The sequence below is a fragment of the Passer domesticus genome, chromosome 3 (assembly GCF_036417665.1).
Source record: "Passer domesticus isolate bPasDom1 chromosome 3, bPasDom1.hap1, whole genome shotgun sequence".
NCBI lineage: Eukaryota > Metazoa > Chordata > Aves > Passeriformes > Passeridae > Passer > Passer domesticus.
The window spans coordinates 98505848-98767143 of NC_087476.1; the positions used below are offsets into that span (position 1 = coordinate 98505848).

The 261296-nt window shown below is 47.1% G+C and overlaps 1 protein-coding gene and 3 long non-coding RNA genes across 14 annotated transcripts; 3 read left to right on the forward strand and 1 right to left on the reverse strand.

Moving 5' to 3' along the window:
• Nucleotides 1-10580: 10580 nt before the first annotated feature.
• Nucleotides 10581-14648, reverse strand: LOC135297249 (uncharacterized). Of its 3 annotated transcripts, none has more exons than XR_010359293.1 (2): nt 14102-14648; nt 10581-13186 (listed from the first exon to the last, which is right to left on the reverse strand). It is a non-coding gene; the product is annotated as an uncharacterized LOC135297249 (long non-coding RNA). The 3 variants fall into 3 exon arrangements; XR_010359291.1 differs by having other exon boundaries at nt 13768-14435; XR_010359292.1 differs by lacking the exon at nt 14102-14648 and adding an exon at nt 13434-13572.
• MDGA1 (MAM domain containing glycosylphosphatidylinositol anchor 1) lies at nt 12974-187522 on the forward strand. 7 transcript variants are annotated; one of them, XR_010359290.1, is made up of 19 exons: nt 13186-13659; nt 13774-14017; nt 61171-61310; nt 64052-64226; nt 68516-68712; nt 71528-71660; nt 76357-76626; nt 77022-77351; nt 80613-80906; nt 105501-105770; nt 109034-109185; nt 126024-126201; nt 127228-127251; nt 134655-134807; nt 135996-136130; nt 150253-150383; nt 151062-151170; nt 152306-153302; nt 187337-187522. XR_010359290.1 is itself a non-coding variant. In XM_064414574.1 (18 exons), exons 2-18 carry the CDS (start codon nt 13891-13893, stop codon nt 152395-152397), a joined length of 2910 nt encoding a protein of 969 aa, XP_064270644.1. In that variant the 5' UTR covers nt 12974-13100; nt 13774-13890; the 3' UTR covers nt 152398-161692. The 7 variants fall into 7 exon arrangements, 6 of the variants coding, with proteins under 6 accessions (XP_064270644.1, XP_064270646.1, XP_064270643.1 ...); XM_064414574.1 differs by lacking the exons at nt 13186-13659; nt 187337-187522 and adding an exon at nt 12974-13100 and having other exon boundaries at nt 152306-161692; XM_064414576.1 differs by lacking the exons at nt 152306-153302; nt 187337-187522 and adding an exon at nt 151287-152284 and having other exon boundaries at nt 13184-13659.
• Nucleotides 187523-229736: 42214 nt separating this feature from the next.
• Nucleotides 229737-230940, forward strand: LOC135298207 (uncharacterized). 3 transcript variants are annotated; one of them, XR_010360220.1, is made up of 4 exons: nt 229737-229903; nt 230100-230356; nt 230447-230551; nt 230809-230940. It is a non-coding gene; the product is annotated as an uncharacterized LOC135298207 (long non-coding RNA). The 3 variants fall into 3 exon arrangements; XR_010360219.1 differs by having other exon boundaries at nt 230097-230356; nt 230769-230894; XR_010360218.1 differs by having other exon boundaries at nt 230769-230894.
• A 5026-nt stretch (nt 230941-235966) lies between these two features.
• Nucleotides 235967-245015, forward strand: LOC135297250 (uncharacterized). Its single transcript, XR_010359294.1, has 3 exons — nt 235967-236372; nt 239482-239658; nt 244375-245015. It is a non-coding gene; the product is annotated as an uncharacterized LOC135297250 (long non-coding RNA).
• The last annotated feature ends 16281 nt before the right edge of the window (nt 245016-261296 follow it).

The following is a 261296-nucleotide window of genomic DNA, read 5'->3' on the forward strand; positions in this document are numbered from 1 at the left end:
CCTACAGGTTTCAGTGTGTTTGCCAAATCCTGAGGCTCTGCACTGCAGATCCTTGGGTGCAGGTCTTCCCAAGGAGAGCAAGCAAGATGGCTCCAGCGTGGGTGTCCTCAATGGCTCCCTCTCTGCATCCCGGCTTCTGCTGAGGAGTTCTGGTGCACCACTCAGAGGATGCCAATATCACCTTTGACTGGAGACTGTAGAGATCCCTCCTGCATGATGCCAGCCAGCCACACGGTGCTGGTCAGGGCTGGCCACACCTTGGACACTGGGAGGAGTGCAAAGGAAAGGGTGTTCTTAGGATGTAGGGGCTGTGAGACTCTTCTCAAACCCTGAAGCAGTGTCACACAGACGAAAGGGAAAAACTGGGGTTCTCCAGAGATGCCTGTGCACACACGAGTCTGACTCATCTGTGGCTGCCCAGGGGCCCCTCTGTCAGATGGAAAAGAGCTGAACTGTGGCAGTTGCAGCAGCGGCTGCAGCAGCAGCAGTGCCCTATTCTCGTAATTCATCGCCATCTGCTTCTCCCAGTCAGAATCCATAGCTATTTTCCCCCCACCAGACGGCTAAAACCATGCCCTGATTTTTATCTTCCATGCAGTATTTTATTTTTGATAGTTCTGTGTTTTGATAGTTCTATCTTAATTATAGTTCACTAAGGGAATTGTAGAGCAGTCACACTTTCTCCAGGTCTAGCTCCACGTAATTTTCTTCTGGCAATTACAGATATGTGTAGATGTAGCCTCTCTCTTCCCCTCCCCCTTTTTTTTTTTTTCCTTTCTCTCTCTCCCACTGGATGTGTGTATATATGTGAACCAGGGAAAGCAACAAAAAAGCTGATGCTTGAAACAGATTAGTTTGCATTACACAGCTGACCGGCTGTCTTAGCAAAGACTGGATACTGGGAATTCAGCATTTCCCCTTTGATTGATTGTCTCTGTGTCTTGGAAGATTAGAATTTGGCATTTTGAGTCACTCATGACAAGTCTAAAAGTAACAAAAATGCACCTCTGACATAAAATCAGGCCTAAGATAACTTATCCTTTCCTCCCTTGGCTTCATAAGTGTGCCTCTGTCATTTGCATTGCTGTTTGCTTATGTAAGGCAGACAGGGATTGTGGCATTTTTCATCACAAAGCATTTGATAAAGTACTTTACAAGAGGTAATGCAGTGGTTTCCCAGGATGGACAGTGTGGCCAAGACTACAAAACTTCCATTAACTGACACTGTCTTCCAACAACTCCACTGACAATGATTTTGTATTCTTTCTGCCACACAAAATATTTTTAGATTGGTATTAACCTCTCTGTGCTTGTGTGGGTGGATGCATGTGTATGTGTATATTATTACCCTTGGTATTAACAGCTGCAAAATGCACCTGCTTGTTTTGCTTTATAAACAAGCAGAATGTACTGAACATCAGTGAGCTCTGTGCTGAACACAGGACAGGCTCTGTACCTATGAGGAACGAGGAATCCCAGCTATGAGGAATGTGTAGTCATGCATTCATGCTACTGCTTTGAAAATGTAAGAATGAGGTTACAATCTGTTTCTCTTTTAAAGGCCCATTTCAGTTCCTCTACAATTTTGTCTTGTGAAATGTGTTTGGCTTGAAAAAGACCAGGCTGGCTCTGAAAACAAGCGAGAATATTTGTGCAACATCTGAAGGAGAGCTTATCAAACAATATTGGAACAGTAGTTTATTAAAGATTTAACCCCTTTGACATTTTCATTTTTGTTTATTGTTTGTTCACGTCCTGCTAGCTCAAGGATATACTGTTTATTGTCCTTCAGATTTTCCGTATCATTAATTCTGGCTGGAGGCTCCAGCAACAGCTGTATTTGAAGAAACTAGATTATAATGGAGAGAAATTATTAATGATTGTGTTGATGCCCTCTTACTTTCTTATTGATTTCACTGGAAATCATCATAATAGTATTCCCATGGAGCTCAAATGGAAAGGGGTCATATGTGTGACTGTCATGATCTCCTGGAGTTTAGCTGTGTGTGCCAAGGGCACAGAAGTCCTCTCCTGCTCGGGGTGAGCAAGCCACCCTCAATTCCCAAGACTCCCCTTTCCACCCTGGCACAGTGAGATCACATCATGTGTACTGACTGCATTTTATAGGGCAGAAGAATTTGTTTTCTACAAGATAGCCCAACTATCTGCATCCTTCCATTGAAGTGGGAGGCTCCATTTGCAGCTATAAGATAATGATTCCAGACTCGGCTTTGAAGATATGAGTTTCTCTACCTTATTACAGCCAGGGCTGGTTTCAAGCATGGGCAAAGATGTTGGCTGCCCAAGGCAGGAGCCTGCCAGGGGCTACCAGCAGCCTAGTTTGCTTGGCTGGAGGAGGTGGGGACAGCTGTGGCTGCAGCAGGCATGACCCCCCTGTCCAGCCTTTCCCCTCCAAGCTGCGTGCTATAAAGAGGATGGAAAAGAAGAAGCACATCTAGGGAGGGACCCACTCTGCTGCTGCCACAGAGTTGACTTGTTTGCCCAAGGGTGAAGTGAAAAATCTTTGGGCTGCAAAATTAAATTTTACCTACCCTGCTGATAAGCCTTGAGCCAGCTCTGATTAGAGGTATCTTCACCTTCTTCTATTTGACTACAACAAGAGGCTTATTTGATTCTGATCCCTGTTAAGAAAAAAAAATAAAGGAGGAAGACAACAAAATTCTTCTTGCTTCAAGATTTTAGAGTTAAGTCTTACTGGCAATACAATATTTTCTGAAAGTGTTACTTGAGGAGGAATATTTTGAATCTAAAATAATTTATATTACCTCCACTGCAATATGTTCACCACTTTTTCGTGAGCCTCTCTGAGTCCAACATAAACACATTATCCTGCAAAATCTTAAATAAAGGTAGGTTAGACATTGTTTCCGCAAGAGGCAATTTGCTAAATCAGGGATGATAAATGTAGAACTGCAGTTTGAAAATGAAATGTGATCCTCTAGCCAGACAAACAAGGGGGAGAAAAGTGCTCATATGAGAAATTTTTATTGGTAATTTCTTGATTAACCAATGCTTATTTTCCAGAGAGAAAGGCATCTATTTGTTCCTGTAAAATATTTTTTCTCAGACATCTTTTATCAATATGTCTGCTATTTTCAGGGACTCAGAGGTACATGGGGAATACAGAAGAGTATTTAACATGAGACAACTCACACAGCATGTTTGGAGCAGGGATGAGCTCATCCCCTGTCAGCTGCAATGACCCAGCTCCATGTTACTCCCATGACCAGGTGTGCCCAGGACAACTGGACTGGATTTTCAGGCACAAGGAAACACTTTCCACCTTATTCTTTCCTGACTCCCCCTTCATATCAGCCCTTCCAGCTCCACTAGCTTCATTGCAAAGGCAGGACTGTAAGGGAATTAAGGCAGGGTGTGAGGGAAGTGGCGGGGTGCACAAAGGTGGAAAGGAGAAAAATAAGGGCTAGCTGGGCAGAAAGAAGGGGCAGAGCTGCCAGTCCTGGGGACCCTGCCCAGCCTCCTCCAGCAAGCCTCCCCTTGCCATACCCACGGCCCAGGACCACAATTCAGCCCAATCAGGGGCCACCAGTTCCTGCCCCAGGAAGCAGTGCCTTCTTCATTCCAGCTTTCCCCAAGCTTCAGTTGTCTACTTGCTCCCAGCATCTTTCCAGCAGTCCTTGTTTCTCCTTCCATGCTTCAAGCAGCCCCAATGCCCCTCTTACATCTCTCCCCCAGGCCATATTTCAGCCCCTCCTTTCTCTGTCTACCCCATTAATTTCTGAGTCAGTGCTGCCTGACTTCCCGCTAGCTCCTCCCTCTCACCTGGATTTTGCTGGCTCCTCCAGTCCTCCCTGAAGCTGGGTGGAGGGTGGCATCTGTTTCCCTCATTCTTCATACCAAAAACCAGGAAAAATCAGACTGGGAAAATCAGAGACACCAATTCTTCAGTGCCAGCATCAGGTGCCACGAAACCTTCCAGCAAGTCAGATATTGTGGTCTACCTGCAAACCTGAGGGCTGCTGAAGGGCTGTAAATCTGACTCCAAATGGGTTTTATTCCTTCAGAATACTGATTTGTGCATCCCGGTGGAATATGGCACTGCTCTGTGTGAACTAGAAATGAATGGTATATTATTGGCTTATCAGAAATCAGTACTGGAGGTTGTTCCTCACAATGCACTTGATTAGAACAGGAGATCAGCAGTGTTTCCTTCTGTCTCTGTAATCTAAATTATTTTGTCCATCTGAAAATTATGCAATTTCCCACTAATTTTACTGATTGACATAGCTAATAGGGAAGTCTGTTGCTGCTGCTCAAATCCTTTGACTGATCTGCCTGGGGAAGTTGGGATGCAGGGGCTGGTTCAGCAGGGAGAAGCGCCTCACCCTTCAGCAGAGGGCAGCCACCTGGGGAGCTGCATGGACAGACTTCTTTGGAAACCCACAGCGTGAGTGTGCAACACTTCAGACATGAATTGGTATGCCTTAAAACACTGCAGTGACTGGTGAGCCCCTAGAGGGAGGTTACAACAGAAGGGATTATGTTTTTAAGCTTTAGGAAAGGGTCACCTAAACAATAGGTAAGTCAAGCCCTGCCTTGGCTCCAGTAGCCCTGTATTTGGCTTTATCTCAGGCTGGCACTCCATATGGTAGTCCTCCCCATCTGTGAGGTACCAAGCAGTGGTTTGTGGTAAGGCTGGTTGCTCCCAACACCTTCAAGGCTCAGTACAAGATCACCCATGTGCCCAGCACATCACTTGGGAAGCAGCAATAGCAACAGCCAACAAAGTCCCTGACTTTAGTATCAGGCTAGCATGATTAGCTCTTTTCCTCTTTCTTCTGAGGACCAGATGTAACTGAGAAATCAATTAAACTTCAACCTCTGACAGCCTATGAAGGGTGCAGAAGGTGGAGGCTCCTAGCAGGTTGTATGATTTAGCATTTCTCAGGTCTGAAAGGCAGGAAGAGGAGAAATGTCTTTGTTCCACATTCCCGATAACTTTCTTGGCATAATGAGCTAGCCAGCTAATAAGCAAGTAATTATACATTGGAATACACAGTTCAGTGGCAATGCTGTCTGTCTGCAGCCATGCTGAGAAATGAGGCAAGAAAGTACTCTGTTCCAGCTCTGCTCATCTCTCTGCCTCGCTGTCTGAGTTTGGGTGAGTCACACCTTGGCTCTGTGTTTCAGCCCCTCCTCACACAGGGGAGTGCTCCTTCATGCCCGCTTTTGATCAGAGTTGTAACTCCTGGCTGAGACAGCCAGCAGAAGGCCTCTGTGTGAGTGCAAGTTCCCTGGATGTGTTGATTGGAAGCAGTGAGGAGCTGGGTGATCCTGGCAAGAGCAGCTCCGCTGGTAAGCTGCCTCCCCAGGAGCAGTGTTTCAGTGCTACACAGAACTCACACACCTGTCTTGTGTCCCCGCGTAGCTCCAGCCACAGCCCCAGCTTCTCTAACATGATCAGAGCAACTCCAATGAAAAATATGTTGGTAAATAGGGTTGGTTTTTCTATAATTTCCTCTCAGTAGGGTTTTTCTGTTAATTCCTTGCATGTAGCATCTAGTGTTACTTAGTTTTACAGTAATGGTTCTTCTAACTCTGAATTGCTGTACAGTTGTATTACAAACATGTGAAGTTTAAACAGGGTATTTCACCATGGATTTACTAAAATTAATCCATTTACAGAGGGAAAACAAGGATGCTGCTGTGCCTAAAGGTTGTGAGAATATTTAAGCATAGAGGCAACATGGAATTGTGTTTCAGACTCACCCAAAGGTAAAGAGGGAGCAGCAATCCTTGGTGCATATGTGTGTGTGTTGTGTTTTACAGCCTTTCAGCAGTTCTGAACATTTTCTCTTCTTTCAACATTTCTTTTGCAACTTCTGGGTTTGTGCAATGAATTTTAAAGATATTTTCACTTCAACAGGCAGTTTGTTAAAAATGTAGCTGCAGTGTATCACTGGATAGAAGAGAAAAGGATGTGTGTGTGTGTGTGTGTGTGTGTGTGTGTACATAGCAGCTAACACAAAAAAAAAAAAAGAAAAAAAATCACTGGATCCTTGAGTCAAGTACTGCAGCAGAGGCAAACAACACCTGAAAATGAAGAGGCAATAGCAACATTTAAGGGTAGCTCATAGACTATGTGTAATATCCGACAAGGAAACTACTTCTGCGCAAGTTAACTGTAGGGGTTTTATTCTCAAACTCATTTAAAGCAGCTGAGCCTTCTGTGCTGCTTTTACACCATGGGCTAGATTTGGGTCATGAGAAGGGAGTGGCTTTTAGATTAAGTCAGAGGGGCCAACTACCCATGACTTTCTTTGTGTTCTACATTTCTCAAAGCACCTGGACTTCAGGCATTCAAGTTTTCATAATGTAATATAGGGTCAAAACACTGAGATTAAATAATATTTTTATACAAGTGATGTATGTGCAGAGACTGCTGAGGAGCACAAATGAGAGCTGAGAGACCTTGTCCTCGCAGATGAGCTCAGAGTATCCTCTCTCATGGAAGTAAGATTTGCAGCCCTCTATCCCTCTAGACCTCATCAGCTTACAGAGCCAAAGAAAGGAAGTTCAGTGGCACTGAGACATGCATTGCCCAGTAAGGCAGCTCTTTGCATTCTCTCCTTAAGCCTGGAAACCCTCTGATGTATTCACCTGCCACCCTGAGCTATAGGTACGAGCAGAGCAAGGAATGACAGTGAAACAGGCCATATAAGTCATTTTGAATTAAAACATAAGTGTCCACATCCATCTCTGAGTGCCTCTGGAAGAGATAAGTATACAGGGACCACTATATTTCCAACAAGAACTCTGGCCTCAGGATTTCCAAAACTCAGGTCAAAGCCGTGTTTATTTATAACACTCCTGGAAGGAGTTTGGGCAGAGGGAAGATAGGTCAGGCTTGGATAGTGGATTTGTGGTAGTGAAGAAAAATAGCAATTGGCTGGAAAGCTGCCAAAAAAAGAGTAGGAGTCAGCCTCCACCAGGCACTGGGCTGACTCGGGTATCTCCTGTCAAAACAGCCAGTGATGGGGACTGCACACCCATTCTCCTGGGTGCAACAAAGCCCATCCCAGCAGAGGTCTGACTGCCCAAGCTGTTCAGACTCCGGCAGTGCACATTGGCTTTGACAGCTACAGATTTCAATTCTTTTTTCATTGTTGTGTTGCAGTGAGAGGCCGGTGGAGAGCTGTACCTCTGAACAGCAGGGTATGGTCCCCCAGGAAGCAGTGGGGCTCCTTCAGGGATTGAATGGGATGTTCTTCTCTGCAGCCTGCCTGGCACACTGTTGGATCTTTCTGCAACCAGCTCTGCCAGCTTTTGTGGTCTGGGACGGATAGTGAAGAGGGATTCTGGCAGAAAATTAGTTTACTCTGCAGTTATCTTTTAATAACCAAAATACAAATGCTCAATTCTTGAAGTGAGAGTGGCTCTCTCTAAGGACAAAAAGGGACTGAGGAGCTTCTTATGTGTTATTTTAAGTCACTCTATGCTGATAAGATCAGCTTCCCACAAATGAGTGTGGCCACTGGGCAACTGAAGTGAGAACACCAGCTGGAGTGTTTTCTCACCAACTAGAGGTGTCAGGACATGTGAGCCACAGCCTTACCTGAGTGCTTCCACAGAAGTGACTCTGCAGGATGGCTTCCTCCTCTCATCAGGGAGACATGGTGTGCTGTCTGTGGCCAAAGGCTGCCTCCACCAAGACCTAAACAGGAAGGTGCCACCCAAGAGTTGTATGAGCCAATAAACCGTCCCTATGCTGTGAGTGGTTTTTAAGACCCCTCAGGGGAAATTCAAATAGCACTTTCTCCTGGGAGTGCTGACAATTGGTTCAAACACAGCCCTCTGGATGGACGCATCTACTTCAGGAGTAGCTCCTTTACTGTCACCTGCACCTCCACCTCAGGGCAGGGATCGCATGTTTTGGATCAGCTGCCTGGCACTGACAAAAGCTGCAATCGATGCACCTTTTGGTTGTAGTGGCAGAGGGCATGAACACGGGACAATCATGCTTGAACCCTTTGTCTCTGCTCTTTGTGAAAAAGTATCCCTCTCCAGCGCAGTCTGGGAGATGTGGACTAGGAGAGGGCACCGAGGCAATAAAAGGAAGTGGAAGAAAGGAAGAACAGGTTCCTTTGACCAGCACCAGCTTGACATTTTCTCAACTTGCTTTTTACACATGAAAGGGAAGGTGGGAAAGAAGAAGAAAGCATGAATGTAGAAGGAGAAGCAGGCAGAAGAGAAAAAAGATCAAAGAAAAGGTGAAACAAGAAAAGATGTTCCCAGTGATGCTGAGACACTTGTCTGCGCCCCTATACCAGCCCAAATCTGTCCTAAAGCATAAGAGGAAAAAAAACCCAACCCAGCAGGATCTCTGTCAGACTAGATATATAGGCTAAGAAGCATAGAGATTGGTAGCAAATATTGTGTTAAAAGCCTCTGGGTTTAGTGCACAAGCAGGGAGGGGGGAAGCGGGGAGAGCATGGGGTGAGCACTTGAGCTAGGGAGAGAAGAGTGGCCACACATTGAGATCACAGGGGCAAGGGATTGCAATGGCTTTCAAATAAGCTTTAACCAGGAAAGAGAAGTGTGTCAAAGTATAGCTGGGTGAAGGCAGGAGGCTGGAATAGCAGAATCCGATACAATAGCAACCAGCTGCCAGAAATCCCGGCACAGCCCCGTGACTGACAGCATCTGGGAAGTGCAGGGAGGAAGGGCCGTGAAGCTCAGGTAGGATGAACACCTTGGGTGAAGAATAGAGATGGACTCCCTCTCCATCACTCCTTTCAGTACCAAACACTATCTGTGCCGAGAAGAGATAATCAAAAATGCAGAGAATATACAAGAGGCTCAGAGGTACCACTAGTGGTGTAAAATGTATCTGGGAAGAAAGTGAGCACAGCATAGGTCTATTCCCTGGAGTGGAGATGAGGAGAACTGAGGACAGCAAAGCAGAAGCCTTGGGATTTATAGCCCTATCTTGGCATGCTTCATACTGAAAGCAGGAGATACCCAGGAGAATCTAGGACTGCAGCAGCACCAGCTTGGTGTTATGAATAATGGGAAACACTGCTCTAGGCCAGGGGAATGTTTTTGCACAGAGATTCTGATTCCAGCACTTCAGAATGGCAAACTAGGATTTTTTTAATGCATTTTTTTACCGTTTTCTTGGGAAGAATTAAACAGAAAGAAAATGGACAGCAGGTAGTTCAGCTGCATCCTGTCATTGTAGCTTTGCCCAGCTTCTCATCTTCCTGGAGTTTGTGTGTTGCAGAGTACTTGGTGCTGCTGTGTCTAGTTTGTTTGCAGCAGTTTGAGGGGGCTCCCCTTCCTCACACACACTGGCTTTCCCTAGCCTTTCCCAGTTCCCCCTCTTAGGCTCCTTTGCTGCCCGATTTCGCTGCCTCAGGTCAGACAGTTGCCCTGTTCCACACTGCTGCAGAACCTGCTCCAGCTCAGAAGCAGCACAGGAACAACTCTGTATGCTCAGCTCCTTGATGCAGACCTACGATGCAGTTAGAATCCCCTTGTTTTCCCATCTCCCTGCTAACATCTCTGCTGCAGTGCTAGAGTCCTCCAGCTTTCCCCTTCCCAACTCTCATTTCTCCTGCAACATTTGGAGTCACCCTGGCTTTGCCCATTGCCTCTATGGGGCTCCATTATGTTCCTTTTCTATTCCTACTTTCTATTTCTACTCCCTTTCAGTAGGCATAGCAAGGGAAATGTTGCAGTAAAGCTTCCATATTCGTGTAGAAGGAGGGAGGGGAGGAAGAGATCAAACTTCATAGATCCTGGAGACAATCTTGGATGGGTTGCTGCGAAGAAAATGAACAGGAAAGAGGTGATAGAAATGTCAGGCCACAAGCTGAAGAGATCACCGGGGTCCAGAGACAGTTACATCATCCCAGGAAAGAATGAAATGACAGACTGCACCAGAGTACAGCATGAAAACATTGACACAGAGATAATTAATGTTCGTGCAACTGGACCTTGGCCTCACATGGTTCTTCAATCGCTTCCTGCCTGGTGTCATGCTTTATGTGATTTGCTCTCTTTGAACACAGCAGCTGTCCCAGAGACTGTCTACCTCTTAACAGAGCTGTGAAATATAGGTGATGGAGTGTGTATAAATATTTCAGAGACAGGACTCATTTGACAAGTGGGGTCTTGAGAAGTGACCGGAGACACTGACTCCCAGATGGAAAGATGGGACAAATATGTTCTATGGAAACAGTCAGGGGGGAGGAAAGGCATCCTTCATCTTTGCTTTCTGACAAGTAGAATCACTACAGGGTATGGTTTCCCCATAACAAGTAGCTTGCTTAGGAAGTGTGCATGGGAGTGCTGCCTTTCTGTCACCCATTGGAAACTCCATAATTATGAATGCTATGATTTATTAGGCCTCCAGCAATAATTATTAATTACCTTATTTAGCAAATGCAGTTATGTTCTTGGGTTTTGGCAGTATTTTTTCCTACTCAGAATGTACTTTGGCAGTTTACTTTGAAATTCATCTTTCATAAGCATTTGTGCCAGTGAAACATGAGCATGTGCATTGAATAATAACACAAAAAAAGGGGTGCAAAGCATACATTTTTTGGATTTTTTTGACTCATTAGTCAGATACGTAATTCATACTCATTCAAACACCGAGAACTATTCCATCGTTTAATGAGAATCCCTGAAAAAAAATAATGGAAGGGCTACAAAATGCCACATAAATATCCTTATTTCAAGATTATGCATAGAAAAGAACAAGACTCATGTCTCCACAGTTTTATTTTATCACCACGAAGCTTCCTAGATCTGCAAACATCTCTTCATATCGTTTTCCTTGGGTTGCCTTCAGCCTCCTGTGTGGAGATGTAGACAATTTTATTTTGTCTCATTATCATCAGCTCCTGCTTCTCCTCATGCCCAGGAGAGGATCCACCTGTCCTTCTGGTGCTGGCTGCCTCCTTCTACCCATGCACCCTTTACTAACATTGCAACCACCCACTGCAGGAAGGATTAAATCCTTCTCAGATAAGGGTTTATTGTATTAAAGAATAAATTTGCTCACATCAGGTGCTTTCACAGGTGCCCTGCTCTATGCCATCAGCTATGGAAAAGGCACGGAGCCTTTGTGAAAATAACAGTTTGTGAAAATAACAGTGAAAATAACAAAATAAGGCGAATTTTCCCTTAGTTGTAGCAAAAAGAAATACAAAGGGAAAAAAAATCCTAAACCACCACAAAAACAAACAAGGCAGTTTTATACTGGTGGTACGCTGATAAGTGATAGAGTCCAGTGGGAAATTGCCTGCCATGGCATCCTGCATGGATGCCGGGCCCTGGGGGGACGCTGGGCTCTGGGCTGATGCTGTCCTGTATCGTTGCTCTCTGCCTGGGGCATGCTTGTGCTTTTCTCTTTCTGACTGAGCACCGTTTACAATAGGAATAACTACTTGCTAATTAGGGGCTATATCTATTAATTGCTTGTTTGTTATAGAGCATGACTGAGCAGCCAGCCGCTCTTTGGGCCATATCTTTTGATTATTTTTTTTTTTAATTACATTTTCCTCCAGGCAGTGACCTGTTCACATGACAACTCAGTGCCCGCCGGGTCCCGCACCCCTGGCCAGCTGCGGCGGGCGTGGATGCAGCGCCGGGACCCCCGGGGGCAGCGCGCCCAGCCCACGCGTGGCCCAGGGGGGGGGCAGCCCCGAGGAAAAGCCGGAGAGGACTCGCTGTCGCTAAGGGACACCCGCATCAGCCCGTGCCCGGGAGCCCCGGCTGAGGCAGCGCTGGGTTAGAGGCGAGCCGGGAGCAGAACGCGCCGCCGAGAGCGTTTCCACGGCGCTGGCTCCGCTTTACGGTCTGGCTCATCGCTATGGACCCGGGACACGCACGGGTGGGCTCGCCAGCTCGGCGGCGAGCAGGTCTAGGCTTCCCAGAAGTAGCGTTTTATCTCCCTAGCAAAGCAGACGGAGACAGGGATGGTGAAGCAGGGCCCCGCGTGGCCCGCGCTGCCGCTGGTGATGCTCGGGGCTCGCTCAGCATCCTCCTCCTCCTCCTCCTCCCGGCCTCTCCCGGGCCCTGAGCATGCACAGCTTCCCCGCTCCGGGTTTCACGTGGGAGCATGGCCAGGGCCGGGCCGGGCCCCGCACAGCACCCCCGCCCCGCCGCTCCCCAGCAGCATGCACAGGGCAGCCCCGCCAGCCTGCAACCTACCTGGGGGCCCCAAAAACTTTGCTGGCACCTGCGAGCACCAGCACGGGAGACACCCCGGAAACCTGCGCTGTCCCCCATCCCTTGGCATCTCACGTCCCAGCCGGGAGAAGCCGACCTTGCCGCGCGGGTCCTGAGGATGAGAGCACCCCGGACTGACAATCGGTCTCCCGCCCGAAGCAAGTCCCTCTTTCTCCCATTCCTGCGGTCCTGTCCATGATTGGGCCGGGGCGAGGCGTGGGGAAGCTCGCAGAATTGGGCAGGAGGCAGGGCTCTCCCCGGCACGCCCGCTTTAATTGGCTTTTTTTTTTTTTTTTTTTTTTTTTTTTTTTTTTTTTTTTTTTTTTTTTTTTATGCCAAGGGTAATGAAATGGTGAAGAGGGTAGGGGGAAAACCTGGAAAGCCAAGCGAGTAGGAAATCAGGCGCGGCGGCAGAGGCGGCAGGCAGGCAGGAGCCAGGGCCGGGCCGGACGCCCCGTCGGGGGCGGTGAGCGCAGAGCCCCGGGGCCGCCGGGGCAGCGGCGGCGTTCCCGGCAACTTCTGCGGGAGATTGTGGCGCTTCAGGAAACAGCGGTGGGGTACAGACCTCCCAAGCGGTTTCCAGCTGGCGTCTGACGGGAGTAGCTCAACTTGGTCCGTCTTCCTGTCCCTTATTGCCGGCTACCTTCCAGCTGCAGCCCCTTAGTTCCCACCAGGAGCTCCGGCAGCCGTCCAGGGGAGAGACACGGGCTCCTGGACAGCTGCAAATCCTCTGCGAGGCGGGCGGAGCAGGCAAGCACGGAGGCGACGCACCCACCCGAGGCTGGCACACAACATCAGGGAAAGTTTTGACGGGCGAAGGACCTGGCAGGCTGGGGAGGAGGCGAGGAGAGCCGGGCTGAGCTGCAGGCGCTGCGAGGGTGCGTGGTCTGTCTGCTCCTCGGCTGCTTCTCCCTTCAGGCTGGTTGGGGCGGTGCAGTGCAGCTGGGGGAGCTCTTGGGAGCCGCTTTAAAAAAAAAAAAAAATTAAAAAAAAAATCCTTCCTGGATTTGATTAATTACAACAATCCCCTCCTCAGAAGATCTGGAAAAAGAGGAGCGAGAATCACCTATCCCTTCCTCCGCCTTTCAGCAGCTGGCTCCTACCCCCCACCCTCGCTTCCCCCCTTTTTCTCCACCTCCTTCTCCTTCTCCCCGTCCGCTCCAGGGGCTGCGGCCAGAGCCTCGTCAGGAGGAGGGAGGGTGAGGACTCACTCAAGTTGGCCCCAGTTGGCAGCACTTCGGGCAGCGCGGGACTTGGGGCAGCGCTCGGCAGCTCCCGCGGAACAAAGGAGCCCGGGCTGGCCCGGGTCCTGCTCCTGCCCGGCCCGGTGCCGGCCCGGTGCCCCTGGGCTGGCCTTTCCCCGCACCCCGAGTGCGGGTGCGGCTGCCTGTTCGCCTGGAGATCCTCGAGCAACCTGGAGAGGGGAAGCGGGAAGCGGTACTCCGCGTTTCTGCCCTCCCTGCCTCCTTCTCTCGCTCTCTCCCTCCTTTCTCTCTTTTTTTTTCTTTCTCTTTTTTTTTTTTTTTCCTAAATTTTAAATTTTACCCCCAGGTGGCCCCTGTGTGGGGGTCCCTTCCTCCGCCCGAGGGGCGCCGGTGCCCGGCGCGGAGCGGGGCGCATGGGGCGGCGTTTCAGGAGGCTCTCGGCTGCTCCTTGCTCCCCCGCCGGATGCTGCCTGAGCTGTTTTGGCTGTTTTTCTTCGCCGGCGATGAAGGCTCTGCCTTGAAGATGGACATGATCTGTTTTTTATTCCTGTCTCTGTTGCCGGTGTACAGCAGGGGACAAGGGGTGTACGGTAAGAGACGCTGTCGCTGTTTGCCACGGAGGGGTGGGGGGCGAGGGCGCAGGCGGCGGCGGGGGGATCAAAGTTAAAAAGCACCTGCAGGAGAAAGTAAATGATGCCGCCGAACCTCGTCTCAGCCTGAGCGGAGAGACTGACGCAGCAATAGGGCTTCCAGCGCCCGTAGCTACTTCATAATTTCTGGCCGAAACCTCTGGCCGCCTCCCGTGTCCGAGTCCGCCGAGCTGGCACGGAGGGGCCGCGGGCGGGACTGCCGCCGGGGGAGCGGCTGGAGCCCCGGCCCTGCCGGCCCGCTCCCCACCCGCCGCGCGTGGGGACGCCGCGCTGGTGTCGGCGGGGGCGGCTCCGGCAGCACCTCCGAGTTGCATTTTCTTTGGGGCAGGGGGAGGACGGAGGATCCCTTCTCGGCGATGCGCTTGCGGGTTTCCTTGCTCTCAGGACCACCGGCACGGGGAAGCGGGGAGAAGAGAAGGGCGTGCGGGCTGCCCGGTCTCTCCCTGCGTGCCGGGGGCCGCCCGCTCCCGCCGCCGGCACGGCTCCACCCGGCACGGCTCCGCCCGGCTCGGCTCCCCACGGCCAGCCCCGCCGGGCTGCCCGGTGGGGGGCGAGGCGAGACTGCTTTTGCCCTGTGGAACTTCGCGGCTGATTTTCTTCTTAAGGTGATGGAGATGGGTGGGTGGTGGTCTGTGGCAGAGATGATGCCGAGCTGCTTGATTTTTTTTTTTCCTTTTTTAATATTATTATTTTTGCATTTACGGAGCTTACTTCCTCTCCTTGTTTGCAGGCAGGGTGGCAAATGGCGAGCTCGGGTGGTCTCCTCATGAGAGGTCTGGCTTCCGCAGCCCCTCAGTGCGAGGGCAGAGGCGGGGGATGCCACCCCGTGCTGCCGAGCACAAGCCCCGGGCTGAGAGAACACCCGGGGTTTACTTTAGCCAGACGTGCAGCCCCCCTTTCCCTCTCCCAGCCCCCTCTGAATTCTTGCTTTACAAGATCTGCATTTCCAATACACTGGGAAAAAATAAATAAAAGCAACCCACAAGACTTGTCTCTCATAACAAGCCGGCTTTATCTTGGCTTACAACTCAGTTGTGCGTTGCTGTTAAGTCCTTCTGGAAGGCATGCCACTGCCTCTAACAAGCCAAGCTCTCTGAGCTCTGAAGAGAGACCCCAGTGAGAGAGTCCAGCCCCCCCTCTCCCTCTTTTTTAACAGCACGCAGCCAGTCTCTTGTGTGAGCTCTGGCAAAGATCAGTTCAGTCTCACTGACTATGGGTAAGTCTTTGTAGGTCACTTTTTAATGATGTATTTCTTTAATGGAAACAATTCCTCCTTTCTCCTTGAGGACTGGGATGTTAATTTGAGTTTGGGTCTGTTCTGTAAAATAACCGTTGTAAACAGAGGGTGTTTAGCTTCCTTTATTTTTTTCTTTCTTCTTCTCAGTCTATGTGTTTTCTCCCAGTCTGCATATCCAGACGAAAATTGTATGACCCTTGAAAGGCTGGAAGGATGAGTAGTAGAATGAGTTTGTGGTACAGAAACCTGGTCAGGGCATATAATTTAATCTTTTAAAACAGGTGATCTGCTTCTAGCTGAACTTTTATTGTTTCACTTCAGTGTTTTTGCTGCTGAATAGCTAGCTGTCAGTTGCTGTAGAATGGACTCACTGCTTAGAATTGTAGCAAGAGGGACAGAGCTTAAAACCAGGTTTGCTTGAATGTGCTTTAGAGGGTAGCCTGTTGTATTTTTTCATACACTTCAGTGAACTTGCATTTGACAGAGTTGCTGCTATTAGATCTTCAGAATAACTTACTGATGTTTTTGTCTTTTTCTCTCAGAGAGAGATTGAAGACGCTGTGTACAAAAGAAAGCACAGATGCACACATACACTAAGATGAAGGCATCCTTTTAAGCCAAAATCGTCCACTACTTCTATCTGTTCTCTTACTTAACTACACAAAGGGGAAATCTAGTGTCTTCCTTCCTCTTTCCACCCCTACCTCTTCAAACTATCGAACAACAGGAGCCTTAATAGGCAGTTGTCGCTGAGTGCAGCCCAGAGCAGTGTCTCGTGGAATCAGCACACTGCAAACTTGGACGGTGACTAATAGTTTTCATATTGTCCTTACCAATTCTGCCTTCAGTCCACTACCCTGGGCTGATTTCATGCCTTCTGCAGCCAGCACTGTTTCTTTGGATGTGAAGTTGCTGTTACTGATGGCTCAAGCAGAGCTGGATTAATATTGTTATATGTGTAAGGATAAATAAAAAGCAGGATTAGAAATTAGTCCCACTGCCCCCCCTCCACTTGGGTTTTTCCTCTATATTGGTCTCTTGCCATAGCTTCAAGCTGTACTTCAGCATTCTGTGTTGTGAATGTCAATCTCATGTGGCACCTAATGTAAAAATTATGGGAACTCATGTGTCACGGTTCAGATCTCTTTTCCTGCCTTTGCATATTGGCAGTGGAGACTGGGGAAGGCATCTGTATGGGTCTATAAATATATTTTACTTTAGCAAATCTCCTGAGATTAAATCAGATTAAACAAGATAAAGTATCCATGTGATGTACCCTTTAAATAATACACCCACATGGATGTGCACAAAAGACCTCTGTCTGGGAGAGCAGAGTCGTTGGAGAGGTTTATTGAGATGAATGGTATAAATAAAATGTGGATAAGGGGGGTTCTGGGAAAGAAGCATTTGCAATTGAGGTGCAATTTAATTAGGAGTCAAGGTGCTTTTTGCCTACTACCTGAAGAGGCTTGTTATATAAATTGGCATTTGTTGTAATGACTGAAGTGTGTCTGAAACCCTCTTCTCATTAGCTGATCCCATTCTTTCAGCCTTGTTTGTTGCAGTGAGACAAGGCTGGCCTGATGGGGAAGGCAATTCAGCAGGCTGCCAAGAGGCAACTTTTATCAGCCTTTTGTGGTAGCCTGTTTCCCAGACTGCATGTGCTTTTCAGTCCTGGTGTGTTAATGCTGCTGGTCAAGATGAGAAGCCAACTATAATAGATCTCTAGAAAATGTCAGAATTGAGGAGGAGGAGGAAGGAAGAGGTAAGGAGACAGGGGACTTGCCCTTCAAGGCTTGTAGTTATCAACACTTAAAGACTGTAAGTTTTAGATTGAGAGGGGAGGATTGGGGCGTGGTGGTGGCATTCAAAGGGAAAAGCATGCCTCTTTCCTCCTACTCTGCTTTCTAGATTCCAGGCCTTGGGTAGCTCTGGTTTGGTGTGCACAGTGCTGCTGCTGTGCTTGCTCCATGTGCACTGTATAATTAACATTTCTGGGTTGTCTTGCAATTAGCACAGTCCCACTGATCAGCAGCAGCCTTTCGGGCAGAATAAGAAAGTGAGATGTTTTGTTCCCTGCCTCTCCTGATTCAACTGCAGAAAAGACATTGCAGGAATGAGCATCACTGTGTGTGGTGAGGGTGATGGAAATGTTTGGGCTGGGCAGCAAGGAAAGCTGCCTGGCACCATGATCAGAGGGACTGGATGGGCTGCACTTGAAACTAGCAGGGTGAAGCACTTGGAGCATTGGGTGGTCCTGCCCGGGCCTTGCAAGTGGGGAATAAATGACCTGTAAAGGTTCTTTGTTTTAAGAGACACCATCACATTGAATCATCCCTGAGATGCCACTACAGACAACAAAAAAAAACAAACCACCCCAAACTAGTGGAAGGCTGTTTTCTTGTGTCTGTGATGGAGGAGTGTCATAGTAAAACATATCCGGTGTTTAGGCTATAAACATCCACACTTTTTCATTTCATGTACACATGACATGATTTGTTTCCTGCTCCTTTTGCCTGTTTTTTGTTTTTATTTTGAGTTTTTTTGTTTGTTTGTTTGTTTTTGTTAGGTTGTTTTTTGTTTTTTAAGTAAAAAACCACTTTTCCTAGAGTTTTTTTCATGTGGACTGCCTCACACCCTCCTTACACCCATATGCATATGCAACCTATATGCATCCATATCTTCTGCTGACAGGGGCACAGACACTCTAATGTCACCTGGAGCCCGCTGATCTGAATCCATCCCTCTCATGCCTATGCCTAGAACTATTTTGCCAGCAGTATCAGGGGGCCAAGACATGGAGCTCTTCAAGTACCTTGCTGTCATCTCAGTGTACCCTGTGTCTTCAGAAATGGCTGAAGAGATTGCTAGTTAAAGGAATGATGAAGCTGGCTCCTGTGAGCCACTTCTTGGCAGTGCTTGAGCACAGTGGCCCTCAAAACTAAATATGTGTGTTTGTGTGTGTGTGTGTACACATATATACATGGATGTACACACATCCTTTGTGCTCAGTAATTTCTCTTTGCTGTCCAGCTCTTAAATCTGTGTTGGCCTAGGCTGTATAGTCTTTTGAGGAATGAGTTTTCTAACTGGAGTGCCATAGGACTAGTTTCACCAATGGACTAGGTTGGTTCAAGATTTGCATAGTTCTTGACCGGCTCTTATATGTCAAGGCATTAAATCTCTCCAGCTTAAGAATACCTTTCTGTTCTTCAGTTGCAATGTGTCACATTCACTCTTCTGTGACACTAGAGCCTCTGGTTTTAGGTCAGGTCAGTAGCTTCACACACCAGATAAGCCCTCAATTGACTTTAATATGCGGTACTAGAAAACTGACATTATCCTCTTGACAGGTTGTTTGCAACTTGCTGGGTGAAGTCAAAATATTTCACTATAGGTGTCATCAGAAACCACCATCCTATGCTAATTTTTGTGGGAACATGAAGACAGATGTTGAATAATTTGACATGAGCAGCACAGCTTTTAAAATTATCACCGTGTCAGGTTCACACCAGAGTTTCTGAGATATATATATATGATTTAAGATGAGTTTGAAAGAGGGGGGAGGTGGGTGTAGTGACTCCCCATAAGTGGAAGGTGCAGCAGAAGATGGCCCTGGACGTTCAAGACAGTAATTCAGTAGTGGCAGTAAGGGGTGCTGTGCTGCTGAGGCTGCTGTTCTTATTTTGAAGTAAAGATAAAAATGATTTCCATGCTGGTAACTCAGTGATCTTGTGACACTTCCCATCAACCAGAAGCCCTACAGTTTTGCCTGTGTTTTGATGAGTTACTGCTATTCTGCTTGCTTGAATAGTGCGGTTTCAGGCTTCCCGTCCCTCCCTCCATACACACTGTGCTCTCTTGGTTCATTAAGCATAGTCTATTAGCATTAAGCTAAGAACCATGCCTGCATGGCTATGGCTTGTTATCAGGAGGGCAGAGGTGGGGGGGAGTGGGGAAAAATTGCCTTCTGCCCAGTGCCAGTGTGCTGATAAAAGCAGTAGAGAGAGGTGCATTTCTGCTAGTGAAAGACAGCTTGGGGTGGGAGGTGTTTCTTACTCCATTAATAGAAATGTCCCAAACCCTGCCTGCAAAAGGCTTCTTTAGGTGGCATAAGGGAAGTCCACAGGCAACGGGTTTGCATGTGTAGCTCTGGGGAGACAGTTCACTGGTGGAGTTCTCCTCAGGCGAGATGCTGGTATTTTTTTTGTGCAGAGGGGTTGCTGTGTTGTGTTGTCAGAAGGGCTGTGCTTTGCTGTGGGGAAGATGAGCCCTCTAGACAAGAGACAGTGGATAATGTTGGTTTGTTGTTGGAAAGGCAGTGGGTGCCCACATCTGGCAATACAAGATGTGTTTCTTTAGGCCATACCTGGTAGCCCAGATCTTAGGTATGCTGAAACTGTTAAGAAAACTTTGAGACCATTTCTGCTCTCAGGCAGTCAAGGTGAACACACCACGTGCCTGTGTCTCAGTGACTTTCTGCTGATCATCATCCTCTGGTGTGGTACAGGTTTAAATTCAAAAGGGAAAAATGTGCCAGTGTGCCCTGAGCTTCTCGAAGAAAGGGGAGGGCTATGGCATTGACACCACTCAGAAGAATGCTGATCTGGGAAGGCCTTCAGGATCTACCAGAGAGAGTGATGTGTTGAGAAGTGGAAAAGGAGAATTTGTGTATTTTATGTCTCTGTGCCCATGTTTAACTGGTGAGATCTCTTGTAGAATCCAAACTACTTGGATCTGAAAAGAAAAAGAGCTCTTATCTGCCCCTCATTTGCGGAAGGTGATTGAAGAAACAACAACAAAAATTTGTTTCTTATAGCTAAGCACTTGCCTGCTGCTTAAAAGAAGAAATTAAATGTGTGAACATCCATGGAGCTGAGACTCAAAAGTGCTGCATTAAAGAGCTAGGAAAGAGCTGGAGAAGTGGAGGAGGAAAAGGAGATCCTGGGCTACAGCTGATCTGGTCTCAACGAAATTCAGGCAGGAGAAGGGCTGTCACCACCAGGTCAGCTGGGACAGCACATGCTGCGAGGCCGAGAGCCTTTGTGCCCAGTGTCAGGTGTTCCCCGGAGCAAGGTTTAGACTCCCGCTTATTTTCTGTGACTTCTGCCCACGCAGCAAGCGCCGCCGCAGGCGGTTCCTGCTGCTTCCCCTCCCACCCGAGGAAGAGGCTGCCCGTCCTTCCCGCCCTGCCGGCGGCTGCTCTCCAGCTGTGGCTGCGGAGCACATCTGGGCGGCGGGGCCGCGCCTCCGCCGCTGCCCGGCAGAGGGAGGCGTTGCGCGGCCCCGCGGGCCCGGCCAGCGCCCCTTTCCCGGGAGAGAGCGCCGGGATTTCCCCGGGACACGCTCCCGGGATGTCCCCGGCCGGACACGCGTGGGCCGGGCTGGGCGCAGCTCTTCCCGTGGCCGCCTCGGCGACTTCGGGCGGGACCCTGCTGTCATTCCCGGCGTCTTCGGGGAGGCTGTGTGGGAACGAGCGCCCGGGATGGATGGAGCTGCCGCCTCCGGGTTTTGGGGCTGGCTGCCTGCGTGTGGCTTTGCATCTGTCCCGGGTTTGTTTTAGGATCTGGAGCTCTGTCAAACTGTATCCAAGCACTACACAACCACCCCACTCCCCGTTTCGTTTTGTTTTGTTTCGTTTTTTAATAATTTCCTCTTTTCTGTTTGTTTTCCACTCTCTCCTGGATTATGAATGTGCTATTCTTCCACTCCTTGTCCACTTCCAAACAAAGATTTTTCAAAAAAGTGAGTGCAGGCCTCTTAAATCCTTCATTAGGTTTTCCCTCTCCCTCTCCCTCTCCCTCTCCCTCTCCCTCTCCCTCTCCCTCTCCCTCTCCCTCTCCCTCTTCTCTTTTTTCCCCTTAACATATCTGTCTAGTTGTTGTTTGGGGATTTGTGTTTTGTTTTGGTTTGTTTGTTTACACTTTTGTTTGGTTGGTTTTGGTTCTCAAAAAGGTAGGATTAAAGAAATTTGAATGGATACGAGGGAAGAGGGATATTCACACACGGCCTTGCTCTGGGAGAGGAAGAAAAGACACAAGGTGATGTCTGACTATCGGGCTTTAAAACTCTCAGTTGAGGTCGTTAGTGCTGTGATATTTCTGTAGCCTTGGTTCTGTGGCACAGCAGAGTCTGAGTGGCCCACAGCAGAGGTATAGGGTTGATGCTGGTTCTTTGGCCCCTGGAAAACATGGCTTGCAGGAACCTTAGCCTAGGGCAACATTGTCTTCTGAGCATTGTGGCTACGTGCAGAGAGTTCTTTCCACCACTGTATTTGCCACGCTGTATCCAAGGCCAGCTTCTGACTACTAAAGTTTTTATTTTAACACCCAATACTATGGCCCATGGCTGGCAAAAGGAGACACCCAAAGTTAGCCAGGGAAGTAGAGAGGCAGCTGAATAGAAATAATTAGTTCTTGAAATTTTCCATTTGTTCTTCTAGACTAGGCAATGTGGTTACTCCAGTGTGTGCTTCTGACTGTATTCCCAAAGTGAAGAGAGAGCTTTATGGTTCTGGTAATGCTTGAACTCCTCTGAGAAGGATGCTCCTTCTGCAAAGCACTCAGTGTTCTCAGTACTGTGCTAGCAAGGAACAGCTGTGTAGACACAGTTATGCATTTCAGTGGTTGTGGATGGAGCAGGACAGCCCACTGGGGACAGCCGTTGTGCTGGAGTGGCCTGGTGATGTGCAGTCACCAGCGCTGCTCTGCGGGCAGGTCACGGCCCTGTGCTGGGCTGCAGAGCTCCAGGGAGAGGGTGCATCGAGGCGGCAAGCAAGGACCTCAAGCAGCTTTTATTGCTCTAGCCAGTCCCTTGCTTTCCTGTGGCTCCTTTTTCACTCCTGCTGCAAATCACTCATGGCTGTTACCCTTTGCTTTAGCTTGCATAAGGGAGACACCGCCAGTGTAACTAAAAATCCTCCTGGCTGTGATCTGCTGGCTTGTGGTTTCTCTCCACTGTGAGCTGTAGCATAGGACAAATGGCATCCAGATACTTTTGCTGGGCTCCTTTAAATGGAAGTGGCAGGGTGAGGATAGCAATTGACAAAGGTGCAGTAAGAACGGCAGTTTCTGAAGACAAATAAGCAAATGTTGCCTAGAGAAGAACTGACAAAACATTGAAAGCTGAAGTCAAGCTGTGAGAAAAGCTTTAGGATGTCTGCAGGTGGACATTTAATACAAGAGTAACTGCTTGCTATTGCTGCTCCTGTTTCAGAAGGAAATGGTCCTTCACTAATTAGCGTAAATTGTTTTAAAATAAATGTGGATGAGAATCTTGTGCATCTCTTGTGTGCCTTTGTGATGAAATAAAAAGGAAAAACAAAGATGTGATTCAGACAGATGTTTCAAAAACGTGTCAAAATGGGTTTTGCTTACAAATACTGTTTCACCTTCTGGTGCTTGTTGCATGCCTTGCATAGCAGAAAAAAGGCATTTGTAGATTTAGAGTGAAGAATGATTGTCTTTTCCTAAGTTTAATAAATGGATTATTCTAACTTGGAGCATTCCTCAAAATAGTAGAACAGTGAGAACTTGAGGCTCGTAAAAGTAACCTGAGCAGCAAGAGCCAGCTGGCGATGGGAGACTGAATTCCTCTGCCAGTCATGGGATTTCAGCTGGGGTGTTCAGAATATTTAAATGGTAGGGGCATCTACAGTTGATAGACCCTGAAAATCCCTCTCATGGTGTACATGTAGGATTTCTTGTGGGCTTATGTGTCTCCCATCCCTTTAATATCTATGAGCTTCCACCTTTACAATGCTTCTGTTTCTTGGTTATTCCACTCTGCGTGTGGGGAAATGAGATGGAGATAAAGTGATTTGCCGATGGCAGAATGGAGAATCGAACATCAGCAAAGTTTTAACTATCCTTTTCTCTCTGGTAAAATGCAGTTGGTATTAAGTGCAATCCCTGTGGCTGATAGATCCAAGGTAAATACATCCTAGAAAAGAAGGCACGAGACATTGAAAATAGGCTCTGATCCAGTTATCACCAAATCAGGCTTTTTTAGTAAGAAAACAAAACCATGTTTTGTCGTTCACTACTAATTTAGCTCATCTTTGGCATGGGTTCAAATTTATTTTAGGACACCCTTTGGAGCTCTTCTAGAAGTTAAGCACCAGAGAGGCAGAAATGTTTCAGTTGTGGGTACACACGTGGCTTTGCTGTGCTTGGATTTGCAGGAGGATCAGTTTTGGAAACTGTTGACTCACTGCAACAATTTAAATTATTTTGCACTTGATCAAAGAAGCAGTATTTCTTGCTATGGAAAACTTCTGTCATGAATGGACGAGGTTAAATGAATATTGATGGTACCTAGTAGAAAGACAGAAAGGATTTGTTTGCCATGAAGGAGCAAAGTTTTGGGATGGTTAGAAAAGCAGGTGCATGATTAGGGACAGTGCCTAGGACAAAGGAGAAGCTGTGATATCAAGTGCTATGACTCTAAAATATGGCTGGGTGCCAGAGCAGAGCACAGCTTTTGAAGAAGCAAAAGGGATATATGAATATTCCAACACATTTTTGTCATTTTAGGTATGTGCTAAACTGTATTCTTAGTTTTCTTTCACGTGTGAAGACAGGGAGAAATTTCTAGTGTTTGTTTCCCAAATGCTAATGAAGACCAAAAGGACTTGGTGTCAGTGGTATTTGTTTGACAATTTGACTTACAGTGCACAAACACTAATGCCTACAGAGAAGTAGGACTGTGACTTGTGGTTGCACTCTTGAGCTAGCTTTAAATTCACAATTTTGGTTACTGATGTCAGTGCAGCAGTACCAGCATGGAACTCAGCCTGGCCTGTGCTCCAGCCACTCGTGCAACATCCTGAGTGATCCTGTGGTGTGTGCTGAGCCCCTGTGCCTGGGGTCACCCAGCAGTGACATACTGCACTTGACCTCTCTATAAATAAACTCTGGGGCACCTACACCAGGTCTGTGCTTCCTTTTGGGTTGCAGTGCAAACAAGTAGAGTCGACTCAACTCCTGCTTGTGCCACTGCATGAGAATCCTGTAAATCCAGCTGGCTGGCTTATTGCGGGGTGCAGTTGGAAGTTTGATGGTTGCAGCAGCTTAGTTGCTGCAATCCCACAGCTGCAAACTCCAGCAAGACAAATACCATGTTCTTCTTGATCTGTGGTGTCTTTCAAGCATAGATGCAGGAGTGTAAATTTGCTTAATGCAGTTTGCTGCATTAAATGGTGAAAGAGAACCTCTGAACAGCAGATCTGGAATTAATCTTTAATTTTGAAAAGCTATTTCTGAATAACTCCTTGCATAGACAAGCCCTGCATTTAGCTGTGATTAAGTTTCTAAATTGTTTTTTTAAAATAGGATAGTCAAGCTCCTGTACCATGTCGCTGCATCTGAAGATGTTACCCATAGAAACTAAGCCCCAGCTTTGGTTAAAATAGCACAATAATAGTTTGTGTTCTGGCTGGTCAAACGATAAGCAGCTCAGCACTTTCATCCTTATTTCAGCAGAAAAATGCAATTGACAGTAGAGAATGACTGTTTACTATGATGTGCATGATTAATACCATAAATCTTTCATGTTGGAATGTTGGGTGAGAGGCATGAATATCACCACAACAAATTGAAAGAAGCAATTTGTTATGTATTTGCGGTTGGTAATCAGGCTTGGAACTCCATGTAGAAGAAGAAATTAGCCAAAGTGAATGTTAGTTACTGAAACCAGAAACCACTCTGGCATTTGCTAAGCCTTGGCAAAGATGCCATGCTGATTTTTGCAGATCACAATGAGCATATGTACCTACTTGTGGCTGATGGTTATTCCAAGTGGCCAGCAGTAGTGTGTGTGCTACTTGACAAACAGTTCTGCTTCTTGGATTATTATGGAGACATTTCAAAGTATGTTTGCAGCATATGGCTTGCTTAAGGAGATGGTTTTAGATAGGAGACGTTGGGTAAAAGACAGTAGATCAGCTGCTTATCACTCAGCTTCAGTTGGGTCAGCAGGGCATTTTGTACAGACACTTAAAAGAGCAGCAGAGAAAAATGAGGAACCAGCCCCATGCCACAGCATCACAGACTTTGTTTCCTTGCATAGAACAGTATGCTGTAAAGCTCCAGCAGAACTGATACTTAATAGACAGAGGTTAATTTAAGAATTACATTTGATTGTCTCAAAGCAAGTCTAGAGGAAGCAGAAAGTGAGGATGTTGGGGGAAGGAAACCATGCTTATGAGCTTTTTGCTTGCTAGCCCTAAATCAAAACTTTGCAGAAGGAGGAAATGGGAAAATGCCAAAAAGTACAAAAGTAGTAGGATCTGTGATGTGCGAAGGAATTGTTTCTAGCTATTGTTGGATGAAAAAAAAAAAGAAAAGAAAAGAAAAGAAAGAAATGGATGCTGTTGACGGTGTGTAAGTTTGAGAAATGTGAATTTTGCTTTCTTTCATTGATCTCATGATAATACCCGTGATATTGTTGCTGTTGAAAATGAAGGATTGGAAGAGCAAGTGAGAACTGCCATCCCCATCTGCAGAAGCCTTCCCTAAACAGGATTGCACATCTGCCAGAAAGCAATAGCTGTAAGTTCAGGGTCATATAAAAGGGGTATTATCTTAGCACCTCCATTGCAAGGAAAAGGGGAATAAATGTAGCATTTGCATATGTACTTCTAGACACTTTTTTTTAGGGTCCCAGATGCTCTGTGAGCATTGCTACTGTCTGTGGGTAAACACAAGTAGGTGACACCAAGGCTGGAGCCCAAATCCCAGGGTGGTGTTAAACGGGTGATAGTTTGTAATTAAGGGGATCAGTTGCTGAACTAACTGATTTTTCCTGCATTGTTTTTCTCCCTCTTTGTCTGATCCAGTGAGTCATTGTAGTTAGTTTTTGAGGCATGTTTGGCTGATTGGATTTTTGTTGATATCTTAGCTCTCATTTGTGCTTTGTCACACCTGCTCACCTTGATGACACGGGTGACTTTTTATTTGTTAGCCCAGAAGTGAAGCTGCTACGGGGGTGTGAGCAGGCAGCCCTTGTGCCTGTGATCTGTCAGCAAAAGCTGCTCTCCAAACTCTGACTCAAGCCTCTGCTACTGCCTGACCAGGAGAAATGCTTGAGTTTCCTCAGATCCTCAGGGAAAAAAGAAGTTAGAAGCAGGGTCGAGGAAATCTTAGAGGATTCACTTTCCTGGATACAATTTTTGGCTCTGCTATGCTACTCCTGTAGATAACGTTTTAATTCTAAGACAAGGGAGTTAAATCCAACTGAGCTGTTCCTCTCCTAAAAATGCTGGCCTAAAATGCTGCACATAATGACTTGGATCCTGTTACTGTCAGTCTTTCTTTATGACATTTTTATTTTAAAGACTTCAGTGTAAGCCAAGTAGAAGAAAATCCCAAAACATAACAACTGGCAACAAATAAACAAACATTACATCACAACAAAAAGTTAAAATCTGTTGTTTCTTCTGCCCTTCTGCTTGTGTGAATGGAAGGTGGTGTGCCACTTGTCTGCCTCAGACAGCGATTTTGGAGATGAAGTTGGTGATTTCAGTGAGGTGATTTCATCAGGATGTGAAGGGAGGGGGAATAGACAGGGCAACCACAGTTTTTGTGTGGTGTCCTGCCATAGTAGTTTACAGTTTTCATGGACATCTGTTTGGTTTTTTTTCACCCTACCCCATCACCATTAAATTTTCACTCAAGACATTCTTAGTTTTAAACTTCAGTTTAGTTTCCACTTGGCTGCACTGGTGAGCATCTTTTCATCACTGCCTGGTTGCTGTGGTCACTGCTCTGCTGTCACTCAGGCACTCCCTGAGCTGCCTTTGGTGAGCTGCTGCTGGACAACCTGACCACAGATCTGTCATCAGAGCTCAGAGCATCCTGGAGTGTGATCTCCCTTCAGAAAGTGCTGGCTTTGTCTAACCAGGGTGCAGTGCCTCGAGACTTAGCTTGCCAGGTAACGTGCTGCCAGAGAGGCCAAATGCTGTAGTCAATGGTTTTTGGATCTGCTTTCTGAGATGATCATTTCTGCAGGGAGATTTATTGTTTCTCTTGGCTTGAAAAGTGTCTGGGCACTTGGCTTTCAAACACCACTACTCTGGAGGACTTGGGTTGTTCTTTTGATTATTCCAGAACAGGATAATCCTTATACTTGATCTACAGAGCTTAACTCTCTGCAAGTCATGCCCCCACAACCATTGGCCAATAATAGGAAAAGCAGTCTTTCCTACCCCAAGAGTATTTTGGCTCTTTTATCTGATATGTGATGCCACTCAAATATCCTTTTATAGTGACTGCAAGCCTATCTCTCCTTGATGCTTTGAAGTGAATTGGAAGTAGCTGGCAAGACTTATTTGGATTTTTTTTTTTATTTTCTCCATGGTTTGCTTTCCCACAGGATTGTTATGCCAGAACAAGAGGAAATTTTCCTTTCTGTTGCTTAATTTCACTACAGTTGTTGAAGTTTTTTCTTCTTGCCTTTGTCACTTACATTTGTTCCCTAACTTTTCTGTTGTCCTTTAAAATGCAGGTAGAAGGAAAGGACATAAATAGAGCCAGTGTTCAGGATCTCACTTTGTTTTAGAGATAAGGGCCTGCTGGGGGGAATCTTTGTCCCATTGTCACTGCTGTCTTCCCATCTGCCTTCTCTCTTTCCTCAGTTCCTGTTGCTTCACCTTCGGAATTCTTCCTGAATTCACTGTGCTTAAAATAATACTTGTTTGAACAATAAAAACTGTGTTAAAGGGGTACATTATTTTAAATACACATATTGGCTCTGTGAGAGAGGAGTTTGCAAAGGAAGGGACTGTATGCTTTTGCACATAAAGCAAGTATGTCAACAAAATCCTGAAAGAGGTCTGCAACTGAAGAAAACCCTTTTCCCTTGCTTCCTGCATGCTAATTCCAGATACAATGGAAATTCCTACAGCTGAAGCAGCAGCAAAGAAAACTTAAGTGATGCCTTTATACTGAGTTGCAACACTGAAGGCAAGCAGCAGCTGGAAGCTTGGTTTGATCTTTTTGTATGAAGAAGATTAAATAGCAGGCATGGTGCTCATGAGGGGTATTTTCCTGACCCTCTTCCACAAAGCTTTTGAACACTTGCGGAGAAGCACAGAGTGTCTTCAGCACCTGCTAAAGGAATGGTGACTAGAAAGCTCAGCACAGCAGAGAAACAGCTGAAAAAACCTAGGTATAATGTGTTTAGATTGCCCTGCTGACCAGAGTGGATGGGACTTCTCCACTGTGTCCATGTCTCTCCTTTGCTTTCTGTAATGTTTTTGTATTTGTTTGTACACTTTTGACATTAAATGTCTCATCTCACTGGGGTGAGAACCTGGCCTGGTGCTCGTGAGGGAGCTGGGGGTCTGGGCTTAAGGGCCCCTGGGTCTCTTGGGGACCGTGTGTGAGATCAGATGTGATCTGAGGCAGGGCTGAAGTCTTCCAGGGCTGCTTTTGTAGCCCCAGCAGCAATCTCTGCTGTAGTGTTTGCTGGTGTGAGCTTTCATCACTGCTTGCATTTTAGAGTAAGAGAGAGAGCAAACTTACTGTCAGCTGCTTTGGGTTGTTTTTGGTTTTTTTCTGTCAAATAGCTTTTCAGATTCCCAGTGCTCCCTTATTCTGCCTTCCTTCCTAGAGACTTCTTTCCAGCTTCACCTTCTTCCTTGTCCAAATAAACGGGTTGATTTATGTGCACAAATTCAGGTCATGATATTCCTAACACAGGCAGTTATTGCTGCTGTTGCCTTTATTTTGTTTTTAAAATGTTATTATTGCCTCTTTCTTGAGCAGATACATTCCCCTATCACTTCTCCATCATCTCATCACCCTCCAAGAAGAAGTGTGGGCTCTAGGTCTGTGAGTGCTTCTGGAGCTGGTGTGTCTCCCATAGCCGTGCCCTGCCTGGTGGGGCTCAGCTGGGCCAGGTTACCTCTCAGCCCAGTGCTGATGCTGGAACAAAGCCAAAACTCAACTTCCACATGTTCCAGGACAGAATAACCCCCAGACACTAAACTTCTCTAGGTAGAGAAAGAAGCTGTCTCCTCAAGATGCTTTTGTGCTCTTAATGTTCGTGGTGGCTGGATCAGTGTATTGTTGTTTCTTGGGTAAGCAGTGAGCAGCACATCCAGATCTGCAGCTCTTCTGCAGCACCTGGGGATGGTTGGGCTGAGTAGCGATAAGTGCAGTCCTTTTCGCTGAGGAACAGAATTGCATGAGGCTCTCACCTACTTCAGTCACAGAATGGCCTTCCTTTTTTGTCTTTCAGGAGTCTCAGGGATGTTACTTTTCCCCTTTCATAGCTGGTCTGTTCTTCCTCCCCAGTATTTGGAGGCTCTCTCCCGGGAGCGTGTGGCCCCTCGGGTGGCAGCGGCCGGCTGCCTTGGATGAGCAGTGCAGTTGTAGGCACTGCGGCAAAGGCATCACTCATCCATTTGGGAATGACTGCTTTTGTCTCTGATAATCTGCTAGGTTTCTCTAGAATCCCTGCCTGGGGAAAGCTGTGACATTTTGTGTTGTGTTGGGAGCTCTGTGGCCACCTTCCCAGAAGCTCTGTCTGGGTTTTATGGTCCTCAAGGAGAGATATGGTAGAGTAACTTCCTACTGGGGGAAATCAAGACTGTAAACAGAGCAGAGAGGGAAATATATGTTTGTTTTTAAAGGAAAAAAAGTTCTGTTTCATTGGGACTGAGCTTGCAGCTAGTTAATGGCAATTTTCCGTTCCTCTTCAGTTTTTCTGGGAGATAGCAAGGTCCAGAGATTTAAATCTCTGGAGATTTACATCTCCACCAAAGTAATGGTAATTGAGGCCTCAGTCTGAATCTCAGTGAAAGGACTGACAAAAATTCCTACTGCCTGAATTGCAGCCTGGTTTAGAGGACCTAAACCATAAAAACCTGTGTTAATTTCTGATAGCATCTGGAATAATGGAACAAATCTTAAAAATCAACCAAACCAAGTGAGTCAGAAAAAATGTATGCTAACAAGTCTGATGTCCATGATAGTCCTGCTTTGTGGTTTTGGTGTTTACCTTTTTTGATACATCGCCAAGTTTATACCTGTTTTGCATGTGGTTACTTCATGGAATGATTGAGGTTGGCAGGGACCTCTGAAAGTCACCTGGTCCAGCCCTCTGCTCAAAGCTGAGCTATTTTGGTGTTAGAAGTTAAGGCAGGATGTTAAATACCTCATCCAGGTGAACTTGATCTTCCCTGAGGAGGGAGGGTCTGCATGATTTCTGGGCCCCATTCTGGTGTTTGACCAGCTGTATGGTGAAATAGATTCTGTCTTTAGAAATGCAAATTTCTTGTGTTGTGTCTGGTGGGTTTTGCCTTTCCTTTACCGTGCACCACTGAGGAGAGTCTGACTCTGTGTCCATCTTCCCTCCATCCAGCCCTCTCCAGTTAAGCAATACCAGTAAGTTCTGCCTTGTCTTTTTTTAAGACTCAGGAAAAAAAACCCAACAAACCAGCCAACCAAAGAAACCCACCCACATTTTTCTCAGCTTTTCTTTGTATACCATATGCTCCACCTGCCTGGCCATTTTGGTGGTCCTTCACTGGACTTGATCCACTATCACATGCTGTAAGTGCTGCTTTCTGAAAAAATGTCTTTTCTGTTTTCTTTCGTTGAGGTTGTCTTTGCTCACTTGGTATTTATGGCCTATCCTCCTCTTCAGATTTCCTTGATTAGCATGCTGTAATTAGCAAACTCCTGCTGTAGTCTGCCACAGACAAAGAGGGAAACTGAAGATGTGCTGGTAGACATTTGTACATATTCCATTATGTGCAGCATAATGTGTGGTGACAGCTTACTTAGTAGTCTTCTATGAGTGTAACGTAAAGATGAAACAAATATGGGGTTAGAGACAGTGGGGAGGGGTATTAAACCCCTTCACCACATATCACAGTGAGTAAAATAGCTCTGTGTGTATGTATATATGCACTTGCATGTGTATTTTGCACGTGTATATATATATATATATATATATATATATATATATATATATATATACTTATTGGACACACAAGTGATTATGCAAAGTTGCCCTTGGGATACCCAGTGTGTTTAATTGAACAGAAATTAGGGAATGTCCAGCAGATGCCCTGTGCTGTTTGCCAAGTCAAAAGGAGAGGGTCCTGTCCCCAGTGTGTAGCAGTAAGTGTCTGGCTAGGAAGAAAGACATGCAGTTTCTCAGGGAAGCTTTATAAAGAGGATGGTGTGAGGTTCTGCTCAAACTGTTTAGTTCGAAGCCGCTTGTGGTGCGTTAATGTAACAGGGGGACCTCCTCTCACGTTGGATGCTCCAGGGTTTCTTTGCACTTGGAGCTCTCCATGGGTGCCCGGCTGGTGGCTTTGCTTCACAGCATGATGTGCAGGAGCAGGAAGCTGAAGATTGAGTCGTGCTTTCTCTCTTCATTTGACACAGTTGTGGGTGGCACGAAGAGTGGGATGCTGGGGTAGGAAGTAGAAGGAATTATTTTCCTCCCACTGAATTTTATCTGGGCAACATGCCCTATCTGAACAGTTGGTTTGGCATCTTTTTTTCTTTAATGTACTTAGTATCTGTGATCTGTTTCTCTGTCTCTCCCCTTCTTGTAGGGCCATTCCCAGATTAAAATTAAACAGGCTCTAAACCGGCAAGAAAGGATTAGGAAGTTGGAATGGTTCATGTGTTCAGCTGTCAGAAACACAGCACTGAATCTCTGTGAAAGGCAGCATTTTGCTTGTCCCTTTGCTGGTGGAGTCTTTCAAACAACAGGATGACTTCTGGTGTCTGTGTAGCTCTCTCTGCATCTGAAATATAGCCCAGGTGTGGTTACACATCCCCGTTGCCACCAACACCAAATAAAAGGAGTGAGCTGTTGTTAATGTTGTTGTTGTTGTTGTTACTATTATTATGTTAAATTTCTGGCACTGAAACCTTGCTACTGACCTCGTGGGTTTTCTGAGAGGGAGTGTGCAGCTGAGTCTCCATCCTACTTTGAAGATTTTTATTTTTTTTAATTGTTTGCATATGGCTTTTTTGAGGGGGATGTATAAGAAATCTTGCTGTTGCTCCTGAACTATTCTCCTCTGAGGGAGTGGTAGCGCTGCAGTGTCACTAGAAAATATTAATGCATGTAAACATTCTTCAAAAGGCATTACATCTTCCTGCACGTACTTTATTATATTCCCACAAATCTGACTAGATTTGATAGATAGGTAACCAGGGAGCAAGGATGGGGGAAGCATGCTAGAGAGGGAAGGAGGGAAGAGGGAGTGAAATAAACACAAACCTGCTGTAATTCAAAACAAGGTAAAATCAGATTGTGTGCTTTGGCTAATTTTCTTATTCAGGTATCGATCCAGTGGCTGCTCCAGAGTCTATTAGCAGTCAGCCAGTGAAAATATTTCCCATCGGGGGCTCTGACCTGAGACGGGGGTGAATCTATAGCAATTTGTTCAAACAGAGGAAAGCTTTTTCCTCTGATTTGTATTCCAATTTGCACAGCCTACAGAGGGGGGCCCCATCGTGGGGGTTTCCAGGGTGGTGTTTCTCAAGTGGGAATCAAGCTTGAGCCAGGTAACTGGCTGGGAAAAAAGCCTGGATAAACTCTGAGCTGGGCACCTTCCATGTGTCTCCCTGGGCTGTCTGGGGGCTGCAGCAGGCTTGCCTGAGAGGGCAGTGGGACAGCTTGCTGCATCCCCCCAGCACGGGGCACACAGGCCTGGCACGTCAAAGCTGCCCTGGAAAGGAGAAGGCTGCCCTTCCTGCAGCCTTTTAAAGAGATGGGGAGAGAGGGCAAAAGTGGTTTCTGCCTCATGCCTGTCCTTCCCTCCACGTGTGGCCAGGAACAGGTTTCCTGTGAGGATGGCTGGATGGCTCTCTGCACAGCTGGGTTTCAGCCTGGTTCAGCTGTGCTCTGTGAGTGGTTTGACCCCAATCTTCTCCTCCTGGGGAGGGCCAGTGTGGGTGGTGCTTCTCAAGTTAAGAGCCTGCTACAAGGGTTGCTGGATCCCAATGCTTTCTTGGAGTCTGACAGAAGCTGCCTGCTAACAAGAAGCTTGAGGGCCCGCTTTCACCCAAAGCTGTGCTGAAGGTGCCACAGAGTCATGGAGCTCCCCTTCTGACTCCTCACTGTTGGCTGCCTGTTCCATGATTGCTTTAGAAGTAAGCCAGACAAGGAAACGCAGTCTCAGTGTCCCTTGAATCCAGATGCTGCAGCTGTCAAGAGCTTCCAGAAACCTTAGTGGTGAAAAAAGCTGAGGTTAGGAAGACTCACGGCTTCCAGTGCCTTTTGGGTCTGCAGCAGGCCTGATGCCAAGTGCTTCCGTGCCAGCTTGGATATCTCCAGGCTTGGTTTCACCTGTCTGTTGTGGCATCGAGGCAGTTATAGAGTTGTGGCTGGAGGGATGTGCAGATGTTTTGGAAAGACCTTTTATGTGCATACAAGCATCCACTCTGCCTCTGAGAAGGCCAGAAGCATCAGGGTTGTGTCTTGAAATACATAAGAAGTGTTTTTCACTTCTAAACTTAGCTCTCTGACCAAGCTCATGGTCCTTAAGTCTGTATTTAGATTCCACATTAATGTGTGACACCATGCTGCCTGTTTTCCATTAACTGCCCAAATGTGGGAGCATGAGTTGGAAAATCTGTTTAGTAAAGGTGGGAAGAGAGGGAAACCATTCTTTGTATAAAATATAAGGATAAGAGTAGGAGGGAGTAACGGGGTGGCAGAGATGTTGCTTTTAGCTTTCAAAATTAGCTGGAATTCTCTTCAGTCTTGTTTATACTTGCTTTAATTTAGTGTTGGTCACAGAAACACTTAGAGGGAGGAAGAAGGCAGGAAGGCAGAAATAAATAATGACTTTAAATCTTAGATCTGTGCAAATTTTAAACCACAAATTTATTTTTGACTTCGCCATAACTTTCAGGGAACCAGCCTGAGTACCAGGAGAGCAGTAACTCCAGCTTTGAGAAAGAATGGGAAAGTTTATGAGATTTTAAAGCAGTCAGGAAGAGATCCCTGCAGTTGATGGCATGAGGGGAATGTGCATGGGGACAATGACAGCAGCATTTTGTAATATTTAGGAGAGTATTTGACAGTATTTGGGCTGTGGAATGAGCTGATGCTGCTTAGCAGAAGGCTTGTTACAATGCTGGAGGGGAGGGTTGGCAGGGAACAGGCTCCTCTGCCCAGCTGGCAAGGGTGCTGGCTGCTGCAGAAGGGCTTCCAGTCTCATTCCCAAGGGAAGGAGAGCCCCGTTCCTCCAGCTTGTATCATGGACAACAGGCAAAACAACTGCTGTGCCAGGCTTTTTGAGCAGGCTACAGGGAGACAATTAAAATCCAAGGTACCACTTGCTTGACATGCACCAGTGATTGGCTCCCATTAGGTGCTGGATTTTATGCCTTTCATGCCAGCTAATTGGTCCAATGCCTGCCCCAAGCATGACCAGTGCCCCAGGCTTCAGCAGAAAGGGGAATGACTCATGAAACAGAGCTGTCAAACTACAGGTCCTTGGCCTTGCTTTGACTGTGTTGCCCTTTCATTCCACTGTCTCCTTCCTCCTGGGCTGTGGCACGGGCTGTAGGAGGGAACTGAACTGTCTCTGTTAACTGTTAATTTTGCAGTTTTGGTTCCTGTGGCAAAGAAAGCAAGCTGTGCTTTGGTAGGGTGCTGAGGAGATGAACTTGGCTGGTATCAGGTTGTCTGCTTGCTCCCATGGGGGGATGTGGCACACAGCACCAAGCAGCAGCCTGGCAGGAGAGGACCGCTGGGACAGCACCAGGCAGGAAGGTGCCTGGGGGCTGCCTTGCCTTGGCTGTAGGGAGAAAATGCTGGGAGTGACCCTTGCTGAAGGAAGGGGGCTAGGGAGGGGTAGTGCTCACAAGTTATCATAAGGACTTAGGGAAACTTTTCTTCAATTAACATTTAAAGTTTTGTAGCATATATTATGGTGTATGGCTTGGAAATGACTACTGGGAAAGTAATATGGGGTGTGTATAGAAGCCAAGTGTGTCCCTGGAATGCACAGCACAGTTTGTGACAGGTCCCCAAAATAACACCCTCTTGGTGTTCCTGCTGTTGTGTAAGACAGATTCATTATATTTCTCCTAGAAAGGGTGTCAGGCTCTGTCTGGTTCAGTACTACAGCAAACAGCACCTGCTTCCTCCACCACCCCTGCAGATGTCTATTCATGTGTTCCTTTTAATGTCTTGTATGGTGTATTTCTTTTTTACGAGGTGACACCACTGGCAGGGTTATTTCCCCAGGAACAGGAGAGGAAGTCTTCCTTACAGGCTCCACTCACATCTGCCTGTTTATGTGCTTGCCTGCCCACATTGCTGGGGGTTGGTGTGACTCAGGGAGGGCACTGCACGACTCAAAGTCTCTTCCAGTTCTGAGTCTCACACTGCACAACGTGTGTATGCACATGTGGGGCTGCATCTCCTCCCTGCCTGGGTCTGATGCCATGGCACAGGGTGATCAACTCCCTTCAATGGCCCTTGCTCCTGACCCTGTGCCATGGTTTAATCCCAGCCTACAACTAAGCACCATAAAACCACTCACTCACTCCTGCCGTGTGGGGAGGTGGAGAGAGCTGGAAGAACAAAGGGGAGGAAACTCATGGATTGAGTTAAAGGCAGTTTAACAGGGACATTAAAAACTGTGCACGCAAGCAAAGCAAAACAAGGAACTTATTCAGTGTTTCCCTTGGGCAGGCAGGTACTCAGCCATCCCCAGGAAAGCAGGGCTCCATGTGCACAGTGGTGCCTTGGGAAGGTAAAACACAGCAACTCCAAATGTCCCCACTTCCTCCTTCTTCCCCCAGCTTTATATACTGAGCACGATGCTGCATGGCAGGGAATGTCCCTTTGGTCAGTTGGGGTCAGCTGTCCTGGCTGTGTCCCCATCCAGCTTTGTACACACCCCCAGCCCCATTGCTGATGATGAACAGGGAGGACCTTGATGTTGTGCACTGATAAGCAATGAAGAAAACATCCCTGTGTTATCAATGCTGTTTCCAGACAAACCCAAAACAGGTCATACTAGCTGTTATGAAGACAATTAACTCTATCCCAGCCAAACCCAGCACATTCTTCATCCCTTAAAGGTACTGTTTGTTGTGCTCAGGTCCCATACCATCCAATGCACCCTCTTCCTGCCTTTTGGTATATTTCACAGTTACCATTCCCATAAGTGAAGGACCAGCCCCGTGAAAGGTCTGCAGAATGTCGACAAATGTCTACTAATTGTCCATTCAGTTAATTCAATCCATGACTTCTGGCTCCATCTGTTGCAGTGTTCACTTGGGACAGGAGATGTGCTGTGTTGCATGGACTTAGTGGGCAACAAAGCCAGCTCAGGTTATGACACTGCTTCATTTGCCCTGCTCCTTGAAAGGCTTGTCTTCCATTAGTTCAGGTGGTTCTTGCTGTAGTAATTCCTCTAACATACAGCTAGAATTATGTTACCTTTAAATCATCGTAACCCATTGTATTTCCATTACAATCCCCACCAGAGCTTTTTGCTCCCAGCTTGGATGCCTCCTGCTTCTTCACCAGCCTTGTATCTGCATAAGAGGCATGATTTAGTTATGGAAGGGATTGCGGGCATGGAGGGAAGAAAAAGATTTGAGAAATGTAATCCAAAGAAACTTAAGGCAATTCTCATGCTACAGGATGAAACTTGCTCTTTATACCACAGCTATTCTTGTCTTAGATACAGAGCACAGAACTGAGTTTTAACTATTCTCTTGTCTTTCAACAAAATATCATCCCCCTGGTGAGCAGACTTGCTTTTCCCCAGGCAGGTCTGATGCTGCTCCCTGTTGTTCTCTCTCTGAGAGTAACCTTAATTCTCTCCAAACAACTGAAGCAGGCTATTCTTTTTTTTCTCCCCCTACTCTTTGCTGAAACTACCCACTCATTTTCCAGCCTCATTTGGGCTTGGCAGCCAGCGGCATTAGGCAGGAAGGTATTGGAAGGAAAGCAGCATGTATGCCTGCAGCCAGATGAACCTGGAATTTCTACTTGTCATGGTGCCCTGAGAAATCTATTTACAGACCTGAGGCGAGTCCTTCCCAGAGCACTTACATACCCCAGGAGAATTAACAACCTAGGATGGGGCTGTGTCTGGGCTAAAATTCCCCACTGGCTCCCATCCTCCTCAACCCCTGACACCATCCCTCCCTTAAAACTATGGAAAATGTGCCTTCCGTGGGTCTCTAACTCATGTCTTTTATGAAGGAACTAGTGTCATGGTATCTGCCCAGCAGCACGACTGCCGTGGGTGCATAGGTGAGGGCACTCAGAGCCTTTAGCCATTAGCTGCCAGGTTGGTTTTTTCACCCTTTCTTTTTTCAGCTGTATGAATTAGAACATGAGATACAGCAGAAAATCTCTGGTTTGGGAGAAGATGGAAGCATCTTCCAGTGCTTTGGTAGCATCAGTGGGCAGTGAATGGTGAAATGCTGTCTTGCTCTCTGTGTTGGTGTGACTGTCCAGCACTGCACTAGTCTTTTGGCTTGCCTGGTTACCTAGAGATTAAAAAAATACAAAAATCCCTCAATGGGTTTATGTTCTGCTCTAGGCTTTATTTTTTATGACTACAGAAGGGTTTTCATTTCTGATGTGAGATAATATTTAATGTTCCTCCTTCTCCTGCCATATTCAAGTGGTGTTTGGTACTGCAACAGATCATTAAACTGTGTCTGGGCTCTGCCCCCACATGGATGTATTTCTGTGGCAAGTGGGCTGATTTGGGTGAGACAGACCATGAAACAGTCTACAAGTGTCCAATTGTTCAAGGAAGAAGGGAGCTTGGAAAGGGAGAAGAAATAAAGGTGAACAAACAAGGATCAGTCTCCAGTTTGAAGAACCTGGCTCAAGCAGTGAACAGAAGATCACAGGTTGCACGTTCCGTAGCCTGAAGCCCGTTGTTGAAGAAGTTGTGTGGGAGACCTTGTGCTCTCCCTGATGAAGGATCCAGCTACTGTAATGAGTATTATTGGGTTACTGGAAGGGCAGTGCTCGTGTTTGCTGTGGGGCATGGCAATCCCAGCAAGTTCTCATGGCTGGGCTGACCATGTGCAGGTAGGTAGCTCCTGCATCTCCAGCTGCCCTTTCCCCTTGTGTCCTTCCTCCCTGCCCCTGGGTGTTTCAGACAGTGCAGCCCTTCCTGGCAGGCAGCATGGCCTGCAGAGCTGTGGGGATGTGAGGCAGGGCTCAAGGAGACTGAGGGGCTCCATGTGTTTGGGCAATTTGGAAGTGAAAAACTTGCAGCCAGGTGAGCTCCCACCTGGCATTCCTGCGGGAATCAGGGGTTTGCACCAAGAGTGCTGCCTTCTTCCTCAGGGCAGTGCTTTACTGCTTAAATGCCACCACTGCTGAGGAGGTGACTAGCAGGCACTATTTTAATAAACACCAAGGCTTTCTGTCTCAGTCTCCTACTGCCTGCTCATCACTTCTCTCCCTTGTGTTATTCCTCAGGGGCTGGATTTCTCCAGCAACAAATCAGGTTGCTTATGAGTGGAGTAACCCCCCCATCTCGTAGCACCTCTTTTTCTGGGCCCTTGGGGTGTTGTGGGGTGTGAGCTGTTGCAGTGAGCGTTACCATAGGAATGCACCAGGCAGCCTTTGCTAACCTGTGTTGGATACCAAACAGAAAACAGACCCTGAGGGCCCTGTTTTTTCCTATACTGTGATTCCCTTTGTGGAAGGCTGGTAAACGTGTGACTGGGCTGTTGGACTGGAAATTGCGAGGATGAGCACCAAAGTGGCTGTTCCATGCTGTTTGTTGCTGAAAACTGCCATAGCTGTGGGAGCAAATGAATACAGTGAGCTCCTGGACTGAACAGCTGACTCCCTGAATATCCCCATCACAATCCTTAATCTCTCTGTGCACAGTTCCTTTACTCGTGCAGCTGCTGACCAGCCTCCCAGGGAGGCATAAGCATCTGTCCCTTTCCAAAGGACAAGGGACATCTGTCCCTTTCCAAAGCCTGTAAAAGGCTGAGAGGAAAGGCAGTGATCTGAATCCCTCCAGTCTAAGCACTTGGCCTCCAGAGAGGAGAGGTGATGTGCCTGTTTCCCTTTTATCCTACATTCCTTTCTCCAGGTGTGACGCAGGCTCCCATGAGGTGCCAAAGTACCTCTTTCAGTAGCTCCTCTTTTGGAGAGGAGCAATAGGTTGGGAGCAGGGTTTTCTCTCTGGAAGCTGCATCCACTCTTGTCCCAGTAGGCCACCATCACTGTGGCCAAGAGCCAACAAAATAATGCACAATGATGCAGTTTGTGACCAGAGTGCTGCTAAACAGTGTCATTTCTGTGCAGCAGGAACAGTGTTGTACAAGGTCCATAGGGTCCCCTGGGGTGGAGTTACTGCAAATGGACATGGGATGCTGAACTGAATGCAGTTAACACTCCCTGAGTGCTCCTAAGGGAGGAGGAGAGAGAGGCTGTGTTCTGAGAGGGAACAGGAATTGCAAGAGTGTTCTTGCTTGAACACTCTTAATTCATCTTTAGGACTCTAGGACAGCCTTTAGGTCTGGAACAGGCATTGCCATGGGATTGCACTGCTAAGTGAGTCCTGCTGAGCTCCCAGACTGTTTGTCAGTGTGGCTCCAGTTTCGGCTCCCCACTGGTGCTATGGGGATGCCTCGTGCTCTTCCAGCATGCTGAGTCTTTCCATCACACAGAAAAGAACAAGTATTTCAGGAGAAAGTGTGTAGATGCTTGTCCTCATGCCTCAGGTTTTTTTTTGCTCTCTCTATCGAACTCCCTCAGCTGCCAGGCACCCGCTGGCTCCAGCAGCAGCAGCCTCTTGCCTTTGACTCGTGCTCAGAAGCTCAACAAGGGGAGTGCAAAGAGAACACAAAGGGGAGCAAAGCTGAGGAGTCTTCCCAATTCCCAGGAGTACTTTGATCAAGGTGCCAGGATCAACTAGTGAAGTGTATCTCTGTGACCTTTTGTAGCCCCCATCAGGCACTTCACAGCCCTCAGTGTGGCACCGACCAAGCTGCCGAGCCATGTCTCAGCAGGTGACAGCTGCTCCTGCTGCCTGGCTCTCTCTTTCTGTCTGGTAACAGGATCTCCTTCCACACACCGGTGTGTTTTCACTGTGACGAGCAAAGCTTGCACTCTAAAGTCAAACAGCTTGATGGGAAGCTTGGGCTCAGCTCTTACATGGAAATTGTAGCTCTGTGTACACATAATGTCTTTTGCATTTTGCCCAGGAGCAATACAGTAGCGATAAAAATATCCCTTAGGTGGCAATTCTCATGACGTTAGTCCCTAACCTGCCTGGAAACGTCCTGATCTGCAATGCTTCTGGCCCAAGGTAATTTAGCAGAAGCTTGTGATTGCACTGAGCTCCAAGCACATCCGAGCTTTGCTCAGCGGAGCAGTGTTTGCGGAATCTCAGACTTCATTATCTTGGGGTTTGCTGGATTTTTATCTGAAGTTATGTCAGCTGGAAATGTTGCAGGTCCAGGCACGTGGGATCACAAAAATCAATCTGTCTGTCTATTAAATAGGTGTAATTCCCATCAACTGCAGTGAAAGTTACCATTTTGCAGCAGAAGATGGAATTGTATCCATGCATATTTGACACGGAAAACCCATCATTAGCTTCCACTGGGCCTTTTTCCAAGGTCGGTGCACTTTCTAAGTGTCTGTGATCAGTGTTTCACTCAGTCTACAGTGGACAGTGTCTCCCAGCACCCTGCTTTACCATGAAGTGTGACAGGGTGGAGAGCAAAGGCTACTGCCAATTTATTTTGTTCCTTTGTTTCTACATGGGTTTTCAGTATTAAATGTTTTAGTTTCTGACAGTTTCCATTCTGTGAAGGCTTTGAGGTTTTATTTTTTTTAATTTTTTTTCTGGATTATATTAAGCATTAAAACTGTTGAAATTAATTCCTCCTGGCAGACCTCCCTATCCCCCCCCAAGCTAGCTCCAATCCCACCTGCTCTGTCTTTTACTTCAGAAAAGAGCAGCAATGTTGTCAAAGCTTTGTGACTGCTGCTGAACAGCAGAGATGGTGTTGGTGTCCTTCCTGTCCCCTTGTAATCCTTCCAGTAGAGGACTAATCTTCAAGCCCACGTTGGCATGGCGCTTGCACTGGCTCTAGCTTGCAGCATCCACCAATTTTCCTGGGCTTAAACCTGGTGCTGGGTCATCTGGCTGTGGGCACCTTGCAGCAGTAAATCATGGGCATGAATTTCTTTGCAGATCAATCAGCCTAAATGCTCCATCAGCCCAGCATTAGCTCTGTCCTTGCTGTGTAAGAGTGAGACAAGGCTGACATTGAGGAGTGCATGAAACAGGCACTTGGCTGGGGCAGGTAGGGATGATGAGGGCTGTGGCCTTTGTGCTCTCTTCATGCCTATCAAAGCTCTCAAAGTTAGGGCTGGCACTGGCTGCTGTGGGAAAAACCCTCTCTTCAGGGGATCAGGAGAAGTGGGCTTTGTTCTCCAGGGCCTTCTGTGCTCTCCAGCTTATTCCTGCCGTGTCTGCAACAGGAATGATGAAGGCTTCGTCAGAGCTGTGTTTCTGGGTAGGCTGAAGCAGAAGGGGACCAGCCTTGTCTTTACTTGTTCACAGATACTTGTAATGTTGGAGGTGGAAAAGGAGCAGTCTGGCACTGCTGACAGCTTTTTCCAAGCACTGTTTTAGCTATGACCTGTCCCATATGTGGACTTCATGTGAGCTGCAGGCAGCTGTGCAGTGTTTCAGACCTGTGTGGGAGTCTGTTCTGTAAAACAGACCGGGTTTGGCTTGGATCCTTCTCACAATTTGTAAAATACCAGGGAAGCTTCAAAGTAGCCATGTGCCAGAGCTAATGAGAGTGAAATCTTTCCTGCCTTGATAATGCACACTTTTCTGGTCTCATCTGACTGTACCTTAGGACTGCTAGGACCTGTACCAGCATTGCTTTGGGGATTTGGGGTTTGAGTGAGCCTTTTGCCACCAAGACCTTCAGCCAGGGCACAAGCCTGGCCAGTGCCACTATCCTGTGCCATGTACCCAGAGCTGTGCAGCTGACACCTGGCCTTAGGAAACCTGCTGTTCTTGCATGGGTGCTTTGTGAAAAGTGTTGTGGTGACAGATACGGAATATTCTGAAAAGCATTTGGCTGCAGTAGGTTGTTAGTGTGTATTTGACTTACTGAAGATTTCCTGAAGGATTTCAAAAATAGTGAAGTTCAAGGATTGAAAATCTGCGCATTTCCAAAACTGAGGTCAGCTGTGCAATGTGAAACACTGTGTCCTCTATGGCATAGTGTCATAATGTAATCAACAGCTATATTGGTATGAAGCCAGTGCATTTTTCCTAACCTCAAAACTACTTCTTAAAGAGCATTGTTAGTGTGAACAAAATCAAATGCATGCCTGCACCACTCTGGAAAGGAATGGAACACCAAGTTGCAATTTGTTTGGGTTCGTGAAAGACCAGAATCACTTTTTTTTTTCTATTTCCCATGAGTCGTGGCCAGATTCCAACTTAGGTTATTATATTCTGTTCCCTAATTCCCTCTGAAGCTTCAAATCAGTTTAGATTGCTTTTCCCTTTCTAGCCTGAGCAATTAGATAATGTTCCTGAGCCCTGTCACCAGCTGTGTTCCACCTCAGAGGAAGCTGTGTTCTGTTTCTCATGAAAGCGGCCCCTCTTCCCCAACCTGTGCACATATGAACTATTTTTGATATGACAAATGATAGGGAAATGTGAGGCAAAGTGACCACTTCTCACAGCTGGGGTGTCAGGCATCTCCACACCGCTAGGGCCGAGCTGCAGAAGGTGCTGAATTCTCTCATGGCTCTGCAGCAGTGCTGATGGGAAAGTGGGGGATGTTGTGTTTCTGGGGTGGAAATGGCATTTGGGGTAACAGGCTGCAGAGGAGACAAGAGATAAAGGCAGTACTGAAGGGGAGTGCAGTGCTCATGACATGGGGAATTATGAGCTGCAATATGGGGAGGGGGAGGTGCTTGAGGCAGTTCTTCCTAATGGCTCCACACTGCATATATGCATCTCATTTTCCTGGTTGCACGTTCCAGCAGAGCAGCTGGTGATGCTAATCCTTTGCCCTTATTGCTTGTGTATATCAAGGATTAGGAGAGCTTCCTGCAATGAAGCACACCCCCTCCAACTTCTCCCCTGTAAAACCAAAGATGGTGAAGGGACCTTTGGCTTGATCCTTTGCACAGGGCAGGGAGAGGAGGTGTGTTGCACTGCTCTGTAGCACCAGATGTTTTGGATTCCTTTTGAGCCTCAAGTGAGTCAGTTAGTGGCTTCTCAGGATTTAACAGTGAGTAATGAGTGAAGTCCCACAGGTGAGGAGGGGTGTTTGTTTAGTTTCTCACGCTCCCACCCCATCCCATGAACTCCTGAGTGGCTGTTGTCTTTCTTGCTGTGGTGCAATTTGCTTCCCATCATCACTTGATGCCCTCAAGAGAGAAAGGATGCGTGTCTTGCTTGCTGTGGTGGTGTATGAGACCCTACCAAGCTTATTGGTGATCACACCTATTGCTCTAATACCTGATGTGAGCTCAGATCCCCTTGCTGTGTGCCTTCAGGTGATAAGCAGAAAAGATGTCTCCTATAAGACAGGTGCTTTGGGTGCTGTTGTTCCAGCCTGTCTTAATCTTCCCGCTGTAGGGACAATTGGGGCTGAATGCCACAACAAGTTCCTGATGCAAATGTGAAAGCAGCTGTCGAGATGCTTCTCTGGAGACATTTTAAAGCCTGGTCAAGATAATGACTGTGGAGCAGCCTGTAGGGAAGGCTTGCAGATGACCTGGCAGTATGGTGGGACTCTGTCTGAAATATGTGTGGTTCCTTGAACTCTTTCTGTAGCTTCTCTGAGTTTTACTGCTGGCCTATTTGCCTGTGGAAAGTGTTGGCATGTCTGTATGCACATATTCAGGGGAAAACCAGTATTGCTTTTGTCCCTTTGGCATTAACCAAAGAGAATTGGCACCAGAAGCCTGTGGCATGTGGGCAAATGCAGTAAATAAGAGCGAAGCCTGATGAACAGTTGCACAAAAAAAAATCTGCAGTGCTTGGACATCCTGTTGATTTTGGAGTCTGCCAGGGAGCTACTGTTGCAAGCTGTGTGTGTAAAGGCAGGATAGCCCATATCATTTTATAGAGTATATAAATAGTGCATGTACCGTATATAAATAGTACCTATACCATTCCAAATACAAGGATGTGTGATGTGAACTCAGTCACGTGAAATACCTGGAGGGCTGTTAGCATGTATGGAGACACTGGGAGGGAGATGCTCAGGCTGCATCTGCTGTGCTGGGGAGAAAGTTGGTTCTCCAGCAGTTACAGCAATTGCCAGCAATTTTTCCTTCTCTGGTGGTAATTGTTCTTCAAGAGACTTTCCAAGTGCTTCTCCATCTATGTGCACTTGGAAGTAGCTGTACTGCAGAACACTTCAGCAGCCACATTTCTCATGCTGAAGAAATTTGAGAGTATTTTTGCAGAGCCACTGAGCTGCTGGCTCTCCATGCATAGGACTGGTAGCTGCCGGTGCTGCAGGGGACTTGAATCCTGCACAGCCTCAGGAGTGAAATTTCTCTACACCTCCAAGCTAGTGACTGGAGACCAGAACTTTGGGTGTATGGGAGTGGGACCCTGGGGGTTTGCAGCTTTCTTTCAGCTCTCTTCTAGGTCTCCGAGCATATCTCACCTGGTTGCTGTCTACCCCAGGCAGCAGTTCCTGTGTAAAAATTGTGGGGTCAGAGCTGTGCTGTTTAGATGTGTTTGCTATTTCTTTGAAAGTGTTTCTGGGTTGCTCAAGAGTTCTGGTTACCTAAAATCAGCCTTAAATTGAATGGTTATCACCAGACACAAGAAGATACTTGGCAGTGTCTTGGAGACAGATGATTTTGGGCTTAATTAAAGGAGAGCAGTCTGTCCTCACATGCATCTGTCTCTGCTTCCTCATCCTTCCTATCGGTATCAGCTTAGGTTTGTTTTTAATTATTTTTTTAAGTGTTGCACAGAACAGTAAAACCCACATCAGATTACTGAGGATATTAATCCTTCACACTTCTGTAGCACATTACATTTCATCCGATAACAGAGATTTGCTTTACAAACATTAATTACAAAGCTTCATAACCCCCCTGTGAGGAAGGTAATAATCACAATAAGACTTAACATTTATGTGATTTTTGCATCTTCAAAACATTGTACAAACACTAAGTCTTAAAGTACCCTGCATGACATGGTAGTGCAGTTAGTCAAATAACATGTGGTGAGACAAAGATGCGCCAAAAAGGGGAGAACCTGCTTGCCCAAGGCAATTACTAAGTAGACATTATAAATTACTCTTGGTTTTGGGGTTTCTTTCTCTCTGTCTTCCTTGGTGTCATGGCTGAGCAGGGATATATGAGGGTGATAGAGGGTGAAGACGATAATCTGAACACCATTAGGACCATGGAAGTGAGCAAAAATATAGGATGCCCTGTCTCCTGGATGGAGTTGGGGTAGTTTGAGATTAATAGCGTCCTGAAGTGCTCACATCAGTGCTCGATGGTGACTGCTGGTTTGGAACATTGCTGCTGCAAATGAAATCCTTTGAAATGCATTGAGCAGCTCCCCAGCTACCTCGGATGACTTTTTGCCTCCTCTGTGGCAGGCATCAACACAGAAAGCACACAGCTGATAACAGCCTGCTGTTCCCCACATGTTTTAGGATATGATCAAACAGGGAGAGAAATCTGAAGGCATGGTGGTGGTAAGATGTGACAGAGTGGCTCATTTTTGGGTGTTCAGCAGCATGCATGCTTGTTGCTCTGTAGAAAGAGCAGAAGTCCTGGTTGTACCCACTGCAGGAGCAAGACATGACTTGTTTTTTTCTGCCCTAGTCATTTTCCTAAGTTTGTCCAGGCCAACTTCTGTCCCTCCAGATGAGGATTAGCAAAAGTGATTTGCAAGACTCAAAATGGTTCTTGGTCATTTCCCCAAAATTTATACCAAGCGAACTTTCATCACATCAGGCTTTGAAATGCCCCAAGACAGGTGTGCTGTCCATCTCAGTGAAACCCACTGGTGGTGCCTTGGTAGTTGGTGACATGTCTTGTGGGACAAACTCTGGGATGTAGCTTCACAGTCCCTGTCGGTCATCAGTCTGGTGGACTGCTGGAGAGGTGTGCTCCTCTGGGGCATAACCAGATCCAGAGTCTTTACCCTCAGTGCAGAATTGGAGTAGACTGATACTGGGGGAAAAACTAGAGTTCAGAAAGTAAACCAATTCTTTGCCTGATGGGCAGCACCCAAAAAAGGATTTGCTCATCTAGGGGATGGAAATTCCAGTAAACACACGTTTTCAGAAGCTGTGCATCCTTTCCTCTGCAGACATTTAGTCTTTTAAATGGGAAGCCCACTCCCTAGTTTTGTGTTCATTTGTCCCAGGGTGTTCTGCAGTAGGCTGGGTTGGTTGAGGTCTTCTAGGAAAGGAGGCTGGTTGCAAGACTTTGTTCTCTGTGTGGGTTTGCTTTTCTCCTGTCCCCTTCAGAGACCAAGGCACCATTTTGTTCTCCAAGGGGTGGATGACTCTGTGTCCACATACAGCTGAAGGACCAGAAGTGTTTTAAATGAAGTGAAATGTCTTACTAATATCAAGAAAGTATCAAATGGAGCTGAAGAGAAGTGATTTCAAAATATACTGAGGTCTTAGCCTGCCCTTGGCCTCGCCTAAGTAGGCCAAAGCTTTTTCCCTTGCAGAAGAGAGCTTGAGAACAAAAGTCTTTAAAGAGCTTTCCTCTTCAGAGATGCTTTGGCTTTGAGGCTGGTGCCTGTCAGCATTTTAGTCTCTCCTAGCTTTATTTCCTTCATGTCAAAGATCATCTTGCTTCCTTTGCAAAGCTGTCAGCCAGACCCTGGCTGCTTTGATACGGCTGCATTAGTCCCCGAGTCCCCTGTTGAACAAGCTGCTCAACAATGTTTGCACAAATGCATGATCTTGGGTAGAGAATTAATCCCTGTTCTTACCCCCTGTGCAGTCAGCCAGCTGAGAAATTATTTTAAACACCATCCCATGTGGATTAGTGCTTTCCCAATTTCCTCTGCAAGTCACTGGTGTTTCAGATGATCTTTTGACTCTGCACAGACGCAAAGTAATAAATTCATAACCTTGCTTTGTGGAACTTTTTTTCCTAAGTTCATTGCTGTTGGTCTCTCACTGGGGAACAGCCAAGCCTTCATCAGCCTGCCTCACTTCTCCTTCCCTGTGTTAAAGCCGTAATCAGATTTTTTTTTTTTTTGCAAAACTCTTTGCTAATCTGTTTTCATTTTCCCTTTTTCCCCCCTCTTCTTCCCCCAGTCTGATTGTCTGAGCTGCTGCAGCTGTTTATCAGAATGAATGCTATCAATATAGCCAGGATGTGGCACTGCCAGAGTTACCCTTATTTTGCAGGCTTTGGGGGATGCTCCTGAGGCCAACATCTGGCACTTGGGGTTGAGGAGAGCTCTTTATAGTAACAACCCAAAGTTCATCCCATTTGCTGGAACAGCCTTCCAGTAGTGTGTTAGTTAATCACAGTAGCTGCAGTTAATTAATCACATGTATATCGAGGGCGTGGCCCCATCTCACTGGGAATAGCTGCAGGTGGAAGGGAGACTACTGTTATGATCCCACTTTTCACATGAAAATAATGTTATGATACAGCAAAATAATGTCAGCTTCTGATTATTAAAAGATGCCTCTGCCCAGATTAAGTTGCATACTGGACTATATGCCCAAGTCAATAGTATGGGTTTTATTTAACTGTAAATGTGAGGCAGAGAGAGAGAGAGGAAGGAGCATGGGGAGGGTGTTAGAGATAGACACATTGTAGTCACCACCACATGGGTTCCTGCTGGTCTTTTCTGTGGTGGCTTCCCCAGGTTCTGGATGTACCACTTCTGTGCAGTCCAGGTCACAGGTATCCAAGAGGTGTATGTGCCACAACTTGGCATGGCATGTCTGAAAGCGGCTGCATCCTTTTCTCACAGTTTGCCATGATGGGAATTTTTGTCTGGCTAGGGTACCCAGATCCACCTTATCAGGCCTGGCATCTTTCTGTTGTTGACATCTGCACTTTCACCCCAGTATGCATGGTGGAATTTTGTCCGTTGTGCCAATTCCAAACGTTTCACATCCATGCAGGCCTGAAATTAACACCCTCCTGTTTCCCATCTTAGCCAGTTGTGGTGGCTTATCCTAAGGAAACTTCCTTCTTTGACAGTGCTCTGAGACAAGTTAACTGCATTCTCTGAGTCCTGACAACTGCACAGGGCCAGAAGTGGTAGCTCAGAACTGAAGAGGCTGCAAATGAACTTGTGTTTTATCACCTCTGAAAATGCCTGGAGATGCCGCTTGTCCACTGGGCATTTGCTCCCTTATCACCTCCTAAGCCTCCTGAGCAACAATAAACAGAAAACTGGAGTAAGGAGTGCCTGCCCAGGAGAGGCAGTGAGCCAGATGTGCTGCACAGCTGGAGTAGGTGGATATTCTGATAAAGGGAAACAATGCAAACTGTTGCTACGGTGTCAAGAGTGTTTCAGTGCATGAGCTGCATGTGGTGGATGTGGAGTGACGGAAAATGCTCCCTGTGCAGAGCCTTACAGAGGCAAGGGGTGGCTCCCCATGTTCTGCCAAAGCAGTGGGCACGGGGTAACCAGAGTCCAAGGGGCTGTAAAAGACCTTCTTCTAGATTTTGTGTGCAAGGGGAGATAAAGTAGCAGCTCCTGCAGCCAAATTTCACCATCTTAAATCATTCATAATGGTGTAATGGGCTGAGTCTCAGACGTGCACCGCTGCCCTCTCCTGCGTGCAGGGGGGATTCTGGGTGTGAACAAGGCTGGGTGTGCTGCACACCCCTGTCACTTCTGGACAGGAGGACCAGTGCTCTGCCCTCTCCCATGATCCTGGAGTCCTTGGGTGCCTTTGCATGTGAGGACATCCTTTGACACGATGTCCTGCCTGGCAGCTTCAGAACAGTGACTCAGTGTTTTGTGGAAATTCCCCTAGCAGATCTGGTGGTAAGGATAAACTCAATTTTGCACATAAACTGGGAGTTTGATATTTTTGTTACGTGTGAAAACGCAGCTTACCCTCTACAGATTTACAATGCGTAGTCCTCCCTCAAAGAATGAATTTGCACAGAATTTGCAAGTCAATATATTAATTGACTTGAATTAAGATTAATTTTTTAAAGTATTCTCAGTAAGGAATTTAGTGTTTGTCAGTCTGTTTCTTTGTCTGGAATTAATAATGTAATAACACAGGCTCTTCAAACATGGCATGTAATTAGAATTCATTGAAATCTTATGTCTAGGCTAAATTTGAAGAAAATAGGTTGTAATTAAACTAAGTTATTAACAGTTTCTATATCTAATTATTGTGACTGTGTGGTTCTCCTCTGGGTTAGGCGGGAAATCATTATCCCGAACTCAAACCGACTGAGGACTTCAAGTGAGCACTAATTCAGAGAGGAGGTATGCACTGTTAAAACATCCCAAATAATAACAAGTCTTTTCAGTTATGGTGATTCACACCAGCAACATTATGACTAAGATGTATTACTGCCATCGGCTCCAGCTGAGATGGAGCTGAGGTTTAAAGATACCATGTATTTTCCCTCTTATGCTGAACCTTTGGCATAATGAGCAGAAGAGAAATGAGTGCTCCCTTACCCTGCTATATATGGGATTTTTTTTTACCAGCGTAATATTCAATTAATTTTCTGAATAAGCTATTCTTGCCCCAGGGAATAATTGCAAGATTTCTGTGCTGTTTGTAATTCTTCAAATAGCTTTGTGCACTGCTACCTTTCAGCTCTGTTTTCACCTGGATGCAGGTCTTGCAATGATGTATCAGAAGGCTACTGCATCCACATCTACAACATGTTGCGTGGATTCTAGCACTTCTTATGGGGAAGGATTTTCATTCTACCCTATGCCCCTCCTTCCATTCCCCTCTGTCTTTAGTGGGAGAAGAGGGGAAGGCAGAGAAAACGAAGAGTTGACAGAGATGAATAGCTCTATGAATCAAAGCTTCTGGAAGTGGTTCTGCAGGTTACTTACCTTCCTGGTGAGAGTAGGAGACTTGTACAAAATTTCGTTGAACTATTCTTTTCCATCCCTAGAAAAATGCCAAAGAACTTGGACAAGAGTATTTTAAATGGCGTCTATCTAGCACTCCTTTGTTGCCTATTTTGTTACAGCTAATTAAAAGAGAAAAGCCTTTTAATATTTAAGCACCATTAACTCGGCTGAATTATTAAATGTCAATTTGCATTATGTGCATAAAAGGATCAATAAACAAAGAGAATAAAGCAATGGAGGTGGCTGGGGCTAGAGAGATGTCAGCTCCTCTTATCGGAAGCAGAGGGAATTGCTCGCCTGTCTGCCAGTTTGTGGTTGTTAATTATTGGTTCTCCAGAGGGAAAGTACCAGGGACTTTCTAGGACTCAGCTCACCAAAGGCACCGCAGGGACGTAAAAGATGCTGTCAAGATAAAACATTACTTGGCTTGATTTCCAGGGGTGTCACTCAGCCTCTGTTGCCTCGGTTCTGTTGACAATTTGCTGGCATTTGCTTTTGATGCTCTCTCCTTTCCTTTCGGGTGGAGCTTGGCCTTTGCATTGCAGACTAGAATTAGGTATGGATTGATCCTGGCTGTGCTTTGGGCTGCCTGCCCAAGGATGGCAGAGCGCAGTAGCAGCCCCCCCTGCCTGGGGGATAAAAGCTTCGGTGCTTTGTGAGCACCTCCTTTGGAACTCGTTCAAGCACAAAGGCTTCTTCCCACTGAGGGGCTGTGTCACAGGCAGCCTCCATGTATCATCAGCAGCGTCTCCAATCCTTGATCCTGCTGGGAGCAGATGGGTACCCAGCAGAGGGGTGCCAAGTCTCTGTGGTGCCCTGGTCCTGGGCACCTCTGCCAGGTTTGCCAGTGAGTGGTTGTGCTGGGGTTGGTGCCATGGCTGCCTGTCCTGTCCCATCAAGTGGCTTGGAGCTGAGAGAGGATCTTGTGCTTTGATCCCCTGGGAGGTGACTTTGCTGCAGGGGACCTGGGGTGTATGTGGGATGGGCACCACTGTTCCTAGAGCTTTGGAGAGAGACAAGTCCCTGCTGCCCACCATTTTTCAGTAGTAAAATTGGGCTTTAGTCAATTTAATTAAGAGGGTAGGGTTTGTACTTCCATATCTTTCTATGTTTTGTTCTAAACAGGCTTTCAGTGGAATTTTATTTCAGTGGCTTTTTCTTGTGCCTCTTACTGCTCTCCTGCTCTCATTCCCCTGTCCCCCCTCCTGCCCTCTGTTTCACAGTTGAAATAGCCTTTTGCTTTCTGTGGAAGATGGGGATAGCAGTGGGTAAACAAGGCCATTTGTTGAATCTTTTCTCTCCTGTGTGAAGAGAATGTTTGCACTGCCATCATGGCATGATTTCCCTCACATCCCCAGCTCACTCTGAGCCGTCTGGATGGGGCCCTGGAAGCAGTGGAGCTGTGACAGGTGAGGATTTAGCATTGATTCAGTGCTTGAGTATTTACCCAGCTTCACAGATGGGCTTTGTGGTCTGCACAGAGCTCTGTGTCTCTGCAGAAACTCTCCTGGCAGTGCTGGAGCTGCTTTAGTCATGTACAGAGGGAGGTCTTTGGGAGAGTTGGGGCACCAGGTAGTCAGTGCCTTGCTTTGCTGTCACATGTCTGCCCCTCTCTGGGGCTAGCAGCCCTGAGTGTACATCATTCTCTTTGGCTCTCCACGTAGAGAGAAGTCCTCTCCTCTGAGAGCTCTTTGCCAGTCCTTCTCCTGCCCACTAGCCTCCAGTTTCCACCTCAGCCCTGAAGAATTTGCACCTCAGGGTTTAGCATTTTGAACAGCATCAGCTGGAAATGCTCCTATTCTTATACATTTTATGGTAGTGTACTTTGACTGCTTACTGGTTTGGTTTTTGTTCTATTTCTTCTGTTTTAGTTTTTGTTTGTTAGGTTTTGGGTTTTTTTTGGTATTTTTTCTGGGTTTTTTTGTTTGTTTGTTTGTTTGTTTTGTTGTGTTTTTTGTTTTTGTTTTTCTTTTGGTTTTTTGGTTTGTTTGTTTGTTTGTTTTGGGGTTTTTTTGGGTTTTTTTTGTTTTGTTTTGTTTTGTTTTGTTTTTTTTAATGTATACCTGGAGCTTGACTTTGTTTTTCTTCCCGTGTTTCCAGAGTGGGTTTTAGCATGTGGGTGTGACTCTGGTGGAGTTGTCACCAGCAAAGTCTGGAGCATTCCCCCTGTATCTCACTAGCCAGGGAATCCAGTTTGAAGCTACTACCTCTGCTTTGCCTTATTTTTAATGATTCAGGAACAACAGCTGTCATCTGATATTTTTTTCTGGTTTTGATATGAAAAGGAGCCTGTAGTTATTCATTGATTGGAGTTCATGCACCTTTGCTTCTAATCTAGTTGACATATGATTAGCAAATTGACTTTTTTCCCCCCATTTTTAAGGACTGAAGTGTCTGTGTTGTGCTCTCCTTTTATGTCCTGTGTCAAATGATCCAGCCATGAAACAACAGATGAGTTTCAAAGTACTCTGGCTTAAAGATCTGTGCACATGGACCTCTTTGTTGAAGAGTCACTGTTGTACCAAAGGGGTTCAAAGTATAAAAAGGGAGAAAAAGCTGAAGAAGCAGCACCAGTGGTGCTTTGGAAATGAGCTGATCTTGAATTCAGGGGAGAGAGTAAAGCTCTTGGGACCATTCAAACAAAGCCCATTTGCCTGCACAAGTTATTAGCAGCAGATGGTGGGGACATCATATGTTGGACTTTGCTACCAGTGTTGGCAAGCTGCAGCATGGCTCTGAAAGGCATTTCTCCTGTGTGAGTGGAGATATGCAGCTTCAGTGGCTCCTGCATGCTGTGACAGAGGCAGAAAAGGGGGAGCAGAAGTGTGAGTTCACCTCCATCTGAGCTAGCCTTGGCTCTCTGGTGAGCCAGCTACTTGGAGGCCCTTGGGGATGGGTGCAGTGAAAGCTAAAACCAAAGGCCAGAGGGTCTGCATTCCTTCTGGTATGCCTGTAGCTGTTCATGGCCCATCAGAAGGGTGGTGAGTACATGGAGCAGCTGGAGATTGGCTCAGGGGACTGGAGACCTGGCATGATTTTACATAAAGGAAACAAATGATCAAACCTACCAAGGAGCCTGGTGCTCACCTGTTCTGCAGTACTCACCTTTTCCTGCAGCACAGGGGTCAGATAAACAAGTGTCTGTGCTACCCATGTCCAGTTGAGTTCCTTTCTTTGTAGCCCTTCTTTCTCTGACTGGACTGTTTCATTTTTGGGTATTTTACCAGCTGACAAACAAGTCATTCTGTTAGTGGTCTACATCTTCTAGATTAGAGGATTTCTCCCCCAGGCTGCTTGCCTGATTTGTGTTTTCCCCTAAAATGAATGCTCAGGAAATTTAAGTGTCAACCAGAGAAGAAATGTGCAATATTTTGAGCAATCAGCTTGGCAGCATCACCTCACCCAAGTGTGGCTCTGTGGCTCATTGGGTTTTGCACCAAGATTTAGAGATACACGTCAGGCTCTGTAGCTGGCACAGCAGGAAGTGGGTTGGGAGGGATGATAACGTCTCTTTTAGGGCCATTATGAGACAGGCATGCTTTTTTCATTTCCCAACCAAAGCTGGAATCTTCCAGGACAGTGTTGCTGAGGTGCAGGCTCTGACTGCCGCTGTACCCGGATCCCCTAAAGATTGGAAGACAAGCTACTTCATATTGCTGGCATTGAGTTGTCTACAGAAATTCCACTCAGGCATAAGAGTTAGGCAGTAATGTAGAGTTTATGCCACCTTAATTCTCTGTGTGTGTAACCTTTGTAATTTGATTTTTATCAAACAAAGTTGCTGATCAATTTTGCTGTTCTACTTACCACTCTTAAATTTAGGTGAACCTATATTTTGGAATATAAGGAAAATAAGAATGTTTTGGGAACATCTAGGAGAGCTAGTGAGCTGCTGCAGGCAGTGGAGTTGGGGATTGAGGTGATCAGTGATGATCTGGTAACTGATACTTTAGTAAAGCACTTTAGTAATCCTGCTTTGGTTTAAATTTGAACAGTGGTCTCAGAAGCAGGTGTTGCAGTCGCTGGGGGGTGTACCTGCTATTCATGACATCTCACATGATTTTGTTGCTGGCATTTTTCTAAAATAAACAAAATTATAGAGGTGCTTCAAGGAAGTGACATTGATTAAGCAAAAAGTTATTTTAAGGCTGTGGAAATCATCTAGCTGAGCTTTACAAAAAGAAACTTGGTTTCTGGAGATGCAATCAGACAGAGATGTAAAGACACAGTCTTGGTCTCTTCCAAGTGAAAAAAATCCCATGCTATTTCAAGTAGCCAAGTGTCATGTTCTGTGATTACTTTCCACACTTCTGTCATTTCTCTGTGCACTTCTCATTGAAAATTTAATTTTTTTTCTTCTTACTCAAGAGAAGCTGTGAAGTGTTGTGTGGGGTTAGACATGGTTCTTTGCATATCTTGTGAGTGGACGGGGTTTTTTGTGGGTGAATTTATATTTGTTTTTTCATAATGATCAGTATACAAACACCAAAGGAGTCAGTCACATTTTGCTACTGAAATATGATGTGTTTCCTGCACCAAATTTAGGCTAGGTGTACGGTAAGCAGATTTCTTTTTTGCTTTAGAGCATATGTGGCTTGGGCTACAGTGAAAACACTGAGGCATGAGAGCTAAGGAGCCTCAGTGGAGATCTGCCTTGTTTGGGGCTGTACCCCTTAGTGTCAGTAGGTGGGAGGGCCTCCTGGTGTCTTTTGGTTTAGGACAGTACTGCGGTAGCACAGAGCTGCCCCGGCAGCACAAGACATTGGAAGAGTCAACAGGAGGAGCTTGGACAAGACAGAAGTCCAAGGAGTGGGAAGAGACCCAGGACTGTGGATGTGCTTTGATCCTCAGCTGTCCCTGGGCCTTCTGCACTGCGTCCCTCTGTGCTGCGGGACGAGCCTGGCCGTGTGTTAAAAGTTGGAGTTGAAGCAGATGGAGCTGTACAAAGCACCTCCCGTGGGGGAAGTTCCCTCCCTGCAGGGACTCAGCTCCCTTTGCATCTCTCTGGGCAAAGAGGCTGCGAGGGGCTGAGGTGAGGAGGAGGCCCCTGAGCAAGCACCAGGGAATGTGTTTGGAAAATGGTGGCGGCACTTGGTTTGGAAAGTGGGCTCCCCTGGGCAGGCTGCACAAAGACATCCAACGCCTGAGCTCGATTACACCCACCCACTGCCACCTCCCCTCCCTCTGCTCTTGTGCTGGTCTTAACTGCTGACTGATGGGTATGGCTGGTTTTTCTTCAGCCATTAATACAATATTGATCCACAGCCCTGCTGACAGCGTTAATGGACACTGATTGTGTATTATTATTTCCATAATTGTCCTCAAGCTGGAGTGAATTCTCCTTTTCAAATGGCCCATCGATATCGTGCCCTGCATTGTGGGCTGCATCTGGCCTGGTTAATTTGTTTCGTCTAAAGTTTCAGCAAAGCCTGTGGTCTTCATCCCTGGTGGAGAGATCAATGAGACCAGCAAAGCAGTGCTGGAGCGCACATCAAGGCAGTTCCCATCCCCTTCCAGAGCAGGGTGTTTTGTTTGGTCCTGCAGACCCTTCCCATTCTCCTAGACCTTCCTTGCTGTTGCCAAGTGTTGCCAGACATCTCTTCCCTTTACGTGTGCGCTGCCTTTCCTCTGTGCTCTGCTGAGGGGACGCGACCCCTTCCTCGTAGGTCTCCATGTTGGCGTGTCCCTGCTCTCCAGGCAGATGTGTGCATTGCTGAACAGACGGGATGAAGCGCTACCTCCAGCAGTGACTCCAGGCCCGAGCTGCCCCCCGGGTGTTGTGCCGTGCGTGGTCCGTAGCTAACAGCGCTGCAGGGCAGTTCCTGGAGAGGCAGACACTGACAGTGTCTCTTCAGCAAGAAATTCCACGTGTGGATTTCCTTAGCAAAATGCTTATTCAACCCCACCGTGGTCTACAAATACCGCGTGTTTTCCCATTTCTGGGAACTCCCTTCAAGATGCATCTGTTACTTGCCACTTGGTCAGCATGGGAAAGGTGAGGAAAGGAGGCAGACGGGTTCTTGAGAGGTTTAGGCTGCAGATTAGCAGCTGATGCGCTCCTTGTTTGAGTGTAACTAAGCAGTGTGAGCCCGGGGAGCTTGTGAGCAGGAATGGGAAGGACCTTGGCTTTTTTGCCTAGGGTATGTGCAGAAGAGGCTGAATGATATCTGCACCAGATGCATGAAGATAAGTTCTTGCCTTGCAAGGAGGGGTGGCAGATTCAGACTGAGGAAGAGGAAAGCTCTAGGTGCAGCTTCCCTCTCTCCCCACCCTGGAGAAGGATGGTAGCAGAGGTGGGTGGATCCAGTGTCCCTGTGCTTTCAGCTGCAGGTTTTGGCCCAGCAGCTTTGGGGATAAATGTTCTCCATCCTTGAGGCAGTCAGCAGGACACGCAGATGGCAGGGGTAGTGGTGGGACAGAGTCAAACATGATGGCTGCTGTTAGAGTGCTGAGAGGGCAGCAGAGAAGTGCTGTAGGTGCTGTGCTGCAAAACGGGGGAGCAGCTGCCCCAGTGGGTGCTGACAGTGACTGAGGGAGTGTCAGTGTCACTCACCATCTTCTCTGTGAAGGAGCTCTCATCATTGTCATTTTACTGATGAAATCTGAGGTTCAATAAGATGGATGGCTAGACCTGTAAACCAAATACAGATGACTCAGTCCTTTCCAAAAGACAATTTCTCTCCCCTTTTCTACATTTTCATGGTATTAGCAACCTCTAAGCACCAAGAGTCTCATAAAATTTTGAGGTTATGGTAATAATAACATTGTACAGTACACTGCACTGGGAATAAAGTTATTTTATTCACTTCAATTTCCTTTTGTTTTAATGTGTAAATATATCAAGTGAAAGCATAGTAGAAAGTCTTGGTGCAGAGGCCAAATGCATTACAGGCCAGCCATTTTCTGAGCAAGGGCCTAATGCTGCATGTTCACAGTCTGATTTTTTTTTTCCTTCTAAGGCATCTGACACTCAATATGTGACTGGCCCAGTTTCTCTGGAGGACTTTGTATTGAGAGCCTTCTCTAAATTGATCTCTTACCTGAAAGTTGAATAAAAGTGATGGTACCTCTGTCCCACAAAGTTTCTGGGAACAATCTGTCCCTTCTTCTCCCAGAGAGGCCATTAGAGGTCTTTCTTGGCCCTCTGCTTTGCGGTTGGCTGGCCTGAGGTGAGGGATTCTGCCCCAGAAGGACTCGACAGGGGAGCTTGTCTCTGTTCAAGAATTGTTCTGTGTGAAGTCCTGCTGAGAATGGCTGTAGTTACTGCTTCATCTCAAGCCTTTCTTTGACTTCCTAAGGGCCTTCTGTGAAGCTGTTCCTCTGACAGGCATGGTCCTGCCATCCTATTGTGCTGGCAGTGTGCAAGCTGTCTGGATGCTGGAATCCTCCAGGAGACATGGGATGGTGTCAAACAATAATGTATTCTTTCTGTTCAAGCACATTAAAAGTGCAATTAATCCTCGCAGTCTCTCTGCCCATCTGTAATACAGCATGGGGTGACTTTCCCAGCCTTTGTGTGCTGTGGCAGGCTGAGCTTGAAACAGAGACCTTCCCGAGGCTCATCTTAACGCAGTCCCCAAAGAGCTGGGTTTGTTCATTGCTCAGCCCCTACCTACTAATGTCAAGATATAACCAAACCAGAGGCAGTGTCTCAGCTCCTGTGCCATCTACCTGAGTGCTTTTCTTTCCAAGACAACCCCAAGCTTTCTGAGTTCCCTTTTGAGAGATCTGGGTTCACATGGGGTTTAAGACATGACAGCATGGTGGCTGTTCTGCTGAGGACCTGGTGCTGTTATTGCCAGAGAAATGTTGCAGCTTAAGCAGTGGAGGTTCCCTTAAAGTGGTGTCCCTTTCCAGTGGTTCAGCTGAAAGGTGTTAGAATGGTGACGCAAGGAAGTTCAGGCACCCGCGAACAAAGCCAGATGTGTCTACCCTTGCTTGTCAGCTTCATTACAGCTCAGTGTATCCAGGGAGAATTTGGGAGAAGAGGACAAAATCATGACCCAGGGCTGCTGTTTTGTTGTAGTCTAATGCCTTATAAGGATTAGTTTAAATAATGTTTCTCTCAAACTCAGGGACATGCCGGCAAATCACACTGAGGTATATTGCCACCAGAATAGTTGCACAAAAACCTTATAATCCTGTACCACTCTACCCAATGATGTTGCTGTGGAAGTTCCCCATTTGGAAATGCCTCTGGACAAGTGGCAGAAAAGGGTTGCACAATACAGGTGAAATAATGGAAGTGGAATAGACAAAGGGAAGAGTGAAAGTTGCAATGCTTGCTTTGTATACCATGTGGGGTACAGCAGAGCAACTTAAGAGAAACATTAACTGGGAGCTAGAGCTGCAGATAAATATTCTGATTGTCCATGGGGTGCCTGGAAATTAGTTTTTACAGCAAGATCATGTTTGCAAAGGGAAAATAGAGCCACCAGCTGGCAAATGCAGCCCAGAGACTGTCAAGAGAGTTACCAGAGCTTTGCTGCTTCGGGGTTCCAGGACCCTGCTGAAATGCAGGCAGCACAGTTTGGGAACTGGGGAATGTGGCATAGGATGGGAAGGGACGGAGTCTCTCTTTTAATCAGCAGAGATCTGTCAGCATCACAGCCTGTGTCTCAGCCCTATAAGCAGTGCTCTGCAGTACAGTGGGGCTAAAGGTGTTGTGGCAGATCTGCAGAAAACTGATCTGAGGGCTGAAACAGCACAAGGGACTGTAATTTGGATTAAGGTGTATTAGCAAAGGTTATGTAGGCTTCTGAATTCCTCTCCTGTCATTGGCTTGAGAAGCATTTATGGTGTCTTTTCCTGATAAACCACTATTTTAATTAATGTATTTACATATCTGCATGTGTGTCCACACATGTATGTGTGTACAAACACACAGATGTGTGTAAGCACTTATTCAGGTTTGTACTTTCTCCTGGATTCAACAAGACTCTCTGCCGTCCAAGCAGGGGAAGGCCACTCCTCTGCTCAGTTGTATCAGTGAAGTTTTAACAGTCAATTTTGGCATTCCATGATGCCTGAGTGATGGCAGGCATCCTGGGAGGCCTGCAGAAGGGGAAGATGGTAGAGGCTGAGTGATTTATCCATGTTTTAGTGCCATCATATTATTCAAATATACATGTTGCTTCTGTTTGTCAACAATTTGGAGAATAATAATAATTTTTAAAACATGCCACCATGCTAGAAAGATGGAAGAGATGGAAAATGAGAGATTAGCTTGAGTGCTGCTGCCTGGATGTTGGGTGGCCATGGCAGGCTGTAAAGCCCCAGCAGCAAGGGCAGTTTCTCACTAGCCCTGTGTCCACTCTCATGTCCCTGCAGCTTGGTCAGGTGCATTGTGGTGACACCAGTTTATAAAGGCTGACCTCAAAGGCAGATCTTCTCCACTGCCTGAGCCAGCCTGCCCTGCTGTCTGTACTGCTGGTGGATTAAACCAGCAAAAACCTGAGCCCAGGTGATTTGTTCTAGAGTATTTTGGTCATGCCAAGGAAGTGAAAATAATTTTTAAAAAGGCAGTCTTTGAAGCTCAACTTACCTTCAGGAAAAAGTGGGTGCTTGGCTCAGCTTTAACAGGTTGTGCAAAATTTATTCTTGCTTAGGAAGGCTCATTGCTTTAAACCCTTTGATCATCTCCTCTGTGGCTTGTTCATTTTTGTTGTATTTCACTAATGGGAGCTAGAGCTGTGACTCCAGAGTCACCTGAAAGCATTCTTGCAATCTGGGTAAGTATCCCAGGGGACTGTCAGTGAGACACCAGCTCTTAGACATGTTTGTGGGTTTCTCTGTATCTTGAAGTGCAACTGGAGTTTCCCCCTCAAACAAGTGCGGGTGTGCCGCTGGGCTGCGCAGTCACCTTCAATGCAGCTCAGCCACTTCTCTGATCACACAAACGCTTTGGAGTAGGGAGCCAAAGGCTGTTTGCACAGGATTTCAGAGCTGAGGCTTTTTTCTTAATAAAACCCTGTTCTACTAGAGCTCATCTCTTCCTGCTTCCCATCAGGGCTGTTGTGGGATATAGGTGCTGTTTGGGGTTGTTGGACATTTTATAACTTTTTTTGGGAACTTTCTGTCTATGTACTTTTCCACTGCACTGGTCTTCACCCATTTTCCTGGCTGGACTGCCAGTAATTGGTCTCCATTAGCAGCTGTAGGTGGAGAAATCTCTACAGATTATGGGGTTCTCTTGTCCTTCAGAGGCTGTTTCCTCTGGCTCAGGGCTGAGACAGGCTGCTATTTAATGTAGGAAAGACTTGTTTTTCCTGCAGTGTTTGCTATGCCTGTTCTAGGGATATGTGCTAATAGCTGTACAGAGCTTCAGGGCCCTTTCTTACTCTGCTCAGTAGTTATCCCAGCCCCCTGCAAGGTAAATCATAGTAATCAGGCTTATTTTAGACAGGCATGGAGCAATTGTGATTTGACCAGGTCCCTGCTATAGCTGCTTGCACATACTCCTTTCTGGGAGAGACAACAGCAGGAAACTTTTAGTCCTCAACCCATGCAGGAGGATCCGCCCCAAAAAGGTGCCATATTCTGCTTTTCAGTGTCCAGAGCTGCTCATCTCTACAGAACCAATGGTTTTAAAATAGTAGTTTATATTAGTCACTCAGGAAATGGGGAAAATTGCTTAATAATTCATCTCCTAAAACCTCTGTGATTCATTCCCAGAACTGCCTGGCTCTTCCCCTCTGTGGTTTATGAAGGGGGGAAGCCACCCTGGGCAGTGGGCATAAGGAGATGGGCTACTGCCCATTTCCATCTTTACCTCTTCTTTCCTTTCTACAGCTCCTGCTCAGGCCCAAATCATCCATGCTGGTCAGGCATGCGTGGTGAAGGAAGACAACATCAGCGAACGTGTTTACACAATTCGGGAGGGGGACACGCTGGTCCTGCAGTGCCTGGTCACAGGACACCCCCGGCCACAGGTAAGCCTTCAGCCTTGCCTGGCACCTGTGCTCCTCCATGGTGCTTGTTTGTATCTCCACACAGAGGAGAACTGTGGGTGGTGGGGTCCAGCTTTCCCCTACACGTTGGACTCGGGCAGGAGTGCCCCATTTTGCAAGCAGTTAGCTTGTGAAGCTATGAAGCTTGCTTTCATGGAAAACAGTCCACAAAGCTTTGCAGAAGCTCACAAAGACCTTCCACTTGTCTTCGGTATGTGAAGTCCCTCCAAAAACCTAAAGTCCAAACTGAAATCTCAAATTTTTAACACTCTTGCAAAGCAGGAACGTTCTAGAAGACTCTTCCCATATGTGCTTACCTTAGAAGTTGGTCCTTCATGGTCCATCCATTTCTCAGCTTCTCTGGATGTACAGCCAAGGGGAGGCTGCTTGGGGGAGTTCAGGAAGTTGTTGGTAGTGCACCTCACTGAGCCCCACACAGAACCTGCTGTTCATTGCTTTGTGGCCACCAAGCAGAGGCAAAGGCAGAGTCAGACTTGCAGCACTGGACACATCCGTGCTGTGGTCAGAGACACAGTCCATTGGGGAGGTGCAAAGCTGAGCTTGGCTGATGGCTGCAGTCCTTACTTGGGGTGCCCAGAGGTTTGCACAGCTTCAGGCCCGTGCAGCCACCTCAGCACCCCTCAGATACTCAAGCTGAGCAGTTCAGTGTTGGTGTGGAGGTGTCTGTAGAGGTACTGGCCTAGGGCATGGGTCTGCCAGCTCTGGGACAGAGCGTGGTAGGAGTGGCAGCTGGTGCACACTGCGAGGCTGGGTGTGCAGAATACACTCAGGGGAGCCACCTGTGGTATGTGCCTCAGCCCTGTTCCTCAGTCCTGCCAGAGATACTTGTGGCAAGAAGCCATGCATCTTCTCATGCCAGTTGATGCCTCTGGGGACTTGCTTGTGAGGAGCTGCTTGGCAGCGAGGTGATGACGAAAGTGAGGATTTGAAATGGTTTTCCCATCAAAATATCCTGGAAACAATAAAAAGAAAATTACCTGAGCCAAGTCAGTAAAAACAACCAGCCTAGGCCTGCGACAGTGATAGGCAAATGATACCTGTGTGCATCAGAAATGGGGAATTTGGTAGCAGTGGCCTTGCCTAAGGTTGTTGAATGCATGGAAAGGTCCTGGCAGGTTGTAGGGATTTGAGCCTGAGTAGCTAGAGAGATTTCTGGAGCAGAGCCTGTTGCAGACAGCATGCTAATGGGCAATACTCTGGTTTGTCATTTGTCCCCCTGCACAGGGGACACCAGAGCCTAGAACCAGGCATGGCCATGTAGACTGGAACCTGCACATATAAAATGTGACATGGATCCTATTTCTGCCCTCTCTCCTAATGGATTGATTTTTTCCCCAGCTAAGCTCTTATCCTAACCTTTTTTTAATCTTCTCTTTCCCTTTCTATCAGCCAGTCATTAAAGCATGAAAATGTGGCCAAAATACTAAAATGAGATTGTGATTGAGAAGATTAAAGAGCTTGCTGAAGTGTCCTTCAAAGCAGGAGACTCCAAAAGTCTTGGAGCTCTCAGACAATTTCACAAAGGCTGAATAAATCCATGGTCAATAGCTCCAAATATCTGCTCAGCCTGGTACTCTGGGAGGGGATGTAGACACCCCTGCTCCTTCTAGAGCATCAGCACCAATCAGGTGATGTCAGTGAGTTTTGGGCAAAGTCTGGAAGAGTAGCCAAGGTATTTGGTCTGTCTTATCTATGGCCAATGCTGAATAAAAGTGTCTCTTCTTTCTTCTGGTTGATCTTGCTGGATCTCAGTTCCAGAGTCTAAATTGTCCCAGTGTAGGAGGCCAGCAGTCAGCAGCCTTTAGAAGGGAGGTTGCAGATATAGAAAACCAATGGGCTGAGAAAAGCCATCTTTCTCTTTCATTGTGTGGAGTGCACAAACAAGGGGGAAGCTTGTACTTCTGCTGTGAGGGCTGTATCTCATTCCAGACAAAAGAGAAACCCTTCAGTCTTCAGGATTGCTGTCATCTTGCCACCATTCACCATGAAATGCCATGCAGCTCTGTTGCCCCTTCAAGCCAGGATCTTGAGACATGTAACATAAGGACAAACAAATAAAAAGATGGCTTGAAATCTGAAGGAGTTTTCTTTTTTTTCCCTGTATCTTTAAAAACAGAGGAAAATCTTGTGTGCTGCGAAAGAATGACTTGCAAAAATAAAACACAAAGGGGCTCCCAATGGGAGAGGGGAAAGAGTCAAATAGCGGCTGCCTTTTCTCACTCTTGGAAAAGCAAAAAGTAGAAATAGCCTTCCTGTCCAGAAGAAGATGAGTGTGGACTGCAGTAAAAGCTCTGTAGCTGTGAGCCAATGTCTGCTGTAGTGTCGTGGCCTACCAGCCACATGGGGTCTCAAGGCTGAACACTGAAAGTCCTGTGCTGTGCAAATGGTGGCATAAAACTGAACAAGCTGCTGGGTTTGCAGGATCAGAGCAGGAGTGGCAAACATGCAGTGTGTGTCTGGGTGAATTGAGGGGTTACCCTGGGCTCTTGGACATGGGGATTGGCAGTGGACCAGAATCAGCGGCTGGGCTTCTGAGGCATACTGAGATCAGCACCTGAGCTTTGGCAAGTCTGGCAGTGCTGAAGGACCTCTTTATGGAAGTAGCTAGGGAAGAGGGGGAAGAGCAACAAAGGGAGTTCTGCTGAATACTGGGATCTCTGTTTGGTGTCCCTGATTTCATTTCTTTTGTTTTTCTTATGCAGGTGAGATGGACCAAAACTGCTGGCAGCGCGTCGGACAAATTCCAAGAGACGTCAGTGCTTAACGAGACCCTTCGGATTGAGAAGATCCAAAGGCTGCAGGGGGGCCGCTATTACTGTAAAGCAGAAAATGGGGTTGGGGTCCCTGCCATCAAGTCCATTCGAGTAGATGTGCAGTGTAAGTCGTTTAGCGGCAGCCCCGACCTTCCCACAGTTCTACTGCATGTCTCTGTCTCGCTGCGGGGCCAGCAGGGAGCTGCATTGCCCTAGGACCACGTGCACCTGATCCGGGAGCAGAGGGACTGGTGTGGTCTCCCCAGTGTCTGTTTTGAGTAGGAGATAGATCGATCCCTGCAAAATACAGCTCTGCTGTCGTTATGATTCATTCTTATCTAGGTGTTGTGATGTCTGACAACAGTGACAGGGTTCCCTAGCACTTGTCCGGGATGTAGCACTGGGAGTGGCTTCTGCTTTGTTTGTCTTCATTTTGAAGCTGACAGAGCTTGAAGAAAGCAATGTTTCTTGAAGCTGGTAGTGCCCCGGATGTTGGGGGCATTCCTGAAACCAGTGTCCTGTTCCCAGCATTGCTACTTCTGTAGCATGATGGAAACAGAGCTGAAAACTCTGGAATGCAGCTGATAAGGGTGAATGTGAAGGTGACTCAACATTTCTCTGCTTGGTACCCATCCTTCTTGAGTCCTGGAGATGCTGCTAGTGGTTTTCCACCTTGGCCTTCAAGTTTTGAGGGTTTCTCTTAATGTTTGTTTCTTGGACTTAGTGTTTATTCTTGGGTTGCTGTGATCAAAAGGGAGGGAAACTAAACTTGCTCCATAAGGCCCAAATGGGAGAAATACAAGACTTAATGCCTAGGCAACTTGTTTTGCCCTCTTGGAGAAGGTTACCATTACATTGTCCTTGACTATCCACTATTCCAATTTTCTTCAGCCCAACTAACACCAAATCCCTCTCCTCACTCATATTGTTTGAGAAGGCAAGAGGTTGATGCTAAAAAAAGTTGTAAAAAGCAGCTGAATCTGTCCCCGAATCTGTCATGAGCTGTTCTACATTCCTTCTAGATGTTCTCCTTCCTTCTGAGCTTAGGGGCACTGTGGTTGTCTGTCAGTGGAACAACCTCCAAAACCCTAGTACGTGCCTGGAGTCTGGGCAGACCTTTTTGCTGACAGCAGCTGCTGCCTGACTGCTTCTTTTAGTCCTGCTGTCCAGCCCAGCTGTGATGTGGCTCTCACAAAATGTGCCACAGACTTGGGCATCCTTAGCTTTTGGCAGGTTCACGATCCAGCTGACGTACTGTATGGCTGGGAGTAGCTCCCATCTGTTCCTTCCTTGCCCTACCCTTTATTGGAGTAGTGTAGTGTGGGCACTATCCTATATAGGCTGTGGAAATAGATTGCTTCAACAGCAGCCACTGTGGATAGGATGAGTGTTTTTTCATTGGCATTGCATCACTGTGTTTAGAAAAGTTCTGGCACCCACCCTAGATCTACTTGGCTTCTCTGCCTGTTTCTTCTCCTACACGTAGTGGAGGCGTATGATAACTCTCCACTGCAAAGGATACTTGGTTTTCTCAAGGCTCAGTGTGACACCTTGCCAGGGCCAGCATCTCTAGGAACAGGACTGTGCCATGAAATCTCTTCATGCCCTGAGGGTGCTCCCGCGGTGCAGGCTGGAGCTAGAGTGATGTAGTGTCCTGTTGTCCCTCATGCAGCTCTGACCTGTAGAACTGTGGGGCTAGTGGGGTGGCCAAGGGCTTTCTCATACTAACATCTACTCTGCAGATGGACTTGGTACTGCACCTCTGTTCTGCTCACTTGGTTTTTGGGGAGAAGAGACTATTTTCTGCTAGTATTTGCAGTAGGTACAAGGGAACACATGGGAAAAGCCACAGTTTTTGTTGAACGCTCACCCAGGCAACCCTCAGCTGAATGAAGCAGAATTTGAAAACAAACCCCTTCTTTTCCTGCATCCCATTTTGTAGTTTGAGGTAAGTAATCACTCTCATGTGTACCTTGGTGTCCTTGACAGCTGCTGCTAGTCCTCAGTCATACTTTTAGTGTTTGGCAGTGAAGTTGTGCAGAGAGCATCGTTAGTGCCAAGAGGATATTAAACTGGAAACACCAACCCATGTAGCATAACATTCCTCTGCCCCGAGTGGGCATCAGTGAGGCTTAAACGTATTGGTTGGGTACTGGCAGAGGGGCAGCTGCTCTTCTGAGGATTTCCATGTGGGAGAGAGAGAGAAGGTAAGGAAAAGAAAAGAGTGAATGTTTACAAGCTTTTATTGTGCGTGAAACATCCCATGTGATCATCTCCATGAACAGCCTTGGGCCAAATTTATCATTGGAGCAGCTCACTGACATCAGTGGCGATACTCATACATCAAGGACGTACACATTGTCATAGGTCTTATTTTAGCTTTTCTCAGGAGGGCTAGACCTAGAGCTGACTTTTACAAAAGAAGGCTGAAGAATTCAAAGGAGGAAAGTTTTAGCAACCAGAAAGAAGGTGGTGTTTTCTGTGTGGGGAGTAGCTGGGAGCCAGGAGACTGGAACAGTGAGCTGCTTTTTCACTTAGTAAGGCAAGTGTTTTACCTGCTGAGAAACAGTCTCAGAAGGATGGTAGCTACAGTCACTCATGTGAAGTTTGACCAAATAAAGTAAGGTTAAAGACAAAGAACGAGGAAAAGAGGAGAGGTTGTACTCTGGTCCAAAAGGTCCTGGTCCAAAAGAATTTGATGTTCAGTCATCCTGTGGCCACATGAAGACAGTACTGTATGGAGAGGAGACTTTTTTCCATCTGCATATGTTTTCCTTCAGCTGTGATTGTTTTTTAGTTGGTGGAGGTTTTTTGCTGGGATATATTTTGTTCTTGTCATTATTCCATTAACAGCTCTACTCATATCTCTGAGCTATGGTCAGTCAGACAAATTTCAGGTCGCATAACAATTGCTGTCTGCAGAGCATACAACTCGTTAAAAGATGCAAACCCACAAGTTGATACTTGTGATTCAGCAGAGAGCATACGTTGTTTGGATGACATGTTAGCAGAAACTCATCCCTGCTTCCCTCTTCTTTTCTGGAAGTCAGATCTCCAAACTTACAAATCTGTAAAATAAAATATTGTGAAAAGTAGGTGGCATGGGAGGGCAGGAGGTGATGAGCATGTTAAGCATGTGCAGAGGATCATGCTGGCAGCACAAGAGGATACTGGGTACAAGTACCTTGGTTTCCTTGCAGCTGGAAATGGGGTCGTAACGCTCCTGAAAATATAGAATTGCTTCAACTTGAGCTTAGAAGGTGCCTTATAGACATACTTGAAGACACGGGGACTGACTTCCATTTTACAGTGCCAGTTCTTGTCAAAAGAGATCTTTACATTTAAACTCAGTCTCAGAGTGGTTTTATGAGGAGAAAGATCCACTGCCTGTGAGGTGTCACCCATGCTACCTTGATGTTCAAACATTGATATCTGCTGTAACTTCCGAGAAAATCATCCCTTTTTAACAGGTGGGCAGTTGTAGGGGGGCAGTATGCTCTGTGTGGATGGAGAAAATCCTCTTCCTGCCAGGCTATTGCTTCTGTCCTTGCAAATGTGGCCACTGATAACCATTGATTCAGTCATGGTAGCTGCATGTCTGGTGCAGGTACAATAAGAGAATTGAAAGGAGCATCTTCTGTAAAAAAAGAGAACAAAATAATCTAATCAGTTTAGGGAGTGGTAATGGTGTTGCAGTGACTGGAAGCTGCCAAAGGACAGTTGATACAGACTTTGAAGAAAATACATGGAGGATATTTAATAGGAAGAGAGAGAAATTATGCATACCTATTACAGTGTTTTGCATCTCACGTTACTGTGATTCCTCATGAGATTTGCTCTAAATGACTTTCCAACTCAGCTCCTTGATCTTGTTCTGATTTTTGTTTCATTCCTTGTCTTGAAGGTTTGTCATGTCATTTGTATGGACATCTCACAGACCTGGGCTTAGCCCCATGATTGCAGGAGCGATTTGGAAACTAGAGGATGGAGAAATTATGATGGAACAGAACTTCCTGGGATCCTCTCACTGAAGTAGAAAGTAGTGATTTTCTGTAGGGGGGTACCATTGAGGAATATGAGGCAGCCCACTGCTCTGAGACACATGTGGCAGGCAGGTGGGGTTTTTTGAGGACTGCATGGGGCTCTGCAAACCAGAGACTGCTTTCTATTCTCTGAAGGTTTGTGTGGTGAGCGGGAGAATTCCGGCTTCTCCTGTGTGTTCCCTTTATATATTGGTTGTACTACCTGCCCTCAGGTAGTAAAACTGCTCTTAAATCAGCAGTTGCCATCAGCCAGATGTGTGGGACCTTACCCTCTCTTCAGTGGTACCTGGAGCATCATCTGCTCTGCAGGCTGTACACGCAGACCAAGCTTTGCTAACAATGGCTGCGACCCTCCTTACCTCCCTTGCAGATCTAGATGAACCTGTTCTCACCGTTCACCAGACCATCAGTGATGTACGTGGCAGCTTCTACCAGGAGAAGACCGTCTTCCTCCGCTGCACAGTCAACTCCAACCCCCCAGCTCGCTTCATCTGGAAACGGGGAGCTGAGACACTTTCTCACAGTCAGGACAATGGTGTGGACATCTACGAACCCCTTTACACACAGGTGAAAATAAGCAAACCTCTGCCAACTTGTGTTGAGGGTCTTGCTGATGCAGGGACCTGTGGTGGGTGGTGTTTCCTTCCCTGCATGGATTATGATGCTGGGGAGAGGGTGCAGGCCACTCTAAGGAGTGCTGCCTCCAGAAGGGCAGGTAGACCTTCCTTCTGTGTGCAAATTCCCAGGGTACAAGAGGAGCAGAGCAGTAGGAGGGAGTCTGGCCTAGGAGGACCTTTCCCTTTTTATCACCGTCCCTGAGAGCAGTGACACAGCTCTCCTACTGAGGTTATGAAGCTGTTGGATGGCTGAGACTAAGATCCAAAAAATCACAAGATTGGATTTCCTCTATCTCCCATCACTAATTTTTTTTTTTCCTTAACTGAGTGCCCAGGCTCCATATATTAGGGAAGGGCTTCCTCTTTAGCAGTGTGAGCAAATGGCAGGCATTGCTGTGGGATCCATGAGTTCTTCTAGTGGCCACAAGTAATGGGGAGCCCAATGCCTGGGCACTTCCTGACTTGTCCTAGGACAAGGTGTCCATGTCTTTTCACCTTCTCTTGCTTGCCTGTGTTGGACTTGCCCTGCACAACAGGTTTTCCCTGTAAACACCACTTTCTTCACAGTAATTAGCCAGCCAATGCAATGGGGGATGGAAGGGAATTTTTCTTTTGCTGGGGCACTCTGAGCATGCTATCCTAAGCTTGAGCTCAGGAGCTGAATGTACTTTAGATGCTAATCAGCCCCAGTACTTGCAGCAAGGCTGCTAGGGAGCACATGGCAGGGATGGGTGGGAAGGGAGGGCTGAAAGGGCAGCTCCCCAGGGCTCCTGCTTCATCCCAAGCACCTTCCTGCATTCCCAAAGCTGGGCCCAGAGCACATTCTGGCTGAGTTTGATTTCTGAGTAATGCCCCAGGCAACCTTTAAGTTAATGTAGTCATGTTCATATTTTATTGAAACACGCCATCTCTGTAGGTCGTGGAAATGGGCATCCAAATGGAAATATTCAGGGGGATGAGGAGGGAGGGAGGAGAGAGCTGCTGGTTAGTGGCAGATTTGCAGAAACACTGTAGGTCAGCGCTGCTGAAGGCCCTGAAGACAGCTTTGTCTGTGTGCTATGTGGCTCCCAACTAGGACATCCCTGGCCTTGGAGGAAGCCACCATGGGCTCTTCCAGTTTTCACTAGGCTCAGTGTAATTAACGGGAGACATTGCCTAATGAGAGGATGTCTTAGGACTTGGGATATTTTCTCTAGCTAAACAAGACATCTGGCAAAAATTCACCATGTTGCAGCATTAATGTTTAAATGACCCAGCATGCTGCAGCTCCTGTCAGGCAATGCTCCTGACATGATGGGTCATTCCCAGCTCTAAAAGAGGGTGTTGGGACTGCTGTGCTCAGACAGGCATGCCCTTGTGGTCCTCTCCTTAACACCAGCACAAGCCTGTAAGTTTGGGTTGGTAAGAGTTGAAGTTAACAAAAACACACCTCTGCAGCACTGTTGGAAGGGGAAAAATCTGGCTGGAATGTTTAACAAAGTACCCTTCACTGGAGTTTGCAGTGTTGTCTTAGAGATAAACCTCTATCAGTGTCAGGTTTGAATAGGCTTTTACATTAAAAACAAGATTTCACTGTTTAAGCTTTTTAAAACTTACTTACACTGATGGTTTATACCCATATACCTAAATTCACTAATCAATAAACAGGAGATACATATGACCCTGTAAGTTTGTAGATGAAGTGCATATTGTAAATGCCATAATTTGTGTGGCATAACAGCAATTCTCAGTGGACAGGACTCTCTTGTGTTATCGGTGCCCTAGGTTTTATCATTCTAATTTACTCACTCCACATCCTCGTTCTCTGCATATTAGCATTCCTGAGCTCATTGTCCAGTCCCTTGAGGTTGTCCTCAGGAAGATTTGTCATGCTGACACCTCCTCACACTTGCAGGCAGTTATGGAATGGTTTCTTCAAAAGAGATTTAGACAAATTCAAGGAGAACAACAGCAACAAGCTGTCAGCAGAAGACGTACGAGTTGCAGGGTGTGCAAACCATAGGATGATTCTCAGAGCTTTCTGCATTCCATAAATAAAACTCTACAGAACACGTCTGTCGTTAATGTAACGAGTTGATTCTGTTTCTGTAACAAGCCAGTAACTAATGGAGTGCAGGCAGTGATTTTATTTGTTACCTTAGAATGAGAAAAGGCTATCAAAGTCTCTGCAGTCACTCTGGATTTACATCAGCATAAATGAGATTAGAATCTGGAGAAGAGGCATCAGAAAGTTTTGGAAGTTCTTTGCTTATTTCTCTGATTTTTTTTCCCTCCTGTACTGCAGATTTCTAGAGCATAACTGTTGAACTTGTCATATTTAGGCCAGTATTAGTGCCTCAATCTGCTCTGATTTACTTTGGTATGGCAATGTTGAGTCCCCAGTGACTTCCTTTGGGTTCCTACTGACACATCCGAGTTAGATCTCAGGGTCTGTTCTGCGATGGTTGAGGTTTGTCATGTTCTACAAGATGTTTCTGGCAGTAGTTAATGAGAAATTATGCCCAGACCTGTTTGGCAGTGCTGTCAGGTCATGTCAGTCAGTTGCTGGGTGTTTTGTGAAACCCTAGAGGTGAAATGACCACTGCAAACATTTTGTGTCTCCTTTGTATAGAGCTGTGGGGGACTTGAAATCTGCACAGTTCCCTAAGGCTTTCATGAGAGCTGCTGGTAATCTGTAAAGTTTGGGACAGGATATGGGCTTGGAATGATGATCTGTGCTTTGGACACCTGTGTCTTTTCTTGCCCCTATTTTTCCCAAATCCCAGGGTGAAACCAAAGTCCTGAAGCTGAAGAACCTTCGACCTCAGGATTATGCCAGCTACACGTGCCAGGTGTCTGTCCGCAATGTCTGCAGCATCCCTGACAAATCCATCACCTTCCAGCTCACAAACACCACAGGTAAGAGGGAACAGGAAGGGTCCCTGCAGCCCCCTGACCCTTCACCTCCTCAACAGCTATTACTCTCCCAGGAGGGTAACACAGCACTCTGTCCAGGGCCTGCAGCACCTCGACCTTGTTTACGTGGCTGCTGGGATTACAAATCCTTCACATGGAAGTCTTGTGGACAGGGCTGCTCTGGTTTCTTGTAGCGCTGCATGTGGCCAGGCCTGCCATGAGATCATTAAAACAGACTACGTGTAGGTGTTGAGGCACTATGTAGCTTCTAATTCATACACTGTTTTATTTATTTATAATTCTAAGTGACTTTAAAAATAGATTCCATGCAGTCTGGAGTGGGGCAGTGCTGCAGGAGTTCTTACAAATAATTCATCCATGTGTAACTCCAAGCCTAGTTTGCCAGGCTGTGCTCTAAGCACCTCCCAGGTAACAGGCTCCGCTGGTGCCAGTGTTTGTGGAAAGCATACATCTCCAGTGCCTTCCCAAAAAATACATTTTACACTCATATTTATACTGGCAGTGCTTGAGGGCACCTCCAGCTGTGAGCAGATTCACTTTGGTGCCGCCTGCTTGACGTGCAGTAAGTGAACGATAACTGAGTGTCATGTATCAAATACTGGCAAGCACTTGATTGCAACCTGTCCATTAAAGAAACCCAAACCAAAATCACACACACAATAAAAAATCCCCACCTGTAAAGCTCCCAAGTGTGTTGAATATTTGCAAATAATAAGTAAATGTCAGGAAATTGCTTCCAGCCCTGGAGTATTCTATGATCAGAGAGAAAGGCATTGCAACTGTTTGAATTATTCACCTCTCTAATGTAACACAAAGCAGTTTGCATCCCTTGTGTCATCTTTGTGCAGTGGAAACAGAACTTTTTTTGATGTTGTTAACTGTTGACAGGATACTGTTGATACCATTTAAATTATGTTTATTGATCTGAGTTGAGTTCCAAGATGCTGAACAATAGTTGCCTCATTTTATATAGGAAGAAGAAAAATAATGAGCTTAAGAAAGTGAATTTTAGCTAATGTCGGAAAAAAAGTATTCTCTTTGTAGTAAGATTTCTAAACATGTCTCAAACAATTCACCCTATTAGCTGAATTTCTCTTAGGATGAGAGTGTAGCAAATGTTGAAATATTTCCTTTAAAAACTTATCTTCTGTTCATGATGAAGAAAGGGATCTTATACAGCTCTTCTTCCCCGTGTACCTTTACCTTTGAAGAGTTAGAAAATCAAATTTCTCTTTATGTCCACTTCCCCTGCCAGCCCAAGCACAGGGAAACTACTCCTCATTTCAATCCAGGCCCTGTACTAAGTGAATGGGGAAAATGTATTCTCAGATTGTACTTGATGACAAGTCAGTGATATGACTCAATTTACACCAGCTTCTTAAGCACATCTATCTAGGGTTTTTTTCTCCTGTTTTTTAAATTATAAATGCATATTTATACATAGTTACAGTGGAGCCTGGTACTACAAGCTCAAAGGGCCATGGAAAATGTGTTCTTAGCAAATTGTATTAAAAGTTGGCAGAGAAAATGAAGCTGGCATTGCAGTGTGAGCAGGGTTTATGTTAAATAGCATGGCTATATTTAACATGAAATATTATATGGGTTACTTGCCCTGTAGGTAGTATTGTGCATAGGTGAGGAAATATTTAAATGAAATTCTTTAATTCTCTCCTATTTTGCCTACGTCTTTTCTGTTCCCCTTGCTCTTGTGCTTTCACAGTTTCTCTAGACCTGGCTGTGCCCAGAATCCTGAGCAGCTTCATTCAGGATGGCTTTGCCTTTATAACTGAGAGGGGCCCAAAGGGTGCTGAAATGCTTGGAAATTTCTCTCTCTTAAATATTTATAGTCCAGGCACTGCAGACCTTGAGGTGAATTGGTGGGTCAGGTCAGGTCAGGCCAGGGGGATCTCCTCAGCTCATTTGCTGTTCCTCAGCTGGCTCCTCACTGTCCTTCGGGCAGATCATAGTCTCTGGTAAGGAGATGGACTTGTCCCAAGCTCTGCTCAGCAGCTTGGGCCTTGCAGCAGGGAATGGGTTCTTTGTCTGCAACCTTAGTGGGAAGGAGATGTCCCTGCTTCCTCTCTGTTTTGCTGCTGTTGCCTGGCTCCAGAGCAGCAGGCTGGGTCCACAGAGCCACAGGTCCAGCTCACCACCAGGCTGCCATCTCCTGCTCCAGCAGGGTCAGCCTGACTTTTCCCCCTGCCTCAATTTCTGCAAAATTAAGCAGCCCAGCTGGTTAATTCTCCTGCAGTTTTACTGCAGCAAATTGGACTTCAAAGGGAATTGAAAGCGATTCTTTGTTTTTAATGGTCCCCTCGCTGCTCGGCAGACTCCGCCAGCAGGTTTTCTGAGCCAAGAACAAAAGGAATTGCCACAGGTTACAAATAAATGAGAATCATCTCCTGCATAACAATGTCTGCAGTCTGTTAACCTCTGTCTGCTGACGGGAGTGGGAGTGGGGAGTGGTAGCCCACGCGGGCTGCCACAGCCGAGGCTCCATTCTGGAGCATGTCGTGGGAGCGTGCTGCCTGGAGCTGTGGCAGGTGGCAGATCTGCAGTTTCCCTGCCTCGTTCATGTGTGCACACACAGCCTGCCCTCATGCAGTGCTTGCACCAACATGTCACTTTTTCAACATTTTGCCAGAGCTGGGCAAGATGAGTGTGGGCCAGATATTTGCATCTCCAACCCTAAACCTGCAAAACCCCTAAATCTTAACCAGAATCTGCAGGACCTCTGGTTTGTGCTGCCCAGCTCTGACACCTTCTCTCTGGACATGGGCTGGTCTCAGGCTTTCTCTGTCTCTGACAGGGATGGATGGAGATTCCCAGGCAAGATGCTGCATCTGCCAGTTTGTCTGTGCACTGTGAACCTCAGACCAGTTCAATGTCCGAGGGCAGGAACAGCTATTTGGTGTCAGCTGCACTGAGTTAGTGACAGGAATGTGTCCTGCCCAACCACGGTGAGTTGAGCTGTTGTGTTTCTGGGCTACATAGTGTCTCATGAAACCATCTGGAGCTTGGTGAGGACGTACAAATCCTTCCTTTGCTATTTAATAAGCCTTATTAACCCTTGCACACTATTTACAAGACTCCTGCAAAGAGATCTGACAAAGTCTCTTTGAGTTCAGGCTGTGGCCTTCCAAAATTCAAAGGCTCCAGCCACTGGCTTCAAAATGGCTAGAGGAGGTAGCAGAAGAGCCACCTTCTTCCTTAGGCATAGCTGGCCCCCTCTGACACAAATGGCACGTGCAGTGGCCAGGGAGGAGATTATATTCAGTACACCAAAGCAATATCCCAGTATGGCAGTAGTTGTGCTACTAAATTATGGCACCGGTGCTGAGGAGAGGAGAGTCCTCCTTGCCTTGTTTGTGTGGGCTGTAATTCAGAGATCCAACACAAATCCAGCACAGCTCATTAACACAGGGTCCAGGGAGAGAAGAGGCAGAAATAATGATGCTGTTAAATCAGGCTTCATGAATATGGAACAATGTCTTATTTTGCATTATTATGGCTGTTACTTAAAACATACTCCCTGTTTTTTTGCTGGGGACTGCTACTTTCTCAGCTCTGTCTGGATGGAGCCAGTCATAGTGCTTATAGAGGCTTTTCATGGAATGAAAGGGAGAACACGAGGGGAAGGATTTTGGATCAGTTCCTGGATGGTGCTGTAGTGAGAAGGGTGCAGAAATAAAATAAAACAAAAGCAAAAAACAGGTACTAGGGCATTTAAAGGAGAGGTTGTGTAGATGCTTTGAATCAGTCTCAACTCAGCAGAATGTGAATTGCTCTGATTGTGATGGCTCCCGGGTGTACAGAAAAGCATATTAAACCCCTGAGGAGTGAAGGAGATGAAGAGCCAGTTCAGAGCTGCTGTTAATGGTCTGTTAGGGTGCAGACAGACCCTGGTCCTCCATATCAGTCTCCAAGCTGCAAGGACTATCTGCTTGGCAAAGCCTTTGCCTCTCAAAGACATCTAGCTGGGTGTGAAAGATAGGGAGGCATATCATGGGATAGCAGAGGAAAGCTTTTTTAAATTCTAGACTTTCCCCAAAGCTTGCTTCTTGGGATGGGAACTCTGAATGAGAGGAGTGGTTTAATGCCAGCTGTCCTTGAGCACAAGCAGTGCTTGGGCTCAAGCAGGCTCCTTTGAGGCTATCCTTTCTCCTTCACTTCTCCATCAAGACTGCAAAGGTTTCCATTGCCCTTACACCTGGCTGCAGTTGTTCAGTGGCCTGAAACTTCAGGCCTTGGGTTTTTCACTGCCAAATTTTGCCTGTTTGCCACCCCTATATGTGCAGAGTGGGTTTATCAGGCTTTTCTTCTGACCTGCATCCTAAAGCCATAGAGAACCTGCACTGAGCACTGATAAAATGTCATAGCTGCTTTGTGCCCCAATCCTAAGCACTACTGGCAGAGTGCTTTCTGGGGCAGTGTGAGGTTCTGCCTGCTCTGCTTCCTAGCCATAAAAGAGCAGAGTGTTCTCATTCAAAGATATGATAATGATCATACTTTAGATGCACAAACACCTCATATTCGTAATCAATTAATAGATCTTTCCAGCTGTCCCTACTCAAACCAGCCATCAACAAGAACAAATCATACCAAGTATGAAGCTGTGCACAGGCAAGTGGATGAGTCTTTCTCAACCTCTGAAGTGTCCCTCTTTGTGCTTTTCCAGCCCCACCTGCTCTGAAGCTGTCTGTCAATGAGACTCTGGTGGTCAACCCTGGTGACAACATCACCATGCAGTGCTCTCTGACAGGCGGTGACCCACAGCCAGAAGTGGTTTGGTCCCACTCTCCTGGCCCAATGCCTCCCAACAGCCTTGTGCAAGGAGGCAACCTCACCATCTGGAGGATCCGCGTGGAGGACTCGGGCTACTACAACTGCACGGCCATCAACAATGTGGGGAACCCGGCAAAGAAGATTGTGAACCTGCTGGTGCGGTGTAAGTTGCTGTTTCTCTCTGAGCATGTGTTTTCAGGGACTGGGGGAATTGCATTCCTCCTGGCTGTTCTTGTACAGCTGAGGGTGGATGTGATATTTAGTAGTAATTAATATTCTGGAGAAGTGCCTGTGCAAGTTTCTCTGCTCCCAGACCAACGGCTGTGCAAGCACCGTTAGCAGGTTCATCCTGGGCTGTAGTGTTGTCCTGAACTGGATGATCCCAGAGTGCCAAATGTGAGGTCCCTTGGGGCATTTTGTGGGAACATAAGTGGGAGAGGTCTTTGGGCAGATTTTGCATGAAAATGTTGCCTTCCTGAGGAGCAAAGAACAAGTTTTCCTGTCCCACGTGAGGTACTTTGATATCCCTAACTAGTTTTGCACTTCTGTTCATCTCAGCCATGAAGAATGCCACATTCCAAATCACTCCTGATGTGATCAAAGAGAGCGAGACCATCCAGTTAGGGCAGGACTTGAAGCTCTCATGCCATGTAGATGCTGTCCCCCAGGAGAAGGTTGTCTATTCGTGGTACAAGAATGGAAAACCAGCCAGGTTCTCAGACCGCTTGCTCATCACCCGCAACGACCCCGAGCTCCCACCTGTGACCTGCAGCTTGGAGATTATTGACCTGAGATTCAGTGACTATGGCACCTACCTGTGTGTGGCTACCTTCCAGGGAGCACCCATTCCTGACCTCAGTGTGGAGGTGAACATCTCCTCAGAGACAGGTGAGCTCCCTCTGGCAGATGGGGATCCCAGAAGAGTGTTTGGCATCACTGGCTGCCCCACAGCCCTGTGCTACTGGCTTTTTTTGAAGAGCTTCACGTGCATATCTTGAATGCTAGTGGAGAAAGGTCTTACATCCTTAGGCAAGCACTTGGCTCAGATTGGAGATAGGTAATAGTTACAACTTATCTGTCAGATGTATTATGTACCAAGTAGATCTTCCTTTATGTTTTCTCCCTATGAAAAGTCCAAAGTGCACTCCAGCTACAGAGGCAGATTTACAGTGTGATTGTTCAAACAAACCTCCACACTGTGAAGGAAGGAAGAAGTGGTGGTATTTCAGCAAATTTCGAGTGTCCCTTTGCTTAGAAGAGAGTAAAAGAGAAAGAAAGCTGCTCTTTCTTTTCTTTGGCATTGTGTCCAGGATACAATTTTTGTGAAGATTTTTAATGTTTACTGGATTGAAAATGCAGTCTTTCTTGGGCCCTCTCTGTAGGATTGTCAGTGTTATAAATGCCTCCCCCCTAACATCAGGGTCCGAGCTTCACCCCATGGCCCTGTGAGGACTGGACAAATATGTCAGTGTTTGTCAGTCATGCTGGGGACTAAAATATAGAGTCTCAGGGCTGTCTTTCTGTTTCTGCAGAAGTGATGGGTCCAGCTGTGCTCTCCATTTCATCCATGTCATTGTGCTGCCTTTCCAGGACCATGAGGGTGCAGTACAAAAAACACTGCATTAGTAATCTGACGGAAGACTCCTCAGGGGAGTCAGCTGTCAACAGATTTTGACCTGCACCTTCACAGAAGGTGACCTGCACCTTTTCAGTCCCTGGTTGTGCTGGATCACAGGCCAGGCTGAGCTCACTCTTAATTCTGGATGCTGTTCACTTCAGCTCCCCAGAAAAAAGTGCTGCAAATAATCTTGATGCTTTGGGAAGCCCTTGTCTCCCATTAGAAATACTGGGGCCAGCCTGCTCCCAATAGGATTGCATCCAGTTCTTGATGGCAGCCTGGAGACTGAGCCCTGACAGTGCCATGGATCCACTCAACATTGAAGAATGGTCCTTCCTTTCTGAGGACAGCCATGGAAGGTAGGACCTCTCCATGCCAGCCAACACCAACCCTGTTATACCAACAGGGAACACAACTCACCAATCCTGATGCAAAATTGGCTTTCCCAAACTGGTACAGCTGATACCACCTCGAACAATTCTTTTTGCCCAAGATCACTAGATGGCAGAGTGCAGTTGTGTTTAAGACTGCAAGGGTGGGAGGCTGTGAAGAGCTAGGAGACCCGGGATGATTCCACCAGGGGGCTTGGCAGTGTCTGACAGTGCAGGTGTTGGTCCAAGCACCAGCCAGTTGCTGTCTTAAAGGAGGTGTCTGTGGTGACAGCTTGCCCTGTGCCTGTCTGGAAGAGAGTGAGTCCCATGTGCCTGTGTGGATGCTGCCAATGAGGAAGGGAAGGAGGGCAGCCTGGGGCATTTTGAAGCCTCTCTTTGGCAGCCTGGGCCAGCAGGACCACTTTGTGTCCCAGGGAATGAAAACAGCCATCCCCACTGGAGCAGCCCTCCATGCAGCAGCCAAGGCTGTCCAACATGCAACATCCCCATAATCAGCAGCAAGCCACCTCCAACATGTGATTCCCATATAAAACACCTTGCTCCACAGGATCAGAGCAAGAGGACAGCAGCACTGGATCCATGTTTCCCAATGAGCAAAACCTGAGCTCATCAAAGTGACTGCCTCCACTGAGCAGCTCCAAGGTGATAGCTTTAATTAAAAAAAAAAAAAAAGCTTCAAATGCAATTTGCAACTTTACCTGTGGAGAAAATTGCTGCTCACCAGGTGAGCGGCTGCCGGCAGCGTTAGCGCTGAAAGTGCTGCCGTCCTTTCACGCCGTGCAGGACAGGGTGTGATGAGATTCCCCAGCCCACGGGAGACCTGCAAATTGAAAATGTAGCCTCCGTGTTGCATAGGGAGGTCACTGCAGAGGGAGATTAGGCTGGATCCATCCTAAATTTGTTCATAAAGAGCTGCAGGCTGTAACATGTACAATTACCATAGCACACTCTCCTTTGCTGGAGCTGAATTGAGCTAATGTTGGTCAGACCAGCTTGTTACAGCTTCTGTAGTCCTATATTTTGATTTAAATGGAAACAAAGTACGTGGCCCTTGCAGTTATGGAAGTGTCAATCCAAGTGTTGCCACTGTCAGCAGGAAGGGCTGAAAAAGGAGCTTTCAGAATAGATTGTGACCATATTTACCTCAGCTGAACTGTTGACTCTGAAGTCTAGCACAAATAAATTGTCAATATTACATGTGGTTTAGCACAAAAATCCCCTTCCTGGGTTCTTGGTGGAATTGGGGATGTGAACAGTCAGCCTCTTCCCACTGACATCTCTGTACCCTGTATTCACTGGATTTCTCTTCAGCTTTGTTTATCAGCAAAGTTTTGGTTGTCAGTTGATAGCTGGATATTTCTTTTGAATGTTACTGTGCCTCCAACTCTAGCCTCAGCTCGGCATCATTCTGCTGGGTGAGCTCCCAACCTCGAAGGGATGCCAGGAGTGATTCTTGCTGGGACCCATCTCTCACTCAGATAAGCAGAGGTTTATTGGTGTGAGAAATTCACAGTGCATTCACCAATAAAAACAAAATAAATAATAAAAGTACAATATGCAATAAAAGTAAAATAAGCAAAGACACTTAAAAAGAGCTGACTCCTTGCTGTGGTTTAGGAGCAAACAGGGATCTTGGACCTCTGAGAGGGTGGGAGATGGGATCTACAAGCACTTATCCTTTAAGTCTTGGTTTGGATAAGGTATCTAGATACCTTGGCAGATATGACTTCTGTTTTTGGCCAAAAAACTGCAGTTCCACTTGAGAAATTCACTGATGAGAAATTGAGAAATGGATCAAAGAGTCTTTTGCCTTTGTGTTCCTTGATGCTATCCCTGCAGCTGGATAGCATTTTGCGAACAGAGGGATGGGAGCTGGAGTCTGCCCCAATACAACTGGCCCTTGGCATTGATATTGGGACACACTGTTGGAAAGGCTGGAATCCTCCTTGGCACCCTGAAGCTCCAGACCCTGCAGGATAACTTGCATGGACAGTGTGTTCATAGAGGAGTTGCACTGTGTTCAGTGGAAACCTCTGGAGTTCAAGGCTGTTGGTGTGACTCAATCAGAAGCATCTCAAGACTCTTCCTTACTTTCTGAAAACGCAGTGTAAAATGTTTGCCTTCTTGTCTCTCTTTTAGTTCCACCAACAATCAGTGTCCCTAAGGGTCAGTCTGCCATCACCGTGCGGGAAGGCTCCAGGGCCGAGCTGCAGTGCGAGGTTCGGGGAAAGCCGAAGCCGCCCATCATCTGGTCCCGGGTAGACAAGGAAGCCCCCATGCCTTCAGGGACAATGACAATGGAGACATATGATGGGAAGCTGCACCTGGAGAGTGTGAGCCGAGAAATGAGCGGGACCTATAAGTGTCAGACAGCCAGGTACAATGGATTTAACATCAGACCCCGGGAAGCCCTGGTGCAGCTCAACGTGCAGTGTGAGTACAGCCATACAGTGCTGGAGTGCCTGCCTGAATGCCTGTGTACACAAAAGCCTGGGGGCTAGACAGGGTTGACCTTTCTTACTGGGCTGAGCAGACACATCTCTTTTGTCTGGGGACCTTTGAACAGTTTATATTTAATTGGTCAGGCTACACGAGGCTAAGGGCAGGGTACACCATATGGCAAGCATGTTGCAAGTGGAAGGGAGAGGCATTGGGTGTATTTGTGGACAATAGTTTCTATTTCGGTGTCTGGGGATGAGTGCAACTTTACCAGGTGTGTTTATGTGCATTACATGTGTGTAAAATACCTTCAGGATATGTTAGTAAGTTTGTAAAGTCAAGAACTCAAAAGGTGGAAAATGAATGTTGTTTAGATCATTTCCACACCACAACACTTTCAACTTAGTTACCCCTAGATATGCCTGAATCATTTTGCCTGAAAAGCAGTGATAGGTAACAGGGAATGTATACTCCCAAATGGTTTTCATACAGCCAGGCTGTGAGTAACAGGAAGCTGATACTTAGCAGGTGTATGGGGTGATTTCAGCTATGGGTGGTTCTCCCAGCCCCACTTGAAGGCAGTATCTGTACACAGAGGACGGGATGCTGCATTGGGTGACATCTCCATCCTTTCCCTGCAGAGGTTTCTCCCTCCAGAGGAGTGAGTGCCTGCTCAGCTCCCACAGCTTGAGGTGTGTTTTGACATGCAGCAGTCTGTGCTCTCTCTCTTACATGACTTCAAATCAGACTGGGGGAAGGCAGCCAGATAGAATGCCGTGGCTCTCCCTGCAGCTCTTGTCCCATTAGTGCAGTGCAATTGCTGAACACTGGCAGAGTACTCTGAGCAGCGCAGATCTGGCAGGTGTGGGGCAGGCAGGGAACAGGTTAATTTACACTTGGGCATGCTGCCTGTGGGCTGTGACTGACAAGCCTCCAGACACAGCACAGCAGCACTCATTAGACATGCTGCCACACTTCTCCCAGGCTCGCTCCCCAGGAACAAGAGAAGTGAGACCAGAGCAGACAACCTGGCTGAAACCAACCAGACAAACTGCTCACAGATGAGAGCTGCTGGGAGCGCAGCAATAACAGAGGTGTGTGAAATCCTGAAGGCACTTTGAGTATTTGAAGAGTCCCTTTTAAAATTATCTGTCTATTCAGGAGCGTGGAGGGCTTAGATGACAGGATAAGATAGGGAAATGTGTGAAGATTTCCATGCGGTAAGTATGTGTGGAGAAGCTTCCCTTAAGCAGGGTGAAAATGTATGTCTTTGTTTGAGCCATTGATGAAGACAGCCTGGTTCAGGCATACGGGACTTGGAAGGACATGGCAGGGAAGGTGACTCTTGGTCACATCAAGAGACAATGACAGATACAGCAAAATTTCACTTGGGAGCAAGGAACCATCAGAGTGGCTGGTGTCCCCGGTTTGGTGTTGCCTTTTGAGAGCTATGTGGACCCCGCCTGACGCTCACTGCCCCTGCAGAGGGAGCAGCAGTGCTGAGCTTGGATGAATTCAGTCGTATTAGGTGGTCTGGAGTGGGATCACAGACCTGAATCTTGGGCTGAAGGGATAGGACATGATTCCCCACACGAGAAAGATGGCAGGTAAAGATGGCCAGAAGCTGTCTGGGGCAGGGACTATGATGTGACCCTCAAGAAAGCAATGATGTGATGAACTTCTGTGTAAAGGGTAGATGAACATGCTCTTCCTATAGCTCATCCCATGGCCAAGCAATGCTTTATTATGACTTTGCCCAGATAATGGACTATGTCATATAGTCCACATGCCAGCCCACCCAAACAGCCCCCTTCCCTTGTCAATCAGTTCTGTGTACCCTTAGAGGAAGCTGGGTGCATACTGAGTGTTTGTATGCCTGAGCTGTCTCCTCCTGCCTGGAAAATGTGGAAGGCCTTCATGGTGGCACTGCCTGGTCTGTGCCTCAGCAGGCAGCTTTGGTTTCAGTGCTGTCGATTGCTCCTTCCATTAGTATGAAAAAGAAACTGCAAACCAAGAAAGCAGGGCAAGAATTGCCCTCGTCCCTTTTACAGCCTCCTCCCTTTCCCTTCATGCAGAAAACAGACCCAGAAGCAGCGCAGTCCCTGTTTATCCCTCTCCTCCTCGTTCACGCTGCGGGAAGGATGTGGGTGCGGCAGGGGCTGCTGTGGTTAATTGAAACACAGCTTTCCAGCGTGGGCAGCTCATTAGTTCGGTGGCTTGCTCTGGAATTCTCATCTGGTGGGAGATGGGGATCGTGCGGCTGCTGCAGCCCCGGTGATGAGCGCTTCCCCGGCCGCGGCCGCGCGTGTGCGCGCATGCAGGCCGCCTGCTTGTGCGGGCTGGCCGTGCGCCGCTCCTCCAACTTGCTCCAGAGCCAGAGCTGCAAAATCAATACAGCAGATCTGATTAGATGTCAGAACCTGTTTCTGTGCTTCCCCTCTCCCTTGGTTTTCTCCCTTCATCCTCATGCATACGGTGCTGTGTTGTAACAAACTAGTCGAGAAATAGGCTTTTCCAACTGCACTGCAATAGTGGAAAGAGAATAAGAAGGCAAAAAGAAGAAGTCAGCTGTCAAAAAAGGTGTTTCAACATTTTAGGTTTTTTTTTTTTTTGTATTTAGAAAGCAGAAAAAGCTGCTTTTCTTTTTGTATTTAGAAAGCAGAAGAAATTGCTTTTCTTTTAGCTTATGAGCTGAAATTATCTATCATCAGCTCTCTGACAGGATGGATGATCTGTTCCCTGGACTTCTTAGTCTGTAGTGTAGAGCTTTGAAAGATTAATAAGTTTATGAAAGTTTGTGCAGCCTTATATCTCTGCGTTTAAGATGAAGAAATGTTGTATAATGGTTATAGTGAGAGACTGGGCTTGTCAGAACTCCTGGGAATCTAAGTTGGATTGGCAATGTCTTGTCATTTTTTCCTGTACCTTCAAAACAGGAATAAAACTGACCCATCTAATCAAAGATTTGTGGAGCATAATAAACATAGCTCTTTGAAGTCTTGAAATAAAAATACTAATAGAGTGGCAGAGTGCTGTTAATAATATCAATGTTATCACTGATGCTGTTATCAAGGGTTTTTTTCAGGACCAGGTACTTGTAGAAAATCCCATCAGAAAAATGAATCCTCTGCAGAGGTATGTTTAAAATTAGGGCTGGGCCATCCTGTGTAGGGTAACTAGTCCAAGGCTGTGAAACACCGGGCTTGAAAATGTGCAGCAGTCTGGGCTTTGGAACTCAGTAGTGTCATTTGAGCTGCTGTGCATGAAAAGAGGAAAGAAAGCATGCTTGTGTGCATCAGTGAAAAGGATGCTACTTAGATACTAATTTAGCAAGTATGTAACAAAAAACTGAAAGACACGTGTTAGCCATGGAACCTAAAAGATTGCTCAAAGCAGTATTTGCAGGAATTACAAAGGTTAGTAGTGACTTTAAGCTCTGGCTGTTGCTAGAGGTAGCCCTTGAGATTGTTGTCTTGCCATGGAGAATATGACATTTGCTCTGTTAGAACCTCATAAAACAGTATGGTGAAAATTTCAATCTTACTACATTTTGCTGTTTGAATAATATTATGTCAGCTCTGATGCTTTGCCAGTCCTGAACAACATCTCATAAACTACTGCACGGCTCCATCCAAGTCCAGCTCAGCCCTGCACTCTCATCCCACCTGATCCCCTATTTTCCTGCAGATGGGTTTATCCTCCTTCACAGCACTCACTACATGCTGTCTCAGGCCCACGCTTGACCATCTGAATGGCTTCTCCCACTTTAGATAACCATCAAAGCCTGGTAGAAGAGCACCTGTGTCCTCTGTTAATTACTTCACCAGGTTCTGAAGATGAGATAAGCAGAGTTTTGCTGCTGCCAGTTTTGTCTTTTGCAGAGGTTTTGGTATCTCTGAGTGCCCAATGAAGAAGAGCAGGAGGAAAGGGTGATAATTATATAGGGCTGACTGACTTTGTTTTCAATAGTCAAGTCTGAAAGTTGGCCCTGTTTCCCTTGTTGGGAGCACACAGCAGGTAAAATCTTTGCAGGAAGAAAGACTAGAAAAGGAATTCACCTATTTCCTTCTCTGCAATAACATGGCCTGTGAATTTACCTCATCTGGATCTAAAGTAATAGCCCACAATAATCTGTGACTGATCTCCAAACCATTATGCTTACTGCCCTTAGATAAAGTTCTGCCACATTAGGCAGCAGGTGGGTTATTGTGCTTTATCTTCAAAGCATAGTGAATGTTAGGAGTAATCAGGAAAGCAGACTGGCATTCCCTTTGGAGGGATGGTTATCAGGACTTCAGGAGCCATTTATAGTCCTAGACACAGGCATTGCTATCAGGCTGGTGGCTAGCAGGGCTGGCTCTGCCCTGACCTGGAAGACTGCCAGAACACGTCCTGCTGGGGCATCTGTTGCCACTGTCGCTTTAACTAATGCTCAGGTGGGCACAGATATGTTTTCCTATTCAAGCTCACACGCTGGCAAATGTTATTCCTGGTCACACACTGTTGACTCATTCCTCTTTAAAATCCTGCTGAAGCCATCGGCAGTGCTGTACATCAGGCAGGCGATAGTCAGCATCAATTTCCCATGTTATCTATGTAGCAAACACAAGAGCGGGGAGCAGGGAGGGGGTGATACTGTAAATAAGTAAGAAACATCGCTGGCTCCATGCAACTGGAAATGGAAATGCATTAAACTGTTTCGATCAGCTGTTGAAGCCATAGCTCAATGTCAGTGCGTCTTGCTGGTGCCCTGCCCCCTCCTAAAATATAAGCTTGGATATTAACTGCTCTCTTAAAAGTGCTCTTGAGACGTGTTTTGGGCATGGAGATGTTTTTGCAGAGTGGCTAAGATGGAGCTTTTGGCTCCTAAGAGCTCCCTGCAGCTCTCCCTGCTATGAAGGGAGTCTAAGAGAAATGAGGCTGTCAGGGGCCAGAGCTGACCCCTCTGTCTGTGGCTGAGCTGGTTTATCTGTCGTGCTGCTTGGCCGTGTGAGCTGCACTACGGAGCCATCTGCTAAGAATTTTAGACCTGGTTGGTTTAATTTCTGAGTGTATTTATTTATAGTGACTGCTTTGTTTTTCTTCATAATTTTCATTGGTGAAATTCATCCTGATACCCTCCTCCAAGCTGAGGAGCACAGTAGAGGGGCTAACTTGGGGGCAGAAGATGGTTTTTCTGCTCTTGTAGTGGCTGAAGCTTTCCTACTCTTTCATTCATGTTTCATTATTGATGTTCTCCACGGTACACGTGTTGCTGGCAAGAGAGGGAAACCTTGGGCTTTCCTGCCAGCTAGAACTCTGGTGTGTTCTGGTTTATTTTACACCATCAAAGGTTTAAGAATGACCTGATGCTCTGGGGCAAGTGTGTCTGTATTCAAAGCCAAAGGAAAACTGTGCCTTCTGGAAGTTCAGTGTTTGCAAACTTAGAGACTTTAATTGGTAGAAAGAATAAAATAATTCATAGCAATGGGCATGATATTGAACCAGCAGTCTGAACAAAGCCTGACCTGGTAGTTAGGTTTCACTTTGACAGAAATCCTCCCTGCTTATCCCCAAATAAGTTGTATAGAGGTTTGTGTGACAGAACTGAAAGTATACATGTAATTTCTGCATTTCTGTCAGTACACAGCACCCTTCTGCTCCCCTTGTTAAGAGCAGAGGCTTTCATTCCTGATTGTCAACACACTTTTTTCTTGCAGTATCGTGTTTGGGATTAAGCTCCTTAGAGCTCGTGTTTGTGCACGAGCCCTGTCCTGGGTGATATGGCATTAGGATTGCTCACTCTGCTTCCCCATGCCCAGCCTGCTAACAACTAATTAGAGTTGTCAGTCTCAGGACAGGCTGAAGTTTTACTCTGTCATGACTGTAAACCCAAATGGCCACAGTTCAAAGCAAAGTAATAATCACAGACACTTACAGCTGGCCTCAGATTTGTCATAACAATTACCATGTATTGGTCCTGGGGCCTGATAGATGGAGTCTGTGACAGTGCTTACATCAGTTTAGGATTGGGTCCTCACAGGGGCTTGTGCCAAAAGTTACTGTGTAGGACTCATTGGTCCTGCCCTCCTGCCAGCCTCATGGATTTATGTCTGGCAGGCTAAGGATGCTTAGCTAAAGCCTTCTTCTTTGGAATGCCTTTATTTTCATGCAGCAAAGCCCCAGGACTCCCAGTGCTGGGTTGTTTTTTGGTTTTTTGGGATTTTTTTGGGGTTTTTTTGTAGCATTTGTTATATCCAGCTTGAAACAAAAAAAACCCAAAAAACCAAAAACAAACAAACAAAAAAAACCCAACAAAAAAGCCCAACCAACAACAACAACAACAAAAAAAAACCAACAAAAAAAATCCCAACCCATATAACACAGGGTAAAGCAGTTGTATGAATTTTGGCTGGTCTTAATTTGGGTCTTACTGTGCAAGAGCTGTGCCCTCTTCTCTGCTTGCTGCCTTGTGGGGAAGGTTCCCATGTGCTGCCACTCACTCAGATTTCTCAGGGTGCAGGGAAGCCTCCTTGTGCCCTGAGAGCTTTTCTAATTTACCTCTTTGATTGAAATTGGTCTGACAGAGCATGTCTGCACCCTGTGGTGGCCAGGAGATGCAAGAGACTTGAGACATGAAGCAAAAGGCCCAGATGGCAGGGGGATCTCGGAGGCCGTGGAGCAGATTTTGCAAAGCTGGCGTGTCCAGTCTGTGGCACCACACGTCAGATGGAAAGTACAGTGAGGCCTCCTCGCTGTGCCCTGTGTGAAAGACCATGAAAGGAGAGAGGAAAATCCCCAGATATGCACGTCAGGAAGGTGGGAGCCCGCCTTAAAGCTGGAACCTGAGTCTGCTGTGTGAGATTGCAGCCCACCTGCGCTGCCATTCAGCTTCTGTGCAGCTCATTGCTCATCTCTCAGCACCTCTGTGGCTGCAATAATAGGCTGAGTAAAAGCTTGTGTGAGAGCTCGTCGCCTAGAGAGATGAATTTGTTTGTTCAGAAGAGAACTGGTTTAAATCGGTTAATCCATTTCTCAGATATTGTTGGGAGAAACAAATACACGTTCCATAATCTGCCATTATCCTGGTTTTTGGCCAGACTCTGCAGGAAGAGCAACTTAATTTTATTGAGAGAGACACATTCAAGCTGTACAGTTTTGTCAGGGAGGGAGAGACAAGAGCTGTATAGACACAGTGGATGGCAGACAATCTTGGTCATCTCTCTGTAAATATTTGCTCACCTGCGGCCCTTTCAGGGCTGAGTACCAAATCTCACACTGTTCTAATGCAGACATTCCTTCTAAGGTTTTCCTGCCATGGCAGCTATTTTCCCTGTAGGACCTAGGTATATATCAACTTGTTGGGATAAGAAACAGCTCCAGAATCCTCTCAAATGCTTTGTGCTGAGCATCCTGCAAGGCTGTGCATGTTTGGGTCTCACCCACACATGTGCTTCTCTTTAAGTCACAGGAGCATGTGTGCAGAGGACTGTCAGACACTTTCCCAGTGCTTCCCATCTTGCCATTCTGAGGAAACTGCTTTGCTTTTGAGTCCTGTTGTTATCTAGGCTTGGACCATGGATAAAACCACCTGTGTCAAAGTTCTCCAAAGTGCAATACAGCTGGTGATTCCCAGATTGCATCAAGACAGCCTAGCTGGAGGGAGAGGTAGTCCTGGCTCTGCTTCTGTTTGCACAGGGATGTAACATACACTGTGAGTACTTCTGCCATGTGCTTTTCTCCAGTCACTAGGTCAGAGACAGAGAGTCTGGCACTGCAGCTGTTGCCTCCTCTTTGGCCTGTGCAGCACCAGTACAGGTCCAAGAGACATGGGAACCTGGCCAAGGCAGAGAAAGCTTTGTGGATCCTAGAATGTGAGCTTTTGGGATGTTCTCTGCTAAGGGTGGTAGATAGGACTGGTATCTGTGTTCATGGGGAATATCTTAGGGATGGGAGGAAGATCCAAAAATTTAAAAAAAAAAAAAAAAGGAGGTAAAACTTGTGGATAAGGTAGGAACAATTTAGTGATTGAAATAAAGCATTATATTAGGAGTAGTGATAGTAATGTAGGAGGGAGAGATGGGAAAAAAAAAAGAAAGGAGTAAAGCTCAATAAAAATAAGTGAAACAGTACAATTACTTACAGCTCGCTGACCAATGCCCAGCCCATTTCCAGGCAACAATTGGTGCCTCTCAGCCATCTCCCCCCAGTTCATACACTGGGCATGACATTCTGCGGTGTGGAATATTCCTTTGGTTTGTTCAGGTCAGCTGTCCTGGCCATGCTCCCTCCCAACTCCTTGTGCACCTGCTCACTGGCAGACCATGAGACAGTGAAAAGTCCATGAGTTAAAGCACTGCTTACCAACAACTAGGACATCAGTGCATGATCAAAATTATTCTCATCCTAAGTGCATCACTGTACCTAAATAAAAAACAGAGCACCATACCAGACACTGTGAAGAAAATTAACTTTGTGCCAGCTGAAACAAGAACACACTGGCTTCAGCAGTCATGAGGCAAGGGAAGTGGAAGATGGAGCAAATTAGAAACCTGCTGTCAGCTCTCATGTTTTGAGCCTGGGGTCACAGGACAGGAAAAGGGAAAACGGCTTGTCCCTATCAAATTCTGCCTCTTCATGGTGGAGAGAGAGAGATGTCACGGACCAGAACTCGCTAGGAAAACCAGGAAGTCACCAAGCAAACAAAAATGGTGATTCATTTTCTCATTTTAACTCTCAGCCTCTGCACAAGGGCCTGAGGTACAGAGAAGTGAAAACAGCTGTCCACACCTGCAGGGTAGCATAGGCCATCAGACCTGACACAGGACCTGTGCCACGGAAGCAGAGATCCTTTTCCCCCAGCCTCTTTTCCAGAGAGAGCTATATGGTGCTATGGCATTGTGCCTGTGCCTTTGCTTTTTTATCAGGATTTTTGGGCTGTGAACCATGTCATGCAGTACCTATGACTGTGCAGGAGCAGAATCCCATGCTACTCTTCACAAGCTCTCTGATTCTGGCATTGGAGCAGATCTATTTCCTCAAGCCCAGGAGGACTGGAGGATTGTGGCAGGCATGTGGAAACAATGCACAGAATAGTGGTGCCACTTTTGAGGAGGGGACTTATGCAGGGAAGCCCCTGAGACATTCCTGATATGAACAGAAGCCCCAGTATAAAACTGAGCATCCTGGATGTATTTTGAATTAGCTGTGACCATCCTGACCCCAAGCTCTGGAACAGCACTATTTACATTCACCCCTACAGGGAAACTGCTTAAATGAGAATTAAACTTCAGAGGTGCTCAGGCTTCTCTACATCCCAGTGAGTCTCCCTGTTTCCAGTTCTGTGCTAGGACACTTTACAGTGAGGCTGAGGGCTCCATTTACAGGGAGGCTGAGGTCATAGAACTTTTTGGCGCTTTCTGTGGAGCTGCTCAGTGACTAGTTTTGGGCTTTTCCACTAGGACCAGTTTCTGATCAAGAAACTGTTTTTTTCTTTGAAGCCAGGAAATAGTGTTTTCTCAAGGAGCAGAAATTATATTTCCAACACTCACCCCTTTCACCCTATTTCACTTCATATAGTTCCTGATTTCCATTCTTCTTTGCATCTCTATTGCAAACACAAATAAGCACAAGTGTGCACACACTCCTTCCTTATGTCAGCTGTTATTTCTGATTCAAATATAATTGGCCTCCATTACTCGAGGTAGAACAGTTGGTTTTCTTTCATGATCCCAGTAATGAACCTGCAAATCCATTATTGGTCCCAGGAATTTACAGACATGCCTACATTTCCTATTTGAATGCCTACCTGTTGTATTTTGTTTAATTTTGGAGTCCTTGTTTCTAGGGTCACGTGGTCACAGGAAACCATGGAAACTTTTGTTGCTGTTGACTGGGAAGAAGCTGACTTCTGAGACTGTTCATTTAGAATCATAAGATTGGAAAAGACCTTCAAGATCACCTCTGGTCTAATACCACCATGGCCACAAACCATATCACAAAGTGCCACATCCAATTATTTTTGGAACACTTTCAGGGATGGTGAATCCACCACTTCTTTGGGTAGCCTATTCCAATCTTGACCCCCCTTTAGGTGAAGAAATTTTTCTTAATATGCAACCCAAACCTCCCCTGACACAACCTGAGGCTGTTTCATCTTGTCCTATCACTACATGCCTGGAGAAGAGACTGACCCTCATGTTGCCACAGTCTCCTTTCAGATAATTGCAGGGCTTTCAGGATTCAGGATTTCCCCTGAGCCTTCTTTTCTCCAGACTGGACAATCCCAGCTCACTCAGTCACTCCTTGGAGGACTTATGTCCTGGGCCCTTCACCAGCTCTGTTGCCCTTTTTGGACACTCTCCAGTGCCTCAATGTCCTTCTTGCAGTGAGGGGCCCAGAACTGAGTACTGGATTCAGGGTGAGGCCTCACCACTGCCGAGTACAGGGAGACAATCCCTGTCCTGCTCCTTCTGGCCACACTGATGCTGGTCCAGGCCAGGATGCCATCGGCCTTCTTGGCCCCCTGGGCAGACACTGGCTCATGTCCAGCTGCTGTCAATCCCAGGTCCTTTGCTGCTGGGCAGCTTTCCAGCCACTCTGCCCCAGCCTGTGGTGCTGCAAGGGGTTGTTGGGACCCAAGGGCAGGACCCAGAACTTCATATTGTTGACCCTCCTACAGTTGGTCTCAGCCCATTGATCCAGCCCGTCCAGATCCCTCTGCAGGGCTTTCCTATGCTCCAGCAGATTGATACTCCAGCCCACACTGGTGTGTCTGCAAACTGACTGAGGGTGCCCCCAGTCCTCTCATCCATATCATCAGTAAATATTAAACAGAGCTGTCTTCGACACTGGGCACTCGGGAACATCACTTGTGACTGGGGTTTTTTTTGATTCCTGGAAATGCAGGCTTTCCAGCTCCAGTATCCCTGGACCTGTAGGCATTATTTTTCTTTGAACCCTGCCACTGATTACAGCTTTGGATAGAGCCTAAGGTCACCAGTACCATGGGTGTCACAGATTAAGAAAGATCAGTGTTGGTGCAGTGTTGTGCTCTACTTGGCATGCCTTTTCCAGTCCCAGTATCCCTGCAGCTGTAGCCTTCACGGTTCTCTGAACCCTAAACCTACTGCTAGACCAAAATGGCAATTTGGGATTGAGACTGAGACCTCAAATTCTACAAGTAGCCCAGGTTGGAAAGAGATGGAAGGAAAAATAAGATTCTTGATCTGTTGTGACCTGCTCTCACAGGTGATGAAACCGATGCTGCAAATCTCATGCAAATATGCTACAACTCTGGGACAAATTCAGCCAAGCATTTCACAGGAGGAATTGTTGGGAGTGCCAAAACTAATAGAGGTTCCCAACAGTGGCTGTGCTTGAGGTTACGAGAAGAATGAATGACAGTAGCATTTGCACTGAACAGGGATTTTCCTTACAAAGTGCTGATGGCAAAGACATACTCCGCTGTCCTAATCACAAGCTAGAATACAGTATCTAATAACTGAATGCAATATAGATGAGCTTAATAGTGCTAAGTCTGCTGGGATTTTCTGAGCAGTTCATCGTTTATGCATAATACAGGCCCTTCAGCCAACATTCTGGTATGCTGTAAAATAGAGAAATGGGGCTTGAGGGAAAGTGAGCAGCCCTCCATCTAAGATGGGTTGCTGGAGAGACTATAGTAGATCTGAAGGGATAATAAAATGGCAGCAGCTGGCTTGATCAGAGAAAAATAGAGCAACTCAAAATAGGATTTTGTGATTTGGAAATCTTTCTTTTCTGCTTTGGCTGCTAGTAATGAGGCTCTGCAAAAGTCCAAACTTATGCATGGAAGTGGCTTAGTTTTCATACTAATTCACTTTCTAGGAACAAACTTACATGTATAAATGAAAAAATGCAAATGAAATTATTTTAAAGAAAGGAGGAAAGAGTTGGGTTTTGTGTTGGGATTTTTTTGGGAAAAATAAGCTTTAGGGAAGCTTATGTGCTCCAATCTGCTTATCCAAAATGCCATGACTCCAGCTTCCCAATCATTATGAGAAAACAAGAGCTCTTTGAATCTCTTTCTAACCATTTTGTGTTGTTTGTCTGGATAGGAGACTTATTTATATGCCAGGCATAGTCCCTATTACTGATGGAGCTGAGGAACAAGGAGACTACACCTTTGTGCATCTAAATTTGGATTATTTGTACATTTTCAGTGCAGCATCTCCTCATACCCTGAAGTGACAGAGAATTCAGTGTGTTGCTCAGTAAGTTGTTTCAGTGTTTTTTTTACTCTCATGGTTCTGTTGTCATTACTTAATCTAAGCCTGTCTCATTTCAGTTTCCAGCTACAAGCTCTTTTTATGCCTTTGTCTTCTCACATAACGAGCTATATGTTATCAGCAGTCTCTTCCTCATGTAGTCTCAGACACCAGAACAAGTAATCTCTTAGCCTTTTCAGTATGCAATCCAGAAAGAGTCTCTTTAGCCATTCACCACAAGGCATGTTTTCCAGCCCTATATTTATTTTTATAGCCCTCTTCTCATTTTTTCTCAGCATCATTCTGTCAGCATGGCCACATGTATTGAACAGGCTTTCAAAAATTATCTCACCAGTGCAGGTGTGATGCCCATCTCACAATATGCTTAGTGAACTTTGGCTTAATCATCCAAGGATTTGGACATATTTGGACCACAGAATTAAGCTGAAAGCTGATGTTAATAGGTTACATTAACTCAGGCTCCTCTTAAGGTCATTGTCTCTTTCGTTGCAAGAGCCACGCATTCTTTCCTCAACAGTTTTCTTTCAAGAACCTTTACATTATAGCCTTTAAAGGTCCCTACCACCCCAAATTTTTCTATGGATTTGTAAATGTCCAGGACAAATTGAATGAAGTTCCCAAAAGACTGTTCCATCAGGCAAGCTGAATTGTCCTGCAAGAGGTACTTCTTTAGTTTGTCATTTACTGCTGCATGTTTTGCATCTTCTAGAAATGTTGGTTCTCATATTGACACAGGCACTTAGGGATGGTGATTGTCAGCTATCACTGCCTTTGTGTGGGAGGGAGGGAAGCACAGTCCAAGCCACATGCCACACATGTGCCAAAGTGTGCACCCAGCCACACCAGCTGCAAACAGATGTGAGGTCAGTCAGACACTAAAGGTGGTTATGTGTGATGTTGGCTACACAGCCTGAACAGGGTGCTTTAGAATTGAGATAGATATATATATATATATATATATGTAATTGATATATACTTTAGCTTTGCCAAGCTGCTCTCTGGACCTTGATGGAGATGTGAAATAGTATCAGTTTAAGAGGTTCATGTGGGCTCTTCCTAGAGATGTCTTCCTAGAATAGGCGTTCCCTCTCACTAGAGAGATCCCAATGGTGCGTGCAGCCATTTAAAATTTCTTTTTGAACTCTTTCAGTTAATGTGTTTTTAATCTGCTTAATGTGGGCTGCATTTGAGTAGTATTACATCTTCAATTAGTCTGTCGTGTGGAAGCAAGCCAGGTTCTTTCCAAAGCCTGAGGATGTTATGACAAGAGAGTTACTTTTCTTGTTGCTTTCTCAAACACTACCCGGTTTGTCTGCCAAGACCCATAAAACTATATTAATCATCATTCATTTTTAACCTGGTTGCATCCCACATTCATCTTCCATGAGTTTTTTTATGGAATCAGTGAGGAATAAAAAGGTTTATTGCTGTTTGTTCTGAGGCTTCATCTGCTTAGGTTGACCCAAGGATTTGGTTCGTACCTCCATAGGCAGTGCTTGCATGGAGGGTACAGAATAATTTTATCTCCTTTGGTGTTCACAAGATGCTATCACAAACTTCCCCTCAATGTCCCAGCTGGATGAAGTTTTCCCTTTTCTACAGAAAAGATCCCTTTTCTACAGAAAGTAGACATTTTACTGCTTTCTGTATAATTTTAAAGATTTTCGTGCTCTGTTATTGGTCTGCCATTTTTGCACTGATGAATTCAGATCAGGATACATAGACCTAGCCAGAGTCTTACAAACAGCCACAGGTTGTCTTTCCAACATCTCTGGCTTGTATCACAGATTAAGCCACAAATACTTCCAGATATAAGTCCACGCAGGTTCTTTCCAAAACTGTATGCAGAATTATGTTTACTTCCTGCCCACTACAGTGGGATGTCTCAGCAAACGTTGCTGAAACTGGTTTAAAATGTCCTTTTTACCTGGGATAGCTGATTCTGGGAGGCATTACTATTTATTGTGGAGAGGGCAGAAGGAGCAGGATGTTGTGTTGCAGTGTGTGCTGGTGTAACCCCTCAGAATGATGATTGCTGATGGATTGACTCAGGCCAGGATCCACTTTCAGCTCTTGATATGCAGTGGGTCAGAATGAGAAGGTAACTTAACTTTTGTTGAGTTAGGAGAGTTGGCCATTTTTGAAAGCCTGTTTGATATATGTGGCCAGGAGAGTTTGAGAATGAGAATAATGAAAACTTACGGAACCAACTTCAGATGTTTATGTGTTGTACCAAAATCCAAGAATTGGAAGAAGAAATAGTGTATCCTTCTCACTTGTCCTGCATATCACCTTGGCTGCAGCTGAAGCTCTCCTCAGCCAATGCGAAGTGTCTGTAGGAGATAGGCAAGTGACCACATTGCAAGGATGCTGCTCATCCAAAGAGTTCCTGCTGTACTGGCCCAGTTTGAGGTTAGTCATGGAAAATCACATGTCAGATCAGATTTATCCTGTGAATGAGACTGTTAATAGACTTCCCTCTCCTGCTCCAAGTCCAGAGGAGATGGGACAGAGCCGATAGCCAGATGGGGAGGTTGAGGAGCAGGCTGCTGTCCTTGAATGGTTGCCAGTTCTCTCACTGGCCTCCTTTCTGTGCCTTCTGCTACAGAAGAGACCCTGAGGCCTGAGAAGTGATTTCTGGGAGCCCACAGCGCCTGTGAGTGTCAGAGGTGAAAGTGGTGTCCCTCATGCAGGGAAAGACAGGGGCTACAGGACTGCACCTGCTTCAGCAGCAGGGCTGGTGTGCCTTGGGAAACACGGAGCCTGCATTGACAGAAGACAGGAGGTTTCCAAGGCAGGAGTAAGTCCTCTACATCTTGAGTCTGTATCATTCTCGGTGGGTGATATCACCCATTCCTGAAGAAATGGGACTGCCAGATCCTCTGCTGTCTCCAAAGGCAGGCAGCATCTTTTGGCATAAAGTGCAGGGAGATGATTCTCTGTGACCAGCAATCTGTTGAAGATACGTTCATGAAAAGCTATGACAGTATTAATAGGACAGATAAAATATTTTTTTAGTAATTAATTAACAGAGGAGGACTTGGGCAAACGTCCTTATGGATGTCACACATTTTAAATGCATGCAGGTAATGGTGTGAAGGATGGAGGGGAAAAACAGGATGTACAGATGGCAGAGATTGTGGCTGTTTGGCACCGGCTTTTTGAAGCCAGTCACTGTTCTGAAAGGCCTCAGCCATTTCATCTGAAGACCTTCTGAACCCATCCTCATTTTTCCATCCTTTGCCCATGATTGATTTTATCTACCTTGATTCATCTGAAAATGATGATGACAATGATGAAGTGGTAACCATCCAGAGAATGACAGTAAAAATGCTTACAGTAAAAAATGTTCTTGCCTCTTCTTTCTCTATGCTATATATACTGATCCCATGTTTTTAAATTGCATGCATTTCTTGAGTTCCTGTATGCACTGCCCCCCTTGTTACATTAATTCTTATGGGAAAAATTGCTTTGATATCTGTTGACCTCAGCTGTTTCATCTATGAGCCTGAGCGTTTGCCATAAATCTTTTAGTTTGAGCATCCTTTCAGCCTCTTTCTGAACAGTTACGTTTTCATTGTCGTCATCTTCCTCAGATGAATCAAGACCAATCAAGGGTGAAAGATGGAAAAATGGGGTAATGATGGCAGTTAGTAGAGCAAGATATTAAACAACTGGCAGCAGAACTCTGAGGTAGCAGATAGTGAAGTAATGGAGAACTGAGCATGGCTCTATGCAGAATTCTTTATCCTTGGTCCAAATTCCCTGCTAGACCTGAAGGAGAAGCTGAGGAACAGCCCGTTTTGTGTGGGGAAGCTTGTCTTCTTTCCACTCTGTAGATAAATGGTGAACCACTGTATTAACTCCTCCTGGTCTAGCTTTGCCCCATGCATCCCTTCTGTTTATTACTGTGAACAAAGATTTCAAAGTGAACATATTAAGGAGTCCTGGTTAGCATTTGATTATATTAATTGCTTTGAATGGCCTTCCTTCCCCTACTTCCCTACTTGGATCTCTCTCCTTTCCAGCTCTGGTCCCACCTCACCAGCATTACAGCAGGTCTGATTTTTTAATCAATGTTTCTGATTCTGGATGTGCTGCCTCTCACTTTGCCTGCCTGTTTGGAAAGCAGCTGTGGAGGGATTGTCTTGTGGTCCCAATTTAGTTTTCAAACTGAAAACAGAAGGTGAGGTAATGCTGTGGTCCAGCTGTGAGCAGAAGCCTCTGATCCCCTGCAGCCCTGACAATAACTGCATTTCTAAAGCAGGGGCTTTTCTCTGTTTTGGCAGGATTGCAGTCCTCAGAGGTACTTTTCTCCTGCAGCCTCCCTGCTTTTACATTTCAGTTCTTTTATTAAAGGGGTGTAAATATATGGAAGAAATTGAATTGTTATGGCAGCTGGCAATGGAACAGGAGCTATTGGATTGATGCTTGGAATCAGCAGGCATCTCTGCCCAGTTGCTCCTCTGGCTGGGGGTGCTCTCACCTCCAGGGGACAAGAGGGAATTCAGACAGTTTCTTGTAGGAGGCAGCTGCGTTCTCTGGACATGAGCCCTGGTGGTGGCACTAGTTGGACATTTCCTGGAGTCCAGAGATTTCTCAGTGTGTTTGCTATGGGGAATGTGCAGGCTGGTGCCTGTTTTCCTGCCCAGGTGAGCTCTGTTGTGGCACGCAGCAGTTGGAGCACAGGAAGTGTCCTCTGTCCAAGAGCAGGATATGCTGCCCAGGTTTCAGGTGTGTGTTACACTCAGCTTACTGATCAACTCACCAAACAAGGTGCACTGGGAGTTCAGGAGAGGTTCATAGGGAAGGGGAGCACTGGCCACATCAATGCATTTGCTTCACTCTGCATTCATCCCACCTAGCAGAGCTGGGAGGGATGGCATCACCTTAAGCTCCCTGTGCAGGTGCAGGACAGAGGCTTGTATGCCAGCTAGGAATTCCTGCCATCTGAAACATCCTCTGGAGAAGTCCCTCTCACTTAATAGCCTTGGAGGGAGGTGGCATTCCTAAGATGAATGTTTCAATAAAAAAAAATGTGATAAATTTGGGCTTTAAAGTACTGCTTAAGCTAGCACCAGGTTTGCTGTCAAACTTGGGGAGGAGAGGTTATCAGTCCTTTCCCAGTTGTTCCAAATCTTTCTCAGGAATGTAGAGGGCCTATACTAGGATGATGAACTTCATAGATTAGCTGTTTTCCCTCTATTTTCACTTCTTTCCACCCTGGGGATAGCACAGAGTTGATTACTAGGACATGAAAACACCTATGGGGAGATCTTGCAGTAGGCTTAAACTGCAGCAAGGGAATTGGGTTAGATTGTAAGAAAAATTACTGATACACTCTGAAATAAGAGGAAAGATGTGGATTCTTTGCTTTGGAAAAACCTCATTTATTCTTTCTTGTGAGGTTGATTTTGGGTTTTTTTTCTTTTCCTTACTTTGCACTGGCAATGAGTTGCTTTATTCCCAGAACTGCCCAGCTGAGTAGCTCACCTATGAATTATTGAATGGTAAGATAACTGTTTCTCTGCCAAACGTTAATGCATATAGGATGCATTTGGGGAAAGAATATAATTGGTTGACTGTTCATGAATGTTTGCATCTAAACTATTTATATGCTGTTGGGAGTGGCGTGTCACTGCCAGCCCAGTTGGTTAAACAGAGGCATGTAATAACAGATGCATGGGTATGAGGTGACACCTTGAGAACCTGAGTGAAGCGTTGGTGGTCTGACACTGCTACGCCGGGAGGGCTCCCCTCTTGTGGGTATGTGCGTGGGCAGGAGAATGCAGGCTGGGCAGATCCACCCTGGCTGTCATGCTGCTTCACTGTGTTATAATTAGCAAACTTGGTTGTAAGCTACGGAAAATATTTTCATGTTAGTCTGTGGAAAAAACAAATCTAAGTTTGGGGTAATGCTGTTGGTCTGGCAGTACTTGAAGGTATTCATTTTGAAATGTCCACTCTCATCCTCTGTATTTCTCCAGTGAACAACTTGGCTGATTGGGTGGTGTATGGGTGGGGGAAGGCTTAGCAGCATGCATTTCACGTATAAATAAGTATGTGTTTTCTGTACATGCAGCATCTTTTTCTACTTATCTTTTTCAATTAGGAGAGTGTACTGTTTTAAAATGAGACACTAGAAGGTAAGTGAGGCATGGGAATGACATGGCCTTACACTGCAGAAGAATACTTGTCTTTGTAGCATCTTGTTAGTGGGAATTAATTGGGCAGTGAGTCTGAGTGGCATTCCAGCATGTCTGGGACAGACCTTTTTTTGAGGAGGCATCTTTGTGAGGCTAAAGGTCTGGAAATTCCCACCCAGGATGGACTTTCTCCAAAGCACTCTGTAAAGTGAGCAAGGGGTCTCGTGTATTAATCAGCACAGTTCATCATGCAGAAGAGGAAATCCTTTAATAAATCCCTCTTTATTAATAGGTGAAGACTGGTTGAGTTAATTGGCTTGGAAAGTTCAGGGAAGAGAAAAGCAGAAAAGTTGGTAGTGAATATATTTCATTTGCTCTTCTTTTAAAAGCAGTCAACTTTTCTTCTGTGAGCCCTGCTTCTCCAGACTCTGCACTCCCCTGTCTAGCAGAAAATTTACTCAAACAAATTTGTTTTCTTTGAAATTACAGTATTTGCAACTTGGCCTTCAAGCAGTATGCAAAAACAACACATTTTATCTCTTCATACATGGAGAGACTGAAGTGCAAAGGCAGAAGTCATATAAGATAAAAGAAACAGGTTGAGCAAGCCTTCCTGGATCTCCCTTTCTCTAACTACTCAATTATATATTAAACAAGCATATGAGACTGGGCTTGTAAATTTGGGTTGGGTATTTGTCTCCACATGGGAAACTGTTGATGCCTAATGTGTGTTCCTAGGGTGTGGGGTGTAAGTGCAGTTGCAAGGAACAGAATTGCTCAGCTGTGATTTCCCAGCCTTGTGACAATAAAAGAGCTTCTCTCCTGTTCAGGTAGAGTGTTCTGGTCTCTCCTGGAGCTGAAACCATGGAGTTTTCTTCCTGCTGTGAGAAAAGAGTTGCAGTATTTTTGCTGTCTGTGATATCTTTATTACCCCAGGTTATGGGGTTGGGGGTTGGAAAAAGGGAGACATCCTTTGCTGAGGTTGCTTTGAGAAGATTAGGGAAGACTGTATCCAGCAAAAGAATATGTAAAAGAATATATATAAGAATATACAAAAATAATAGAATTAAAAGAATATAAGAAATTAAATGGATGCTAGATAGACTCATATAGGTCTCATAAGGTCCAAACAGCTGCCTGTGCTGATTTGCTTTCTAGAGAAAAATGCCTTCCTGTTGTCATTAATTTCTTTGGATAACGAGACACAGCTAAGAATTGTAAGTAACCACTATGTGCAGTCTTTCACGCCACATTATCTGTGTGTTGTTTGCAAAGTTAATCCTACAAATGGATGGTCAGTTGGGTCTCACCAAGGGACATGGTGAAGACCAAAGTCAGGAGTCCCACTGGAGCTGTGATGCATGGCTAAGCTTTGAGGTAGTCAGTCGGTAGGGTGGGATGAGAGCTGCTGAAATTAAGCAGCTTTCTAATCTAGCACAGCTTGCTATTTTCGTCATTTGTGTTATGTACTGCACTGTCTAGATTTAAATAAAAATTTAAAGACTGGCTCTGAAGGATAGAGAAGTGGGTGTTTCTCACAGACAAGGAAGACTGGCCTAAGAGTGGAAGGACCAGGATACAGGTCCCAGTATGGAAGGTATTGTGAAGGTGAGGATGAAGGACTCCTGCGCAGCCTTTGTCTGATCTCTGTGTGTGTGATCTTGATTAGGGCATCTTTCTCTTCATGCCTCTCCTTTTCCCCAGGACATAGCTGTGCTGTGGTGCTCTTTGCAGCAGAGGAAGTGTTGTGGGAAGTAAATTCCTGTAGCAAAATAAGGTGGCAGCCCATGGCAGCTGCACACACTAGTGGTACGATGCTGGCAGCTCACCACCCACAGAGATGGCTGTTGTCAGGTGTACATGGCTACATGGGGGACAAGGCTGCTTGTGAGTCAGAAAGCAGATTATGAGAGAGCTCCCTAGCTCTGACAACCTCTCCAAAACAAGCCAGCATTTGAGATTTGGTCAGGTTATGCTATTCACTGTTACCAAACTGCAGTGGGGAAGCAGAATTTGCATGTGTCTTGCGTAGTAGTGTTGTCCTGTGATGTCTAGGATGTTCAGCCTTCTCAATTATTGCCTGGACAATTTGTGTGAGGTCTGTTCGCTCAATGCTCCCCTGTTCTGCAGATCCTGGTTTGTCTTTAAGCTTGTCACTGATTTCTGTGCATGAGTCCACTTGAACAGGAGCCTTTCTTTGTCTTTCATCCATACTGGATTGAGCAGCCTCATGACAACATTGCCAGTTTCTAATTTAAGGGAATATTTTTTTCTATTTACCCCATGAGTAAAATGCTTCAAAGTGGCTATCCTGGGATGGTCTGACTTCATCACTGGTGAAAGAAACATCTCTGCCTTCTGGAAGCATCTGAATTTGATGGGAACCTGCAGCAATCTGACAGCATTGCAAGGGCCAAATATCCCTTGCTGAGCTATGCCCAAGCAGGACAGCACAGTGACAGTGAAAGGAGAGACTGTGGTCTCTCCATTGAGCTCTTTGGCTCTTGTAAGGAAAAGCCCAAGTTTAGTTTTACCCTTTCTCAAGGCTAAAACTAAAAACCAAGCAGACCTAACTCTAAACTGTGAGAAGGCACTTCTCACTCACCTAGCAGGGATAAGCATTTCCATTCTGGTTATTTCCAGTAAAACGAAGAAGATAAGAGGTTATTGGGACACAAAGCAACACTCCTTGGTGCTTAACATCTCTCTGTTGTACTTCCCTCCCTGCTGCCCTTCATCACTGTGAGCAGCGTTAGCTTCCCAGCCCTTTGGTGCAGAGCAGCTGCTCTGGCTCACAGCAAGGAGCTGCCTGCAGCCCAGCTTTGCTTTAGGGTGCCTGGCACACTGGAGTAGGTTGCCTGTGTTTGGCTCATTGGAATTGCTCCTAACTAGCTAATTCTGCTGCAAAGGCAGACTGCCCTGCCTGCAGCAGCGGCGTCTTAACAAGGTTGGTGGAGGACCCTCACTTCAACACTGCTTCTTTACCTCCTTCATCACTGCTGTTGCCAGCAAGCTCTTCTAGAGTTAAGCTGTGTGCTGAGAGAGAGCAGTAATTGTCTGTATTTGTTTGCTGTGCTTCTTGCCAGGGGATCCTGAAGTTCTCTATGTGCACAGAGGATTTTTTTACCCTCTGGAAGCCTAGCAACTTGCTGCCTGAAATGTGGAGGCTGCTCAAAAGAGCACTTCTGATAAAGGTGCTGAATTTCAAGGGAGACACAGGAAGGGAGACACAGGAGGGCATTTGAGGAGCCTCACCTTTGGAACTGGGCTAAAAACTTAAAGAGCATCATAGCAGCTTAGCAAGCCAGAATACCCAAATACAACTTCCTTATAGCCAGCAGAAATGCTGCTTCCCTGTGAGTATAAGAAGCACCTTGATAATCATTATCCTTTTTGCAGCTCCCTAAAGGGGTCTGTGCAGGGCTTATATCGCAGGTCTCTCCTCCAAGACAGCCCCTATGTCCGGTGTGCTGGAGCTGTTCAGTTCCTAGTTCTGGGAAGTAGCAGCACCAGCTCATTTAAACAAGCCTTCTTTTGCCTTTAAGCCAGAGAAAAAGAACAGAAACAGAAAAGTCTGTGTTGTTAGCGGTGAGGTGTTACAGCCTGAATCCCTGCCTTTGTGGTGAGTCTGCCTTTTGTGTTTAACCTCCTTGAACAAGTGTGAGCTCCCCAGTAGGCATTGGAGGCCAGAGCTGATGTCTGGCTCTGTAATTGCTGTTGATCTTCCTTTGTTTTCATATCCATTGGGAACCTTGGGGAATAACTGGCCCCTGGTGGAGTTCTCTATGCTGTGTAGTGATGGGATAACCTGCTTCAGGTCTCTCTCCAGAAAACCCAGGAGCTCCAGGACTACCTAGAGCTCTAGGCAGAGTTAATATTCATTGGGTGTTTTCTAGTGCCAGAGAAAAAGGAGAAAATATAATCAATTTTTAATTGACAGACACTTTCAGACATTCCCTTTGCAAGATGGTAACATAGCCCTGGAGCCTGTCCCAGTGCAAATCAAGTAAATCCCATTTTCCAGCTGAAGAAGATTAAATATCTTCTGCATCCTTGGCTGCCCTGCTGTTCCAGTGACCTAAGGAAGCCTCTGGAGCATCCCAGCCCTGTTCCTCTGTGGCCCTTTACCAGCCCCAGACACTCCCGCAGTGAGGCCCAGGAGGGCACTTTCCTTGCAGCATGTCCTTGCAGGTGGCACTTTGTCCAGTTTCAGACCTTTTCCTCTGTCCCAGCCCCATACCTGGCACAGTTAGATTCAGTAAGGGAAGCTGCTTCCAACCCTTCTCTCCCCTCCTCAGGAGACAGACTGCTCTGAGTACATCTGAGTGGCTGTGCCATTGGGTTTTTTTGAGCCTTCTTTTTTCTCTTCTCTCCCCTTTTTCTCTTTCTTTTCCCTATATCACCAGCTGGCCTAGATTATAATGTGAGACCCCACTGGCTTCAATTAAGGATCAGATGTGACTGAAGAAATGGGATAGCAGCTAGGGATGGAGATGATACATGCATGGCACTAGGTCTAATCAAACAGCTTCTCACATTATTCTCACTGTGAGGTGGGAGACGTGTGAGCCAAAGGCAAGTCAGCACTCGAAGCACTTGCAGAGACACATCCCCAGGAAAGCCATCCGTAATGAGCTGACCGTGCCGCTCAGCACGGCAGCCTCAGCTCAGACAAGGGCTGCTTTTCATCCACCTCAGCACAGCAAAGGGCCCAAAAACTCAGAGCTGAGAACAAGGTACCTTGAAACGATCAGCCACATCAAACAAAGGCTGCCAGGTGGAGGGGCTGATGGGGATGATGGTACATGGAATACCCACAGATGCATTTGTGCCCCTGGAGATGGGACACTGCATGCCCACCTGTGGGACAGTGCTGAAGGTAGAGATGTCACTAGTGTCACAGAGCTGTTGGGTCTTGCTGGGGTCAGGCTATGGGAGGAGACTGGTGTGCTGAAGCTCTTCCCAGCACAGCCCAGTTCAGGGCAGCAGGGATGCAGAGTGACCCATGGCTGTTGGTGGACCTGTGTCTGTGGTGCTGCAGATGCTGGGTGTTGCATGTTTTTGGGCCTGGCTGTGCTTGGCAGCTCCATGGACCTTTAGAGAGGCAGATGCTCTGTTGATCTGTAGAGCATAGAAACTGTGGAAGAGCACTTGCTTTGAACCTGGAGAAGGTCAGCTGTGATTGTGCTGAAGCTGCTATAAATCAGTTCTCCCTCTTAAATTCAGGCTAACAGCTGTTTTGTGTTCAGGAAGCTTTCCTCATTTTAGATGGAGAGCTTCTGTTTATCCCCATGCTGTAATGTTTTAATTAAGAGTTTATTGCAAGTGAAACGTGTCTATCAGAGACAGTGGGGATTTGAGTCCTCTTTCATTGCACTAAAGAAGGAATAACCCAAACAGTACCAATCCAACTTTTTCCTTGCTGTACCTCAACCATGCCCAAATCATGAGGTTCCCATAAATTTTTCAAGTGCTAAAGAACTGAAAAAGACATAGTAGTCTCCCTTTGCTAAGGAGGTGACTCACATTCCCATTCCCATTCTCACACTGCTGGCAGAGAAGCTGACATGGATAGATGTGACTCACCTCCCAACATCAGGGAATTGTTGCTAGAGATAAAAATAGGACCCAGCATCCCTGTAGCCAGTCTGTGATGTATTGTATTGATATATTTGGGAGAGGCCCTCCAAAACTCCTTCAGGTCTGTGGGGAGAGCCAGTGCAGATCCCTCCACCTAAACACAGTGTCCTTGATAACCCTGCCAAACACTGACAAGAAGAAATGACTGCTTGGGAACTTACCTGCCTGCTCAGGGAGTGCATTTTGTGCTGTACAACAGGACCAGTCATTCTGATTAGATCTGAGGATTGAATCCAAGCTGTGATACAGCTGCTGGCATTGCACTTCTCACATGAGAGAGCACAACTTGGTAGCTCCTCCAAGCAGTGCTCAGTGTGGGATGAGTTCTTGCTAAAGGTTATCCCTACCTCATAAGTGGGAGATAGGTAGAATGTGGCCTCCACCCAGTCAGAAGGGAATGTCAGACGACTGTTGCTTTTGGTGTGATGGATCCTGGCTCCAACCCCTTGGAAATCATAGGTACCTGTCTTGTCAGAGGTGGTCGGGGTGACCGTGCTGGGTGAGGCAGCTGCTCCCTGATGGCATCCCTGTCTGTTGCTCTGTTGGGTCTCCAGTCCCGCCCGTGGTGGAGCCGGCCTTCCAGGACGTGCGGCAGGGCATGGGGCACAGCGTCACCCTGCGCTGCACCATGCTCAAGGGCAGCCCCATGAAGGTGGCCACCTCCGTCTGGCGCTTCAACGGGAGCCTCCTGGCGCAGCCCCTGGCAGAGCAGCAGGACTACTCGGAGCTCAAGGTGGACAGCGTCAGCCGGGAGACCAGCGGGAGCTACGAGTGCAGCATTTCCAACGACGTGGGCGTCTCCGCCTGCCTCTTCCAAGTGTCTGGTGAGTCACAGAATGCACATTGGAACACGCTGTTGGATGGGGTCATGGGAAGCTTGCTCCTCATAAACTGGTGCCACTACAGTGCCTCTCTTGCTTCCTCTGTGCCCAGATTTGTTCAGGAGGAGTAATTTGCCGTAAGCCAGCAGGGAGACCTGTCTCCATCATTCAGGCAGGTGGACCTGGAGCAGCTAAGTGCTAGCCCCTGCTAGATTTTAGCAATGTTTGACCGCTTACAGGACTTAAACTCAAGGCCACAATCAGCTTTGAAGCTTGGACAGCCTGTATCATCAATAAGTATTGACCAAGGGGAAGTGAAAAGCTCTGTACAATCCCTCCAAAAGGCTCCAAACCATGTGATTTCCTCTTTAAAAGCAAACAAACAAAGAAACAAAAACTGTATTATGTATTCCTGTGCCTTCTCTATGACTCCTGTCTGTGTCTCACAGTGCTTTCTAGCAAAAACATGAGCTGGGAATGGTCGCTAGTACACAGTGGATTTGCTGCTCACAGTTTTCTTTGAATCCATCATCCACCATAACAAGCCTCCTCTGTAGCACCTGCAACTGCACAGAGGGATGGCAGACTTATAGCATCTAAAACTGCACATGTGACCTGGCCTCTCCAGCTGATCATTAAATTTGCTTTTCCCATGACCCCAGAACTGACTTGGGCACAATTTTCTCAAGAGCTCTCCCATGAAGTTGCCTTAATAAGCAATAAATTCACTTCAAATACTCAGGTTTGAGTCCAGGGCCAATTTATAATACTTTTCAAGCCTAGGTTGAAAAAAATGAGAATGATTAACATCCAGAGAGGCCTGATTTTGAAGCAGGCCTTTCCTAGGGTTTGGGAAAGCTGAGGTATGCTGTGACTCTGTGATGCTTACAGAAATGGGAGAACCCAAACTACTTTACTATTTGGGTCCCTTTTCAAAACCTAGTTCTCACCCCTTGAGATTTCCTGGCATTTGTCTCGCAGCAAATTTTGCTTGAAAGCTTTGGCCCTCTCTACCCTCTCTACCCTTTTCATATGCTTGTAACTCTCACATCACTAAGTGACAGCAAACCATATCCCTCTAAGAGCCATCACAGAAAACTGCATCCCTGTCAAGCCTGGGAATGCACCCAGGAATTTCTCACTGGTGGTAGCAACAAATATGTATTGGCACCTGGTGTGCCATGCTGTGCCTGAGATAGGATCCCCTCAGCAGAAAGTAGGATTCGTTCCTGGAGAGCACTGATCAGGAAAGCAGCAAGCCTTTATTTTTCCTGCATCCCTTCTCCTTTTCCAAGACATTGATTGTAGCTGTTCAGCTCCAGACATCTCTGCCTGTCTCCCGGACAGTTACAAATTAATTAGATCTTCTGAGCCTGTAGAGCAACCTGAAAAATATTCCAGTGACTAGACTGCTCTACTTGGACTCAGGATTGCTGGAGTTTTAATTCCCATCAGCCACAGCCTTCCTATCTGAGCAGAGAAAGTGGCATGGTCTCTTTTTGTTTCTGTTTCTTCTCTGTGGGAAAAAATACCATAAACCTTCCTATGGGACAGAAAGTGACTCATTTTTGTCTGTGGGACGTTCAGGTGCACTGAAAATAGAGTACATGTGTCTGACCAGGATGGGATTATTTTCTTCTATGGATGAGTGATTAGCTTTCCAAAATGTTTTGGAAGGATAGTGAAACATCCAACCCATTCCTCTTGAGGAAGTTATCAGGGGAGCCCATACTGTTCATCATCTGCTCCCTCACTAGACGCAAGCACAGAAGAGCCTGAAAGAGAGACATGGATAATATTCAGCTCTTTCCATCAGCTGTAAGCAAGACAAAACTTTCCAGCAGTAGTAAAAGCTTCCAGAAGGAAGTTCTGAAAGTATTTTGACATGCAGCATTTCTATCAAAAAGCACTTGTTTTTTCTAGCTTCTATTTCCATCTTGGAGTCAATTAATAATGAATTAATATCATGCAAGATGATGATTATCATCAGTTCTGATTTTATTTCAAAATCCATTATAAAGCTTGACTTCCATAGTCAATACAAGTTGAATAAGCAGCAATTAGTCTCCGAGGTGGTTCTGAACTTCTTGCTTGCGCAAAAATTCAAGTCAATAAAAATAATAAGAGAAAAAGGACTTGGAAATAAATATCAATATTATACATCTGAGTTCATAAAAAATAAACATTGAATCCTGTCGAGCCTAATTATAACCACACAGAATGGCAGGGCCGGTGATTCAAGTGGAAAGGTGCAGCAGACATCCTGAGGAGATGGTGTTTATTCCTGCTCTCTTGCTGCCCAGACATCTTTCTGGTCTCTGCTGGTTCAGACTGGACCTGAACCCAGACACTTGAGCTTTCATTCAGGTCCAACTCCTGCCTGGCTCAGGACAGGACCTGCCAAAATTGAAGTTCACTGGATGAAATGATCATAATTCCAAATAGGGCAAAGCCAGTTGTGGGTAAGACCTTGAGTTGCCAGTGCTCCCTCCAGCTGCTGGGCTGCATGGCACGAGCCTTCAAATTCTGTTTGGTTGTGGCTCAGGACAGAAACTGCTGGGGAAATGACAGGTAGTCCCTTCTTCTCTGAACTGCTCGTTTTCTCTCTGGTACGTCTTTCCTTCTGTGTTTCCCTTCTCCTGCTGCACTTTGTTTTTAAGGAGAGACGTGGGTTTGAAAAAGACATCTCCGCCCCTGCCAAAGCTCCCACTGCTTTTACCCAGGCTGAGGTCAGTGTCCTCTTTGCTGCCGAGGTGACTGTTGTGTTACAAAGAGGCTGGAGCACTGTGTTGCCAAGGCAGGGGAGAGGCAGAAGGAGCAAGGTCTCCTTTTTAATGCCATAGTCTCTGTGTGATAAATAACACTTTTCCTGTGACCTACTGGCCAAATGATCTTTCCTCAGGGTTTGTTAGCAGGAGTCTCTGTAAAGCAGCAGATGAAACGGGAGAAATGCCAGTTTAAAGCTGTTACTTCAATCTAAACTACAAAGCAAGAGAGAAAAGATTAGAGCTGGTTGGTGCTGGTCAAGTACCACTGGTGTTGCAGGGCTGCTAATCCTCCCATCAGTTTAGGCTGTGAAAGCAGCAGTGATTCACAGAAAACAGTGGCACATTTGTGCAAAGTAAAGGTGTCCATTGTGTTAGAGGCAGGTCGATAAGCTGGGTGAGTGGAGCTCTTCCACTCTCACCACATCTCTTTGTAATTTTTGTTCCCCTTGATCCAACTCTTTTACTTGCCTCCCTCTTTTTTCTTTTTTTTCCCTCCAGCGAAAGCTTATAGCCCAGAGTTTTACTATGACACTCCCAACCCCACCTTGAGCCAGAAGCAATCCAAGAATTACTCTTACGTCTTGCAGTGGACCCAGAAGGAGCCGGATGCTGTGGATCCCATCCTCAAGTACCGCCTGGAAGTCCGGCAGGTAAGGTCTGCTCTCCTGGAGCTCCAGCATATCGCCTTTCAGGAGGCAATTACACCAATGTTTCCTTGCTGATTAAGAGCTGAAAGTGATGAAATTGGCAGATCCTGATGGTCTTGCACCTTCCTCACTGAATGGAAGAGACAGGCCAAGTGCACAGCGTGGTGTTCAGTTTTACCTCTGGGGTTGGGTACAGTCGAGGTCTTTCAAAGCCCTGCAGCTCCACTGGGCTGTTCATGCTCAGTGTTTTGAACGGGGTTTTAGTGGGAGCAATGCTTCATAGTCATTAGTCGGTGGTGTAGATTTTGTACGCCAAAGATTCAAACGAGTGGAATTCCATCCTCCTCACTCATATGGAAAAAAGGGAATAAGCTGAAGGGCTCTCCAGGCAGGAACTGCAGGAAAAAGTCAATGGCTGTTTGTGTTGCAGAAGGGCTTTCATCCTGTCACACTAACTAGGCTACTTGAACTGTATGAACTCTGCTGGGGAAGAGAAGTGGGTTTCAAGGTTTCTGAGTTTGAAGGAAAATCATAGTGGGGGTTGGGGGCTGGGGTGGAGAACTGAGTGAAATCTGAAGACATCACTGGTTGGAGAAGGTTAGGGAGAAGAGTTTGATGTTTTTAAAGAGCACATTATCTTAGCAGGATTGCCAGGTGCTTTCATCCATGCCCCAAAAAGCGCCTACATTCAACATTTTTGAAAAATAAGGACATGTAAAATTGGTGGCTCGTGCCATTCACTGGTAGCTGAGAAGCAAATGCATTTTGCAAGGAAAATTTTGTTTACTGTAGGTAGAAAACAAAATAATTAAGAAGATTCAAGTGTCTCTTTCCTCTAGTTCTGCACAGTAGGCTCCAGTTTTATGTCTCCATTTGATTGTGAGCTCTCTGGGGTGGGACAGCCTTTGTTTGTTACTCACACCGTATGGAGCACGTTGTCAGTACTTAATAATAATACAGGACCCGGGGGAGCCTCTAATAATGAAGGCAGTTTGTCATAGTAGATCTTCCCTCTGAGCCAAATTTTGCTATTATCAGCACTGCAACTCAATGAACAAATTTGTGGGTTTTATCCTTCTCCAGTAAGTTGAGTTTTTTTCCTTTTTGCACAGTGTCTAATAGTAATCTTGGTTCTATCCTTTATTGAGCTCCTACTAAAAGGGATCAAGAAAAGGGAAAATCACTTTTCTGCTGTAAGTTACAACATGGAGGGAGATGAGTGCCATGCAAATTTAAACACACACACCCAGTTTGGTTCATACCCCATTGGTTACTGCTGTTACTGTTTTGCAGCATCACGATGTAGCTGTGACTATTGAGTGCTGTGTTTTAAAGGAGCGTGATACTGAGGCCCTGCTGTAGCCCAGTCATTTCTGTGGGAAAGCTCTTAGAAATGGCTACAGGTGTCATCATGGTGGCCTGGGACTGAATAAAGAAAGGCAGAGAGAGGAGGAGAAGAGGGAAGCTTTGCTCCCACTTCTGTCAAGCATGAGAAGGGAACACTTTGTTGTGATACTGCTGTAAAAAATGAACCCTACCCTGGCTGAAACTAAGACACATTGGAAAAGGTTTTCATGGTATTGCCTCCTCCTGGCTTTTCTCCAATGAAAACAATTGCATTTCATGGTGAGGTCTCCACTTCCATGAGCCATACTGAGGTCTTATGGAGCCCTTTTCATTTCCTTGTTCCAGAGGATTACATCCCCTCTCACATCCAGCCTGGTGCTTCCCTCTGTTCATGTGCTGCCTTCCCAATGTTTTCACTGTGATGTCTCACTTGGGCTGCAAGCAGCCTTGTGCCACCTTCTGACCTTTCACTCCTTCCCTTGCTCCATCACCCTCTCCCGTGTCCTGCAGATTCTGCTGCTTTATCACACTCTCTTCTCTCTGCTAGGGCCCCTGGACTAAGCTGTGCATCCTTCTGTTCCATTGTTGGACTGCAAAATATAGCGGCCTTAGTGAATATAACTGAAAAGCTCAAAAGCCTAAAAGTGTTCCTGACTGGAGAGCTCTTAAGAACAGGGATTTGTCTGCCTGAGTGTGGAGCTGCTGTTTGCCTGTGCACACTCCTCACTGGATATGCTGGCTTTCCAGGCACTAGCTGTGGTGGCACAAAAATCCTCCCAGAGAGCTCGGATTGGAGTGGAATATTCTCCTTAGGTGAAAGAGGCCTTACACGTGGCCAGACACAACTGATTCATTGCAGGCATCAAGCTGGGGAAGGCTTACCCAGCCATCCAGCCCACCTTCTCCCCCAGTCCCGGGAGCTCTGCAGCCCCAGTGGTCATGGCAGGGGCTCTTCAGGATGAATGAGTGTGGCAGCCTGCAGTCTTGGGTTAGTGAAGGGCTGTCAGGGGGAAGAGGGGATGAAAAGAGGAGAATTAACTCTTGCTGAGCTGGAATCCAAAAGGCAACCTGCTGGGATGCCCACTGGTTGCAATTTAGTTTGCTGGTTTTCATTTCACACTCCCTGGTTTGCTCCAGGAGCTCTTGGCATATGTAATGTGAAGATCCCCAAGTAGCAGGATGCTTTGCAAGGCACCTGGGAGCGCTTGAATTAAATTTGCTTGCTGCAGCTGCCGAAAATGGGGCTGGGTGAGAGTCAGAGTGCTGCTTATTAATTGGCTGGCGCCATGCCTCCTCCAATTCTTCCTGTTCAGAAGCTTCCTAGGGCATTACTGGGGGGATTGCAAGCAGTCTGGGGGAATTTGGTTTCCTAAGCAATGTGTGGGGGCTCCCAGCAAGATGGGCAGATGCACTTCCACCAGAACTGATTGTTCCCAGCGCTGCAGAGCAGGCTGAGCAGCACAACAGACACACCGGTTCCAGCAGAATAAGAATTAACTTTTGATTAAAACCATATAAGCAGCTTGACAGCTTGGAGCCACTGACCCAGGAAAGTGCATATGATAGCAACTTGGAGCAAGCTTCTTGTGAAGCCTCTACTCCATATCCCGGCAAAGAGGCTGCAATTTCCTGGAGGGTATCGTTCAGGTGGGCTTCGGCAGGAGCATTGCTGAGCAACAATTCAGAGGGCAAAACGTGCCCACTGAAGAACAGCAGGAGCCTCACAGCCGTCTGTCCTGACAGCCTGGGAGGTTTTTCCTTTCTTGCTGCAAGGCAACTGATCCAAATGCCAACACCTAACTTCACCTTAGCCAGTGACCTTAGTGAGGTCACAGCCTTGGGTGGTTTGGTTGTGGGCAGATGCCACAAGGCTTTTGGGCACTTCGTTTGGTCAACTTTTTTTCCTCCATATATTCTTGCAGTGTAGAAAAGGCTCTCAAGTACTGCATTCTAAATGAAAATTATTTTCATTGCTTGGGGATTCAAAGCAGCCTCCCCAAACCAGATCTTTGCTTAAAAAATAAAAAGCCTTTTAAGTTGCTTGTTTCTCTCTGTGTATTTTATATCCGTCCCAGGGCTCTGCTCTAACATTAAAGAGAAATGAAAAGCCATCTAATACTGCAAGCAGGTTGCATCATGGAGGAAAGATCTAAGTTGGGCTGGTGGTTACGTTTTTGGGGGATAGTGGCAGGAAAACTGTGCACTTAATGAGCCAGAACCCATCTGTGACCTGAGGCTGCAAGAGAAAGAGGAAGGAGAAGCTCTTGGTGCAGTAGGAAAGTTTAATCTTCATTGTTCCCCTCAAGGCGACCTGAGGCTGCTGTCTCCTCTGTACCTTCTCATACACAGGCTCAGGCCAGAACTGGGCCAGCTTTATATATTCCCGGCTTTCCCTCCTCAGAGCAGGCTGCATCTACGTGCCAGACAGACCCCTGAAATTTGCACTGGGCCAGGCCCCAGACCCATTTGCTAAATTAACTCCCTGGGTTGTCACTTCAGATTAATTCCTGTCAGGGAGACCGTCTAATGAGGCCCTGTGCAATGCCTGAGTAATTGTATGGTCTCTCTTTGTTTGTACTTTCATCCCCTCCATGTTGGGTAAACATTCCCTGCTGTCTACAAAACTCATCTGGGCTTGGGAGCCAGCTGCCATTTTCCTCATCAGCCAGCCAGAGCAGCATTAATGAGAGCTGTGGCAGTGGGGAGCCTGCATACCGTGTGGGGAGGTGACAGACAACAGAGCTTTGGGACAGACACAGGACAGGGGCATTAGCAGGAATTTAATGACTGTGATTAGAGTGGAAGGTTAACTCCGCTGATGGCCATCCCAGCACAGCAGGAGAGGTTTTATGCTGAGATCCACGGACTATGGATCTGTATCACTTCATTTCTGCCTCAGAGTTGTTCTTTTTCTCTCCTCTGAGCCCACTTGGGCAGTGTCTGTATTTGGCTTCATTGGCTTCCGGAGCTGGCCCCCTCGCAGGGCAGGGAGGTCTCTCCCTCTGCACTGAGCAGGGCTGGTACCCCACGAAAGGGAGGATGAACGAGCAGCGCAGCCGCCCGCACTTCCCCGTGAATGTTTGCTTGAGAATGCCTTTGGGTCCCAGATTAGAGCGGGCTGTGACTGCAGAAAGGTGATGTACTCGAGCAGTGGTGATTCTTGCAGCAGCCCAGCCGCATATCCTGGGAGGTGAACAAAATTCCTTTTCTTCTGCACATGCAACCTTGGCTTCAGGCAAAGATCGGGGAAATGAGCAGCTGGCGCCTTGGGGGTGCCTGGGGGCTGCACCTCGGAGCGAGGTGGGGAGGAGGACAGGACACCAAAGGCTTGGTGAGGAGGCAGCTCTGCACAAGGCAGAGTTCAGAGTGGCCAAACTTGCTTTTCAAAGGCTCTGACATTTTGCTGGCTCCACAGCACAGTGCTGCCATTGCCAAGGCAACCACTGCAGACTAGGTTGGGTCCATAGCCCTCATTCCAAGGCTCTCTGGTGGATTGTGACCCCACTGACTCCATTCTGTGCATTCCCACAGTAGTATTGCAGTGAGGTTTTCAGCTCAGGGATGCTGCAAGAGCTAAGGAGGTGATCTCTGGTTTAAGACTTAGCTAAAAAGCAGTCAGGGCTATCCTAGTTTTCATACCAGAAAATGAAAAGCTTAAAGAAGAGTTGCAGCTTGTGAGCTAGGGTGGTATCCATCCTGCTCTGGATAAAGGTGCTATGTGGTGCATTGGCCTGGTGTTACCTGGAAAAAGGGAATCTCATGCCACATCCACCAAAAAATCCTCCAGCTGACAGGGTGCTTAATTGGACAGGCCAGTTTGATGTCCAGGATGGGACACAGACAGGGCACATGGAACAGGGATGTGTGAGTCACTTTACCCAGAGCATCACAGTCACAACTGGCTGCAACCAGGAAGGGAGTATGCCTTTTTCTGAAGCAGCACATGGTGGCCTCGTCACTGCACTTGATGCAGGCTCTGCTGGTCCTCTCTCACTGGTGTTGGGACTGGGGACTCCAGTGACTTGACACCACAGTGTTTGCCCAGCACTGAATCTCAAAGCAGACCTGCTGTTACAGGAAGACTTGTAAGTCACATCTGTCAGAAAGCTTCTCTAGTCCTCTCTTCTTCTTTTGCCTACCTTGTCTGCCAGTTTGATGTTTGATCACAGGCTGCTGTCATATGGGATGTCAAATCAACACAATTCCATCTACCTGCAGAACCATCCTCTGTAGTGGAAATGGTCTTTTTTCAGCTCTAACTATCCTATCTCCCTACTGATGCTCTTCTTTTTTATTTCAACTTTTGTTCAGGCAGTGAGAATAGCCAGATTATATCTGTGCTCTCAAGACAATTACATTCAGTTGTGCTAGTGGCCTACGTGATGCTGGGCAGGATTCATCCCTTAGGAAGAGGTGGAAAAGGATGCAGAAATAAGCCAGTGCCAGTGGGAGGTGTGCTTAGTGGATGGTTTGAACAGCCATCATGATGCAAAGCCAGGGAAAGCAAGAGGGGGGAGAGGAGGCACTGCCTTTCTAGGCTGCAGAGAGGGAGAGGGGTTTGGGACTGCGTGTCAGCTACATGCCCGTGGAAGGAGAGCTGGCTGATCAATAACAAATGGTGGACAAGCAGTGCTTGAAGGTTAATAAGATTGTTGTGCGGGACCTGGAAGTGAAGCAGTGACTTTGCCACGGGTGTGTGGGAGTGAAGACAGCAGGATCTTACCACAGCTGTGCTCTCTGCTGCCTGGAAATGGGACACACCATCAGTCACTGCAGCTGATAGCACATTGAGCCATCTCTCTTTTCATCCCTAGCAATCTGTCACAGAAGGTGCTGCTAGAAAAAGGTCTTTTCCACCTCTGTTATAAGGGAAGATCCCAGGATAGCTGAATGTTTGGTGGGTGTGGAAACAAGGATCTTTTTCTATGTTTCATGTTTGTACTCTCTGTTGGCTAAGTCAACAACAGCAGAGCCTCCACCAGCACAAAGGAAGGGAGTTTTCCCCTGGCCATCACTCACTGCAGGAGGAAATGCCTGGCCATGGCTGCTGTTGGCTCTGTCAGCCAGACGATCAGAGTGTTTTCTGCAAGGGTGGCCAGGAAAGCTTGGCACAGGCCTGACCAGCACTGACGGGTCAGGTGTGATTTCAGTGGAAATGACTGGTAGCCATGGGATAAGGTTTCCCCCTTCAATAGTCTTAACAGTTTCCAACACCACAGTTGGGATTTCTTCCCTTTGCCCATGAGAGCTTAGCAAATGATGCTTAACTACTGAATTAGTTTGATTAATTCTGTCTTTTTGCATTCACAAATTGCTCTTCAGTATGATGTATGGTTTTCCTGAGCTGGTTTTCCCTAGTCCACAGGTCATTTGTAATCAGTTAGTTGGGAAAATTAGTAATATGAGCAGTGGCAGATTAGTTGTGCTTCAGTCTTAAGGTATCATTTCTCTTCTGTGATTATCCAAAGTGTAGTTGGTTGACCTTGGCTGGATGTCAGTTGCCCACCAAACTCTTCTATCATTCTCCCCTCCTCAGGAGGACAGGGGGAGAGAAAATAACATTGAAAAAACCACGTGGGTCAAGATAAAGTCAGTTTAATAACCAGCATCTAAGGCCATGTGCAGAAGCAAAGGAAAACAATTGATTCTCTGCTTCCCATCAGCAAGCAATGTCCAGCCACTTTGTGGGAAGCAGGTCTTCAGTACATGCAGCAGTTGCTCTGGAAGACAAACGTCACAGTCATATTTTCATATCCCTTTGGTCAATTTGAATCAGGAGTCCTGGATATGATGTCCCCTCCCAAGATCTTGCCCACCCCCAGCCTACTGGTGAGGGGAGAGTGTTGGAGAGACAGCACTGGTGCTGTGGGAACTCTGCTTAGCAGTAGCCAAAACACTGGTGTGCTATCAAGTTCCTTCTAGCAGCCCACACTAAGCCCAGCATTGTTAGGGCTCCTATTGGGAAAATTACCTCTGCCTCAGCCACAGCCAAAGCGTAAGGTAACTTGCCCAAAACAGGGTAGCTGACAGTGTTACAAGGTGTCTGGCCATTCATCAGGTGCCTCGCAGAGAGATTTTGTCTTAACATTAGCTTTGTGAAGGACTGCTCCTAATGCCATTCAAGTACTTAACTGGGCAAGAGGGAAAGCAGGATTTTGTTTAGCTTGCCTAGTACAAGGGAATATTTCAAGCACATGTGCCAGTTTAGCTGTGTCCAGAACAGTTACAGCAACTGAGAAGAGCAATTAAAATAATCTTGCTGGAAAGGCTCATACGATCTTAAAACACATCTAGAAAGAAAATCTCCTGTCTTTCTAGCTCCTAACACCACTGCTCAGTGTTCGTTTTGAGTAAGAAAAATGTGAGAGAAGAGATAATCAGATTCCCCAAACCAATAGACTCCTCATAACATCTTTGCAGGATACAGATGTTGTTTCCACACCACTGTGCTTGTTTGTATCCAGCAGGCTCTTGGTTTGTGTTTTACAGAGCTGAGTACAGCATGAAAAATTCTTGCCCAGTATCAAAGTCAGTCCTTTTTGTGCATCTCTTACCCACACTCCTTCGGTGGCTTCAAGGGGTACATGCTAGTATTGAGTCTTTCTGAAAGTCCCTGTTGATAGGCTGTGATGTGGCTTCCTCTTCTTTATTCTGCTCATCTGTTATTTTTGGTAGTCAGTCCATGCTCCTCCTGCTGCTTCACTGTCTTTTCTTTGTGGAACTTTGTGCCTTTTCCTGCTCCCCTTCCTATATTCCACCTCTTCTCTCTTTTGCTTCTGTTTCCTTTTTTTGGTTTTGTTCTTGTTTTTGTTTCTTTTTCCCCTGGTTCTCACTTCCTAGAATACATTGGAGATAAGAGATAAAAGTATGTGAAGGGGAAGGGTTTGGAAGAAAGATGTAGTCTCTCCCATAGCTAGTCTCAAATGGAAGGAGTAGGCACTAGATGGATGTTTTGGCTGTGTATCATAAAGAAATGAAGCAGGCAACATGGAGCAATGTGAAGGGCTTTATGGGTCTCCCTGCATATCCTGTGCTGCCTGTGCCTCTTCTTTATAGACAGCCTAGAGGCCCTGGAATGATACTTACCTACAAACCTTCATTACAGGTACCAGACTGGAAAGTTCAGAGTCACACAAAAAGGCTATTTCTGCTCCAGGAAGCATCAGCCCCATCCTTTATTAGTTGTTTTCAAGGGTGAAGGTGCCCCAACAGAGAGCTCTGCCAGGGTCTGTAGAGAGCTGAAGAAATGAAGCTCCTGTTGGTGGAGCATGTCCTGCTTGCAGGTTACACCCATTTTATTGGCAAAGTGGCTCAGAGCTCAGCCTAACTACAGCTGGGCAGACTTGGGCTGTGCAGAGCCAAATTGCTTTTGTTTTTCTTGGAGCCAGAAGTGCTGACAGCACAGAGCACAGACACATGCATGGGTCTGGCTGCAAGCAGATGTGTCCAGTGCAAGGAAATTGGTGGAGGAGGAGGCTGTGCTTACTGATGGAGGGATGGGTATAAAGTTGGATCAGTAAGGCACTGAACAGTGCTGATTTTCAGATGTGAGGCTCAAAAGAGTCTGAAACCATTGCTCTGTGCAAGAGGGAGATGTGGAGGAACTTGAGAGATATTGTCTCTTATCCAGCTCATGCCCATGCAATAGACAGAGAGGTGATCTCAGGCTCTGCCATGCACAGTCAAGAGTCAGCACAGGTAGGAACTTGGAGTAAGAGTCGAGAGTTTCCAGTCTGAAAGAGAAGGACTGCATGTGCCTCAGGGTTGAAAATAAGGCTGTGAGGCAGTAGAAGAGAGGCTCAGTTAAGGCTTGTGCTTGACTGCCTCTCTGACAGAGTGAAGGCTAGGTCTGTTCTTCCTTAGACCAGGGAACATACGCTAATAAAATACATATTGCTTTCTGATCAGATCCTAATGAAAGACATTATTGAAGAGTGTGGAACAAGCACTTACAGTAATTCATGACAGCACCAATTTGGCTTCTCTAGGAAGCCATAAACTGCTGCTCTTGGCACCTAATGAGGATGGGCAGCTGATTGCCTGTGCAAGAGGAAGAGAGAGAGACTGACTCCCAGCCTTGATGGCTCCAGCTGTCCTCAGAAGCCACTGAAGGTTGCAGTTGCTTCTCTCTCTGGAGCTGGGAATGTTTCAGCTGAGAAACTGGGTCCCCTGATAAAAGACAATTCAGTACAAAAAGCTTCCAGGACTCCTCATTTAGACTGAATAATGGGTTTGGTTTGGGCATCCATCCTTGCTTAATCCCAGGATGTGAACCTGTGTGCTTGGCTGATGAAAAACATAGGCATGAATTTGAGTTCACTGATGTGCTTGTCTGGGAAATGCCAGCTTTGTGCTTGCAATATGATTATTTGTTCTGGAAATCCCTTAGGAGTTATGGTTATCAAGCAACGAAAATTAAATAAATCCAGCTTTAAACTTACCTTAACCCTTTAATTGATGAGGTTAATGCTTGGCATCATTTCCATCCAAGATGGTGATTAAGTACTAACCAAAGAAAATATTTTAATTCAATGTGACAGGCAGAGAAAGTTTGATGAGAGATTATAAAGAAGTATGACAATGACTATCTTCATATCCAAACCAAATTTCTTAACTCCCAAAGCTTACCCAAACAGTTTTTCCAGAGTAGGCAGGCATCTTCCCTGCAGCGGATACCAGCCAGAGCTCAGAATCCCCTATTAGGATTGTGCTCTTGAAATTTTGTGGAGCTGACACAAGGCTGGGAGACAGTGCCACCTTGGTGAAGGATTAGGGAGGATTGGAAGAAAGATCTGAAGGATGGAAAACTATTTGAGTGGTTCTGGTGGGATGAAATGCAGTGGTACAAAGGCAGGGTCACAGATGCAGAAGGTGCTGTGGCTGGGAGCTCATCTTTGGAAAATGAGTGCATTGCTCAACTGAGTTGACTTCAAGGGGCTGCTGATCAGATGCAGGTGTGAGAAAGGGCAGACGTACTCCCAGATGAAGCTAGAGGTACTTCTCGGCAAGGTGGAGAAATGCCACTACATCCTACATGCAGGATGGGCCACTGAACTCCAGCAAGTGGAAGCATGCAGAAAAACATTGTAGAGTCAATCCTGGGAAGTGAGAGTCTGTGTTACAAGAGCAGTCACAGAGTGCTCAGCCTGCTCAGCCCAGCAAAGCAAAGGCTGAGAGGTGGTAGATTCCTGTCTGTAAAACATCAGGGGGTCAAGCAGCAGTGAGGGAAAAGAGCCACTGAAGCTAAAGGACACTACTGGCACAAGATAAGTGGGTGCAAGCTGCATGAGAATAAATTCAGTCTGGAAATGAGAACATTAGGGCGGTCAGGCTCCGGAACAGATGTCCAGGGGGAGGAGCAGGCCTAAAAGGAACAAACCACTTTTAAGATAAGATACATAAAATTAATAAGCAGAGGCAGCCCCTCTGGTGACAGGGGGCTGGACCCTGCCAGGCAGGAGTCTATGTCCCCTGCTGTGTCCTAGATTGTAGCCATGTTTTGCCCTTCTCTGAACTCTGGGGCAAAGGGATTTTATCCCTCTGCCAAAATACAGAGATCAAGCATCCAATTCATAGTGTTCAAAAGGAATGTCAAAGACATCTTCCTCTGCTCTGCCCTGTGGTGCCAAGGTGACATCAAGGATCACAATCTCAATCCACTGCTGTGTGTCAGAGTGAATAGGAAGAAGGGGAAAGAAAGGGCCAGATTTATGGCATATTTTTCCAGCTGTGTGAAACATATTGGAACCTCATGTTCAAGAGAGTTCCCTAAAATTTCCTATCCCCACCTCCCTTCTGACCCTGTTTCTGAACATTTTTCATTCCTCTTTCCCAAGAAATTCCTTCTACCCATGGAACTTACATGCTAATCTCTCATTTTCCAGCAATGGAGAACTGGATCATTTTCTTTCAATCTTTGGTACTATAAACTCCAGCACACAAATTCTGTAATCATATTTCCGGTTTTTTTTAACTTTAAGAAGTCCGTGGCTTCTAAACTCTTTAAGGTTGCCACTCTGCCACATATGCTGTAGCTTTGGAGGCACAGTTGGGACAGGAATTGAGGACAGAGAATGTCTGATGAAGTAGCAGGAGGTTTGGCATTGCAGAGCCCCATATTCATCCCAGGAGCTGTTACCAGTGCCATGAACAAGCTCAGCCCCTTCCAGTACCTTGGGAGTATCTGTCCTGGCTGTCCCATCATGGTGAGGGCAGTGGTATGATTGTTTCTGGTTTTTGTGAGCAATGCTCCCTTAGGAAGGGAGCAGCTGTATCTTAGCTGGACTTTGTTGGGGTGAGGTCATTGCAGCCAAAGCCACTGGGGAAATCTGATAAGAGATGATGCCTGCAGTGCTCTGGGACAAAGCTATGTAAGGAAGCCAAGAGTCTGCAAGCAGGCTGAAATGGTACAAATGGGAGGCTCTGTCACACCCATCAGTGAATTGCCTGTCAGAAGAGAAGTGCCCTTCTGCTGCTCTCACTTTCTCCTGGCCCCTTGCTAAACAGGGATATCCATGGGTGCAGAGAAACTGGGCAGCTTGGCACTGAGCTTTGAAGACCACCTTGATTGCTGATTGCTTGAAAAGTAGAACCCACCAGCTGCACAGGCAGTTGAAGATTATTGCCCCATGCTTCTTTTCAGACCTTTGTGAGATACCTGTGTTTTTTGCACCACCAGGTTCTCCACACCTCCTAGTCTGGTGGATGTCTGCTCTCCAGAGTGTCCTGACACTCACAGATGAGAAAGGAGAGGGAGATTGGGGGAGCTTAGGACACCCCACCTGCACACAGAGACAGCATTTATCTGGTGTGCAGAGCTGCACAGGGAGAAAGGAAGAGCCTGCCAGAGGGATGGAGCCTGCGTGCAAGGCTGCTGTGCCACAGTAGCCTGCCTTTATCTGCTGCCTCCTCTGCCTTCAGAGAGGCTGGAGAGGCTGCAGATGGAGCTGGGAGCTGTCCCCACAGCCCATATCTGCAGTTAGTGAGGTTGGATTGGGAATGCAGGCAGCCATCCCTGTCTCTTTTGTGCTGCAGGAAGGAGCAGCCACGGGAATTTGAATGAGGCTGAGAAAAAAAGAGTGTAAGAGCGAGCATGTGTGGAAAGGATTTGAATGGAGATATTGGAAAGCAGAGCTAGTGCTTCTGTCCTGAGCTGAGAAGTTGCTGAAGAAACAGGACAAGTAAAGAGAGAGCATTAGGAGTGAATTGCAATGCTGGGAAGCTGGATGCCTGCAAAACAGTTCCTTTGCTCCAATCAGCTTGTTGGGGGTCTACATGATTTTAATGTTCATTTTTCTAGATGTTTGTTATAAATACCTTGGGGCTTGGTGATGAAACAGATTTTCTTTCTAATTTCTCCTTTCAAACAAGCATTAATATGCAGTTGTGAGACCACCAGTCTCAGCACAGGTAGGTTGTTGTGGTGGTGGTGTAGAGCAGACCCACAACCCAGTAACTCTTGGCAGATGTGTTTATTAATATCCTTCAGCTTTATTAAGGCTTCTAGCTGGTACATATCTGGCATAAACTTCATTCAGTCTGAAAACATAATCCTGTTTTTTTCTTTTAATAGCCTATATAAACAGAAAAGGTAGGTGTGTCAGTGTCATACCTCAGGCCCTCTGCTATGGCAGTGCCTCAGCTGGGAATGGGAGCAGGGGCAGGGGTACTGTGGCATCCTGCTTTTGTCTCTGAGACTCTTGGTGTGTGTTCCTGGTCCATGGGCCAGCTCAGCTGGCTACAGTGGGACAAGAACTCTGCCAGCATCACATGCTGGCTCAAATGACATGACAGGGGAAAGGGCAAACAGTGCCCCCCAGCAGGGTAGGTGATGGTGAGGAATGAGGAAGGGCAGCCCTGGTTTGCAGCTCCCAGAGGTTTGGTGGCTGAGTGCATGTGAGTGAGTTCTCCCCTGGTTGCTAATACTGCTTACAGTGACAGGGAAAAGGACAGAGACAGGGACAGGGAAAGGGACAGGGACAGGGAAAGGGACAAGTTGTATACACTGCACGTGAATACAAACAAACCACATGGGGCTGACTTTACCCTTTGTAAGGTGTTTCTAGAGCACCCCTTCTACAAGAACATTCTCACCTCTGCAGCCTGTGTAATATTCACAGCCAGCTGGTAGGAGTTGTGGGTTTGTTTGGTTTTTTTCCTTTCCCATCCCCTCCCTCAGATTATTGGGAATGGAAGGAGATAAAGGGAGAGGCGAGTGTGTGCTTTGTGCAGTGCTCTTGTTCTGGCCCCTGAGCCAGCTTGCTGAGCCTGGTGATGAATGAGCTTGTAGCATGAGCTCCTCCACTGAGGTTTCAGCATCTCTAATAAGGTGGCCAGTGTTTCCCTGTCCTCCGTGCTGGCCTCTGCTTTATTAACTGCACTGCAGCAATATTAAACTGGAACACAGGGTCAACGTGATCCAGAGGAGAGGTGCAGAGAAGGGGGTGGAAGAAAGAAGACACCAGGATAGCATGAGAACCCACGGAGCAGGAGAAAGGGAAACAGCTGGCAATTGAAGTGGATTGCAAAATAGGTTCCTGCTGGACTGATGCATGCAGCTCTACACAGACCTGCTGCTGGCAATCAGGGACACAGAGCATGTTTAAGGAGGGAGATGCAGAAGCAGACTTTGGCCTTTATGTCTCTGTCTGCTGGACCTGTGCTACTGACTGTAAGCCAGCACCTGCTCCACATGCACACAGCAAGCAGCTGGCTGGAGCTGCCCCCTTTCCTCCCTTGCACTAATTTCATGCCCTTTAAACTGTGCTGGCAACGCACCTGGCTCTTTCTACTGACAGCTGCAGCTAGCTCAGGGCCCATGCTGCTTTTCACAGAGAAGCCAGTCTTTCCAAAGACATCCAGGGCCAGTTCTGTTGTGATGGCAGGACTGTAGAGACTGTAGTAAAGATGTGCAGAGGGCAGTCTTGCTGGCAGCCAGTTTCTGTGTCAGTCCAAGTTGCATATTGGATAGAGACAGGACATACCCTGGGAGAAGGTATAGCTACAAAATATTTGGTAGAGAGAAAAGACCTCTTAAACCTTTACCTCTGAGCACCAGGAGGAGACAGATAAATACTGAGCCTTGGCTGTGCCTTTCCCATTACCTAGTGATCCAGGTCTCTTCTAGAAAGAAGGGAAATTGCAACCCATAGGAAGCATATGTGCCTTTAACTATTTTTGTTTTGCAGCCAAACCTGGGTGGCAGCCAGTTATTTATTTGGTTACACAAGTCCCTGAGGATAGACTCAACTAGGGAATCCAGAGCTTTGCAGTCCACACTAGAGGCTGATTTCTCATTTTGTCCTGGATTTGATGATGTGGGAGAGTATGTGATTTGACCTTGCTCCCAGAAGCTTTAGATACCCAAATTCCACCTAACTCCCAGCTGAGGTGGAATTTGCACTGTCTGAATCTCACCCTCAAGCTTCTCTCTGACTCTCCATTTTGTTTCTCTTCTAAAGGTTATGTCTAGACAAGGGAAATGGCTCCTGACCTCCTCCTATTTGCTGGCTGCCTTCCCAACACCCCGGCAAATGGCAGCCTGTGGGGAGGAGCTGCTGCCAGCCCTCCCAGTCACACTCTGCTCCCCAGAAAGTCCCATGCTAGGAGCTGTACCACTCCAGCCTTCTGCTTCTGGCTTCTGACTGCTCCTCTTCTCCCAGATAATTGGGGGTCTGGTGCTAATGAGCCCAGCTTAAATCCCTGCCCCTAGGAGCCAGCTCTGCCACTGCTTGGCCAGAGCGATGGTGTGGAGGGCTGGCAGATGGGAAGGCTGAGCAATAGGAACACCAGCTGGGTCAGAGCCCAGCTGGCATGTGCAGGTAAGGCATTGTTGATGTGAACAGATCCTGGCAGCATCCTGGTGCCTCTGGGGACCACTGCCCTGGTCCTGCCCACTGGGACTGCTCCCTAGGGCAGCATCAAGCTGGGGGAAGGTGCCAGAACAGCTCCCAGCTCTCTGCTCCATCTTGCCAGAGGAGAAGGAGGAGAGTGCAGCAAGTAGTTCCTCGAGCAACTTACTCCCTGATGTGTGCAGCTGCAAAGGTCTCCTTTAGGTGCAGTCTATAAGGCAGGTGCAGAATTGTTTTTCACTGTGAGAACCACATGCAACCACAGGTTTCCAGGGACCTGTCCCTGCCCCTTCCCTTAGGACCAGTGTCCAAACTGTGGGCAGATCAAGGGGGTGGGTCAGTGGGTTCTGACTCTGTTGGAAATGAATGGGGCTTTGGCACAGAAAGCTCTACAGTGGCAGCCATTGCTTCTGGGTTTGAACTCATAGTTATGTACATGAGAGCTGGAGACAGGCAGAGGAGAGATTGCATGAACTTGTTTTCACTAAGCACCACATCAGCATTGCCCCCTGTCCTCCTTGGATAGTGGCCTTCGCTTCTGCTGTGCCCTCATGCCATCTTCTTGCCCCACTGGCAGATTTGCTGTAAAACTTCCTCCATGTATCCTGGTTCCAGTAATCCTGCAACTTCAGAGTTAATGATGAGCACTGAGACTGCCTGGTAGGAGAACTGCCTTTGCAATGGAAACTTCAGCCTAGAGGATATATCAGAGGCAAAGAGAAAGCTTAGCTAACACTGGATTATCAAAGTCCTGCCAATGGTCTTTTTACCAGCACCAGCATTCCCAGTAATGTGTCTTGCCACAAGGATCCAGGCACTGCACAGCGACAGGCAGGAAATTGTATCTTCACAATGCAATCCTCGTTCTTGTTCTTTCCCAGCCAAGCAAGCATGACCATGGCAGAGAAGTTTCACTGACATGTAATTCATCATTTTTAGTGGTGGTGATTTTGATAACGATATTTTCCCCGTTTTCTTGAAACTTCCCTGCTGCCTTAGCAAACTGAATAGTGTTTAGCTGGTATGGTTCAGCTAACATAATTCAGCCCCTTCCAATGGGAACCAGAGGAAGAGGGAGCCTGTGAGTGACCCCAGAGAACCATCAACTTGAAATAAACCCCTTGCTCTGGTCTGTGGAGGGAGTCCAGTGACGGACCCTATGGAAGGTTTCTGAGGAAGTATGGTAGGAGACTCCTTGTAGTAGTGAGACACCAAATGAAGTGTCACATGGCCCAGGCAGCAAGTTAATTAATTCTGCAGCAGATTGTGAACTGAAGGGTATCTTGGTGCAATGCCATGCTGTGTTTGCTGCACAGGACCTGGGTCCACTAACGGGTGAAGTGGGTTCATTTTCTCCCTCCTGAAACCATTGCTTCTGACACAAAGTTGCTTCAGGACCTGTAGTTCAAATTGTCCCTCCCTTAGAGGGATGAAGGCTTCCCTTCAGGGGGAACTCAGGCTCCTAATCACTGTTCTGTACCAGGAGTGGCAATTTTCAAACCAATACTGCATGAAGATCTCATGGAGCAACTGGGTGTGCTACACAGAAAGAGGAGGAGGAATAGGGTGTTAGATGATGGATATGATTGCTCAGGTTTTCAGTTTCTGGATTTTCATAACACTGTGGGTTCTTTTTCTGTGCAGCTGTCTCAGAGAAACACCATCCAAACCTTCATTCCTGTGAAGAAAATGGAGAAAGGCCTGTTGCTGGAGCACATCCTACCCAACCTGAAAGTGCCTCAGAGCTATGAAGTTCGCCTGACGCCCATCACCAGCTTTGGGGCTGGGGATATGGCTGCCCGCGTCATCCGGTACATGGAACGTAGGTGTCTCCTCTCCTCCTCGCTCCTGCCTACCAGAGCAGGTCTGAGCCTCGGGCCTGGGGATGGGGGCATGCAGAGAGGTGGTCTTCTGTGGCCCTCGGGTGGGTCCCTTTGCTCTGAGAAGTTCTGATGGCACAGCGCTATCACATTCCACTGTATTTTGGATGCTGCCATCAATGCAGAGCACTGGAGATCTCTGAAGGTCAGTCTCCACTCATCCTTCACTCAGCAGCTCTGACTCACACTCTGCACCCTGTGGGCAGGAGATCCCCAAAACCCTAGTCAGGCCATGCTGCAGCTCCCTGTGGTACAGTGGCTTATAATACAAGATAGCCACTGGACACTGTGTATTAGTCACACACTTATAAAAGTAAGAGAATTTCAGGAGACTTGTTATTTCCAGAGCTGAACACATGATTCCTGTCCTAACTAGTCACTCCTAAAGCTGTAGCTCTGTCCCATACATTGAATCCCAGATTATCTCATTGGGATACATTGACCATACTTCTCTTCCCATTATCCAACAGCTCACAGCTCTCTCTATTCCCATAACTATATGATTCCTTTACTCTCCAACAGGAGTTTGGACCCTCTATTTCAGCAGAAAGTTCAGATCCTTCTCCTGTTAGGTTTGCTTGTCCCATGGATTGTCAGCGTGTCCAGTGTCCCCAGCATCCACAGTGCATCAAACTGCTTTGTCTCTCTTAGATACAAAGCTTTGGTATCTAAGTGAATGCTATCCCACTTGGTGATCCAGAATCCAACTACTTGGGTTGCCAGCAGAGTTTCCCTGTGACCCCAGGATCACCCCTTAGGTGGGGTTTTCTTAAGGTCTCTTGTTGCTTGGGTCAGAGTGTCTGCATCCTTTTCCATCACCAAAACAGGCACCAAGCATTGCTTTCTCCCAGGGATGCTGCCAGGAGGCTCGTGCGTTTGTGACCTTTCTTGATGTGTTTGTTTTATTTTCAGACTTTGATTATGATTTGTGCTTTTGTTTTGACTTGTTTTTCTATTTCTTTTTCCAGCAATCAACTATCCCAATCCAACAGGTAAGCAACAAGACCTTTGTGTTAATGCTTTGAATGTAATGTATGTTAGTCAAGTGCTCCAGCAGATCAGGCAAGACAAACAACTGGAATACACAGCCGACTTTGTCAAATCTTTCTTCCCCAAAAGAAGATGAAATTGCATACACTAAAGCTTCCAGTAAATACTGTCATTTGTTGTACCTTGAGTTATTGCCAGGAGATTTATGCTAGGGATATGCCTCTCACTCACATCTGATATCTTTGTGACGGGGCAGACTGTGATCTTGAACACCCACAACCATGCCCCAGCAAGAGCAATCTACTTCCAGTAAGCAGGTTACTAAATGTTCCCCAAAATATCTGTGTTTAGGGAGTATTCCCCATCCTCTTCTGACTAGGAATGATACCACTTGGTATCTCTGCAGGCTTGTATGGAGCAGTCTCCAGCTCAAATCTGTCTCTTCCTGCAAACTCTTTGAGCACAGTCTCGTTCTTCTTCCCCTTCAGTGTCACCACTGTTAACTTGCTTTTTTACCCTCTGGTTATTCTCAGCAAGATACAGGCCCATCTGTATTGAGCATCCAGAGTTCCCATTGATTTTGAGAGCTGAATACACAATGTCTAAGAAAAATGTTCTCTAACACCAACATGACAGTGTTCATTGAGCATAAAAGAGGAATTCTAACTTGCTCTAAGTAGTGGGGGAATGATCCCCAGGGAATCCAACAAGGCCCTTTCACTCTGATTGTAGGATGTAAGCCCAGGCAAAGCTCTTGGGCAGAGATGGGCAGACTACTTGCTAGTGCTCCATGGAGAGCATGGGGCTGTTTCTGTTTCCAGCTGCTGAGTCAGTATTCAGTGGTTTTATGTATTACTCTTTGTGTAGGTAAGTGCTACTGCTGCACTGCGGGGTAGCAGTGAGAGGAGAAGCCAGGATTAGGTGATAGCAGAATCAGGACAGGGAGCTCTCTTGTTAAGGCAGCCACAAGGAGTTAATTGTTGCACGTTCACACTCTGAGGATGGTTTGATGAACCATACTCTGCCTGAGATAGGAGTTTCTTACAGAGTCAGAGGGATTTTGTGGCTCTAATTCCTGATTCCATTTGTTTTCTTTTCCTCACTTCCTGATCTGATTTAAGTATTCACCATAGAAGACTCACTGGGAAACATGGAGCATATTGCCAGGGATCTACTCTAGAACGCGTCTCTCAGTGCTTGCTGGAGGAAGCAAGCGTCCCAGCCCACAGGTGGAAGTGACAAAGCCTGGCCTTTTGCCACTTGCTTTTACACTGCATAAATCACTGGTAAACCCAGAGCAACTTCAGTCCTAATTATGTCAATCTCTTGGGGTCTTTGTAAATTGAGCCTTCAGACTGCCTGCCTGGGGTACCTTTGGCAGCCTTATTGGTCCAGAACAACTGCAGGAAATTTTCCTGTGGTGGAACATAACTCAGCCACTCGTGTTTTTTATGCAGTAAACCCAACACTTAGGATTTCCCCTTGATATAAATTGCCCAGTCTCTGGTGAATGTTGGGACCTCTGGGCCAGTTGTGAGGGCCTTGCCCTTGCATTCACACCTTGAGACTGACTGACTAAAATTGAGCCTACCACACTTGCTTTCAGATATGGCTTTTCCTTTCAGATCTGCGGCCAGTGAAATATGAGCCCAAAGGCCTTTAGCTTTTTCTTTGGAACACACCCCTTCATCCCAAACTCTTCACCCCAAAAATGAGGAAATCCCTCCTGCTACCTCTTGTTTTCATACTTCCTCTGCTACCGTCACCCCCAGGGAAAAGTTCACACTAAGCTGCTGAGCCAAATTCTGGGAGCAAACATTGAAAACTCTGGAGTGAAAGGCAAAGATTAGATGATTAATGCCTCTGGCAGCCTGATCCAAGGGCATGCACAATGGTGATTAATTTACAAACTCTGAGAGTCACTTAATACAATTACTTCTTCATGCATTTTCTCTCTCAGCCTAATAAGATGTTAATAACATTGGGGCAAGCATGCGTGTGGCATGGTTGCAGAGCCAGGTGTTGGGTTATAAAGGAAAAGCAAAGGAAGAGCACAGGAAGTGAACAAAAGACATTGGGAATTTCAAATATTTAGAGATTATCAGTCAGACTGACTCTTAAAAATCAGTAAATCTGGTTCTAAAAAGCAGAATTTTTATTTTAAAAACTGCCTAAGAATTATCTGAATTCTAAGATTTTACCTTAAAGTTCTCTTAGAATAACTGATTGTTTTAATGTCATGACCACATTCCAGTGCTGGGGAATCTTCTCTATCCTTCTCTGCAATTTTATTTGGATATAACATTTGCTTTCCATGGAGTGCTGCCCCGCAAGCCGTTACAGCTCCTCCTCCCTGGGTGTTCTGGTTTCCCTTGTTTTACCAGATGTAACCTTGTAACCTTGATGATGATGTCATCAAGAAATGTATGGGATAGTTGGGGTTTTTTTGGGTTTTTTTGGCCAACCTGTCTTGCCCTTTCAGAGCAGCAACACTGTTTCTCACATACCTGCAGTCTGGCTGTGTGCAGTGCTAAACCCACATGATTTTTGTACTTGCCCATGGTCCCATGATTTTGGGACCATGAGCAAGTACAGTGCGTGGTGATCCATGGCAGATGTTGGTTGTTGCAGATTAGCCTGGCTTGTTGCTTACCATCTATTGCTGGTGTGTCTGGTCTCTGATAATGCTCAGAGTCCAGAGGAATCCAAGTTTGTTCAGGTAGGAACATGTGGGAATGAGATGTCAGCCTGTGTTTAGAGTTGGATTACTTGAGTTTGTGCCCATTCTTCAAGAATGTTTTGTAATGCAAAGGTTAAAAGAGGTGACAGTTCCTTGTATCCTGGTGGCAAATAGGATGGCAAATAGGATGGCAAAGCCACTTACAGCATTGTGAAGCTTTCTCCCATTATTGGTTATAAAATCCCTAGAAAATTGTCATGGGAGAAACTGTTAAATATTCTTTCTTACATCATTACTACTTTGAGGTCTCAATACAGTTCTCATTATCTTCATTTTCTAGATGGGGAAACTGATGCCCAGAAAATGATAGCCTGTGGGTCACACAGCAGGTCTGCAACTGAGCTGGGGCTCAGAGCATGGCTCCAATCCAGTGTCAGTTGTCAGGCCACAGCAAAATGATGAAGGCAATTTTATTCAAGTGCACTCCATCTGCTATTCACCCATAGTCTGCAGCTAGAATAGGAGTATTATTTTTTGCATTCATCTGGCAGACAGGATTTCAGAACCAGGGATGGCTTTCCCCTAAGGACTTGAAAGGAAAACCTCCATTATGTTTCTCAAGAAGGCAAAGCAACAAGAAATGCTAATAGCCACAGTAGAGGGTCTCTCCCCTGGGAACACATGAAGGTGTCTGTAACTGAGAGCAAATATCTCTGCACTCTGAACTGCCACCACTGCAAAGCCTGCCAAGGAAATCTGTGTGGTGAAGACAGCACTAAATCCAGCTTTGAGGAGCCAGCTCCCCTGACACCTCCACCTTACTTGTAACAATCCAGAGAACTTCTGTGTTCAGTATTTAAATCCACTGTTTAAATTTTAAAGAGGAAGCTTCCTTTACTCCTTGAGGATGAACCAGAATCCCTGGCAAATGACAAAAGTCTTCAAGAAGGTTTGCATCACATAGTCAAGGTCAAAAGTCAGATCACCTCTGTGGTCTCTGAGGGACAGCAGGTGATTTAAAGGTTTTTTTCTTGGCTGGATCTGCCAGGTTTGTCCTGGTGAACCTTGTTGATAGCCACCAAGGGGTGACATGCTGGCAGTCTCCCAAACTGAACACTTCCTAGTTATTCATGGCATCTCCATTGTAGCTCAGAGAAACCACAGAGCTTTGCTTTCCTGTGGCTTGTTTTGTACCAAAGGACCAGGAGTTAGAGCACTTGGGTTCTGTTTCCAGCTAGGCACTGCCTGCTGTGACCTTAAATGTGTCTCTCTATACTCTGTGCATCTATTTCCCCACATATAATGCAGAAGATATGTAGAGAGAGGCATTGCTACACTACACAAATTAAGAAGCCTTGTTCATTAGGTGTTGCAAAGTGCCTTGAGCTCCCAAGCTAAGCAGAGGTGATGTGCTGGAGATTCAAACTTCTGCACAGCAAGTGGTGTGGCACGTAAGGTGGATCATGTTGTTGATTAAGCAATAGCATTGCTTGATCTGTGGTGCATGGGAGCTTTCTCTATTTTATGCACTCTGCTAGAAGCGTTGCCTTCTGGAAGAAGCTACATTTGGGTGAGAAGATAAAATGCACTCAGGGCCCTATGTGGATGTTAAAAGAGCGGTCTATAAGACTTTTGAGTCAACTTCTCTGAGTTGTCTCATCCCATGTGTGTGGCTTCGTACAAATGAAGGCACAGTAGTCCACCAGGCTGGCACAACCAGGCCTTGGTGCTAGGTTTGGAATGCTGTCCTCAGGTCCTCTTGTCTTGCACAACTCTTTCTGATACCCACCTGAGCTTGTGCTTTCTCCTTAATCTACCTTTCCTTTGATTTCTGTGCCTCCTCATTTGTGGTTTGTTCCCTCTCAATCAGTTGCCTGGCTGACCTCTGTGTTACAGCTTCCAACTCTGCTTTCCACCTGATATTCCCTGTTAAGGTAATTCTGTGTTGGAGAAAGATGTCATCTTTCTTTTAAAGTCCATGTTCTCAGCAGGGTCAGAGGTGCAAAACGCCCTGGTGCTTTTTCAAAAGGACAGTCCTTGTGGATCCTGCTGTGTAAGATAATGCCATTCTGAGAGAAAATGTGCCTCTTTTAACTGCAGCTGGCAACCCATGAGCTGGAGTCATGCAGATGTTTTTGGTGCAGTGGAGAGAAACCAGGGGTATTACACCTTCCAGCAACATCAGCAAGCTTGTGGGCTCCAGCGTCTCCTTTGAGGACTACTGGGGATCTGGTACAGCCATGAACTCCCTTCTCTCAGCCAAAACAGCTGAGGAAGGACCCTTAGGAGCCACCTTCTGACTCTTTTCTCCTTCCATCTCTTTGTTCTGGGGATGAAAGAGGCCCCCACATAGCTACCCTGTCTCAGACCCTGCAAGCATCTGCCCTGTCCTCTGCTCCCTTCTCCTTCAGCCCCAGATGCCATTGGGGCTCCTGTGTTAGGCACTGCAGAGCAGTGGCTAATTTGGATTTGCATGCTAATTAGAAATGAGCAGATTGAGTGGAAAGCACTTAGCCAGGGTTAATCAGCAGTTAAGTGCCAGCCCAGACAAGCTCCCGATGGCTGTGCTCAGCCCAAAGGAGTGGGCATGCAGCGTTTCCCGCTGAGTTTACAGGAAACCCAGCTGCCCTGGTCTGTGAACCAGGCCCTTGGCTTGCCACACATTGTCCAACCCATGCTGGCAAAGACGTTTTTGCAGGTTACCTCAGGAGGCTGCATCCTGTTTTCTCACTGCTTTGATGGGATGCTGGAAAGAGATGGGCAAGAAAGGGGAACCCAATTCCCTACCCCACGGGTGTGCAGACCTTTGATGTCCATTTGGATTACAGTTGTTTTCATTTCCAAATGGGAGGGGATGGGGAGGATGCTAGCCACCAGAAAGTAGGGGAGCCACCAGAAGGTGCAGCATCTCAAGATCAGAATCTCAAGATTCTGTTCATTTCATGGGTAGTCTCACTTCTCTGGTACAAGAGAACAGATATTGTTGTGTATGGTAGATGTATGAAGCTCCTACCATCACATTGTGCTGCATCTGGAGCCTTTCGCCCTGGCATTGCAGAAAACTTCCCTTTTGTGTCCCATCCTTGTCACCCAGCCCATGTCCTACATGTTCTGCCAGTCATGCACACTAGGAGAAAAAGCCTCCTGCCCAGGAACCAGAGCAAGTCATTACTGAAGATACAAGAATGCAGGAGCCCCAGGAGGCATTTGGGCTTCCCTTCATCTAGGCGTGATAAACAATTGTGGGAGGTAAACCCCAAGAAGTTGAGTCTTGCACCAGCATGCCATGGATGAGGTTCCTAGCACATTCCAAGCCCTCATCAAGAGCCTAGTTTTCCTTTGTGTATGTGTTCTTTCATGGCTTTATCTTTCAGTTTCACAGCACACCTCCTTGCACTTACTTAAAAGCAGCAATTAAAGATATCTGTGCTTGCTATATCTACATCACTCAGAAGGTCCAAGATCCCACTTCCAATTAATTCTCCAGCTCTGGTTTCTGCCCAGGTACCTTTCAAAACACATGGCAGTTTTCACATTGATTCTTGGACCTGTTTCCTCTTTCTTTTTTGCCTGTTTTATCCTTCCCTCTCCTATTGTGTCAGCAGTGTAAAGCAGGTTCTTGACCTTTGCTTTTGTGACTCAAAACTACCTTTTTAACACAAAGGTTACAATCTTAAGCCTGGTCATGTCCAATTCATTCCAATCTCTGCAAGTCCATATTGGGTTATGTCTATGCACGAGATTTTTCATCTGTCTTACAATATTGCTGTAGGGTGTAACTGTCTTGTGGTAGCAATAAAAGTGAGCCCTATTGCCCATATGGTTGATCCTACATAAAAATCTTTTACCTATGTGTTTTATTTTGTTAGAGGAACCAGCATAAGCTGCAAAATCAAATGTGCTTTTTAGCTGGTGTAAATTAGATGTACTCTGGCTAAATGACACGTTTGTCGTGCTGAGCTGACCTCTTCTCCACAGCTGATTTTTTTTCATGTGTGTCGTAGTTTAGTTAAATATATAGCCTGAAGGGGGGTCATCTGCTGCTACTTTTTCCTCTCTCCTGGGGAAATTATTCTACCATCAAGTTGTTCTGATATAAAAGCCCTTGTATCCAGTTTGCCTTTGGTGATCTTTTTACCTTCCTCCACATTTGCCCCTTCAGATCTCTCAGAGAATCTCTTTAGCCATAATAGCCTTTTTTCATTTTGTCAGACCATCACATTTATCAGCCTGGATTAACACTTCTGTAGTAACACTGGTCACTGATGTATTATGGGTAGTGATAGGAAAAGGGGGGACATTTTTAAATAAAAGAGGGGACATTTAGATTCAATTTCAAGAGTAAATTCCTTACTCAGAGAATGGTGAGGCACTGGAACAGGCTGCCCAGAGATGTTGTGGGTGCCCCATCTGTAGAAGTGTTTTAGGTCAGGTTGGATGGGGCCCTGTCCAACCTGATCTAGGGAATGGCGTCCCTGCCCATGGCAATGGGTTTGGAACTGAATGGACTTTGGGGCTGCTTCCAGCTCAGCCCATTCTGTGATTTCTCCGATTTCTCTGATGCTTTCCTTTTCACCCTCCTCCTGAGGTCGGGGGCTGCCCGTCTGCCCCTGGCTTGACACAGAGCCTGAGTGGTGACACAGCCCTGCTGTGAGCACCCAGGCAGCTTGGAGAGGGTGTTGGAAAAGCTGCAGCTGAGCAGCCCTTCCCTTCCCATCCCCACAGATAACACCTGCCGCTTTGAGGACGAGAAGATCTGCGGCTTCGTGCAGGACAAGATGGACAACTTTGACTGGACGCGGCAGAACGCCCTGACGCAGAACCCCAAGCGCACCGTCAACACGGGGCCCCCCACGGACATCAGCGGCACGCCAGAGGGTCGGCACAAGGCCGGGTGTCTTTTGGCTCGGCAGGGGAGGGGAGGTGCACACCGTCTCTTGTCGGGAGCCTTACAGCTCCGGGAGCTGATGGAGGGCAGCTCTGCTTTCTACTTCACATGGGGTGCAGGCAGCAGGCAGTTCATTTGCATGTTACTGATTGGAATTAAACACACAATTAGAACACCCACAACTTTGTTGAGGGGAATAGTGTGAGCATTAGTTCTTGTTGTCAGCTAATTGCCTGATGCCTAATGCTCTTGCACTGTTTGATGCTTGTTTTGAAGAAAAAGATGGATAAACAAGTAGGAGAATATCTCTAACACCTAGAAATGGCCCTGTAGGTTTTAGCGAGCTGTTTCCTCAAAGAATTATTCAGGGATGTGAACAGATCTCCCTAGTACCAAGCACAGAAGCATGAGAGACCAGACAGGAGCTGCCTTTGGGGCTGGAGGAAGCCTCACCTCTATCTGGAGGAGGCTGGTGTTATGTATTGCTCACCCTAGCTGTGTGTGGAGCACATGCTCCCAGTTTAAGTGGATACTATGTCCCTCTTCTCTAATAAGAAAAGTAAATTTGTATGCAAACACATATCTTTGAACTCAGAAAAAAATGGGAAACATCCAATGGCCCGCTAAGGAAATGGTTTCTCCCATTAGTGTTCAGTACACCCAACCTGACTGAGCATTGAAAATTATGTTAACAAATTAAATGGCTAATCTCTTCCTCCCTGGGCTGTTAACAATTGCTTTGGTATTGTTCTCTTCAGACAACATTGTTCAGGCTAGATGTACCGAACCCTCTCTCCCTCTACTTGAGGCAGAGAAATTAGTCTGGAACGTTTTCTCTTTCTGGTGTTCTCCTTGCACAGTGCAGTCAGCTCTGAGGCTCTTTGTGCACCAGACGGATGTGCATGTTCAGGGGTTCACGTGCTCCGTGTGCTCACAGCAGCTCTCCAGGTGCCTGTCTCTCCCACACTTCCATAAATACTGCCGAGGCAGGGGAGGCACTGGGGCTATCCTGCAAGGGTCTCTGGCCGGGATCACAGAGGGTGCAGAGCAGTTGGGCACAGCAAAGCCGTGTCTCCCTGAGGAGGGGTGGTCTCCCAGCCACACTGGCATCCCATCATTTGGAGGAAGGGAGACCCAGTTCCTGCTGCCTTTGCCCACCTTTCCCTCTCGTTCTGCAGGTTATTACATGTTCATCGAGGCGTCCCGGCCCCGGGTGACAGGAGACAAAGCCCGGCTCATCAGCCCCCTGTACAACATCACTGCCAAGTATTACTGTGTCTCCTTCTACTACCACATGTACGGGAAGCACATCGGTGAGTCCCCTCTGCTGGAGGGTAACTCAGCCTCATGTGGGCTCTTGGGGAAGATCTCCAGCCTCTCGCCCCAGCATCTGTGCCTGCAAGCAGCAATTCCAGAGGGTGGGAGTCCTGCTCCAGTACTCCAAGCAGCAGGGTGGGCTGCTGCACTCAAATGCTTGTCCCGTAGCCTAGCAGGGTGTCAGGGTTGTGAGGCTGTCACAGCCTATCCTTGGGGCAGCACTTTACAGTCAGTCTGTCCATTCAGAGAGTGAGTGGGGACTTTGTGAACCAGAGAGCTCTGGGGTGGCCACTGCTGCATTGGGGTGCAGGATGTGTGTTCCCCCAGCTGTGCCCAGGGGCTGCCTGCTCTGCCTGGCTCCTGTCAGCCTCAAGTGCAGCGAGCACCACTCGCAGAAGCGCCTGGCACACTAATGAGTTTCCATATCCAGTCAAGGAGCAACTGCTAATTCGTCACCTCTTGATTATAATTTCATTAATTTGAATAATAGATGCACTCTTCGCACAGCACACAGGGTTATTAATCACCTGCTGGACTAGAGCCTGACTGAAAAATCAGGGCCCAGGCAGGAATGTGTCCGCCCTTCAATAAGCAGGGTTAATTAACCTCTCTCTGCTGAGTACTGCAGATGTCACTGGGAGGGAGCATGCTCCTGAGCCTGGCCACATCTCTGTGCACATGTGGCATGGCTGAGAGGTTAAACTGCAAAATCTGGGCAAGGCTGAAACCTTGACACCATGAGTGTCGGGGCTAGGAGCTGGGCTGCAGTTCACTGAGCAGGTCTCCATCTGTGTCTGTGTTTTGAGGGTTCATATTTGCTCTCTGCACTTGGAATTGGGCTAGGTCAGAGGTGTTTTCACACACCTGGATTCCCCCTGGAGACAGGCTGCTCCATGTTGTGGTCATGCTGGCGGTGGCAGCTTGCTCAGGCAGAGCACTGTCATTGTTGGCTCAAATCAGATTTTCCTGGAGCTGCTGGTCCTGCTTAGCTGACAGAGTCCAGCTGCTGATGCTGTCTGGCAAACTCATGTGTTCCCTGCAGCTGGCCCTTATGGTAAGTCAGTTCTGCTGCCTAAGTCCTGCTTGTCTTCTCCTGGAGGCTGGGAAAGGGGTCTCATTCTTTGATGAAGAGTGGTCCAGACTGGTGGGAGGCTGGCAAAAAAAAAAAAAAAAAAAAAGAGATGTGGAGAGAGGAGGCCTCTCTTGCTTTTTTTCTTGTGTCAGATTTCCACCTTCATTTTACAGGTGAAGTAAAAGCTCATTAACCTTTTCTTGATTTTGGAAAAGAGCTTGGTTTAACAGTTCTTTTGTGGTGGTCTGTCTGGAGATGGGGTGGACTGGACATGCTAGAGAATCAATTCATTACAGGGTTTTTTTCTTCTAGCATTTTAACTCTTTACTGATTTGCTCTACCCCAAATTATCCAACAGTGATGGTTACTCCTGAGACCTAAGAAAGCCTCTAAGTGCTATTTTCTGTTCCTCAACTTCAGACACCTTTTACGTGTTTTGGTTTTTCCCTTCATACCAAATGTTATGGGCCCTTTTTGATCCCTGTTTTTCCTCTTGTTGTACAGAGGTTGATACATTTCTTTGAGGTGTATAGACTCCTTAATGCGATATGATTTTCATGGTGGGTGCTGCTGAGCTGAGAGCAAATTTTAAAATTAGACTGATTAGACAGAGATTGAAAGAGAGTGAAATAAGAAAAAAGTTCTTTTTTTCTTGGCCTGTGAAATACATTACTTGGTCCAGCAAACCCACCATATATCTGCCTGCAAATTGAAACTCAGTGCCTTGATACCAGGCTTGATGCCACTATTGGCTGAAGTCCTCCCAGAGTTCTTAGGGCAAAACAAGTTTATTCAGCTCTTCTTCTTCAGCTCTAGGTCAGAGGAGGGTGAAGGACTCAGTAGGACTTCCCCTGTGAAAGGAAGAGACAGACCCTGCCCTCCCATCCATCTTACATGTGCCAAAATGTGAGGGCAAAGGTGGGGTTGCTGCAGTCCTGAGCCATGCCTTGCTTCCATAGACCCAGCTATCCCTGATGCCTGCAGTCATGGCCACAGCCCCTGGCTCACCTAATGCCAGTGCAGTCCTGCCAAGCAACGTGCCAGCAAGAGTGTATCAGAGTGCTCCTGGCAGCAGAAAATGCCAGCAAGAGAGTGTCTCCCATCCCAAGCCTCTTCTAGCATCTCCAGCTCCATCGTGGAGCAAACTGAAGCTCTGTCACTACAAAAAGTAGTCGTATAAAATCCCGACATTTATTTATTTTTTTAATAACTCTTTTACCTTTTTTTCCCCCACTACAGAACTTGAAAGCTGGTTTGCTCTCACTATTTGACTATAAAATATCCGTAGCCATCCAGGCAAATCTTCCCTGGGAGAGTTCCCAGACACTACTCGTTTATAATAGATATGACGAAAGAGAGAAACAGAATACAAATGCACTGGTTGTAGCCATGATATAAAATATTCAGTGACTAGCAGAGTAGGATGCTGTTGAATATCTCTCAGCTGATGAGAGAGCAGGATGAAGGGGAGCTCCCTGGAGGCGATCACCATGCTTCTGAAGTTATTTGGTCATCTGTTTTTCTTCCTCTGGCCCCCTCTGTAGCAAGCATTCACATTGCCCTATGATCCTGCCAGCCCCAACACAAAAATCAGGGGGAGGAGAAGAAAAGAAATCTCATTTTCACCAGGCATTCAAGAATGAGTGTCTTACTTGCAGCTGGTGTAGAAATGTCAAATGAAGCTCAGTTGGTTGGAGCCTGGTGCTAATGATGCCATCGTCATGGCATCAATCCCTGTGTGGGCCATTCACTTAGGAGCTGGACTTAATGATCCTTGTGGGTCCCTTCCCACTCAGAATATTCTGTGATTCTGTGTTTCTGAGGAATTGCTAGCTTTCTTCAAGGGAGGAAACTAGCCATGGCAGCTAGCAACTATTTGCTGTTCAAAAACCCTCTGTCAGGTTTGCTGGGGGCAAATCCTCAAGTCCTTGCTTCAGCCATCAGACTCCTCTTCCTCCTTTTCCAGGGACTGCCTGAGAGGGGGATGCTTTAAGAGGACAGTTTCCCTGACAGACTAGTTCCACCACAGTCCCCTGCCATCTTTCTTTCATGCCTCCTAACTCAGTGGTGGCCAGGTTATGATCAGTGTAGCTGCCTGCTCACTGCTGGGTGCTCCCGCAAGCAAGAGATGTCTTCATGGTCAGCTCACAGCATGAAGGTTGCTGAGAGAGATGTGGAAATTTCAGCCACTGAATGGAGTGTTAAGGGTGTTCCAGTGCTGACACAGACCTTATTTGACCACCCAGCTAAGTCTGGTCTGTGTATAATCAAGATGGGAAGTTTCCATTAAAATTATTAAGTACTCATGGCTTTCTACAGCTTCTTGTGGAGGGAAAGGGGATGAAAAGTGCCAATCTATGATATCCCATGACAGGATGCATGGGAATGGTTCAAAACTGCATCAGGGGAGGATCAAATTTATTTTTTGAAAGGGTCGTCAGACACTGTAATGGGCTTCCTAGAGAGGTGATCAGAGTAGTCAGGTGGTTGTATGTAGCAGGCTCACTGGCACCCGAACAGGGACAGTTGTAGGTATTTTTCAATTTTCCTTTCCTTTCATTTCCCTTTTCTTTTTTTTTCTCTTCCACTCTTTTCTAAGATCCCATGAGGAGCAGTGCTGGGGACTGATTGAGAAGGAGTTTCGTTCTGAATCACTGGAAACAATGAGACCTGATCAGATTACTTGCCACAGCATCTGAGTTCAAGAAAGCCATGGCTGTTTCACAGAGGGAATTGGGTTGTGGGCAGGCCACTTACACAGGCAGTGTCACCACTAAAGCCCTCCTGCTGAGGAGGAATCACAGATCTGGAAGGCCTGCCAAACTGAATTGCTTCTTTACTTCTTCAACTCAGATCAGACAATCAGTGCAAAGGTGTGTCTAAAAGGCCATGGTGCATGATCACACATAGGAGCCAGTGGATGCCATGTGACTTCAACTTGTTTCTGACAAGTGACTTTAGTCAGAGCTGTCAGGTCACACAGATGGAGAGGTACCGGTTCTGTCAATGCAAAAGCAGCTTGAACCACAAAGGCATCATTTTTGTGAGATTCAACATCATAGCTCCCTGGTTCCTACCAAAGTTTGTTTATGAGCACAGCACCCTGCCACTGCACAGTAATACAGGTGGCACCCTGGAGGTAGCTGCCTTCTTTTGTATACATGAAGTTTGCCTTATATAGAAATGTGTCGTTCATTAAATCCATGCCATTATCTCCAGTGCAATTACTCTACACAATAGGGATTACATCACTGGATTGATTCAGGGGAGGCTGATTTTACTGATGAGTATGATTCACTTCCCTCTAGGCTCTTGGAAACAAGTTGCAGTTAGAGTTAAGTGAAGAGTTTGTAATGAAAAAGTGTATTCAATTTTTTAAATACTCATTATTTTTCCACTTATTCAGATATAGTTTTGGCCATCGATAAATATGTATTTTAGTAATGATCTGTTAAGAGATCCATCACCTTCCTGTGGGCTTTGGTATGGATCCTTTGGATAGACTGGGGTTCTTCCAGTAGCATCTGCATGGTTTTTTTGGGAGGTTAGTCAAATACCATGATCATGAGCAAGGATTATAAAGACCTAGCAAGAAGACCATGTATTTGTAAAGTGTCATTCATCCTCTGTAAGTTCAATACAGTGGCTCTGAACCAAAGACAGATTAAGTCATTGTTTCTCTAAAGAATTCAGTGAACTTTGGTTAGGCATAGATTTAAAGATTATTAAGACCCAATGCTACTGATTCATCATCTAATCAAATTTCCTGCATAACCAAGGACAGAGAATTCCCTTCAGTTGCTTTTGCTGGAGCCCAGTAAATACTATGTATCTATGCTTTCATTAGGTGTTTACTAACAAAGAGCACCAACGACATGCTTGATATGTGGGATTGGATCATCCCTAAGACAAAGAGTTTAACATCTAAAGAAGACATGGAGATGAGAGAAAGGTGTTCAGATGTGGGTTGGCTACATGTCATTTTCATTCCACAAATATTGTGTCTTCATGTTGATGCAGGCATTCTATTTAGTATCTTGAATGTGGGTTCACCGATTCCTTTTCTTGCCCCTCACTAAAAGGGCATCACTGAATCAAGTTCCTAGTGCAGATAGGCACTGAAATGCTACCTTCTTCAACAGTCCTCTAACAGTTGAACATCTGATTACTTTCCTGCTGCAGGTTTTGTTGGGAAGGCTGTTGGAGCACAGATTGCTGGCACCCACTCATTTGCAGATGCCCTGAATCCCCATAGATTTTCTTTGCTCCTGATCACCTGATTGGAGACACAGTTTTTCCTCTGGTGGACAGTTGCTGTGATTCCCCCTCCCTTCATTCAGCAGAACATACTTCCATTCAGACTTTAATCACAGCAGCAGCCTTGTGCAAAGTTGAGGAGCTGTAAGGATACACTGCAGCCTGATCATCTCCTGAGACATCAGGTGTTGCATCAATTATTCAGACTCTGAAATTGATATATACAGAACTTAACAGACACTGAAGAGGAAACAGGAGCTCTCAGAGCATATCCAGCTACTTCCTTAGCACTCCCTTGTCATGCTTCTATTCTCTCCATAGACCATTAATTATTTCACCGTTGGTCATTCCAGGTGCACTTCTGGACACAACCCCCTGGGTGTTCTGGCAGGATAAAGGCTATGGGGACAGAGTGCAAACTATGAGACACTACTTGTGCATCCATCCCTATCTGTACTTGAACTTGAACCAGACATGATTTTGTAATATATGGAAATGTGTTCCAGAAAATCAAAGTAATGTTCAACAAGTGTCAGTCACCACCATCACTTCTAGGAGTGACTTTGTCTCCCAGAGAGAGCTCTGCAATGATGATGGGCACCCCAGCACTTGAAGGAGTTTGCAGTTTCAGGTTTGGAGTCTCACTGTCTCAGCTAGTTGCCTTGAAATTTTGTGGTGCAAGTAAGGCAGGCATGAAGTGGGAAAAGTCTCTTGCTGTAATGCATCCTATAATGCATCCCAGCTATAATGAGCTCAAAGCTGGAAACACAGCTTGTTCTGACAAACAGCCTTCCTGCAGCAAATCACTTTCAAGGCCTGAACCATTCATCCCTTCACATCTTCCTGGGTCAGGCAGAGGATGAGGCCAGAGAACAGCTTTTGAGTGGTGTCCTCAGTTCAGCAGGAAGAATATGTGATCTCAGCTGCTCCTTCCTGCTGTCTCGCTGGCTCCAGCATTGCAGTGAAACAGCCCATCTGCTCCAAGCCCTGCAGCCGTGCAGCTGCTGTGCTTGGCTCCCGGGACTGAGACACCACGGACAGGGTGCTGATGGGGAAATAGGGAAATTGTTAATAGGGATAGAGAGGAGACTGGCAAAATTTTCCTCAGCATAAGTACATCCATGTCTGCAGGATTTTTGTCAGCTGCCCTTTCACACACATCTTTTGTATTTTGGGGGCTCTGGGAGGCTCCCTCCTCTCTTGCTGAGGTCTTTGCAAAGCCTGGCCATAGAAGGGAGACAGGCAGAGTCCCTTGTCTGGCTGGTGTGCTCTTTTAACCGTGGCAGTGTCTGTGAAGCAGACTTTGTTTCTGCTCGTCGGAGAGCGCTGAGCATAGTGCGTGCCCTCAGCCTGAGAGCTGAGCACATGAATTCCGCAAAGGACCCAGCTGTCTCTGGTGCCAAAGATCAAAGGGCCCGTTATCAAAGCTGGGAGGAGAGAGAGCATTGCCTGAAGGCATCTGGGCATGTCATGAAACAGAGGGTGAACAAGGAGCAAACAGACCTCACAAATGAACTATGATTCACTCTGGTTCTTGAGTCTGCAAAATTGGTGGGAAAAGTTGCCTGTACATGAGCTCCTTCTTGCTAGGTTTACTGTCTTGGGTTGAAAAGACGGGTGACTGTTAAGGAAGGCAGGAGCCTCTCTTGAAATGGAAAATGTAAACCTCCCTCCAAATTATTATAATTTTGAAATTAAGGGGCTTTCAGGCTAAGATATGGGAGTAGGAATAACAGTTCTTTATTAGGAAAAATAATAAAAGAATAAACAAATAAAAATGCAGTAATACCAAACAACACTGACAGAGTCAGAATATGACCTGACACCCTGTGGGTCAGGTTGTTGGTAGCAGTCTGATTAGATGGTGGCTGCGATTCTGGAGTGACAGATGTGGTTCAGTTGGAGCAGTGACCCTGTAGAAGGGTGGAGTTTTCCTCTGAGGGTCCAGTGGTGGTGCAGACGGGCCTGGTCTTCCTCTGGGAATCCAGTGGAAAAAGGCAGCTGCTCCTCTGGGAATCCAGTGGAAAAAGGCTGCTCTGGTGTTCCAAATCTCAGATTATATCCAGGTAGGAATGCTTGGCTCCTCCCCCTGGGTGGAGCATCTCACAATGGGATGATGTAATTTTATCAGTCATGCAGTGATACTCAATGGCCCATTAACAGAAGATATCTCCCAGAGGGAGGATGGGTGGTAGAAGAGATAAAGAAAACTGCCCCACCTCCAACAGATGGCAACAGAATACACACCCCGGGCCACATCTTGCATTTGCAACTGAAGACATTATCATACTCTTATTTTTAATGGTTGGACTTCATATTAAAGGTCTTTTCCAATGTAAATAATTCTATGATTTTCCCCCAGGCTGGCCTTTCCTCTCTAAGGTAGTATCCAGCACTTCTGGGGACCAGCAGCTACAGCAGGAAAGAGGGAAGGAGCTGCCCCCATCAGCGTCTTCCCATCCAGCTTGCCAGCAGCTGCACAGAGAAATGAAGGAGAGCATCCATTTCCCTGCCCAGCACCTGGGGCTCCCCCAGCCCTGCCTGGAGCTGAGTCTGCAGCAGCACTGGGCTCCTATACAGCCATGGCCCCAACAAGTGACCAGCTCTGAACCTACCCCTGAGTCATCCTCCATATGCCCTCCCTCTATTTTGTTCTAGCTGCATATCAGATGGGCCTTTGTTCTTCTGAGATAGCATAAATTCAACATTATGGAGCATGCAGATCTTTTTTCTCCCTCTTTTGAATTTCTTAAACCACATCCTGTTGTCCACACATAGAAAGCCTGTTACTGCTCACAAACAGCCTCTCAGGGAATTTTTCCATGAAAAGGGGTGCCAGGATTTTGTTCTATAAACACAGTATCAAAGATGGAAGTCTTGTCTCATTCATCTCTCTATGCTAACAGTTTCTCTAATTAGACTGGTGGATCAAATGAGCAAAGGAGCTCAAGCATAGCTCCATTGTGAGTCTGCTCCTGCCATATCACCATCTGCTCTCTGTGTACACAGACAGGTGGGGATATGCTGGAGAGAAGGAGCTATAGCTGTAGCTTGCCTGCCTTCCTCCCATTATTCCTCATCATGAGACAGCCATGACAATACCATTGCACTTACCTCACTGTCTGCAGGGCCCAGGCTCCCACTGTCCAGTGTGTCTCCCCCGGAGCCCAGCCATATGTCTGCTTTGCCTTTTTAGAGTGTTGTTGCTTCTCTGCTGGTACATTCCCTCCATCCCGAAGTTCCCATACATGCCAGACTGGTCAGATAGATAGTGATGGATCATAGATCAATCTGTGCAATTGGCTTTGCCATGTCAGGGAATATTGCTTCAAGCCCAGCCTCATTTTATGATGGTTTAGAAGGTCAGAGGTGGAAATGTGTTTGTTTCTTTGGGTTTTTGAAATCCACAGTTAACTCCAAAGAAAATTCCCTGTAGCCATATATAAGTAATTTTCACAGGTTTGCTGTAGGGGAAACATTGCCAATCAAAACTTACTTTATTGCTGTTTATATCCCCAGAAAGTCCTAGACACAGCAGGAGACAGGAGGCTTTGATTCCCCTGATTGCTTTCTCCACAGCCTCCCTACTGAGCCAGAGCATGGAGTGTCCCACAGCAATCAGCTGGCAGCGCAGGCTGAACCTTCTCCATGCCCCAATGCAGATGCTTTGTGAGTAGAGGTAGGATCATGGTGCTTTCCAAACTCTGACCAGGATGAGCTCTCTGAACCCTCCTGCTCTGAAGTTAGTGAAGTGGTGGCTGTAGAAAGAGGTCTGTGTAGTGACCCTATGACTGTTCAGAGGGGACCCTGCCCCCCAAGGTGAGAACAGTGAAAGACATGGAGAAATAAAAGTTCTCTGTAGTCAGAAGTGGAAAGCAGCCCAGAGGCTTTAATTGTCTTACTCCTCATATGTTAATGTGTAAAGCATCCTGAGAGACTGTGAATGAGTAAATACATCCTACCACGGCACAAAGACAACTTACATTCCTAGAAATTATTAGTCAGTACCACTTGGTATTATTTCTGCATCTCTATCTGTGCTACAATTGTTTTTCCACCCTCTGCTCTCTAGCTCTCAGAGCAATAACTTTCTCCCCAGTTCTGTAACCAGCCTGATGCCGATTGCTATTCATTAACATCCATTTAAATGAGAGGGAGAGAGACCTGTGTTTGTTGTGGAGATTATAAACAGTAATAGATTCTTTCTGGAGACTGTCATTGGCTCCTGGTATTTGCCTGCACTGAGCTTTGGGCTTTTAGTTTCTGATCAGCGGCATTAACATTCAACACTCAAAGAAGTGTTCAGAGCCCCTGTTAGAAAATGTAAGAGCTCTTTTCTCCCTGGATTGGTTTTAGCCCTCATTTTGGGTCTACAGGTGACTCTGCTAAGCTGTGCAAGGTCTGAGTCCTCTCCACACCGTGAATCTCTTTCTAGCTACTGGATATCTCTTGCAATCAGTCAGCTTCTTACCGCAGTCTATCTTGCCTGCACTGGAAATGCCATGGGAATTTCCATGGGAGCTTTCAGCCCTGAGTTCCCAGTCGGGTGCCAAATCTAAACTGGAGCTGCAGCTGGGAATTCTCACCAATAGCTGATCTCCTGAGATTGCCCCATACTGGAGCAAGGATCTTACAGGAGTGTAGCAGGCAGTTGCAGTGAGACCAGGCTGCGTGCCAGCTCCTGGCTGTGGATCCAACAGCCTTCCCTACCCATCCCACGGAGTTCTGCTGCACTTGGCATGGCACCCCATCTCTCAGTTTGTAGTGTCATCCTCCCTTTGCTTCCTGACTGCTCCAGCTGCCTGCCTTTCATATGAGCCATGTAAACTGAGCTGTTCCTTCGCTTTTTCCCCACACCATCACCCTGCATTAACTCCCCAAGAGAACTCTTGAGGAAACCTCTACCATCTCTGCCATCCCACACTGACTGTGCTGATGGCCCTGCCCTAGGGGCTCTGCATCCCTCCCACTGCTCCCTGCACCAGCTCTTCTGGAGCTACACCACAATTCTGTGTGACAGTGAAGTCCCCGTCCTGTGGATACTGAGTGAAGACTTTTTTTTGTTGTGAGAAGGTAACATTTAAAGGCATCCCTTGGGTTATTCTATCTGGCAGCACAGCTGGTCTTTTGTGTGAGTGCCAGTCTTTTGAAATGCCAGCTCTGCTCTTCAAGGCAGCCAGCAGAAGGTACAGCTGGCTCTGCCTGTAATTAATTCCTCATCACTCATCACTTGCCTTTATTCTCCCTTTTGACTGGGAAGGAGGAATAATACCGATTACAAGACAAATGCAAAGATTGCCTTGTATGGGAAGAAGTAACAACAGGATTCTTGGTGTCCTGGGATTTCCCTTTTGTTTGTCTTTCTCTGGTCAGCTGGAGAGATATAGCAGCAGATAGATGGTCTGACTTTTTGTGTGCCTCACCAGCAGGTGCTCTTGGAAACTGCCAGGCAGGGGAGATGGGGAAGGGGCAACAAGGAGAGAAATAGGGAACAAAACTGTCCAGTTGGCTTTGGACTCTGATAGAGAAAACCAGGCGTAATTGCAGTGTGAAACCAGACAAAAAGGGTGACTGCAGCAACTGGCACTGGAGACCATCCCAGATGGGTCTTTCTCGTCTCCACTGATGAGGAGTTGGAGAGCAGGTCACACTTCAATTCTTCAGTTTTTAGCCACTGAAGATGACTTGGAGATTCCCATAGTCCAAGTATGCAATGTTTTATGGCTCTGCCTAGAATGCAGATCTGGATGTTCATTTATCTGGTATCTCCATCACAGGCTATGTGCCCTTACTTTACTGGCAACTGGTGGCAGACTGACAGGTGGCAGAAGGGAGTAGAGTAGAAGAGCTGCACAAACTTTAACATCTACAACACTGTGGACTCAGTTCAAATGGGATAGAGGTTTCATTACTGTTTCACGTCCAGGAGCCTCTTCCATGCCTCCCAGAAGCATATTCCCAGTGACAGTGTCACTGGCAAATGGAGATATTGTAGTTCCTTCCCAGTCTCAGGAAACCTCTGTAACTTAGCGGGGATTGTAGGTAGGGCTGTGGGAGCTGGCTGCCCTTCACAACTCTGACTGATTTCTAAGATAGCCATGGGATTGCTGCTCCTCTGTTTTGACCTTCAGTTTTCCATGTGTAGACAGTAGCGGAGCACTGCATGTTGTGAGTAGATAAGGGAGATTCCTTTCCAATTGTAAACCATTTGAAGAATGCCTGCTCACATTCAGTATTGTTGTATTAGGGAATTCGGGGGCCAAAAGGTTGTTTTTCCTGATGCTGCAAGGACACAGAGCTGTCAGCCAGGATGTGCTCAGGCTTGGTTTGGGTTTAGGCCAGGCATTCACAGCCAGTGCTTTGGAGGCACTAATTTGCATTCCAGATGCTTCTCTGGGTTTCTTTCTATCTTGCCTTTGCTTTTTTCCTAGGGCATCAAAGTTCGTTTGCTGCGTGATTTGTCCCAGTGCTGACTACTCAGCCAGGCTATTGTGCAGCAAATCCTAGCTACAAGTCCCCAAATGAGGATAGAATAGACAATGGTTGTTTTTAATCCTTGCTTGCTAGCAGCTTCATATTAATTCTTCATTTGCACTCAATCCCTCACCTCACCAGCCCTGGTGTCTGTAATTAGCTGCTCTGAACACACTCCTGTTGACATTGATCTATGGGGTTATGTAGTTCCTGCGTGAGCTGTCAGTTTGGACAAGGGGCTCCATGAGGACTAAGTATCCTTAGAGAGACTTTCCTTCATAGGAAGCTGCTGAGGGCAGGGAAGATGCCAAGAAATCAGCAGCTGGCTTTGCCAGAGATTCCTATAGAGACTTTTCTTATCTGTGGCACTGTGTTTCCAGGAGGGAGGTCTCACTGCCTTGGACCTCCCGAGGTTGTGCAGTGCCAGCTGGTCTCAAGAGAGAGAAAAACAAGTTATTTTTCTCCTTGTCCTGGGTAGTGGTGTGCATCCCAAACTGAGTACCGCCAGGGAAGGGGATTGGACATGCTGTGTCCAGTCAGGCCTTCATCCAGTCTTCTCAGCTTGCCTTACAGCTAGTGCTTCTGAATATTTCCAGACCGCAATGTGGTTTCTATCCTCATTTCACTAAATTATATACATATTTCATTTTTAACCTTTTTTTGTAAGTAGTTCACTAAGAATCTAAACATTTAATTATCTTTATCATGATCTGAACTCCCTGCAATGTGTCTCTCAGTTACTGACAGCTTGATGGGAGTATTTCCAGGTCCCTGTCCTTCACACAGTGCCCCTAAGGTGGATGTGCCAGGAATGAAGGATTTGGGGAGATGATGTAGGAGGGAGGTTATACAGGAAAGTCTTGTTTCCCTGTCTCTTCCCCTGACCCTTTTCTGCTGCTTTTCCAAAGGGCATAGCCATGTGGGAAGGCAGCATCCCAGTGCAGATAGACTGCAGATGGATAAGTAAGGGGTTACTATTTCGTCCATACTCTCAGGTGTAATATATCTGTGTATGGAGACCAGAAACCCTGATGAGCAACAGCATGGCTAGAGTTGTGATTGATTAATTTCTTGAGAAAAAAAAAGTATTTCAGGTCAACCCTGACTGAATGTTTAACTTTTTTTTTTTTTCCACTGAAGCAAAAAAGGAAAATAAGTAATCTGAGGGCATGCTAACAAAATGCTGCAGTAAGACAAACTGAGATGGTTTTGTGTGTGGGTGTAGGGTAGGAAGCTGTGACACTGTTTTCAAAGTGAGAACTGGAAATGCTTTGAGATTTGTTGGCTTTGATTTTGGTTTAATGATAGACAAAACCTTTTGGGAATTGCTTTTTTTGAAAGAAATTTAAGTCGGCATTGATTCGCAGGATCTTTGTGAACCTCTGAAAATGCTGGTCTGGGTTGGTACCAGGTGGTGTGGAATACTGTCTGGTGCTTCAAAGAACAGCTGCTCACTCCAAGGCTGCTCCCGGGGCAAGTGGTGAATGAGGACACTGGTCATGTTTCCACAGCTGATGGCCAGGGTCAGAGCAAGGAGAGCCCTGTTAGCTGCATTGCATATTTCAGGTGTCAGTGGTGAGCAGGGGGAGGCAAATATGAGTTCTGGGCTCCCCATTTCAAGTGGAATGTGAAGAAATTGGTGGGGTCCAGCAGAAGGGCATCAAGATTGTCAAGGACCAGGAGCAGACGTCCTTAGGAAAAGTTAAGGGAGCTGGACTTGCTCAGTCTGGCAAAGAGTAGGTTGCTATCAGCCGTTGGCCCCCAACTGTTTCAAGGGCAAATTCAAGGGTAATGGGAACCAAAATCTTTTCATAGTAGTAAATTATATGATAAGGAACAGTGTCCACAACTGGTAGTGCTGGAGATTCATACTGGACAGTAGGAAAACTTGGTTTCCTCAGGGAAGTTCAAGATTGGCCAGGCAAACCCATGCTGGTCTCATGTAGAGCAGGAGACAGCTTCAAGCAGGAGGTTGGATGGGATGCCTCTGGAGGTCCTGGGCAGCTGGCATTTCTTCCACCCCCTTCTCATGTCACCCCAGCCATGCTGCACACCGCTTCTTCCTCATCCTGCCCCTGGGATATACTTCCCTAGGAAAGGCCAGGTGAATGAAACATTGCCAGTGACACCCATGAACATGGGAGAAAACTGGCTCCCTTCAGAGATGACAGCTGGGGCTCTGCAGGCTGTCCCTGGGCCAGCTGGGGCTTACAGCCGTGGTTCAAGGCTGAGCCCAGAGCTGTGCCCAGAGCCAGCCCAGCAGACAGGCTTGGCTGCCTGCCCCAGCATGCCAGAGGCTTGTTTTTCTCTTACAGGCTCCTTGAACCTGCTAGTTCGCGTGCGGAACAAGCGAGCCATCGACACACAGGTCTGGTCTCTCAGTGGGAATCGGGGCAATGTGTGGCAGCAAGCACATGTCCCCATCAACCCTCCTGGGCCCTTCCAGGTAAGCCAAGCCCACAGTCAAGGAGCCACCTGCCCTGTCCATGTGCCATGGATGTAGATTTCCTGGCAGACATCTTCCTCTGAGGCACAGGGGCCAGTGGGGCACAAGGGAGGGCACTGAGAGCTCTTGTGAATATGAGCTGGGCACTCTGCATGTGCTCATCGGGTTGTTCATGTGTACCCAGACAGTGGGCTGCTTTCATGGCTGAGGTTTTTACCCAAACAGTGGGCTGCTTTCATGGCTGAGGTTTTTCCCCTACTTTGCTGTTGTAGGGCTGTTCGTGAGAGCTGCCCTGTTGAGGCTGGTTAAGTTGTGGCACTGTGGCAAAATGCCCAGTGTGCTTTTGGATACTTCAAAATAGTAAATAAGAATGTAGTTACTCTTGCAAGTTCTGTTCAGTTTTGGTTGGCTTGTTAGAGCAGGACACGTAATAAAGCAGTGCTCTAATGCTCATTTATTACTGCACAGACGCTCAGTTCAAAGAGGTTGGTCCCATAAACAGTGGGATCTGGCTTTCCAGAGCCTATGAATATTGGAGAAACGGGAAGGAAATAATTCTCTTAGGGGCCTGATAAGATCTGGTCTGTGTCCTGCTCACCTCTGCAGAGCCCTGCCGAGCAGGAAGGGCCCTCCACACTGCAGCCTCACGCTGGGCTCTCTCCCATGCTCTGCTTGTAGATCATCTTTGAAGGTGTCCGGGGCACAAGCTACGAGGGGGACATTGCCATCGATGACGTCACTCTGAAAAAGGGAGACTGCCCAAGGAAGCCAATTGGACCAAATAAGGGTGAGACTGTGTCTGCCTCAGAGGCAACAAGTTGGTAGGGGTGCATTCAGAAATGCGCATGCTGGGGCTGTGCAGCTGATTTCAGAGCACGCTGACGTGTTGGTGGGACTCAACAGGATGGTTGACCCCACCAGCAGAAGTCACCAGAGGGGCTGTTAGTCTCTTGGGCTTGTTCTATACGGTCAAGGGTTAGCAAGAGTCAAAGGAACAACCAGGAGGTGTCATCCCAATAAGATAAGGACTTCTGCAATATCTCATTTCCTGGGAACTCTAGTTACAGAAGCTTTGAAAAGAGAAGGACCTTCTGCAGGTGTTAATGGCCTCTGTCGTGTTAAGTCAGTCCTACTCCAAGAAAAAAAAATCTGCTCTTTGGGGTGTGGAACAAGGGAGGGCTGTGCTTCTTTCCATTGCCATCTGAGCAGAGAGGCACAGCCAGACTAAATCCCACCAGCCCCTTTGAAGGTGTGATCACCCACATGAACTGATGCCAGCACTGCAGAAATGGAGACAACTCCATGCTCTCTAGGGTGCACTGTGGATTGAAGGCATGGCGAGGTGTGTGCAAGCACTACCTAGGCATTGGGTGGGAATCACTGGTGTGCCATCTGCTGTAGTCCTGCCTGTGCCCTCGATAACATGCCCCAGCTGGGCCAGAGAGCAGATGTTTGGGGTGTGCAAACCACAGCCTGACAGGCACTTGAGGGCAAGGTTCAGTTTGGTTTATTTATTTTTGAAGCAAGAAAACCTTTGGACTTCTAGCAATTTTTTAAACTCCAGAGATGAAGGGGGAAACAAAAGTCAGAACACTCTAAAATTTTCAAAATTTTAGGTGCAGTTAAAGGTCTCTTTTAGCCTAGGATATAACCGCAACACAATGAGAGTCTTTTGTTTGACTCAGGCTGAAAGTTCTGGGGAAGAAAGGACAGGATTGAAAAGAGTCTAAGACTCAACCTTTTTTCCAAAGTTAGTTTTGAGGAACCTTGAGAATGTCCAGGAAAGGCTCAAGGTATCTTCCAAAAGATGGGGGAACTCTCTGTCCTTCAGGGTGGGAGAAGACATAGATGTGTGCTGACTTGTTTGATGAGGTCTGTATCTGTCCCATCACCAATTCTCTTTCTCCCTTCTCGGCTGGCAGCTGTTGCTCTTCCAGGAAGCAGTGTCCCAGCCCTGCACAGCCCTTGGCTTTGTGGCCCATTGACTTTCTTCCTTTACGTGCTGCTGAGATGATGGCAAGTGAGCGCTCCTGTCTTCGGACCAAGACATTCCTGCTCCTTTCCTATTCAGCCACCTCTGCTCCTCTTCCTCCCCTCCTCACTGGCACACCAAAGTGTCCGTATGTTACCAAAGACTGACAGGCATGACCATGCAAAGGGATCTGGTTCAGAACTGGAGCACTCCTTGAGAAAGTCATAATGTCTAGAACAAAATTTAAAAATAAAGACAAAACTTTTTTTAAAAAGCACGTGCACGAGAGAGAGTGATAGAGGGAGAGGGGAAGGAAAGAAACACATATGGAGAAAAGAAGGAATGAAACACAAAAAATGGGAATGAAGAAATATGAAGAGCAAATGAAGGAAGAAAAAAACCACACCCATGTTTCCTTGGGAATGTCGGACAGGGCTTCCTCAGGGAAGTGCAAACTTGTTTTAAACAAACAAACAAAAATATATTAAAGCACAAATTTCTACCAGAACAGTTACCTTCTTTGCTGCAGAGCCCACAGCTTAGTGGATGATACCTGCAGTACTCCCCTTGCCTCCTCATGCTTTCCCGCTGGCTGGGGCTGCCCCACTCCAGCTGCAGCTCCCTCCAGTAACACCGGCCTCGTCTGTGGGGCAGCAGCCGCCCCGCGCGCCGGCGGCCGGAGCGCCTTTCCTCGCACCGCATGTGCTCCAGTGTCTCCATCCATCCGCATCTTCCAGGCTCTCATGTACTTAACTGCCCCTGGTCTGGTTTGCTTTGGCCTTTCCCCACCACTCTGTGCTTCTCCTCATCCCCCAGCCCGAAGAAGATGGAGCAAGGAAGGGACCGATGACACGGACCACGCTGAGTGGTGAAGTCCTGTCTGGATCCAGCACGGGCCTCCAAGAGCCTCTTTCTGTCTCTCAGCGCTCTTGCTGGATAGGGATCAGGTCTGAGCTGCAGACAGAAGATCTGGTCTCTCTGGGGCAGAGGGATGGGATGTGATGGGATGGGACTGGAAGGGTGGAGCAGTTGCACACATTGGCTTCCCCCTGTGAATATTGGGATGGCAACTGCCTCAGCCCTAAACACACAATTGCTTCTCTGCTTGTATTTTGTTACCTATTTACTTTGGGTTTTATTCCATTTCTTCCTCCACCTCAAGTTTTCTGGATTATGGGAAGAGTCAGGCATTTAAATGTTCTTCAGCCAGGCAGCAAGTCCTGTGCTCATGGCCCAACACTGGGCTGGCAGTTCAGGCAGCTCCAATGCTGCCCTCTCACCTCCCAAGGCCTTTCACATGCACAGTGCATTCGCTGCGGTGTGGGCAAAAGGTGGCAACAGCATCACTGCTCAGGGCTGAGGCTGCTGAGCATGTCAGCACATGCAGCCACACAGGCACTCAGCTTCCCCTGCCAGGGCAGTGGGCAGAGGGGCTGAAAGGCAGAACAGGCAGGAAACTACTCCAAGAAGGATGCAGGCAGGAAGTTGGCCCAAAAGAGGGGCTAGTGCTGAGCTGTGGCGCTGTTTGCTGCTGAGGAACAAGGGAGCAGGGATGAGGGAAATTCACCTTTTTCTTGATGGTATCATGAGTGGGTAAAGCTGGTGTTTCTCTTTGCTGCAGACCTGTAGCAGGTCTGGCCCAACCTCCTCAAGGTGGAGGCACCTGCTGCTCCAGATGAACCCCCAGGAGAAGGATTTGCCCTGTACCAAACAGGAGCTGTGATAGTGTTGATGCATCTGGAAGCAGCTCTGGGCATGACTTACCTCCCTACACAGGGCAGAGTTAGCCCCACAAGGCTGTGAATTGGGGTTTACTAGCCCACACTCGCAATTAATTAAGTGTGACTCTTCCTCCTAAGGGATACTCCATCCAAAATCCTTATCTGGAACACCACAGATAAGAAGCTGTTTCACTGAAGACCCAGTGTCCATGGCACCTTACCCATTTCTGATTAATGTATCAGCTTCTCTAAGACAGCCATGTTTGTCTGAAATCACCTGAATGTATTAACTGCCTCCTGCATTGCTCAGCTTCCAGCCATGGCCTCATTGCCTTCACTGATGGAGGGGGAAAGCTCTTACTTAACTCCCAGGAGATCCAGCCACTATCAGAGAGAGAAAGGACATCAGCTCTGAGGGCCAAGGGGACCTTCTTCACAGGAGGCCTTGCAGGACAGTGGGACAGGACAGGTCTCCCCAGCTCATTCTGCTTTTCTCCATTTACAAGAATTACGACTGTGTCTTTTCTGTCTCCACTCCTCCCTCCAGAGCCCAGGCCTCAATCACAGTGTACGTTTGACCAGGAAACCCATGGCTGTTGTCCAGGGCCAGACAGTGTCATGGGATGCAGTAGGTGCCAACAGCAGTTCTGTGTCTTGCTGTCTGTTGCCATTTTCATGGGCAGCCAGTGCTACCCTTTTGTAGGCTGAGCTCTTTCAGCCCTGTGCTCCTCTTTTCCTCTGTGCTTGTTGGAGATCAGAAGTCATCACCCCACTCCTGGTAAGAGTCCACGTTCACTCCTAGGAGAGAGACTGTGCTTTCCAGGAGCACTTGGGAACTTCACAATGGCTCCTGATCTGCCAGCAGCAACACAAAACGTTTGTGTTGCCTTGCTGGTTGCAGGAGGCTTCTGCTGGGCAGAAGGTGGAGACAGAATTATTCCCCATTGATAAGAGATTGACCAGGGCAATCATCACACTTTCGGAGACAGAGGCCTTTGTGGGTTTGCTTCTACAAACTGCTCAACCCAGGTTGCACAAGCACCCAGGTTTTGCTGGTGTTTAGTGGGCATCAGAGGTGCTGTGAGGCTGGGGAGGTGCAGCCTGAAGGTTCAGGATGATGGGCAAAGCATTACCTGTGAGGCAAGTGTCAGGAAAAGGGCACCACACTTTTAGAAAGGGATGCCTGCAGGGAGGAAGTCCATGCCCTGTTGCCAACCCCTGCAAGGAAGGATGTAAGACCCTCATCACACCAATCCATGGCACGGGGCAAGAAGCCCTTTGGTGGCTGCAGGTGCAGGGCAGAGCAAGGAGGTTGTCCCAGCCAGAGGTGAAGCCTTCTCCTGCTGTCAGGTGTCCTTCAGCTTCAGTAAAAGTCTCAGGAAGCCCCTTTCCACTTAGACCTCTGCTCTTTTGTCTCTGGCTAGAGAGCAGCTGGTGGTGAGTTTGGGGAAAAGTCATTAACCCAAGTGCCCCTGCTTCTCAGAAGTACTGAGGACAAAAGGAAAGAGTTTCCCTGGCAGATGTGCTGCAAGACAGTGTCAGGGGAAAGAGGCACTTCAGCAGCAAGGATGGGAAGCTGTGCAGTGATGGGGTGGAGGGGAGGCAGGGTCCCTCTTCCTTGAGGGTAGTGGTACTTGTGGTTTACTACCCCATGCTTGAGAGGCAAGTCTCCTTGTGGAGGGGATGCATCCCAGGTGAGATGTAAAGCCATGCTCCTTACCCCTGCCAATTAAAAATCCCTTCACATTTTTCACACTGTTCTGGCTAAATTACAATCCTTAAACTTAATTACTGTCTGTCTTCTTAAATATCTGTTGCAGTCCCAATGTTATGTTTCTCTTCCTGATGTTTTATGTTGCTCTGTGCCTGTCGAGTAGCTGCTTTATTCCACTCCAGAAGTGGCTGCATTTCAGCAATGGTGGATATTATTCCTGTATATAGTATGAAAGTCCCTGCAGAAGAAAAGTGCAATATAAATTTAAGAGACTGCTTTTATTTACAAGGAGACCTCTGCCTGGTAGTTGTAGAAATACATTAGGAAGAATGCTGTGTGGGTGTTAGCCGATATATACTCAATTTCTTTTTTTTTTTCAGGGTGTAGAACAGAAAATATGTGAGTGTGCAGGCTCCTGGGTATAAGTGTAGATATTAGAAGTAGTGAATGCTACTGTGTAGTTACAAGAGGGGCTTACAAAGAAACTTCCATTTGAAACCTCTTTTTGTAGTTGTTCATCGTATTCTGAAAAATATACTTTTTAATTATAATTTTCTACCGTTCAGTGCAAGTCCAAATAGCAGGTCATCAACAGAACTTTAATCCATGGCTTTTAACAATATGAACATCAATTCCTGCTGCTTGCCCTGAAATGCAGTTCCTGGCTGGTAATAATAATAGACTATTTTTCTTCCACAAAGATCAGCCACTGGAAAGCGATGGACCTAATATGTTCCATTTGATCTGGAGTTAAGTAATTAGGAACACCTGAGTGCAACTCTTCCCAGCTGTGTGAGAGTGAAAAATTGTTTCATGTGTATGAAAAACTTAGCAGAGTGCACAAATGGTTTGGGAACTGCTCATGGGTCCCTTTCAACTCAGCATATTCTGGGATTCCGTGATTGGCAGGCATGAAGAGCTGCTCCAGCAGAGCTGCACAGTGTGCTGCCTGGAGAACAGCTGGAGCAACAGTGATAGGGAGCCCTTCTTCTGGGAACTAGTTTTCTTCTGGAAAGAAATATGGTAGCAATCAGGGGAAAATTGCTGGGGGGGGGCTTCAGGTATTTAGGCTGGTAATTTTTTTGCAAAAATGATTTAGAGATATGAGAATGAGTGTAGTAAATATGATACAAGTTGTATTTTATTCCCTATTGCTATCCAAAGTATTGAATTTTAATTTCTATCTCTACAAAATCCTCTGGGTGCACTACTCCAGAATTACAAAAAACTTACTTCCAAAGGGAAAGCAGAGTCTGGATTCCTCCTCCTCAGCCTGTCCTTATCACTCTGTGCCAAAAAGCTTTTTGGTTGGTGCCAGGTGGTTCTCAGCCTCGGAGGGACAGTCAGTGGTGCTGGTGGGAGAAGCATCCCTCCACCACTGCCCTGAGCCTTGTCTCCAGCATGGAGTGGTCCCCGTGCAAGGCGCTGTCAGGAGCAAGGCCTGCTCCCCATTAGCTCTCAGCGAGGCTGAGGCAGGGAATTTTACCTATGGGAATCGCCAGGGGGTCCTGATGCTGCCCCAGGAAGGGACAGACAAAGGAATCAGGACAATTTCCCTCCTCCATGGAGTAAATGGTCACCTCACCCCACTTGAAGAGACAAACCTTTTAGTTAAAGCAGAGAGCTCAGGAAGCTGCTGCTTCAGGATGTTGCTGTTTTAGTCACCTTTGTCTGTCAACGCCACGCAGATATCCATTTTTCTCTGGAAATGCTGCAGCACCCCTTTGCCTCCTGGGTGCCTTTGGGTGTCCCAGCAGTGGCACAGAGGAGCATATCCCATGGGATCTGTGCCTTGAGCTGGGTGTGGTGGGACACGGTGTCACTGCACCTACTGATGCCCAGCTCTTGAAGGACCCTGCTTTTCAATGGTGACAAGGAGTTGCATTGTGAGTATTTCCTGTGCAAAGGATAGGCCTGGCACTCCTGGCTTTGGGAAAGACCACTCTTTGTCCTTTAAACTGCCCCAATATGTTGTCTTTTCCAGTTTGCCCTCAATGTGGGTGCATCCCTGTTCATAACGACAAGTGTGCAGCAGCAGGACCCTCTGCAGGCTGTTGCCATAATTTGTATTTGCTTTGGCCCAACTGATAGCTGCTCATCCTGAGACAAACAGCTTTTACAGTAGAAAAGTTCAGGAGAGCTCTGGATATTGCATTTTAACCTGATCAAATTCATACTCCATGGTTATAACTGGCAGCTGTTGGTTTCCAGCAGGGAGCTGAATAGCCTTGGTACACCCAGCATCCCAAATGATAGCTGTGGTCTGTGGGTGTTTTTGGTTCTTCCCTTGGGATTAAGGCACATGTCCGTTTGGCTGACCATCTGACACCACCCAGCACACCACAGGGGATTTTGGGGTCTTCTGATGGCTACCTGTAGTATGGTATGGCCATATCAGACCACTTGTGCTCTGAAGGCTTTAAACACCCCAAGGAGCACCGTGGGACAGCCCAGGGCCACTTTGACCAACCCACCATTCCAGAGAGGAGGAGGATGCAGCTTGCAGGCAACTGTAGTCTGCAGGACAACCTCTGCAGGGCCATGGAAAAGCAGTGCCATCCCACTCCATTTTGTCTGAGATGTGACACTGAATCACCCTGGGCTGTGATTCAGGTGCATGCTCAGTGGCTTTTCCTTCAGGCATCCTTTCTCAAAAAGAGAGAGACAGACAGCAAGTTAGCAGGACTTAGTGTGTCCCTGTGCTGTGTGGCTGCAGGGAATGGGGGCTCGGTCCAGATCACCTAGATCTGCTCTGGCACTTTCTCCATCTTGCTCCCTGCAGCCCTGGCAAAGCCTGAGGGGCTGATGTGGCTGCCTGGGTGGTGGTGGTGGAGCAGGAGCATTTCAGGGCATGTGTTGGCTCCATCAGGGACCTAGTGTGCGTCATGTCCTGGCTTCATCAGAGGCAAAGGAGGGATCACAAACAGTCCCATGTGTGGCTGAAAGGATGGAACAGAACTTGTCTATGTTCTCTGGAAAAGGAGAGAGCAAAGATGAGCTCCACAGTGCATTGTCCTTTGTTTCACTGATGGCAGGCAGCAGGCTCTGACCTGAGGATTCTCAGATGCTGGGCAAGGAGACTAAAGAGAATCTTGATTTCCCAGTAAAATGCACTAGTCTAGTTCCAGATCCTCAGCACATCTGTACATGAAGAAGCCAGGCAAGCCACCATCCTCCCATGGGTGATCCCTGAGGAAAGCTGCAAAGGGCTGGTCCCAGCTTGTGAGCACTGTCCTTCTCTCTTCTGCCTTTCGTGGTGAGGGTTTTCCAGCATGGGACAGAGTACAAGGGAAAGGAAGAGATGCTGTCTTTACTGTTGCAAAGGTAGAGCTGGGTGATTAGAGATTTTTGTAGAGAGCTGTGGTAAATCCAGGTTTTTCTGGCATTTGTTACGGCCTATAAACAATTTGCTCCTGTGGAATGAGACAAAATTTTGTGCTTCCATTAACTATTGTTCTAAAAGGAAATCGGGCTATGAACATATGAACATCTGACTTAGAGTGGCATTTTTACCCCCAGGATGGCCTAAACTCAGTATAAGACAGGGCCAGCTGGACAGCTGTCATACAGTGCCAGTCCCCAGGCAGTGCCAGTGCCCAAAGCTCATAGTGATGGATGTGCCTTATGCTGTAATGGCTGGGCCCTTGCCTGAAGCTTTGAGCCAAGTGAAGGGTACCTGTCTGCTCTGCCACCCTTGTGCATCTGTCCTGTCTGCCAGCCAAGTCTGCAGGAAGATGAAAGCCCCCCTGTTGCTGCTGCTGTGAGCCAGTAGGGATCTGCTTTGGCTGGGGGAGATGGGCTCCAGTCCTGCCATTTAGGCAGTGAAGTGGCTTCCAGTTGTGTAAAGCCCAGCTGTTACAGTGGAAAGATGCTCCAAGATCTTCAGAAGTTGCATAACTAGCAAGCCTCAACTCATCAGCAAAGGCAGGCCCTGGGTAGGAACAGGAACGTGCCAGATGTCAGCAGTCCTGTTCTGCCACTGGGTTAGCTGCCCCTCCTTTGTTCTCAGCATTCCAGCCGCTCAAGGCCGAGCCCAAACTAGCCAAGAGCAAATGCAACCCCACTTCCTCCTCTGTGTTGCAGCCTCTGCAGGCAAGCACCAACTGGGTTTCTTTTGGTGACGCTGATAAACAATGTGGTGCTGAGATGAAGCTGTTTCCAGATGTTGCTGGCACTGTTGGTCCAGCACTGCTGTTCATCTTAGCAGCTTGTAGAGGGGTCAAAGCTAAAAGCTGAGGTGTGGGTGTGTTGCAGATGCCAGAAATGCAGCAGGGAGGAGATAGGGCCCCTTTTGGAGGTGGAGTCCCCACCTTTCCCTTCCCCACAGTCCATGCTCCAGCTCAGAGTACCTTCAAAGGTGGGGCATTTGGTATATTATGTCTCACTGGGCCTTGCTGTCAAGAACCAGCTGTGGGTATCAGTAAACAGAGTGACAGCCAGGCGGTAGCAGCATGGTCAGCTCAGGCAGCACCTAGATTGTGCTGAGAGGAGAATATAGATACCATTCCTGTCTATAAAATGCAACAGGCATTGACTGACTGCACACAGAGGCTGAGCAAGGGACTGGTGAGCACTAGACATTTCCCTGGGAAAATTCAGATGCTGATGAGGAAAGGTATTTACAGACATGGAGCAAAGAGGCTTTCCCATGCATGTAGCATCCTGAGACAAAAAGACTCTCTCAGAGTTTGCTGGAGGTGACCTTTTCTTCTTGTCAAACTTTGTTCTTCTCTGCTGCCCATCCCCAGCTTCTCAGCACATTAATGTAATTGTTGGTGTTAAAGCTGGGTAAAGTGGCCTAGTGTCAGTGCTTTCAAATAGATGAGTTTGGCCTGCTTTCCAGTTTTTGGGATCTTCTAGATGTACCATCTCATTCTACAGCAGGGGGTTCCACAGCATGCATTCATCTCAAATGGAAAACAAAAGCTGTGAATGCTACAGATACATGGCTCTTCTTTATGGTTTTAGTCACAGCCCTTGTCTGACAACATGGAGACAATCTCTAATCTCTAGATGGAATGGGAAATTTGGTGCCAGCGTGGTTTTGCTTGGGTCCTTTACACCGGTCAGAACCATCCTGCCTGTATCACAATACACGTAGCAGAGGAAAGGGGCCATCATCCAAGATACAACTGGCTCATGGGGAAACAGCTGTGACAGCTGCCTTTGGCCAGAAGTGAGCATCAGACAGTGATTTCCACACTCTTTCTCACTCCATCTCCCTGCTCCTTACTTACCCTCACCGAGTGTTTCATTTCCAGCCTGGAGAGACAGCAGCAGACTTCATCCCTGGATCCCATAGAAGCGGATCACACCAAAATCCCGTCCTCAGTTTCTGGGGTGCAGGGAGAATCAGCTCAGGCCCAACAGTGAGCCACTTCAGTGGGATCTAGTGCCAGTGGGACTGCATCGCCTCACACGTCCAGGTCACCAAGGCCAGTAAGAAAGTGTTGGTTGACCTGACAGAAGTGTTTGGAAACAGCCCCCCAAATGGAGTGACAGACAAAGTCTGTGTGTTTGGGGATACTGTGGAGGAGGGAGGGGGGTCCTCTGGTGTCTCTTGGGGTTTTTGCTATCAGTATCCTAGGTGGGGATCCTGGGACAGAGCCTCATCTCCACCCACCTCCCTCATTGCCACCATGTCTTGTCCCATCCCCATCCACATCTCATTGGCCATCGCCACCACTGAGTGGAGCTGGGACCCTCTTGCCACTATGATGCCAAGCTGTCCACAATGTTAAAAGCACAAAACACAAAGGGACTGAACTGAACCTTTTAAACAGGGTGAGATGTTTTATAAGCATTGCCTCATCCACCATCCCCCCCAGCCCCAGTGCACCCGCCGTGTAACCTACAGACTCTCAACGTGGATTGTTTCATTCAAATAAACTGCAGTACTCGAGTGGGTGAGCCTGTGTGTCCCTCTCTGTGGGGTTGGGGTGACAAGGTGCAGCCTGCAATTGGTGCTCACTGTGGCTGGGGCAGGGAGGAGCTTGTATTGCTGCCCAGCACTGAGGCATGTGGCGGTGTTTGACCCTGAGTCTTTCCCAAAATATATGATTAGAAGTGCCTGGGGAAGGCTTCTCAGATTTGCTCAAACCCCAGCACAGGGGCTGGGCATAGGACATGGTACAGGCAGGTTTAGTGCTGGGGAACCCTTGTGAATGGAATGCCTCAGAGCCCTCCCCTGGTATTCCCTTACCCAGCACTCCTCCTGCATTTCTAAACCTCTCCTTCCTATCCCAGACCTGCAGGTGTTGAGGCTGCTGGCATCTGATGACACCACTCAAAACTGATTATTTTGTCCTTTGCTCTTGACTTCTCCCACAAGAAGATGAGCCAAGGAAGCAGCTCCAAAACTAGGAGGTGTGAAACAAGCCAACAGCCCTGAGCTGTCAGTGTAGTGCCAGGGCCCCTTTTCCTGGTACTCCCCTCCACCCCAGGGTCTCCAGCATGGGTCCAGCTACTCTGTGGACCCATCAGAGAATGGACAATGCCCACCATGACCCATGTGATGCCTAATATGTTCTTGGGTGAACATGTCTTCTCTGCCTTGAGATCTGCAGAGCTACTCGGCTTAGACCCTAAGCTAACTTTGCCTCATCTGAGCCCTTAAGAGCAACACTTAAGAGAACTGTGTGCAAAAGCCAAACATAGATTTGTTTTACGTGCCACAAGCTGCTGTTGGCTGAACCTCACCAGATCCTAAAATAAAAACAGTACCCAGTGCCTACTCTGGCTGTGGGGCAGTGGGTCACTTAAAGTACTGCCATACCCCTGACATTAACACTTCAGCTGGTGTTAGTGATGATGACTCCATCTTGAGCCTAGAGAAAGTTTGGGAAAGTTTGCTCAAAGCAATGTAGAAGGGTCTTCCAAACTAACCCAACATTTCTGCCTCCTATGCTTTCCTCACAGCAAGCAGTTGTGAAACCCACTGGCAAAGAAGATGTTTGGTTTTATGATTGTATGAAAGTACTCATGCCTAGTAAATGCTTCCTTTTTCCCTCTCATAATGAAAAATAACTGTTCCAGATGGGAGTCTGAAGGGAGCTGGATACTGGAATTACTGTGGTGATTCAGGCCAAAATACTGGAAAGCACTATTAAACAAATACATGTATGTATGTATGTATGTATATATATATGTAAGATACATATATATTATATATGCATGCACATAGCACTCATCTCTGTCATTTCTGCCCAAGTTCAGCTCACCCTTGTCATACACATGTTGAGACACAGAGTCCCACTCTGCCATGACCCCTCCTCAGAGTCCCTCTCCCTTTGCAGACAGGCTGGAACAGCTCTGAGGCTGGACAGGGAGTGGGCAGGAAAACAGGCTGTATTTTGAAGGAACATACACAGGCTGGGAGGGAAATGAGGTAGAGAAGGGCAGCCAAAGAAGGAAAATGTAAGACTGTTTAAAATCACGCAGAGAGCTATAGTCTACTCCAGCCACTTACCTTTTGTCCTAGAACTTTGCATTTTTGTCATTAATTGTTAATTCTTGCTGTTCTAGTTGTCCCCACACTAGGTCTGCTTTACAGAAGCACTCCAATTTTTTAGTGTGTTGTCAGCTGTAAAATGACACATACTGTAAAAGCCTGGGCTCTGGCTCTCTCAAACAGGGCACCACCACTGGGGATTACCTCTGATAACCCAGAATTTACTGTTTAGTTTGTGTTTGCCTGACACCCCATCTGTGGTCACTCTTGCTACCTACATACTAATGCATTCCTGAGCTTTATGTTGCAATTCTTCCCAAAGGGAGAAGAGGATATGCTGGCAGATTAGAAACCAGGCTAAGGTTCAGGCTGTTCCTGCAAGGTGCTCTGTACTATTGATTGTACAGCTGTTACAGCTCAGTCCCTCCTGTGTGCACTGCAGACAGCAATATCACCTCCAAAGGTAGAAGCAATGCTAATTTTGTTAAAGCCGGATCACTGGGAATGCCCACCAAAAGGGCCACAAGGGAGCAAGCCACTTTTGTCTTTGGCTTGGTGATTTGATGCTGTGCAATAAATAAAGCCTGGAGCCAGACAGTGAGTGATGAAGATCGAAAGGAGTATTGACTGCATGCTCAAGTGAGTCGAGTCCTTCGTGTGAAACCTGCAGAAACACGAGCTGTACAGTCATTAAGAAGAGAACTGTAATGCAGACACAAGGATGCTTCACTGCGTATCTGAGGGGTCCAGGCTAGTTGAGCATGGAGTGCTGGCCTTGCACCATCACACACGACTTTTTGGCAGGTTCCTGATCCCATGCAGGGCAGTCCTGGTTCTTGGCAGAGGCTATTTACCTCTGTGCCAACACATGAACCCAACTTTCACAGAGTCTCTCCCACTCCCTGGCAGGCAGTAGAGGAGAGGTGCTGCTTCTGCCAGGGGAACTCCCACCAGCATCTTGCAGGAAGGGGTGAGGAGCACAGCCGGGTATGGAGGTTGCTGAGAAGTAGCTCCTGATACTGGGGAGGGTGTAAAGGCTCAGAGCACCAAGCTGGGATGGCAGAGACCAGATTTATGTGAGTGGACGTGCTTGGCAAGGGAGAGGATGGGAACCACTTGTTTCCTGCCAGATGCCTGGGATTGGATATGAGGGTATCAGGGTTAGAGGTGGAGGGACAAGGTGTAGCTCTGATCTGTGCAAGGCTGTGCCTCAGTGAAGAGAAGTGGCAGGTGCCAGCGAGGTGCTAAGTGTGTGAAAGCAGGGAAGGTAAGGCTGCCTGCACGTAGGTGCATCCAGTGTGCCACACGCATGCATGGAATTGTACATACATGCAAGGGCTCTGTGAGTGGCAGATTATTTCATATCCTTTGGAACCCCTTTTTCCTATTCCTTTCTTCCTACAAATCCCTAAGCAAGACTGTCTGGCCACAGGTCTGTGGCATTTTCCCAGAATGTAATAGAACACTTGTTATAAGCAAAAACCACAGAAAATGCAACAATCTGGATTTTAAATATTCTGACCCTGTTATTTAACAAGACCAGAGAAGAAAATAAATTGTGCTGACTGTAGAGGAAGATTTATGGTTTGTAAGACAAGACCAGGATTTATAAGCAGAACAAAGTGACCTAAAAAGCAGAGAAGATTTAGAGATGCAGGCTGCAGCTGCAGCCCACCACATTAGCATCCTGCCTGCCCCATGTGAGCCCCAGAGCTGGGTCCTGAGTCTGGCTGGGAAAGCCTTGTCCATCAGCTCAGTGGGGACAGCAAGGAGGAGACCTGTTGGATTAGCATATGCTTGGATATCTGGTGATGGAGGGGGCACCTTCCTCCAGCTGCATTTCTCCACACTGTCACACTCTTCCATCAATGTGTGGCCCCATGTACATGCCACACATTCATCCCCATGAGGGCTCTGACTGAACCTGATTCCCTCCCCCAGCCCTTTTCTGTCAGCAATATCCCTGTGCTGATGCCAGGGTTGTTCCTGGGTTTTTGCTACCACTGGACCTCTGATCTCCGGGAAACTTTTCTCCCTCTATGGCCTACCAGCAGCACTGTCCCACCTTGTGTGAGGACAGCACCTTGACTCCCTTCAGCTCCCTTGGCTGCACCTTGATCCTCCTTGCTGCACTCAGGATTCGTAGTGCAGGGAGGCAGACGGTGCAGTCTGGTCCCCTGGGCTCGCTGCCCTGTAACCTGCTGCACCGAGGGCTCGGGGTGCTGCAGCCTCCTCCTACACGGCTCCACTCATGTAGCATAGGGCAAGATCTCTGCCTGTGCCTCTGGTTTGGCACCGAGCCAGTACTCCTCCCTGCCGTGGAGAGAGAGTGGGGATTAATTAGCTAATCATTTCACACTGCCTTGAGAAGAGACAGGCTAGCCCAGAGCCTGGTTCCTTGCAGTGGTGGCTGTAATGGGGGATGCCAGGGCAGGCCGAAGGTTTTAGCAGCTGGAGCTCAGAGATCACCTATCCATCCCTGCAGGGCTTTTTCACATCCCACATGAGCCCCTGGGCACGAGGGAAGGCAGATGCATCACAGATTGCTCCATGCAAAAGCCAGGCGGACATGCTTCTGAAGGCTTTTCTTGACAACAGACAAGTCGGGGGCTGTTTCACCCCTGACTCCCAAAGGCCAGAGCTGCAAGGTGCAGGGCTGCAAGTGAAGCCTTTCAGCAGACCACAAAGTAGGTCAAAGGTATCACCTCCTGCTTGTGCAAGCATCAGAAAATGCTCCACACTACTGAGAAGGAAGGGGGTCCCATCCCATGCCTGAACACTGAGCTGCAGCCTCTGGACAGGCTTCTGCCCTGTTTCAGCCTGACTGGCACCTCACCTATTCAAAACACCAGGACCAGTATTTGTGTTCTCATGGGCTGCCCTGGATGATTTCAACTTCATCTGCCTCTGAGAAGAGCTACACTGCAGAGGAAAATCTCTGAGGTATCCTTCGTCCAATAGATTTACACTCAGAAGTCTCAGCCTCTTCTAACCCAGTGTCCTGAAGGCTTTGCAGCAAGCCAGAGCCCTGCTGTCAGTACACGAGTAGTGCCTAAAGCTCACTTTATGTCCCTGTGCAGCTCCAGCTGGGCCTGATGTTCTGAGTGAGAGCCAAAACCAAAGCCAGAGCCAGGCAGTTTCCTTCAGCCCCAGAGCAAGGTGCAGTCAGCAGGCACACTGGCTCACAGCTGGGGGGACTGCCCCTCCTTGCCCCAGGTATTTCTGAGAGACCTCAGCATTTAACCAGAAAGAGCTGAGGGTTCCTAAGGAGATATGGGAGGCTTGGACAGCTGCAAGTGGACAAGGATCTATCTGCCTGCTGTACCCTTCAGGCAGTTAGGCATCACACCTGCAGCACAGCACAGAGATACCAGAGCTGACCACAAGCACCAGGGCTCCAGCAGCAGAGAAGCCATAAGTGCCACATGGGCTGCCCAAGGGAAAGAGCTGCAGCAAACCTGGCTTTGCAATCTCCCTCCCAGCTACCTCAAACAGCCCCACCTTTCACTGCAGACAGTGCTGTGGATTGACCTCCCCACCTCACCAAAACCTGCCTTCTGCTTTTGACAGTGAAAATAGTGCAGTCCCAAATCCTGGCTGGCTCCTGCAAGTGAAGCCTTTCAGCATGGGTGGCTCCTGCTATTTTGGTGCCCCACTCCAGCCCTGTCCTTGCCTTTCACTTTTGCCCCACAGCCCTTACCAAAGTTGTTTCACCCCTGACTCCCTGGCCTTTGCTCTTATCAGGAACAACCTGGAATTCATGCCTGGGTCTTCAGGATATGGGAACTTAAAATCATTTGGTCCTTTCTTCTGATAGACATGACAGCACTGCCATAAAAAAGAAAAATTCTTAAAATAACACAATGTGTAGTAGCTCTGTGCCTCTGATGCCCACTGTCTCTGTCTCTCTCTCCTGGCATTCCTGGCTGCACATACTCTTCTCATCAGCCTTTCCCATGACTGTCTCCATGATTTATGATCTTAATAACTGAGCCTGAATCCTGCTGCGCTCCCCACTGGGGCTCATAACCAGCCGCCTTTCAAACCTGTTGCATGGCGTATTCTGTTGCAGTCCAGAGCATCTTTTCAGAGATGCTCTGGACTCATTCCTTTCTGCTCTCCCCAGGAGGAAACACCTTTCCTGCAGGAGAGCTCTGGGCAGTTTTTTTCCCTTCCCTTTGCGTAGGACACTTCTGTTACTGTTTCATGTAAGCCACCATCAGCCTGCAGCAGGAGGGAAAAGGCAGGAGGGCTTCTCCATGTGGATGCACATGTTCCTCCCCTGCAGCACACTGGCAAAACAGCAGCTTTCCTCACATGCATAAAGGTCTCCCCACACATGTTTCCAGGGAGGAGAAGGTACGGAAGAAGGCAGGTGGTCCCTCACAGGTTGGATGAGCATTGGCCCAAGGACCTGGGCACAGAGATGGACATGAACAGGGATCAGGGAGTCTCATGCAGGCTCTGAAAGCTGTGGATGTGAAGCCTCCATTCTGGTTGCCATTGCAGGGTCTCTCTCCAGCCACAAAGCACCTTATTGAAACCTAGAATCATTTGGGCTGGAAAAGACCTTTAAGATCCCTGAATCAAACTAATAACCCAGCATTGCCAAGTTCTAACATTAAAACCTGTCCCTCCGTGCCATATCTACATGTCTTTTAAGCACCTCCAGAAATCGTGGCCTTACAATTCTCTGGACAACATGTTCTTCCAATGCTTGACCACCCATTCAGTAAAATTTTTCCCATTACCCAATCTAAAGCTCCACTGGCAGTGCTCATCGCCATTTCCTCTTTTTCTGCCACTTGTTTATTTGGGAGAAGATGCCAGCCCCTATCTCACTACAACCTCCTCTCAGGCAATTGTAGAGAGCAATAAGGTGCCCCCTGAGTCTCCTTTTCTCCAGACAAAGCACCACAGGTCCTTTTCTGCAAGGCAGCTTTCCAGATGCCCTTTCCCCAGCCTGTAGCACTGCATGGGGTTGTTGTCAGCCTTGGTCTTGTTGAACGTCATACAATTGGCCTTGGCCCATCGATCAGCCTGTCCAGAGCCCTCTGCAGGGCTTTCCTCTGCTCCAGCAGATCGACACTTCCATCCATCTCGGTGTCACCTGCAGACTGACTGAGGGTGCACTCAATGCCCTCATCCAGATCATCAATAAAGATTAAACAGAACTGGCTCTGACACTGAGCCCTGGGGAAGAGCACTTGTGACCAGCCACCAGCTGGTGTGACTCCGTTCATCGCCACTCTCCAGGCTTGGCCATCCAGACAGTTTTTTGCCCAAAAGAGTGCACCTGCCCAAACCACGAGCAGCCAGTTTCTCTTGGAGGAAATAGTGTCAGAGGCTTTACAGCAGCCCAGGCAGATACATCCACAGCCTTTCCATCATCCACCAAGTGGGTCACCTTGTCACAGAAGGAGATCAGGTTTGTCAAGCAGCACCTACCTTTAATAAACCTGTGGTGGCTCTGATTGTCCCATACATGCCACATGGTGGCATTCAAGATGACGTGCTCCATGACCTTCCCTGGTACTCAGATCAGGATGACAGGCGTGTGTTTTCCTGGATCATGCCTCTGACTTTTATAGATGGGTGTCATATTTGCTAATTTTCAGTCATCTGGGACTTCCCCAGTTTGCCAGGACTACTGGTAAATGATTGAAAGTGGCTTGCTGACTTCAGGGCCGTGTCTCCCAGGTCTCTTTCTATTACCCCTGAGGCTCCAGGGACTTGGTAAAGCCATGCTGACTCCCTGGAAAAATAAGCATCTGTTCTCCTGTTTGCACTCCAGAGTACATTGCTGAGAAGCAGCTAAAAGGAGGTGAAAGACCCCAATTAGTCTCCAAAGAGTCTGCTTGCAGCTTTGAGAGCTGCTCCTGAGGTCTCTGGCTACTTGGAGGTAAGGCCAACCTCTTGTACTAATTGACAGCAAGGGAGAGGCACAAGACAGTTCCCCCATCTCTGATCCAAGCCGCACTCCCAGCTGCCCCTGGGAAACCACATTTCAGCTGTGCAACAGCAGTTCAGCAGCTGGTGCTCCTCCTGCCCTCCCTTCTTGCAGATTAATGACTGTCTAATTGTTCTTTATTTTGCCCTGGCAAAGGTGGAGTCCTCTGCTCCTCACAGGGGAGAGGGAGGAGAGGAAAGGCACAGGGGCGTCCCCAGAGAAGCAGGAGCTAATGAGCCATCTGACTACAAGAATTTGCTTTGCTTGTAATACCTGGTAATAGGTATTGCCTTGGAGGCTGGCTCAGGAGAATGAGGCATGAAGAGGGGTTGAGGATATTATAATCTTCTGATTTTGAGCAAGTGCTGTTTTTACAAAAGCCGTCACCACCCCAATGAGCATGATGCTTTGCTGAGCAAAAGAAACAAAAAAGCCCCAGCCACAACATGGAGGGTGATGGGTTCAGCCAGAAATCAACCCCTGAGATAAGAGGCTGCATGTCTGTGATGCAAACCATGAGCTCCTGCACAGGCAGGAAACATGCTGGGGGAGCCTGCCTGTGCTCTGCAAAGAGAACAGCCAGTCCAAAGGGGAAAAGAAATCTCCTCAGAGGTGGGGGTGAAACAAAAGCAGCTCCCCTACAAATGGATTCTCTCTTTTCCCCGAACACCAAGTCATGGTGGGGGTCTCCTGTCCTCCTTACTGTCACCCTGCTCAGGAGGGGTTTCTCCCCAGAGCCATACACTGCTTCCCCGGGGATGCTGCAGGTCCTGAGCTCCTCAGCTGCAGCAGCACAGGAGGCAGGCAGCCAGCTCGAAAGAGTTAACAGCTCTCCTCAGCCACCACGTCGTGATGGATGAGCCCTGCCCCACGGAAATGTCACTGTCTGAACAGAGCGTGATCTCATGGCTTTCTGCCTCCCATCTCAGCATGGAGCCAGCTGGAGGAACAACCCCTGTTCTCCCAGAGTGGGCAGTCTGGCCTGGCCTCCCACCTTTTGATGACGGTGTTCCAGCATAAGAGATGAGAGGAGTTTTCAGGGTGTAATCCCACTCACCCCAAGGCCTGCTGATTAATAGGAGAGGGGCTCGCCTCCACTGCAAAGGAGAGGAGGAAATGCAAATGGATGAAGAATGATCTGGTCAAGCACTGAACCTTGTTATCTAATTTGAAAAACGGGCAAATGAGGTAATTATGGTGAGATATCGATTCATAGCAACATGCTCCATAAATGCCATAGCAATAACTCTCAGTGCTGCCACGCTACTCCCCCAGCCCCTCCTCAGCTGCAGAAGGCAAGTTCAAGCTTTTCACTTTAGCCAGTATTAGTCTGAGAGACAGAGCCAGCCAGTGTAAGCAAGGTTAGGCCACCTTCCACCCCAGGATGAGCTGGTCTGCTGGTCCCCACTGGAAAAACTTCTTCAGGAGCTTGGCTCTGATGGTCTGCTTTTCTTGTGTGTGTTTTCAGCCAGATCCAGTAAAGGCAGTAAGTGAAGAAAGGGAGTCACGGTGATGGAAAGGGTCAGGAGGTAAGACAGAAGCAAGCCAGACACTTCACCAGCACAGAGGCTTCACTAGCCTCCTACTAGGCTAGTAGGTTGTGGCCAAGCAACTTAACTGTATCCTGTCCAGTTAGTGTCTGAGCTTTTTCCCACTGCAACAGGAATGTTTTAAACTTCTGCATCTGGAGACAACCTTCTCCACAACTGTGGAAAGCTGCCTTTTTGGAAGTTGTCTATTGGATTGATAGCTCCCAGATAAGTTTCTAGTAGGCTTCTTAAAGATATACACAGAGATAGGTTTCCCTATCAAATTTCCATTTAAATCTCTACATATTGCACACAGTACAGCATAGAGAGCACACACACTGTGTCACCCATAGCTGTGTGGACCTGTGCCCCTTTTTTTTGGTCTGGTATCTTAAAAGTCAGCCTGAACATCAGTTATAACCAGAGAGAGGTAGCAGACCCCAAATATTCTCCACACTTTCAGATCACACCAAACACCCTTGTTGACTTGTGAGTTGCCCACTGTGAGCGGGTGAGAAACCAGCCTGGTACCTGGGAGTGAGGGGAGAGAGAGCTGGGGTTCACCCATGTAAATCTATTTCTCAAAAACAAGTCTGCAGCTTGAGCACCTCCAAATGGTGCTGGGATCCAGGCCACAGGAGTGAGAGCACCAGAGAACCTGCCTGGCACAAGACTGAGCCTGCTTGGTTCTGGCCTCATGGTGTCCAAATGTCTGTCTTCACATCACAGTCATATCAAGAAGGTTCAACAGGTACCCCTTGGCATGCTCCTTGGGATGCCAGAGGCTTTTCCTGGCACCTGCTGCAACTTTTTCCTTCCCAGCCACTGGCTTGGAAGCTTTATGCTGAGTGATAACAGTCATGGCTCTATTCACAGCTCAGCTACTTGCCCTCTATTTCACCACCTGCAAAGTGGGTGAATATGATAATCCCCTCCTTCCCTGAGGACACAAGGAGTCAATGAATAAATCACAAAAAGGAATGCTTTGAGATCTTTGGGTAGAAAATATTCCAAGGCTGTTATTGTTATTGGTAATGGTGCATATTTATTCCACTTATTGGTACTTCAAGCTACATTAAAGTAATTCCCTAGACACAGGAGACTTAGAAAATAAAATGTATGACCTTCTGTTCCACAAGTACTGGCACGTGTCAGTTGTGCTGAAGCAAATATTACCTTCACAGGCACTGTCTTGTGTGCCCATTTTTCAGCAGTTCCTGGGCTTGATCCTGCCCCTCCAGAGTGTCCTAACCCCATTTTCAGGACCAAATCTGAAAGCCTTTACCCCTTCCACATCCTGCCAGTTTTCTTCACTGTATCAAATCCTCCATAGCACTCTCTTTCTCAAGAGCATACCCTCAGTCTTTACCCTGTGCATGTGCCTCCTGACTTTTCTGTTTGTTTCCTCAGTTGGTTCTTTAACATATATTCCTATACTCTACTCCCCTGCCCCTTCTTCTGCAGAGAATGTGGAAATTTCTGAGCTATTTCATCATGGGAATATAGCATGACTGGCTCCTGGAGGCAGTTTAGGGTGCTGCAGAGACACAATATGCTGATTATGCTTTGGAGTTCTAGCATCATGCCCCGCCTTCCAGAGGAAAACATAAAGGATTTGTGTTTTATGATCCAAAAGGCTTGTCCTGTTGCACAGGAAACTTCCTGAGAGTGCAGGAGCTAAAGGCTCTGCACTTGCCTGATCCCACTGAAACAACCACAGAAAAGCAGATGGATGCACTCCTCCACTGCAGACTCTACTCCTCTGCCAGGGAAGTCTGTCCTAAGGATCTCAGGTGACCTCTTTCCCTGGACTCAGACCTGTCAAGCACAGACAGCTCTGTGCACTTTTGCTGTCCATCTGTGTACATGTCTGGCCACTGCAATGTCTCTTCTCTCTTACTGTCATGTGAACCTCAACACAGCCATAGCAAACTGCTTAGGATGCAGTGCCAGCCTATATACTCACAGCTTCTGCTCACCATTGTCCATTTCCCTACTCCATACAGGCACAGCACATGGATACTCTGCCCCCAGTCCCTCTGTCCTCCTCATCATCCAGGTCCCAGTTCCCCCAGCCTTGTCCCTCCCTCCTGAGGAAAGGGACACATTTCTTTACATGGCTGGCACAAGCTGTTCCCACTGGATTCCTGCAACCCCATTGCCACCAAGAGATATCTTCTCCCACCCAGTAGCTCTCCTGTGGGCCATGCTCTAATTTCTGTGCGGGGACATGTCAGCAAACTCACAACTCCATCTCATACTAGCAGGGCTTTCCTGGGGAACAGCACAGGGAGAGGCCTCTTACATCTCTTCAGATGTCTAAAATTCAGACATTTAATCTGGAATGGCCACCAAGGTGCTCTGTCTTGATGGAGAAACAGAGGAATCTTTGGCAGAGGGCTGGCCTCACCTCTCTTAAACGCTGTTTGGGAAGGAATGAGCCTACTTTTCCTCCACTGACTACAGCAGGAGTGCTGGTCTAGCCTCTGGACAGCTGCTGCAAGGGGGAAGGAACCCACACTTGCCACCCAGCAGGTACCCACAGCCTAGAAAACCTTGTGCAAATACAGTTTCTACAGTAATTCTCCCCACAGAAATTAAACTACCAAAAGGAAAAGGCTGGAAACTGGTTCCCTCAACATTACAGGGGTGAGCACAACATTTACTCAAATGGTTATGCTCAAATGCCTCTTCAAGCTCTTTAGACGCTGCCTGATGTCTGCTATCTGAAATTTTAAACCTCTAAACACTGATTAAAAACTACCCACTGGCAGAGAAAATATTTGTTAGTTTATTCCAAGTTTATTAGATGTTAGACCTAATTAAAAGTTCCAATGCATGGTAAATGCTTCTTTAATTACAGTGAGACAGGAACATTAGAATTGTGGTTTTGTGGAGAAAGTACATCTAATTAGCCTGGTTATTTAGGGCATTATTTCTATCTATTTGAAATACATTGCACTACAAGCTGCTTATTCCAGCCAGAGCTTTACGGAAATGTGTTCCAATCAAAAAAACACTTTTAAAAATTTTGTTCTGTAATTTTTTTTTGTTGTTATTAATACTTCATTTATTCTTAATGAAAGAAACTAGACTCAGAGTCCCTGGAGTATGAATTCTTTTGTTTATGCACAGAATAAATAACAGGCACTGCATGGATCACTACTGGGATCTTTGTTATGAGCAATTTTGGAGCTACAAATCCATCATTCAGTCCTCCACCCCCGTATGTGCATCAGGAACATTGGAGGCAAGCTTTTTGGACACAGACACATATTCTGTGACACCGAGATGATCTTACTCTATTCAGCTAAACGCATTTCTACATGGTTGTATTGCCAGAGGCACAATTATGCCCTTCTCCCATGTCTACCTTTTCTGACTTCCTGAGTATCCAAGCTCAAAATCCAAGGTTTTGTTTCCAACTCTTTTCATAGAAACAACCTTCACTCCCCTGGCACCTCTGCCCTGCTGCAGACCTTGGAGAGCAGCAGTGTAGAGCTGGCTGGTGCAGTCCCTGAGCTGTGGAACTACATTGTGTGGATAGTGGGGATATCCTAGCTCCAAACTGTGCTTTTACTTTGGGGAAGGAAAGGAAGGAGGGGTAGTTATAATCTATATGAAGGGGAGGATATTTTGTGGGGATTCTCTTAACTGTGTAAGGTTTACTTCATGAATCTGTGCTCTGTATTAATGGCAGACACTGCTCTTGTAAGGAGGAGTGGTGAAGCACAGTGTGCTTCAGTAACCTCTGTCAGCACATAGCTGCCTTTGCATCATTTGTGGTTTTCCCAGCCTGATTAAAGGTTGCTATTTTTTTTTGTTTGTTTGGGAATCAGCTTAGAAATAAGCATTGCTACCTCTAAAAAACAAACCAAACCAACACAAAAGCAAACAAACGAACAAAAAACCCCCAAACAAACCCTAAACCACCAACCAACCAACAAACCAAAAGTATTGAAAAAAAAAAATTACATAAAGTGGGGATAAAGTCCCCAAATCTCTGTGGACTGGAAAGCTCCATGTTGACACTGTGAAAGTGTTACTTTAAAGGCAAAGAGTGCAAGCATTCATGTGGTCTCCAAGTAAGCTTTGCTCCCTGCTCTTCCTTAGGCATTATAAGCCACACTGCAAACCAAGTACCAGAAACCACAAAGCTCACATCAGCCAAACCAGGAGCCATTAGCACTTCAAGAAATATTACTTATTGCTGTCATCTTGAACTTAAAGGAACAGTGTGCAGAGCTGCCACTGCTCCCAAGGAAGGGCAGTGTTACCCATGGAGAGCAGGCTCTTGCTGAGGCAGTGCTTTGTGTGCTGTCTCTTGCATGAGCACTGTTGCACTGAAGAAACTGTGAAAGTACAAATGTGGTGTCCAGCAGCAAATAAAAAAGAGCCTTAAAAAATCAGGCAGCATAGGCCTAAAAGTGTGAATTATAGATTTCAAAAGTGTCCTTACTTACCTCTCTGTGATCCTGAGAGTTCACTGCAAAGGCCAGGAGAAAGGAGAGGGAAGGGGCTAGTACATGGAGATCCTCCCTGGAGAGCCGTTGATTTATCTGCCCATGGATTTTGAAGCAGCTGGAGTGCCCAGCCAAGTCCCATGTGCTGAAAGCCCTGTGAATGACCTGCTGTCCTCAGCTGGTCTCACATGGCAGGCAGTGACAAGGCACGGCCAGCGCAGCCGTGACCCCGTGATGCAGTGGGTCAGGGAGCGAGAGCCGCCTCCTCTGGGGGCTGCAGCGGGACACGGAGGGCAGATGGGAGATGTGGAGAGGCATCCAGAGCACTGGGAGCAGTGAGCAGCCAAGTGCTCACTCCCTGGGGCTCCTCCAGCAGCAGGCACAGCGAGGACAGTGAGATGCAGCCCCTGCTGGGGCTGTAGTGGTGTGAACCCAAACACACTTAACAGGCCAGGGGGACCGTGATCCATGGTCAAGGATGTCACAGTAGGGACATCAATGAGTAGCAATGAATTGCAGTGTGTTCCCCAAAATCAGTTATCTGGGGGAGGCCATAGGGAGTAGAACAAAACCACTTCTGCTGGCTGGGTGTGTAATCCTGCAGCTGGGGGAAATCACACATTCAAGGATCTGGAAACCACTGGCACTTGTGCACATGTATACATGCGTGTGCATGCAAGGGGCAGGAGGGCTGAAAACAAAACCCCACAGCTCCCACTGTTATCAGCAGTCTGTCAGAGGAACAGAACCAGCTGAGAGCCAGGAGGCCCCTGTGGTTTATGCTGCAATTCCCACGCAGTGCTGAGGAGAGGGAAGGTCTTTCTGAAAGCAGTCCCAGGCTCATATTTAATCACATCCATGGGGAGGACTTAGCCCAGAAAATCTTTTAGATCAGAGTTTCACCACCTGTGATTTTTGTGACCACCCAAGCTGCTGAGAAATTCTCCAGAAGAGCATCATATGCAGAGAGCCAGGAGCAACTCTCATTTACAGCCAAACAAAATTTTTAAAGCTCTCGTATTCCTTTTTAATTTTTCTCTCTCTCTTGTTTGGTCTCCTTGTGCTTTGAGTATGAACAGATAGCGCGGGTTTTCCATTAGGAGATCTATGTGCAATAGGTCTGTAGATTATACTCTGGTGTCTTATGGAATGTCATCTTAGGGCCTGTCAAAGATCTCTCACGATAGTGCTGCACTCCATCAACTTGCTCAGCAATTGCCAATAAATCCCAGAACAGCAACTGTCAGTAAATCCCAGATGCTTGTCCTGTGTTCCTGGGATCCTTCCTCAAATTTGTTTCCTCTGTTCATCAGTTCCTGCCATGTGCAGAATGAAGGCAGCAGACTTAATGCCTCAAGCACCTGGAAATGTTGGTATACACCTTCCAGATGGGCCGTGGAGCATTGTTGGACCTTGCATTACTTCCATGGCAGTGGTATGTGGATCGCCTGGTTTGTTCTTCACACTCCTGCAAACCCATCCTTCAGGAATGGCCCTCCACAGAGGGAAAGAGTGGTGGCATGCTGTTAAAAAGTATTTAAAACAACAGGATGAAGAATGGGTGAGCCCCCATTCTAATTGCCAGTCCACGGCAATTAGATGGAGCTAGAAAGGGTATAGTCCATCTTGGGCTGTGCTTGTCTGCAGGAACACGGGGATTGGGGACATAGCTTATGGGTCTGCACTTGCCACAAGGGCTGAGGACCCCAGACCACACAGAGGACAGAGCAAGTGGGGAAGGAAACCAGCTGGGCTATCAGGCTATATTAGTGAAAGTCCTTCTGCTGCAACATCAGCCAGAGCAAAACTGACAAGAGCTCTCAGTCTTCTGATTTCCATGTGTAGGCTGATCAGCAAATGGGGTCTGGCAGCAAGAGCCCCTGCGGGGATGCTATCACACAGATGCCCAGATGTGTTATGAAGATAGTTTTTGCAGTTTTCGCTGGAGCATCTGATATCAGCCACTGTCAGGACTGAGATAAGGGCCTAAAGGGACATTCATCTTGTCCAGTGCGGCACCTCCTGTGCTCACAGTGACCCCCTGTTCCCCCTTCCCTCACCCCTTTTGTTTACTGCTTGGATTCATGGCTCACGTGTTTTTCTACGCAGCAGTTGTCTCTCTGTGTGTCTGAGCAGGGCTGGGCACACAGTGAGCTTTACTGTGGTGTGGGTGTTGGTCACCTGCTCCATACACCTCCTGCAGAAGGAAGCACTGCCCTCTCCCACTGCCATCTCCCTTCCCCCCGAGGGCTCATGAGTCCCACTGCTCCCTGCAGATCTCTGCAAGTCTTCCTATACCCCATCACCTGTTCCACACACCTACAGCTCCTTTCCACCCACAATGTCTTCACCCCAGCATTAATTCCCCAACAGCAATGCTCCTTCCTCTGATTCCTAAGGCTTGTGTTGCCTTCCCTTGCATGCCAGTGCCTATGGCATCACATTCCAAATCCAGCACAGCCCTTTTTATTTCACCTTTCTTTCCCAAGCCATTTGTGCTAAGCTAACCCTCTCTTCTGGAGAGTGTTGACTTCAAAATTCTCCAATTTAATACAAAAATAATGTTTGCTGGGAAATTTGCTTTGGATGATGCCATGATCTGGAGGGATGCCTATGCTCTGGGAGCTCATTTTCCATCTCTTCTGCCCTTCAGGTGACAATGTTCAGCCTTTTTGGAATAGTTTCTCTTCCCATATCAGACATACAACCTCTCTTCTTCAGTTGTCAGCAGCTCATCCTGAAAGGGTTATAATTTATTTTGAGGACAAGGCTCTAAATGGACAATGTCCAGCTTTGAGAGTGGTCTCAGTTCTTGATGCACTATAAAACATTCAGCAGTCTCAATAGCTGCCTTTCTGCTCAGCTGCATCATGGCCTGTGGGCTTCCCACAGCTCAGGTGTGCTCTGCTTTAATCCATCTCTCCCAGGACTCCAGGGGCCTGAATGGTTCAGCAGAGACAACTTCAGAGTAGAGAGCTCTCTGGAGGAATGCTGGGACTGGGATGGTCAGTGTAACCTCATCACCACTGTCTGAAGACCAGCAGCTGAGAGACATCAGTAAAGCCCTTCTCCTCCTGCTTCTGCTGCTTCTGCCTGAAAGACCACTTGGCCATCCCAACACTTCCATCTTACAACACGGGAGTGAAGGGATTTTGTGTCCAGCTTCTTGATACTGAACAATATCATAACTACTAGGCCCCACCCTCTGCACAGGACACTGAGGGCTATGGATCTCACAGAGTGCTCTGTCCATCCAGCTCCTCCTCCTGTCCCACTCCTGTCCCAGTGCCTCCATCCACTGAACTGACTGCAAGCTGCAGAGAGCAGAAAGAGGAGAAGAGCTGACCAGGAGAAAAATCCAGCTGTCAGAAGAAGTGTCATGTGAAAACAATGGTATCAGAAGGCAGAGAGTTAGAAGACAGTGAGAGGATTTGGAAGCTCTTCTGGAGTTGTGCTAATTGGTTGAGCATCCTCAGATCCTCATCATCCAGCCTATAAAATTGACAGAGGCAGGAAGCTCTCTCCTGGTTAGAGATGTCCAGGCTCACAGAACAGCCACAGGAGCCAGCCAGCACCCAGCCTTCAGACAGAAACCTCAGCCTGGGGAAGGAGGAGGTACAGGCAATGCCTCACCTCAGTTTGCAGCCACCCTCTGCTTCAAACATGGTCCAGCTAAGGCAAAAGCCTGCACAGAGCCCACCAGGCTGTCACTTTTCCAGCATGGAAGTGTCAGCATCCTGCTAGCAAGCTGCCTGCAGATTGGCAGTGTTTGAGCCATGGCAACTGGGGTGCCAGCAAAGATGAGGGTGCTGGCCCATGCCGGTGCCAGTAGAGTAGAATTCATTTTTTTCCCAGTGGCTGGTATGGGACAATGTTTTGGATTTGTGCTGAACACAGGGCTGATAACATAGAGATGGTTTTGCTATTGGTGAGCAGGGCTTACACAGAGCTGAGGCTTTTTCTGCTTTCTGTGCTGCCATGGCTGGCAAGGAATTTGGGTGTGGGAAGGGACACAACTGGGACTGGTGACCCCAGCTGACCAAAAGGATATTCCAGCCCATATGAGATCCTGCTCAGGATGTAAAATGGGGGGAAGGAGGAGGAAAGCAGGGGAACATTTGCAGTGAAGGAATTTGTCACTGGCACCTGTGATGGGGCCCTACTCTCCTGGGGATGACTGAACACCAGCCTGCCCATGGGAACTGGTGAATTAATTCCCTGTCTTGCTTTGCCTGTGTGTGTGGCTTTTGCTTTCCCTATTAAACTCTCTTTATCTCAATCCACGAGTTCTTCAGCTTTTACCCTTCCCATTCTCTCCCTGGCCCCGCTGGTGGGGGAGTGAGTGAGGGACTGGGTGCTGCCTTCCTCCTGGCTGGGGTTAAACCAAAACATGGTCCGTGCCATGCAAACCCATTGCAGCATTTGGCAGAGATTCTGCTGTAACTTTGCAAGACAGAAAAGATAGAGGGAGATCTGGGTAGCAGCACGAAAGGTGAGGGCACAGTTCTTCCACCCATATGGGTGCACAAAATCATCTCTTTGCAAAGCTGTGGATACAAACCAGCCCTCAGGACTTACAGTCATTTTCTTCCCATCCATTTTTGCAGCTCAGCTCAATCCTATTTCTGGGCTACTGGTAAACGAGGAGAGCCACAAAACCCCCTCATACAGCACAGGGAGCTGCACAGAGCAGGTACAGCAATGCAAGGAATCCACCCAAGCAGAGGGCAAAGGAGAAAGTATTAAACATGCTCAGCTCTGGGCAAAACAGGCTTTTCCAGTGTCTTGGGAGAAAACTGCTCACCCTATGCTATGAGACGAAACAATGCATAACATCTAAAAAAATTCTGGCAGTTTACTCACCATAATGGTGGCTAAAATTTATAATCTGCTGCATAGTTTAACAGTGTCTATTAAATCTGCAGACAAAGCATTTGCTGAGATTGTGGAAAATTCATAAAATCACCTATCCTCAGAGTCATTGGAGATGATAGAGCAGCTCTGTTTTTATAAAGAGAATCTGAAAGAAAATGAACATTTCTGAAAACGTGGATGGAATAGAGAAATGGCCAGAGCTTTGCCAGGGAACAGGGAATATAAATGATACATGAAGGAACTGGGTACTCTGTGTTCAGGGAAATAAAACAACCCCCAACCAGTGATTATAGAGTGAGGCTGATTTGACCCCAAACCTGCTCAAGAAATTGGAATATCCCCAGAAACAAGCACTAAAGATGCCAGGGATTTGTGACAGTATCGTATGATCTGTGTAATGCATTAAGCAAGAGTCTTGCAAAAAGCATAGCGTGGACAGCTTTCTAAAGCAAAAGTGCTCTCAGTGCAAGAAATGATGCTAGTAGGAATGGCTGGGGACTGTGTCCAGGTGAGTGCTGAAAGCATGCAGTGATAGAAGCAATTGGCTCTGATTGCAGATCCCCAAGCTCCACTCTTAAGTTTAAACCAGCCAAATGAAGGCTCTCAATGGCAACAGCCTCACTGTACAGAAGGAAAATATCCCTGGCTTCTTGCTGCTTTAATCCCAAACCTGCAAGTATTGTGAGGAGGAAACAGGGGTTTTTGTGGTGCTGGCTGCAGGGAGCAGCAGTTGAGTGCAATGAAGAGGAATCAGACAGATGAGCCATCCTCTTGTCATCATGGAAAGGCTGCCATGAGGAATGCTGTGGGAGCCAGAGTGGGCTCTGCTAGGATGGATGAGATAATGTCTGCACACTAATGACTGCCTTTGTCTTTGTTTGGAAACAACAGTTAAGTGTATGTCAAGGTTGCCTAATGCACAGTGCCAGAGCACATCATTCTCTAATGCTCCAGTGCTGGGTGTCTGTGGGAAGAGCACAGCCAGGAGTTTTGTGTGGTGGCCACAGACTGACATGGGAATGAAGAAAATGCCCTGCTGGAGTCTGGTTACCCCCAAAGTCTCCATACAGGGGTCCCAGCCCATATGGCCACCACCAGGACACGTGTCCCTTGCAGCTGCCTGTGCTTCAGCTGGTCCAGCACATTGCATGTACTGTGGGCATCAGGACTTCGGGAAGAGAGATTCCTTAGTGGGCTGCAGCAAAGTGTAGCAAAGGCACAGGTACCCTCTCACAGCAGCTGACCCTGAAATGATGAAGGAGAGGACAGGTTCAGCAGGATGTTTTGTAGCAAGATCACTATGGAAAAGAAGCTGCAAGGAACACTAGGGATGCACAGGACTCGTGATCTTCCTGCAAGTGATCATAACAATACAGAGTAGAAAATTGCTTCTGTAGCAATAGTCAGAGAAGTGGAATCTCTTCCACATGCTGGTGCCATCCCTTTAAGGTGTTGTTGATGGAGATACTGTACATCTCCTCTCTGAGTGCTTTCATCTTCTTGAACAATTGCTCTATCCATCCTTTTCCTAGGATGATGGCTTTGGAGGTGAAGTATCTCCCACCATAGCCAGCCCGGCTTCAATGCTCTGACACAGTGGCAGGGAACATCAGGAGTCCAGAAATGCTAGGACAAAACACCCTTTCTCCTGGTCTCAGGGCCCAAGGCCTGTTCTCTGGTGAGGAGAGCAAACAGCATGGTGTGGTGCTGACATCCATGCAGCTAAAATTCCTCCTAAAGCAGGATGGCCTCATGCATGCATCCTGCTGGCAGCAGTCCTGAGGCCATGGTGTTCCTTGAACTGAGCACAGAAATGTTTTAAACCTGTGAGCCCTGCTTATTGAAAATGCAGAAGAAATAATATCTGAGAGACATTTGGACTTAAGAGGGTAAAAGTCAAAGAGAAAAGGAAAGCAGTGCCTGGAGCTGACATTGCTTTTGGAGTCCTACCAGCTTTGGAAGTTTCATTGAATTAAAGGCATTTTTATTTAATAAAATGTATTTGTACTCAGGCTGCAAACAGAAACAGACATATGGCAGAGAGGGAGAGCAGCTGGTCCCCAGCAACAGCCCCTCTTGTGCCACCATCAACACACTGCCATGGCATCTCCCCTCTCAAGGAACTCCAAAAGTAACAGGGTCCCTTTGTGTTGCAGTGCAGCTGCCCCTGGGGTGGACTATGAGGCAGCACTTGCAGAAATCAGGCAAGCAGCAATGAATACCCCAAAGGGAACTATGGTGCAAAAAGCAGTTTCACAAGCTTTGTGGTATGGTCATAAAATCAGGGCTAAAAATTGTCAAGGCATCAGTGCAGTTGGCATTTCAGGATTTAACTACAAGACTGCTCATCCTGCATGTAAGCCTCCCTTCATGTCACACCATGTCAGTGATGCTGAAAGCCACTGCTCTTTGTTTTAGTTCTTTGCATGTGCCCTGCAGGCTTCCCATAGGGACACTGACCAGGAAAATCCTACTTATTTTAGGAAATCTGGTGAAAATCTGGCTATGGTAAGACCTTCTGGTGAATTCAGAAGGCTAGAAAGACCTAGTTAGCCCTCCAAAGACAGAGAAGGGAGCAAGCATAAGTAGATTCCACATCTATTGCCTTAGCCTGAGATATGCAGTCTCTGCAAACTGGCAGGAAAACAAGCACTCAGCACACAGTGAGGAGATCCTTGATGGCAAGGCAGGACTGGCAACAGGCACCCACACGAATTCAGAGCTGTGATTCTGCTGGCCTCCTCAGAGGCAAGGGTGGCAGGGAGGGGAGAGCCTGTGCTCCACACCTTCTGCACCCATGGCAGGAAAATGGGCTGTGGATCAGATGCAGGCACACACAAACCTCTGCACAGTGGGATCCCTCAAATGAACTGAGCCACTGAGAAGCTCTTGGAAAACATTTTGAAACCACCCTTGCTTCCAGGAGAAGCTGAAAGCTCCTAGGTCTGAGCAGGGACTCACTGGTTGGGTCTGTTCTGGAAAACACCACTTTGGTTCCTGCTTTACAAGGCAACAAGTAGAAGAGTTGGGTGACAGCTCTCATCTCTGTGATCTGCTTCTGTAACCAGGGGCAAAATCTGGCCCCTCCTGCTCACCCTCTGCATGTCTGCTGTGCAAATGCCTCCATGTGAAAGATTCACCCCAGCATCCTTTTACTGGAGAAGAGCAATTTTAAGGGCAAGAGAAAAGACAGATGAAGAGAACAGATGAAGCAACCACTGAAAATGCTCTTTAGTTCAATGAATAGCACATTGTGCTATTGAGACCTTGTTTCTTGTCTTTGTTGTAACATATTTTTTTCTTTTTCTTGATGCTATGTGGGGTCTCAGACAATCCTGCTAAACCCAAGAAATAGTGTTCCTTCAGATGGAAGGAACCCAAACAGGACCTATATGGGGGGGGGGGGGGGGGGGGGAAGAAGTTTTGGAACCAGATGCAAGTTTTGAAGGAGATTTTGAGGTTCCCAGCAGGGAATACCCTGATGTTCCTTCTGGACCCCAAACTTTTGTTCTAAGTGGCTTTTGTTCAACTGGGAGCTCAGCTGAGGAAAAGGTCTGCAGAAAATTAACACCGTTGGGACACATGGCACAGGTGGCTCTGTTATTGTGGAATAATAAAATGAATAATGAAGTTTTCTTTTTTTATTGCTGCTTGGGTTTTGTGATGAAGACCCTTAGTTATCAAATATAACTCAGGTGATTAATAAGCCAGCACACAGGTACCCAGAGGGACACACAGCTAACAGTCAGTGCATGTGAATAAAGAAGCACAGTCTAAGAGTTTTCAACTCATTTGACCCACAGAAAGAAAGGAAGCAGACAAAAAGATATCTGTGGTCTCCAGTGACCCAAAGATAGTTGGGTCACTAATTATTCCTGTACCTATTAGCACACCCCCACCTGGCAAGGGGGTATGCTAATAGGTACAGGAATAATTTGGAAAACGGTAGTTGAAAATCCAAATCCTACATGAAACTGCTCATTGAATATCTGAATTGCCAGGTCCTGAGCTGGTGTCTTCAATCTATACAGCAGATAGTAGTTGAGCTGTTAGGTAAATCTCACACTCTCTGGTAAGAGGTAGGTACTTGGGATTGTCATAGATCCACTCCAGCAGGAGAAATGTCCTCCAATTCCAGCCACAGACCACAAAGAGGTCAGTGCACACTAGGCATTTATTAACTTGTTCTAACATCAGGCTCTGGTTTCTGAGCTCCACCAACATTATTTTCCATGCTTTTTCATCATGATGTAAAATTTTCTGGTGTTGCTTATGCACCCTTCATTCCCTAGGCTATCTCAAGGCAATCTCTCCTCCTTGCTCCTGGTTTTAAAGCTTTTAAAACCTTAATGTAAAATCAGAAGAAGATTTCTCTCCTATTCCCTTGTCTGCTGTGGTATTCATTCCCTGTTGTTCCCTGTTGACCTTGAAAAATGATTCAGGCCCACTGTGGACTCCCAATCCCTGAGCAGACTTTCTGAGCTCTCTTGCAGCATACCTATTTAAAACTAAAAGCAAAACAAACACAAGAGTTCACAAAAGCTCTGTGTGTACCTTGCTACCTAGAAAGCAATTAAATCCATTATATTTTCTGCATTAGTTTTAACGTGCTATGTCTCAGGGGTTAGTGCAATGAGCATTAGTCATAAGCTAATCAGAAACAGAGGTGCTTAAATAATTCATAGGCTGCCTTTCTTCACAAAGAACCTCAATACACAGCCCTGTCATACCATGAGTGCAGTGCTACCAAAAGGCAGCTCACTTCACAGAGGGTGTCAGTCAGCTCAGAGAGGACAGAGGCAGTTTCTCTGAAAAGCCATACTCACAGAGATGTAGAATGACCCAGGAATGCCTGCTTGGGAAAGAACATCGTTCTCCCAGAGGAGCTAGGGGAGACCTCTGCTGCACTTTGCTCTCCCCAGCACTTAAATGCCTCCCTGAAACACAAAAACAGAATAAAAACCTTTGGGTAAGGACCGAGGTGAGTCTGCAGGGATCACCTACACCTTGGGAACTGGGAAGGAAAAGAGGGAGCTGCTCCCAGATGCAGCACTTAGATGGCATTAGTCCAGGTCTGTGTGGAATGTCTTGGGAGGCACAGTCACGGAGCAGTGCCAGGCAGGAAAGGGAGACCCCTCTGCTGCCCAGTGCAGGGCTGGGGAGGGACCCCCAGCTGGTGTGGGTGTGAGCTTTTCCACGCCAGCCCAGCATAATGACCCTACATCACAGCATCCATAATGCCTAATTAAGGTTGCTTGTTTCTGAGAAGCCTGGCTTTTTTGATGGCAAAATATCTGCTTGCTGCCAAGAGAATAATGTTTCTGACAGGGCAGGGACACTTCTAACCTTATGGGAAGAGTAGCTGTAAGAAAAAGTAATGCTAAAATTAGACATTAAGCTGAAAAGGAGTGGGTCCGGCTGCGACTTCTTGCAAGGAGGGGAAGTCTCATGCTAACGGGCATTCCTTGGACTGTGTCAAGGGAAGGGATGGCAGGAAGTGGCATCTAATGAGGAGAGGCCAGGGAGAAGGGATCATGGCATCAGAGAGGTGACAAGGACACAAATGATGTGCAGTGGAGGGGAAGGAAAAGACAAGAACCCAGCTCACACCAGGGAGCACTGCCTTGGATCTGGTGTGCAACCACAGTGACAGGGCTAGGAAGGAGGCAGCCGAGCAGGCAGCAAACAGCATCTGTTTGTTCCAAGCTGATGGACAATGTCTGACAAGTTCAAAGTTTGGGATGAGGGAGCTGGGGTGTACGCAAAAATGGACAAGGAGATTCTCCCAGCAGAAGGGTAGAGCATACTTTTAACTGTCAGAACTGAAGAAGGTCACAAATTCTCCCAAACAACAGCCAGGCTGGTTAAGGGGCTTGACCTGTAGGATGGTGTTGTTGGATTTACTGACAGCTCTGGGAAGGAAAGAAATCTCATAGGCTCCTGTGAGCTGCATTTCTGATTCAGGGTACATCAGCCAAGCAGCATCCTTCAGATTAAAAACATTTGTTACCTCTCTAATCCCCTGCTAAAAAACTAGTGCAAATAGAAGTATGCATATAGCATGCACATAGCAAAGATGTATGTGTTCAGCAGGCTGAAAAAAACAGCTGAGAAAACCCCCTAGACCTAAGAGCTAGAACAGAAACTCCATCTTAGTCCATGGATCAAAAGATTGTATTACTACACATGCTGGTTTGTCTATGTGTCATCAAGCTTGGTTAAGTTATTCTCACCATTAATTTCTTGTGTCAAGGAGTTCCACAGCTTAGCATGTGCTGTGTGCACCAGCACAGCTTGATTTGTGGTAGTGCCTTGCCTAAAGGAGCTGAACTCGCTCTTATTTACACAGTGAATTCTCCTTATTCTACACATGCCAAGAATAAAGGTGAATGTGAGACCATTAGCCCATGAACCCTGTTGGGCATCACAGTGTAATGCCCTCAGACCTGCTTGCTTCCCAGCACTTGCAGAGCAAGGGCAGCAAGGAGTTTCTGCAGGCCTGCTCTCATTACACGAAGATGCTACGTGCAGATGGATAAAAGCCTCCATATGGCGTTCTCAGCTAATCATACCAGACAGCCAGTACTTTCCTTAAGAAGCACCTTTCAGGCTGTAGGTTCCAGTGGACTCTTCCATAAATACTGCTATTTTATCAAGGACCAGAGTCATCCAGAACTCGGGGACAGGCTGAGTGCAGTCCCCAAGTTTCTCTTGTGAAGGAGCTGTGTTAAGTGTCATTCTCAGTGCCCAGTACATGGACAGAGGGTGCCTGGGGAGCCAGGGCAATCCCATCCCTGTGTGCTCATGGCGGGGTCTGAGGCTTCACCATGGCTACACCATCTGTGGTTCTCTAGGTGGAAGAGGATGGGCTGGGGGGTTGCTTGTGAGCACTTCGTGACTACCTGCAGCATCTGAACACAGCCTCAGTTTTGGCACCTGGGGACGCTGTTTGTCCTCCTCTTGCTGAGCCCACCAAAAAACCCAAGCCTGTGCCTTCTCATTACAGCATCCTCTCTGGAGTCCAGCTTCCTCTCTGCCTAATGTCAAAGTCAGATTGATATTTCAATCCACACAACCTATAATGGACCTTGGTAAAATCAATCAATACACATTCCCTCATTTCCCCATGTCCGCTTGCTTAATGGAGGAAATAGTTGCTGCCCAAGACCTTGAAATTCAATGGGTCTTTTGTCCCCTACAAATGTACTTGACTGCGAATTTAGAAAAAAAGTAAAAGCAGATCCTCATAATGATGTTTTTTCCTTTCTGTTTTTCAAAGGGAGACTGGAGCGGGCAAAGTAATTGGTAGAACATGACTACAGATCTTCATTGGGGTAAACCCAGCAGGACTGCTCAAGGATTTTCCCTGCAGCCATCAGGTCATCAACCTGAAATCCCTCAGAATTAAGGAACCAGGAAAGTACCGGAAGTTCAGCAGTCCAGAGGGGTTTGCAGTTTTTCTTATCAGCTGTCACCTATCTCAGAAGGGTGAGTGGCAAGTTCTTCACCACCTTTTTCTGTAGTGTGGAAGAAATATGCTTATAGGGATGGAGACAAAGAGAGGTTTGCAGCCCTGTCACTGGTGTTTCTTATCCTCTGCAACTTAATTGCTAGGACTGTGATAGAAATCCCTTTCCTACTTTGTAGAAACACAGCTTGATGACAAATCAATGGCAGGAGTGAATATACAAGAACAAACCACAAGCCATAGGCATTAGTCTGTGCTTTGTTGGGTAAGTCTTACACTGAACAGTGGGATATCAGTGGGATATGCAGAAGGATAGGATAGGATAGGATAGGATAGGACAGGATAGGACAGGACAGGACAGGACAGGACAGGACAGGACAGGACAGGATAGGATAGGATAGGATAGGATAGGATAGGATAGGATAGGATAGGATAGGATAGGATAGGATAGGATAGGATAGGATAGGATGGGATGGGATAGGAGCAAAGCTGTCAGATCATGTAAAGCAATAGAGTTAAATTCTGAAATATTTGGAAAATTCAAAGAAATTCATGGAAGGCAAATGCTAAGCCAAAATGCTGGCTCACGCTGGACCTCATAGCAGGCAATACAGCAGACAATAAAAAATCAGCATCTATGAATTAATAAAACAGCAGAAGAAAAAGAAAATAAAAGCAATGTAGTAAAAAGGCTTGGTGAGCTGCTGGGACTAACAGAGGGGATCCACATCAGAAGAATGTGATGTGCCCCTGCAGGGGTAAGAGGATGATGGGACCACCAATGTCAGCTCAGCCAGGTGCCTACTGAGGCTACGTGTGCAGCCATGGCAGCAGGATTGTGCAGATGCTGTACACTGAAGGCAGTGGCTCCAGAGATTTTTATTTGCACAGCTCCTACTTTTCCCATGCCTTTTCATCTCCACCCACAGGGTGACCTCTCTTACCATCCCCTTTCTAGGCCAAGAAATGGTTTATTTATCCAGGGCCATTTGATGCCTCTATCCACATAAATTCAGCTTCCCTTTATTCTCTTGCACTTCTTCATATTCCCATTAGCACAGGTTTGAAGCAGAACATCAGCTCTTATAGCTCTTTACCAGGTTGTTTACTGCAGGATCTCTCTGAAGTCAGAGAAACGGCAGCCCTGGTGCCAAATTCCATTTTAACTACACAATCAGTTATCAGCCCATTACCATAATAAGGAGATTAAAAGCGCTGAAAAATGCACAGTTTACTCATGGCTGGGGACTTTGCTGCTGTCTTCCCTAGTCCCACAGGTTCCATTTTGTTCTGCTTGTCACTTTTCTCCAGGATCCCTGGGGAGGGTAGCAGGGGCTGGAGATAATGAGCAACACCATGTTCCAGCCAAGGCTGGGGCAGGGGATTCCTTACACCCAGAGCCACTCAGGTGAACCAAATCAGGCCAGGCCACCTATCTTGGGCCCTTGAACATTTCCTTTCTTCCTTGAGTGTCTAACTGGAAACATTTCTCCACTGGCAAGGTTTCAGACATCTGTTCGCCCTGCATTCATTTTTCTGCCTATCATTCTTCTGGGACCAGACTGGGGATCTTTTCAGCCATCCAGAGTAATCCTGTCTGGATCCAACCCCATTTCTGCCTCCAATCTGCAGAGGGCAGAAAATAGGGTTTCAACAGCATATACTAATTCCCATGTATTTCTATTTCTAAGAGGCTCAAAGGATATTTCTGAAGTAACAGATGTGCTCCATCACAGCAGGAGGAAGGCAGGCAGAGATGCTGATGGATGCCTCCCGTGAGCACTTCTCAGGAGTGAGCAAGTCAGACCTGTCTCCAGACTGCAGCAGCTGAGTGCAAGCACAGAACAGAGCATTGGCTGCAATTGTGAGTCACCTGCCACCAAAAGCAAACATCTCATTGAGACAAAAGCAGTACCTGCATCGACTCCAAATTTATTCATGTGGCATCACCAGGAAACCTTCAACCATTACGTTGAAAGCCAAGCATTTTACAAAAGCAATTATCTAACCACTTATTATCTAAGGTTGCTGCTATTTTATGTAAGATCAGTAAAAGCCAGATTTAGTTCCTCTCCCCAGTCTCTGGTTTTATTTTTTGATCAGCTGCTTTCATTCCCACTGCCCAGACCAATTGCTAACGACTTCAGCTGCTCACTCCATGAGGCAGGGAGCCCTCTCTTCAGGGATGGGAGGCTGCATCAGGGCAGGACGGATGGACACTTCTCCCTGTCTGGGGGCTAGTAAAGCTGCTCAGCTCCCTGCCCAGGTTATTGACACAAGCAAGCCAGGTGAGCTGGCAGCAAAGGCTCTGTGAGTTTCTGCCCCTGAGGTATCTGAGCTTGGGAAGAGAGGCTGGAGGTAGCAGGGATTAGGGGAGGCAAGGGCATTTATGAAGCAAACATACAGATCCAGTAACTGTAGCAATGGGAACAGAACTGGGAGCATAGGAGACACAGCCTCTAAATATTGACCTTGTGTGTTGAATTTTTTGTGGCCTGCAGACCCAGAATACATTTGTTGCTACAGCATGAGAAAGAACAGCATCATCTCACGATCCAGATCCTGAGTCAGGATGGGAGTTTACATTATATTGCATGGACAAAAGGAAGCATTGTAACACTGCTCTGCTGCAGAGGAGGCACACAACTCCAGCTGTTGGTGATCACTAAGGACCCCTTCCCAGTTTTACAGTATTTCGCTTCCTGCCCTGCTACCTCCTGTCCTGTCCTTCCAAATCAGCTGCTGTGTTTCAGGCTGTGGTCAGCCGCATTTCAAGAGTTAGAACAGCAACCCATAAGCACATTCACACACACGATTGCTGTGCTGACCCAGAAACTTGTAGCTTTTCCTTCTAGCAGAGTTTGAACCTGTCAGCACCAGTCATACAGTGCATTTGTATCACTCCCAGAGGTGGTGGTAGTAGGAGACTCTTACACTAATGAGAGATCCAGGAGAGGTTTCACTGGAAAGTAAGGCTGCAACCAGCAAGGTGGTTAAGACGCAAGCAGGTTACAAACCCTGAGCCAGGGGCTTCACGAGCCTCAGCTACATTACCCTTACACACACACACACACACACACACACAGGTTTTTACTCTAATCTCACCCCAGCAGTGTTTGCCTTTCACTACTGCTGTGAATGCAGTTTCATTTCCCAAATGCCCTGCAATGGCTTGAGGCTTGGAGCATTCCTATGAGACTGCAAACACCCTCTGAAAGCAATGTGATAGGGTATCACCCCAGTAAGAAGAGTCTCTGGGTGAAAGACACTTGGAAAAAGCACTGGGTATGGATGAGCTGTTTATGGTTGTCCATGTAATTGATATGAGACAGCAACAAGTCAGAGGGAGGGGAAGATTCTTCCAGGGTCCCTAAAGAACATGGCATCTGCTGCATGTCTCCCTCTGTCTGGATTAACTGCTGCCTGGTCCCAGTAAAGGCTCAGAGCTGGGGGTGGGGTGTTGGTGTTCCCTGGAGATATTTTCCTCCTGCACCTCTCTAGTTAAGATATCAGAAGTGAGATTTGTCACTTAACCATCTGGAATAGGAGATCACAGGAGGCTGCTGCTCCTCAGTCTGTCACACTCCTTAACTGTGCTAATGTCATTCAGATGTTTCACAAAGCAGCCCTGACAAGCAGGCATGAAATTAAGATGTTTGTGGAGCTGGCCAACTGGGAAATGACAATGGCAGACTGGGGAAAGTCAGAGGAGGGGGGCACATTCAGAAGGAAGAAGCTATGCTGGAAACTATTTGCTTCCTCTTTCTCCCATGGATCTGCAACAGCTTGGACAAGCTCAGACAGGAGGGCTGATGCAGGGAAAATACAGGGAGCAGCTCCCCTGCTTGGCTCTTGATGCTCTCCTGTTGTCCAGCCTCAAGACTGAACCCAAGGCAACCACTCATGTTCTCACTGAACTGGGATTTCGAGTAGGAGAATTTCTATGCCAGGGAAGTACACATATCCTATGGGACAGTTCTGTTTGGAAACAGGCTGAGGGAAGATGAGTTAGCCACAAGCAGAGGCCACCCCTGAACCCCACAACACCACTGCCCTGGGGGCAGCCTGTGTTCCTGCCTCTGTCCTAGCAATGCTGCAAGGTGCTGGAGCAGCTGGATCTCATTTCACACTGCAAAGCAGTTTTATCAGCAGGGGGTTGACACAGGACTTTAAAACACTTTCTAATTAAGGAGCAGGCCAGCCTGGAGAGCAATTAGGTTTGACGCATCCCGTATTTGAAGAAGTCTGTGTTGCAAGCTCTGGAAAACATACTGAGCTTCAGCAATTAAATCTTCCCATTCCTCCCTGGCCTCCTCATTTGCAGAAACATCCTTGTTGGACAGCTCTCAACCAGTGTGCCCACTGCCCTGAGGGCAAGGCTGCAGCTGGCACTGGAGTGGGATGCAGCTGGAGCAGGTGAGGTCAAATGTAGTGGGTGTGGTGGGGGAAAAGCACGGGGCAATTTAGCCTGGAGGGAGGTCAGTGTTTGTAAGGCAACTAGGCACAGCTGCCTAGGTTAATCCAGCCCCTCTCCCATTCCCCCACCCTCAGGGCAAGAAAAGCTTTGGTTCCCTCTGCCTCCTGGGCTTCACAGAGATGTTGAGCTGCTGAGATGAACGGGATTCATGGCCAGCAGGGAAGTAATTTCAAGTGTGGCACTGCCTGCAATCCAGGAATGATGCTTCACTTTCCTACAGACTCACAGCTTGCCTTTGAGTCAGCCCATGGAGCTGGGCATGTCTCAGTTTCCCCTGCTAAAAAACAGCAGTGAAACAGCTACAGTGAGGTTATTTTGCTTTGTCTATTCAGAATGCCAGCAGAATTTGTTAAAACTACCTTTTTTTATCTTTTGATCTACAACCACAAAAAAGATTACTTTCTTCAAAATGATCCATGAAAATACTTCACTTTTTTAGGCATGTAATTATTTCCTATGTGGGAATAGAGGAAGACAAGAGAGTAGATATTTGTTATATAAAGTTCTGATTTTCCTCCATCTACAAAGCATAATATCTGATTGGTTTTTTCTATCTGCTAACCCCCTCCCCCCCCCCCCCCCCAAAAAAAAAAGTGTATAGGAAAGAAGGTTTGGGGTTTTTTTCATGAGGAAGTATTTCCAAAGAAAACAAGTGAATTATTTCCAATTAGAACTTCATGAGAGTACAGCCTGTGATGCTAAGCTCACTCCACTGCTGGTCAGCTCCTTTCCTTGCTCTGCAAGCAGCTGCTTTTGAGGGCAGGGAAGCAGGGGATGGAAAAGACTTTAGGATTTCAAAAGCAGGGAGGGACATAGAGAGATGGAGAGGGAGAGAAGGAAAGAAAAATGTAAGGAAGAAAGGAAGGGAGAAAAACAAAAAGGGAAAAAAAGGAAAAGAGGATGAAAGGGGGTAACAAGAAAATAAAGAAGGAAAATAGAGTGAGTGAATGAGACCATGCTGCTCTCACTGCTGTTAGAAATTAAAATAAAAACCTCCAAGGTTAAAAATCTGCCAATTCAGGGGAGGGAGATGGCTGCAGAGCACTAACTGAGGAGACAAACACTGGGAAGGTGACACAAAGAGCAGGATAAAACAGAGGGAAAAGGGGTGGAAGAAGCAGGTAGCCACAAGACCTGAGCACACACCAGGGAAAAAAAAACTTGCAGTCCTCCTGCTCCTTGCTTTGGTAAGTACCAGGGTTTTTTTCCTCATCCTTGGATATGGGGATGTTCTTCCTCCACCACACCCCCCCCCATCTTCCTTGCCCACTCTTCTTTCTCTCTGCCCTTTCTTCTTCTTTTTCTACTTTCCAGATACTTCACCATACTTCCATCCTGTTTTGCCCACTCCTTCCTTCCTTCCTTCCTTCCTTCCTTCCTTCCTTCCTTCCTTCCTTCCTTCCCTCCCTCCCTCCCTCCCTCCCCTCTTCTCCTGCCTCTCCCTCTCTCTCCCCCACCACACCTCTCACTTTGTCTTCCCTCCAGCTCCCTGAGGAATTCTCTAATGACTTAAATGAAACTCCAGCCTTCCCTATCTTCAATAACCCTCCTTGCTGGATCCCCAGGAGGACCCTGCCATGCACAGCAATAAGGAAACCGGTGCCTGGGGCTGCTGCATTTGCAGTGTCAGCATGGAGACCCTCTCTGCCCTCTTCAGGAAGAGAAGGAGGTCTTCATAAAGTTGGGAGCACTGTCAGCACGGAGACAGAGGCTACTGCAGAGTCTCAGGAAGGCTTTCCTAAGCCATGCAGGTCCCTCTCCCTCTGTTCCTGCCCTCCCTCAGGCTACCAGCACGTCTCAGCCCAGCAGCAGTTCTTGTGTTCCTCACACCCAAAGAGCCCCACCAGCCATTAACCCGTGAGGGGATCCAAAGTCTGCTCCCACTTGGGATGGAAGCAGTAAGACAATGCTTTTCTTCTGCCCTTAGAGATGTGGGTGGTTTGAACAGAAGTCCCTAGGGCCTTCCCAGATATGCACAAGGTTGCTCCCTAAAGCCTCTGGTTCCCTTAAAACTCCTCCTTTCAACCAAGCTATCAAAACCATCAGCAATGAATGTTCTGAATTTCCAGAGAACTCGGCTCCAGTGTGACCCTTTCAGCTGTGGCTCTCTCCAAAATCTCATCTCTTTGTGCCCTCGCTCCTCTTGGTAAAGCACCCCAGACAAAGGCAGACAAAGCCAATGCCTCTCTTGTGCTGATGAAAAGCATCTTTCAAAAAGCCTCTTGGGAAACGCTTCCCATTAGAGTTAATTCTGTTGTTCTTTGTGACTACCTGCCCCTCTCCTCTGCTTTGTCTTGCTTAGCCTCTATTTGTGGGAAAACAAGATCTCAGAACAGGATTCATTTCACTGTTGTTTTTCTTATCTCAGCAAGTAACCCTGTGGTCTCTGCTTGGTCAGGTGAGGAAAACAGACTCTTCCATGACATCATTTGTCTCATACTAAGGTCAGTGTTTAAACTAAGTCAGACAAAGCAGGTCCTACAAGCACCGTGTCCTCTGCCCTAGGGAGAAGGGGAGCCAGGGGCTCAGGGACAACCAGACTGAGGCAGGCAGTCTCCTGAGGACCTGCCTCAGGGTCTGTGCCCCATCCACCCTGCCCCTGGGAGTCTGAGGATGCTTGTCGGGGGAGAATGGATTTGCAAGGAAGAGGCCAGAGTGAGACAGGGGTGCACATGAGCACAAGATGTAGGGATCACTGGGAGTAAAAAATCTCAGGAGGAGAAAATGAGCTACACATATTCCCAAATCTCAGATCCCCAGGAGCCAGCAGCCCCTCTCCACAGGCTCAACCTGTGCAGGGCTGGAGAAGGCAGCCTTGGTTTTACTGTAGCAATAAGGCTGTCTTTCAGAAGGCACCATCTGGTCGGGGGTTTTCTTTGGTATTTCATGTTGGTGGGTTTGTTGTCGTTGTTGTTTGGTTTGGTTTTGTTTTGTTTTTTCCCTGCAGCTAATGGGTCATTTCGGGGGGATTTAAGACTGGGCAAGCCCTCTTTAAAGCTGGTTTTTATCTCCTGCATGCCTTGGCAAAGGGAGGCAGCAGGCTCACTGCACACAGGCACTCCCTGAGCAGCCCCAGGATGAGCAACTAGGCAGCCACACGCCGGATCGGGATTAACCACTTCCCTGTTAGTCCTGAGACCTTTTTAATTGCTCTTCCCGATGCCTCTCTTCAGTCTCCCTTCATCCAAGCCCTCATATCCCATCACTCTTCTCACCTCAGGCAAGCCGCCGGGTGCCTGGACAAGGAGTTGGGGAGCACAGGTGACACCCCAGTGCCTGCCTTGCAAAAAGTGCCCTACGTGACAGGGGTGGCTCTGCTGACGGGTGTCACTCACATGTCCCCAGCCCAGAAAAGCCAGGGATTTCAGGGATGGCTCTGGCATGCAGGCACTCAGGTATTCACCAACAGAAAGGTGCTGGTTTCGTCTGGAGGAGGGCAGAAAGGAGGAATGAAATCCCTGTTTCAGAAGCTCATTGTAGGGTAATTATCAAACAGCAGCAGTAGGCTGGGATGCTTGCTAATTAGGCCACATTCTTTATGACTAGTTATTCTAAGCTGTAATTTGACAGACTTGGGAGGGGGGGAGGGAACGTGCACATAAATTTGGTTTTAATTACATTTGGTATGCTAATTTCTGATATAAAATAAATATTTACCAGAAGCAATATTTCTTCATTTCACGCTGGCTGCACTCTGGCATTTATCGCGGGTTACAAACAGACTGCTATCACCCAGCCCTTCTTGCTGGCAAATCTTCCCCTTCCCTCCCCTCAGCCTGAGAGGGGAGAGGGATGGATCCAGCTGTGGCTTGGGAGGGGAAAGAGGAAGGAGAGGGAGTCACAGTGTCTTTCCCTTTGTCCAGTGGAAACGTGTCCTTTTTCTGCCAAATGGCCCTTTGGACTGGGAGCTCTTAGCCTGCTGCTGGCTACCACTCCAGGGCTGAGAGCCTGCCCAGGCACTCCTCTGAGGAGATGAGAGATATTGTTCTCCTGACAGGCAGCCTGGCTCTTGTGTGGCAAGAGTGCCTCTCCAACAGCTCCAAGGCTACAGACCTTTATTCATGCAGCCTCTTCAGTCTTTACAGTTTTCAAGGCTTTTTTTTTTTCTTCTATGTATGAATTAAGTAACATTTCAAGAATGGAAAGCTACTGAAAACTGAAAGCCACAAATATTTCATTGTGGTTTTGACAGTCAAGGAACTTTTCCTTCCCTACAAATGTATGTTCTTGCACATTTTTTTTCCCCATCATTGAAGTCAGCTCTTATTGCTGCACACTCTGGATTTCAATAAACTGGAGCTTTCAAATGGAAAACACCATTGTTGTGGCACTTCTTGATCAAATACTAGCTCAAACTGCTCAGGTTATTGGAAAGTGTAGTTCTATCCCAATCAGATAACTTCTGACGTGGTGCCAAGTACCATCTCACTGCTTGGCCTGACCAAGGCTGTCCACCTGGGGCCAAGACAGTCAAGAGACACTTGCAGACCCATGTCCTGATGTTCTGGTGATACACCATGGAAGAAGTTGGAGTGACCAGGGTTTCAGACATTGGATCACCGGGGGGTGGGTGTTACCTCCACCAATCCTCCAGATGGATCATTCCCATCACTTAGGTCACTTTGAATTTTTTTGTAAGGTATGGACTTCTGTGGCATAAAGGGAGCTCATACTACCACTGTGCCATGAAAAGCATGTCAGATGTTTTGAATTGCCCAGCAACTGGAGAACCATTATAGCCAAAGAACCCCTTTTTTTTTTTTTTTGTATATGTGAGCCACCTCTGAGAAAACTCTTGTCCTTATGCAGTGTCGACATTTGAAATTAAACCCTTCAATAATTTAGCACCTCGAGGCACTAAGGGAAAAGACACAGAGTTAGGGTGTTGAGAAAACTGTGTATGTGAGGTCAGAAACAGTGGGAGGAAGCCCATCTGAGGAGCAAAGCCCTGGAGATGGTTTTGCCTTGCACTGTGTGCACAATCATTTAATCCACTCTGTTGACACAAACCAGCACTTGGGAGATCTTCCACTGATTAGCAGTTACGTGAGTTTGTACACCCAAGCTGAAATTTTTCAGAAGTGCTTAATGGCTATCTATTTAATATTTAACACATGTTCTTCCTTCCCTGGCACGTTAGTTGCATTTGGGCTGGTGGCACAAGCTGCCTGGTTGCACCGTGGACAGGGAGCAGGAGTCATGAGGGCCAGCAGCATGGAGACAGGCAAGTCAGCTGACATTGTCCTGCCTTGTAGCTTGGCACACAGACTAGAGTCAGGGCTTGGTGGAGTTCTTCTTTTAATACCACAATCCCACAAGGACAGCCATTTGTCTCTTCAGCTTGGTGCTTCTTTTTAAGTGGAAATTGCATGATGGAATGCTGTAATGGAGATGACCCACTTATCCCATCTGGGGATCCTATTCCTGGTCATCAGGGCACGGTTGTTCCTCAGCAGTTCCACTCTTATCACCAAGCACCCCCAGAGAAGTATCCCCATGTCTTCTCCCCTCAGAGGACCCAGGGAGAAGGTTTCCAGACTGAGTGACCACTATGACAGGTAGTCATTTTTCTTTGCTCATGGTGACTCCCACCGCTCCAATCCTCCCAGTTTTCCCTCTTCCTTTCTGGCTCCAGCTCATTCACAGCCTTCAGCAGAGTCAAGATCTTCCTCAAAGCCTTTCCCAAGTTCTGCTCATGACAGCATTTGAGTGCCACAGGTATTAATGAATTATTCATCAGTGCTTTCCCTGTTGAATCTGGTGGCTTTATTATCTTCACACCTGATAAACTGAGGGACAGAAAAAAAAGCCAAATTCATTCAAAATTATCATTAATTTGAGATGCTAGATTTGCAAAGATCTTGAAGTCTGATTTTTCAGGGTTTACATGGGATTTTATGTGTTTGAAGCATGAATCCATCTGGTTATAATAAGGAACAGCACAAATCAGGCTCATTATTCAGGAAAGGAGAAATGAGTTGCTCTCAATGAATGTCTTACCTTATGCCACCTTTCCCTGACAGCAAGGAGCAGAGTGACAGAGGAAGAAAGAAAGCCACTCTCTTGGGGTAGGCAGCATGAGATCATTCTTCTGCATATTGCATTTCTCTCTTTCAGTCCTTCCTAATATTCACCAGGAGCTGTAACTAAGGCAGCACTTAGAGGGGGAGCCTCCTCCAGCCTTACACTCACCTGCATCCCAGGGAATACTCCTCTAGAAAACAGGGAAGTGGGGAAACAGCTCTCAGCAGTTGTGCTGTAGGATGCTTTGTGGACTGAAAACTTTACCATGATACAACAGAGTAACAGCGGCACCAGGAAAGTCGCCCTCTAGCAGTGCTGTCAAATTGGGCTGCAGGAGCTGCAGGAAGGCAGAGCAAGCTCAGCAAACACAGGTGCTTCTGAGGACAGAGCAGTCCAGATACAGCCAGTCTCTACAAAAAAATAGATGGGCCACGGAGTTTGCAAAGATGCATGGCTTTTCGTTGGGGCAGTTCTAGTTAGGTTGAGTGGAATTTTACAAACATTCATTTTACGAACATACATTTGATTCCTGTTTCCAGCATGTAGGCTTGCACTTCCCAACCACCCATCTGTCAGAATTTTGCTCACTGTGGTCAGAGCAGTGGTGTTTGTTTTTTCCCTAATCTTCTCTTCAGAAATGAATGACCCAATTTAGATGAAACATTAAAACAGCCCAAGGCATATTTTCAGCTTTGAAAACCTCAGCTTGCACAGTTAACATATGGATCAACTTTGGAGCAGGCACAGAGGAATCAAGGTTTTGAAACTATTGGTTCTAGTGTAGCAATGAGTCTGCATGTAAGGAAAAGATACCAGAGCCAAGCTAGTGATCAAGCCACAGGATTTCTAGCTTCTCTTTTTGTTTTGAGTACCAGCATGCTGCTTTTGGAAATCACAGCAATGACACAAGATGTGTACTGCACCTGAAGGCTTCACTGGCAGACTGTGGAGATCCCTAAACACTCTTCCCTTCCTCCCTCCCTCTCCCAAGGCCAAAGGAAGCTCCAGCTTTCTTGTGCTTCAGCCATGGACTAATTTTCATTTCTTTTCTCTGGAGAAGACTTCAATGTGTAGGCGAGACCTTACCATACGAATTCTCACACTCATCCCTATCTTCAAATTTCATCCCTTACTCCTTATAGAAACCCTCTAATAATCAGAATCAGACAGCAAGCCTTTATCAGAAAGCACCCACTTTCTTCAGGCTCCCCAGCAGAACTGTGAGGCCCCAGAAAACCTCTAACACAAGAGCCCTGGCTCTACCAATCTTAACACTTTAAGCACATTCTGAGGGTCCACACCAAGCTGTTTGTTGTTGCAGGGTAGTAAATGTGAGACCTGTGTGTCAGCTTCAAGGAGGGAAATCTGAGTCTTGCTTCATTTTTTGGGAGGAGGAAAGAGATCTAATCCTGCTGACAAGCTTTCTCCATGCTCCTGGAATTATTTCCCTTGGTTTGGAGATTCTCCATTCCCCACATTTTTCTTCCACTTCAAACTCTGCCAAGTCCCACTCCATTTGAATTAATTTTAAAGGCACTTTTTAAAGCCTCTCACAAAGGATTTCATAATGTGTTCCAACAGGAGCCATTGGAAAAAAAAGAATCCCCTCCTTTATTATCCCATCTGGAAAATGCTGTTTCAGTGCTCTATAAAGCAGTTGTGTATCATGCCCAGAGGGTCTTTGCTGCAATTTAAAGCCCAGGGTGGGTGAAATGTCAGCTACAGTTCAGCCAAGATGGGATCCCTTAGGCTTTGAAATGCGGTCTGCGGCTCCCTTAATGTCACCCTGTCCTCCTAATGGGTATGAAAAGGACACAGGGGGCACCAAATGATGAGAAATTAACATCAGAAACTGTGTTCACTCTTCCTCAGTCTGGAATGTCATCACTCCTAAAACATTACAAACTGGCAGACAAGAGAGAGATGGGGGCCAGCTCTGTTGGTAGAAGCATGAAAGGACATGGAGAGGACACATATCACTGCCCCATGAATGCTGGAGGCTAATTTCTTAGCAAATCTCATAGAATTTTACAGGTACTGGCTGGTTAAATCAAAAGGATGATGACTGGGATCAATCCCCCTCCAGCTCTTCTATTCATAGGCCACTCTTCTCCCCAAACAGGATTGTTCCAGAAAAACAATGTGGAGAACACAAAGCACATTGAGGAGAGGTAACTTGCCTGTAAGAGCCAAGAGGCAGGCAAGAGAAGCCAGGAGTGATGAGAACTAAGCTCCTGTCCTCAGCACTAGACTGTGGCCAAATGAGAGCCCAAGCACTCACTCCTTGAGTCCGGCTGTGACATTTTCCTGTCTGACACCTTGCCCAGTGCATTGCCTTGGATGTGTGCCTGGCTAATGAGATGACAGGAGACAGACATGAGGAATACCTCACATGGCTAATCCTCTACCTTTCAAGTGAACAAAAAGCCTGTCAACAGCCCTCAAACAAAAAAGAAAAAAATAAAAGGATGGCTTATATTTAGCTGATGCTGTGGAACCTGCAGGCTGCATGCTAATTAGCTGGGGAAAGTAATGAGCTCAACCTGAGGCATGGGGAAGAAGAGAAGGTCTAAATACAAACGTTTTATCCTAACTGTTGAGATGGCAGAAAATTATTTCTTCTGGGTTGTTTGTTTCCTTGTTTTTATGAGAAAAAAAATCATAAGGGACTTCAGCGGACAGTGACAGCCTGGTAAATACCCGGTCTCCAAAGAGCTGTTCCATTTGACAATTACTGTTCCTGACTGGGATTGCTACTGGATACCTTGTTGAGTGGACAGCAGCAAGGCCATGAGTTGGTGCTGCTGACTGTGATCATGTGGCACAGGCACAAGGACAGGCACAAAGCTTCCTAATCCCCTCGTTCAGATCACAGCCATGTCACCTCCAGGCAGGAGGAAATCCAGGTTAGTGTCAGGTGTCAACCAGAGCAGAAAAGTCATAGTCAGTGCTGTGGTAACAATGGATACCATTTCCCATTTTCTTTCCAGAGATTCCTAAGGAAGTCTGTAGTGGGACAGGATGATTCTCTGCTCTTATTTGGCTTTTACTATGGATAGAAAAGACATCCCTGCTGAAATGCTGTGGCATTGTGGCAAGTTCTCCAAGAAATTCTCTCACTTTAGGAAGCTCTGCACCTAAAGGCAGAGCAGAAGGCCCACTTATCTGGGAAAAGCCAGAGCAGAGCTTTTCCTGGAGTTGGTAGAAGCAGTAAAGAAAAAGCCTTTCTGCCCAAGAGCCTTTCTATTTCCCCTAACTCAAGTACTAATTCAATTAGGTTTGGTCAAGTTCAGGTAGGTCTCTGGTTTGCTCTGGCTGAGGCTGACCTGATGAGTCTTTTTGAATCTGGTCTGATTTGGCCATTGCTTAGATTTTTTTGGATTTCACATGGCTTGGTTTAGTTTGATTTGCTTTAGCAGCTCTCAGCAACTCATTATCAAAGGTTTTTTGCCAGGTTGGCAGGTTCTGCCACATGAAATCCCAATGAAGACAAAATGAAAAAGAAGTTTTTTTTTCCAAGCGGACTCAAAATTGTAACAGGGAAAAACCAAAAACCCTTAGGATAAATTCAGATCATTGCAACCCGCCAAACTAACAATGGGCTCAGCAGCAGCCTGGGAAAACTCAGGCTGATCTGCTAGGAGCAACAATAAGATCAGCTACTGCTTTAATCAACAGATTGAACGCAGTAGGGGGGCTCTTCCAATTTGCTTTAGGCTGACAGCTTCCAGAGACTTTTCCTCAGAGCACAGTGAAGCCTAACCCCTCTGTTGCCTAGCAGAGAATGATGGACACACCATGAGAGTGCCAGTGTGGGATTGTCTGCAGCTCAGGGGGAGAAATCCCCTGTCACAAAGGCTGCGGTGAGACCATGGAGAACAGCACAAGGTGCTGAAAAACCCAGCCTGGTTTGGCCATACAATGGGCCACACCAGAGTGCAGCAGGGAAGAGGATTACCATGCATCTGTGATCTACCACACATCAACTCTTATATCACCAGTCACCCTTATCAGGTCCCTGCCTTATCCAAGGACTCAACCATTTGGGGTTTTCTCCTGCCATTTTTTTTCACCTGCCATGGAAGCAGGGAGCCTCTCCTCTGGACATACAGAGGAAATAAATTACACAATAATAATGATCATAAAACTAAATCTTCCAAAGAAATGATGCAGCGTGTGGTTGCTTTAATGCACCCATTTAAGGACTCAGACACCTCTACAGTTTGCAGACCTGCCTTTTGCACTGTGTGAATATACACATATACACATACACACAGGCTCAGGAACTCCTTGGATTGCAGTGACCTTGCTGTCTGTGAGGCAACAGTCCCAGCTCAATTTGAGATGTTCTGGCACTTTGTACACCAGACCAAGGCAAAGGGAATTGCAGTCTAATGAGATGCTGGTCCCAACTGGCATGCTGCTCAAGGAGGGAGCGGGCAAAGGAAGCTCTGACAGTAAAAGGCAGAGAAATTAATAGGAAGAACAGAAAGGCAAAGTGACAGACCTCTTGCCTCCCCAGATAACAAGGGGGCAAGGAATGGAAATGAGGAATGGAAGGGATGATGTGATCAAGGTTAACGTAGCCTGAATACTGCACTGAACAGATAGCACAATTAAAACCAGGTGAGCAGCTGGTGCTCTCTAGAAATCTCCATGACTGCTGAAACAACAGAAATTGTAGTGCTGGAGAGGCCATAGGAACCGCAGGTCATAGGCTAGAGAACAAGAGCCACTGTGGGTGGGAAACTGCAGCCCTGTCACTCTGGGTTACACCCCTGTGGGGCTGATCATTTGCCCAGACACACAATCTCAGCTGGGTGCTCTGCCACAGCTCGGGAGATCTCCGCAGGAGATGTGGGTAAAGTAGCCAGGGGAGAGTGGTCAGTGAGTGCAGGATGCAAGTTCCCAGGTTCCATCCCGACAGGTGCAGCAGAGCAGGGGCTGGGAGCAGGGGCATTGCTCAGGACCTGGAGTGACTGTCAGGGCAGAGTGTGGCTGGTGCAGAGATCACACCACCTGCATAAAGAACAGAGGTTTAGACAGAGAGACCTGGGTGAAGCAAGGAAAAACCATGACTGGGATGGGCTCACACTCACTGAGCACAGGAACCACTCCTTGTTGCCATCTCTGGCTCCCAGACCCAAAAGCCTTCTTCCCCCAGGATCCTGGGCCAGCAGGGTCCAGAGGAGCATTTTACACCTTGCAGACCTCGTTTGCAACAGTGACTGACTGTGCAGAGCAATATCCAAGCCATGACTCCCCTGCAACATTTCTCCTTCCCTCCACACCATCCCTTCCACTTTGCATTTGTTGCCTGGCTCCTTTCCTGCACAAATAATTTTCTTGAGCAAACACAATTTACAGGGATGGCAAGCAGGGGCTTCAGAAAGGAAGGCTATTATTGTTCTCTCTGGGTAAAGTTGGCTCATTATGAGCTCTCTCCACAGCTGGTCAATATTGCTTCCCTAGAGGCTGAGGGACATTTCATTAATCTTCACATTACTTTGTTCATCTCCTCCACTTTTCGGGGGTATTTATTGAACACTTTATATAAGCAGCTTTGGAGCAGAACAGTACACATGAAGCATGGATGGAAAAAACTCTTGACTATCATGGAATAAGCAAGTGGGGTCTCCCAGCATTGCCCCCCTGGCCAGTCTGCTGTGGGTGGTATCACCATCCTTTTCCCACACTGCTGGAGAAATCAGGTTCTTCCTCCTACTCTGCCTCAACACTGAATGTGGAGACAGAGGTGGCAGTGAGGATGAGGGAGCAGAGTCTCTTTCTGGCTTCAGTTCCAAGACACAGGAAAAGTATTTTGTCTACATCGTAGACACACCACAAACACCAAGATGGGGCTGAACACAAACTCATAAAGCACCTTCTGTTCAGATTACAATAAAATGTGTTCAACTGCTGCTCACCATGATTATTTTCCAATTACATTTCAGTTTAGCTCAATTACTTTCCCATTACTGCTCAGTGAATCTTCTTAATTTTTTCTTTTAACTGGCTGCTCCATGTTTTTTCCCCGCCAGGCCAGCTCTGCTGTCTGACCCTCTGACAGAGCAGCAGAGAGCAGGTCTCAAGCATCCCATGCATCTTCAGCTCAGCACTAGATCCAGGGGGCCTGTGTTGATACACAGGCTGCCTCTCTGAGGCGGGAGCTTCCTTTTTTCACCCTTACTTAGGCTCTGGGTGCTTCCTCTTTCCCCCACTCCTGATCCCACATCTCCTTTCTCTGGCATTGGATCCAAGGCCCTTGTTGCAGAACTGCCATTGTCTGGGAGGTTCACAAGATCTGAGGGCTCACAGCAGCCCTTCCCTTTGCAAGGTAACAACAGAACACAGCAGGCATTTTAATCCCTCTTTCTTTTTGTTCTGTAATCCTCATCTCTCCCTCTCCCTGCCTTTGCACAGGCCTGGGAGACATAGGGATCTCTCTCTGTTTTGGATACATCCCTATTTAGGAGGTTAATTACAAAAACTGTAATTCTATGGCCCTCCTAATGTTCAATGGAACAAAGGTTAATTGATGTGATTACAGCTCATAAGCTGAATTGCAGTCCTTAGTGGGATGGATGATTTCAGCATATGGGCTGCAATTATTTCTCCCTCTTGGCTCATCGGGGTTCTGCTAAACCCATAGTAGGGACCTAATGATACTTAATGGCACGAAGATAAAGCAGTTAATAGTCACATAACTTTCTGAAGTTGAGTGGTCTTAGAGCTGAACTGACTGCCACAGGGTGTTTTTTGAGCAATGGGCACAGAAGTGCAATAATGGTCATATTGGGTAATACCAGAGACCCATCTCACCTGACAGCCTGCCTCCAAACAGCAGCAGGTGAGGGCAGGGCAAGGAGTCCACAGGATTTACCCAGATTTCTCTCCCAGCCACCTTTGGCTTCCAGACATACTAAAGTCGCATGTGGCATTCTTGGATTTTTCGCCACAGAGTTGTCCACTCACATTTGGGATGCTCCAGATGCCTGCTGCCGGGCATTTCACAGCTCATAATGCTCCTGTCATGGAGTCACATCCTCTGGTCTCTTCTGAAACGCAGCCTGCCTGTTCCCTCCTACCCCCAGCCCAGTCCTGTTGCTGGGACAACAATTGCTCTTTGTTCTCCTTCTCCGTGGTACTCACAATTCCACATCTCCTCACCACATTCTTCCAGACAGGGGAGTCCTAGCCCAGTTAATAATTTTTCACACCTGGGTCACTGCCCTCCTTTGGTCATCATTGCTGCTCTGAGCTGTTTTTAGCTCTACTGTATAAAAGGCGTTTGAGTTGGAGAAGCCAGAGCTGTATACCCTACTCAGCAAGCAGGCAGTGGCATAATGACATTCTCTGCTTTGCTTTATTTTCCTTCCTGTGGCTGGGCTAGCAGGAGCTTCCTCCACCTCTGAACCAACTTATTGAGCTGTCACGCAACAGGCTCAAAAGTGTGATACCGAGTTTGCAGCAAACACATGACCTTCTGTGGTGCAATATTTGGATGAAGAGCTTAAAGAAACGTAAAAGACCCTCTTAGAACTCAGATTCCAAAAAACCTCCTACACTCGGGTCTTCAAATCAATTGTGTCCTCCCAAACAGCTCGTTCATTGCAGTCAATTCTCCGTAACAGCTACAGAGCAGGAGAATTAGAGCAAAAGATACCTTACTGATTCTGAGTTACACCCAGATATAATTCTTACAACGTGTGCAAAGCAAACAAACTAATAGCTTTTCCTTGTCCCTTTCCTCTCTGCTTTAAAATCCTCTCTGGGCAGAGACCAAGCACAGGAGGGACTCTAAGCCTCAAAAGAATCAATGTGCAAAGAGTAAGAAAAGCTGAGAAACTGTACTTTCTCTCACAGTGAGCACATTTCAGCATTACAATTGCCATCATTCTGGATATACAAATATTGAAATCCCATGCTGTATTTCCATGGGTTGCTGGAAAGACCATTTCTTCTAAGCATTCAGTAGGATTTCAAATGTGTTCTCTGAATTTCAATGATGACCATGCAGATGAACAAAATAATGCACATTTTTGATGGCACATTTGGCAAGAATGACATATTAAATTTACAAGAATAAATTCAATTAGTAGAACCATTCATTCTCCAGCATTTAACTTATTTACACTGAATAAACACATCAGACAAGCCACTCTCTAGAGATTGTGTGCAAATGCCTGGCAATGGGAATGTACTTCTTGGTGCGTTTGAGTATAATGGAAGGAAATTAATAATTTTTTAAAAATAATAATTATTTTGCATTTATATCAAACGTTGCATTCAATTATCTCAAAGCACTTAACAGATGGAGAGTGATACAATGATGCTTTTTTGGAATCTTAGCATTTGCTTACATGAAATTTTATCTATAGCATCCCAGTATTTTACTGGCTGCAGTTCACAAGCCCTGAACACAGAACTCCAACCATCCTGCAGGCACCCTCTCTCTGCCCAAACAAAGGCACTCTGGGATCACAGATACCACAGAAAGAGTAAGCAGTCCTGCAGGCACACACAGCTCTTCACTAGGGCAGAGCTTTGTGCAGGAAACTGCTCAGATGGTGCTGGGGAAGCAGCCAGGTTTCGCTGTTACAGAAAGAACAGTACCACTCAGAAGATCTTGCCAAGCAGTCCCAACAGAAGTTGTCCCTAAATCCAGACATCATTTCAACCTCAAAGGGCTTTAGCACAGAGAGGCAGAATGTCCAATCCAATCTTCTTTTCCATCCTTATACATAGACCTTCTTTTGTCACTTCCAACAGTGACAAAGAGGCAAGAGAGGGTCACACAGCCCCTGATACATCAACAAGGCAGTGTGTTGTTGTTGGGACAATACAGTCATTGTCACCTAACAGCCTAAAAGAGCTAGGAGCTTGCCAGCCTCTGCTGCCACCTCTAGATTTCTCTTAGGTCCCTTCTCATGCTAGACACCTCCTCTCACCTCCTGGCAGGGCTGGCCTCCTCCAGAGGAGCAGAAACTCCAGCAGGTACTAATGCTTCGCATAACGGGGCTGAAGGGAGTGGGTTGTGATGCAGCTGTGATGCTCTGTGAGTCCCTGTCCTCATTAGGGAATGCAGATGGGAATGCCTGAACTCTTCACAAGTGGCTGTCACAGCATGGCTGAGTGATGCCTGGTGAGGAGGGTGACTCTGGCTTGGCAGTGGAGAAGAGCTGTATTATACAGCCCAGCTCTTCCCTCCCCGCCCTCCACCACAGGCCTCCGCTTTTCCCCCGGCTAATGGCTCCTCCAGCAAGTCCCTTCAATAGGCTGCTTGAAAGGCACAGCTCCACTGCAGAGGGAGGATGAGATCAAACAGGAGGGAGAGACAGGAAGGATGATAAGGAAGACAGGTAGAGATCAGGAAGGAAAGATGGAAGTATGAGAAAGCAGGGTGCAGAAGGCGGTGAGGGGGAGACAGAAGGAGTGATGGAAGGTTTATTTTCAAGTTGTTAATAGCATGGCCCCAAGCATACCTTCCTAAGTATGCCCAGAGACACTGGACTCTTCAGCCATAAGCAGAGAGGAAAGCAGAGAAGTGGGGCAGATGAGCAAGCTGCAGTCCCAAAGCATACCTCCCAAAGAAATTCGGTTCTTGATCTTGTAAGCGAGGTGCTGACCACTCAGTGCTCTGGTTTCCCAAATGAGGGCTCCCTTCATTCCTTCCCACCCTGGAAAGCTGTTCCTGCCCTCCTAGACCCCCAGCAGGAAAGGTGCCCAGGAGACTCCTCTCCTTTGGGTGCCAGCAGTGTTTGGTGGGGAGGACAACCAAGGCAGAGCAAATTCATGCCATTTTCTGTTCTCTGTCTGCAGGTTCATTTGCTCAGTCAAGCCTTGGCCATGGTTTAGTACAAATACCCAGGGTCACTTTATCTTGCCTGGTTTTTCGGGCAGCCAATCAAGCAGCTAGCAGCAGAAACAACAGGAATTTCTCTTTTGTGCATGTGGGCAAAATTAAATGAGGTTTGAACTCGCTGCTGGATCTGCACCAAATGAGCCCCCGGGGGCATAAGCTGTCAGGCAGTGAGGAGGGGCCGCCAGCGCAGTGAGAGCTTTCCCTGCCAGAGCGGCACAAGCAGCACAGCCAGGAGATCGCCCCCGCTCCTTCAGATGCCAGAACGCACTGCCTGCCACAGAACAGACTGATGAACCCTGTCCTGCTGCCACCTCCACAAGTGTTGAGAACGAGAGACATGGGACATGTACCTCTGCATGCCTAGGGATACATCTCCAGCCCACCCACTCCCTAGTTTTCCAAGGGAAAACTTCTTCCAAAAAACTTCCTGGGCTCAGGACTCACTCATGACTTCTGCTTTGAGTGAGCTTCAGGACTATGAGGTCTCCTTGGTCAGCTCCATGAGGAATGCTCAGCATTGTTCAGACACAGTTTGTCTTGCAAATATGCTGGTTGTGGCTTCCAGGAGTTCAAGGCTCTCTTCTCTTGGCTGACTGCCCTGGGAAATCCAGCTCCTGGCTGTCTCAGCAAACAACTGATCCCTTTCTATGTTGTGCCTTGACATCTGCAGTGAATGAAAGATACCAAAAATGGATCTGCTCTGCAGATGTGACTGAAGCTCCAGCAGGGTCATCCTCCTCTCTGTGTGTGCTCAGGACTTGCTTTTCTTAGCCCACTGCTTTCCCCTGCGACTGCACTTCCAATTCACCCACCCTTCTGCCAGGCCTCCCTTATATGAGCATGAAGCTAATGACAGCTGTTTCAATTCTTAAAATCACTCCTTGCACACACATTTCCTGTTTGAACCATCTCCAGCAGGTGCCACAACTTGCTGCTCCTGCCCTTTTCCAGCCACTCTCGGTCCAGCAGGCAGTTGAGCTTTACCTTTCCTCCTGCTCACTCTTCTGGCTCCAGCTGAGGTACAGAATGGCAAGACTAACACCCACAGTGCCAAGCTTCCCACATGCAGGAGAGGAGGAAAGGCAGGAGAAGCCGCCTACAAGTAGGGCTGTTCCCCTCATGTTGTAGCTGGAGCACTTACGGACGTGGGTTTAGCAATGGACTTGGCAGTGCTGCATTAATGGTTGGACTTGATGACCTTAAGGGTCTTTTTTGAAGGAAATAGTTCTCTGATTCTAACAGTCTGGACACGCTGCATCAGCTTCTGCTGAAGGCACTTGCTCCTTAACCCCAGCCTCATCACAGTCTCACTGCCATGAGGTTGCTCTGTGGAGCAGCGGGCTGGGAGCAGTCTCCTCCTCCAGCCTCCCGTGCTGGCTGCTGGCAGGGGGCCTGAGATCTCCTTCTCTGGGAGTGCTCACACGGGAATCAAAGACTGACCAAGGTGCCAGGCTTGGCTGGAAAAGCAGCATGGTTTGCCAGCATCATTGCCTGGAGAAGCCTCGTTCCCCAGGCCCAGAGAAGGAAGGGGTGAGCAACACCTGACTGAGCCCTCTCTTGTCCATCTCCCCACCTCACACCCAGTGCCATGACAGTGAGGCAAGATAAATAGACTAGGGCTTTTCTTTCAGGCACATGCCACGTTTCCAGGGCAGGAAAGCTGCAAGCCTCTTAGAAAGGGCTACAGATACATCCCAATGCAAAGCTGCCTAGGTCACCCTCCGTAGGCTCTGAGGATCCTACCCTGTTTCCAGGGGCATCTGTGGAAGAAGTTTGTGGAGATAGCAGCACTTCGGAGGAGGAAAGAGGCAGGGAGAGAACTCATTAGGGGAAAAAATCAAAGCGGTGTGTATGCTAATGGAAGGATGAGGTGAGGAAAGACAGCATTCCAGAGTGGCAGGAAGGTCCCCTCCCTCCTCCTCCTCCCTCGGGGGTTCATTACAGGCTGGTATTTCCGAAAAGGCACAGCCATCCGATCCGATGTCACCCCGCATATCAACAAATCCCTTCCCACGGGATCTTAGTTAATTTGCTTCCCATCTATTGATCCCTGTGGCAAGTTACCATTAGCAGCAGCTCCGCCTGCCTCTTCCTCCTCGCTCGGCTCCGCGCTGGGGAGGGAAGGGAGCGCCGGGCTCATTACTGGAGAGAGACATTTAGAGGCGACTGGAGATGAAAGGTGCCAAAAACTGCTCCCTGGGCCCACTCCCCATCGGAGACACCCTCCTTATTTATAAGGCCGGCAGCAAACCCCTGATTAGCGAATGCTTTCAGGCTCCCTCTCCCCTGCACTCAGCATATTGATTAGCCTTTGTTCGCTGCTTTATGAACCCGTTCGGTAATGGGCTGGGAGCTTGTAAACGGCATTGGATTTCCTTTTACATCTGCCTGAATGAAGGAACCGCTGAGTGTTTAGAAGGGGGAGAGTTACAGCCCTGCTGCCACTGGCAGCACACTTCACTGATGCCTGGGAGTGGGGTCACCCCTTCCCTACATCACATCCCTGTCCCGCTCCACCTTAGCACCTCTTGGGCCGGGAATGCTCTGCTGAGGGTAAAGAGGTCACGGACCAAGGAGATTTGGGTGGCTCCTGCCCTTGGTGCCTTACCCCACAGCATGGCCTCTCCCAAGCTGCACCAGCCAGGGCTGTGGAGGGGACCAGGGAACACCACAACTTCCTCCCCAGGCACAGGTAACACCTTTCTGCTCTCCCTGTCGGGTCCTGCTCTGATAACTCTGCCCATCAGAGTCAGCTCTGTGGTGGCTCCCGTGGGATGTTCCTCCACCTCCTGCTGACTCATCCCCACTCTGTGAAGTACCAGCAGCATCCCCACACACTGCTCCACCCCGATACTGGAAGGAAGAAGTCACCAGTCCCTGTGGGGGAGGATGGACTGGTTACCTAAGGCAGGCAATTTTCTAAGCAGCCAACAGAAGCAAAGTAGATACTACATGTGTGTAAGTGAGGGTCCCTCCAGTGCCGCACACGATGCTCCAGTAGGCATGGCATGAAAAGTTTACAGAGCCTTGCCACAAGCCATGGCAGATCAGACCCTCACAGTTGATCCTTTTGCTGTTACTTAAAAAAATGTGATTGTTTCCCCACCCTGCAAACCACTCCCATTATTTTGTATACTAACAGGACTTAGTGCAGTGGCAGATAGCTGGCATTCCCCCCAGGAGGAAAAAGGCTGAGTTGCCTGATATGTATTGCATGTTCAGTTCTATTTGCCCAGCTGCAGATCTGCCTGTCCTGGACTGCACCAAGCCATCCATCCTCTAACTATCAGACACAGCCAGGACACTATTGCTTGCTCCTAAAAATTTGATAAAACTGACCCCGAGCATTATGGCTCAAGGTGCTCCTTCCATTGTTTATACCCTCCAGACTCAGACTGCAAAACCTCCACTTTCTTGCCTCACCACAGTTTGATTTATGAAGCTGGAAGGTTTCGTTTCAATGTCACTGAAATGGATATTTTAGGGTTATTTTGATTGTAGATTTTCTGATTTGGAAGTGTTGGAGTGTCACTCACAGAGCTCCCAGCAGCCACTGGTTGACAAGGGACCCTCCCTTGGCCACAGATACATCTCTGTTGTTAGAGCCAGGAGCCATTCTTCCAGCAGGAAGTCAGTGCAAAGTTCTTAGAGCCTCTGAGCTGGCTATTGCAGCCAAACCAGCGCTTGCACAGAGCTAATGTATTGCTTTCCCTTGCAATACTCTGATGCATTGCTATTGTTTGCACTTCACTAGGACTTTCCAGGGAGCCACAAGCCTAAACTAACATTGCAGATGTGTTTTCCAGGTTCACTCTGCTGCTACCTGCATCCCTTTTTCAGAAGGCAGGAATGTAAAAGGGCTTTGATGCAGAATTCTTGGCACAGTGAATACAACCAGGACGCTCCAGCCTTCACATTGCTGGGAAAGTGGAAATCTGATTTTTACCATTTAAAGTGAAAAAGGTTCAAGATTTATAGCACTTTGGGACATGTCTTGAAACTCTTGTCTGTGAGACGAGAGAAACATTCCAGGGTGTGAAAGACATGGGAGCAGAATCCCTGCTAGTCAGTGCAGCCCCACCTCCTAATGTGGAGTCTTTTCTAGTGCAATGGGCCCCAGTTTGGCTGAAATCTGTTTGGTCCAAAGGCATCAGAGACCTTCACCCGTATACATTTTTCTCAAATGCTGCAGGACGCAGCACATGGCAAAGAGCAGAAATCCCAGCTGAAGGGACAGGAATACCCACAGTTGTGTTATTCTTTTCTCCACCAGTTGCCATATACTCAGCACACACCAAAAGCAGAGCCATTTTATTCAAGCATTTCTTCCCAGCTTGCAACCCACCTTCATTACTTTGGCAGGACACAATTCCCAAGGAGTTTCACAGAGCAGAGCCCGTCCTATGGCTCTTCTGTCTTAAAAATCCTGCTGTGGAAGTAAGTGGAGTTGATCTTTTCTCCAAGATTGCATCTACTTGCTGTTCTTGCTGAAGAAGGAAGCTTGCACTATCCTCTGGACCATGTGTACACACTGAGGCAATGCTCACACCTCAGCTAAGTCCTTGGCTGGCTCTGGGACAGGAAACCTTCCAGGAGAATCCAGAAGGCACAGGCATCTGTATTTCTGGGGATCCAGTAACAGGTATTTCTAGTCTGCCATGAGGTTACCCTTTGGATCAGTACTGATTTGTGCATCCCAGATCAGCTTTAGGAGACACTTTCTCCTGAACTTATAGCACTGATAGCTGACAATCATCCAGGTTCGCCTGCTGTTTTCTGGACAAAGAGCCTCAGTGTCCTCATCAAGGTGCAAATGACCTCATAGAATCCTGCAAATTGTCACAAAAGCTGCAGTGTTTGCAGGAGCACCCCTCATGTCTGAGCCCAGGACGCCTCTCTGACAGTCCTGGATGATCCAAGCCCCATCCAGGAGTCTTTGAAGCCCTGGCAGGGGGGTCAGAGACCCTGGCACGCAGCCAAAGACCCTTGTGGCTTTGAGTTCGACCCATGGAACAAGTTGCCACCTTTGTATGAAGAATTTACCATACCTTTGTATGAAGAATTAAAGGTCAGAAAAGTTTAGATAGCATAATAGTAGTAGTTATAGAGTGAAAAGAGAAATTTTGAGAATTTTACTACGGGGGTCTAGGAGGGAAGATGGAGGGATTTGGGCATTGTCCTGTTCTTCTTCCTTCTTCTTCCTAGCCTCCATCTTCTTGGTGATGGTGGCACTTTGGGATTGGTGTAAAGTAGAAAGTCACTGTCTAACATAGGTGATAGGTATTGGGACACAACTGTAAATATCAAATACGTAGTTTGTAGTATAAAAGACAATAGCAGTCCAGGGGAAGGCAGTGTGCCTCAGACTGACCTGCTGAACAGACCTCAGCAGGGCAGACAGAAAATATTGTAGATAAGAAATAATAAACAACCTTGAGAACATGAGCCAAAGACTTCTGCCTTCTTCTTCGACAGCTGGGTTGGGGAAAAGAGACTTTTAATACATCTCAGAGTCATCTTTACCAGAGGAGATCCCGAGACCCTCAAACCAATGTCTGATTATTCGTGCACGGGAAACAGGGTCTAACTCACATCATCACTAGAGCAAACACAAGCCAATGCAGAAATAATTCTGTAGCTAAGACAGAAGACTAACAAGTGTTTTATCAGATGACATAGCTGTTCTGGGCTTACAGGTGTTGCTTAAATGCTCTTAAGATTCCCAACTCACCCTGAAACCCAAGGAGAAAATCTGGTGAAGAAGAAGCTTTAATGATCAGCAGAAAACAGTCTTGTGGGGAGCTTTCTACTAGATTAGCAATGTCCAAGGGGATGCCATGAAAACTGGTTCTCCAGAGACAGAAATACAGAGCTGGAGACCTCATGTGGGGATTTTTCATTTTGCCATCTGTAAATATAATGGAGTAGAGGGCCACAATGCCAATTAATTTAAGGTTTGGATAGAGATTGCCATTCATGTGTAGCAGAACTAGAGAAAACTCATCCAGGGACTTGTACCAGGAAGTCAGAAAATGGACTTGTAGCTCTCTTCAATGAAGTTGCCTATGTTTTTCTAGCTTTCAAAATTTCCAAAAGTCATAAAAACAGCTGACATCTAAATTTTTCTTTTCAGGGTATATGACACAAGGAAGGGGTATGTTTGTGCGTACAATCTCTGAATGAATAACCCAAGCCCAAAAGATACTGAGACACTCCTTAGAGGGGTTTTGGCTGGAAGCCAATATAGCATTTTTATGGAAGGTTTTATCTCCTGAGACTTTAGAAAACCTGCTGCATTCCCTCAAGAGTAACTCCTTCCCTAGCAGCTGCGGCAAGGTCTCTGGAATAAACCACACCAAAGAAACACTGTAATTTGTCAGTGCCTTCGTTTCTGTCTGTAGCCTGTCCTGCTGCAGCACCTCAATCCATCTACTCACATATCTAGTCACATTCGGGCAGCAAAATGATTACACAAGTTCAGGGGACCTTCATAGCTGACTTTCTGAGGAAACAAGTTTGTTCTTTATATCCATTTATTTTTCTTTGCAAACATGAGGCACAGAGGCATTTCTGGCCACTGCCCTTCCTGCAGCAGCTGACAGCAGCACGTTTCGCCTGAAGCCTGTGACTTTGTCCTTCCTAAGAGTGCTTCAGAGTTGTCACCATGGGCAAGGCAAAGATCAAAAACATGTAGGGTGGGGAGGGAGTAAGTAGCTCAGCTGCTATAAACAGGGAAAAGGGGAGAGGAGAGAAATACATTTTCCTCACTGGAAGTGACCCCATTCCTGGCAGTCCCATCTCAGAGGACTCTGGCAGCCTGCTCAGGTGCTCTGAGCCCGGCTGGCACTCTGTCCACATCATCACCTTCAAGGGGAAGAGGCTTAGCTCAGGACTGTTCTAGTGTCTGGGGACACAAATCACATGTCTCTGGTCAGCCTCGAGCCAAAATTAGGAGTTGCTGGTCCTGAAGTGAAAAGCAGGCAGTACAGAGACTGCCCTTGCATTGCCTTGGAAATGTCACACAAACACTGCCAGCCTCTCGTGGGACTGCTTCCCACCTGTGAGTGATGGAAACACAGCAGGACATGGATCCAGAAAGATCTGAGGAGATGAGGAACAGCAAAGGAATAGATGAATAGCATAAAATTAGGGCATAAATTGGACGGAGGTAACACAGATGTATCCTGAGTGCTATAAAATGCCACAAAAGGGGGAAGCAGTCACGTAAAATGTAGTGGCAGTGTAAAAATCAAAGTCTGGCACTAACAGTTGTGATCTTTTTTAATCTATTGATTAAACCAGTGATCCTTTGTAGCTCTAAATGCTGCTAATCTGTTGTCCTGGGAATAAACTGGGAGATGGAAGGAGAAAGATGTACTCTTAGAAACATTTTTCAAGGTTTCAGTGGGTTTATCATGTTGAAATAGGCTTTTGAACTTTCTCATAAAAGAAAAAAAAAAAAAAAAGAAAAAATAATAAGAAAGGTGACACTCCTCTAATAGTTGGGGAATCAGAGTACATGGAGGGAAACAGTGCACCCCAAGTTTAATTAGTTCCCAGCTGCCAGGTTCGAGCACACTGACCGAGCCCTCACTGTCGCTCCCTGTGGAGCTGTCCCACGTGATAACAAGTATTTAGGAGAGACCCAAGTCACACAGCACACATACAGAGACAGAGACAGATAGCCTGGTGAGACAGATTTAAATTACTGCTTCAACTTTGAGGTGTCACGTTCTATTGTAGGTAGAGCTGCCATTTGTAGGTGGCAGCTGAGAGGATTTGTTATTTCCCATACTACAGCAGCACTTCAGAGCCACATTGAGCCTGCATTGGAGAGGTGGCTCCCCTTGCTGTGGCACCTTGTTCTTTCCACAGGCTCACTCATGTGGAGAGAGGCTCAGGCAGCAGAGCACCAGAGTCAGGCTGAATTGCTAATCTCATCCAGACAGAAAAGATGTAACATCTGCAACAGCAGAGATATCCCGAGAATGACAAGAAGGAAGGAGACTGGAGTCAGCCAGGAGGGGGAACTGAAATCCCTTTCCTCAGAACTGAGTCTCCATCCAGACATTGGGATCATCCCTGTGGATGTCAGTGTTGCTAGATCCCTCCCAATGGCAAACACACTTGTGCATATGTTGTCCAGAATGAGCAGTCCATATTTGTCTCCTCCTTATTCCCTCTGAATCATCCCCCATACAAAGAAAAGATTTTTTTTTTTCCCTCTCCCTCCTCTTGTTGTTGTCTAGAATTACCCCAGCTCCCTCCCTACCTCATGTTTGGGCCAATACAGAGTGTTAATTAGTGATTAATTAGCAGCACAAATCCCATTTGAAGCTCAGACCCACTATGATGAATTCCTATGAGGGACCTGACAAATCTTATGTTAATATCGTCCTTTTCTTCATGAAGCAATTACTTCTCACTTCATTTGTCTGCAAAGACTGAGCCCACACCCTCAGCTCGGCTGCTGGCATGTGCAGTTCAACTTTATCAATTAATTATTGAATGGCTTAGTTCATGCTGTCAGACTACTAAAAAAAAAAAAAAAGAAAAAGAAAAAGAAAAATTGAAAGTAACTCCTTAATTATTAAATTTCAACATGTTGGGCATTAAAGCTCTTAGAGGGAGTGCTGACACCAACCTTTCCCCTTCTAACACTTCCTACCATCAGCCCTGCAGCTCGGTGTTTTAATCACAGTAGCCATGCAGAGACCACAATGAGTCCAGTCCTGATACAAAAACTGATGAAGCCAAGAAAAATATTTACATCATTTTCAGCAGGACTTGAGTTCTTCTGATGTGCTTTTACACATCGGTGATTTGGGGATCTACAACCTTTCTGATAGAAAACATTAGGAGGCTAACCAGGGTAGTTGAGACCAAAATCTTCCTCTGTTCAGGGTGTTATACAGAAGTTCAGGGCACAAGAAACTTCTTATTATCTTTGCTTTTCCTAATAGCATGGTTTGTTGAACTGCAGACATGCTGTCTAGACTTTTTTTGTTGATCAAAGTGGTAAGTCCCAGCCGTAGTCTTAATTGTCCGTAACCAAAGGGAAACCAAGCCTTTCTTCCCTAGCAAGCAATAAAAGTGAAGGATTCAGTGCCAAACATACCCCCGTTCCCGAACCAGAGACCCCAGGTCCTGGTACCTCTTCTTTGGGCACTTCTGTTCCACGAGGTGAGCTCTTGGTTTGAGAATTTCTGAGCTTAAAAAGAACAAGGGCTTGAAGCAGATGTTTCACTTTTGCCTGTCAGCTCTGCTCAGCATCCCACTGGGGAGCTATGGGCAGAGGACTGAGTCACTCTGCATGAGCATCCAGCAGCTGACCCACCTCTTTGTGCTCTCCAGCTGACTGCCAGGATGACTGGTAGCTTCAAGGGACAGAGTGCCCCAGGAGACTCAGCAATAGTACCCTATCCTATAATCTCTTTTCCTGGCTTCCTCCCAGGTCAGCAAAGGAGAAAGCTCTCCTGACAACAAGAGCACCCTATGTGCCTACTACTGAGCTCACTTGCTGGTTTCACCCCTTCTCTCTGGAGCCCTCAGCAGGAGGAGGCATCTCAGCAACCATGATCACCATGGTCCTGCATGCCCATTTCCCTTTAGCAACAGTAATGCCCACACCACAGCCTCAAGAGTGGGGCAGAAGCTCACACCTCCTGCTGGCATTTGCTCAGTCTCAGCCCAGCTGGTGGGATTACCAGGCTGCATCCATTTTTATGGGGATTCAGACCATACAAGCTGTTAGGAGGCCTGCTTGGCCCAGATAAACTCCAGTGAAGGCAGCACTTAAGTTCATAAGAAGGGACTAATATCAGGATGGGCTTGTGGGGATACCTCCAGCCTGGTCCTGGCTGGAGGTATCTCCACAGGCTTGCAAGCCCCTGCAGTGCAGCCAGCAGCAGAGCCCAGGGCATCCAGCACACAGAACTGCAGCCAGCCCCGCACTGCACTTCAGGGTGCCAAAAACAGCTACATCATTTCAGAGCAGAGAGTGAGAGAAGCAGCAGGAGTGTGTCTGGGAGGAAAGGGGTAAAAAGGAGCAAAGGCAGCCTAAGCTTCAGAAAAGCCTCCTTGCCTCTCCCCGGTAATGGATTAAAGACTGCAGAGCTGTCTGCCTGCCTGCCTGGAAGCAAGGAGCCCCTGGTGCATAGGCGCCAGAGACTGCGGGGTCTGTAGCTGCTATAGCCTTGGCGAGCCTTTCCTTTCACTGGCATCCAGTCTGGAGCAATAAAAATGCCCCTCTGTTCCCTCCAGCTGACTTGCAAACCACAGCCCAGCACATCAGAGAGAAGTGAGCAATTAAAGAGACAAAGTGCTGAAAAATACATAACAAAAGCCCTACAAATGGGTACTAGGAGCCTGGAGAACAAAGGCAGCACATGTTAATGACGAACATGATTCGGTTAATTTTTAATAGTCCATAACAGAAGAGATGGATCGGAGAAAAAAGAGGGTGTCAGACAGGAAACTCTTCCTTTCTTCACAACGCCCTGCCCATCGAAGATGACAGCTTTCCCCCTCTGTTCCCTCTGTGGACTGTCTTCACACCTCTGACCCAAAAGGCTTTCAAGAGATGCACTGCAGGTGAGTATTTGAGTTTTACATATGAGCTTCCTGCACCCAGAAAGGCAGCCCAAGAGCTCTGGGAAAAATCTCAGTGAGAAATCTCGTGATGCTTTCAGGAACTTCAAATTCAAGGACTGCTTGGCAGGGATGAAGGCGTGTGTACCACAAAGCTTGCACAGGCCCCTTGCCCAGCTGTGCCACTGCAGGAGAGGTGCCGTGGCTGTGCAAATGCTGAGATACAGGAACTGGGGATGTGCATGTTGGCTCCTGGCTGGGCAAGTACAAGCCTATCCCTGAGTTTGCATTAGCATATCCCTGAATTTGCATCAGCTTTTCCTTGGTATCCACCAGCACATTACCTGGCATGCATATGCTAAAGCAGCACAGCCCCTTGCTCACAACTCCTACTTTTCACAGACATCAACAGAACCCCTGTAGCATGCTGGGCTGGGTAAGGAGAGACAGAGTGACCCTGAAGACATCCAGTGTTTTGCACAAGTCCACAGCTTCTCGCCAAACTTCTCTTCATTCCTCTACCCTTCGCCACTCTGTCACTGCTGTCTTCTCTGTAACAGCTAATGAGGCTCCTAACCCTGATTCTTAACTTGCAAAGCCCTTCTTTTGCAATCTAAATCCCCTACATGAAAATTCCAGACAAGCTGAAGCAAAGTGAGCTCAGGAATTTTGGGCTGAATCCCTGACCCCTCTGCTGGGGAGAGGGTGGTAGGGGGTTGTTCTCTAGCGCTGAGCAACATGAACAAGCTGCCTCTCCACACACACAGTTCAATTTGCTTACAGCACTGCTGAGAGTCCAGCACACTGATATCCTCCCTAGCAATACCTTATCCATCATCCCACCCTCTGCTGCCATACAGGAGAGCAGGGACATGGCAAAATGTGGATGGGGCAAAGGACGGGCAGCTGGGCATGAGCTGGGCTGGCATGGACCACGAGCTTCTTTTGACAGTGGGAGAGTCTCATACTGAAGAGCCATGAAATTTGGGATCATCGTTGAGTCTCTTACTCAGGCCAAGCAGGAGGCTGGCATGGTCATCACAGCCAGCTCCTGGGAGACAGAGCCCCAGAGAGAGCCCATCACCCTGGCAGGAGATCCATGATGGTGTGAAGCAGTCACAGGTCACTCACACAGCGCCCACATGAGCTGGGGAAGCCAGAGCAGCTCCAACACGTGTTGATGCACCCACCACGCTTGTCCCAGCTCTCACCAGGTACCTAAGACTCCAGGAGCACAGGGTCCATAAGGCACTGAGGTCATCTCACCTCCACAAAAGGAGAAACTGGTACTGCAGGTCCCAGTCGAGGAACAGGATTGAGATGCACCTCCGTGCTTTAGGAACAGGAGAGGGACTGGACACATCTTCCCAGAAGCTGCAGCCTGGTGTGATGCTGGGGAAAAGACTGTCAAAAACTAATTTAAAAATGTAGCGCTCTGCTTGATTTGGTGTCTGAACATGTCACTTAACAGCAATTTAGTCATTCCCTCCTGCCTTTTGCTGAGGCACTGACATTTTTTTAATAAAAACACGTAGAGGAACTTCAGGCACTTTATTAAGTGCACAGTAAGGGTGCTGGTACCCATGTCTTTGCCCACGATGCTCCCTGTTAGTGTAATGAGAGCTTGCAGGAGCACAGAAGCCAGCAGAGCCCCTTCCCTGGCACCAGCTGAACACTCACAACCTGATTTCCCAGAGCACATGCTTGGCTTCCTCTAGAAATCACATCTTCAGCTGGTGCCCGGGGGTGGGCCCTGCCTAGGTGGAAGGCATTCAGCAAACCTGATCTGCCACCAAGCTTACATAATTATTAGACTTTCTAATTGTTTTTCTGTTTATATTTTGATACTTTTTTTTTTTTGGGTCCCCAGGCCATGTTGCAATGCAGAAGCTGCTGCTGCCATGGTTACAGTCCCAACCAGCCAATATCCAGCTCCCAGCTACATCCTCTGGTGTGGGCTGAACCTTGGGAGCCTGTGTGCCATGCTGACCTCTTCCCAGGGGACAGGGCAGCCTGGCACCACCTTCCACTTCTCTTGCCACCGCTGCATCAGCTCTCTGTATCTGCAGACTTCTGGCTTGGAAACACATCTCTGTTGCACAGAAACACTGAGCACATCCCACTCCAAGGTGAGCCCTGCACCCAAGGGAAGCAGCAGTGGGACTGCTGGCAGGCAGAATCAGCAGGTCTGGCTGATGCTGGGGCTGTCCATCAGGAGACAAGCCCCAGCTGACATGCTGTGGATGGCCATTGGTAGGCTGGAGCTGAGCAGGAGCCTTCCAGGGCCCTGTGGTTCATTTTGTAGGCTGCTTATCTCTTGCATGTGCATCTCTGTCTTTACTTTTTCTAAGAGGAAAAGCCAGCTAGTGGTTAATGAGGTGTCACTGCACATCAGCTGATGTGATTAAAAGGCTTTTTCTTGATGGGGAAAAATTACTACTCTTTCTCTGTAGTCACCTAGTAGCTTGACTCAAGCTTCTAGCTGTTTTTTCTGGGGTTCAGGCTCATTTACTTGTATTCATTTACTTGTATTCATTTACTGAATGCAAGTAAAGCGTGCTCCATGTCATGTCATTCCATTGACAGCCCAAAGCATAGCTTGAGTTGGGGCTGCATAATCATCTCCATGCATCTCACTCATCAATTTGCATAATCATCCTGCATGCACCTCTTCCAAAGGCCCTAAAGAGATCTAAACTCAATCCCCCAACAGGACTGGGAGATGCCAATTATCCTGCAAACCCTGACCTGATTCCAATGAGGATTCTCAAGGAAAGCCCTCTTTCCCCCTCAGTTTCCCAGGCTCATATCTACACAAGCAACCCAGCTAAGTCTGCAACCAACCTCTGGATGCTCTTTGCACTCTTGCAGCTTTGCCCATCCTTTAGCAAATCCCTGCCCAGCTGTGCTCCACCACCCCCAAGGCTGCGAGCTGTCGGGTACCTGGGACATTTCCCCTGCCCAGGTCAGCACAGGTGAGGGGTTAAGCTCAGGACAAGCCGACTGATGTCCCCCTCAGCTGACTCCCACTGCCAGCAGCACCCCTGGGCTCTGGGAGACACCTCTGCTCTGTGTGCCAAAGCAGTGGGCAGCTGCCCAAGCCTCCCTCCTTGCAGGGATGGGGAGTAACTATGGTAACTGTGTCCGGCTGCATCCCAGCTCCATGTTTGCCTCTCCTCAACAGGGCTTGTGTTTATCTTTGGTGTTCCATTTGCAGCTTACTCCTTCTTTCTCATGACCAAAGGCAAAACTGAGGTCTTGTGACAGCTCCCAGCCTCCTTTGCTAGAGACAGTGTTAACCACACACAAGCAGATCCCCACAGGTAAAGCATTGACTCACTCAACACCTTCCCTGCTCATCACCTGAGAGTCCCTATGGGTCCACAGCAGAGATGGTTGATCACCAAAACACAACATTAGTGTTTGAAGGCTGGCAGGAGCCCAGAGGTGCCAGTAGGCACCAGCGAGTGCCACATGAGAGGCGTGCTGTGAGGGCAGGTGGGGTGGCACTGCTGGCTTGTGCACACACACCAGCCTGGGTGGTTTCTAAGACTACCTAGTAAAGCAATATAGATCCCACCCTTAATCCCTGCATAACTTAATCCCTCAGATGTAGAACAGGGTGGCTGACTTTCCTCCTGCACGTTCATCAAAACCTTTGGGGCACAGCCACTGCTCTGTGCTGCAGTGCATGGCACCAGAATCTATGCTCCAGTGTCAGCTCTGACTGCTAAGGTAAAAATTTTCAAAAGCATTTTAATGACTCAGATGTGGAAATCAGATTTGGGTGACACTTCTGAGAATGGATCTTGGGTTCTTGACACTTTTGAAATGTTCCCCACAATAATTTTAGAATGTCTAAACTACCAATTAGTGCTTGATTAACAATGGTAAATAGAAGCCTTGTGTTCTGCTATCTCCCTTGCTATTTCAACTGTTAATGACAACTACACCAGGAGCTGCCATGGGAAACATTTAATATGTGAAGCCATGATTTATTTTACTTCTGTGTTTAAAAAAATAAAAAAAAAAAATTACATTTATTTTCCCTTCTTTCTCTCTGCTTTTCCCCCCCTTTGCTTTGTCATGCCAAGCAGCACATCTGACACCAGCTGAAAACATCTGGAATGGTTCTGATAGGAGCAGAGCCAGCTGCCTTTTCATATTTCCCTGGCACCGGGAGATATATATCAGATGTGAGTGTCTCTCCTCACTAATAATATGTTATCTGAATAAATAACTGGTGGTGGCTTAGACCTGGCTGAAATGTTTGCTCTTGCCTCCTTTTGCAGAATTTGATTTACAATGTCTTCTTTAGCTTCACACTGATTCTTATTTTACTTTAGGGTTTTTTTATTCAATCATTTCTTTTCTTGTCCTCCTCTCCTTCCCTCCCCTCCCTTCCTTAGGCATTCAATCACAGCTGCCTGCAAGGGGGGGATTGCAACCCAGCTTTTCACCTTCTTGCACTGCAAATGGAGAAAATTTGAGAAGCAACCGGATAAATATTGTCTACCTAGTCCCTGCCCAGATCCATCCTGAGGATCAGGATTGTCTGGGAGGCATGCTCTGCACCTGAGCCTGCCAGCACAGGGGACATAGGTTGAGGTCTTGCCATGCCCAGGCACTGAGAGATGACATGGAGATGCAGTGTGGTTATCCATGGGCATCAAAGCATTAACACTGCAGTCCTTCTGGGACTTGCTTTCCTCTGCTTCCCACATCAAGGGTGCTCCTGCCTATGACAGGAACCCTCTGTGGTGCCACAAGGTACCCCAGACACCCAGTGCTGATCCCAAAGGAGTCACTGTCGTGTCCACTGCACCTGAAGCACACCTCCCTGTGAGCAGAGCAGAGCTACCCAGCACACAGCTAGCAGGAGGCTGGGCTACACAAGCACAGAGAGTCCCAAAGGCATTCCCACATGTCGCTGGACCACCAAGGTTTCCCATCCCAGCTCCCTTCCCTCCCCCATCAGAGCTATTCAGTCACCTCTGCCTGGACAATCCTGCCAACCTCAAATCTTCCTTTCTTCCCACGATCAAAGTAACGCTGTTGTCTCCAGCTGTCAGGAGCAGAGGGCTGTGATGAATCCTTCCTCTCAAGGCATCCAGGGGCTCTGCAAAACCACAGAGACACCTGACTCCAGTAGGCCATCCCTGGCTGGGCACCAGCAAGGGAAAACACCTTGGGATGCCAAGGGCATTTCTGGCAGCAGGAGTGATTTCAGGCAAAGAGGAAAGCAAGTTATGTGACAGTGATGAAATGTGAAACCAGGTGCTTTTAAGGCCTTTCATCCATCATCCTTGTGAGCCTCTGACAGTGACAAGAGGAAGGGTGGGATGAGAGGAGAGCTGAGAAAGAAGCATAGTGAAGGGAGTTGCTCTGAGAACTCGGCATAGATTAAAAATAAACAGCTCTTCCCACTGCACCTCCATTCACTCCCATGTGTACAAACAACCCCCTGAGAGTGACACTTCCAGTGCCAGGTCTCTGCATGGGTCAGTGACAGCAGGGAATGGAGTAACAGACTGTCCCATCCACCCCACACGTCTCCTCCCCTCCTAAGTCACTGCCTTCCCTCACACAGATGCTCCAAGATCTCCATACAGAGAGTCTCTTCCACTGCAGATACCTCTCCAGACCTCAGCCCCATGGGGGTGACCCACACCACAGCAAAACAACCCCCACCACAACACATATTAGGAAGCAGAGCCCCTTGAGAGCATCGGCTGGGAGTCTGAGGACCACAGCAGCTCAGGCTGCTCCTCATCACCGCCAGAATCTCTGGAGTGTGGGGCTAGATGTACTAGCAGTGCCACATAGGAACAGGAGCCTGTTCTTCATGCAATGTATGCCTTCACAGAGGTAGGACCTTCGCCTCCAGGGCCACCATGTTTTCTGTTTGTTGATGGGAAATGTGGGTAAAATCAGGTGCTGCTTTTTACTGCAGAAGAGAAAGTGTCTCCCAGCCTGGAAAGGCAGCTTCTCCCAGTTCAGATCAGGAGTCCACTGTGGACAAAAACATCTGCTGAGGATCAGAGCATCAAGGACACACCAGCTGCCTAGAGAAAACCACCCTGGGAAGCACCCTGCTGCAGACAGCCAGCAGTGGGCATGGGTCACTGGCTGAGATCTTATTTGTTGCCCCTTAAGAAGCTTTTGCTGGATAAACAGGAGATTTGAGTGTGGAAACGTATTGCATCCCCTGCCAGAGGACAGTGAAAAGCAAAGCAAGAGGCACACTGCACCTCAGTGAAAAGCAGCCATGGAGTTGTCATGAGACTGTTTGTTTGTGTTATTTTGGGCTCGGATATTTGCAAATACAACCTGTTCTAAACTGATCGCTCTCTGTTTTTTCAGACGGTGTGTGATAAATGTGTTAAATTTGCATTCATCTCTGGGAAGTGAGAGGGGCTGAGAAGGAAGAGCAGCTGAGAGAAGGGATTCTGCTTGCCTGGAATGGGGTTTAGCAAGTCCTTGGATCCCTGTGACCATGGGGGCATTCAAGTGACTAATCACCACCATGCCCTCCCTGAGCCTTCCCCACAGCCACCTCTGGACTCCCTGTGGACACTGATGAATTCAGCCTCACTCACAGCCCCCTGGAAACGGGTTACCCTCCCTGTGCCACTCCAGGGGATGGAGACAGTGCAAGAAATCATTTTCCTGAGGACATGTAACCCATCTGCAGCAGAGCATGCACGATCTCACTCTGCCCCAGCTCACCTCCCCATGCCTGCCAAGCAGGGCCCACCTTCACCACCTCATGGGCTCCAGCTGGCTGTCTCCATGCCAGCCAGGGGCAGGCTTCAAGGATAAGGTGCAACCAGGGAGTTTGGGCTGGCATGAAGAGTAAAGCCCTGAGCTACCATGATGGCATAGACACACCCAGAAGTCCTGCCTGTGCTTGAAATGTTCCTCTCATGAGTGTCCCTCTAAATCCACAGCTCCATGCACCCCACTGCTCCATATCCACCTAGCACTGCAAGATTAAAAACAAATGCTTAGCATCCACTTGGCCCTCTCCTAAAGCAGCTGAACCTGGCTATGGGGATCCACACTGGACAAGCATAAGCATTGTGGCATCCTAGGACCTTCAGCCAGATGAAGTACTCACTATCACCCCTGCTAAACAACACAGGTCTCCACAAAAGTTTTGCGACCTTTGCTGCTTTTGCCTTTTTTGCACTTTCCATGTCAAGCAGAAAAGAAGGGTCTATGATAAATTCTGTGTCCTGTCCGGCTGAAAGCACACCTAAAGCCACCCAGTCACTTCAGGAGAAATAAAGACCCTTGAGGAGGAAAAGGCTGAAATGAGGCAGACAACACTGTAACAGCTTATTTTTTAGGGGACCTTCACCGGGGAAGCAGTGTCTCGGGGATGTGCCAGAGAGCTGATTAGTGGCAAGGACAGCAGTGAAGCTGCAGCAATTGAAAATCAGTGTGGCAGGAGCAGAAGGACATTTTAGGGGTGATCCTGAGGAGGACAAGGAGACGACTTTCAGGATCACTGTTTCTCACTGAAAGATTCTGCTTTGCATTGACCAAACCAAGTCATGCACGGCTGCAAAAATCAGTGAATTATTTCAACTTAGGGGAAGAAAACTGAGAAGTTCAAAGGCTTCAATTCAACATTTTCTGAATTAGCTGGTTTAGCTTCTTGAAATAGCCATTTATTTTTACAGATTTCTAATAGCCCATTAGACCTTTTTTTATATATCCCTAAGCAGAACATTTGCTTTCAAACTGAGTAATTTACTCAACACAAGATGATTTTTCTGCTTTTCATTTCAGCAGGAAAAGGAAAAATAATGAATTTCCCAGTGACCCCCGATTGAGGGCTTATTTTGTTGGGTTTTTTCAATGCTGCTGTTCCTGTAGCAAGCAAAAGCAGTGCTTATTTGCACAGCTATGGTCAAATGTTACATCCCTGAAAAATCTCAGTAGACCAGGTTAAGAGCCAGAGACTGCAGAGCTGCTGGTGGAAGCGACGCACTCTCCCAAGAAACACGGGAGCCCAGGCTGCTCATTGTCTTAGCTAATTGCGTGACAAAAGACAGAGGGGTTTTATTTGCCATTTTGCAATAGAGTCAGTTTTGCAGTGAGGAAAATGCCACCCCCCCTACAAGAACATCTGTACGGTATCCCACAGGATTCCAGGATCCAGTCAGGGACCAGGGGCCAGGGCAGAGCAGGACAAGCGTATACTAAAACTTGCTCCTAATCCCTTTCCTTTCCATGCAGTTTCAACACAGAGACTTGATGAAACAGAGGCAGTTTTGTCATGCCTAGTAATTAGCTGTGGGCTTTCCTCTTTTGGATTTAGTGGAAACTTTATCATAACCTCCTTCAGCAGAGCCAGGGAGAGTAATTATCTATTTTGGGAAGAGATGCTTCTTTTTGCTTCTTTCAGGCCCAGCTCCCACTAGCTTTATTTTGTGATCTTGCTCTTGAATTGGAGGATAGAGGGAACAAGCCCAAATCTGCTGGAACTGCTGTTCCTCCAGAGACTTTAGGGAACATTGTGACCTGATTCCCAGACCTGCAAAGCTCCTTCTGGGATACCTGGCTGAGGTGAGGGTTGTCTTACCTGAAAGAGAGCAAGGTGGAATCTGGGAGACCAACACTTAGGTAGGGAAGTCTGCCAGCAAGTCTGGGCACTGGAAAGGAAGAAACATCTTCCTTGACTGTGTTTTGTGTAAGGGTGACAGGAGGCAGAAAGAAGTATAGCTTAAGAAACAGGCTCTGTTGAGAGATTAAAAGAAGACTGTTATGAGAAGAGCTGGTTATAAAATGTTGCCACCAATAAGTGAAAAAGGTAAGAATTCATGATGAAGACCTCTGAAGTCATGTAGTGCAGCCTTCTGTGAGTATCTTCAGGACAGAGATCCCACAGACTCTCCAGGTACCTCTTTGTGTGCTGAGACCACTCTCACAGGGAAGATTTTTTTCCCTTTATATCTGATCAAAATTTTCCTGGGAGCTATTTTTGTCCCTCATCCTTTGCTATGTATCTCTGAGAACAACGTGGCATCCTATTTGCAATGGCTTTTTACACAGTAGAAGATAGCAAAGAGCCCCAAATTTCCAGACTCTCTTCACATGCCAGGTGCTCCAGCCCCCAACATGTTCCCCCTCTTGGTTCATTCCACTTTGTTGGTATCTCTTCCCAGGAAGCCCTGAACTGGACCAGGTACTCCAGATTGTCTCTCCAAGTGCCAGACAGAGAGGACGGCTGACTGAAGACAGCACGCTTTCCCTGGGCTTGCAAATATCTTCTTCACACTTCCAGGAGCTTTCCATCATGATTATTGCAGGTAGCAGTGCAGACTGCCAGCCAGCTTTGTGTGCCTGTGTTGTGAGCTTGGCACCAGCCAGCTCTAATCCAGTGTAGATGGTTTATCACGGCATGACACCTAAATTCCTAAGCCATGCAGCAGAGACAGGCAGGGCAGGTGCAGCCCAGCATCTTGCTAGCAGGGGTTAGCAGGAGGGGAGGGCTGACTCACTGTAACCTAGAGCAGAGAACTGAAAGTCTGTGCTCACCTCCATCTGCAACAAACTGCACAGACACCTCTGTCCTGTGGATGTGCAGTCAGATAAAGATTTTATCCCATCTGACACGAGGCTTTCACTCACTCGGTGGTGGAGATCAAAACATAATGCAAGAGAGCAGCTTCTGACAGGGAAAGTGTGTGTTTTAATGAATCATTTGAGATGCAGAGCCATGAATGTCCAGACATTCTTGAAGATGTTTTAATAAATAACAATGAAGATAACCATTTAAACATTGTGAGCAGGAAATGCATTATTGAACAAGCATAACACTACAAAGTTAGAGCCCTTTCAGGGCCTTCCAAAAACAGCCAGGCAAAATTCAAATGAATGGAAGCAGACAGGCACATTTTTTGCTTTAACATCTGCCTGTGGCTTCCAGAAAGCATGTGCTGTAACTTTGACATGCACCAACTTTATATATTCGTGCACCTGCCTGCTCATCTCACCCTTCTGCAGAAACGTGTGTGCCCCTCAGATGGGCAAAGGCACAGGAGATGGATACATGCAGCAGTTTTGTGTCTGCAAGATGGCATCAGCCCAGCCCACCCATCAGCCAGAAGGAAGGGGTGCCAGGACCAAGGAAGAGCACAGGTCCTCCTTGGGAGCTGCCTCTGGGTCCAGTCTCTTTTGGACCCATATAAACTTTGGCAGCTTAACGTCCTCTGGTGAGAATTCCTCATTTCCAAAGTCCCACAGATCTTCACTGCATTGGGTCCACTTAGGAAAAACCAGACTATTTTTACATTTCTTTTGACTCTACTGTTCTCTGGGCCTCAGATGGATGTTAAAGATCACAGGGACTTGAGGTGTTTTCAAAGGGAAGGAAGGGTTGATACCAAAAGTGCAGGGAGGTTACTAATTGCATGCGTGCATCTGCAGGGCAGGCTGACTTCGAAGAATGTCGCTTTGATTGCATGGTCTCCTGGGGCAGGGGTGGGTGCAGTGAATGATGCTCAAAAGAGCCACGGCCAAAGCAGAGAGCTCTGCTGTCCCAACAGCCAGGGCAGCTTTTAGAAGAAGATTTCAACATTTCCTAAAAGTGCCAAGGGAGCTGTAATACAATTCAACAGTGATGTCAAATTAGAGCACAATCCTTAGCTTAAGGTCTCAGTCTTAACATCCAAAGATCAGTGCAAAGTGCAGAGCAAGAGAATTAAAATTTTGCAGTAATACCAAGGAAGGGGAAATCCTGAAAATGGCTCACAGTCTCTCACTTTTTATCTTTGGGGTGTTTTTATAATGACTATAAAACATGACCAAAGTGATTTAACTCAACCCCTGTCACCAGCCAAAAGTTCAAAACCTTAAAGAAACTGAGCCAGCCACACCATCTCTGTAGGTTTTCTTCTTTGTATCTGCCATTACAGAAAAGCCACATTTCCATACAGCCTTCTGCTTTTAATCACATCATGCTGTTCCCTCCCTAGAGGAGGTGGAGGTAGGAGGGGACTGTGTTGCCAAGAAGAAGGAAGAGCAATGGACACTGAAGTTTGGAGGTAAGACAAGTGAGCTTGGGCACCAGCTGTTTGCAGGGCCAGGGGAAAGAACTGAGCTGGGAAGCCTGCACACTGCTGGGCAGGACTGCAGAGGTGGTGTTAAACACCCTCACTGCTGAAATCAGTGTGACAGTTTCCAGATGGATGAACACCTCTGATGTCACAGCTTTGTATCAGCACAGCTCTGGTCTGTGTACATCTGCCAGTGCTGGGTCTCCAAGAGTGGGATCACTAGGTGGACAAGAATTAGGATCAGTTTCTAAATGTTCCCTGTCCTGTTTAATAATGGCAAGGTGCTGGGGGTTGTATCTCAGGGAAGCTGGTGACCATTAGGCCTCTCCAGCAAAAGGCACAGTGTGCACAAGGTATAGTAGCTGCTTCCCTCCCAAGTCCTACCTGAGGTCTCAGTGTTACCATTCCAGCTTTCATAGTACATTCACAGGGTTTGTGGAACACTTCCTGTGGCCCAGCTGGATGCCTTCTCCCTCCTTTGCTACAGATAAAGCCTAGTACTTCAGTGGCTGGAGCTAGATAGCTTCCAATCACTTCTCTCCCCAGCAGGCAATGAGGCCAGACTTCCAAAAATAGAGGTACAAGGTGAAATACCAGGAGCGTATCATCCGCCTGAGTTGGAATTCTAGCAGATAATGAGAGAACCACAAACTGATTTTGCTCTGAACAAAGTTTTCCCAGTCCTCTGGATCCCAACTTCCAGGCAAGACTCTGCTGCATTTCTCTGTACTTCTGAGGGCTCACAGCTAAAGGCTCTGCTGTGGACACATCAAGCATGAAACAGCTCAACTCCCAACAGATTTCAGGTGCTGAGATGCCACAAGATGCTCCAATTCAAAGCACCAAGTCTGAGTCACTCATGACACTGATTCTTTTGAAATTATTTCTCCTGGAAGGTTCAGAGCTGCCTGTTTTCAAATTCCACTTGGTGCTCAAACAAGCCTCAGGATCCCTGGTTTCTCATCAGAGTTGCTTGGTCGCACCGAGTGCTCCCTCCAGAGGTAAGCAGATTCCCACAGGGGCTGCCCTTGTATTTCAAGCCCAACCCTGCCCTACCCTTGCTGTTCACTGAATAGCTGAGGAAGTTTTTATTTAAACTTGGTTTCTACTGCCAGCGGCCCTGCTGTCTGGGTTGACAGAGAATATTCCTCAAGTACCTACTGAAGCAGCAATCTCCAACGTGCTCCCAAAGATTTTAACTTTGCCAATTCTTTTTAGAAGGGGCATGAATTTCCTCTCACTTACACCTGCTTCACAGCAGGGTAACTCTGTTAAAAAGACTCCTCTTTTACACCTGCGGAAGGAAGAGAAGAATCAAGGCCATCCCCCGCAGGAAGAATGCACATAAAATACTTGCTGCATGGTGTGCTGGAAAAAAAAACAATCCCCCAGCTGTTTCCACCATCTCAGCACAGAAACTCTACTCTCCAATGTTGTTTTTAATAAAAACCTTATGAAAAGGAAACTGCCTTCCCGAGCCATCCTGCACTGACTCAGGAGAACCGTTGGGTTGGATCATGACAGTATAAACTGGTTTATTGCCAGAACAAGCAACAGATGCCAGCACTGTGACACAGAGTGAGGATTTGGCAGTTTGTTCAAACACTCTGACAGCAGCAGGCATTTTAGACTCTGAAAGATGAGAAATTGGCCAGCAAAATGCATTGATGGAGTATGTGGACTGTGCAATCTGCCCTGCCACCTCCCTGAAATAATGCAGGACTCAGTCCCATGGGACCGTGCATCTTTTCAGTCTAGCAGGACTGCTGTATCCCATACAGCAAATAACTTAGTTTTTACAAGGAACCTTTGCTTGAAAATACAGCATCTGTCGTATATTTGTCTGGAGGTTTTCCGAGCTAGAAACTGGTTCATCACTGTATTTCATAGGTGCAGAGCCTTTCCAAGACTTGTCTTTTGTAGGTAGGTGATGGCATGATACTGTAATGATTGTCCCTACAGAAACACTACTCAAAGAGGGAGATGCTACCATCAAACAGTGTAATGTGGCATTTCTCTATTAGAGAGAGATGGATGGATGGATGGATGGATGGATGGATGGATGGATGGATGGATGGATTGGTGTGCCTGTAGAAGAAGGCAGGGGTTAGAATGAAAAATAGGTAGGTCAGTAGGTCAGAGGGAGAGAGAGAGAGGCATTCATTCCACCATTTTTCTTCTGCTTATTTGCCATGCTGGCTGGCCAGCAACACCTTGGCAGGATCTGTCTTCTTCTCACAGCCAGGAATCTACTGACAGGACCAGGAGACAGAGTGCCATCAGTTCATTAGGTCTCTCTGGTTTGAACCCATGCTTCCTTGCAAGTAGAGACCCTGGCAGGGTTCATAGTTCATGCTTCAGATTCTCCTTGAGAAGCTGAATCCCCTCTGCTTGGGTCAGTCTACGTCTCCTGCCATGGATTGCTAGAGGGGAGAAAAGACAGCAGGCTCTTAAACTGCTGCTCAAATGGACAATGAAGCCGGGCGGGAAATTGCAATGTCCTGCTGAACAAAAGTGTACAGCATGTCCAGGTGCTTTGTCTCTTAAGAAAAAAAAAAAAAAAGGAATTGTAGTTCAAAAGCTTCTCTGCTCCCCGCAAACCTCCCCAGTTTCTACACTCACCTCCACCTAGTGATGTAAGCAACCACTGAAATGTTAAAGTCCCTGCAGCTATTGGATCCAGGTTTTTCTCGGTGCTATGTTCTGCTACTGTTGGCAGAGGCTGTTCAGCCCTGTAGCACACCTGCACAATGTTTCCAAGAGAAACCAGCCTCTTTCCATTGCTGGGAGCTGTACCTGAAGCTAGACTAGTCTGAATCCAAACCCACACCTCTCTCCTTGGTACCCGACTATCACTTTCCAAGTCTTTCTGCCCTTCCTAAAACAATCTTCTAGCAGCTCTCTGCAGCAAGCCTTTCACAAGGCCCCTTTCACATTGCCTCAAACAGCTCCTCTTCATAGCAGGGACTGTATTTTTCCCCAGTGCTGTAAGATGCAGAGCAGGAGCAGCCAGGACAACCTGCCCAGCATATGCAGGTGCTGCCCCATCCCTACCACAGCAACCCTTGGCACACATGAGAAACCTTCATCCTCTTGCAAGCAGGCTCCTCATCTGTTCCCAGGCTTTGCTGCAGGGGGAATGGCATAGCCTGGCACAACAGCAATGACAGGAAATTACTGGCTTAAAAAATTACCCCCCAGGTGAGTGGGTTGCCCAGCTGCTGTCAGACTGATTTCAGGTTAGGCTGGAAATTGTCAGCCAGCTGACAGAGCCCCTGGTTAGCCTCTGCTGCCTGGGAAAGATGTTCCAGTGCTCCCCACGCTGTGCTCCACTCAACTCTTTTTCCCAAACCTGGCATTTGGATATTTTGGAGGAAATCAAAGGGGAAATGCATGACACCTTGTCAGCTACACTGGGGAGAGTTTTTGGGCAGAGAGATGAACCTCCTTTCTGCCAGCAGCCACGGCCAGATGGTGATGGAAGAGTGCTGGGGAGCCTGAAAGCAAAGTAGCCAAGGGCTGGAAGAAGTGAAGAAGGGAGCTACTGCTGCAAGAGGGCAAGGGCAGATATTGTACAGTGGGCTGTAGCCACAGGCAAGGAGAGGGAAGGGGAGTCAAGCATCATGGGCAAGGCTGCAGCAGCCACACAGCCAGAGCCCCCTGGCAGCCAGACCCAAGGAAATGGGGACAGAGACATGTTGGCACAAAGCTCCAGAGCAGCTATAAAATGCAGGTGGCCGTGGTGTTGTCAAACACCATGTGAAAGAGAGCACCAGAAGTGCTTTATGAGGCACAAGAGACATTGTGGGAAGGAACTGAAACCACAGATGTGGACAAATGAGCCTTGCAGAGCAGAGCTTCCCAGGAGGGAGGTTTGGAGTGCCACCGTGGATTCTGGGGCATCAAGGAATTTTGGGATGGAGATGCTGAGGGCTAAAGCCACAGGCAGGATACATATCCCATGACATGGAGAGAAGCACCAAGCCTGTTTATCCCCAGCAGCTGTGGAGGGAGCCCACACAAGGACAGAGCCATTCTGGCAGCACCACCCACCGAGTCTGGCCACTGCCCCAGCCCCAGAAGCAGACACATGCTGCATTTGCTGTGCAGGGGTTTCCATTTCAGACACTGTGATTCAACTTTTCTCTCCAGATAAAGTTATTAAGGTAAATTTGATCAAAATGACACATGGATTAGAGTGTGTGTTGCAGACTCTAATTCTGTTTACTGTTCTGGGGGAATGGGCAATTATTACAAAAGCCGGGACAGAGTGTTTTTAATAACATTTCTTGTTAAGATTTAATTACAGGAAATTGTATTTTCTTAATCACTGAAAACTCAACTGCCTGGGAAATCTTTTCATATAATTTTGTTTGCAGTTTATTAAATCCTTAGGTTATTCCTTTTCTGAGGCTTTTAGTCACTTACTAAGTGCTTCTTAAAATGTAGGAGCAGATTGTTCAGGAGCATAAAGAAACTGAAGGCAGCAGACTCTGGGAGGCAGGGCTGGCCTTTGACAAAGTAGATTTCCATTTAGGATTTAGAGATTCTATGATATCCTTTAAAAAATAAAATATATATTATATATATATTCTACCCCTTTTGGCTGCCAAGACCTGCCTTCCCTGCAGCCTGACTGATGCTGGCACCAGCTGCTCCCCACATCCCACCTCTCTGAAGCAAGGGTATTCTAGGGGAGCATCTAAACTGAGGGCAAACTTCTAAAACATGCTTCAAAACAGGGAAATGAATGATGAAAGACAGTGAATGGAGAACGTGAGACACAGGGAAGAGGAAAGAAGGGGTGAATGATCACTGATGCTGACCACCAGAGCTTCCTGAGCCAAGCTGTCACATGGCAGGGGAGAGGGATTGGATCACCATTCCCTATCCCTGAAGAGTGAAATGGCACACCAAAACATGTTTCCCAAAGTGGGGGTGCCATGTCTTGGTAGCCAAATCAAAGCACCAGGCTTGGCAGGGCTGCTGAACACCTGTTGCCCTTCTGGGTGCCAGCACAGGGAGGTGCAGGTGACAACAGGCAATGACCTCAGCTGCTAGAGTAGCTGTGTCACTGGTTCAGTGCTGCAGCTCTTGGTAGAAAGAGCTGCCTTCCTGAAGGGAGCCAAGCTTCAAATAACCAGGGCAGCAGTTCTTCAGGCCAAGGGCCCCCCATCCCCAGGATCCCAGTGCCCCAGGGTGTGCTTCCAGCCCTTCAGGGAGCACAGAGAGGAGCAAGGCAGCTGAAATCAGTGAAAGGGCCGATTGTGCTGATCAAAGGTTAGGCTCGCTCCTGCTGGCATGCAAAGCAGCCTCCCTTTGTGTGCAGGGCTAACACTGAAAGGACAGCAGACCTCGGGAGAGATGAGCTGCTGCTGCTGCTACTCGGTGAACAGGGCAAGAATGCTTTTTACCCAGCCACAGCCCCTCAGAAAGTGGCTCAGTCCCATCAGCTCACTGTCTTATCTCTCCCCTGATGCACATGCCAATGAGAACAGGCTTATCTCTCATCATACTTTGTCTGGGGCAAGGTATTCAAGCCCCATGAGTGGCATAGCCAGACTGGAATCCTATCTGCTCACCAGGTGCCAGTCAAGCAGAGAGCAGACAGGAGCAAGGGGGCTGCAGTTCCAGGAGCTCAGAATAGCTTGGTCTCACCCTGTTCTCCTGCAAGTTCTGTCTGCAGAGCAAAGACCCCTTGAGCAGCCTATGCCTTGACCCTGGCATTTCATGGCAGCAGATATATCTGATGAGGTCTCCATTTTCTTGCTAAAAATGAAGCTGTAGGGTGACATCTGAGTCCAGAAAATTGAAAATCCTGAAAGCGATGGGCAATCTACAGCTTGCAAGCTGAATGTAGCCTAAGCCAACCCTTAGACTTGCCAGGATCTAGGGTAAGCCAAGCAGATCTCAGTGCATCTGCCAAAGGCAGAGATGTTCGCTGTCCCTTCTGCTACCAGAACTAGGGGGAGCATCAGAGGGAAGGGGCTCATCTGGAGCCAAAATTAAATGGTGGTTCTTCATGCAGTGCTTTCTTAAGCTGTGAGACTCCTTGCCACAGGGTGTTGGGGATGCTCAACATTAATACAAATGACAGTGGACTAAACTCAAGGAAGACAAACCTATCAGTGGCTTAACCAAGAAGTTCTGATCAGAGAATCCCTGAATTCAGATCTCTGGGATCTGAGGGAGTATTTTGGAGAGGCTGCACTACACACTTGTCTCTTTCTCACACTTATCCCAAGCACACATGACCAGGCTGGCTAGATGCCAAGCTGGACAGCCATTATCTGGGTCCTGCACACCTGCATGGCACGTGAACCCATACTTATGTAGGGCATTGTGCCTCCTTCACAGCAGCCATCAGTTCTGCTCTGTTGGTTGCTCCTGCATTCAGTCTCCACAGGAACCACACATCCTTGCAAGCCTGGGGCAGGCAGGACAAGCAAATGCTCCAGGATTTGAGCTGAGCCAGAAGCGTGTTCTGGTTTTGGCTGGGATAGAGACAGTTTTCTTCCCAGTAGCTGGTACAGTGCTGTGCTTTGGATTTGGGATGAGAATAATGATGATAACACACTCATGTTTTAGATGTTGCTGAGCAGTGTTTGCATGGAGTTAAGCGCTTTTCAGCTTCTCACCTCACCCCACTGGTAAGGAGATTGGGGGGCACAATAAACTGGGAGAGGACACAGCCAGGACAGCTGACCCCCACTGCCCAAAGGATGTTCCATACTTTATGACATCATGTTCAGGATATAAACTAGAAAGAAAGTTGGCCAGTGGCTACTGTTCAGGTACTGGCTGGATATCAGTCAAGGGATGGTAAGCAATTGCATTGTGTATTACTTGTTTTGTATATTCTAATTATTTTTCCCTTCTTTTCCTGTCCCATTAAACAGCCTGAACTTCAGTGCATGAATTTGTCCAATTTTCTCCCCATCCCACTGAGGTCTGAGAGTGAGCAAGCAACTGTGTGGTGTTTAGTTGCCAGCTAAGGTCAAACCACAAAAAATGGCAAGTTTATCAAACCAGCCAGCTTGTGCTCTGGGCAGCCTAGCCCGAAAGCCCCATGGTCACTGCTGCTTCACAACATCCATGACTCCTGCCACGGGCAGGGAGCAGAGGACAGAGGGAAGGGGAGGCAGAGGGATGTGTTTCTTCCGTGCCCTGATTGCTGCAGGTGGCACTGCCCACTCCTTAGGTCTTGTAACTATTTGCACTCCCTTCACTCCCCATTGATGCTTCCTCTGCAGCAGCCAGGGTTGGCTGTTTTGACATGTAGAGGTAAGGGTGAGGAGGGTTAGCCCCTGCATCCCAACATTTGCCAGATAGGTTGGGACTTCATTTACTGCTAAGACCTTTGGCTACCGCCATTTTAGGGCAGAGCCACAACTTCATAGCAGCATCCCCATTGCAATTGTCTGGTTATTCTGAGTACCACTGGCCTCTGTTTGGGCTCACAGGTCTGTCCCTACTCCAAGACAATGCCAAGTGACTTGTCAGCTTCCCCAAAACACTGTACTTTCATTTCAGGACATAAACATTGAAAAGAAACAATACCTACAAACAAACATGCCAAAATCTCACGCCAAGCCTACCATGTACTGCAGATCAGCCCCAGCAGATCCTGACATGAATATCTCAGTTCTCTGTTCCAGCTGTAGGGGGTTTTCAGTCAGGTCTGTTTCTTTAAAGCCATTACCATGTTTCTGTGTCTGCTTTCTTAAACCAAAGTAATTTCTCCCATGAGAAATTCCTCCTGTGTTTGCAAATTAGAGACTTGCATTAATAAAACAAGGGTGGACTTACTTGAGAGCGGTATAGAAAAAGGAGGCAGAGCTCCACCGCCTCCACTACCCTGTGCATTGCTTGCTGCAGGTGGTAGGAGAGGGGAAGAGCTGTACAGCAGCCTATCTCCTTCCCTAGCTGCAAGCCTCCTGTCCCACTCCCTCCCCTCTTCCCCCAACCCACTGTGTCCATCCCATGGGGCTGAGGAGCCCCATGACATGTGGCACTGAGGGTAGTGAGTATTTCCAGTCACTCTGTGTGTGCCTGGCACAGATCACATCTCAGGGTAATCATCTTTGAAGGCTCCTTGCTTCTAAGGTCTTGCATCTGTCACAAAGGAGTATTTCCCATCTGCTGGGATTTACTCCAGGTTCCTGGGACCCAGCTGATTCCTGCCTACCCATCCTCAATCAAGAGTAGTCACATCAATCTCTAGTGTGTCTTCAGCTAATATCCCCAGGGCAGCAGGGAGCACATGGGCTTGCACATCAATACTTTCAACTGGTAACTCTTCACATGACATTGACTGCTACCATGGCAGTCTCAAGTTACACCAGGGATTCCCCTGCTCCAAGACTTGGTGTTTTGGAGCAGGGTGGCTCCTGTAACCCAAGAGGGTGGGTACAGAGAAATGCAGAGAAAGGCCAGGGACAGAACTGTGGCATGCTCTGGGACACACTGGGAAATTTGATACCTGCAAAGCTTTTGACACCCCAGGATGTAAGGATGGCATTAGGAACACCCATGTTTCCAGACCAGGCCCTACCCACCACTGTGCAGGCAATGCACCACAGATCAGCAATGATTTTCAGTAAATCTTTAACCCCACCAGGTTTAGCCACAGTGACCTTTCAGCACCCCTCCCACTCCATCCCAGCTAGCTGATTCCTCAAGGCCCACTGTCAGCCATCCAAGAACAGCCTGCACTTCCTTGTCTTCACCTTCTGGAGCCCAGGGAGGAATGAGAAGGCCCTCTGAAAGTGCAGCTCCCTCCAGACACTCTGGACTTGTGGGCTTCCCTCTGTAGAAAGCTTTGCTGGGAGACTGTAGGCATGCAGCAGCATCTACAGAAATTCAGGGTGTACTGCAGGCTCTCGGAGAAGCAGAGCCAGCAGCAACAGGGAGTCAAACCGGCGCTCTTTAAATATACATCAGCTTTCCACATCACCACCTTCCCATGGCAGACAGAAATGTGAGAGACACATCTCAGGCACTGAGCAGTAATTAGAAAAGGCGAAGCTTGGATTTGTTTCCATATTTTGCGTATCAAAGCTCTGAAGCAAGGGAGGCTTTGGTGCAATGAGTCTTGAAATATTCTCTACAGTCTCCTGAATCCTAAGAAGCAGTAGCTCAGCCTGCTTCCCCAAGAAAAGAGAAGCTGATGGGCTCAGTGTGACCAGTTCTTGGCACCGGCTGGTGCTGTACTCTTCCAAGGAAAACAGAAAGAAACCTGAAGCTATAACATATCCCTCAGGAGGTTTCTCCCACTCCCATCAGCCTATATTACACGCTGTGGGAAAAGCAGTTAAGAGATTTGTGAGGGTCATGAGCCCTTAAGGCTCTGTGATCCATGTGTTTTTGCTCATGGTGCTGCTGCTAGTTCAGGCTTAAGACACCTGCAGTGCCTGTGGGAGGTACCAAACTCGGGACATCCCTTGTACCAGCATGGGCTCCATTTATCCAGCATATAATAGCAGCCTGCTGCCTATGCCTAGGCAGCCTCCCAGTTTACAGTGCAGACAGGGGACAAGCCAGGAGTGGCTTTGGGCTACAGCTCAGCGAGGCACAGACTGATTCCAGACTCAATCCATTGAAACATGATTTGAGTGCAAATGAGAAGCTCAGGCACAGCTCCTGTGTTGCTCTAGTGAGCACCAGTGAGCCTCAGGGTACATGGGTGAACTTTTGTTCTTCAGTTAAGCCCCTTCTGAACCAAGCTAAGAGATGCAGTAGCATCATAGGCTGTTTCCACAGTCATTCTCCCCTGGAAAGCTTCTGTGTGATCCTATACAGCAGCCAGAAGCTGCTGATTCAGACAGCTTGCTGAGAAATGCTGAGTGCCTATTGTGCACCATCTTCTGAGGAGCACCCAACAGAGTGACACCCCCTCACCTCCACATTGGGTGCCATGCTGCCTCCACAGGCTTCCTGGGCCAGGCCTGCTCAAGTTACAGCCCACTGAAGAGGAATCTACAGATTGCTGGAGGGCTCTGCTGGATGACCTTCTACCTGTCACCATCACTTGCTTGCATTAGGGTAGCAGTTTGAACAAGCCAGTCAGCAACTCTGCAACTTGGAAACAGTACGAGGGAAACAAGAGGTAAATAGAGTATTTGCTAGTGGACTCATTATCCTGTTTTTTTCTGACTGGGGGTCTGGCACAACAAATGTGGCTGCCATACCTTGCTCAAGGAACAAAAATTAGCCCAGGAGCACAAGACCTCAAAAGGTCCAGCTTTTTCCAGAAAGAAAACACTGCCAGGATCTTGGGTTGCTTCTCTACGTTCTTGTGGTGCACAGGAAAGAATGGTAGCTCTCAGTCCCCTCTGCTTCAATCTCAGCTTTGACAGGGTTCCCTGAGCAAGGCAAGGCTGGGGAAAGCTCTGAGCATTGGCTACAAAGAGGGCTCCATCTTGCAGCATCTCTCACCAATGTGAGCTTGGCCAGGTGGGACTTGGACCACAGTAAAAAATGCCATCAATGTCAGGAGCAATGCATGCCAGATCCTTTCTCATTTTTCAGTTTCTGTGTGCTCCCAGCAGCACTAGAAATCTGAACCAAAAAGCCAGTTTATCAGCCTCTCTAAGCCTGCCTCACCAGCTGACCAGAACATGTACCGCAGTTGGGAAAGCCTGAATGCACACAGCATATTCACAGAAAGGAGAATATTTCTGAGTAATAGTTATGAGTGCAATGGCATCATTACCCTGGGCTGCAGCAGCTTTTGTGGTGGTGTTTCTGTTGGGCTGTGGAGATGCACTGTGACATTGCTGTTATCTGTGGTGCAGGAAGCAGAGAGGCACAGATCCCCAGCATGTCACAGATTATGGTTTTGTAGCACAAACATATTTCTGCTGTTCTTTTACAGCTGAAACTGTCAGTAAAATACACACATACATTCCAACAGAAAAAAAAAACCCTTATCCTTCTCCACTGACAGATCCATCAGCATTGTGCTGTTCCCTGTGGCTTGCAGCTAAGTCTGTGCCACAGCTCCTCCATTAGCCCAAAATAAGGTGTTATCACTGACAGCACCTGAGTGCAGGGCTGGGCACTAGGACACACCCATCACATGCTTGCCTGAATGAAGACACCTGAATTTCATCTCTCTTCTTCCCGTGTTTAGAAATTTCTAGCAATACACAGTGGGCTGCCCTAGAGCTCATGGCAGAGGCAGGGGTGGGTATGTGCAGACCTGTCTGGAATCAGCTTTTCTCCAGGAAACCTTTTCTCCCTAATGCTCTGAGTACTGCAGCAGGCTGGCTGGTGCTCAGGAGGCCCTGCACTGCAAGGCAAACACCAACCATCATATCAGGCACATACAGAGACACAGCAAGCAGAGGGAGGAACATCAGAGACCACAGCTGGGAGTCAGCTCACAGAGATGTCCCTGACCCTCCTCTCCCCCAGCTTCTGTCACCCCTATGTGGCACAGACCTACATGCCTTCACCTCTCTTCCTGTCATCCTAGCCCCCCTTGAGGCTAGTGACAACTCCAAGAGAGCAGAGGTGCATGCAGAGCAGTTCATGAAGGGTGTGAGCCACCATGCCTGAGCAGGACAATTCAAAGTGGGAATGCAAATATTTCCTGATCCAATATGCAGAATAAGAGCCTTGAGCTCACTGTTCATGCCCCTAAAGTGCTACATTTCTTAGCAGGTGTCCCAGAAATGTGAAACTGCTGAATGGAGTAATTTTCTCAGACTGCACTGTTAAATATATTTGGAATATTATTATAAAAGATGACCCTCCAATAACAGGGAATACTGCACAAATCTCTTGTGGAGAGCAGGTAGCATCAGGGAGGCAGCCCAGGCCAATTATAGTGACATATTTGACTTCCCAAAACCTAGGCTTACAACAACCTAGAAAATCACAGAAGATTGTATTTTAAGTCTGTGATGCCTGTACCTTTTCCCAATTTAGGAAGCCAACAAGAAGAGGTGAGCTTTCAGCAAGGGCTTAAAACTGTAATCTAGAAAGTGAAAGAATATATAACACTGCCTGCTGACACCAAGGGACCCTCTCTGAGGCTTCAGGTTTGATGAAATACCCTAAAAGGTGGATTTGCCCTTCTGGGCAGTTTAGAAACACAGGCTTGCACATCCAGTATCTGAGCCAAATCCCCTGTCCCCTGGCAAGCAAATGGCCATACTCTTCTTACGTGTTGGCAAAATCCTTCTTGGATTCCACTGGAGCTTTTTCTCCCCATTATACCAGCTGAGAAACCATTCCAGAGCCTCACTGCTTTCTGATGCCCACAAAGCTTTCTTTCAGCCTACTCTTATTTGTACACAGCTTTTCTGAGAGCAGTAGTAATTCCCATTCTTTGCAGGAAATGCCTTGTTTGAGAGGACTGCCATTTGCCTTTCTTCAGGCTGTATCATTTTCACACAGCCTCACGGAAAGGTTGTTTGGAAGAGTGGCCCTGGTCTGTGTCCAGACAGCTTCTAAACATCTGCAAGAATAGAGACTCCACTACATCTCTGGAAATCTGTGCCACTTCTTGGTCACAGTCACAGAAAAAAAAGTATTTCCTGCAGTTCAAGAACCTCCTGTGTTCCAGCTTGCGTCCACTCTTGTCCTGCCACTGAGCATCACTGAAAAGAGCCTTGCTCTGCTTTCTTTGCACCTTCCTTTCAGACACATGTGAGAAACCAGTCTTCATTTCTGACGCCAGTATGATGCAGTAGCAGTCCAAGGATTTCTGTCTTTGTGACTCTTTCAAGGACAGGGACCCCCAGACAATAGCTGAGCCTTTCATATGCATTTTCTCAGACTCCGACACTGCAATTAGTAGTAGCAGACTGTAAGCTTCTCTAGACTTGAAAGTAACTTAATTTCTTCTGCATGATATTCTGATCCTCCTCTGCCCTGCTGATTCTCCTGTCTTTCCATAAGTATCAAATCCTATCAGAGGACACCACTGTTTCTGTTCATGAAAACATTAGACCAGTCCTTAGATTCATCCCTAAGAAACATCTCTAGACCCTTAAACCTGATCAGTACACTCTTGTGAAATACTTTCTGCTGTCATCTCCTCTCGAATTAGTTTTTTACCTTAATTGTCAGCTCTACTGATTTCCAAATACTTCAGTTCCACTGGTTTCTCAGTGGCATCCTATCAAAATTGTATTTGAAGCATAAATAGATCTTCCACATCTCTTTTGTCTAGAAAAACAGCTGTCTTCTCAAAGAAAGACATCAGATTGATCTGTCATGATCTGCCAAGGGCAAAACTCATGTTTCATTGTATGACCTTTTCCATTTACCTCTGCTAATTTATCCATCCTTCACAAGTTTCCCAAAAGCTTTAAATATTGCTGAGGTCAGATGTGGCCAAGTATATGCCCAGAGAACAATACTCACCCTTATTCTCTAGAGATCCTAACTTTGCTAATCTCTAATCAGGTGTTATTCACAGTTTGAAGGATTCATCAAAGCTCCATGCCAGATGCTTGTCATTTGCATGCAAGTCTTTCAGAGTTTGGAAATGCAAATTACCCATACTGACCATATCCAGCATTTGAAGTCTGCTTCCACCCTGATGTGATCACTGACTGCCTGGTACCTAATGCTCTCTCTCAGCTGGTCATCTAAAGAGGGAGAACATGCTGATGGTGTAATACAGCTGCTTCAAGCTGAAAAGCAAATTGAGAAGGGCCAGAGTGGGAATGAGATGGCAGCAGCCTCCAGTGGCTTATGCCTAGAGGGTGCAAGATGCTCAGAGCCTCTTCCAGGAAGCATCAGGGCTGCTTTCCCTACAGGCATCACCCACAGGTTTGGTCTAGGGCTTTCAGCAGCTCCAGCACAGAAGGGGATGTTTATTTTATTCCCTGCATTAAGAATGTTTGTGCAGCTGGCAGATGGGTAACTGTTTTGGTAAAAGGTTGTGCTAGAAATAAAGTAGGTTAGGAGTAGTAGATCAAATTAAGAGAAAAAGATGCTAGTAGCTTGGCTGAGGAACAAATGAGGACAGCATGTAGCATTGACAGTTAAAATTAAACACACTGTCCTCATTTGTCCCTTAGCTACCCAAGCAGGTTTCTTACATGTTGCTGCCAGATTATTTTCTATGCACACACAGAAAGCAAGTCCATAAAGTATCTGTGCAGTAATGCATCTCTCCAGAAGCCGTGTCATCAGTAGATGTCCTCAGGACACTGACTCTGTGCAGGGATTAGGTGGATGGGTATAAAAGAGGTATCTGGCACTTTGCTGAGGATATCGGAACATGACTTTATTTTACGGCTTTTCCCCCCACTCTGAACTAGAAATCCTGTTGAGAAAAGAAGCAGATTCTGATGCTTGTTCAGTGCCTGCAAAAATCTGTGTTTCTATTTGCTGTGATAAGAACTCTCTTTTTTAAGTTTAAGAGTTCCCTAATGTGCATTTTTTTAGAAGTCTTTTCCTCTCCGCATCCAAACCAATTTGACACAATGGAGCAGGGTGAAGATGTTCAGATACCATTGTCTGAGTTGATAACCTGAGATTCTATTAATGCCTTCTGTCATTATATCAGCGCCTAGGACCACTCATTTTCCCATCTCAAAATCAGTCTGAACCCAGAGTAAGGGTTCAAGTTAACATGTTTCCCACATGTTTGAGCTATTCACTACTCTACCATAATGACTCTGTGCACTTCCAGCCTCCCTCAGCTGCTCCTCAGGGGGCTCTGGGTCCAGTGAGAACACCCTGGATGCCCTAAGGTGTCTCAAACATCTCATGCATCCATCTATATTTCAGCAACTAAATCTCACCTTTGCCTATGCAGCTTGCAGAGATGCATGGCTCACTGTGTGGCATTTTCCTCCAGGCTGTGCTGGCTGCCTTTACTCCATTTATTCTGGCTGAAATGGGATTGCTGAGTGTGGGAACTCAGTACATCACTCTGGATGTCCAGAGCTACCGAGACAACCCTTGGGGGGCTCGGAGGTCCTGGAATGTTGCCAAAAGTGCCTGGTGGCTTGACTTTGATCCTTCTAAAGAAATGACACCTGAATGTGAGGAAATGAGAGAATTTCAAGTTTGAATGGTGAGGGGATGATATTCACTAGGTAAAACTTAAATTATAATGCATTGTACAGGGGGGTTTGGAATTCTGTACATGGGGATCGGGAGTCCCAAGATGAAGGGATTTGGGTGTGCCCTGTCCTTCTTCTTTCTTCTCCTTGGCATCCATGTTCAGGATGATGTTGGCATGTGTGGATTGGTTCATAGGGAAAGTGCAGTTGCCAACAAGGGAAGAAAGTATTGGGAATTAAAGGTAAATGTCTTATACATAGTTTTAACTATAAAAGAGACAACCGCCCCATGGGCGGGAGAGAGTGCCCTTGGCTGTCTTGCTGATCAGACCTCGGCTGGACAGACAGAAAAACTTTGTAGATAAGAAACAATAAACGCAACTGAAGACCAAAAAGCAAGAGTCCAGACTCCTTCTTCAAAGCACGGCCTGCCCAGAACCACCTTTTCCCGTGCTGGGGCAGAGACGAGTAACAGCCGACCCCGGCAGCTGAGCTCCTGCTTGGCACTGGACAATTGGTGTCTTCTCCATCCCACTGCTAATCATTAGACAATCCAAGCTGGATCAGCAGGTTGCCTCCTGTGGAACACAGCAGATGATACCATTAAACCATGTTTGCCCCATCTCCAGACAGCACTGGACACAGAGGTTTGACACTGCTGATGATCATGGTGTGGTTTAGATGTGCTATAAGTCACCACAGCTTATCCTGTGCCAGCAAGACTGAGCTTATGCTTAGATGTCATCTTCAGACACACTCACTCAGGTCTCAGACACATTTACTGAAGCCCCTAAGTGCGACATTACCAGGAAAGGCTAGGAGAAAATTCAACAAGAGGTCACCTGAGTCACTCTCTATAAATCACCATCAGATTTGTGATTTCTGACATAGCACTTTACAGAAATAGAGAAGGCTGTTAAAAGGCAGATGCATGCATACACAAAATCAGTATATTAAAAGGTAAAAGACCCATTTGACAGATAGTGAGCATGAGAAAATGAAAAGCAAATGGGATGCTAAAATATTTTATGCTACATACTCATCACAGAGAAAGGGAGTTGTGTTTTTAATGAGCAAAGATGTATCATTTCACTTACTGAGCCTTCCAGCTGATGATAAAGAGACTTGCTTTAGAGCAGCAGGATTAAACAAGGTGCAGATATGGGTTATAAATTGCTATGTACCAAATGTGAACAGATTGCCCTTAAATGTCATTCTTATGTAAATAAATCAATCCTAGTTGAAAAGAACAGCATGGGAGGAGGTGAAAGAAAAAGCAGTGTACCTGCCTCCCCTTATGCCTCATAAAGGATCCAGCTTTACTAAGAGATCAGCTCCAGGCTTTATTCACCAGTGAGGTTATTCATAAGGCCTCAGCATGTGCATCATCCCTTTGTGGTGCTGAGGGAAGCTGGACAACAGCAGACTCTGCTAAAGCCTGACGTGGGCCATGCAAAGCTTCTTTAGCCTCCTGCAGCTGGGCTTGGAGGTACCCTGGCCCCCTCGAGCCCCCAGGAAGAACAACTTCTGTCTTACCCCACAAGCATTCACAGCACAGCCTTTGCCCTGCCTTAGAACCCCAGCAAGCCCTTCAGCCCTTGACATGAGTGAGGCACCAAACCCTGCAGGCTTCAAATCATGAAGACCTTTTCTTCTGTGAGGCTCTTCACCTAACTCATGAGAATTCAGCACTACTGAAGGAAGCAAGAAACAAGACAGTGGCAGCCTGAAGACCCAGAAAGTGATGAAAGCAGATTATCCTCTCTTTGTTTCCATTGTCTGAAATGCAGATCCTGCCTTGTGACCAGCCCACAGCAGTTCTGCTGCCGTGGGAGAGCTGACATGAGGAAATGCTAGCCCCAAAAGGTTGCAGAGAACCGCTGAAGTGATAGCAGAAACTCAGCCTTGAAGAAATGAGATTTGCAACAAGGCAGTTTCCCCCCACAGCCTTTGTGCCCCCTTTGAGGAAGTAAAGAGGAGTAAGGAGTGCACGCTGGCCACCTGAGGCCTCACATCTGCTGGGTACTGCACCACCATGAGGGACCACAGCTGCCAGTCCATGGATCAAAACGGCTGGGAAATCTCTGTTCAAGGCACTGCCAGGAGCAGGGAGCACCACCAGGAGTCAGCTGCAAAAGACAGAGAGGGATTGCTAGAGCAAGGAAAGACACTGCAGGGAAAGAAGGTGGCCTCTCCTCAGCATCCCTCCCAGCACACATTTGGAAGGCAGGGGAGTAAGAGGATGAGGCTAGTCCAGGATCACTCTTTTTCAGCAAAATACAAAAGGAATTGCAAAGGACTAAGAAATTTAGAGAGTAGGTGCCAGAAAAACCTAATGTATCCAGAGATCAGGAAGGCACAGAGCCTCATTGTTTTATCCAGGTATTCTAATGCTTACTATGTTTCATTAAAATAAGCTACTGTATAAAAGGAGGATTAGAGGGCAGTAAAAGCATACCTATCTTTAAAATTGGCATTAGTGATGATCCTGGGAATTACAGACCAATGAGTCTTACTCTAAACCAGGCAAATTAGCTGAAAAGATAATTAAAACTCAAAGAATAAAACATCTAGATGACAGTGGTGATATAACAGGACCAAACCAACTCTGCTTCAGCAAAAGTATTCATGCCTCACACAACTTCTAGAATGCTTTGTGCATGTCAGCAAAACGGCAGATAAAGGAAAAGTGAGGTGGTTTATTTGGACTGTCAAAAACCCTCCATCTACACTCCTCAAGCTGACTGGCACTATATGAAAGAAAAGCAGTCAAAAGCAAGATGTAAGCAGCTATTGAAGATCAAAACAGGTTCAAAGAACTGCTAAAACACAATCAGTGGTCAATCTGGTGAGTGATTTCACGGGTAGCAGCAGCTGTATGGGCAATAGAATTAATAAATGATCACAGCCCAAGGAGTCTTTAGCATTCTCCTCCTCCCTTTGTGTAGCTCTATTACAAGAGCACCTCTGCCACCTCTTCAAGATCACACAAAAGTGTCTGTGTTCTCCTGTCCTGGAGGAAACCATGGAAAGCCAGTTGAGCCTGTGTAATCAGTCTACCTTTCTTCCATAAATGTTATGCTACTCAAAGGACAGGAAAAGGGGGAGTCTCAAATCCTCACTTCCTGATGGCATACCATTTCCTGAGCATCTCAGCTTGTCTCATCCCTCTATAGATTGTCAAACCACATGATTACAGAAAGAGAAGCTGGAAGTTGCGTTTGCTAAGCATTTTAAAAGCCCAGATAAAAGGAAATTCAACAACAACCAAAAAAAGTACTTGCAGCAACATAACTTTGAAGCCAACTCATTTTGGAGCTGCCTCTTGCCTTGTGATGTGTTAGGGGGACCACAGCTGGGATGGTGCAGGGGTCTTAATGACACTCACAAGTGGAGCACAGCAAGCAGCACTGACAGGAATCATCTTTCCTTGCCAGATGTGGTACCCCAAAGGGTGTCCACAAGGCAAGTGCCCTCTGGGCTGTGTGTTGTCAAGGTCAACACAGCATTTGGGTGCATAAAGAATGAAATACAAACAAAAAACTGGTAGACCCAGACTTAACCTGGTACTAAAAATACCAAGGTTGTTGGCTCAATCCCCATATGAGCTATTCACTTAAAAGTTGAACTTGATGATCCTCGTGGAACTTGGGATTAGTTCCAACTCAGAATACTCTGTGATTCTGCGATAATGGCCTGTGCCTGCTCTGCCACTGTGTCACCCAAGTGCCGCCCTATTTGACTCTGGGATTGAAGCAGGGACACACGAGGGTGAGTCCCATCTTCTGGCTTTGTCTATGACAGCTCTGCAAAATGACACAGTAGGAAACAGAGAGCGTAGCAAAAACGATTAGAAGACAGTAGAGCCTTCTGATGGGGAGAGATAGGGAGATTGAGGTGGTGTCATATAGAAAGAAGATGAATGCAAGGGATGGGAAAAATAGGTAGAAAATAACCCCCAGACAGGCAGAAGTAAATTGTTCCCTCATATAGACTGCCCAATAATACCAGAAGAGAGGACATGCAATTAGAATGGAAGGCAATGAATTTCGAACTGATAAAAGGAAAAACTATTTTTAGACAATGAATACTTAACCTGTAAAGTTCACTGCCATGTGATTTTACCGAGGATGAAGGCTTAGCAGCATTCAGAAGAGAAAAAGCCATTGATATGAATAATGAAAATATTCACCGTTACACTTGACAGAATAAAATCTCTCTGGAAAGAATTTTAACTCCTCCAGGACCAGTGAGAACCTCTGCTGCTTGACTAGGAGGGAAAAGGGGAGATGTCTCCTGGGCATGTTTTCTGTTCTAAATTGTGGAAATTCATCACAGTGACTGCCACCTTCTCTAAAACTCTCAGTGCTGGGAAGAGAGACAGGACTGAAACGAGCCAGAGAGAGACACCAAAGATGCTCTTGTATGATAATTCCAGCAGTCTGGTAGAAGGGATTTTAGTTGCTTTTCATTTCCATCCCTGCATTGTTCAACCATCTGCCAGTTCCCAAGGCCAAAGAAGCAGCTTAATATCTCTGTAGGAAAGGAGAATTCAGCCTACTTTCTGCATTCTGCCAGATGAGACTATTGTTTTAGCTCTTGCAAATCCAGCCAAAGTATCTCTCCTTGGCAGAAGAGTTGGCTGGTTTTCAGCTAATCATCTTGACATCACCCATAACTTCAGTATTTTCATAGAAAGACCAGTTATAAAATAATTATGCCTACCTGAAGCTGGAGAGTAAATACTTAGGTGCTAGTTTTTCTTTAAGGGATTTACAGAGGAGACTGGCCTTGTCTCAGTGCCATTTTACATTCAGTATTTACCCCTCACTCAGAAGAGCTCAGCTTCACTTACTACTGGTCACTGAGGTCAGCACTGATGGTTCCCCATGAGGCATGTTGCATTATCCCTTCTTCCCAAAAGAAGAAATTGTGGCAGAGGAATGTGGTTTGCCATCTGTCCCAAGGAGGGACAGATTCTGTGGCCACCTTCCCCTGCCTAAGAGTGATCACATTAACTCTTCTCTCTGTGGACTATCTTCATCCCAAGACTACAAAAGATTTCATTAAGATTGCATCAGCAACCCAACACACCAAGGAAGCAGGTAGGAAACCATCTCCATTTGGACTTGAAAAATTAACATGTGAATTAAGCAGCCTGTGTGAGCACAAAATGCAAACACTTAAAACATCCCTGCAGGGCCTATAAGGCACAATTATTGCTCAGTGAGTGGCTAAGAGCATTGCAATACATCAACCAGGCAACCCTCCAGCTGCCTGCTTCCCCTTGCTAGGCCTGCTCAGAGCATGCTGCCAGAGCCAGCCACTGTGCAGGCACAGCTGGGGAACCTCTGCTGCTGCTGTGCCTGAAATGCCTTAGCTTAGCTCAGCTCAGCTCAGGCACAGCCAAGACATGGCAAGCCCATGTCTGGCTTCTTCTTCTCTCCCCAGAGAAGGCCTGGGGAATGCCATCAGCCTTGGTGTTCAGCCAGGCATCTCCTGTTGGGATTTGGGCTTGATCATCCCAAGCACACCACAAGCAGCTGAACCCATTTCCCTTTTGGGTCAAGAACTCTAAGAAACATCCTGAAACTGGCTCAGTCTCACCAAAGCCCATCTAGCCACCAGGAGCCTATCCAATTTTCTCCTGAACATAAGTATAGTTTAAGCATACACAACATCCTGTGGCAAGGGCTTCTACTGCTTACCTGTACAATGTGTGAAGAACACATGGTTTCTCTTTTGAACCTCCTAGCTGTCAGCACAGATTGATGGGCTCCTGGATCTTGCATTGGACAAGTGATAAATGAAAAGCTGGTGAGAGGACAGGCTGCATTTCAGGCAGTGTTTCCTGCCCTCAAGGGAGGGTTGCAGAGGCTGAAGTGGATGCACGAGTCCTACAATAAGGCTGTGTTAGCTGTGACTTTCTCTCCCCCTATCAGAAAGCCAAGGTGCCTAATGCAGGGCTCTGTGAGTCCAGGAGAGGTGCCAGTCAGCTTGTCCTTGCAGGTCCAGTGAGTGGCAGATGCTTGCTCACTCTCATGCACCATGCACAACTGCACTCAGTAGCTCTTGCTCCCAGGTATTTTTGAGGGACACCCCAAGTCACATCTCACAGCTACCCCCAGGGAATAAATCAAATCTATCTGATACTAGTGGGGGGAGAATAGGAAAGAACTGAGAGCAGAATGCACAGCAAATAGTAAGCAACTGTTTGTGATGGAGTGCTACTAAAATACTGGAAGCGATGCTGAACTTAGCATCAAAGAGTATAGTCTATACCAGCATGAGGAATAGTCTGGCACCCATGGGGGTTGTGATAAATTTTCCCCCAGGAAATTATTAATCTGTCTGAAGAAAAAGGAAGAAAGAGATAAAAAAGTTCTTCCTATGGAGGATAAAGTGGATTTTTATTACCCATGCAGCAAGGTATCAGGACTGTTTTTGTGAATTACTTTAGGTGATTATACACATGGCTAAGTAGGATGAAGTCAGAAGATGGTTGATCGTCTTCTGGGAAGACATGAATTAAAGGGATTTTAGAAGATGAATAAAGAACTCCAGATAAGGCTGTAATGGATCAGAGGATACTGCAGCCATGCTGTTGCTACATTTTAGGGTAAGAGCTGCCTGGGGGAGGCTTTTCAGCAGCAATTAACCCATAGTCAGTCAACCTTTTTCAAACTGTAGCAAAGGCGTGGTGTCAGTGAACTGCTTACAGATTGTGCCTGTCAGACCTTGAAATGCCTGTTCTTCACTTTCTTGTGTAGCCCCAGACAAAGGCAACCAGCTGAAACCTCCAGAAAGCCTGTGATTTTTCTGCAGCAATGCTGAGAAAGAGCACGGCCTGCTCCTCTCCCTCCACCTCGCCTTGCAATTGATTTGGCAGTTCTTAAGGTCCCCGATCCCAAAGGCTGTTGGATTCTTTAGTGGCCACAGCCAGGCAAGAGACAGCTCCTGGTTTCTGACACCTATACTTTACAGTCTAGGATGTGAAATAAGCTTGCCAAACTCATTTCACACAGTAGCTGCCATGCATTCACCAGGCCTTAATAACAATAATTGACAAATATTTTTCTAAGTAGAAAATACAGTCTTCCAAGAGAATCTCTTCTCACTTGAATAAAGTAGAGGACAGTGAGCCTTTTCCCTGGATGAAAAAATCACCTTTACTGAACTTAGATAAGACTGCAAAAAAGTAAAATAAATAACTTCCCATCTTCCTCCTGTGTTCAAAATCCCACTGTCCTTCATAGCAGGGTTTGTGCTACATCTTGAGCATACTGGAGCAAAACCCCTGGAGAACAGCTCCTGCAGAAGCAATGCTCATTAAAAAGGCAGGAGGGAAACACCAAGTCTGTCACTGCAGAGGCAAGAAAACCAAGAATAAAATGCTGGGAATATTTCTGCACAAATCATCCCAGCTGGCAGTGAGGAACAGAGCTTAGTGGAGAGGAGCGGGAGAGTGGACTTCAATGGCTAATGTGTGCGACTGTTTCCACAGCTGGACACAATAGAAGGGACCAGCATGAAGTTCTACAGCCTGTTTTATGCAGGTGGCATGAGCTACTGGCTTGCCAGGCCTAAAAATTACTGGCTGTGCCTGTAAAGCTCTGAAAGAACAATCTCCAATGTGGCCACAAAAGAGTCATTGCCTGTGACCCATCCACACGTCCCTCTCACACTCAGGCTGAAGCACAGGCTGAGTCAAACTCAAGCACACCCAACCCCACTAAAGAGCAGTGCCTGGTCACCTGGAGAATAAAGCCCTTCTCCCAGAACTCTTCCAATTAAAAGCACTCCTTTTGGTGTCTTTGATGGGTAGAACAAGGGAAATTTGACTGTTGCTTTTCTGCTGTTGAATGTGCTGTGTTTGCAGCCCAGTAAATAGAAGCATGTTGGCAAGTCATGATCTTCTTATGTGAAAAGCTTGCACAAACAAACTCTGGAGAGGCATCAGCTACCCAGTGACAGGGGGGCATCTTCACTTCCTCACTCCTCTTTTCTTCTTTGACCCTCAGCAGGAAAGATTCCAAAGCATTCTGGTAGGTACTCAGTTCAGCCTGCCTTTCAGCAGACAAAAGAGGTTTTCTCATTTCTGCTTCTGTCTTTCTTCCAGAGCAAGGCAGACAGAGCTACTGCAGTTCAAGCTGAGAGGCAAACAGCAAGGGTCAGGATTTCCTGCAGTCCTGCAAGCTGCTTCTGCAAACCCTGCAATGGCTGCAGATTGACCTGTGCTGTCTGTCCTGTGTTCCCACATTGGCCTGCTCTGAGTGAACAGGGCTGGTTGTTTGACACACACACAGATACAGACCCCCCTCGCACTGTGTCTCCAACCTCATTACCTGCTGCTTTGTGCTCTCCTGGGCTCACATAGGAAATGCCTTGTCCTTCTTCCTCAGTTTCCCCAGGTATAAAAAATTACATTTTTGTTGTGTTTTCCCAAGGAGTTGCAACCCGTTACTAATTAGTGCCTGCAAAATGCTTTCAAGCGCCTCAAAGGAAAGGTGCAAAAGAAGGACTAAATATCATTAACAGCTTTATTTTACACACAGCACAAAATTAATGAGGGGTTGGCTCCTCGTGAACTGCAACTACCATCCTGCTGAGTAAATTTTTCTTTCACGGCAGGTATTGTGCACATTGTGTTCCTGGAGCGCTCCCATATGGAATATTAACCTCTGAACTGAACTGCTACCAGCTCCTGGTGTCTGCTCTCTTACCAAGCCTGCTGATCTGCTGTGCTCAGCTTTTCCCTTCACTTCCCTGGAGGTGCCTGGGCTGCTGGTGACAGGAGATGGAGATAGAGGGGGAGAGTCAGGAGACATTTCAAAGGGGTGAGGTGTCTGCTTCCAGGCTCCTAATAAAGGGCACAGGAAAGCAGAAATTAGCTAATACCAGTCTCTGAACTGAATTGTTCTCAGGGTTTCTCCAACAAGCTTATCCAGAGTGTTTCTGTTACCACTTTGCCATTGTCAGGGCTTTCAAATGACAGCCTGGGGTCCCTGCTGCTTTCAGGGCTTGCAGCCACTCAGGGACTGTGAGAGAAGTCATAAAAACACTGTTCTTGCTAATTTAAAAGTCAGGTCTCCTGTTGAGCATTTTTGAAGTTGGAAGGAGCATTGCCTCAATGCAGTTCATGGAATGGGTCTTTACTGGTGTACCTGCTGCCTTCATATGTCAAACACATGTCTGGTGGGGAAAAAGCATTTCCCTCAGCAGAGACAAGGACACAGAAGGTTCCAACCAAACCCTAGGATCCTCCAGGCACCTGGCACTGGGTGTTAGGGACTCCTGCAGCCAGGCTCTGCAGCACCCTGTGTTCCACAGGGATCCTCTGCCCCTGTGCTGGGGAAGCACAGAGCCAAGGGGTTCACAGCCACTGATGTCCCTGTCCATCTTTCACCCTGCCATCAGGTCACCTGCATTCTCCACTACCCCCCACAGTCCCTCAGGACAGTCAGGGAAAAGCAGCCAGGCTCAGCACAGAGTTAAGGCTGCCAAAAGCTGGATTTTCCATCACACTCTCTTTCTTGCCCACACACTGGGTTACCAGTGGACCCAGAGCTCTTGGAAGAGGGTGAAGAAGTGTCATGAAACAGAGCAAACAAAGCTGTCAGCTGACAGGGCTGCCCAAAGTCAGGACAGCCTGCACATAAAGTGCTGCCTTCAGACACTCCTATGGGAAGTGTAGGAAATGCATGTGGGAAATTCCAGGAGAAATGGGATCTCTTCCCAGGCTCCTTGTCTCTAGTTCTCTAAAAGCTCTGCTGCTGGCAGAGACCTTTAGAGTCCAAAATGTTAAACAGGGGAACAGCATGTTTTTTCAGTGAGGGAACCACATGACCTCCATCTTCAAATTGCCCTGAATGGGAAGAAACTCACATCACAGAAGCAAAGTGGCAGAAGTGCTCTGGGACCTCACATTTCCCTGGTACTTCAACATCTTCAGCCCCAGCACGTGTCCTTCTTTAAAGGAATTTACATCAATCTTAATAGATCAGAGACTGGTGTTCCAGGCCAAAATCTCAACATGTTCCAGTAAGATACAGGTCAGTTTATCCACAAAACCTTCAAAAGAGCATCTGCCAGTGCAAGTGAGGCATGGTGTTTGCTGGGCTGCATGTCAGCCAAGAGAAAGAACTCCCTTCTTGAGTTAAACTGCAGGGATGAACATATGTGGAAACCACCCAAGACCTGGGAGCAAAATGTGGCTAAGTCATGTTTGTCAGTCTTAGCAGCAGCTGGGACACAAAACAACTTGGTCAGCCTACATTTCCTCTTTCCTGGTTGTGAAATCGAGGAACAGTGGAGTTCTTTTGTAAAGTTATCAAAAAGCATTCAAATCCCACCTGCATGTGCCACACACAGTTCAAATACCAAATTAGAAAATAAACTTAGCAAAGAAAATGCAAACCTTGTGCTGTGGCCCCTTTCCCCCATGCCCTGGTCTCCCTTCTACCTGCCAGTGCCACATCCACAGCCAAGGCAATGGCTGTGAGACACAGCCTGGAGCAGCACAGACCAGCTGTATCTGGCCTCATCTCCATGTGCAAGCTGCCCAGGTTCAGAGCCATCAGAAGAGCAAGAAGGTGCCATATTCTTCCTGGGAGAGGAATCAACCCAACCAGGACAACTGCTTTATCCCTAATAAGTGAGGCTGGAGAATCAGTTTTCCAGCTGCTCTAACTGGAAAAGACAGATGACACTTAAAGCTTTTCTCAGGTCTGAGACACAAGCAGATAATGTCAGATGAAGGATGGGATGGAGAAAATGATGCTGATGTTTCACTTCTTTACATTCATCAGACAGACAGTCTGAGAGGAGAAGGTAATAAGGTTATTAGTCTGCTTCACACAGCTACAGCCTCTGCTTTGCCCAGAAGGAAAACGTCACAGCAAAGGGAAGTCCCTTTTCACTCCAGCATCCTGATGGTTGAAATGTCACCCTTGAAACAAGGCAGGAACACATCAAACTGTTCCTGAACCGCCTCCCAGCTGAGTTAAAAAGTCTCTTGGACTGTATCCACATTGGTCTGCCAGAGCAGCCTCCAGAACCAGCACCAAAAAGGATGCTCCTGCATTCCTCCAGCACAGCTTGTAGACAGGACCCCATCCAAACTTCAGACTGTGTTTAACCTGTATGCACAGGTTCACCCGGTCAGAATTCCTGGTAGGAATTCCCATAATTGAACACACTCTGACTGGACTAAAACATATATTGTCAACCTGGAACGAATGCTGAGAGGCTAGAATGGGCTCTCAGCAAGGGGGCTGTATCTCATCCAGGTGGGAGTTCAGTTCCTGTTCCCATAGTCAGAACTGTGCAGGCCCAAGGGAGAGCAACATTGCCTAGCACAGCCCCCAGACAAGGGACAGGAAGACAACTGAAGCTTTGTGTTTCAGAAACACAGTCTTTGGGACTAGTTTATCTCATCAGGGAAAGGGAAAACACGCAGCTCTCAGCACTGATTTCAGGAAGATGCCTGTCTAGGGTGTCCCAGCCTGCAATCTTGCTTGTTGAAGGGAGAGTCTTGAGGACATTCCTCCATGAGCTGCTTTGATGCTCCCACTTCAGGAGCCTCCAAAAGCTGAAGGGGGTGCAAAGCATGTCTAAATGGGGACACTATTGCATTGCCAGGAAAAGGAAGGAAGTGGGAGCCTGAGCCTCATGGAAACACAGCCGTCTCTTCCTAGCAATTTTACAAGAATTGTCTTCATGCTGTGTAGGAACCACCCCTGCAGCAATTGACAGGGAGAATTTCAATCAGAAATACATCTCCTGTAAGGACTGCTTTGGGGGCCAAACAGAGAAAGCAACCTGCAATCTACTTCATATTGCTGAGCAATAATAGGACCAGGTGAGATGAAAAGCAGATAGAAAGAAAGTGAATAAGGCTCCAGTCACTGGGGAGAGTGGAAACAATCAGAACAGTGACTGCCACAATTCAGGATGATGCTGTTTCAACCTGCTCTGCACTAATCAGAGCCCCAGCTCTCTCCTCCAAATCTACCTCAAGACATTCAAACAGTAAGCAAACTCCTGACCACAGATTAGATTTAAAACCACTCTGTCTGCAGCTTATCTCAACAAATAAAAGACCAGGAGCTGGCCTGAGTGCATGACTCCACTCAGTTCTTCCTTCAAATGGCTTGTGCAGAGCTGCTTTCACTCTCCCTGGAGGATTAGCACCCAGTGTACTCACAACCTGATGGATAAGGTGATATCTGACCATTGCTCTGTGTAGTGCCTAAACCAGAGACACAAAAAGCTGGTCAGGCTGTTGCTGCCAGCTGATGAGGGGGAAATGAAGGGAACATCTGCAGGGAAGAAGAGAAACAACTGGGTCACCATGCACATCCCACCTCTTCTCACCACCGGGAAACAGCAAACCTCTGTATCCCCAGGCCCACCCTTTCTGGGCTGGCCTTGGCTCTGCCACTCACTCCTGCCTTCCTGCCAGGATTTGGCCAGCTCTGCCTTGTCACCTCCACCAGCTGTTTACACTACAGGGAAGCCTGGAGCTGCCTCTCAGCAGGTCAGCCAGGGGCAGCATCACCCAGCCAGCTCCACCCAGGCACGTTCCAAAAGCTGCCTGGCAGACAGACTCCTGCCCTGGAATGAAGCCCAAAGGACACTGCAGCCAATGCAGGGCAGCAAGACCTGATTTTCTCAGGCTGTCAAAGTAGAGGAAGCACTTTTTTTATGATCTCTGCACTAAATGGAAATATGATTTTATTCCCCAGATTCCTGCCCCAGTAGGTTCAAGGTTCAAAGGGACAACCTGGAGGGAATACAAACCATAGCTAGGTTGAAGAAAGGCAGGAACATATCAGCTGAAGTAACATAGTAATGGCTTCTTAGTGCCCAGAAGGATTTCTGACCAAAACAGAAGAAACACAGTGCAACTTTAAGGACCAAAACAGAAGAAACACAGGGCAACTTTAATGGCCTGGAGTATCCCATGAGGAGCGGAGCAGCATCCTGCTCTCCTCACTATGCGTTTTTCATTTTTCTTCCCCATCAGGCACAGCACTTGCCATGGGGTCCTCTTGAAGCCAGGGCACTGGCCAGATTAGACTTCCCATCTGCTGTAGAACCTCTGCTCTTCCTAAAGAGCTTTGGGAGGCCACAGACACCTCTTGGAAGGGAGCAAAGGGCACTGCAAAACTTCAGAAAGTTTTACATAACTGTGAAACCATTTCCCAGGAAGCTGTATTTGTGCCATCTTTTTATTTTTCAAGCCTGTTCCTGTTCTCTTTTTTTTCCCCCCTCAGTAGCAGCAGCAGTGTACTTAGCCTGGTAAATAATGCATACTGCTCTCGCTGCTATGCAGATAGACAAAGGCAGGTAGTGTATCAAAGAATAAAATTGTACAGCGAATTGCAGTGTAATAGCTGTAATTTAGTGCCCTGTGGGCGATCCGGAGATTCAGAAAGTATCAGAGACCCATGCTCAGTGCTGACTGACAAGGTGACTGGAGATACAGCACAGTGTTTGACCTTTGGATTGTTTCCAACCTAAGCAGAGCCATAAAAAATTCAGGAGACCATGCTGTCTTCCAGCAAAATGGTTTGTGGGGTGGATAAATAGATGGATTTTGTATGAACACACACACAGTATATTTATGTGGGTGCACAGAGATAATTAAAGAACCACTGATCAAGACCCAGACTACTTATATAACAGAAATGGCTGGGGAAGCTGAGGGTGTAGCACGGTTGTTTTTTATTGTCTGCTTGCAAGAACAAAAGCAAGTCTTCATTAGGGCGCCAGCTGGATCCCAGCTCAGGAAATCTCAATTGATTTCACATGCAGGCTAGCAGCTAATGATGTGTGCGTGTGTCTGTCTGTCTGATTTCAGCTCTTTGGTCATCTCAGACTTGGGGGCATTCAGATTTCTTTCCAGGTTCCCATTTCTGGAGCATTTGTCTCCACCAATCACCCAGTAAGTCATTTGAGAAAGCAGAAATGATAGCAGGAGAAATAATGCTATTTTCAGACTCCCTACTAGCCTCTTGATCACAGGCAGTGAGCCGCATGTTCCCTTGGAGCTCAGCAAAGACCTGGAAGGATCTAATCACCCTCTTTCTACCTAAACAAGACAAGAGCATGCAGGGATGCACAGGGCTGTCACCTCCCATTTGCAGACATCTTCGTGTAGGAGCAAACATCTCTATTCTCCCTCCTCAGGGAGCCCAAAGCACCCCCTGTCCTTACAAGCCTCTCGCCCATTACCCAGGGAAAAAGAGAAGCAAAGGGTCAAGCCATGTTCGCCTAAGAGTACAGGGGCCTGGTGACCACCAGGATGAACAAGAAGGGCTTTGAAGCAGGAGGGTGCTGGGAAGGACAGTGCTTAGCATAAATATTAGGCACTTTCTTTTCAAAAAACATCTCACTGTCCAGAAAACCACAAGACACACAAGAGGACAAGTCCCTCACTGTCCCTGCAGATGAGGATGGTCTCAGTCTGACTGCACAGCAAGGTGCATGAGCCAGGGAATACATTTACATGGCTGTCCTCTCTCATAACAACTGACAGCTCTGTTAGGATTGGCCACAGCACTCAGCAGCCTCTCTGCCACATGACAGGCCTGCAGAATATGGGAAGAGGTACAGATTTGGTTTCTCCTGCCTCTGTCAGCAAGACTACAGAATCCTTGAGCACTTCACTACTCTAACAGCACATGGAACCTTGTAGGACAAGGTCCCCATGGGATCTGAATAGAGAATATGGTACTTTTGACAAACAGCAGATATGATTCAGCTTTCTCATGCCTTTTACAGAACTGTCATCTGAAACCTGAGATCTTAATGCCCCTGGGACAAGGAGATGGGGGGAATTCCACACATAAAATTGAGTTGAAAAGTCAAGATGGGAACAGGAAAGGATTTGCCACCCATGCATTTTCTCCTAACAGACAGGCAAGGAAGTGGAGCAGGTGAGAATGGGGTGACTAGGGAGGAATGGAGACACTGTGCACCAGATGACTGAGCTAGAAACCAGACACCCAGCACAGGACCACAAATGCAGTGTGTGAGCTCTGCACTACCCCCAGGCCAATCTTGCCACCCTAAATCTCTGCAGCCTACTTGCCAAGTAAGTACTTTCTGGTTCCCTAAAGCCTATTCAAGGGTATAAATCTCCAAGAAAAGGCTCAGGTTCTGAACATAGTTGAGGGACCCCAAGTTAAAAACACTGTTATAAAGCCAAGCCACCCAATTTTAAACTGGCAGGGGAGCTCAGGGGCTTCTCCTCAAGAGACTCTTCAACGTCCCTAAAGCACACCAGAAGCAAACTTGTCTGGGGTAACTGTGATGGCCACGTTTCCCTCCCCTGATACTTGGCAAATGTTAGAAGCGAGGCACACTGTTTTACTCAGCCATGCTCTGATTCAGAAATACACAGCTCCCCATGACTTCCCAGGCAGCCAGCAGGACCCTGTACTGCCTCTGCATCACGCTGCCTGTCCCTGTGATGGATGCACCTCTGCTGGCTGCAGAATAAACTCAGGCACAGGGTTGTGGCCCCAATAACACAGCACTTCATAAAGCTGCTTGTGTCTCTCTCACTATTCTCAGATATTTATAATGGACCCATCCCCACAATATATCTGACCATTTCACACTTAAACAGATCTTTTTTTCTTGTAACTGTGCTGTTATCCTTGCTCAATAGAGAGAAACCATGCCTACACAATTTCTTAGATCCTCAAAATGATGCAGTGTGGTTTGGTGAGGACAGAAATACTTTCATAAAGCACAGAACAAAAATTACTGGGACAGGACCAAAAGAATGCCTCCAAACTGGTACCTGGCATAAGAACATCTGGGCTGCCATGTGGTGGGGTAATGGGCAGAGACTAAAGCAGAAGGCAACCTCCAATTTCAGTAATCCGTTTGGGCAAATCTGTACCTCTGTTTCCAGGTCTGCAGAGTGGGACACATCCACTCGACCCATGGAACCCTCTTAGATCACATCTCTAAAAGCCATTGCTCCAGTTCTCCTGCTTCCTTCACATTAACGCACCACAGTTTGGAGTTCAGTTTCATTCAGCATCAAAGCAAGATCTGTGATTACATGCTGTGCCTGGCTCTGTGAAAAGCAGGACTCCATCTGTTCCCACCACAATTACTGCATCGCATGGACAGACGTGATCTTGCATGAAGCACACAGCTCCTCAGAGCCCCTAATGTTTGACCGAGTTGTATATGACACAGGCTTTCATCCAAACAGAATCTATTGATGAGGGCAGGCATTAGCTTGAACTGCAGAATCCCTTCTTGGTCCAACTCCACATTTCACTGATGCCAGTTTTGTCTCCGGTAGGTTGTTTTGATTAATTTCATTTAATTAATTCTATCATCTCAAGCTGTTCCCAGAATGTGTGTGAAGCCCATCAAGGTAGAAGCAGAGAACATGATGCACATAAACTGAAGATGCAGTCCATTGGATTCTCAATATTTATCTTCCCAGAGGAAAAAAAACATCCCTCACTACAGGAGCATCTTTCAGACATCTGAAATCTGACAGTGCTTTTTGTTGCTCTCCTGCTCCCTGGTGGCATTTAATTCTACTGTCTTTGCTGGTAGGGGCAGACATGTCTGCACTGGAATTTTTGTCCCCTGGTCATCATTGCAAAGAGGCAATTTCATCCCTGCTTATAGAGCTTGGGGAGAAGGCAGGGAATTTATATGTTGATCCTACAAGAGG

Excerpts from the sequence above, each read along its gene's own strand:
- MDGA1 (XM_064414574.1), top strand. The coding sequence starts at position 13,891 with ATGCTGCCTGAGCTGTTTTGGCTGTTTTTCTTCGCCGGCGATGAAGGC. Across the intron at positions 77,352-80,612 it reads GAACATCTCCTCAGAGACAG|TTCCACCAACAATCAGTGTC; the intron begins GTGAGCTCCCTC and ends TCTCTCTTTTAG. Across the intron at positions 136,131-150,252 it reads CATGTACGGGAAGCACATCG|GCTCCTTGAACCTGCTAGTT; the intron begins GTGAGTCCCCTC and ends TTTCTCTTACAG.